The sequence below is a fragment of the Rattus rattus genome, chromosome 9 (genome assembly GCF_011064425.1).
Source record: "Rattus rattus isolate New Zealand chromosome 9, Rrattus_CSIRO_v1, whole genome shotgun sequence".
Lineage (NCBI taxonomy): Eukaryota > Metazoa > Chordata > Mammalia > Rodentia > Muridae > Rattus > Rattus rattus.
In genome coordinates, this window is record NC_046162.1 from 58,981,648 (window position 1) to 59,256,647 (window position 275,000).

At 49.2% G+C, this 275,000-nt stretch overlaps 6 protein-coding genes and 1 long non-coding RNA gene across 11 annotated transcripts; 3 read left to right on the forward strand and 4 right to left on the reverse strand.

Moving 5' to 3' along the window:
• Window positions 1-14,453: 14,453 nt before the first annotated feature.
• Slc35b1 (solute carrier family 35 member B1) lies at window positions 14,454-21,735 on the reverse strand. Of its 2 annotated transcripts, none has more exons than XM_032913173.1 (9): window positions 21,328-21,735; window positions 20,568-20,671; window positions 19,851-19,981; window positions 19,152-19,182; window positions 18,460-18,617; window positions 17,052-17,178; window positions 15,902-16,008; window positions 15,609-15,762; window positions 14,454-14,749 (listed from the first exon to the last, which is right to left on the reverse strand). In XM_032913173.1, the coding sequence occupies exons 1-9, from the start codon at window positions 21,537-21,539 to the stop codon at window positions 14,697-14,699; spliced, it is 1,077 nt and encodes a 358-aa protein (XP_032769064.1). In that variant the 5' UTR covers window positions 21,540-21,735; the 3' UTR covers window positions 14,454-14,696. The 2 variants fall into 2 exon arrangements, with proteins under 2 accessions (XP_032769064.1, XP_032769065.1); XM_032913174.1 differs by having other exon boundaries at window positions 19,851-19,956; window positions 21,328-21,540.
• A 2,372-nt stretch (window positions 21,736-24,107) lies between these two features.
• Fam117a (family with sequence similarity 117 member A) lies at window positions 24,108-67,897 on the reverse strand. Its single transcript, XM_032913431.1, has 8 exons — window positions 67,702-67,897; window positions 41,208-41,377; window positions 33,872-33,967; window positions 30,798-30,908; window positions 30,242-30,376; window positions 28,426-28,624; window positions 27,185-27,335; window positions 24,108-25,329 (listed from the first exon to the last, which is right to left on the reverse strand). The coding sequence occupies exons 1-8, from the start codon at window positions 67,895-67,897 to the stop codon at window positions 25,029-25,031; spliced, it is 1,359 nt and encodes a 452-aa protein (XP_032769322.1). The 3' UTR covers window positions 24,108-25,028.
• A 6,743-nt stretch (window positions 67,898-74,640) lies between these two features.
• On the forward strand, window positions 74,641-75,086 carry LOC116910326 (stathmin-like). Its single transcript, XM_032914186.1, is given in 2 exon segments — window positions 74,641-74,745; window positions 74,748-75,086. Coding segments are annotated over 2 exon segments (444 nt in total).
• Window positions 75,087-85,193: 10,107 nt separating this feature from the next.
• Window positions 85,194-92,455, reverse strand: LOC116908703. Its single transcript, XR_004389013.1, has 3 exons — window positions 92,225-92,455; window positions 88,853-89,012; window positions 85,194-85,283 (listed from the first exon to the last, which is right to left on the reverse strand). It is a non-coding gene; the product is annotated as an uncharacterized LOC116908703 (long non-coding RNA).
• Kat7 (lysine acetyltransferase 7) lies at window positions 92,447-126,244 on the forward strand. 4 transcript variants are annotated; one of them, XM_032912032.1, is made up of 15 exons: window positions 92,447-92,644; window positions 95,913-96,060; window positions 98,643-98,819; window positions 101,604-101,843; window positions 106,955-107,037; window positions 109,938-110,027; window positions 111,765-111,863; window positions 115,414-115,524; window positions 117,292-117,483; window positions 119,216-119,305; window positions 119,504-119,644; window positions 120,651-120,744; window positions 123,003-123,149; window positions 123,958-124,064; window positions 124,597-126,244. In XM_032912032.1, exons 1-15 carry the CDS (start codon window positions 92,630-92,632, stop codon window positions 124,696-124,698), a joined length of 1,836 nt encoding a protein of 611 aa, XP_032767923.1. In that variant the 5' UTR covers window positions 92,447-92,629; the 3' UTR covers window positions 124,699-126,244. The 4 variants fall into 4 exon arrangements, with proteins under 4 accessions (XP_032767923.1, XP_032767925.1, XP_032767924.1 ...); XM_032912036.1 differs by lacking the exon at window positions 92,447-92,644 and adding an exon at window positions 92,900-93,293 and having other exon boundaries at window positions 124,597-126,240; XM_032912034.1 differs by lacking the exon at window positions 123,958-124,064.
• A 5,733-nt stretch (window positions 126,245-131,977) lies between these two features.
• Tac4 (tachykinin precursor 4) lies at window positions 131,978-139,800 on the reverse strand. Its single transcript, XM_032913212.1, is given in 6 exon segments — window positions 131,978-132,115; window positions 132,117-132,187; window positions 133,247-133,306; window positions 134,261-134,293; window positions 135,966-136,059; window positions 139,656-139,800. Coding segments are annotated over 6 exon segments (420 nt in total). The 5' UTR covers window positions 139,776-139,800; the 3' UTR covers window positions 131,978-132,073.
• A 117,389-nt stretch (window positions 139,801-257,189) lies between these two features.
• Window positions 257,190-262,075, forward strand: Dlx4 (distal-less homeobox 4). The gene is made up of 3 exons (XM_032914527.1): window positions 257,190-257,491; window positions 260,865-261,052; window positions 261,353-262,075. Exons 1-3 carry the CDS (start codon window positions 257,206-257,208, stop codon window positions 261,593-261,595), a joined length of 717 nt encoding a protein of 238 aa, XP_032770418.1. The 5' UTR covers window positions 257,190-257,205; the 3' UTR covers window positions 261,596-262,075.
• The last annotated feature ends 12,925 nt before the right edge of the window (window positions 262,076-275,000 follow it).

Consider the following 275,000-nt stretch of genomic DNA (forward strand, 5'->3'; position numbering starts at 1 on the left):
GTCATGGTGTTTTTACCACAGGGGGAAAAAAAATCAAAACAAAAACCTAACTATGACAGACCTGACCGGGTTGTATTCAGGGGCATTGTGGAAGGGCTTTAATGAACTGCAAGCTAGAATATGAAATAAATTCCTTCCTTCCTGAGCTGCTTTCGGTCAGCATTTTATTACAGAGCTAGAAAGCAAACTAGGACAGAGACCTAAGTGGAAAACTGATAAGCAAAGGGGTAACAGAGAAGACAAATAAGGAGGGCAAACCTCGAGACAGAGGCCAGGGAGGGCACAGTGTGTGTGTGTGCATGTGTGTATATGTGTGTATAGTGTGTGTGTACAGTGTGTGTATATGTATAGTGTGTATGCATGTATAGTGAGTATGCATGTGTGTACAGTGTGTGTGTGCATGTGTGTATATGTGTGTACAGTGTGTGTATATGTATAGTGTGTATGCATGTATAGTGAGTATGCATGTGTGTACAGTGTGTGTGTGCATGTGTGTATATGTGTGTGTAGTGTGTGTATATGTATAGTGTGTGTGCATGTATAGTGAGTATGCATGTGTGTACAGTGTGTGTGTGCATGTGTGTATATGTGTGTACAGTGTGTGTATATGTATAGTGTGTGTGCATGTATAGTGAGTATGCATGTGTGTGTGTACAGTATGTGTGTGCATGTGTGTATATGTGTGTATAGTGTGTGTGTACAGTGTGTGTATATGTATAGTGTGTATGCATGTATAGTGAGTATGCATGTGTGTACAGTGTGTGTGTGCATGTGTGTATATGTGTGTACAGTGTGTGTATATGTATAGTGTGTGTGCATGTATAGTGAGTATGCATGTGTGTACAATGTGTGTGCATGTGTGTATATGTGTGTATAGTGTGTGTACAGTGTGTGTATATGTATAGTGTGTGTGCATGTATAGTGAGTATGCATGTGTGTTTACAGTGTGTGTGTAATACGCATGTGTGTATAGTGTGTGTGTACAGTGTGTGTATATGTATAGAGTGTGTGCATGTATAGTGAGTTTGCATGTGTGTGTACAGTGTGTGTGTACAGTGTGTGTAGGTACAGTGTGTGTGCGAGTGTGTGTGTGCAGTGTATGTGTGTGCATGTGTGTATATGTGTGTATTGTGTGTGTACAGTGTGTATATATGTATAGTGTGTGCATGTACAGTGAGTATGCATGTGTGTGTACAGTGTGTGTGTATAGTGTGTGTGCAGGTACAGTGTGTGTATATATACAGTGTGTGTGTACAGTGTGTGTATGTACAGTGTGGGTATGTATAGTATGTGTGTGCATGTACAGTGTGTATGCGTCATGTGTGTGTGTACAGTGTGTGTCTGCGTGCGTGTATATGTGTATAGGTGTGTGCACATGTGTGTTTGCAAGTGTGCATGCATGTGCATGTGTATATATGTATGCGTATGTGTGTGTATAGTGTGCGTGTGTGTACAGTGTGTGTTCACTGTGTGTGTCTGTGCATACGTGCACACGAGCGAGTGCATGCGCAGCCATGAATGAAGGGCACAGACCCAGCCAGAGGGTAGTGTGAGTTGGGGTTGGGGGATTGAACAGAACCAGGCCTTGGGAGGCAAACCACAGGCATGTGAACAGGGAGGAGTGAAGCTAAAGAATTTTTTTTTTAAAAAAGATTTATTTATTGCATGTATGTGAGTACACTGTCTCTGTCTTCAGACAGCCCTGGATCCCATTACAGATAGTTGTGAGCCACCTTATGGTTGCTGGGATTTGAACTCAGGACCCCTGGTAAAGCAATCAGTGCTCTTAATCGCCAAGCCATCTCTCCAGCCCTTGAAGAGAACTTTTTTTTTTTTTTTTTTTTTTTTTTTTTTTTTTTTGAGCTGGGGACCGAACCCAGGGCCTTGTGCTTGCTTGGCAAGCGCTCTACCACTGAGCTAAATCCCCAACCCCAGAACTTTCTAAAGAGAAGTTAGGGTATTGTTACTGGAGAGAGAAGGCCGTCCCCCGAAGATCCCCTCCCCCCCTGGCTCCGACTACTCTTCTGACACAGCGGACACTTTTCCATCGCTATCTCTGAATGCTGGCTTTCCCTGGATCTGTTCACTTCCCCTCGTCACAGTGTCCTCACTTGCCTGAAGCCGGCTCATTCTTTCTCAGCTCCACTGCCATCCATCTGCTAAAGAATATTCCCAGTCTGCCTCGAGCCAGGCCCTTCCCTCCAACTGTAGCTGTACCCAGATACCTCCCCGGTGACCTAAAGACACCTAACAACAGAGATGGAGCCTGCCTCCCGTCTCACCAGCAGTGTGAGCTGAGGAACTGGGAAGCAGGCTCAGCTCCCCCAGGCCACGTGCCATGCATCATCCTTTACTCATCCCTCAGTCCCACCCACTTCCTTCCATCCCTGCTGACACATCCCCGGATGTTCCATGGATCGAGAAGGCCTCCTCCCAGGCCACGCAGCCTTTCGTTCTCCGCTCTCCAGCCAGAGCGAGCCCTCTAAAATACCAGTCTAATCTGATCACTTGTTTGCATAAAACCCTTCCACGGCGCCACTCTACCCTCAGGGAAATAAAGTCCAGACTCTTTCATAAAGAAGAAAGAGTCTTTGCCAGGTGACCTGTGCCCTTGTGACCTAGGCTTTGTCTCCAGGCTCCTCCTTCCCTTAGCGATGGACTTTCCAGCCATACACGGACCTGCTTCCATTCCTGGAGCGGAACAAGTTCTACCCTACCCTCCCACAACACCTTTCGGCGGCCCTCACTCACTCACTCACTGCTGCCCATCTTAATTTTCAGCTGATGGGCCAGCAAGATGTCTCAGTGGGTAAAAGTGCTTGCCGCCAAGCCTGGTGACCTGGGTTCAACTCCTGGCTCCCACATGATAGAAGGAGCAAGCCAAGAACCCGCAAGTTATTCTCTGACCTCTACATGCATGCCATATCGTGCAAATATGTGCTGTGGCATGCTCCCTTACACATATAGACAGACACACAGACACAAATACAGAGAGAGAGAGAAAGAGAGAGAGAGGGATTAATATAACAAAACATTTAATTTTCTTTTGATTGTTGAGGCCTTTTACCCAGCATGCCTTCAGGACACTGTCATCTGGTGTTCATATCCCTGAGCCACTTTTTTCTACCTCTGTCTCCTGCGCTGCATTCTCATTTTGTGTTCCAGTTGTCTGGTTCCTGCCTCATATTACTGCCAAAACTGTTCCTCCTAAAGGCGGAGGTTTCCTCTCCTTTTTCCCCCCTCCTCTCTTTTGTGACTCTACCACACAGCAGCACCCCTAACACATAGCAGGTACTGGATACACGGCGTGTGGGCTGACTGTACAGATGAAGGAGTGCTATCCACATTCATTTGTTTCCAGAGCGTGACTCCTGGTCTTTGGGGCACAGACGCTCCCTTTAGCTTCCTCTTCCTGCGTTCATTGTTTAGCCAGGTCTGGGAACAGGAACACTCTACCAAAAGGCTCCTTGACTCAGACCCTCTGCTGCGAGCCAAGCTTCCCTTAAAAGGCCACCTTATCGGAAAGTGCCCGTGATGGCATTTATGAGACCTATTTTTATCTGTGCTGGAAAGCCTCAAAGTTAATTCCCAAGCCAAGGACATTAAACTCGGGAACGTGGATGAGCAAGGGTGCCTTTGAGTCAGAGCTTTGTTTTCTGTGGAAGAGCCTCGGCTCCTCCCATCGCCAGCCCTTGTTTTTTGAGGCCCGCCCGACTCTAAAAAGCATTTGATCTTACTCTCCTTAAAACTAGATCCTGTGGCCCTTAATGACCTGGCCTGTGGTGTCACCTTCCCTGAGACTCTCTCTGCTCTGCTGGAGTCTCAGGGCCAGGGCCAAACACAGAGGAGCTTGCCTAACAGCTCCAGTTTTTTGTCTTCGTTGGTTTGGTTTTTTTTTGTTTGTTTGTTTTTTTGGTTTTTTGTTTTTCCAAATTGCTTTCCACAGCCCCACCCCCAAATGGAAATTAATCATTGGATGTTAGAAGGAGGCAGGGTGGCCAGAGGGAAAGGCTCCCAAGCAACCTGGCCAGAGGGATAATTGGACAGAAGGTGCAGAAACAAGGAGAGGAACCCAGCAGGGCAGTTGAGGGCCTGTGCCAAGGAAAGGATTTGGTATAGCCACTGCAGAGCTGGAGAGGAGAGCGAGGGAGGAGTGTGGGGAGGGGGGCTATTGGGAAAGGGGTTGGAAGCACCAGGGAAGGAGGGGAAGAAGGGGCAGCAGAGATGGAAGGGGTTGAGAGAAAGGAAAGAGAGGATGCAGGTATCCCTCTTTAATCCAAGTGGAGTGGCTGGCAGAAAGTAGGTCAGACTCAGGTGGTAGTCCCAGAGAGATGGTCAGCCCTGTCCTGAGTTGTGACTAGAATTCTAGATGTGTGGATTAGAAATGAGAGCTGGGACAGCCATGGTGGTGCATGCCTGTAATCTTAGCATTTAGATGGCTGAGGCAGGAGGATTGGGAATCTCAGATCAGATTGAACTATGTAGTGAGATTCTGTCTATTGTCTAGAAAGAAGGGGAGGCAAGGGAAGAGAAGGGAAGGGAAGAGGAAGATTGTGGATGCAGGTTAATTAGCAGAGTACTGTCCAGCATACACAAAACCCTGGGCTCAATCTCTAGCACCCAAGAAATAAGGCACACACCTGCAATTCCAGTATTCAGGAGGCAAAGACAGGAAGATCATAAGTTCAAGGCCATCCTTGGATACATAGTGATATTGAGGGCAGCCTGGGCTATACAAGACTCTGTCTCAAAAAAGAAAAGAAAGAGAAGAAGGAGAAAAGTAAGGAGGAAGAGGGGAAGGAAAAATGAAGGGGGCAAAGACAGAGGGACAGAGAGAAACACTAAAAAGTCTGGGCCATGTAACTGAACATTTTTACTCTGATTCAAGACTTTATAGAGGAGTGTATGGTATACTCTTATAATCTTGCCACATGAGGGGCTGAGACAGGAGGATTAAGAGTTTGAGTCCAGGGGTTGGGGATTTAGCTCAGTGGTAGAGTGCTTGCCTAGCAAACGAAAGGCCCTAGGTTCAGTCCCCAGCTCCGAAAAAAAGAAAAAGAAAAAAAAGAGAGAGAGAGAGAGAGAGAGAGAGAGAGAGAGAGAGAGAGAGAGAGTGTTTGAGTCCAGCCTGGGTTACATAACAAGATATCCAATAAATATATAGGGATCTGTAGAGATGGCTTAGTGTTAACAGCACTTACTGTGTTTGCCGAGGACCCAGGTTCAGTTCCTAGCACCCACATGGTTGCTCATGACCACCCCCAACTCCAGTTTCATGAGCCCCAATGTTTCTTCTGACCCCCTCAGGCACTGCCTGCATCCATGGTAATGCATACAGACAGACACTGAGGCACGAACACACATAAGATAACTAAATATTCAAATAAATCGATCAAGGCTAGGGAGATGATTTAGTAGCTAAAGTATTTGTCTTGCAGACACGAGGACCTGAGTTCAATCCCCAACACCCACATAAAAAAGCCAGGCCTGATGGTATGCATTGGTAATCTCACTGCTGGGGCGGCAGGCACAGGCAGATCCCTCAGGCTCATGGGCCAGCCAGCCTGTTTGGTGACTCATTAGTGAATGAGGCACCCTGTTACCAAGAAAATGTGCATGGAGCCTGAGGAATGGTACCCAAGTTTGTCCTCTGGTCTCTAATACACACACGCATATGTGTACCCCACCACACACACAAATAAATAAACAATAAACAAACAAACAAGCCAGACTCTGCTTTTGCCGCCATCCCTGTCCCTGGTAGTTTAGGAAAGATATTCCTTGTTAAAGGATGCTGCAAACTAGAAGAGGTCTTAGTTTGGGATCTTTGTCTCACTATCCTGCTCTCCTCCCCCCCCCCTTCCTCCTCCCTGGTACTATAAGTTCACCTCACCAAGAACCACAGTTCTCAAAAAAAAAAAAAAAAAAAAGAACCACAGTCCTCTGAGCACCCCTGCCTAATATGCTACTATGGGACAAGGACCACACCAAGAGCTTAGAGCCTGGGCAAGCTAGAGCAGCCTGCCGAAGGGATTCCTGGAAAGTCTTGCTTGCTACAAGGGTTCCCTCCCGCCATGCACTGGGTGGCTGAGCCTGCAAGCCGGGAGTTTTTAACCTTTCAATGTCCCTCTCATCAGAGAGAACAGCATGGAGCAGATACTTCCAAAGTCCAGCCTAGAGAGTGACTCCAGTCTACTGCCACTGCCCCAGTCCCCTCTCCTCTACCCCATTCAGAAAGACTCCAGAGGCATCTCAGGGCCAAGATGGAGTCTCTGCTTCTTGAATGATCCAGTTACTTTGAAAATAAAATAGACACTGGAAGGCTCAGATATCTTTTTTTTTTTTCTTCAAAGATATGCCTTTATTTGCCGGGGCAATGAGAATGCACACGGGTTGCTCTGTGTGGGCAGGAGCCAGCATCCTCTCCAGATGAAAAGCGGAGCCTTCCAGAAAGCAGCAGACGGATGGCAGGGTCAAGTGACTGCTCTGCTTCTGGGGGCCACGAGGAGGAGTGTGAACCACCCCCGCCATCTCTGTCACTTGGACGTTTTGATCACTCATACATCTTCGACCCCCCCCATCCCACCCCACCCCAACGCAGGGTAAGGGATCATTTTGATGATCTCATTTTGGACAAGTGAGAAGAGAAAGCTTTTTAACTCTGACCCACTCGACTGCTTGCTATGCAGTGGGCACTCCGGTGTGTAGGCAGTGGGTGGCAGCAGCTGCCAGACACCTTCCCCTGAGGATGCATCAGTTGGTACCAAAAGCCTACATAAACTCTTTCTCATCTCTATGCAGGCGGCTGCAAGTCCTGGAGAAAAGCCAGAAAGTCCACCGTGAGCCCTGCCTTCTCCCCCCAGCACCCCCATCTTCCCAGAACGAGAAGGACCTTAGCTGGAGAGCCCGCTGGAGAATGGAGCTGGTGATTCTTAGACACATTTTCCAGCTGTCACACCTGCTAACATGAGAACCCACACATGTATGCACACACACACACACACACACACACACACACACACACACTCAGCAATAAATTCAGGGTCAGGTTATTGTGTCGCATCTGGTCCATGCCCAAAGCAATGGCAGTAAGAACTTCTATCAGTAAACCGTCACTCCTTGTCTCCTGCCTTTCTTCCCCCTCCCTCCTTCCTTCTTTCTCTCTCACAAGCATTTGTGGAACACTTGCAGTGAGCCGGTCAGCCTTGCAGTTAAAGTCCATAGAAGCACTATAATGACGTAGACTCTGAGGGCATATCTGACCAGAGAGCATGTCTGCTTTAAGCCAGCAAAGAATCAAACAAACCCTGGGAAAGTTCTTGAAGAAAAAGACCATTTCGATTCTCTTCTCCTCTTCTGCCTCCTCATCCATCCTCCCCTCTTTCCTTTCTTTGAGGCAGGGCTGAGCATGTGGTCCAGGCTGACCTTGAACTCACGACGTAGCTGAGCTCAATCTTCTGGTCTTCGTGCCTTTATCTTCCAAGTGCTGGGATTCCTGACATTCACCCCCACGTCTGGTTTTGGGAAATGCTGAGGATCGAATCCAGGACTTTGTTCATGCTGGGCGAGCAGTTTACCAACTGAATTACATCTACCGCCCTCCATTTTCTCTTGAAATGATAAATGTCATTGAATGGAGGAGGCGAAGAGCTATGGCACCCTCTAGGTGGTACCTGCATTTCAGTCTGTCACAGACAATTTCATCCTGACCCCTTCACACTCCCTTCTTCCCCACGGGTTTCATTTTATGTGTATGCTCTGCAGTGACTGGGCAGGTGTTAGGATTTGGGACCCTTAACGTGAAAGCCATCAGAGAATCTGAGAGGGAACAGTTAAATCTATTTGAAGAAGACAGATCAGTCAACCCTTGAGCCGAGTCCATAATCCTTCGTTATGTATTTACTTGTATCATCCCTCCCCCAGTGGGAATCATAGGGGAAAGTTCCAGGCAGCATTCTGCTCCACGCCGCACAATGCCACGGTCTGTCTCAGTACACGTCACTGCAGTGTGTTGAATGGCTAAAAGTACCAAATGGAAAAAGGGATTCCAAGCGAAGGGAACGCTGGGCACAAAGGCATGACAGTAAATATCATACAGGGGAGGCTGCAAATAGTTCCTGGTGAATGGGAGAGCTGGGAGTGTGAGGTGGGTGGGATGGAGCGGGCTGGAAGTAGCAGGAGTTGACGGAGGCAAAATAGACACCAGTGCGATCCTGAAGGGCTTTTTAAGCTGTGTCGAGAAGGTAACTGTGGAACCTTGGAAGTGATTTCGGAGCCAAGTGACAGGATCAGGTTCTTGATCCACAGAAATAGCTCTGGCAAGGTGTTGGGGTGAGACGTGAGCTCCAGGGGGAGGACAGAAGCAACAAATAGAACCTTCAATTCGGTGTCCCCACCTTTCCCTTCTTGAAGCCCCCAGCAACTCGACTGGAGGGAGAATCTCATCTAGGAGAGTGGTGCCCCCTGCTGATGAAATCTGGTACTGCACTTCCCTCGGCCACCCGGGAAATGAAAAAAATCTGGCCCTGAACAACAAAAAAAAGTACCTTGAGCACAGAACTGCGATTTGAATGAAAATGAGAGCGCCTCCTTGGGAAGAGAGGGGCCCATGAGAACATTTCGGATAATGACTAATGCCAGATAAAATATAGAACGCTGGCTAAATTGGAATACAGAGACATATACCAAAAATGTGTTGTTTATCTGAAACTCAACGTGAGATAAGCAGCCTGTATTTTTATTCATTAAACCTGGCAGCTCTGGAGAGTATATGGAGGGTCCAGAAAGAGACTGAAAATCCAACCCGATGGGCTGCTGTGGTAGGTAGCCATGCCCTCAACCTCGTCGCCCCACCCATACAGCCACTGAAAACAATGACCATATTCCACAGTGCTGCCTAGCTAGTTACACTGCTCTGCTTGGGAAAATCACTCTGTGTGTGTGTGTGTGTGTGTGTGTGTGTGTGTGTGTGTGTGTGTGTGTGTGTGTGTGTGTGTAGACAAAGTCTCTCTATATAGTAGCCTGGGCTGGCCTCGAACACTCAGAGATCTGCCTGTCTCTGCCATCCAAGTGCTGGGATTAAAGGCATGCAGCACCATGCCTGCCTGGGGAGTCCCTTCAGATTAATGGGGTTCCATGATTATGACGGATCTTGTGTACGGAGTCTGACGTGAATCTGAAGGGAGTATGGGCCCTTCCCTCATAACTTGCTTGACTTTGCCCCCACACACACACACACACACACACACACACACACACACACACACACACACACACACACACACGGCTTCCACTGAGTTCCCAGCCTCCTAGGTTGAAGGAAAGATATCTAGTCAGATGTAAGTGGAAACATGGCACCTTTGCTAGCTCTGAACATCCGGATGCTGCAAGCAGAACTGAGAGTGGACCAGAGCACACGTATCCTTTGCGCTGTTGTATGGCTTGAAGAATTTCCCATTTACCTTTTCCAGAAATCACAGGGGGTTTGCCCATTTGGACAAAAAAGGTGAGCTTCAGGGGCAGCAGAAGCAGCTAGCTGACTTGAGGTCCTGTGTCTCTGTGGGCGGAGCTGCCAACTGAACTGTGATTGGCTTCTCATCCCTCTGGAGCCCCCTGGTGACCCTTCACACTGACTGAACCACTCAAGGGTTCCAGTTCCTCTGGGTCCCCTTTCCACCCTCCCTGCCAGTGGCAGTCTCATTGCCTCTTGCCAAGTTATAGGTCTGAGGATCATGCCTGTCAGATGGCTTAAACAAGGCAGTGACTTCTCTCCAGAAAATTCTGGATGACACAGGGGGAGCCCTGTGACTAAAGCCAGTCCCAACATACTGTAGGGGAGGTTTCAGGAAGAACCTTGGAAAATTCCTTGCAGCCCTTCCTGAAAAACCCCTGTAACCTCCACAGCCTACCCTCCACCTGACCCCACAGAGAGGGCTGAGGCCAGAGGAGGTGACCTAGGGCTCCCAGACTGCTCTGAATTACGCACTTTCATCTCCAGTCACTTTCTTAGATTTTTTTCCAACACGCTTGATCTTGTACATATGCAACGTGGCCTCCAAATTGCAAGGGATTTTGTTTACCAGCTCTATGGCTTGAACCTGGGTCTTTGCCCATGGTTCTGATCACTAAGCTACCCTCCCAAACTTTTCAAATTTTTGCTTTGAGACAGGGTCTTGGGAAGTTTCTTAGGCTGGCCTTGAACTTGCAATCTTCTCACTTCTGCCCCTCGGCAGCTAGGATTACCAAGAGTGAGCCGCTGTACTAGCTCAAACGGAAAATTACAGCACACAGACACTCATAGCAAGATACCTTGCGATGTCTAATCAGTGACTATGTTTATTTATGCAGTACTGGGGATTGAACCTGAGGTTCTGCCACTGAGCTAGATCCCCAGTCCCTGCTCCCCTTTGTTCTCGTCCTTTGAGACAGGATCTCGTGTAGCCAAGGCTGACCTCAAACCAGCCGTTTAGCTATGATGACCTTGAATTTCTGGTCCTCCCACCTTCATCTCCTGCAGAATGCAGGGCACACAGGCATGTTCTGCCATGTCTGGCTTTATGCTATGCTGGCAATCTCATGGACTTCATGTGAGAACTCTACCGAGTGAAACCACATCCCCAGCGTCACTCATGGGTTATGTAAAATTTTTGAGTTTCATGTAGCCCAGGCTAATCTTGAACTCTGCGTGGAGCCAAGAATGATTTTGAATTCCTGATCCTCCTGTCTCCAACTCCCAAATGCTAGGATTCCAGGCTTGGTAACTGTGCCCTGTACCCTCCTTCCTCATTTTTTTGAGTCAGGCTCTCATTAACTCGCCCAGGATAACCTTGAATGTGCAACCCACCATAGCCTCACTAGTAGCTGAAATTAGAGGCATATGCCACCAGACCTGTCTACAGAGAACGACATTCTGTCCAACATCTTCTGCAACTGAAAATTGAATTTATCATCAAGATAGTGGGATGATTGTATTCTCTTTGGAAGGGATTGAATAGGCTTTTCCTAAAAAGTTTTCTAAACTGTAATGGTGTTGGGCATGGTATTACACACCGTGTAATCACAGCGCTTGAGAGGTAAAGACAGGAGTTTGTGTGTGTTTCTTAATTATATGTATGTGTCTGTGTTGGGGTGTGTGCATGTAAGTATGTGAGTGTGGGTCCCCTGAAGCCGGAGTCACAGGAGGCTATGAGCCACCACTGTGGATATGGGACCTCAAGTTCAATCCTCTTCAAGAGCAGTCGGTACCCTTAATCCCTAAGCCATCTCTCCATTGCCTAGACAAGAGGAGTTTAAGTTTAGTCCTAACTACATATTGACTTTTGAGTTTTAAGCCACCCTGGGCTAGATGAGACCCTGACTCAAAAAATAAAGCAAAACAAACTGTAGTAGGTTTCGTCATATATATATTCGATTACAGTATTATATATTTTTATATTACATATCCCTTTATAGCCTTATATATTATATATAGTATTACATATATAGTATTATATATATAGTATTATATATAGTATTATATATATAGTATTACATATATATAGTATTATATTTTTTATATAGTATTTGTTGTCAGTTCCCAATTTTTTTGAAAGTTATACTAGGAATTGCCAGAAAATCTGCACAGCTGAGAGTCACCAGCTCAGCTTGCTGTGAGTTAAAGCAGTCCCTGACCCAATATAACCCAATACGGGGAAACAAAACAGGCTATTTTTGCTGCACCCCTATCCCCATCCCACCCTTCTTCCCCCACCCCTGCCCCAGCCCCCCAGCCCTCAGCCAAGCTGTGTTCAATCACCAGCTGATGAATTTCAGGCTTCCTACTTCAGATGTGGGAGGCTGCTTCTGGCCCAAGCTCTCCCCAGGAGTGTCTTAAGGATAAAATGGCACAGCCTAAAGAGCCCTGGGAAAGCAGGAGAGTTATAAACGTGTGAGCTCGCTGTTCCTGAAGACAGCCGCTCTGTTTTCTATGGGAAGGACTGAATGATCCCACAGAGACCTGGGGAGGAGGGGCAATTTCTCTGCCAGGGCATCTGGGGAAAATGACCAGTTCTGCTTGTAAAACATACAAACTGTTCCCTGACGAGTGGAACCAGCTATAGAAGGCAATGGGTCTCCTGAGGGGCTTCGTATTCCTCCTTTGGAGAGCCCAGGTCCAGGAGGCAACCATGACTGGAAGACACACCAGGAGTCTATAGCGATCACCTAATCTCCCAGCTCCTAGGTTCTCTCATCTCTAAAAAACACAGACATTTGTTCAATGTTCCTTACAAGTGTGTTACAGGCGAGCGAGGGTATGAAACCTGTTCCTTAAGCATGATCTACGGTAATACCTGATCCCTGCCCTTCTACGTCCTTTTGAAAGCAATGTAATTTTTTATTTCTCTGTTTGATTCCAGAGTAGCAATCCCTAAGATTGTACCCCAAATAGCACTTGTGGGTCACCATTCCTTGCTGTAGGCCAAAGTGCAAAATCAGTTTAGTTTGTCAGGAGCCTGAGCACAGAGACCCAAATAGACAAAGGGAGCCGATGCTTTGCCCGAAACAGAGTTAAGTACAATGCAGCCCTGGTGAAAACACAGGGCTTAGGGAAGTCTGCAGGCTGGGTTCCTCCTTCTGCACATAGCTGAGAATTAACTGCAAAGGAGGTCCTTTGATCCTTCAAACCCTGAGGCATCAGGTTGCCCTGGGTTAGCAGATCAACATCGCCTGTTTGAACTTGCCTGGTATTTCGGTATCAGGCCTGTTGGAGACAATAGGACTGACTTTGTCAACTCTGGCCTTCCGTTCCCATGCTCCTGCGGTTGAGCATGCCAGACTGAACGAGATGGCAGCTTAGCTTTTAGGGATCTTTGAGTAGAATGCTGCCCCACCTGAAAACCACGGTCCTATCCCATGCTCGGACATTAAACGGACACAGCCATTAGGCAAGAGTGTAGGGCAGCTGGAAGGCCCTTTTCCTGCTTGGCAGCAAAGCCAATGCTCATCTGCCCAGGCTTTTATCTTCCTACACAGCAGTCAAGCCTCACCTTGCCCGGACGCCTTCCTGTTTCTGAGATGTCGTGGTTTGTTTTCCAACCTTGCTGTTAGACCGTGAGCCTCCTAGAGGCAAGTACCAGTCTTAGCTACCACTGAAGGTCCTGTATGCTCACAGGTGAGGTGGGTGGTCAGGAATAGCCAGGAACCCGACCCCCAAGCACACAGCTGGTTAGGACAAGCTGATCCTAGGGGACTTCCCATCTCAAGCTGCTGAGAGCAGTCTTGTCTTGGTGACCAGTGTGGGGCATTTTCAAGACAGCTAAAGGGCACTGGAAAGGGCAAGTTGGACGGCTGGAAAACGGACGTTTCTTGTTAGAACAGTAGACACAGATGTTGGCCACCTGTGGGGCCCTAGCCTTGCCATCAGGCTCTAACTGCCGTCTGACCCTCGGGGGAACACCAGGAAGGCACTGTGAGTACAGCAGAGGAGCTGACAACCTTCAGCACGGTGAAAAAGAAGTCAGTTCCAACAATGGATTTAAAACTCTCCCGGAGAGAAAGGAGTTTAGCGATGGAGCTTTGCGATATCCAGCCCCTAGGAAGTTTGAGAAGGGAAGGGTTTAGGAGGCTGGGCAGAGGGTGTCATTGAGGCAGCGCACAGGAAGGAGGCCAGGCTCCCATCTGGAGAGCCAGGGGGGCGGGGCGCGACAGATGGAAGGAAAGTTGCAGCTGGTGGCGATGCACTTTCATGTGTAAAGTTTGGTCCTCGGAGGATTGTGATCCAGCTCTGAAGGCAGCAGTGGGCAGGTGGCTCTGCTCCATGCTCCTCCTTCTCCCCCCATTACCACCCAGAGCACTTGACAGCTGCTCTGAGCCAGGACTCAGCCACCCTGCCTTCCGCCAGCCTCCCTTTCAACAGGCAGAAGCTGGCATGGTGACACCTTGGCACGCTAGAGCGCAGAGGACTGAGATGCTTCTGCTGAAGGGGGTAGGGGAATAGAGGGAATGAATCCAGGCTCCCGAGAGGGGCCTGGTGGACAGGAGGGGGACGGGGGAAGTCAGGGAAAGCACGTTCAGGCTTCATGCACAGGTTCTGGCTGAGAGGTGGCAGTGGAGGACAAGACAAAAGCCAGCAGATTCTGAGGCCCTGGGCCCATTTCAACCTAAAGGTGCTCCTTGAGAACACACCTTTGGTCTTGGCAGCTCATCTGCCGACGTGTGTTGCCGACGTGTGTTGCCGACGTGTGTTGCCGACGTGCTTTGAAGTGATTTTACATCCTCTGGCTCTCAGGGCCAGCCACCTGTCTCAGCATATTTAGAGCTCGCCCGTGGGAACAGAGGCTGCTGGCTTAATCCTGCCAACTCCCAGAGCTCCCCCTGCTCACACACACTTCTGTGCACTTCATGGGGGAGCCTTACCACCCAGTCTCGCCAAGCCCCACCCAGCCTAGCCAGAGAGCAGCAGCAGGGTCTCACACTTCCAGTTTGCCTTTCTTCTCTTTATTTGTGCTGGTCTGTACAAAACCAGAAATTAGCAATGCGTCTTGTTAAACCCAAGTGCTTTGTTTAGAATATTCCATCTTGCTCCCTTTGATTTTTTTTTTTTTTTTATAAAAAGATTGGAACCCAGTCCCTTATCGTGACTGAGTCCATTTTCCCAAGATGTCACTGTTGGAGATAATAATTTAAGTGTTTCTGGAGTGGAGGAAGCCTCTCTCTTCCTAGTGGGAGGTCTTCTTTGTTCCTTTCCCAAACTTGGCATCGAGACCCAGACCTATGGAAAGGAGACAGTTGCTTACATTTCACGGGAGAATGGGGAGCCCACCAACGATCTAGGAAGCCAGCTTAGCCTCCGTAAGGGGAGGCTTTAGACACAGCAAATGTGCTTTGTTGTTGTTGCTTCAAGACAGGGTCTCACTGTATATATTTAGCTTTCCTGGAACTCACTCTGTAAACATAGACCTGTCTGCCTGTCTGTCTGTCTGTCTGTCTGCCTGCCTGCCTGCCTGCCTGCCTCTACTTCCCAAGTACTGGGATTAAAGCTGTGTATCACTTTGCCCAGGTTTGGGTACAACACACTTTGGACTAGTTGCAACTAGCTTCCTCAAAGACAGGAAAATGCCAAAAAATGAGAAGTCATCAAGACACTGGTAACACACGCACACACAGACACAGACAGACAGACAGACAGGCAGGCAGGCAGGCAGGCAGGCAGACACACACACACACACACCAAAACCAAAAGAAAAATCAGAATCAAAATTCCCCAGCTATTTACAGTTTGCCTACACACAGAGACAGAGAGACAGACAGACCAAACAGAGAGAGAGAGAGAGAGAGCGAGAGAGAGAACAAGAGCAAAAGAAAAACAGAATCAGATTTGCAGCTATTTCTTCAGCTCTCACAGAGCACCATGTTTAGCAGGGGAGTAAATGCCACACTGTCTCCCTCGGGATCCTGAAAGCCCATGCCATTAAAGGACATCACTAAGAAGGAATGCCCAGGAGGAAGGCTGCATTACAGAGAAGGCTTCCTTCCCTTCTCCTTTAGGAAAGTCTGCTCTGAAATAACACGGTAAGTCTCTGCTGCTTCCCCTGTGACCCCTGCAGCCTCTTGCTCTGGGTAGAACTCACCCAGGAAAACCAGCACGGTGCCCACCCACTGCATGGAGCTGATGGGATTGGCAAAGAGGATCACGGAAGCCAAGATGGTGAAGAACTTCCGAGTCGTGGTGATGATGGAGCAGGTCAGGGGGCCGAAGTACACGACTGTCATGAAGATAAAGCTCTAGGAAGAGAAGATATGTGAGACCAAGCACAGCCCCAGGTCACCAGATACCAGGGCTAACTGCAGTCCCCTCTGCTCCCAGCCATTCTTTCTGAACAACACAGGAGGGAAGGCAAGCTGCCTCCTCCAAGGAACTCACCTGACCCAAGGCACTGGTCAAGCCAAAGAGCAGGATGTTATAGATGATGGTCGGGTACCTCTCGGCGAAACTCAAGAACTCCCAGAGCTCCCCAGTAAACAGGATCCCTAAAACGATCAGGAGGTGACCAGCAGGTCTTAGGCTCACCTACACACTGCATGCAGCCTGTTTAAATACCACGAAAGCGGCTGGATGAGGAACCATATGTGGAGTTTATTCTGGCCTGGCATGCGTCTTTCTCAAACTCTTACCTAGTACAGAAACCAACATGATTTTCCAAGAAAGGCTTCAAAGTTAATGATGTTCTTCTGCCTAAGTGGTTGATGTTGGGTATGTTTGGTTTCTGGCTATGATCTCAAGAGGTTGGGAAGCTGAGAGTTCTAAGTTAGCCTGAACTAGAGTGAGAAAATGCCTCAGAAAACAAAAGTAAAAATCATATCTATTGGGCTGGAGAGATGGCTCAGTGGTTAAGAGCATTGGCTGTTCTTCCAGACGTTGTGATTTCAAATCCTAGCAACCACATGGTGGCTCACAACCATCTGTAATGGGATCAGATGCCCTCTTCTGGTGTGTCTGAAGACAGTGTATATAAAAGAAATAAATCTTTAAAAACAAAACAAAACCAACAATAAGAAAGTGGTCAGATGCAGAATGCAGACATGCTTAGATGTTGCAGACACACTGACCCATGGGTCTGCAGCCCAAGGAAGCTCCTGGAATTGGTCACCTCCAGCCACCAATAGCCTTCCCCATTAACCGCAGTGTGCTACCTGACTTGAAAAGTCAGGAATCACTGACTCTAAAGCAAAGGCCTTCATCTGGGAACTCCATTCAGTGTACTTATAGGTCAGCAAGCACTGTGCTTACGTCCCATTTGCCTCAGGAGAAAGACTGTTCCTAGGTATCTCTGTGTATCTTCTCAACATCTGGAGCATGTCTATCCTACAGTGTTAGTGATGGGGAGAGAGAGAGCCTGCCATCACTGATCTTTCCAGGACAGTCTCTCAGGCATTGGACAATAGGGCATTGGACTCAAGTCAGGCCCTTGGCCTGCATGAGGTTAACAACTGGAAGCCAAGCTAGGGATAACTGGGTAGAAGCAGTCTGCCCTCTGGTGATCTGTGCACAGAACAGCAGAATGGCTCCTTACCAGCACCGAGCAACACCGTGGACCAAAGGTTGATGTTCAACATCATGTGATTGGAACCTGTTTGGTAATGAGCCCGCATATGGTCCTGGGAAACACCTGTCAGTCCATCCAGGGTCAGAGACAAGAGCTGGGAAAGGAAAAAGAGCAGTTGGCAGTGAGCTGGCCAGCAGGGTACCTCCCTAACCCAGGACACAAGACCCTCCCCTCAGGCACTTCAAAAAGTTGCTACCTAAAGACAGAGTCCTCAGAACTATAGCTGCCTACAGTCAGGTGTAGGGGTAGAGAGACCAGCCTTCTTCTTGGCAGGCTCCGGACTGATAGACTAACGGTATCACAATGGGGCTATAATCAGAGTAGAGCAGGAAGCCCACCAGTTCTCAATGTCAAAGCCTATAAGCTGGTGCAGAAGGACTGAACCAGGGAGTAGGCTGGCTTTCTGGCTTGGTAAAAACTGGACAGTAGTGGCACATGCCTTTAATCCCTCACTCGGGAAGCAGAGGCAGGTGGATCTCTATAAATTTGAGGCCAGTCAGGACTAAGGAGCAAGTTCCAGAATAGCCAGGGATACTCAGAGAAACCCTGTCTGAAAATGAGAGAGAGACAGAGAATGGGTGGGAAGATGGGAGAGGGGTGGGAGGGTGGGAGGGAGAGAGGGAGGGAGGAAGGGGGCAAAGAGAGAGAGAAAGACAGACAGAGAGAGACAGACACATGGACAGAGAGAGGGAGGGAGGAGGAAGGGAGGGAGGGAGGAAGAAAAAAAAGGAGGGAGGGTGGGAGGAGGGGGCGGACAGACAGACGGAAGAAGGGAGGAAGAACACTATGCTCCTGAGTCTAGGATCAGACTGCCTGGCCTGGAATCCTGACTGCCACTTAAGTGTGTGTCAGTGGTCAAGTGAGTGGTCTCCTTAGTTTGCTCACTTGTAAAATGGAGAGAACACTGCTGGTGTTAGGAGGCTGGTATAAGAGTTAATCAACAGGGTTGGGGATTTAGCTCAGTGGTAGAGCGCTTGCCTAGCATGCGCAAGGCCCTGTTGGTCCCCAGCCCGGGGAAAAAAAAAAAAAAAAAAAAAAGTTAATCAACAACAATGTGAAGCCCTTGAACAGGGCCTAACATAAACGATCGATCCCATTCATTCAAGTCTGGCTTCTGTTGCCTGGAAACCCAGGGAAGCACACTCCATTCTTTCCTCCTCTGCTCTTGGGTATCTCTGAGCTCACACGGGTAGCTAGGCACAGTCGTCAGAGCACTCCTCTCCAGGAGAGCTTCCTTAGCTATGGCTAAATATTTTAGGCTTCTTGTTGTGGCCATAGCAGAGCCAGGGACCTGAGTCAGGCTTTCTGCCTGTCTTGTTGGGGCTGTCCTTGGTGGAATCTGCTGAAAAGGCTGTGTCACAACAGGACTGCGTACCAGAAGGAGCTCTCCAAAGCCGACCGTGTGCTCTTCTATCCCAACCACCTTCTTGGGCTTATACATGAAAAGAGCCACGCCAGCCACAATTAGCAACACACACAGGTACTTGGCCAGTGGGTACTTCTTCTTCAAGAGGGTCACTCCGAGGAGCATAACTATAGAAAAACAAACGACAGTGAAAACTCAAGGCCCCATTGGTGTCAGTGACCCCAACATGCTCCTCCTGAGAGCCATGTCAAGACTGAAGGAGAAACATTTGAGAAAGAAGCCTTCCAGAGGGCGAGATGGGAGGGGTGTCACGCTGGCCCCTAGATAAAGATGATTGAGCAACAGGGCTTGAGTAGTAGCTAGGTGGAGAAAAGAGAGGACAAAAGTCAAAGGTCCATGAAGGACCTGGGAAGGGTGGAGAATCAGGAGGGGAAGACCAGACACTGAAAGGAAGAGATCAATCAGATCGCTGGCCCGAATGGGATTCCGGGTGTGTGGTGTGGTGACAATGTAAACAGGGGACACTACAGTAACTGAGGACACAGAGTAGGCAAGGTTAGCCTCTGGCTCCCACTTGGCCTGTGCACAACACAGGAAGCAACACCGGTGACAGGAAAGACACTAGAGAGACCTACAATGGGATGATGACACCCAGAGCCACTCGGAGAGAGAGGAAGACAGAGTTCACTGTCTCTGCTTACCTGGGATTGGCTTGCAGGATTTACCAAGGACCTGAAATAAAAGTGAGCAAATAATTCCTAAGCCTCTGTGGTGTGCCAGGAAGTACATCAGCTGTTGCGTTAAGAGGCATTAGCACTGGACCTGAACCCCACAGGTTGGCCTCAGGAGGCAGCCCTTTTATGGCCAAACCCAAACCTGTACCCCAACTCTATGTCCTAAACTCTACACTCTTTCTCAAGCATAAATTCTTTGAATGTTTCTTCCTTCCTTCTTTTTTTGTTTTTTGTTTTTTGTTTTTTTTATTTTGAACATAGTTTCAAATTTTGTTTTAAACATAGTTTCAAGTTTTGTTTTGTTTTGAATATAGTTTCCAGTTTTGTTTTGAACATAGTTTCAAGAAGCCCAGCCTGGCTTTGAACCGGATATACTGCCACAGCTGAACATGATCTTGAACCTCTTGATTGTGATCCTCCAGCTTCTACCTCCCCAGTGCAAGGACTGCAGGCAAGTGGCACCAAGCCTGACCCATGCAGTGTTGGGGATGGAACACTGGTCTTCACCCATGCTAAGCCAGCTCTACCCACTGAGTTAGATCCCTAGCCTTGTAGGATTGCTTCCATTTATTTAAATCACAGACCTGAGGGGAGATGAGGGAGGATCCCCCTTAGTCCTGTCCACACAATTTCTGAGCCAACTCTCATCTCACCCTGAGATTTCACCTGAGTTGGATAGTTGACAAACTGTAGTGCTGAGTTGCTGGAGACCATGGCGCCCACATAGGAGACAGAGCAGGCAGCATAGAGCCAGGTCCGAGTGCGATCCACCCTGGCAGTGTCAAAAAACTGGATCACTGGGAGAAGACAAAAAATAAAACAAAAACAAACAAAACATACAAGAGAAACCCGGTGGGGCAAGGATGGACCACTAAGCAAAGAGTTGAGGCCATGTGAAAGAAACTTGCCTGTCAAGAAAGACGGCTATTTCTATCCTCTTAAGCTGGGAAATCTCTGAAAATTATTCATCTCCCCAGTTCCCCTTAAGCCTAACATGACCACATGCAGAGTGGTGGTAGGGATTCATTGAGTTCAAGAAAGGATGGCTTAACTCTGCTGATAGGAACAAAGACGTGTTTGAAGCTGACACACAAGGCAAAGTCAAAGGGATAAAGGGGAAAATGTTCTAAGTGTTTTCAATGGGGATTTGGAATATAGAGGGCCCAGTCATTTCTAACTCAAAAGTAGGTATAATTTAGAGGCCTAATATTTTAATCTCATTTCACAGCCATTGGCTTTACAGACCGCAGAGAAGCTGTTTAAATACTCAAGGGTATGTATGGAGGTAGGGAAAAACTTTGATTTTAAAAGATGAATCCACATCTATGCCCAGAATATGGGAGAAAGAAGAGTGCGCCCAACAAATTACTATGAGGTACTCACAGATCTTGGCAAACATAGCATTGATCACACACTGGATGAAAACCAAAGTTAAGGCAAAGGTGAATGTCTCCTGTTTGGGTCCTTCTCCATACTTTCCTCTTGTTCTGTGATGAAACACATAAAAAACGAGGGGAGAAATCATTATGTGTCACAAGTATGCTCGGAGCCACTGAGAGCTTTGGAAGTATCATGCTTTTGTAGATGTAGTTAGGGTTAGTAAGCTTTCCGAGTGTATTTATCCACAGGGGCAGATTGACTTAAGCCTAAAAACTAGATACCAGCCTACTGATACCATAGCCTAAGGAAAGAATACCCATAATGGACAAAGGTAGGGGGCAACTAGGAAAGTCAGACAGCGGAACAAAAGTATCCCCTGTAGAAAAATAAAGCAAGACCGAAGAAGGCAAGAAGATTAACGGTGTGCAACACCTCAGGGCTTAAAAAAAAAAAAAAAAAGGACCTGGCTCAGGCCATGGAACGCTCTTGGAATCAACAAAAGTAAAAATATCTAAAGGAAGAAAAGAATCGTGTCCCAAAACTCCTGAGGCCGGCCCTGGTATTTTAGAATTACAAGGATGCTCAGCTAGCAATGCATAATAGCAGGGTGCAAAAAAAGGTCAGAGGGCCGAGCCGGAGAAGAGGAAAACCTGTACCAGACACAGGAAGCCCGAGGACTAGACTGTAAAATGGACGGTGGGGACTGGATCCCAGCCCTGGCTGGGGGATGTTAGCAGTCCTGCCCCCTCAAGGGTCTGCTCACATCTTCTCCTGCAGGATCCCATAGTAGAAGTAGCAGACAAAGACACCCAAGAAGCAGAGTGGCAGGCGCAGCCGGTCGGGCACCAGGGATCTGCTAGCGGCCATGAGACGCACGGACGAGTCGGCTGGAGATCCGTTCAGAACAGGTAGCGGTACCGGCGGCGAAGGCGAAAGCTCCAGGCGGACATCGCCGGCCGGCGGCAGGGACCTCATAGGAGCTGCGTGCGACCGCCGGCTCGTAGGCCGGAGCAGCCAACTCCAGATATGCCAGCTCAGAGCTTCCGAGAAGGAAATGCCTCCCGCCCCAGCAGGAGCGTTCTAGGAAAGAAGGCAGGCTTTAAAACCATTACGCCATTCCTGGTGGCCAGGAAAGTCAGCCATATCGAGGTTAATGTCTCATCTTTTAGATTTTTCCGATCAGGCAACGCCTAGGACACCTACAACCCGGAGCTCGGCGGGGAGGCCTAGGAGTTTACGCGGCGTATAGTGATGACGTACAAGTATGTGGATGTTATCAATTGGCTACGAGGAGTGAAAATAGACAGCTGGGCGGAGAAAGAGGCGGTGAGGCTAGGAGAGTGAATCAAAGTCTTTTTTGCAGTTGGCTGTCAGGCCGCGCCTGGGTCCTAACGCCAAGAACGCTTCATAGAGCCGTAGCGCCCTCTAGCCGCTGGCCAGCGTCAGCGACTCCAACCCTGTCTACCCTGCGTTCAAGACCTGGCTGAGATGTACAGGTCCTCTTCTTAGGGCACATTACTAAGTTTTCATGGCAGGGAGCCACTGGTCAGGCTCCGTGATAGATCAGGGCTCTTATCACTTAGGGGCAGCACAGTACGTGTTGCTTAAATTCCGAGCTACGGATTTCTCACTCTGTAAACGAGGGGTAATTAATAATAACCACCCTGTCACTGATTGAATGTTCTGAAGATTAAATGAGCTAAGGTTTGCCAAACTGTTTTATAAACTGTAAAGTGCACTGTGCAACTTTAAAGTATTATTAGTCATCACATTTCTCAATTCTAATCGTATTTCCTCACCTCTTCGGGGTGAAAAATCCAAGTTTATTGCAATGCCTTTAAAAAAAGAAAGACATGATCTCGTGTAGCTCAGGCTGTCCTTGAATCTATGTAGGAGAATGACGTTGAACTCACAATTCTTTTCGCTCCACCTCCCTTCCAAGTACTTAAGTAAACTTTAAGACCTTGCAACTATCCAATGAAGCAACCCCCCACAATACACCTCTGCCTATTATTGGTCTCATCCATGAACTTCTCACTGATTAAACAGTTGGGTCTCCACCTGCTTCCCTAGAATTGTAAAAGGGAGACTAACACCAGGTCACCAAGTCTTCCACCTAAAACTGTCCCAATTTTCAGGCAGCCGTGGGTCTTGGGGTTGCTTTTCTCTTCTAGCAGCCTTGCTCCTTTGGCACAGCTTCAGGCAAAGGAAGGAAAAGCAGGCAGCACCACACCCATCACTGGGGACCTGACTCACTAAGGCTTTGGGGACAAGCCAGACATCTTTCGGGGCTAGGAGGACTAAGAGAAAATAGGGTCTGTCCCTTGCCTAGTGTCACCTTTTGGGAGACACTGTAAGTTTTACTCTCTTGCCCTTTGGTTTACTCTCCTGGATCAGCAGACACTTCCCAGGCAACCAAATAGTAACTGGGTGAGTCTGGATTCCATTTCTGCCTTTTATTTACCAATGGACCTCAAACAATTCACTTGACCTAGGTTGAGCTTCCCGGTGTGTTTTATTTTTATTTTTATTTTTCCAAGACAGGATTTCACTGGCTGGCTGTCCTGGAACTCTCTGTAGAGCAGGTTGGCCTCAAACTCAAGAAATCCACCTGCCTCTGCCTCCTAAGTGCTGAGATTCAAGGTGTGTGCTGCTGCCACCACCACCTGAGTTTCCCCATGTGACATCACTGGCGATAATCAAAGGGGCGCTCTTTGGTTAGAAAGCACCAGCTGTGAAGTGATCAGGGTTCCAATCCTTATTCCCCTACGTGGTGCAGTCTTTTTGGAAAAAGCTGTTTAATCTTTTGGACCTTCCTTCACTCAGACTGGTTCTTCTTTCCCAAAAGTTGTCATATTTTCAATGATATTCTCTTAAAGCCTCTAATTTGGTTTGCTGGTGGTTACCAAACCAATGGATAGTACTTGGGATAGCCTGGCCTGTGGGGTGTGGGGAGGGTTCCTTAAGTCTTTTGTTGAAATGCTTCATACATTCCAGGCACTAATAGAAGGTTGGGCTGGCGATTCCCACTTTCCTCAAATGTCTAAGAGCTCTTACATCTCAGAGGCTATGAAAGGACAAGGATGGTTCCTGTGTCCCCTCCAGGGTTGCACACTCTTGCCTTGGGTACTCACTGAAACTACAGGCATAATGCTGTCCCAGCTGCAAGCTATCCCCTTACTTTCCTGAAAGTACAAGGAGTACCTGCAATGCCAGACTGTCTCCCTTCAATTGTCCTCATACTCTCTTTCAGGTCCAATGTTCCTCAGGAGCCTTTGGGTACTCTTATTAGGATGTACCCTTCCCAAATGACTTCCATATCCACTTGCAGGACACATCATGTTCTCTGTTCTAGACAAGACTTCATGAGTCTACTGTTAGTGTGTCTTTGTGGAGAGTCTCTAGCAAGGCCCATCCATACAGCAACTAGACCACTGTATGTTAAACGGAGGTTCCTTCTCTTGAAGATAGGCCACGGTGATGGATACAATACCTTCCATTCTACCTCACGCTTCCCATCCCAGGTATTCAGAAAACTCAAACTGCTGGAACACTTATTTATTTGGTCTAATAAATCAAGATCTGCAAAAAACAAACAAACAAAAAAACCCACAATAACCTCTAAACATAACATAAGAAACCTCGAACATTAACATTCTTCAATTTTGAGTAAGCTCTGCAGTACGGAAAATATACAAACTTCAAATAGCTGCAAAAATAGTGTCTTTGGGTGAAAATAGAGTTTCTACATCAATACAAGAAAAATAGGCATTTTTCTAATTCAATCCAACCCTGGGGTGGGTAGAGGATATGGAGCTGCTATGTGCCCCCTGGGGCAGGTGGAGGGTATGGGGCTGCTACATGCCCCCTGGAGGAGTGCCAGATCCCTCTTCCCACTCTTCATTTTGGGCTGGGATGCTGCTTAAGACAATCTTCAGTCAGGGTAAAACTGAGATGAAAATGCCACTTGGGAAATCTCGTGGTCCCCTGCCAACAGACGATTGGTCAAGTGTTCTGGCCCCGAGGACCACTCTGGTCAGCTCCTCTAGGAAGCTGGTCTGCCACTCTGGTCTGCCTTTCTGTGTCTCTAGAAGTGGAACTGTCAGGAAGCCTGTGGCATTTCCCCTTCCTTTCTCAGTCACAGCCAACATGTTCCATGACAAGAGCCTCTTAAAAGGCATTTGAACTCACACTCTGGGCTGGAAGATTCAAGACCTTCTAGTGGGTGAGGGAAGCTGCAGGTACACAGTTGTGAGCTGCCTAGCTGCTAGCGGAGGAGGTAAGTCTCCTCCCTTTTGGAGGGGCTGATGTCCACCAAAGGACCTGGGGCTTTGACACAATTAATGAAAGTGCTCAAAGGCCAAGAGGGAAGGGCTCCTCCATCCCCCAGCTTGGGAAGCCAATGAAGAGCTTGCCACCAAGGCACTATTCTCCATGGTAAAGTGTGGTAGGGGTCTGGGGGACTCAGACTACCAAGGAGCTCTGGAAAAGCACAGACTCTTCTGATGGTGGCGTGCGCTGCCACGGCTCAAATGGCAGCGAGGAGGCCTTGGAAGCTTCTGGATCCTTCCGAGGTGGTGCCCTGGGGCTGGCAGGGGGGAGAGGAGAGCCAGGGCTGGAGGGGCAGTTACGGAAAATGAAGCCCATACTGGGAAAGAGGGGCTTGATCAAGCTGACAGGGCAGAAGGCAGAGCCAGTCGGGTTGAAATGGACTTTGTTCTTGTCAGGACAGGAAGTCAAGAAGGCCAAGTCAGGACCTGGGGACCTGAGGGATGGAGACAGAGAGATAGATACATAATTATAAGAAAAATAGCCAGTGATACAAGGGCGACTGACTCAGCAGGGTGTCTGGGGAGTTGAGTCCCTTCAACAGTAACTTGGTCAAAACCTGGAGAGTTGGGGTTGGGGATTTAGCTCAGTGGTAGAGCGCTTGCCTAGCAAGCACAAGGCCCTGGGTTCGGTCCCCAGCTCCGAAAAAAAGAAAGAAAGAAAGAAAAGAAAAAAAAAAAACCTGGAGAGTTCTGCCACTTTTGAAGCCTCTTGGGTCTCGTTGCTGCTGTGGTGGGTTTTGTCTGAAGCAAGGTTCTCAGACTTAGCCCTACTCACATCTAAGGTTGAATGATCCCTGCTGCAGGGACCAGGGTCGAGAACTCTTCCCTACAACTTACAGGGCATGTAACAGCATCCCTGGACTGTACCAACTAGATATCAGCAGGATCATGGTCCTTTCTTCTAGTTATGACAACCAAAAATGTCTCTTGGGCTAGGGAGGAATGTGCAAGGCCCTGGGTTCTACTCCCCAGAATAGAAATATATACAGATAAGGAGCTTGCCAGTAGGCAAGTTGCTGACATGAAGAAAGCCCACTTCTTAGGAAATAACTGGCCAGTACCACCTTCCTCAAAGGCCTAACGCAGAGCAGAAAGCCAGCGGAGATGACTGGGAGGCTGATCTAGCTTCAGGAGTCTGAGACAGATGAGGACTATTCCCAGCCTCACTTCCGCCTGCCTCTGTGGAGAGGGAGGGAAGCTGGAAGAGCCGAGCCTGTGTAAGCTGTGGGACAAAACCTCTTTCCTCCTCAATGCCTCAGAGGACTGGAAGTCACAAGAACAGCAGGAGCAGTGGGAACAGTATGAAGACCTGCTGACAGTGGGCTTTTTTTTTCCCCCCAGAACTCCTACCCCTATGGGTTGTCCTCTCCCTCGGTTGAGATACAAATGGTGCCCTTAATGCCCAAAACCCAGACCTAGCCAAATCTTTACTCCCACACCATGACTAAACTTCCTGGCTGCTATCAAAACCACAATTTCCAGTGTGAATCTGCCCAAACAAATATAAAGCTGCAGGAGAAAATAGAGCAAGCTCTCCCAGGCCTGCAAAGGGGACTGGGGAGGCCTCTAAAGGCCATAGTCAAACCCACACAGATGGTAAAGAGACCAGTGTTTGGCTTCTGAACCATCCAATATGATTTGAGAATATTCCAAAGTTCTTTCTTGCACAAATTAGAAATTTCTCCCTGGAAATTTATAGCACTGGGACCGAACGGCCAGGGGGTGAAGAAATAATGGTATATTCATTCTTTCTCGCTCATTCATATTCATTCTGTCTGTCTGTCTTGGCGGGGGCACACGACACCACGCCTTGCGCACACACACACACACACACACACACACACACACACACACACACACACACACCCTCCCCTCCTCTCCCCTGTCTCCCTCCCTCCCTCCCTCCCTCTCTCTCTCTCTCCTCTCTCACTCTCTTATTATGGTGTAGCAAGTCCTCACACTTTCCCCAGGGATGATTTAAAAAAAAAAAATAGAAGGAACAAAGGCTTAGGTTTCAGATCTCTTTCTCTTCCAGCTCCTGCTGCGCTTGTGGCTGGCATGTGGGCAGAAAGTAGGTTTCTATGGAGATAATGATAAGCAAAGATTTAAGTGCTCAGAGTAGGTAATGTCAACAAGTTTGATCATGGAAAATCTGTGAGACCGATCGTCTGATGTTGACAACCTCTAGACTGGAGAGATTGGAGACTAAAGAAGGACCTGTTGGGTGGACAACACGGCTCGCCTTCCATGTTCCCTCCCTCCCATGCCTCATCCATGGGATGTACTCACGTGGCCTCCTCAAACACACGCACTCTCTCACAGCCTTCTGGGGGCTCTCGTTTGAAGACATAGCTGTGATTGGGCCGAGGGGAAGCAGCAAAGGCAAGGACTGGAGAAGGACTGTCGTCTTCTAGGAAGGCTGGGCGGCCTGCAGAAGAGGCTACAGAGAGATTCAGTCAGGGCTGAGTCAGTGGACCAAGGGAAACCTCTACTCTCCTCAGCTCAAGTTTTCTGTCAAAGGGGCCATGCAGCTCTGCTATTGGGCTGGTGTATTTCCTGCTAGACCATGAAGATGGGGGCTGTGGTCAGCTGTAGAGCACTGCAGTATAGGGCTGTGGGTCCTATCTCAGTGGCACCACCAAAGAGGACAAAACGTGTTAAATCAATGGAGAAGATTCCTTTCAATGCCAGGCTCTCTGACAAAAAGGAAATACCTGCTGTCCTCTGCTTTCTCCTGGAGCCAATGCCCTGCCTGAAGAACACCATATCGTCATCCGATCTGTATTTTGGGGAGCTAGCCCACCCTTGCAGAGAGGACTCCTATATTAACTCTAAGAAGCAATCTTGACTCTGCCCCACTCAGATAACATTCCTCTCACTTTCCCTTCTGTGACTGCACTTTGCCTAGACTGTAAATATTGACGTTATCTGTGTTTCTCTTACACTTACTCCTTCTCATTCTGTGCTCTGTTTTCTTCCTGAGTCTATTGTTAGACTGTGCCCTTGACTAGCCTAGCTCATGAGGTTACTGTGAACAAGTCATGTGGTTTGGGCAACAGTGCTTTTCTAACATAGGGTGTTAGTAGGATTCCTACCTTACTCTAAGTGGAAAGCCAAGGACTGCATGGGAGAGACTAGGGACTTAGAACCCTAGTTCAGCCTACGTCAAACATGCAAGATCCAGAATAAGAGACTACATTCTCTTATCTAATTTACAATTGCCCTGAAGCTCTTGCTGGATATGAGTCAAGGGGACCCTTGAACAGAGATGGGCCAGCTTTCTACCTTGGCAGCCTGAACCTCAGTCAAATAACAGGGACGGGAAAGGCTGCTCTTTCGGGTAAGAGACTTTATAATATAAATTTGGAGTCAGAGTGCTGTAAGAACCATTATTATCACAGGTATGGTGTCCAGAACGACGACTCACACAGACACTGGTGGGGTCATAATGCTAGGATTGGAATGTTAAGGTCAGTGGAGCCCCTGCTGTAGCCCAGAGCCAGCGCTAGTGCTCCGGCTCCAGGACTTACCTTTGTTACCGTGGATAGATGCCAGCTCCTCGGTGGCACTCTGGTGCTCCTCGCGGCTGGCCTGGCCAGGAGGCTGGGGGGACACCAGTGGCATGGAGGGAGAGCTGGTCAGGTTGCCTGGCTCCAGGAGGAGCGGGTGGTCACAGCTGCTATTCTGTGGAGGAGCTGGGGCACGATGTCCATCAGGGACCTCAAGTATCTGGTGAGGAAGGAGAAGAGACTCAGTCCAGGGCCTTCTCAGGTCTGTGACACTTCAGTGACCCTCAGTGGACTCCCTGCACCTTTTTTCTTAGTCTTGAGGACAGAAAAATGTCACTTCCTCAAGCCATTTATTCCCTGATGACCTGCAGTCTGGGAGAAACTGTTTCTCCCAGAGTCCTTTTGCTCTTTCTCCTCGAGACTTGCTAATCCCATGCATAGTCATGTTCATTTGTGTGACGTGATCAGTGCTGCTCTGTGCATGAGGCTCTTGGACACAAAGGTGATTGACATATAAGGTAATATAATAGGGGTCAGGTTCTAGAACACCACACATGCTATAAGCCACTGCAGGACAAACATGTAGATGGTTATACAATAAAAACTTTACACCCTCCTTTTTAAACATCTGATGGTATTTGGACCCCCAGTTAACTAGTTGTGTGCATGTGTTCAGGGACATAAGGAATTGCACATATGTCCAATTTAAAAATCAGCCAGAAGCTGGGTGTGGTAGCACATGCCTTTAATCCCAGCACCCAGATCTCTGTGAGTTGATCTTTGTGTTCTTGAACTCACAGAGAGAGACCTTCCTGCCAAGATCAGACTAGTCTACATATGGAGTTCCGGGATAGCCAGAGCTACATAGTGAGACCCTGTCTCAAAATAAACAAACAAATAAAAAATAAGTAAACAAATAAACAGACAAAAATTAGCCAGTAGGTAAATAGCAAACCGAGGCTTGTGCCCATCACAATTATGTTCACACAGCCCAACTGCCATTCCCTAATTGAACTGTGTCAATATAGAAATGTACCTGAGCGGCAAAAGAGGCAGCTGGTAATTCTGCCTGGGAGTGGGGTAGGAGGAAGCTGCATATGGCAACTGCCCGTCAATAGTAGAGAGGGGGAGGGAAGCAGTGACTGACAGTAAGGTAGCATGAGCTGAGGCACGTGTGGGTGAGGGTAGCCAGTCAGCTGACGGTTTCCTCCTAGCAGGGGCCCTCTCTCTGCTCATTCGTGGTGGCCAATCTAACGTTATCTAATGTAGTTATTTATGGGCATTAGACCTCCAGGGGAAACAAATCTCTGAGCATGTTTGTGAGGCATTCCCTGAATTAGGTTAGCTGAGGTGGGAACAGCCACCCTAAATGGACATGGCACCATTCCCAGGCAGGGGTCCCAGACTGAATAAAAAATCAGAGTGAGCCCAAGCACTCACTGCTTTCTGCTTCATGGCCATAGCTACCATGCGACCACCGCCTCACCCTCTGTTACCATGACTGCCCACCATGATGGATCACAGGCTGGAACTGAGAGCCAGAATGCATACTTCCTTCCTTGAGTTGCTTTTGTTGGGTATTTGTCACAGCAAAGACAAAGAATTAACATGCCTGTCCCCACCACAAGGCCTTCCCTAGTGACACCCACCTACCCCTGCTGCTCCTGTGCTTAAGTTTGCTTGAGACAAATGAACTCCGTCTGTGTACTTCTGGAAGGTGGTATTTACATGTTGTTGCTTCCAGAGCTACAGGCTGAGAATCCCGGAAGAGCAGCACTGCCGTCTGCTCTCATTCAGGAGTAGCCTGGTCAGTACCGTCAGGGCAGCCCCCACTCACCCTCAACAGCTCCTCTTCACCTTGCTCCTTCACAAACACCTCTTCCAGCTCCTGGTTGAGCCCTTCTAGGCTTCTGTGCAGACAAGGGCTGAGTCTCAGGACAGGGGATCCTGCGGGGAGGCTGGGAAGGGATACCTAAGGGGAGACAAGTGAGGCAATCAGACGATGTCCCCACTCAGCCCCAGTCAGTCACCAGCTATGACTGGAGGGAATGATCATGTCCACATAACTTTCTTCTTCACCTTTTTTCCAATCTGGATGTTGCCAACTACAGTTTGCCAATAAACCCATTCAGAAGGGACCTCTCCAGGAGCTGGAGCTTTGAGAGACCTGGAAGATGCTGCTAGTGTCACTGCCCTTATTGAAGCAGAGGAGAAAGACACTAAGAACAGTTATGGCTTTTCCAAGGACACTCAGTGGAACCCAACTTTGGACTAAAACTTCTGACAGGCATCCGTGTAGCTCAATGCTGCACAGCTGGACAGACCTCTAAACACTACAGAAGCTGGCCATGAAGGAAGACAGAGGGGAGCTGGTGGTCAGGGGGACCGCATACCCTCACTGCTCCCAGTACAGCATGGTCCCCTTGGACAGGGGAGCTCCGCTCCTTCTCCTTCCCACTGCGACTCAGCTTTGTCCTCTGCAGCTGTTGCCTCAACTTGGTGATCTAGCAGAAGAGAAGGAGGAGAAAGGACAGTGAGGCAAAGACAAAGGATACTGGTTCCTTCCCCTGGGTGAGGCCCCTGTCCATGAAGGTACCTGAAAGGGTCATGGACAGCAATGGTGCTAACCCACCACAGCCAGAGGCTCAACTAAGTTGGATACCCTGCTGCTAGATTTGATTTCTTAAATTGTTACATATCCCCTAGATCAGGGGTTCTCAATCTCTTTGGGGGTGACATATCAGACATCTACATTACGATTCCTAACAGTAGCAATATTATAGTCATGAAGTAGTAACAAAAATAGTTTTATGGTTGGAGGTCACCATGACATGAGGAACTGTATCAAAGGGTCACAGCATTAGGAAGGTTGAGAGTTGTAGCCGAGGATGAGTCAGACCCCAAATAGAAAACATACGACATCGTGGTTGTGGATTGTAAGGGACACCCTTCCAGTAAGTGCATGAGGCAGGCATGGCAGCATACGGTTTAATCCCAGTACATGGGAGGCAGAAGCAGGTAGGTCTCTGTAAGTTCCAGGGGATCTAATGCTCTCTTCTGAACCCTGTGAGCACTAACCATGCATGCATACATACATACATACATGTATAGTAATGGACAAACATGTAGGCAAACATTTGTGCATCTAAAATAAAATTTTTTTTAAGTTTCTCAAAGGCTTATTTTTAATTGTGTACATGTGTGGGTCTGTGTGTGTCCAGGTGAGTGCAGGTGCACATAGAGACCAAGGCACTGGGTCCCCTGGAGCTGGAGTTACATATAGGTGGCTGACATGGGTGCTGGGAACTGAACTCCAGTTCTTTCCAAGAACAATGAATGATTTTAACTGCTGAGCCATTTCTCTAACTTGGCTGGTTTTTTCGTTTTTTGGTTTTTGGTTTTTTTCTTTATCATGAGACAAGGTCTCATTCTGTGTATAGCCCAGGCTGGCCTTAAACACAACAGTCTTCTGGCCTTAGCCTCCTGAGTGTTAGAATTATAGGCATTTGCTGGCATTATAGCCATACCTGGCTGAAAGTAGCATTTCTGAGGGTCAATAACTTTTCGTTTCTCAAATGATTTTTTCAGGTATACCAAAGACCTCGAGACCAGGGAATATGGGCACCCAATTCTTCCCCTCGCTTAAAAGTAAGTTATACCTCGGGAAGAGAGAAAATGGGCCACATTTCATCTTGATCCCCAGACCCTGTAACCGTATAGGGTACCAGGGCATTTCTGCAGTGGTGGAGGAACAAGCTTACTGTAATCCCAGACTCGGGAGGCTGAGCAGAAGTCTTAGTGTGAGGCCAGACTAAAATATACAGTAATATCCTGCCCTGCCCCCACCAACAATCCCCAAACCAACCAAATAAGCAGACAAACACTTGTGAATATGATTCCTATCACACTTGTAATTCTGGACCTTCACACCCTGAGCAGGATGCAGAACTTTATGAATGAGAGGGAACCTAATGGAATTCAGAGAGTAGACTTGCTGCCCACTGTCATAAAAGTTGTGACGACAGTCAAGAAGAAATGGATTGACTGATTGATTGATTGATTGATTGATTGGCTTTTCAGGACAGGGTTTCTCTGTGTAGCCTTGGCTGTCCTAGAACTCACTCCATAGACCTGGCTTGCCACAAACCTGCCTGCCTCTGCCTCCCAAGTGCTGTGACTATGGGGCTGGAGAGATGGCTCAGCCATTAAGAACACTGACTGCTCTTCCAGAGGTCTTGAGTTCAATTCCTAGGAACCACATGGTGGCTCAGGCCTATCTATAAAGGACTGAGGCGCTCTTCTGGCCTGCAGCTGTACATGCAGACAGCACTGCTACATTAAAAAAATAAAAAAACAAAAACTCAAGTGGTAGGACTAAAGGTGTGCACCACCACCACTTGGCCGAGAAACCGCTTTTTAGAATTATTGTTTTAGATGTATTTAGTGTACATGTATGAGTGTGTTGCCTACATGCATGTGTGCCTGGTATCCGTGGAGGTCAAAAGAGGGCATTGAGTCCCCCCGAACTGGAGTTTCTGATGATTGTGTGCCACCATTTAAGTGCTGGGAACAGAAACCCAAAACAACAAGCACTCTTAACCTCCAAGTCACCTCTCTAGTCCCTAGAAAATAGTTTGTAATTACACTGCTGGGGACTGAACCCAAGGCCTCACCCATGCTAAGGACTGCTTCACCCCTGGGCTGCATCCCCCAGCCCAAAGATGTGCTTTTAGACTTGCTACTGGGGATCAATCAGACATGAAGACCGTGACTCTCCACCCTTCCTGTGCAGAATTTGTTTACTCTGCCATTCAAGACTTTGAGAACATTTTACATTTCCACTTGGCTGAAAGCTTACAGTCCAGTCACTGCACTTTGTCAGCACTCTAAGCATCATGGAGGGCGGAAACAACTTCCCTCTGTGAATGGGTCAGGGATGAGTCCTGCTAAGCTGACCTTTCCTTTAGCTGCCACAGGACATGTCAGAAGGAGCTGGTTTAGAAGCCCTGGAATTCCAGCCTGTGGCTTTCTCTCCATGGTGTCAAAACCTCCAGCCCTCCTGGGGCAGAAGGAGGAGAGTGAAGAGAAGTATTTAGGAACCCAGGATTACTCTTCTCTTCTTTTAAAAGGAAAGCCGGTGGATGGTTAAGTAGTAAATGAGGCTGGGGGCTCCTGATTGCCAGGGCCTTGTTCTGTCTTCCTTCAGTCTCTGACTCACTTTACCAGAGTCCAACCTCAAAGGAACTAAACAAATGACTCTCCCAATCTGCATGCTGGACTTCTCAGCAGCCACTGGCTGGGATTTCTCTAGCAAGAGGGTCTGAGGCCCCACACCCAAGCCACTGGAAGGCTGAGGTCCCTCAGAAGGAGGCTGGAGGAGGCAAGAGAGGATGGAGGCGTAGCTATCCTCAGGATAAAGCTGTCACACAGTGGTGGGAGATGGAGAATGTAGGGAGAAGTTAGGTACCTCTTTTCGGTGGTCTGTGCTGCCCCACGATGCTGATCGCTTGTGCATGCAGAAGCTGGCCCGCTCACCTTCTGGCTCTTGCCAGGATAGGGGTGTCTGTAGAAAGACAACCAGTAAGACAGGCAGCTCCGCAGGCAGGAAGCAGCTGGGCGGTTTCCTGGATAGAGGTGGTGGCCTGTACAGCCTTCTCACATCTGTTCATCAACCTCATGGATGCACTCAGCCCGCTTTATCCTTTATTGTGCATTTGGTCCTGGGGATGGAACCCAGGGCCTTGCAAATGCTAGGCAAGTATTCTACCACGGAACTACATCAGCCCTTCCTTGTCACTCTCAAACATCTGTTATAGTCCCAGTCAGTCTGGGTGCACTCAGTGGTGAGGCCAAGTACCGTCCCTCTCCCAGGCAGCTTCAAAAGAGCCCCGTATCCTTTATTTTCTCCCCATGAGCCCAGCCAAGGCCAGGTGCCTGGGAACCCATGGAAAACAAGTGATCAGACAGGATCCCAAAGAGGAAACAGGAGAAAGGTCTCCCTGGGTGCCTCAGGATGAAACAGGGAGCAACTGTTTAATGCTGTGCCTCAAGCTTATTTATCTCATAGAGGGAGTGTCAGGGATGCCAAAGTCCTCCAGCATAGGCAGACACTTTCAGAAAAATGGAGCCAGAATTCTGAATCCAGCACTGATTCTTGGTCTGTTCAAGGCTCCTCCCCATGGGCCTTCTTGTTCCTCGTGGGGATGAATGTTCCATTTGCTGCCTTCCCTCTGCTGCATGAAGACAGGGGACCCAAGATGGTGGCGGAGGAGCTTCCACTAAAAGAGGAAGTTACTGGCTTCAAGAATGAAGCTCAAGAGGCCCAGATCCCTCCCCATCACCAACATCCTATTTTCACTCCAAGGGAGCGGCTGAGGGGAGTTCTCTAGTGGGACCAGCTCCTCTCTGACTACTGTACACAAGCTGCCAAAAACACTGGGCCTGGGAACCGGCTCCTCTAAGAGATCTGCTGACCTCCCCCGAGAGGTTGCTGTACACAGAGAGGGGGAGGATCAGGGGAAAACAAGACTCCTCACCACCCAACAGCTGCTAAGAGGAGCTCACAGGGCAAGTCTGAGCCAGGATTGTGAGAGCAGACTGCCTGGTGCGACAGCTGCATGTGAAGAAGCCACTGCAGACTGAGCTTCTGGTCCTTCCTGTCTGCAGCTGCCCAGGGACAGGACCTTCACCAGGCTGTGGACTCCAGCCAGGGTTAGACGACTGGCATCACTGGGGAGCACATCCTCAGGTTCATTCCCATCATTCTTCCTTTATGAAAAGTACAGCCAGGAATGCAGGCGTGTACCCCAAAGCCCTCAGGGGATGCTGGCTCTCAGTCTCTGGAAACCAAGTAGCTGATCTCCTTCTGAATGCCTATGCGTGTCTCTCTAAACCAGGGTGTCACACCTCAGAAGAGCTACACCAGCTGACAGGGTGGACACAGCCCATCTTCCCAGCAGCCACTAGGACTCCACAGTAACACACATGTCCTCTCTGGTGTGCCTAAGCCAAGCTCGCACATCACCAGTGTTGCCAGTGTAGTTGAGTCCTGCACATTTCTGTCGCCTCTGCAAAAGCAACAAAGACTATGGGAGAGATGGCAAAACCTAAGAGGATGAAGTTCCCTCCTCACCCCCGAGAAGATACTGTGCTCATGAGTGGGTGGTGAAAGAGAAGACGCACGCTGGGTCAGGTTGCAACTGGCTACTAACACCTCTTTCAGCTGCCTTCTCCTAGGAGGCATGAAGGAGTACAAGGGAGGAGTGGACTGGTACAGGAGTGGGATATAGATATAGATATAGAAACCATAGTAGTTGGCACCGCCTCCTTTCCTAATCTGTTTCCGACCTCTCTCTTGTCAGCAGCACCTTCCTACCGGCTTCTGTGCACTCTGTACATGTGATGTCGATGGTATCACTTTATCTCAGCATCTACTGTCTGCCCATGGAATCACCACAGCCCTCAACCCAGACAAGTTCCCCTCTCCCTCTCCCTCTCCCCCCCCCCTCCATTCCTTTTTTAACTTCACCCACTGCCCTCTAAGCTTCTTCCTATCTATGATGGGCGTGCCTTACTGCCAATCCCTGCTTTGCCAGAGTGTTCTTGTAAGAGGGAGGCTGAGGAGCCGGTACATGCAGAGGATAAAGCAATGTGACCCTAAAGCAGAGGCTAGAGCAAGGTGCTATGAGCTAAGAGAAGCCTACAGCCACTGGAAGCCAAAAGAGGCAAGTGGCAAGCAGACTCCCCCATGAGCACTGGATCCTGAGCTGGGTGCCATACCCCTGTACACAGTCCCAGCACTTGGGAAGCTGGGGCTGCCGGGTTGCAATCTTTAAGGCTAACCTGAGTTCCACAGTAAGGACTCTACCACAAAAAGAACACAAAAACAGCTCCGAGAGCATGGCCCTGCCAATATATTTGCGTCAAGTCACTGCAACTGAACTTGGAGACTTCTGGAATCTAAAACTCTGAGAGGATCTGCTGCCATGAGCCATGAAGCCTGGGGTAACCGTTAAAGCAGCCCAAGGAACCTGACACACCAGGGCTACTGGACTTCCAAGCTGCTTACAGGCTGGTTGGTGTGAGTGCTGTCAAGCCAGGAAGGCACAAAGGTCTAGCTTTCTGCCTCTCTAGCTGCAGTGGGTATGTCAAGTGGGGGGAAGTGTACCTCCAGATTGCTCAGGATCCTCCTTTTTGAGGCTCACTACAAAGGCCTTGATCATGGTCTCCTTGGGGAACAGTAAAGTCACAGCTAAGACACACTTCAAGGAGGTCGCCAGGATAGGGTCAGGCCAAGCTGTGGGGCAGCAGTGTAAATAGTCACGCTAGATGCCCCTTTGTATGGAGAAGAGTCTGGACATGGGGACAAAAACTCATGCACTAGAATGGGCTTTCTCCATACCCTGGGCTAAGGGAGCAACTGAGGGAGGGGGTAAGATTACTAACCATGAGTGAGCGGCCAGGTCTGCAGCTGCTGTACAAAACCAGACATGCACGGTAGAGGACGACTGATTGCCCTGCCAGGGACTGTAAGGTTCCACAGCAGCGTGCGGAGGGATAGTTGGGCACGGAAGAGGAAGACAGCGTCCCACAGAGCCAACAGAGCAACAAAAGCCAAGGAGGGTAGGACCCTGCACAGCTAAGTTCTACCTGGTGGTGATGACCAGGAGGGTAAGAGTCCAGGCCCTCGATGTCTCCAGTGACCTTGGCTCCCGAGCATGGTGCAAGTGCAGAGCTGAGCTGGGCCCTGGGCACATTACCCACCATGCACCATGCCTGTTAGAAGTAAAGAGCAGCGCGGACCTGGCTGGGGATAGATGGTTGGTCAGAGAGGGAGCACGTGCTGAGCTCAGTTCAGAAGGAAGCCAGTCCATTAGGACTTTGGCCAAACAAAAAGGCTCTGAGGGCGGTCACCAGAACTATGGCTGCAGGTGGCCAAAGCCACCATTTCTAGCTTAGCAGTGACTAGACAACCCTCAGATTTTCCATCATGGCCCCATATTCAAGTTTTTGCTGTATTGTCAAACCATGCACTGAACCACTGGTTTTGGTCGCTAGTTTGGAATACAGGCTCTGTGCCCAAGCCCTTACGCCCACAAAAAAACAAAAACAAAAAAATAAAACAGTTTTTTTTTTTTTAAAGGTCTGTGACGGTCACACTGGGTCATGTGCCGTCAGTGAACACCGAGGCAGTAGCTCAGGGAAAGGGAGGAACCCTCCCCCTGAAGCAGGGAAAGACCGAAAGGAAGTCTTCTCCAGCCTGTAGGCTGCCTCAGCCTCTGGCCTTTGGAATGCTCTATGATGATGTCTGTGAAGAACTTAGATGAAAGATCAGTCTGAGGTAAATGGCAGGGAGCGGGAATGGGGATCACGGAGGTTTTCCCATCTTATCAACTAATGAAGCAGAAATGGGTATGGAAAGACATGTGAGTGGAGCCAGGCAAGGGAGGTACCCAAGGTCCCTTCTGTGGGCAGGATGCCACCAGCTGGGGAACTTTGCTCAAACAGTCATCCTAGCTGTGGGAAGCCCACTTCCTCCCTCCAGAAGAGCACAAGGCTCCTAGAGTTTGCCCAGTGAGAAGGGAGAGAGGTAACCACAGCCACTGGCATGTGTTGCCATCACTAGTCCTGGCTAGGGCCCAGCCACTAGGAGAAGCCAACTCAAAGTACTTGGTGGCCAGCTCTGGGTTACCAGATGGCCTGGGGGAAGGGTGGGCCACAGAAGAGAAAACACACTCCAGTAAACCGAGACAATTGTGAAAAACTCATCTCAGACACAGGACTTCCTGCAGGAGATGGAGATGCCACAGAGGTGGGGTTGTGGGGAGTGACTCCCTAGTTCTCAAGGGCCGTGTTCTCACAAAGCCAATGCTGGAAACACCCGTTCACATTGGTCCTCTTGGCTCAAAACAAGCTGGGCTGGAGGTCTAGCTCAGGAGTACAGCATCCGGCTAGCATGTGCAGGCCCTGGATTCTATCCCCAGCACAGAAAAAGATACAGGCATCAAAGCAGTGGCTCTTCCCCAGGTGTCACAGCCACACCCCTTCCTCCTTTCTACAAGAGCTGTTTTTGTTCCTCTTGTCCTGTAGGTGAGGAGCCTAGCTCCTATTCAATCCATGGCTACCCGAGGATTGACTCTGTACTTGACTGAAAGCATGGAACATGGCCAGGAAGGGGATCCTGGGATTACTGACAGCATTGCCATAAACCCAAGGGCTGAGTGCTTTTCATTCTCTTCTGCCATATGTGTCGACAAGCCTGGAGTACACAGCACGCCCAGCTCTCCAAGGGCGCGTGCTCTGTGTTTGGGGCCGGGCTCTGACACTGGCTTGGAATGAGCAAGGCCCTCTGGGGGGTGTTCTGGGAAAGAGCTGCTTAGGCTCAGCCGTAACTGAAAAGCATGTTATCCCTGGGAGTGTCAGGAATGACACAGCCTCCATCGCAGGGAGGCTAGGCACCCAGGAGAACAGTAACAAGTACCTGCCATTAGGCTGCATGAAGCAGACCATGAAATGTTTCACTGCTGTGGCTAGGAGAGAAGGGGCGCAAGTGAGAAAGGGCAGGGTAGGAATAGCTGACTTGCTCAAAGCAACTGGGAGAGGTCTGGCATCCATCCACTAACAGCTGAAAAGCTTTGAATGAACTCAGGATGTAGCTCAGTGGTAGAGCATGAGCACTTGTCTTGCCTGACTGAAGCCCTAGGCCCATCTCCAACCTCACAACCTAACAAGTAAACCAACCAAACGCACATATACGTATATACATATATACGTACGTACGTACATACATACAAACATACATACATACATACATACATACATACATACATACATACGCATGCTTTCAGAGACCTTAATAGATCTAGATTCCCTGTTCCACATTCCCTGGAAATGTCTTCTTCAGCCATCCTTCTGGGAGATCTCTCGCTATTCAGAAGGGATCACAAGGCTTTCTGGGAAGATGGCAGTTGGGCCTAAAACTTTCACCGTGTAATGCCAGTGCTAAAAATGGCAGCTTGTGCCAGGCACAGGGGCCTCAAGCAGGAATTTGAGTGGAACCCAAACCTCGGAGCTGAGAATCCCTGAAGAGCGAGCCTGGGAGACGGCCGAGCACATACTTGGGGCTGGATGCTTACACTGATCAGAATTCTCCCACCTCAGCCTGCAGCCACAATATTGACAGGTTGCTAAGAGTTCCTCGAGGGCTGGAGCCCATCCCGGGAAAGAGGAAAGCTAGAGGGCCGAGCCTTGCCAGACCCATGGAGGCACATCGCTGACCTCTGTCTTGCTGTGGCAAGAAGCCCAGACTTGTTATATAAAAGATCTGGCCTGCAGCTGGAGCTGAAGCAAAAACATGCAGCTCAGAACCCAGGCCACTCCACTGGCCAGAGGACGTCTGAGGCCAGCCCTGCCTTGGGGTTGACAAAAAGAAAGCTACATGAGGAATGAGATGACCACTGGATAGAGGCTGGCAAACAGGAAATGACAGGTGGGGATACGCTGCCTGACGTCTAACAAAGCAAGATGTTTATGGGTCCGCCTACTTGAAGCCCCACTCCTGCAGGAAGCCCTCCTTGATTAACTACGTTATCTGGCCTGAACCATAGAGAAAGAAGTGTGTACTACCAGACCCATGAGGGATAGAGCATATCCCTTTCTCCTTGCCTAAGGATAAAGGGAGACCAGTGCGGGCCCCCAGGAGGGCTACCCTTTACCTCCTACCTGCACATCTACAGAGGACTGGCCATTAGTATCACCTTACTGTTTTAAACTTGTTTCAATTCTTTTTGGTGCAACAAGGGCCATTTCTGGAAGAACCTTGCTTCTCTAAACATTGCCAGGCATCAGCCCCATGGCATCCCTTGGCTGTCTGTTCTCAAGTCTTTGGGGAACTGGAAACCAGGCTCAAAGAAACCAAAACTTGTTCCTATTGGAAAGAGTGGGCATTCGAACATTCATTAAAAACATTTGAAAATGGATCTCATAAGAGGAAAGGAACTGGTGGGATGGGCTGAGGAGGCAGAGTGCGTAGCATGGGGCACGGGCAGTATGCATGTGGGCAGAGTGGGCACACTCTGCTCAGCAAAGGAAAAGCTGCCCACCCCGTCTTGTCCTGTTACCCAGAACGGAGGCTGCACTGGGCTAGGTGTTCTTCCCAGCCAGTTGAACAGGTCTTGGCATAAGCTCCCCAAAGGGAGCCTTGTTCTTACCAACCTGAGTGCTGAGAAGATGGAAGTCTTAGGTCAGACAACACCTTTGGGTAGTGTCCAGATGAGATGACTACTTGTTCATGCTAACAAATCCTATCCAAAAGACGGTCTGTGGAGATCCCTTCCAAGGACAGGACTCTTCATGAACACACAGGAGAGAAAGCTGGGCTGTGCAGGACTGGAGCCTGGCTCCTGGCAAGGTGCAGCTCTCCACAGGAGTGCCCTATTCCTACTGATTCCCTCGGATGCCTGGGGAATGCAAACTGGACCAAATGTTGGCCTTAGTTTAACTTCAGGAAGGCAAATCTCGTTTTAAAAAGTCCCAGACTCTAAAGTCAGCTGCAGATTCTCTGCATGCAAATCCTGAAATCCAAACTGTAAACCCCAGCTTGACGGCCCCTTTCCACCAGACAGGTGGAACACAAACTCACTTTCACCTATGTTTACAAAAGAAAAGAAAGATGGAAAAACCCTGGTAAACAGTAGAAGAAGAAAAGTTTCTATGTGTACCTAAAATCCAGGACAAGTCACTTCTGTGACAAAGTCACTCACCAGTGGAGTCAGCCAGCCTCCCACCCCTCCTGATCCCATTACCTGGGTGGCCTTGTCATTGGTACAGCAGGTGAAGGCCCCATCCGCATCTCGTGGCCACTGGCCCAGAAGGTAGGAACTGAGGATGGTGTCCAGGGAGAAAGTACGTCGGACCTGGGGTGGCTGGGGCCTACACACTGGCTTTTCCGGGGCCACCGAACACGGGACGCTAGCTGAAAGAGAGCACAACCCACGAGGCCTTGGCATCAGTATGGAGGAAGGAGTCATGACAACCAGTCTCCTCTCTCCCAGGATACCTCACCTGCCTGCCATTTCTTTCCTCCTTCCTGAGAGAATTCATAGCAGCAAAAGCACATCCTGTCTGACCAGCGGTCCTGACATCACTGCGGTCCCTTCTCACCATTTCACGGTAGACACAGAGGTCCCTTTATGATGCTCTTTATTCCTGCCCCAGGAGACTTCTGAGCGCAGCCCTCCCAAGTATCCACCCCGAGAGACTCCTTGGAGGAGCTGTTTCCCAGCCTTAGAGGGACTCCATGTTCATAAAACCGGGCCTTCTTCCCCTTTTACATTTTCTGCCCTTCTTCCCTCCTCCCATGTCCATTTTGAATCTTCTTTGCTGCCCAAACTTGGCTCAACTAATTAAAAATTCTTTTCTTCTTTTTGTGGTGCTGAGACTGGATCCAGAGCCTTACATAGGCTAAACAAGAACTGTACTCCACAGTCCTATTTTCTCTCCACTTTTTTGAGATAGGATCTTGCTACATTACCCAGGAGGCCTTGAATGGGCTACGTAGCCCAGGCCCACTCTGAATTTACAATCCTCCTGCCTCTGTCTCCCCAGCAGCTGGGATTACAAGTGTGTACCTCCATGCCCAGCATGAAGGATTCTTACTACTTCCTCCAGCCCAGGCAGCTCCAGGAGAGCTAGGGCACTGGCCTGGAAGGAGCCCCAAAGCTCTAAGAGGAGGAGTGCAGTAGAGGACAGTATGCCAGTCTGCAGGTCTTTTCCAACCCCTTCTCTCACTTTTATCTGAACGGCAAAAACAAATACACAAAGGGGGGGGCAATTATAAATGCATTCATTTTATTTTACACTGGCTTAAGATTTCTGGGAGAAATTAAAAGTTGAAACACTTTTTAAAACATAAGCGTTCTGGGATCATCTGGAAGTCTCAGGGGTCTGGGCTGACTCTGTTTTCTATGTCCACGTTCAAACACTCCACTATCTGCAGATCTATAAAGGCTCGCCTTTAAACAGAACAAACTGCTTTCACATCTGTGGTAATCCCTTGGTGATTTATGTGTATATTCAGCACAGCAGAAAGAACTGGGAACTGTAGGTATAAATAGACTCGAAGAGGTTTACATTAAAAAGACACAGAAAGATTGGCAGTTCCCCAAAAAATTAAACAGAGAATTCCCTCGGGGTCCAGAAATTCCAACTCTAGGTAGAGACTCCCCTCAAAAACAAAAAACAAAACCCTGAAAGTTATTTGTACACTTATGATCACAGTAATATCAATTATAATAGCCCTAAATGGGAGGCAACCTGGTGGCACAGGGTGAAACAAGCTGGAAACAGACAGACGGCAAATGTGACATGAGTCCACTTCGTGAAACATCTGGAGTGGGCAGATCCATGGGGACAGAAGGGGTACGGGGACCATGGGCACAGAAGGAAGGGGAAGGGTTCTGTTAATAGATACCTACCCTCTGGTCGTAACATTCCAGAAATGGCACACTAATGGCTGCACTGCCATGTACTTATGCCACCGCACTGCAAACTTAAGATTCTTAAAATCATAACTTTGTTGTTATGCTTTTCAAGACAGGGTTTCTCTGTGTAGCCCTGGCTGTCCTGGAACTCACAGAGATCTACCTGCCTCTACCTCTCCTGTGCTGGAACTAAAGGTGTGCGCTACCACTGCCTGGCAGCAAATTTTACATTATTTATGTTAACCAGTTTAAAAAAGAAAAAGATACCAACAATGTGAACGTCTTCAAATTAATTTAGATATTTACATATGTTTTGACAGGCTTATAATCAATATAAAATATATTTCATCTTGTCCCATACATTACAAAATCCCAATTCAGAGTATTGATGATCCACATATTTGCCATTTTTAAAGATTTTATGATATCAAATGGTGATTTGTTTAAGCACTCCTACTTTGCTGGACACTTGGCTTGCCCTCTAATATGGAGCTCATCGATGCTGTTTTGATGAGCCTCATTCTTAGTTTTTAATGTAACCTTTGTCATATATAAGACACCTCCCTCAGCCAGCAGATAAGTACTCAACTTAGAAGAGACTAAAATTGACTTCCAATGACAAAAGTATGAATTGTCCAAAAATTCAAGAAATATATAAACCAAACACAAAACACACACACACACACACACACACACACACACACACACACACACACACACACACACACCCACCTCCTCACCCAGAGCTAATCACTGTTAATTATGAACGGTGACTCACACCTTTAATCTTAGCACTCAGGAGGCGGTGGATCTCTTAAGTTCGAAGCCAGCCTTACACAGTGAGTTCTAAGCTAGCCAGGGCTGCATAGAGAGACCCTATCTAGAAAGAAAATAAGTTTCATCATGGGACCTTACTTTCTGAATGTGAACACACATACATTTTAAAATCATAAAATGGGCTGGGATAAAAAACGAAACAAACAAACAAACAGGGCTATGAATGCACTCAGGAGGCAGAGACAGGCAGAACACCAAGTTGGAGGCCAGCCTGGTCTACAGAGAGAGTTCCAGACAGTCAGAGCTATGCAGAGAAACCCTGTCAATGATGACGATGATGATGATGGTGGTGGTGGTGGTGGTGGTGGTGGTGATGGAAGCACACCATGATGTTGTTTGGCTGTGTCTCTACCTCCTTTCTAAATCAATATATGCTGACTACAACATACTTTTACCAGGAAGTTGTTTTTGAGACAGTGTCTCACTATTGCATCCAGGCAGATCTTGGGTGGTGTTTTTTTGTTGTTGTTGTTGTTGGTTTTTTTTTTGCTTTGTTCCAAGACATGGTTTCTTTGTGTAGCCCTGGCTGTCCTAGAATTTGTAGACTGGGCTGGCCTCAACTCAGAGATCCACCTGTCTCTGCCTCCTTACACTGGGATTAAAGTCATGCACCACCACCGCCCCTGCTGTAGGCTTTTTCAGTTGGTCTCTTTACGTAGCCCAATCAGGCCTTAAACTCGCACTCCTTTTCTACCTCCCAGTGGTTAGCATTATAGGTGTGTACCACCATGCCTGGCAATACATTATTTTTTTTTTCCGGGGCTGGGGATCGAACCCAGGACCTTGCGCTTCCTAGGCAAGCGCTCTACCACTGAGCCAAATCCCCAACCCACAATACATTATTTTAAATGTTCACAAAATCTCTACTCTAAAATTCTCCAAAGGCCCTTTCAGAATTGGAAGTCAGGAGCTACAAGGTGACCTAAAGGAAAAGGCACCTGGATGCTAAGCCTAAAGGCCCAAGTGTGATGCCCTGGACTCACTGGTGGAAATAAGACCAACTCCGGAAAGTTGTTCGGTTGTCCTCTGTCCTCCATTCTCATGCCTTGGCTGTGCAGTGTACAGCATGCACACAAGCACGCAGGTGTCACAGGCCCCATGCTCTGGCCTACTTACCTGTCCTGTGCACTACATTCCTTCCTCTACACTGTGCCATTTCCACCATTGACCAGGCCTGTTCCTCTCTGTTGCTGATGTCTGAGCCAAGCACCAGGCCTCCTCCCTCGCCTGCAGACCCTGGGAATCCCCTGAGAGCTTTGGAATGTCCTGGGTTTGCTCGGCATACTTTGTACTCTCCTTGGACTTACTGCCTCTCTCTAGGGTTGCAGGCATTTGTGACTCCTAGAGAATGAACAGCCTGTGAAATCGGGCTCTGACTTAGCTTTGTAGCCCCCAGTGTCTACAGAGTCTACAGCAGAGCCCAAGTTGGCAAGAACCCAAGCACTTGAATAAAACTGAAAAATCTATAGTAGAAAGATAAAGCTTCTGTAATTACACCACTGCACCTACGCGGATTCGCAGCAGCCGCTCACCTTCAGGAAAGACCTCATAGCCACTTATCTGTGTGTCTGGGTCTGAGGCTCTGGGGGCCCACCTCCTCTTTCGCTTTCTTGTGACCTTGTTACGGCAGTGGTTTACTAACAGGCCCACTGGTTCAAGCCTCAAGTTTACCTTCTATACAAGCAATTCAATCAGTCATTATTCTGAGCTGGGCTTAAGGTGGAAATGTGGTAATTCAAATATTTCTGGAGGCTTCTGGTCTACTATGGAAACCGGCTCAGACACAGAAATCCTGTCCTCTAGGCCTCTTTTAAGGCAGTCCCTGAGAACCCAATTAGAAGGCACGGCCTCTAGAAAGCACCTTTGCAGCATTACATGACAGATAATCAAAGAAGTGGGTAAGAAAATGACTGGCATGTGGGCTGGGATGTCACAATCCTAGCAGCTGCTTCTTCCTAGTTTTTGAAGGACAGAGACTCCCTCCAGGGCTGAGGAACAGTGATGGGGGAGAAAGGTCAGTCAGAGTCACCTGCCCTATCCTCTCAGCAGGAAGACACTGCAGAGATTCTGAAACATCTGCTTGGCGAATACCTTTCAGTCTTGCCCCATTACTACAAATTACTTTGGTCTGCAGTCACCCTTTCCTCTCTTGTCCGCCCTGGAAAGGCATAGGGAGACTGAGGAATGTCAAACACAGAGAGGCAGCGCCCGTTCACACCCCACATCTCAAGAAGGTGGCTGTGTCCTATACCTAAACCAAGCCCCTCTCTACCTGCTCCAAGGCTGGATACCTGGAGGGGAACTGCCCCACCAGCTCCTCTTAGGATTGTGTGTGTGTGTGTGTGTGTGTGTGTGTGTGTGTGTGTGCGTGTGTATCCATATATCCCCTAAGTGTGTGTGTGCACGCGCATGTGCGTGTGCGTGCATGTGTGCGGTAGAGGCCGGGGGTCTGCTGTGAAGTATATTTGTTTCCATGTGTTTCTTGTCAGGCCTTTGAAACCTGTAACAGAGGAATCTATCACCTAGCAACAACTGCCACCACACTGATTTTACATCGGCTCTCACCACCCTCGGAACCACCCTAGTCAGTAAACTATTTAGCTGGGGTCTGATTTCAACAACAGGGAACGAAATGGTATTTCACTCACAGTACTGACAGACGGTGTCCAGGAAATACTCAAATTCCTGGAATTGGTACGAGACCCAGCCATTATTCTACTTGGTATCACGTTCTTCTCAACTGCCACTGATCAAAACTAATCACAACAGCTGTGTGACTTGTCCTCCATATATACATAAAAATAACAGAAATGGTAAAAAGGAATAAAACTTACAGGAAAAAAGCTAGAAAGGGAGGGAAGGAGAGACTAGAATGAGGAAAGGCAAGTGTCCGTGTGGAAGGCTGCCCTGCCTCCCTTGCTGGCAGACAGACCTTGCTCAGCTCACCTGCGGGACCCACCTGCTTCCCCACCCCCTCAGATGAGGTCACAGCTGGGCTCCAGCCTTATCTCCACAGCAGCCACATCCCAGCACTGCTGGCTCAGCTCCTGGCTAGCCACAAGGTAGAATTACCTCCTGTCTCAGAGCCCTTAGCAAGGCTCCATGGCCCCTCCCAAATCCCCAAATTCTTGGCATGTTCCAACCTCTCTGAAAATGCCACGTTTCTTTCATGCCTAGGAAATAAAGGAAAGGGCACTTTTAAAAGATTAGGTTTTTGACTAGAAAAAGAAAAAAAAAAAAACCTCCTGCTTATTTCATAAACATCCCCCCCAAATGGTTTGGCAAGCACCTGTTGTTTTAGGCACCAGAACTGAGTAACTCAAAAGCACCAATCTCCCCTAAGGACAAACCAAAGCCAAAACCAGATAGTGATATGATCCTGTGCCATCCTTAAAGAGGCTGCAGACTAGCGGGCACAGTGCGGTCCCCTGATACATAGGAGGGGCTGTCCCAACAGCATAGGTCTGACAGCCATATCCTCAGAGCAGTGTGACTGCAGCCACCTGCCATCTTCACCGACCTGCCTTCCCTCAGCCAGCAGGGCCCAGTCTGGCCCACCTTACCTCCTAGGAATCGATTCTGAAGAGAAAAAGAAATGCAAACATGCTTTTACTCCTTAGGAAGATACAGGGAAGGAGGTGGAGAAAGAGAAGACGACTGAGACGTCTGCTCTGAGAAGGTTCTATCCACAGTATCTGGAGGCCTGTGTTTCCCAACTAAGAAAGTGTATCGCAGGCCCTGGGATTGAACCTAGGGCCTCACACACACCAGGCAAGCACTCTACCCCTGAGCTATGGCCCCAGCCCTCTCTTTACTTTTTATTTTAGGACAGGGTCTCACTAACTTGCCCAGGGTATCTCTAATTCAATCTTTAGCCTAGGGAAGCCTTAACTTCACACTCCCGACTTCACACTCACAGTAGTGCTGATTACAGGCCTATCCCCACAGCACTTACTGTGAAAGTCCTTTCCTTTACTAGGGACAGTCTATTGCTGTCCTGGATATTATCTGAGAAAAGTGTGTGGAAAGGAGATCAAACAGCTTGTAGCAGGCAAGTGATACTCGCCTGTAATCCCAGCACAGGGGTTCCAGGCCAGCCTTGGCTACAGGGGGATCCCTTGTCTCAAGCAAGCAAAAGTCAATAAAGCTTCTTAGAGACTTGGACATCGGCAGCTGTAGATGGGTGCTTAGGTCCCACTGCTCACAAGCCTCCCACAGCAGTCCCACAAGTGAGAGGGAAGTGGGTGCCTATGGGCAGACCGGAAAGATCTGGGGAGTGGGCTCTGTCCTGCACTTGTGTGATTACAGCTAAAGGATAGGAAGTGTTGAGAAGTCAAAACGGTTGCTTGTGGCTGAAAGATGAACTGGTTTTATTTCTGGAAAGCGCCCCTCTCAGATTTGGGAACCTGGGAGAGAAACAGAACAATCAGCTCCTGTATCAGCGAAGACAAGCCAGTATCATGACAGGCAATGACAAAGCAGGCAGCACTGGGGCATGGGCTGGGTGTCTGCAGGAGGGTGGGGTGTCCTGTTTACAGCACCATGGGGTATTATCAGCCCATCGCATGCAGCAGCCTCCACAGCTCAGCCACCTGGCGAGGCACCCTGGCACCAGGCCAGACCATTTCACCACACAGCTGAGCAGTGGCGGATGCTTTGGTTCTTGGGCAACAGCAAATGGAGAAAACAAAACAAAACAGCACATACTAGATAAGGAGCCTTAGGTGCTATCTTCCAGAGCCACTTGGCCCTGTCTCCCAACTGCTACACTTGTATGGCTCCAGGGAGAGGGGCTAAGAGAGGAGGGGCCCAGCGGTCAGGTGGTGTCAACCAAGCCAACAGCACACGCGGCAGACAACACCTTTAGTGCCTACTGAGCATCAACTCGCTGATGGTCTCTGCTGATGGGAGAAGAGTAAGACAAGAAGCTACTGGCAGGGTGGCAGAGGAGAGAGCTGATGCCACTGCCCCACCAATGCCAGCTATCCGACACCAGGCACAGTGGTAGGGGATATCCCCCAGCGAAGGTGCTTTCAGAAGGGTCACCAATTCGTCTCTGCCTCTCCCAAGATCCTTCCCTAGAACTCAACTCAAACCTAACCCCAGCAGAGGAACTCGAAGGAGAGAGGTGAGAGTTCTCAGGATGAAGACCTCAGATAATGTAGGGTATGAGACATTTCTGGTTCTTCTCAGCTGGGCCAGGGATGGGGAGAAATCAGCTCTGACCCAAGACTTCTGGCTGGGCACCTGAAGGGACAAGTCCATCATTTTGCTGTCTTTCAGGCCATGTAGGAGGAAGGAACCTAGGATGGGAAGATGCTCTTAATTCCACCACCAGTATATACCTCCAAAATAGAGATGTAATTTTACACCCAGCAAAAACTCAACAACTAGCTGGTTCAACAAACAAGGTATGAGTTACTTTCTCATGCTGTCAGGCTTTGAAGCATTCTTAGTGCTAGCCTTCTCCCCTCCCTCTTTTAAAGAGAAAATAGGGGCTGGAGAGATGGCTCAGTGGCTAAGAGCACTGACTGCTCTTCCAGAGGTCCTGAGTTCAAATCCCAGCAACCACATGGTGGCTCACAACCATCTATGATGATGTCTGATGCCCTCTTCTGGTGTCTGAAGACAGCTACAGCATACTTACATATAATAAATAAATAAATCTTTAAAGAGAAAATAGCCCTCATAACAAAAGCTACAAATATGCTATAGGAAACAAGACAAACGGAGGAGTGAAAACATGAAGCTCAAAGCTATCCATGCCCACCCCGTGAGCAGCACAGTGCTGCAAGGACCCTCATTTCTCTCCGTGCTCAGATGCATGCTCATGCTTCCTTTGGTTTTCCAACCAATGATCTTCACTTAGGGATGAGAAGCAGGCAAAGCCGGGGCAGAATGGTGGAACCCTGAGGGCTCCTGCCCTACCCTGTCCACTTGAGGTGCAGTACTTGAGAAATCTGGAGAACAAAAGACAGCATTTCCCCAAGAACTGATTTGCAGGATGAAGGGGAAATTCCTCCAAACAGCCTCACAGGGATTGTCTTTCCATTTCTGGACACGTGATGGCCTCACGAGCTCGCTGTGGTTTGGGGCCATTTCACTGCTCAACTCAGGGACACGTGGGTTTTGGAAGAGAAGCTGTGGTGACACTGAAACCCCCACTATGACTATCTGAGGTTAGAAGACCTCCATGGAAAGCCCACGGAGACCCCATCTATCCCAGCTGGCTACGTTAAATCTGGGTGAGACGGTTTTCTTTGTTCCGTTGTCTAGCACTGAAACTCAAGGAAGCACTCTATTGCTGAACTATATCCCCAATCCTGACTAACATGTCTTTCAACACTAAGCCACAGCTAACTTCAACCCTCCCAGGGAGAAGAAACTCAAAAGAACTAGACTGGAAGGGGGTAAAGGTTCCATCATGCTTCCCCTACCAAGGAGATTTTACCCAGAAAAGAGCAATGGTATTTGTGCACACTCTAAGAACTGCTCAGCCAAACCCTCCATCAATCACTTTGACACCATATTTAAACGTACAACTCAAGAGAGAACCAGCGAAACCATTTCTGGCTTCAAGTCTGACTTCCCAAAATGTAGATCATGCAAAATGTAGATCATGTCAGCAGGCAGATAGAAGAATGGGCCAAGAGAAGCCTTTTTGGAGATGTCACTGTGGGAAAAATATAAGGAATACACTAACTCTGTATCTTCCAGGAGGCAGAGGGTAACCGCAGAGTGTGTGAGCATCAAAGAAGCAGGCTGCTGGTCTCTCACATTTGTTCAGCTCTCAAGAAACTACAGTTAGAAGAAAAGGAAGTAGTGTGAACTTTTCACCCGTTTTCTTGATTCTCTGAAGAGGAGTTTCTGTGGGATCGGAGCATTCTCAAGACAAAACAAACCCCCAGCAGTTACTAAAGGAAAGCTTGCTTTCCTTAGGATCTAATGGAGCCTTTGCAAGAAGAGCCCACACAGTAGCCCAACCTCCTCCCATAAAACAATCCTCACCTCGTGGTTGTCTGATAGTAATAGGTTCCTTGGGGACATACAAACTCAAAGGACAAACAAACATCTTTCTCCTTGCTTCCCTTCTTAACGGTAATCTGATTTCTATCCAACAGAAAAGAAATCATGACATCCAGTCAGCTCTTAAGTTAGCTTTTAAGGTAAGTAGGGTGAAGGGAGAACCAGATTAGGGACGTTCATCTAAAATGAGTTTTGCAAGAGGACAACTGTGAAACTATACCTTGGTTTCTGTTCTGATTCTGTGCATCCCACATGGTCATGCATTCCACTGTGGGGCAGAGAATCTCTCTTATGACCTCATGGTGAAGGTGAACTCATCTCTCCAAGGTCAAAGTGCAAAGTGAAACCTTTTATTCCCCCGAATAGAAGATTTTTCAACGAACATTTCCCACACTTGTATTTAGTAAAGACTCAACTGTTTTGTGGCTTCCTGGCTGCCTTGGTTCAGGAAACAATTCGAACCAAAAGGTTCTAGTCCCTTCCCCTGCTAGGAACCAGATGATCCTACTTGGGACTCAGGAACATTGCTTTTAGTCTCTGGCCATGGTGGATTAGTCAAGGAAAGACGAAAACAATTTAAAAGCAAGACAAGTTCTAGCGAGGAAGGTAAAACCAGGTAAAAGGGAAATAAGATTACAGATTACTATCAATCAAGTAATTTCCTCAATCAAAATAAACTCTACTTTATGAATAAACCATTAGTAATTTTAACTCTCTCTGGTCTGCTTTCTTCCTGGCTTCCAGCAAACTTCTAGGCAGCATTTGTTTAAGCAACCGGTATGCAATTCAGTATTAGCCAAGTTACACAAAATGCTTATGATGACAAAATAGGACAGCCCCGTTTTGTCACCTTTCCCGCCCGAAGGACATTGTTTCTGTCATTCCTCCTGTTGAATTGGTCATGTCAATATTCTTGTCAAGACCCATTAATTCAGAACTGTCTTTATGAAACTCTCAATGGAATACCTCAATCACGAAGAGATGCCAAGACTACTGAGCCAAAGGTTATGAGGAAAGGGATATTTACACAATGCCAAAGTATCACTCTATAAGCCACTTAAGAGGCTTATATAAGAGGAGAATAATGCAGTGAGAGAGCTGGTGGTGACCACCTAAAGTGATCAAATTCAGCCCGACTGGGGTGGATGCACAGTTAATGACACGGTGTGTACTTATGCTCAATCCCCGCCCTGTCTTCAACGACAGTATTACCACTTAGGAACAGCCTGGTCCTACATACTTCCTAAAGTAACCAGTTTAAAGACACACCTTTACCCATGAAAAGCTTACTTTTGTTTTGAGATAACATCTCACTATATTGCCTTGGCTGGTCTTGAACTCACAGATTCACCTGCCTTTATCTTCTGAGGAAACAGGAATAGAAATTACGGGATCTAGAAGAACTCCAAAATGACTTATTTTTTTTTCCAAGACAGGGTTTCTTTGTGTAGCCTGGCTATCCTGACACTCACTCTGTAGACCAGGTTGACTTCGAACTCGGAGGGTCTGCATTTCTCTACACTACCACCACCTGTCTTAAAATGACTTTTGAAAATGTATTATGGGGAAAGAGTTGTGAGAGATAAAATGCATTGTTTATATGTATGAAATTTTTGAAGAATAAAACACTAAATTAGACAAAGAAATGTTATTTAAAATATGGGCTGGTAAGAAGATTCGGTGGGTAAAGCACAACTAGACCTCACTGTAAAGGTGGGAGGACAGAATGGGCCCCAAAATGTCCTCTGACCTTCACATGGGCACTATGTGACATGTACATACCACACAAGCACAGGACAGAGATACGACGACAACAATGAAGTGAAGGGACGGGCTGGGAGGTAGCTCAGTGGGTAAAATGTTACTGAGCAAGCATGAGGTTCTTCTAGGATCCTGCATCCACATAAAAGCTAAGTGTAGTACAAGCGTGTGCCTGCAAAGTCCCAGCACCCAGGGGTGAGGACATTTCAGGTACTTGCTGGCCACCTAGATCAGACCAACAGCAAGCTCCAGGTCCAGGTTAACAGACTTTGTTAAAAATGAGAAGGAGGTGGGGGGAGAGGGAAAGGGATGAGGGGTGAGGGGAGAAGGGGACAGGGAGAGCGGAGATGGGGAGAGAGGGAGGGGAAGAGGAGATGATGGAGAACAATTAAAGATACCTGACATCAGTCTCTAGCATCCACAAGTGTTCACACATGTACTTATACAAATAATCTCTACACACACACACACACACACACACACACACACGGAATAACTCTGGATTGAGAGGCTTTTTAAGTAAGATTTAAGTAAGACCCTTTATGCTGAGGATATGGGAAGAGCATTGGTCCAGTATGTGTGAGACCTGAGCTCTAACCTCTATACCAAGGTTACAAAGCAAGCCACCGATGGGAAGTGTGAAAACAGGCGGGATGCTAAATGCTAAATGATACATAGGCACAGTTAATTTCCTTCGACATGATAACATTGTGACGCAAACTGTCTTTATTGCCAGAAGAAGCTGCTGAAATGACGGGGGGGGTGTAGTGGTGGTGGGGGTGTTGTCATGGTAGTTTCAAATAATTAACTGAAAAAGACTGCACATGGATGTACACATGTGGAAGTCTGTCTAGACACACATATATTGATGAACACAGGACAGCATTCCGACAACTTAGCCTATATATCTAGTGCTAGTTCCAGGCTAGCCAAGGCTACCCAATGAGATTCTGACTTTTTTTTTTTTTTTTTTTTTTTTTTTTTGAGGGTTTCTCTGTAGCCCTGGCTGCCCTGGAACTCACTGTGTAGACCAGGCTAGCTTCAACTCAGGGATCCATTTACCTCTGTCCCCAAGTGCTGGGCTTAAAATGCTGGGGAGTCTATCTTGACAATGGGAGGAACTGAACTCACTCATCAGCATTGAATGAGGGAGATTTTTTTAAGTAGTCTGTCCCTGAAAACAGCACCAGGAAGAGATCCTTACAGGTTCCTGACTCAGTATTTGCCCTTGAGGGTGGAAGGTTCCAACCCCTAGAGGATAAAGAAGAGAGTGCTATGGACCGCTGCAGCTCAAGTGGGATCTCAGAACTCATGTTATCATCTGGGGCACAAGGGAGAGAAAAGGAAAACAGTACAAAGTCAAAGGTAAACAAGCCTTCCAAGCAGCTAAGACAGCTGTGTTGTAGGCTCCCAGATGTCCCTGCCCACCTCCTCCCAAGCAGGAAAGTATAAACAGTGCTCAATTTACCTGTGGCTGGCCACGGCAGAAGGCCTGGTCACACGGCAGGGCAAGCTGCAGTAACCACCAGGCTTACTCAGGAGCAGAGGGCACATAGGGTGCTGGCTTGCTACACTTCGCTAGCTTGGACTCTGTCAGGATCTGCTGCACTTAACCTTGGTTTCCGATTCATTCTGCCCTGGGCTGGTCTAGGGACAAGGGCTCAGCTAGGTTCCTCAGAACCAAGAACTTCAGTCACCCAACCCTCTGCCTCATCCATAAAAACCTATGCGAAAGGTTTTTGGGGGACACAGCTCAGTAGTAGAACACTTGCCCAGCATGTCTGGGGCTCTGGGTTCGATCCCCAACGTTGCCAAACAAAACAAAAACCCATGTGAACTCTTGTACCACTCGCAGAAAGCCTGGGTCATCCTCTCACTTAAGCTCTATTTTATGTCCCCAGCAACACAGGAGATCCCCAAAAGAGTTCTACATCCCACCTAGTGAATCCATACCTGGGCCCTGACCCTCTGGAAAGGAACCAAAAATCAGTGGTAAATTACTTATGCTGGGCCCTGGTTGTGGAAAAACCCCGAAGTGCGCTGGGAAGCACTCCAGGACAGCCCCTGCTCTGAAGTCCTGGCCTTGCCAGTTGTTCAGATTTCCTAAGAGAAGCACAAAGGTTATGCAGCGCCTCCAGGGTAAGCCAGCCTGGGAAGCAAGGCTAGGTGGCCCGGGTGGTGTTTAGATCCTTGACAACTGCCGGGAAGAGAAGGAAGCTGCCAAGGGCCTCCTAACAGAAGGCTGTTCCCTGGTTACCTCTCTGCAAGCAGCTTCCTGAGGCAGAGGGCGTGGCAACACACATTACTCCGAAGATAGGTGACAGAGCAGACCTCTTCCCCCAAGCTGCTTCATGGTAATGTTACCTTCTGTAAGTAAAGAAAAGGCTTATCTTACTGACACAAAAGGCTAATAGGATTCAAGAAGGCAGTATGGGATATTAACCACCCAATGTCCTACCCCAGCTTCTGAGACCCAGAAGGCAAGCTCAGTTTAGCCCTTTGGAAGCAGACAGCACTGTTATTTGCACAGTGGCTCCCACACAAACATCTAGGCTTCAGACAGCCCCCTAGGCGTTGGGAGCAGTCTCTTTTCACCCTCCTCCTCCTTGCTCTGACTCTGTCCACCGCCCGTCAGTTACTTTGAGTCAGGACACAGCCAGAACAGTGGAAGACACAGGTAAAGAGGATCGTGGAGGGGAGTCTATGAAACTCGATCATTTCCTAAGGACAAGCACCCTGAGTACAAGCGGGGACACTTACATAGTAAATGGCCCACAGGTCTACTTCACATAGCTGGCTGAGCCATGAAAAAAAAAATCCCTTAAGGACAGCTTAATTACAGCCAGGTTAATCAAGTCTACAGCGGCAACTGTGAGCTCCTGAGATAAAAGGATGCACACCACAACTGGAGATGGTTCAGAAAACTGCCGTTTCAAAAGAGATTCTTAATTATGTGTGTACTTAAGTGTCTGTGTGGGGACTTGTGTGTGTGTAGGTGCCTATAAAGGCCATAAGGTTTTGGATCCTCTGTATGAACAGCAAGTGCTCTGAACCCCCCAGGCGACTCTCCAGTCACAGAAAACCTCTAACAAAGAGGGGGCTTTGTTAATTAGTTGAGCCCGGTGTGGTGATATATAACCTGCAGTCCCAGCAATCAGAGGACAGAGGCGGGAGGACTGCAAACTTTTCAATAGCCTGGGCTACACAGTGAGAATCAGGCTCAACTGACCAGACTAAGTAGACTAGGGTTCATTCATTCCCTGCAGCATAAGCAAAAATGACTGGATGCCTTTAAGGAGCAAAGCCAGATGGCTGAGGTGGTGTGGTGTGTAAGAGGGGAGGGTGGGAATACAACTGGGTCAGTCTGTTCCTCTGACTCTGCTTAGTAATCCCAGACCCAGCCTCCTCAGGCCTGGAGTTAAAGGACAGATGGATCAAAGGGCACTTCCCTGAGTTTAAGTTCTAACTCCTGCCCCGCTTGGTGCAATGTCCTGCACTGAATCACACAAACTCCCAAGACCTACCACATTCACAAGGCAGAGGGTACAACTGCCTGGTATACAGGCCCAGAGGAGCCATCTGGACTAGGCCTAGAATCTGGCATCACTTTCTAAGCCAAACTCACTGATGTGCCCTGTCCTCCTCTGTGCAGATGCGCAGTAGTTACTGTATGGCTATGGCACAGATGAACCTTCCAGTTCCGTGTATTGTAAGAACGGAAGCGCTAAGAGCAGGGCAGAGGAACACAGTACTAGTGCTTCATCTCCAAGGGAGGAGGCGTGTCCCTTCAGAAGACACTGGGCATACAGAGCAGGCTCAGTGCGGGATCGTGTTCAGGGAGACGGCATGCTGGGGCAACCCTGCTGACTCCACTGCTGCTCAAGGTGGAGCAAGGGCTGCACTTGAAAATACGGCAACTGGCACCCGGTCAGTTCCCAGGCTCTGAGACCAATTCTGTCCAGCTGGAGAAAGGTAAGCCACAGGCTCCTGAACGGCAATCTAACACAGAGGCGAAACCCGGGCTCCACTCCAGTGTTACGTGAACTCAGGACAGGTCCCCCATAACTTCTTGCATATCAACTGTCCCATATGCTAAGTGGGGAGAGTAAGAGACATTATAAGCATGGAGAAGCAACTTGATAGTCACACAGGTCTAGGTAGTTATTGCTTAAATGTTTTTATTTGGAAATGATTTGAAATGAGTACAGAGGACACATACATGACCATTACCCAAATTTGCCTATGAGCACACATGCCACTTGCTCTCCTGATGGCTGGCTGTCCAGTGCATTTTACAGACACGTACTTCCCTACATTCATACTTGACACCCACATGTTCACTCAAAACACACAAAGACACAAAGACACACAGACACACACACACACACAAACACACAAAGACACACAGACACACACACACACAGACACAACAGACACAGACACAGACACACACACACACACACACACACGGGCAACCAGGGCACCTTGTAAAAGGCAACTATGACAAAATGGGAGGTTGGGGACAAAGAGAAAGCAAAAGGAGGTCTCAGTAACTGGCGGGCCTATGAACTCCACTCCTTTCCCTGCACATAAGCATTCAAATGTTCTGTTTTACACGGACAGTGACCACACAGCTCAGACAAGTTACATATAGTGATGTAAAGTCAGTTTCTGTCTTTCTGTGTTGTGGTATGTGTGTGTTTTGTGTGTGTGTGTGTGTGTGTGTGTGTGTTCGCACAAGTGTACATACACATGAAACCTAAGTCTTCATCAACTGCTTTTTTTTTTTTTTTTTTTTCCGGAGCTGGGGACCCGAACCCAGGGCCTTACCACTGAGCTAGATCCCCAACCCCCATCAACTGTTTTTCTACTGAATTTTCAAATTGTTTAGTTTTAGGAGGAGGGGTCTTACTAGGTAGCCTTGACTGGCCTGCAATTCAGAAATTTGCCTTCCTCTGCCTCTTGAGTGCTGGGATTAAAATCCTGTTATACCACACTGAAACTTAATTTTTCTTTCAATTATTCTTTCTCTCTCTGTGTGTGTATGGTATGTGTGGGAATACAGGGAAGTGCATGCCACAGTGTGCATGTGGAGGTCAGAGGACAACCTTCAGGAGTCAGCTCTCTCCTTCAACAACAGGATTCGGAGCCTGAAGTCAGGCCAGGCTTGTGAGGCAAATGCTTTTACCCACTGAACCATCCTACCAGCTCTATCTCACTTTTGAGACATGGTCTCTCACTAAACCTGAAGTTCACAAATTCAGCTAGGCTGGCCAGCCTATGAGCTCAGGGATGTCCCTATCCCCACTCCCCAAAGTGCTAGGGTAACAGGGTAACTGCACCCCGCTTTCACATGGGTGCTGGGAATCTGAGTGAGCTCACGTTTGCACAGCAAGCATTGAGGCAACTGAGCCAGCTCTCTGAGCCCCTGCTTCCTGTTTTGCTTTTTACTTAAAGACAGAAAAACATACAAAACAAACAACAAAACATTATACAAATGGGAACTTTATTACATAGAACTGTTTTTTTATATATTTGTTAAATAAGATTTTGCCTTACAAGGTTGGAAAGTAACTGGAACAGAAAGTGTACGCACGAGCATCCATACAAACATTAGGACATGACATAAATCTATAGAGAGGAAAGTCATCTTGTACAGGGGTTTGTTAACTCCAAGAAAGACACCAGGCAAGGCTCCCTAGAAGGAGCTTTCTCCCAGAGTCCAAGCCTCTGCTGTTCCCCCTACTGGGTGCTATTAAATACCACAAGGACCCCACTCCAGGTAACCAAAAGCAAGAAGAGGGCTGTGCTTCGGCAGATCAGGTGCCCCAGGCTGCTTTCCTATTGGGAATGTGAGTGGTGGTGCCAGAGTTTCCCTAACACGGAGGGAGGGCTAAGCTGTTTTCGTGGCACAATGCCACTGTGCCCACCCCCTGCCGTAGGAATGCACCATCCACATTTCTTCCCAGGTGCTTTGTATGGTTTCACTCAGTTACACATAAGAAAGGTACTCTCTTACAAGCACCATCTATGTAGGCAGATCTTCCCCGTACCATTCCAAACGCAGTACCCATAACCGTGACTCCAGAGGTGGGGGACATCAGTCTCCCCCAGTTCCCTACCTGTCCCTGGTGAGCTACTCATTCCAGATGGCAACTGGACACCTCACAACAGCCACAAACACTGAAAGGCCACCACCATACCACACAGGCAGGGCTTGCCAATATCCACCAGTCTCACAGGACAAGTCTAAGGTGTGGAAAGCCCACTGTGTGGTCCCCTTGGGATGCTGAAGGAACTGACCTATCTCTGCAGCCCATTTCCAGTTCTCTTATATCAGTTTATCAGGTGTACTTTCAGCCTGGACTACAGATACGCATCAAAAGGAAACCAGAGCTCAAGATGTGCTGGGTAGGCAGTGGGGATGCTGCAGCAAGTCCACAAAAAAAGACTTCCACGTGTGGAAGACCTTTGCCTAACCAAGCAAAAGGGCTTTTTCAGTCACATGGTTGTATGCAGGGTTTTTTTTTTTTTCTGGGTCTCAGTTTCCCTATCTTCAAGAACCAGGAAATGCCTGCTTACCAGAAAGGCATGGTGAAAGTGGATATACAGCATTTGAGTACCAATTGTCTCGAGTTCTCTGAGCAATGCAGCTGAATCTGAGGCCTCTCAGATTTGGAATTCTCAGCCTTTTACTACAGAAACAACTGTTTGTGACTTTTCTGTTGGGAACACAGAATGATTCATGTGACGGTTCCACTGGGGTAGCATCCAGTGTTTCCCTCAGGTTAAGAGGTGCTTGTACCCAAGAATGCGGCTCCCACAGCTCTCCTCTCTCTTCTCCATCCAGACTGCTGTATTTACTGCATCCCTTCTATCATCGATCACACCCACCTCCCCATCTCCCTACCCCCGGTTCTGGGTAATGTCTGATGTGCGTGAGTTAAGCAGATGAGATGATCCACCATCCCAGGACAGTAGGACAGGTTTCTGCCAAACTACAGCTGCAGGGCAGGCAACGCACAGGTTACCAACGGTGGTTTTCTCAAAACCATGTGTTTGATCAGACAGGCTCAGAAAACTCATAGTGGAGGGAGTGTGGAGGAGGGGCAAGGGAGGAAGGAGAGGAGCAGAAGAAAGAGGAGGGAGGAGGGAAGAAGGGAAAAGCTGCTTCCCCTCCTTAATCACATGCTAGCACTGCTCAAGGTCACACCCAGCTGAGCGGGTTTATTAAACCACTTTGTCTAAGTCACTAGACCCATGGTTACAAACAGGGAAACAGACTGAAGAACTGTCTGAATGTCTAGGGTGAGGACAATGATCACGAACACCTCTCCCCTGCATTCCCCACTTAGCAGGGGAAGAGAAGGACCAGTAATACCTGGGATGATGGTGCCTGGCATGGGGGAGGGGCTTTCAACCTGATCACAATTGGGAAAGCCTCGCTAGGGCACACTTTAACTCTGCAGCCTGGCCCACATAGCCACGAATTTTGCAATTCCTGCTTCTCCTTGCTGTACAGTATAACACTACCAAAACGGGCACCGGTCTATCTGGTGTAAAAGGACACTGGGCACTCGTCTCAGTCTCCTTGATCCATCAACCACACCTAGTTCTAGGCCAAGAGCCAGGTAGCTCAGACTTTAAACAAAACTATAACAAAATCCTACATACTGTTTCTTTCCATGGATCAACCTGGTGACTGCCCATGTTTGCCCCTGTGATAGGAAGAGAACTACAGGCCCAGCAATGACTTCCATGGAAACGCAACGTCCTTGTCACCAGCTGGGCTTGAATCCCAAAAGCCAGGCTGAAAAGAAGCCCAATGATTTAAGCAGAGAACACTGACACTTCGAAGAATGGGCAGGTTGTTCTGCAAGTAGCTGGAGAGGTATTGGGGGCGCAGGGGGACAGTGTATGGGGACCAGGAGGGGAAAGGCCATTACAAGTGAGCCTGGGGAGGTGTGGCTCCCTTCTGCACTCCACTGCCTTTCCAGCAACTCAATCCAACAAGTATTTATTGAGCATGACACTCCCCACTTCACCCTGGCCCTCCCTCGGCAAAAGCACTCAAATCTGTTCAAGCTGTGGGGTTTGTTCCACTGCAGCACTTGAACTTGAAATACTAGGTACCTACTTAAAAAGGCATGCACACAATTTCCAGGATGGGGCAGAAGGCACTACAGAGATTTGATTACACTGCTGACCAGATGAAACTATAGCAATGGCACTTTGTGTGTGTGTGTGTGTGTGTGTGTGTGTGTGTGTGTGTGTGTGTGTGTGTGCATGCAGTGATGGGGATAGAACCCAAAGCTTTGCACATGCTAGGTACATGCTTTACCACCATAATACATCCCAGGATGAAAAAACAAGATCACTTTTAAAAGAGAAAGGAGAGGGGCTGGGGATTTAACTCAGTGGTAGAGCGCTTACCTAGGAAGCGCAAGGCCCTGGGTTGGGTCCCCAGCTCAAAAAAAAAAAAAAAAAAAAAAAAAAAAGAAAAGAGAGAAGACAATAGAAATCTAATTTAACTTTAGGGAAAATACACTGGCAAAGAGAGAAGAAAGAAAAAAAGAGAGAGAGAGAGAGAGAGAGAGAGAGGGAGGGAGGGAAGGAGGGGGGAGGAGGGAAGAAAGGCAGGCAGGCAGGCAGGCAGGCTATGTATCATATCCCACCTTTGGTCTTATCACTTCAATGCTCTCCTGAAGGTTGTCATTTCAGATCACAGGACAAGGGACTAAGGTAGTAGAGCTGCTGGTACACTAACCTGTTCCCTAACAAGATGGCTCCCTGGAAAAAGTTGCCTGTCATTAGCAGATAGGGAACTATGGTGGGGGTGGGGGGCTAAACTTACAACACTACCCTGCCAAATACTGTCCACCATTTAAAAATAACACATTCTTGCAGCCTCCAATAGAATGCATCCCAATTCTTAACCATGGCCCAACTGCATGAGAGCAATCAAATCCTTTAGAGGATCTTCCCAGGCTTCCACACGCCCCTTTTAATAGGGAGCTGGAAGCACAAACTGCTAATGTGCAGGCGGGTGAAGCCCAAGGCACTCCATCCTCCCCCGGTGTCAGCTGTCTAGGGCTCGTGAGCAAACCACAGACCTGTGTGCCTGAACAGGGCAGGGTAAGTGTCTGTACATGGCCAAGACTTCAGTTCCAGGTTCCCCAGGGCTGGACTTGCAGTTTTCCTATTATGAAATACTCAGATAGCGTGCTTTAAAGTTCATTTAAGCTGCTCTAGATTGGCTGTGGTACTCCCACACAGGAAAGGCAACTGAAGCTTACTCAGTCTGAGGATAACCATTTAAATGACTCTAAAGCTAGACATGCAACTCTGTTGTGACTCTAGGGAGAGAGCAGAGTGCCAGAAAGCTAGGATGTCCAGTGGGCGCTGTGAGCTAGAAGGCTTCATGTTCACAGCCAGCTGTGCCCAGGAAGGACAACCCATCCGGAGCTCCACAGGGCAGGAGGAACTGGAGCACAGATAATTTATGAACTTCCAATAGTATCCTCAACTCTTCCCTCTCAGACCAGGATTTGTTTCTGACCTAACTATGTGAATAGATTTGGCTAGTGTTTGGTTAATTCATACTCTGCAAACCAAATAATGGAATCTCTGTGAGGCTGCAACTCAGGCAGAGGAGAAAGCTGAGAGCAGTTCCTACTCAGCTTCCCTTGGCTTCGACTACCTCTTCTAAGACAGGGAAGAACCACTTTTGTATTAGAGGGGCAGAAATTCCATACCAGGAGGGCAGATTATTAAGTCATCAAGAGATTGTCCACACGCTTTAAACTAACTTGCTGTTGGGCATCTGGGGTGGTTAATTGTGATTGCCACCTTGTTGGGACCTGGAATCATGGAAGGAACACGCCTCTGGGTATGTCTCTGAGGGACTGTCTCTATTAAGTTAATTGAAGATGGAAGACCTACCCTAAATAGAGGTGGCAGCATTTCTAGGTCTGCCTAGGAGAGCTGAGCACCAGGAATCTCTCTGCTTCCTGAGCACAGATGTACTAGAGGAACCAAACTCCCGCTCCGCTTCCCTGGCTTCCCTGGGACTGGACCCTTGAACCATGCACCGAAATAAACTCTTCCTTCCTTTTCAGTCAGGTATTTTGCCTCAGCAACGAGACAAGTAACCCATATAGTATCCACTTGTTCTATGAAGTAGGAAAGAAACACCGGGTTTACCTTTCCAGCCCTTAGAAGGGTTCCACAGAACAAGAGTAAGACCAGGTAAGACCAGGCAGAACACTTGAGCTAGTGTCAAGTAGTGCTTGATACACATGACAGCATATATAAAATGCCAAAACCAGACCTGTCAGAAAATGTCACACACCATGAAGTCTGAATCCTTTAGCACAAAGACTCAGGATGAGATTGGTAAGAACCTGGAGGCAGCTGTTTAATTCCCAACTACTACTGTGATCGAGGAATATCGTGGACCTGGGGTCTACCATGGGACTCGGAACGGACGGACTTCAGCAGCGAATGCAGGCAGAGAGTGCTTTTGTCTACTGAGCCCACCAAACTGCTTGGGCAACACTCGAATTCACATCATCACTATGAAAATTTTGTAATCCTGCCTCATGTTTCCTAGAGATTCGTATCTGAACCAGAGAGAATAATATCCTCTTACTGCCACACCCCACAAGATTCTCACCCCCTTTCTACCAATGTCTTAACTCTGCGTTACATAAGGACTTCTTATACCGTCTAATACTGTGCTATCCTGAAGAACACACAGGCCCACACTGCTTTAGGTACCCAAAAGATTGGCACTTGTTACTGCTAATGACACCCTAGAAACTGGAACACACACACCCCCCAATCACTACTGATAAAATATTTAAGGGTCAGATACTTCAAAAGTAAGTATTCTTTGTGACCACCCCTGGGCCTGGAAAAGCGGTGGAAGACAGCAGTTAGCAGCATCAGGCCAGCAAGAGCCTGAGAGTTCAACACTCCCAACAGAGGCCATCTCCATCACAGGTCACAGAAGGACAATTGTGACTCTTTAAGGATGTTAACTGTATCCCCAAGCTTCATTATACCAAGATGACTCCTCGGCAGAAAAAATCCCGACTATTTTAATCTTCCAGCTGTTTGTGGCACCACAAGCCACAGGGATAAGCACCTCTCTCGGAAACTCTACTACACAACCACTTTGCTGTAGCTTCATAACCATCTAAACACCTAGCCCCCAAGGGCTCAGTCCCCAAAACAATGCAAGAAAAGGCATTTTATAATTAGCAATGGCATCACTAGTAACAATACCTTATATTCAGGAAAAAGCCTCTTGGGAGAGCAACTCCCCGTGTCCCTCTGGAGAATCTAGTATTTTAGGACAGCCATGGTCCTATCAGCTCTCACTGATTTGTTGAGAAAACTAAAAGATAACGAGAACAATTCAAAACAGGAGCTCTGCCTCACGTGGTTTCTATTTAATTTTTAAAATATGTTCTCTGTAGTCCAAGTGGTTAGGTTGAGGGTAGAGGGCCATAAGGAAGAGGGGGAGCAAATTTGCTTAACTGTTGAGCTTTTATGTAAATTCAAATGAGCTGTGTCTAGTGAACACATGTCACCTGACAACCATGGGGGTGGGGACCTGTACCCACACGTGCTGATCTACCACAAAGACTGGGAACTGACTAGAAACAGATGGTTCCTTTGCTCCTAAAATATGAGTAGGGACACAGGATTGTTACCTTACCCTACCTTGGGGTTTTCTGAGGAAGTATACATTACACACACTTGATTTTTACACTGGAGTAAGAGTCAGGTGTATTGTTCAGGACAAGGAGGGATAAACTTTTTATAAAATGACTCAATTCTGCCACTGACAGCGTGAAAACAGACATAGCCAATATCTAGAGAGTGTGGCTGTGTTCCAATAAAACTTTATTTACAAAAACAGGCTCAGGGCCAGACATAACCTACAGGCTATAATTACCAGCTCCTGGTTTAAGAAGGTTCTGGTGGAGTACGGTAGTTCCCAGGCAGCATCTGGTTTCCCAGGTTTGGAGAAATAATTAGCATAGTTTAATTAAGTGTTATCTTCATGGGGCAGGACATGTGGCTCTTCGGTAGTGTTTGTGTAGCATGCCCAAAGTCCTGGGTTCGATCCCAAGCACCACAAAATAAACAACAAAACTATTGTTTTCATTCTAGGAAGATGGAGAAGGAAGCTCTCAGGATAGGTAAGACTGGAGCCCTGAAAAATTTAATTCCTACTGCTCTTTTATCTATCATTATGGGTTCTGGAAGAACACAAAAGCCTCAAACTGGCTTCAAACACACACACACACACACACACACACACACACACACACACACACAATTTCATTTAATTCAAGGGGCAATTGCAGGAAGAAATATACCCTGGGTTTCAATTACTCACCAGTGGCTCATGGTTTTCTTAGAGTTGGCCCTCATTTTTCTCTCAGCTTTCTCAGCTCCAGCTCATAAAAAAAATGAAGCCATTCCTCGCTTTATGAAGACATCCCTTCTGGATGAACGGTCACAGAAGGTAAACCCGCTCTTTGCACCATAACCCTTTAAACGAGGCCTAATCTATCTTGTCAAGAACACAGCAGGGTGTGTGGTGCAAGATAACTGCACAGGCAGAGTATTACATCTTTTGGGATGGGAAACAGTGACGGCACTTAATTGTTCCTGAAACCCAGTCCCAGCTCCCAGGCCTTTTTAAACAGTTGTGTTTCTGAGCCCTGTTTGGAGAGCTTGTTCTAAAGATGACAGAATCAAAACTCAAGAGGCCCTGAAGTTCTGAAACCTGCAGCACTGGTTTCAGAGCCGTCTGGGTTTGCTCTTTGAAGCCTGAAAAGGCAGTGGGCTCTCCCCAACAGTGCTCTTACAGTACGTCAGTGCTGGGAACAGCACACACTTTCACAGCACCTTTCCTGTGCCAGGCGCTCATCTAAGCTCTTCATGAACTCATTTAATTCTTACGATATACTGTCCACATAGGAAGAAAGGGAATCCAGAAACTTCCTCAAGAGTATACACCAGCTAGGAAGTGGAAAAGCCTGTATTTAAAACCCAGACTACAAACATCTGTGAGAGTAAAAAATGTCCCTGTTACCTGCCCTAATGGCCTAGGGGGAAACACTCCTGCACACTTCCCAAGGCACAGAAGGAATAGAAACAACCGGAAGATGCAGGAACATGAGTGAGGTTGGCCTGCACAATAGGTCCCAAGTCAAAGACCAAGTACATCCCCCACCTCCCTTTAATGCTTAGCCACAAAGACGAAAAGGCTCAGGCTACTGTTTTGTCTCTCTCCCTCCATTCCTACTGAAAGCATAAAGATAATCCCACTTCATAGGCAATGTCTTCTTAATACCTCCGGGATAGTAACAGACGGAGAAACAACCAAATACATAATGCAGGAATCCATTCAATCTGCCCTAAGTCACCTGACAAGTTACACAGAACTCTGGTTTCCTGTTTTCATCAGTATCTTTAGAGACCCCAACCCTGCAAAAGGAGAAGGCCATGTAATGAAACCCAAGCATGCAAGCCTACATTCCTCCCTTCTGCACAGCCCCCACCATCGCTTTCCCTTTTAATGTAGGAATCACAAAACAACTGCTCTTAAAATGACTGCTAAACGACTTCTAACCACTGCACGGGCAAGGCTTCTGTCGATTTCTACCGAAAGGGATGAGGGTTCTGGTGCTTGTTGCTCTAGCTCCCCTGGGTTTCAAGGAAGCCCAAACAAAACCAACAGGTTTGTAAGTCTTGTGGTTTCTTTATAGTTGATGATAGGCATGAGTTTGTCTGGGCAATGCCTTCTTCTACACCACCACTTCGACTACTTGGTCACCATCTTGCTACCAGATTTGACCAAGTTCTGCGTTCCAGAATGTGATACTAGCACATACAGTGAGGTCCAAATAGACTTGGCTTCCTACCTCAAAGATCTGATGAATCCCATTCCTATCTAGCAAGACTCTTGTAACAGAATACCTTCAGGAAGAAGATATACAACATCCAAGCTTAGTTAGTAATCTGCAGAAAGCGCAAGAGACTGGGGTAGAGAGTGTCACATTAAGATGGCAGGGACCACATAACTTCTGTACATTTGGTACAAACTTCAGCTTAGGAAGTGTGCAACGATCCTTTCACATCTGGTGTGAATCAAATGCAAACTTCACTTTAACTTACTGCCAACCTCCTCATGCAAGTAGGTTCCCTTTCCGTTCCAAAGGGCCTGCATTTGTGGGTCCCATCACAGTCTTGAGTGTGAAAGCAAGGTTAAATTTGCTCCACCCTAGTTTCCCCACAACCACCACATTAAGCTGCTATTAAGAAACTGCTACGACACTTTTCAGAAAGTGGGGTATTTGCCTCAGCATACTTGATTGTAAGCACTCCATTGCCACGTTGGCTGGGAATGCTCATGGCAAAACACCTTCGGAAGAGGCAAGAAGTAGTGTGTAAACTGCCCAACTCCTTCCTGTACATAAACACACAAGCACAGAATGATTGAAAAGAGACAGCCATATTAAGCAGATCAGAGATATGGGAACATACAACTTCTGGGCTACACTGAGAGGAATGTAGAAAACCGGTAACAGAGGTGCGTTTGCACCGCAGTAAAAGCCGTTAAACTAACTTATTCCAACGGGCTGAGTTCAAATCATCTCCTGGAAGAAGCATAATGGAAAGCGCACGTGAAGTAGTGGAGAAAGGAACTCGAGAGCCATAGAGAGGGACGCTGGGGCCAAACTCAAGCTGGAGAAGTAACACATGGCTCCACCCGGCTCTCTTCCATGCCCCTCCCCCTCACCGAGCAGGCGTCCAGCGCCCACCGGTTTTGGCTCCTAGCGAAGCCCTCGACTCCGGGCGCCCACAACACTCCATGCACGCACTCTAGCACTTCTCACACCTTCCAGGCGGACATTCGGACCACTTTTCGGTTACGCCCCCCAAAGCTAACTTCCATCTGCCAGGTCCCTCTCCTCAGGTCCCGGCCCAGACACCCGGCACCCCGTCCCGGAGTTGCACCTCAGGTTCGCAGCTGCTCGCCTTCGCTCCCTCCGCCCTCGCGAACTCTGAGCGCCCCCTTTTCTCTTCTCTCACCTCCCATCCACTTCGCCCTCACACTTCTAGTACTCTCCAGCCCGCTGCCCCAGCACCCGCTCCGGACCCGGCTCACCTGCGCGGCCACCCCCGTCCCGGCGCTGGTGCGGCTGCTGCAGCTGGAAGGGGACCGTAGCCCTGAGTGGCTGCAGACCGACCCGGGGGGAGCCAGCGGGCGCCGGTGGTGAGCAGCCCCGCCGGAGACCCCCTGCCCCTCCGCGCCCCGGCCCCCAGGAACCTCCACCTCGGCCGCCCGCTGCGGCCCCGGACATGGCCCACCCGACTACCTGTGCTTCAGCCCCACAGCGAGCCCCACACTACCCCCAACCCAGGCGGCCGCTACTTATCTGCCCTACAGGCACGGACCAGCCCCCTCGGCCCAGAGTTCCAATTGGCCTATGGAGTCCCAGGACCTCCCCCTCAACCAATCCACGGCGGGGCTCTTCTCTTTCCGAGGATGATTGGTCCATGTGCTCAGCCCTCAACACAAAACCCCACCCTTCTGCTTTTCTTTGCTTTTTTTTTAAGGTCCTTAAGGCTGCCGATTGGTCTTTCCAGTAGAGGGCTGGTTCTTCAGCACTGCCAATGAGAGGGCTCAAAGAGGAGGATCGTCACACCCAGTCCCAGGTAGTATGCAAATATATGCCATGTGATTTCAGGCCGTGCAGGGGGCGGGGCTGGATGTGGATTGGAATCAAACACTAATGAAATCTTTAAACGGGGCAGTGTCAAATTCTAGGCAGTTTCTATGGGACTGAGAAAGCCTAACTTCAAAAGCCATTACATTTAGTTTAACCGAAAAACATTAGTTTTCAATTCTTATGAGATTGCACTGCAGCTGGTCAACTCCAAACTAAGATTCAATAAACTTATACAAGCTTTGCCTATCATTTGCATGAGCTTTGCATTAAATTCGTACATTTAATGGCTGCCTCGCCTCACATGACACTCATTTGTCCTCTACGTTTCCAAGTCCCTCCGGAAGCTGGTCCAATCTCAATAAAAACAGCTGTTAGTCTGTAAATTAACTTGAGACTTTAAAAGGGAGCTGGGAATTTCCCTTCAGAGACACCCATTGTAAGTGTACCTAACAAAACGAAGAGACTGATAAACCTGATCAAGTTTGATAGTGACTCCATTAAGAAATCTTTGTTTTTCCAGCTCAGTTGCTCTCTGACCTACAAGGCAAAGACCAGATGGTCCCCAAAGAGAATACTGGCAAGTTGTAAAAATTATATGCTCTATATTATGAAGGCATTTTCAGGAGAAAAGAAAAAGCAGTGTCTAAAATACTATTAAAACTTACTGCTTCTCAAAAAAAATTGATTACCCTTGCTAATTTGTTCTATATATGGAAAAGAAACAGAGTCAATCAACGCTGGACTGTCTGTGAGAAGGGACCATCCAAGTAATTGGATAATTCCCTCTAGATTTATATTTAGTTATGAATTCTAATTTTGACCTTGCTACCGATTTGTCTTTCTATTTCAGTCTTTACCGAGTTTAGTGTTTAAAAAAAAAAAAAAAAAGGTATTCCCTTGAAGCCATACTTACTAATCAGAGGAAAGGAAGTAAACTGGGTGTGTGCTGCGAGAGTACCAAGGGATCAAATAATGAAAGTAGATAATGCTCAAAGTGGGAGTTCAAGAGTTGGTCGAATATGAAAGCCAACCAATGAGTGCAGCACAAATGGAGGCAACGGAACGTTCTGTGAAAAGATTTTCTTTGCAAAAACTCTACTTTCATGTTTGAAGATTCGCCGTGGTGGAAGAAAAAAGTACTCCTTTTCCATGAGGAGGACAATCTCACTAAATGCCTTATAGGGATGAATAAAGCCTGATGGCTGGAATTAAAACTCAGCCAGTCGCAAATTAGCTCCGCTTTAAAAGGTGCATCTGATGGTCGGGGATGGAGGTCAGTGGAGCGACACTTAACTGGCATGCTCGAACCTCTAGGTTTGAGTTACAGGTATAGAGGTGGGTGAGGAACACAGAATGTAGTCTCAATTTCAATTAGCTCAACACGCTCACACACTTCAGATCTCTGCCCTTTATCAAGACTGATTCCGCCCCTGTGTCTCACACCCTCACTGAGGAAATCAGCAGCAATAGCACCCAATATTCAATGAATCCCTTTCTGCATGCCAGATATGTATCAAGTACTTTGCAGACAAGTTCATTTAGGGCTCATGACTGAAACTGAGAGGTTGCTACTATGTCCTTTTTTTCCCGAGTCTTTGGAAAGAAGCATCGTTCTCAGGGCTACCCTGCAGGCTAAGTCCAGAGCTGAGCCTGGCTTGATCCCTATGCTCATAAAACTTTTCATGAACTTTTTTTTTTTGCAGTGATATGAATCTGGCTGGTATGCCAACATCTGTCTAGTGCTTTACGGCTTACACACCATCACGTTATCTAATTCTCACTATAGACCTGGAATGGTCAAAATGCAAATATGACGTCTTCAAGAGGTTAGGTCACAGTGGCTGAACTGCTTGCCCAAGATCCTTTGGCAGACACAGGACTTTCAGCTTCAAGTACTTTCCCAACACTCAAGTTCCTGACCATTGGAACCACCTGAGAGGGAAAGAGTGACTGTGTGGTCTCTTGATAATGTATGCTATTTTAGGACCCCTCACGTATACATAGATCCTTAGATAGCCTCACACAATGAGTGGTTTTATTGTATGATCGTTTTAAGTGTGTGTTACTGAAGAAAAAACACCCTTGGACTGAGGGATTTTGAAACACATTTGACACATAGCTTCCTCTCTGTGTAAGAATCACCCTGAGTCATCAACTTTCCAGACTTATTGTAAAGATAAATTGACACATTATTTTATAGAGTAATTTTGCCTTGGAAAAAGGACTTAAGAGAGTTAGACAGTAACAAGTTTTAAACATTTCCCCAAAGCCAAGATATCACCCCTGAGGACCTAGATGGTGGAAAAAAAGAGTCACTAAAGGTGGTACAAATGAAGAGTTGAATCTTCTGAATCCAGAAAGTTATGGTCTTTCCTGATAAGTTGCTGGCAAGAGACACTGAGGTTGACCCTAGCATAGAAAGCAAGCATGTATGTAACTCCTGCCTTCTGTTGGGTATCATGCCCAAGCAGCTCTCTCTCGCTCACTTCTCTGTACCTGATAGCTTCCCCTAGCATGGGCGTGATCACAGGATAAGGACCTCATCTGAACATTGGCCCTTGTCTGCTTCCACTAATGGAAGAGTCCACAGCCAAGGCTCTGGAGAGGCTGTGTGATGCTAAGGAAGGTGCTTCCTATTACAAACCACTTTCTCGCTTGGTATTGTTTTTCTTTGTTGTCCTTATCGACATCATAACCAATAATCACTCTTCACAGATTTGTTGAAATGACTACTATGTGTCAGACTCTGAGCTTATGGAATATTAAAAAATGTTCCAATATGGGGTTCCTAGGACCAGGGAGATGGCCCAGTAAATCAAGCCTGATGGCCTGAGTTTAATCCCTGGAACCTATATAATGGAAGAAGAGAACTGACTTCCACAGTCATCCTCTGTACCTCCATTAGCATGTCCTGGTGCACACATACACGCATGCACGCACACACACATACACACAATGTTAAAAATAAAAACAGATGCTGCTCCTACTCTGAAGTTCACAGCCTAGCAGGCTTTGAAGCTTATAAACGGAAGTGGTACAGGATAGATGCTATTGCAATAGGAAGTCATGACCTGGTTTCTGCTTTCAGAGACTTTGGTTGAGATGTAGCTCAGTCGATAGAGTGCTTGTCTCCAATGTCCTGGGTTCCATCCCGAGTACCACATAAAAACTGAGCACAGTTGTACAAACATGCCTGTGGTCCTTGCAACTGAGCATGCACAGGAAGGAAGATTAATAGTTTAGGGTCATCCTTGGGCTGTTCTAGGATACATAAGACCTTGTTACAGAAAGAAAGGAGAGAGAGAGAGAGACAGAGAGAGAGAGAGAGAGAGAGAGAGAGAGAGAGAGAGAGAGAGAGAGAGAGAGAGAGAGAGAGACAGAGAGAGAGACAGAGAGAGAGAGAGGAAGAAGGAAAGAAAGAAAGGAAGAAGGGGAGGGAGGAGGGGAGGAGGAGGAGGAAGAGGAGGAGGAAGAGGAAGAAGAGGAAGAGGAGGAAGAGGAGGAAGAGGAGGAGGAGGAAGAGGAGGAGGAGGAAGAGGAGGAGGAGGAAGAGGAGGAGGAGGAAGAGGAAGAGCAGCAGCAACAGCAACAGCAATAACAACAGCAACAACAATGTTGGCTGGAGGCAGGTACGCAAAAGCATCAAAAGTGGAGGGTTACATCTAGCAAGTACGCATATCAATAGTCTTCCACGTATTTCACACTAAACTGTTTAAGGTTTTGAGACAGTTTCACTATAGAAATCTGAATGGCATGAGACTCTTTATGCAGAGCAGGCTGGCCTCCCGAAGATCAGTCTGCCTCTACCTTGGTCTGAAGTGCTGGGATTGAAAGTGTTTACTACCTGGTGTTTAAGGGGTTCTGACAGCAAACATGAAAGGCCCTTGATGGCAGAATGCTCTTGGGATGTCCTTGGCTGCTGCAAGTACTCAAGAAGTTGGAATTGTTTCTCCTCAGGCATGAGTCAGGAGAGCCACTCCTCAAGCAGACTCTGTGAAGTACAGGGGCCTTAAAAGACCCTGAGGGATTGCCTGGGATAAAAGGCTCTGAGAGAATTGACTGGTCGGAGTCAGCAGGAAGGCCTTACCCTGGAGGCCATTGGATCAACAAAGGACGCAGTTGTCAGAGCCAGCCGGAACTTCAGTTCTGAAGGCTCACAAATATATAGAGATTCCAAATTTCTACCACCCAAAATATAACAAGCAGGAGCAATTGTTCAGCAGAGACTGGAGACGCCTTGATGGTCTTCTATCTCTGAACTTCCTGGTACATGTCTGTGTGCTTACATCTTATCTTTGGCCCTATAGTTCCAAAATCCTTAAGCAGAATATAAGATGACGCAAACACAGTGTCTCTTTCTGACCTACCTCCTTTCCTCAGCCTCTGTCTGAAATGTCAGGCCTGGCTCCTCAGGGAACTAAATCCTGAGGAAATGGGGTCAGAGCTAAAGGAGCAGAGCAGCCTGAGAGGGATTGGGAAGGAGGGACAAGGAAATGAATGAGGTTATGGGAACAGAAGTGGGGGGGTCTCTCCCTTAGCACCTTTTCCCATTCTAGTAGCTTCTCTCTCCCTGTAACCCTTCCCTTACTCCCAAGATAGCCAGCCAGCCTGGATCTTGACCTTTTGTGATCTCTCTGACACATTTTGACCCTTGCTGGGATCCACCATTCTGTCTCCTTTGTTAGTACTTTCTCACTTCTCTCTCCCTGTGCACATCACCCACTAACTCTCATTTTGTCCTCAGTAAGACTCGACTTTTCTTGTTAAACCACAGCTATTTTTAAAGTCATCCTTGGCCTGAACAAGAAAGGATATGGAAGAAACGTTCAAGTAAGTAAAAAATAAATACAGGATCAAAGACCTTAAAATTTTAGAAGTCTGGGATGGCCTACTGAACACGATAAAAATATAATTTATAATTTTTGTAATTGTTAATTTGTTTATTTGTTTGCAATAGGGTCTTAGTAGATAGCCTTAAACTCTTGATCCTCCTGCCTCAGCTCCCAGCACTGAGATCATATGCCTGTACTACATGCTCAGGATTCAAGGTAGATGGTTTTTAAGGATATAATTGCATTGTTCCAAGAAGTAATTAGAGGGCTGGTGGGATGGCTCACTGGGTGACTTAGTTACTTTTCTATTGCTATGACAAAACACCATAACCAAGGCAAATGATTAAAATAAACATTAATTTGGATACTTATAGGGTGGGTATATTGCTGGAACAGTAGCTGATCCACATCTGATCCACAAGTTCAAGGCAGAGAGAGAGAGCTGACTGGGAATTGTATCAGCTTAGAACCCTCAAAGCTCACCCTCAGTAATTTCCCTCCTTTAATAAGGTCATACCTCCTAATCCTTCCCAAGCACTTCCATCCATTGGGCAAGCATTCAAATATTTGAGCCTATGGGGACCCTACTCATTCAAACCATCACATTGAATTAAGGTTCCTGATACCAACCCTGACAGTCTGAATTTACTCACTGAGACTCACATAAGGGAAGGGGAGAATAATTTTTACAAGCTGTCTTCTGACTACCACACAAGTGCCCTAGTGACCTAGTGAGTACAGAAACACACACATACACACACACACACACACCACACACACACACACACACACACACACATACACACACACCATAAATGAAATTTTAAAAACTTAAAGAGGGCTGGAGAGATAGTTCAGTGGTTAAGAGCACTGGCTGCTCTTCCAAGAGGATCTGAGTTCAAGTCCCAGCAACCACAACTGTCTGTAACTCCTGTTAAAAATAAATAAATAATTTTTAAAAAATTAAAAACCATAAAGAAGTACTTATAAGCCAAACCTGGCACAGAGGCCTATAATCCCAGATACTTGGGATTATAAAACAGGAAGATTTTAAGATTGAGTGCTGCCTGGGCTACAGGGTGAGTTTCAAGAAAGCCTGGGCAATTTAGTGAAGCTTTAAGAAATAAAGAAAAAGAGGGCTGAGGATATAGCTCAGCGGCAGAACATTTGTCTAACGTATGTGAAACTGTGGTTCAATCCCCAGTACCACAAAAAGACAAACATAACTAGGAAGATCTAATGCTATGATCTCATTCTCAATTAAAAAGATAAACAAGCTGGGCACGATGGTGCATCCTTTAATTCTAGCAGTGGGGAGGCAGAGTCAGGTGATCTCTAGGAGGTTGAGGCCAGCCTGGTCTGCAAAGCAAGCTCCGGAATAGCCAAGCCTACATAAAAAGACCCTATCTCAACAAACAAACAAAAAAGAAAGGTAAAGATATTTTCTTTTGAGAGTGTGGCCAGGCGGCTAGGACCAAGCAGCGCTTTCCTTGCCAGCGGATTGTGTAGGGTGTACAGCCAGTCTCTTGTCTTCTGCTCAACATGGCATCTTCTGATAGTCAGGTGAAAGAGCTGGAGAAGCGTGCTCCTGGACAGGCTTTTAAGCTGATTCTCAGCCCTCGGTCAAAAGAATCTGTCCCCGAGTCCCGCCCCCCCTCCCCCCCTAAAAGAAGAAGGATCTTTCCCTGGAGGCAATTCAGAAGAAATTAGAAGCTGCAGAAGAAACACGCAAGTCTCGTGAAGCAGAAGTCTTGAAGCAGCTTGCTGAGAAGCGGGAGCATGAAAAAGAAGTGCTCCAGAAAGCCATTGAGGAGAACAACAACTTCAGCAAAATGGAGGCTAACAAAGAGAACCCAGAGGCGCAAATGGCTGCCAAGCTGGAGCGTTTACAAGAGAAGGACAAGCACGTTGAAGAGGTGCGGAAGGACAAAGAATACAAAGACCCTGCGGACGAGACCGAGGCTGACTTAAGTTGCTCGGAGAACTGACTTTCTCCCCGACCCCTTCCTCAATATCCAAAGACTGTACGTTTTCCCTCCTGACAAATATTCTAGAAGCTGATGTAGGACCGTATAGGTAGATCCAGACCGTGAGATGTTTTAGGGGCTCAAGGGGAGAAGCTGAAAGTGTTTTGCTCTTTTTTAAAGTGTTGGTCTTCCTAGCGTAGCTATTTTTCTCGTTGCATCTTTTCCACTTGGGCACACTCGGTGTGCTGGGTTAATGGCTAGTGCTGTATTGGCTGTGGACGTTCGTGAAGAGAATGTAGTGGCTTCATCCAACCCATTAGATGCTGAGTATCTGTTCACTTTGCGATCCCAATTCTGTCCCAATCTCACCGGATGCTACTGTACTTGAATGGTTAATAAACTGCACAGTGCTATTGAAAAAAAAAGATATTTTCTTTTGTGTATTACACCTGAAAAAATTTATTGGAAGAGATGTTACAGGCCCTGTGTGTTACAGGTGGAGACGCCCAAAGGAAGGATTTGCCTGAGGCCACTCGGCTAGACAGGATAAGTTAGAGGCAGGACAAAGAAACCAAGTTTTTGTTCAGTGTTGCCTCCAAACACAAGTAACTTTTAAGAAATTTTTTTCCTTTGTTTTTCTGTTTTTTTTTTTAAGAAAAACAATTTTTTTTTTTTTCGGAGCTGGGGACCGAACCCAGGGCCTTGTGTTTCCTAGGCAAGCGCTCTACCACTGAGCTAAATCCCCAACCCCAAGAAAAACAATTTTTAAGACTGATTTATTTATCATATGTATATGAGTACACTGTAGCTGTCTTTAGACATGCCAGAAAAGGTCATCAGATTGCATTACAGATGGTCATGAACCACCATGCAGTTCTTGGGAATTGAACTCAAGACCTCAGGAAGTACAATCAGCACTCTTAACCCCTGAGCCATCTCTCCGGCCATGTTTGTTTGTTTTTCAAGATAGAATTTCTCTGCGTAGCCCTGGTTGCCCTGGAACTCACTCTGTTGACTAGTATGGCCTCAAACCCAGAGATCCACTTGCCTGTCTCCTGAGTGCTGGGACCAAAGGTGTGTGTTACTGTCATCTGGAAACTTCTAAAAGAATTTATATGGAATAGCATTGCTAATAAAAAAAAAAGGGGGGGGTTGGGGATTTAGCTCAGTGGTAGAGCACTTACCTAAAAGCGCAAGGCCTGTTCGGTCCCCAGCTCTGAAAAAAAAAAAAAAAAAACAACAGGGGTGTCCTACTTGTTACTTTACAACCTCACACTGTGACCAGAATGCAGGCAGTAAATTCACAGAAAAATAAATTAAAATACACTGTAGGGCATGTGATGTGGCTCAGCAGGTCAAGGTGCTTATGGCCAAGTCTAACAACCTAATTTTATTCTTGGAATGCACATGGTGGAAGAGAACCAAGTTCTGGAACTTATCCTTGGACCTCCGCAGATATGAGGTAGTATATTTATGCCCCTCCCCAACGCATGCCTAAATAGATTTTAAAAGTACACTTTAGGGAGGGCTGAAGAGATTGCTCAGCCGTTAGGAGAGCTTGCTTTTTTTTTTTTTTTAATTTATGTATATGACTGTACTGTAGCTGTCTTCAGACACACCAGAAGAGGGCATCAGATTCCACTTACAGATGGTTGTGAGCTACCATGTGGTTGCTGGGAATTGAACTCAGGACCTTTGGAAGAGCATTCGGTGCTCTTAACCACTGAGCCATCTCTCCAGCCCAAGCTCATTATTCTTTTTTTTTTTTTTTCCGGAGCTGGGGACCGAACCCAGGGCCTTGCGCTTCCTAGGCAAGCGCTCTACCACTGAGCTAAATCCCCAACCCCAAGCTCATTATTCTTACAGAGGATCTGAATTAGGTTCCCAGCATCCACATCAGGTGGCACACAAATGCCTGTGCCTCCAACTCCAGGACATCTGATGCTTTCTTCTGGCATCTGCGGGCACTCACAGTCTCATATGCACATCCTTACATGCATGCACATAAATAAAAAAAGAACCATTCTCATAAATATACCTTAAAGCTGGATATGGTGGTTCGTGCCTTTAATCCCAGCACTTGGGAGGCAGAAGCCGGAGGATCTCTTGAGTTTGAGGCCAGTCTGGTCTAGCCAGGACAGGACAAGACAGGACAGGACCAGCCAAGACTGCCAATGCTGCACCGAAAATGAAACAAAAGAACCAACAAGCCACTATAGGTTTGTCATGCCTTGTGATTTGTGTACCTCTGGGAGTCAGTCCACTTCCACGGCACCACCTTAGGGGAAACAGTTTGCACTCCACTACCTAACCCGTCCCTCCAAGATGAAAGTCTCTGGGGAGGTTACTCTCAGGGGACTGTGTAGAAACCAAAAGACATACATGCTTCATGCCCACTCTAGAGTTCTCTCCGCACCGCACCGTTGTTGTTGTTCTCATTGAAATCCTTTATGTCTGCCTCAAAAATGTAATTGCCCCTGGGGCAGACATTTCCTTCGTGCCTTGAGCTTAGCTCCAGAGCTTGACTTCGGAACCAGGGTCAGCCATAGAGGCTTCAGTGGTTAGTGGGGTGGTGTGTGCCCTTAGTCCCAGCACTTGAGAGGTGGAGGCAGGTGACTTCCTGCCTGATCCCTGTGACTTTGAGACCAGCCTGGTCTATACAGCGAGTTGTAGGCTAGCCAGGGCTACACCAGGAGACCTTGTTTTAAAACAAGTAAAATTTAAAGGCTTCTGTAATAAACCCCTGTGGGGTCATAACTATAGATTTATATACTTATTTATGTGTTTTTGACACAGGATCTCACTATGTAGCCATACTTGTCCTGGAATTTACGATATAGACCAGGCTGACCTCAAATTCATAAAGATCTGCCTGCCTCTGCCTCCCCAGGGTCAGTTTTATCTTTGAGACTTTTGAGACTTCCCCCTGTCCTGCAACTCCGTCTTCTTCACCACTATTTGCTTCAACTTCCGCCTCTGTTCCACAGTCTATGACCATCCCTCAGGTAACCTGGTCAGATTCTGACTGTTTGTCAGGACTCAGGAAGGGGGTTGACAGCCCACTGTTTCATTTCATACTAGCTTCTGAGCACCTTTCTCCTAAGCACACGCGCATGTCTGTTTGTCCTTTCTCTCTGAGTGAGGGGGCCTCTGGTATAGTGTTAACAAGAAGTACAAGCCACTGAGTCCAGCACAGCTGAGGTGGACGGTGACTTAAGTATCCATTTCTCTAGCTAATATTTCTGGTCATTACTGAATTGAGGCTAAAAGCCCTATAGCCTAAAAGCAGCAAAGACTTCAAGTTTTGTAAGGCCCAATTCTACTGTTCGTTCTTTCTCTCTTCTCTCCTTTCTGCTCTTCTCCCTTCTTTTGTATATGCTAGGTAAGGGCTCTACAACTAAGCAACAGTTCCAGGCCTTTAAAAAGTGTGTGTGTGTGTGTGTGTGTGTGTGTGTGTGTGTGTGTGTGTGTGTGTGTATACACACGCATGCGTGCGTGTGCACTGTGTAGGTCTACAAGAAGTTGCTGGGTGTCCTGCTCTGTCATTCTCTACATCATTCCCTTCTTTATGAACCTGGAGCTAGTCTGGCAGGTAGCAAGTCCCAGTGATCTTCCTGCCTTCAATCCCTTATAGTGCTTGAGTAACAGGCATGTACCCCTACCTAGCTATGCTCTTTACACGGATGCTGGGTATTTGAACTCAGGTCCCCAGCAAGCATTTTCATCCATGGAGTTATCACCCCAGCCTCAGCCACAGCTCTTCTTTTATAAAGAATTGTTTTAATATTCCTCTTAAAGAGGTTAAAATTAAAAAAACAAAACAAAAACAAAAAACCTATAACTATAGAATTGGGTAGCGAGCCTTGGAAGGGACCGTTGACACGGTTTCACTAGCATCTCGGTAAATCTGTTCGAACTGAAGGAATAAAGCCTGTTTACATCCCAGCCAACTCTTCAGATCTGGCTGAATTAGGTGCCTATTCCTGGCTTTTCCTGTGGATTTCCTGTACCAACACATTTACTCCACAAAATGGCTCTGGCTCAACTAAATAGCCTTGACAGCCAAGTCTTTCTAGCCAGTGAAAAAATCCCACTCCTCCTCCTACTTAGTGACCTGGAGGCACTTAGAACAGTGTTGTTTTGCAGAGCAGGTGGTTCCTCCTGCTATATATCGAACCACTTAGAAAGCTCTCGTACATTGCAGCAGTGGTCTCTGGGAGGACTTGCTTCATTCACCTTTGTGGAAAGCCGCATGACTTACAAAGTCATCAGCACTCTGTTTAGGTGGGAACAGCCTAGTCTTGCCTGTCCCATGCTCTCTGATACGATCACACAAGCTGGCACCTTTCCTAGAGGTCCCACCCAAAAGTCCTGTCCAATTCTCTGGCCTCCTGAGTTGGCCCAGAGGTTGAGTCAGAGTACAAATACCAATTCTCTCGATCTCATGGCTCCAAACACTCAATTCTGAATTTCCCCAAACACATTAGAAACCCTAGGATTCCTGAGCCAATGAGGGCATCTTCGATTCCAGGGAAAGGCCGAGGAGCCCCTTACCTATTAGGGACACTAACAGCAAGGCTCTACAAGCAATGTAGTCATAATGTCATGGGATCTGTGCCCCTACCACACAAGACAGAAGACAGGAAGCCACTCGCACACATTGTCACTTCTAACTGTCCTGCTGTCTGTATGACTACTCTCTAGAGTGGGCACTGTGATCCCCAACTCACTGTCTGAGACTCAGAAAAGCCAGGAAGCATACCGATGAGTTGACACAGCTCCAGCGACAGCCCAAAGACTGCTGCATCATCACCACTTAGGAGGCAGTGTACTGCGTCAGACGAGCCCAGACCTGGAGGTGTACTCCTGACCCATAGGTAAGGGTTCACATTAGGACATTAGGTCATGCAGGCCCCACTGGCCATGGCTCCAACACAACTCCCTCTAGCTCCCACACACCTAAACTCTCTGAAACTCTGATTTTGTTTATGCTACCCAGGAATTATTTCTCCACTAAAATATTGTCAAACATGTGCTTTGGAGGATAGGCTAGGGCCGAATCCAATTTTCTCTGCCTTGGAGGAGGCCAGATGAATGGGGGGAGAGGGGTTTGGAGTAGGGGATCAAATTAAAGAGAAACCAAGGGAAAAAATGACCAGGGGAGGTGGCAGGGTGGTGCTACTCTTCAAGGCCTGCCAGAGCAAAGAGCCACAACTCTTTAAGAAGAATGGGTAGTGTGCCAGGGCAAGTGAGAGAGCTCTTTGTGAGGTCAAAAAAGAAGCCATTAGGGAAAGAGTGGGAGAGAAGAGAAGCACCTATCCAGACTCAGGAGGCAGAAGCAGGCGGATCTTTGTGAGTTCAAGGCCAGTCTTGTCTACAGAGAAAATTCCAGGACAGCCAGGGCTACACAGAGAAGCCTCATCTCGAAAAGCTGAATAATAATCTATCTAGGAATGAAAGTGTGTTTTAATTCTGAAACCACTATAAATCGAAAGAGAAAAGGATTTACTCCTTCTTTCTGCCTCCCTAACTTGGACATCAAAGAGGACCTTGTACCTGATTGGACTGGGCTTTCTCCAAAGCCAAAAAACCCTGGCTGCAGTGTCCTCTCACACTGCTAGAATGCTGCAGGCAGTGACTGGCAACCGCATCTGGTTGGTAAGTGATGGGCACCCCTGCCTTTCTAGCTTTGCTCCCTGCTTAGTGTGCAGCCTGTACCTGGCAGGGAGCCTCCAGTAGGGGTTGGAGAGTAGGATCCTCCAGACAGTGCTTAAGACATGGTGATTTATGAGCTTCTGGAAGGGGCTAGGTGGGAAGGCAGAGAGAAGACCCCAAACTAATTTCCATGAAGCTTCAGCACACCACTGACAAGAGTCAAGGTACTCATTTTCTTGATGTCTGTGGCTTCAGGCCAACTATGGGACAGGATCCAGCCTTCCCATTTCCTGGGGCCCAAGACCCTGGCTTTGGGTTGAATAAGACCAGAGACCTCTGCACAAACTCTTAACCTTGAAATAAGCAAGCCCAGCAGCTCAGTAACGGCTGGTTTTGAAGGATTTATTTTTTTTCTTAACATGAAAGAATTCTTTTGAACCCTCCATGGCTCCCAAGAAAAACTATTTAAAATGTCCCTTCTTATGGGGCCATGGGGTTAAGTGCCAGGAATGGTAGGCTAAATGCCAGGGATGCTGGTTGCATGGCTCTTGGGAGCAAGGCTAATGGCATCCCCGCTGTGGACTCAGGAATACCAGGCCCAGGCATTGGTTGCCCAGAGAGATGCAGCCATTTTTACTTCTGACTGAAGGACACCACCTTCTGGGATTTCCCCTTCTGTGGTGGGAAAGAGAGCAGCATATACCCAAAAGGTTCAACCGGGTCTGTGTGCAAGTGTGCAGACCAGGAAGACGATCACTTGAGAGTCCAGGGTAGGGTGAGACAAGTCAGTGATTTATGTAGGTCAGAATTTGGTTCCTGCTGGTGGAAAGAAGATGCATTTTGTGAGAGCTGCATGGTAATTGCCCTTCACAAGGATGATCTCAAAAGGTCAAGGGATGGGTCCTGAATGGCCCTAATGTCCCCGAAACGGTCCATTGTGTAGCTATTGTCCATACATGTATAGGAATTCTTCTGACCCCATTCATGCTTTTTTTTCTCTTTTGGCTCTTGGGGTTTTCCAAGTGAACAATTACATACAACCTTATTTTAGAGCAAAGTCTATCTTTTTTCAACAACAACAACAACAACAATAACAACAACAACTGGTTCAATACCTCCTACCCATTTCTTGAGCTCCTCTATGAATCCAGTATCATGCTAGCTTAAAGGGACATATGGATGAATAATATGGCCCTCTTTGGGGGGAAGACTGAAGACTAGTTTTCAAAAGATTCCCTAATGACCTTTGGGATCTAGTTGGCAAATCTGCATCCATCCCTTTATATTTCACACACATTTCAGCCTCCATCTTCCTGCAACCTTTTTAAAAACTCATATTTATTTGTTTGTGTATATTAATCCATGAATTTATATGCACCCCATACAAGTGCCCATGGAGGCCAGGAGAAGATGTTGGATTCCCTGGAACTGGCATTACAGGTAGTTGTGAGGTACACAATATAGATGCTGGGAACAGAACCCAGGTCCTTCACAAAAGCAGCAGAAGCTCCTAACAGCTGAGTCATCTCTCCCTTTTTACAACCCTTTAATTTGGCCTCATATGCTAACCTCCATTTTGACCAATTTGGATGACTTTCTCTTACTCTAATATGTCCTCCGTAGCAGACAGGAGAACCAGAATTAGGAACTATATTTTAAATGCAAATACTATATGAATGCATACATCTCTAAGTTAATAACTTCCTTTATCTACTTGTCATTCATTTATAAGCCCAGGAGTTATTGAATGCCTGCTGGGTACCATGCATTCTACTAAGTGAATAGAGCAGACACGGCCGTCATAGAAGCTACCATCTGGGCATGTGTTTGGGAAACAGAAGGTAAAGACTCCAAGTGGCAGACAGTCGAATATGTAACTACAAACTGGCAAGTGATATGCAGAAGGTACAGGTGCTATAAGTATAGAAGTGGTGTTCTGCTGTAGCCTGAGAGCTTAGGGAGGGTCTCCTGAGGGAATGACATTTGAGCTGAGATTAGTGGAAATAAGAGCGGATGCAAAGGTCCTGTGAGAAGGGGAGCCAGTACCCCAAGAGCTGCAGGAGGGCCCATGCACAGCACATGAGTCAGGGGTTGCATGAGAAAGGTATGAAGGGTCAGCAGAGGACAGCCATGAGGGCGCTGCAGTCCTTTCCCACAGTGGAAAGGCACACAGGGGGTTGAAGATTTGTACAAAAAGGTGGCTCCTTTTCTTAGATTACTGTTGCTTTTTTCCTCCCTTCCCCTTAGGGGTGATAGTGATGGTTCCAATTGCTAAGGACTTTCCTAGTATCATGACATAGTGTGGCTCCCAAATTATTGGGTCAGCCTCTGCCAATGTGGACAGAGGGCAGGGTGGAGGGTGGGTGGAGTGCTTTGCCTGGGGTATCAGCTCCACAAGTGACGTTTGGAACAGCCCCAAGACTATAGCCCTTGTTCCCAGATAACTCTATCACATGTGCCCTCCCACCCCCACTGAAATGCTCCACCTGCCCTGCCTCCCTACAGCAGCTTTGCTCCCCCACCCAAACTGGGGAAGGTGTCTGGATAAGAATTCTGACTCTGCTCAGCTACTTGAGTCTTGATCTGATGAGTTAGACCATAGTTTTGATGGGAAATGTGTGTGTGTGTGTGTGTGTGTGTGTGTGTGTGTGTGTGTGTGTGTGTGATATAATATATATCCATACACATACACATACACACACACACACACACACACACACACGCACACACGCACACACGTTATATGTATGTATCCTTAACCATTTTCCAGAGGTACTAATGGAAGCCACAGGGAAAGAAGATCATGATGGTCAGACCTGGCCTTTCCGAAGCCCTTCCTTTAGTCCTAGACATATCTTTGGAGAATGTGGCTTGGTGCAGTGACATCTGCTGGCAAGGCTGGGCCAGTAATAAAGTGACCAGATGCCTACTCGTCTTCATGTAATTTCCAGAGTAATAGAGACACCATCATAGTAGACCTGGTGGTGTAGGCCTGCTATCCCAGCTACTCACAGGCAGGAGGGCAGGTTCAAGGCCTGCTGAGCTATAGAGAAAATTCCAGGGTACCCTCGGAAGTAGCAGGACCTTGTTGCAAAAACTGAAAGGAGAAAAAAATACTGCTGAGTAGTGGGCGCCTTGCCTGACATCTGTGCCGTCCTAGGCTCCAGCCCTAGTACCATACATGCTTCTCGGACTGCACTGCAGCCGGCTGCTTGGCACGAAGCTGACAGACCAGGCTGGAAGGCTTAGCTGTTCTGAACACTTGCTGTTCTCCTAGAGGACCTAGACTCAGTTCCCAGAGTGTATGTTGAGCGGTTCACAAAATTGCTGTGACTCAGGGGAGGGGGGGGATGGGGTTTATGGACAGGAAACCAGGAAAGGGGATAACATTTGAAATGTAAATAAAAAATATCCAATAATATATATATATATATATATATATATATATATATAGTTATCAAGAAAAAAAATTGCTGTGACTCCAGTTCTGAAGTCTGTCTTCTTCTGGCCTCTGCAGGTACCCATAACAAGTGATATATACACTCAGAGACTCATATGAAACTCACATACACCATTTTTTAAAAAATACAGAAAAAAAGAAGAAAGTAAAGGAAAAAACCCAACACCTTAAAATAAGGCTTTAACAAAGCAGAAAGGCCTAAAGGCGCAGGTCTGAGCCGTAAGCTGGTTTGTACTCAGTAATGAGGGTGCTTCTTCTACTGGTGACTGGCAACTCCTGCCAGCCAGTTGATTCCCCTCGAAGCACAGTTAGTCACAGAGGAACCCATGGAATGACTCAGGGGACCTACTTCTAGTCCCCACTTCTGGAAAAAGCTTATTTCCAGAAATAAAAAGATTGATATTTTAAAAATGGGAGAAGGCAAAGTCTTTTTTCCTTTCTTTTCTTTTTCTTTTTTTTGATTAATTAATTCTGTATTTAATTTACTGAGACAGGGTTTCTCTGTGAGGTCCTGGCTGTCTTGAAACTCTCTGCATAACCAGGTTACCCTGTAATCCACAGAGATCCGCCTGCCTCTGCCTCCCAAATGCTGGGATTAAAGGCCTGTGCAACATCTTTATACTTTTTTTTAAATCTCCTTGAGGTTGATGGGCTGAGCTGTTTCTTCAGGGTTTTTTTGTTTTGTTTTGTTTTGTTTTCTTTTCTTTTTGGAGCTGGGGACCGAACCCAGGGCCTTGCACTTGCTAGGCAAGTGCTCTACCACTGAGCTAAATCCCCAACCCCTCTTCGTTATTTTTTTAAGGTTCTTTCAGGTTACCAAGAAAATGATGTCAACAGAAGCATCTTCATGGTTCTTACAGTAGGCAAGAGTATAGCTCCCCACCTCCCCAAGTCCTGGGGATAGCACCTCACATGTGCCAGACAAACCCTTTATCACTGAGATATGTCCCCAGGTGTGACTGCAGCGTTAATGTGAAGCCGTAACCCTGTGTGGGGTGAGACAGAACCCGCCTCACTGCTTCACGCACTTCACATAGGCTTTCTGCTCAGTTTCACTCTTCCTTTACATCATGTACACTTGGCAGAGTTCACCAGTGGTGTGACTGGGAAGCTACAGAGAGAGAGAGAGAGAGAGAGAGAGAGAGAGAGAGAGAGAGAGAGAGAGAGAGAGAGAGAGCAGAGAGCAGATAATACTGGAGAAATAATCACGAAGCAAATATTGCGTCTTCTTAATAACAATGCCTCTGTAAATGGATGTGGCTCAGATAGAAGCCACCCCACCCGCAATCGCTATTCCTCCCTCATTTAAACTTAAAAATCAAAAGTCCGGGGTTGGGGATTTAGCTCAGTGGTAGAGCACTTGCCTAGCGAGTGCAAGGCCCTGGGTTCGGTCCCCAGCTCTGAAAAAAAGAAAAAAAAAATCAAAAGTCCATTAGAGAAGTTTGAAATGAGTAGAATTTCACAAAATGAAACACACACACACACACACACACAAAGAGGTGGTGGTGGGGAGGCTACCTTTCCATCTTCTTAAGAAGTAAAACAAAGGTACACTTGAGAGGCTGGAGATGAGGCTCCGTTGGTAGAAAGTGTTTGCCCATCGTGCACAAAGAGCTGAATTTGATTCCTAACAATTGGTGTGGTGGCACATGCTTGGAATTCCATCACTTGGGAAGTACACGACTTTGAGATTGGCCTGGGCTACAAGGAGGGCTTACCTCTTTAAGCAAATAGACACATTTTTTTGAGCTATACTTTAACATTTTAATTCTGGTACTATCTTAGATTGTCACTCTCAAGCAGTGACTATGAGCAGGTCACAACTCTTATACACAACTCTTTGAGGGAAGAAATAAAGAACATCTTTGAGGCGGAAATAAAAGCAGGAGGGAGAGAGGAGCAAGCAGACGCTGCAGTGTTCTGACATGAAGGACCCTGAATCCTAGGGAAATGTGAACCATAGTGCAATGGAACGGGGAAGCTGCAGCTTCAGTGGCGAAGACCACAGACACACAGAGAAGATGATCAGTGTTCTCGTTTGCTTCCTGGTTGCCATGGCAAACTCCAGCACCAAATGCAATTTGGGGAAGGAAAAGGTTTATCTGACTTACAGGTCACAGTTCATCATCTAGGGAAGCCAAGGCAGGAACTGAAGCAGGGGCCACAGCAGAGTGTGGCTTACCAGTTTGCTCCTCCAGGCACCTTTTCCACACAGTCTATGACTACCTGCCCGTGGGTGACACTGCTCACTGGGGGTATGGCCCTGCTACATCAGCCATGCCCCTTAAGAGAGCTGGAAAGGGGGTTGGGGATTTAGCTCAGTGGTAGAGCGCTTGCCTAGCAAGCACAAGGCCCTAGGTTCGGTCCCCAGCTCCGGAAAAAAAAGAAAGTAAAAAAAAAAAAAAAAAAAGAGAGAGAGAGAGAGAGAGCGAGCGCGAGAGAGCTGGAAAGATGGGTCAGTAAGACCACGCACCGGCTGCTCTCCCAGAGGACCTGGCTTTAATCCCTTGCATCCACATCCACATGCTGGCTCACAACCATCTGTAACCCCAGTTCCAGATGATCCAATACCTTCTTCTGCCCTCGGAGAGGACCAGGAATGAACATGGTGTACATACATACATGTTAGCAAAGTATTCATACACATAAAAGGTTATCATAGTGACTTTCCTTAAAGAGTGTGTGTGTGTGTGTGTGTGTGTGTGTGTGTGTGTGTGTGTGTATGTGTGTGTGTGTGTGTTGCTTTACAACAGCAGTAAATTTTAGGAAGCATCACTTCCTCATCTTGTCTTGTGTTGTACTGGGTAAATAATTTCTGAAAGGCAGAGGGGGCTGCAGACAGGTCAAGGTCATGCCCCACAGGCCCTCCTGTAGACGGTTGTCCCAAGTTGATGGTTTATGAGCTGTGTTCACCCAGCTTCCAGCCCAATGCCTTTAGTAAATATTTGGTGAATAAACGAAAACGCCCACCATCTGAAAGTCTCCATCCCTGCTTACTAGACAGAAATACTCCACCCTGAAGTATGAAAAGGAATTTGATTTTCCTGGAATCCAAAAATAATAATAAAAATAACGATGATGAAGGGCCATCCATAATGGAAATTCCCCAGTCTTCTCAGTAAATGGATTTGGGCATGGAGGACCCAAGGAGAGACAGTCTGCTAGAGAAAACCCAATTACACGGAGTAACATATGTTGCCCTGAGGCCTCTGCTGCCGTAACAACATTATGTAACTATAACTACAGCCCTGGAGGGCCCTGGGCCGTCACATATGGAAAAGGATGTCTTCATCATAGGGCAGCTTTGTGCTCACATAGACTTCCCTGGAGGGCTTGGATCAGGGGAGGGAGATAAATTAAGTGGAAGAAAAGAGGGGGATGAAGGACAGGAGAGAAGAACTGCGACTAGAGCAGCATAATGACTTTTTTTTTTTAAAGCAATTTTCAAAATGTGGTTATTTGACTGTTTAGCCTTGGTGGTTATTTATAACCCCAGCTGCAGAAGGTGGGAAGCTATGCAGAAGGCTGGCAGCCTGCTGCGATCTAGCCAATAACTTTCCCCAGGGTGGGCTGAGGGTGGGGCTAAGGAAGACACAGGAACCAGCTTAACCATTGGCCAGAACATTAGGAGAAGCCCCAGGCCATATCCAGCAGGGGAAAGAAAGAAAGGCCCACCCGAGACTCTTATTTTCACGTTTTTGGTTTGTTGTTGTTGTCTTTGTAGCTCTCTCTGACCTGGAACTCTGTGCAGACAAGGCTGGCCTCCTATTTACAGAGACCTGCTTGCATCTGCTTCTTCAATGCTGGTATAAAAGGTGTGAGCTACAACACCTATCCCTCCCCACCCCTAACTGGATTCCAGCAAAACTGGAACTGTGTAGATCAGGCTGGCCTTCAATTTGCAGTGATTTGAACTTCCTGTGCTTTGTGATTGCTAGCATTAAAGGTGTGCTCCACCACGACAGACTGACTATTGTTTGGTTTGGTTTTATATTTTTGTGACAGGGTTTTTCTTTCCTGGAACTCACACTATAGATCAGGCTGCCCTCTATCTCGAAATGAATTACCTGCCTTTGCCTTCCAAGTGCTGGAATTAAACCATGTCCTACTACCAGCCCTCTGATGCTACTCTTAAGGCAGACGTAAAGAAAAGGATTTGAGTATGAATTTGTAGGACATCAGCAACTGCAGACGTCCTCCCAAAGGGATAGAAGATACATCAATACTTTCGGCTGGAAGTTACAGGATTCAATGGGTCTAGTTACCATAGCATTCTCTTGAAAATGTCCAGGCCAGCTTCTCTCAAAGCAGTATCTGCACACAGAGGGGATGTCTTATCTCTAATCCTGCAGGATATATACCTGGTCAGAGAAAAGAGGAGGACTAGTTCTTCGTAAGACTTTTCAGGCTGAGGAAACACCTGGCCCTGGGGTCAGGAACACTTAACTTGGTACTACCCCATTTACTGAGTTCTTCGGACGCCAAGCAGCAAGAATGAATGAAGCGCAGACAGCGTGACAAGCTAGACAGAGCTTCCAGGCCTCTGAAGCAGGCAATGAACAATTACACTTGTATTCGAAATATAGTACCTATCACTTTACTGGTGAAGGAACCTTTCTTTTTTAATCTTTGGATTTCTTTTAACAAAATCACTTTATTGTAATGAACTCACCAGCAAAACATTCAGCTAGATTAAGGTAACTGCTCAAACACTTGCCGAGTCCCAAACTTTATTGGGTGTTTCCATACAGTTAGATGAGGTATTCTGAAGAAGGGAACTTGCCTTAGAGTCCAACGTGCTCGCTACCAGCTACGTTTTATTTGCTTAGTCACTGAAAAGAAAGAAAAGAAAAATTATGGCAGAGTTAAAACTAGGAAAGATTAGCCTTAGACCCTCTTTCACGACTCATGTCCTTTGCCTGTATTCTGTCTGTCCTGCCTCATGACCTAATATGACCTAGAACCCTTTTTTGGTATATTCTAAAGGAAACTGAGGAACTTTTTAAAAAAAAATGTGCATTAATGTTTTGCCTGCATTTATGTCTGTGTGTCAGATCTCCTGGAACTGGAGTTACAGACAGTTGTGAGCTGCTGTGGGGTAGGTGGGAATTGAACCCTCACTTTCTGGAGGAGCACTGAGGAACTTTTTATTTTGAGGGCCCTCGGAAATGTAACAGAGGAGACGAGACACAGAAGTAAAAACAATCTACAAAGGCAGACAGGATTGGCCCTGCTATCCCTCTTCGGTTATCCCTGTCTTTGGCTTAGATTGCAGCAGCATTTGGACTAATCTGCTTTGGGCTTCCCTGCTGCTCTGAACCTTCCTCTGAAGACTGCCAGAAGTAAATCTCTGAAATGCAAGTCTGATCATGGCACTTCTCTGCTTATAGTACTTCAGTACTAGCCTAGCACCTCCAATCCCGGCTCCCAACCCAGGCACAGAAGGCTCTGCATGAACGGGTTCCCAGCACCAGTTTTTGGCAACCGTCTCACTTCCCCTTGCCAAGTAAGTTACCCCAGACAAGGTGCTTGCTCCACACCTCAATTTCTGAACATGCTGTACTCTTTGCATGGAAAACCCCTGTTTTCTGTGTCATCCTATTAAATTCCATTTTTCATTCACCTCTCTTATCTTTTCCTGCACTTTCCAGATGAAATGCTCCACCTGCCTCTCTGTCTCAGTGAATCCTCCCTCTCCTCCCCCTCCTCCTCCTCCTCTTCTTCCTCCTCTTTCTTCTAAATAGTCCACAGCATCTCAGAACCACTAGACTCACCTCCACTGAGGGAGGATGATATTTTCTTCATCTTGGTATGAAACGATGTCTGTGTAATTGCTGGGTTTCTAAAGCTGGAGTGAGCTAAATAGAGGCGATCATGGACACCACAGGAAAAAACCAAACAGTAGGATGCTGTAGTCATGATTAGAGATAGAGACTACCAACCAAAAAAGCCATACATCGAGTGCTTATTCTAGCTCAGGAACTTGCTGAGTATTTCAAAACACTCATCTCCTTCATTCCTTACAACCATTGGTAAGCTGGTCGTTAGTACGCACACTTCAAGATGAGAAAACGCAGGTCAATTTAAAAACTCGTCCAAGAACAACACACAGGAAAATATGACAAGGCCGATCCAAATCTACATCAGACATCAAAGCCTTGTAGTCAATACTGGTAAAACTGATAACAATATGAAGGGGAATTATGTTCCTATTGGCTGTGAAATGGAGTGGGGGCAATATCTACTAATGTTTGGGAATATACAGTAGTCTCTGAAAAATCTTATGTCACCATGCTTTCCTATCTTACAAATAGTAAATCAGGAAAGACTTTCTGAAGATAGAAAAGAAATCAGAGTGTTGGACGATGCGTCCAGCCTAGGCTGACCTAGAACCATGTAGTTGAAAACCTTAAACTGAATCACCTGCCTCCTGCTTCAAGGACTGGGAGTATAGATGTGTGTCACCACAACCAACTTAAAATGGTGTCCTTCAAATATAAGAGGCTGTTATCACTAGCAAGGGAGTTAGAACATTCCAGAGTAACCCCAGGAACACATCTGTAAGTGTAAAAGAACAGTGATAACATGGAATTAAACACATGAGCGCTAAAATAATACAAAAGAAAATATCTAAGCCATTTTCAAGCAAGTTTTTAATGTGCAAATCAATGCACATAGATTGTTAAAAGGTATTTATACTGAGAACTAAAAGCAAGGGGTTGGGGATTTAGCTCAGGGCACCTGCCTAGCAAGCGCAAGGCCCTGGGTTCAGTCCTCAGCTTGGGGGGAGGGGAGGAGGTAAAAGCAAAATACTGCATGCAACAGGCATCAACAATGGCTTAAGCTATCCTCCCTCTACCCCCTAAGGAGTGTGGGCTAAGCGTCTGGAACTTTTAACTCTGAAGAGTCCTCTGTTTAGCATATGAATCAGGTTTGTATTCAGTTCCCAAAGCTTCTCTCCAGGTTAGCCAGCCTCAGATTGAAATTCTGATAGGGGTCTGTGGTGACTTAGTGGATAAAAGCACTTGATCTGTCAGCAAGCCTGGTGACCTGAGTTTGATCCCTGAGATCCCATGAAGGTGGAAGTTAGGAATCTACTCTCCAAAGTGGTCCTCTGAGCATTCACTGGTCATGACACACACACAGGCAAATAAATCTGGAACCAGAATCCTATCTTGGTAACTAAGGTTGTCTTGATCCCAGCAAGTCACTCTTGGTCCACCATGGTTCTCTCAAGTCCCCTGATGTTAATTAACTTCAAGGCCTGTAACCACTTAACAGACCTTTCTTTTTCGAGACAGGATCTAGCCTGGAACTCGCTGTGTTGACCAGGTTGGCGTTAAGGTCAAGATTTGGTTCTGCCCGCTTCACAAAGCATGTACCACCCTGCCTGGTTCCAAGCTTTTCGTATAGCTCTTCTTTCACTCTTAATTTCTCCTTCTTAAGCCCTTTTATTATTACTTAAATACCCACTCCCTTTCCAGTGCCTTTCAAAATACTATTTCTCTCTCCACCCAGTTCTTGGCTCCTGCATTTGTACTATAGAGGTTACAAGGGCTGAATGGGGACAGCACCCTCATATTCAGATCACGCCCTGGACCCCTCTCCGGGCCACCCGAAGCTCTCAAACCAGAGTACTGATAAGTCGAGGGCGTTTCACAGCAGAGCTAAATTGGCTACGGCATTCGGAGAATGGCTCTGCACCATCCTGTAACGTGGACGTAACTTACTAGCTGTTCTCTTAATATAAGGACAATGTCTCCCCTACTGCACTTCCAGACTGATATAACCCTGTCAATCCTTTATTCAAGCCCCATTCACACCACGCCGGAACACAGAGTAGCTCTTACAACAGTTCCTTGTGCAAAAATATCTCTAGCCAGCTCTGAGTTCACATGATAAACGGAAACGACTTTTGACCGACTAGGAAATGAAAGGGTTAAAGCTCGACAACCTGATGGATTCTGGGGTTTTCCTTCTTCCACGCTGCAAATTAAAACGACCAGGAAGGGAGTTTGCCCAACGTAAAGATGAAAACGATTACCTTCAACTGCCAGACTTCTGCCCCAAACAATCATGGCTACCTAATTCCACAACGGATGCCGCATTCCTATCTAAAAATGTCTAGTCCAAGGTTTCCCAATTGGTGTCGTCTCCTGCCCAATTCCAAAATGGCGCTGACTAGCCTCACTACAAGTTTCGAAGTTCCTTGTATTCTCACTGGCTTAAAGGTCAGGTGACGCAAGCCTCAGCCGGAAGTGAAGGAAAAGGCGCTTCCAGCCCGCGGCGCCTGCGCAGAAGGCTCTAGACGCTGAGAGGCAGGAGGCACTTGGGATCGTCCGCAGCGTTTGGAACTGTTACAGAGGCCGCCACGGAGCCCGCCGGAGCCCCCGTTCCTGCTGGTGCTGCCGCCGCCCGAATCGGGACCGTCGGGCTGCAGCCGCCGGCAATGCCGCGAAGGAAGGTGAGAAATGGCAGAGAAGGGATGGCGGGCTTCTAAGGGGAGTCGATTGAGCAATGTGACGCGGTTGGCTACGCCTCGCAGTGGTTGGGTTCCAACTTTCTGTTCCCTCGAACCTAGCCTAGCCAACCTGTCTCCTCTCGGTACCAGACGGAAAAATGTGGGCCCGACCCTGGCCTCGGCCTATGCCTGTAACTATTCCCGCCCTCTGCTTTCCCAGATCGGAGGCGGTCTTGTTAATTGGTCGCGGAAACGCCTAGAAGCATATTGATTGGATGGTGACGCCGCCTGTTTGGGCCCAACGGTCACCTCCCCGCGTGCGTGGGCGGTGTCTGTGTCTGGCTCCGGTACTCTCCGACTGGCTGTGGCGAATGCTCTCTCTTCTCTTTATTGGCCCAGCTTCGCAGTCTGTTCTTGTGGCGGGTGCGGCTTAGCAAGGCCTGGATTGGGTCGACCGACGCCCCGCCCTTCCGGATAGAGATGGCGATAGGTGTAAAGGCGAGTTGGGAAGACTACTTCTCTTTCCAGGTGGGGGGGTGCAACAAAGCAGAGGATGGGTGATTAGCCAGCGCCCATCCCCAAGGGATAGCTCGCAGGCCTGTTGCATCTCAGACAACGTCTTCCACGTATTTGTTCAGTTTGACATTTCCTGGTCAGTAAACGTTTGGTGAACTGGATGACATTTGTCCCATATGTTCAGTTGTAAAATGCAGAGAGCAGTGCTACATGCTAGTTGCTAGGGATTCGAAGATTATACGTGATGACTGGTTTAAAGGGTTTTCGCCGTTCAGTGGAGAACACAGAGAAGTAACCATAGAAAGCGCAGTATAGTCTCTGCTTGAAAATTGTTTACACTGTAAGGAAGCAGTTTGGGAAATAAAAGTAAAGAGCCGATTTTCAGGGTTGAGCAAGGCAGAATTGATAGGAGGTAATGGACAGGCATCTAGGCCTTTGGCTGAGAGTACCTTAAAGTTAGCCTTTTAGTGACATTCTGTGGCTCTGGTGCCTCTACTTGTGGTCAGATTTGAATGAAATAGTTGGATGGATGGATAGATGGTTGGTATTCGTATTTCTGCAGAGTTCACTCTTCGTGGAAGTTTTCCAAGTTAAATATTTACATTAATGTCTCTTACAATGACCAGAGTTGACAGGTAGTGTTTATTTATATTGAGGCACACCAAATGCAGGAGACATACTGGTATGTTGGAACGGTCTAGTCTCCTTTTCCAAATTTCCAAATGTCAACATGGAAAATGGAAATGCTTACTGGATGTTAATGGACAAGCCTTTAGTTCCAACACTTGGGATGTGGATCTCTGTAGTTTGGGGTACATATGGTCTATGTCCTGGGAGGTCCTGTCTCAAAAAGAAGAAAACAAATGTAAGTTCTTGCTGGATGTAGTGGTACAGACCTGAAGTCCTGGCCCCCTAGAGGCTGGGGGTGGGGGCTCATCATGAGCTTAAGGCAAACCTAGGCTATATAATAAATTCCAGACCAGCTTGAGCTAAATAGCAAGATCCTATCTCAAAAATAACAACAAAAACAAAATGTAACTATGTTAGTAACTTGTTGGATGTTAACTAACAAGTAAACTAGCCTTAGGTTATTTAGGTTTTTTATATGTCTCATGTTAGTGTGACATTAAATTTCTGTTTGCTGTAGAAATATTAATTAATGTTTTTAGTGTGGGGCGTTACTCACCGGATGTGTTCTTTGTAAGAATCTAGTAACTCCAAACATACTTGGCCCGAGGCAACCTATTCTTTGAGTAAAGGGTTGGGACCTGGAGCTAGGCTGTAGCTCAGTGGGCGTGGTTAGTGCTACGAAGCCCTGACTTCAGTCCTTAGTGCGTCCATCCCACTCCTGTCCTCTGCCAAAAATATTAGGACTGAGGTTGAGGGGTTGTGATTGCAGCAAATATTCTTTTTCTGGCGTAGAAAAGGATAAGTGTAAGTGCTTAATTGATAAAAGTAATCTATAGGGGCTGGAGAGATGGCTCAGCAGTTAAGAGCACTGTCTGCTCTTCCAGAGGTCTTGAGTTCAAATCCCAGCAACCACATGTAATGGGATCTGATGCCCTCTTCTGGTGTGTCTGAAGACAGCCACAGTGTACTCATATACATTAAATAAATAAATCTTTTTTTAAAAAAAGTTAACCTCCATAGCTAATCACGCCTCAGGAGGCTGACAGTTATGATAGGGTGTGGTGTGAGTTTCTAAGAGCCTGGCATGTGGGGTGTCAGATTATTCAGAGGTTCAGAGTACTTGTTGGTCTTGCAGAGGACCTGGGTTTCAAGCACCCACGTGGTGCCTCACAACTGCTTATGACTCCAGTTCCCGGTGATTTGACAACCTCCCTGGACCTGAGGGCATGTATGTGATACACAGGCAAAACTTTCATACATATAGAGTAAAAATAATCTAATTTTTAAAAAACCTGGTTTGAATACCTACTTAGTTTTTAGTATAAATTCCTTTCCAGCACTTATAACATCCCTGTGGAGAAACTTCAAGGACTGATGGCTAAGAAAATAATTTTTATCTTTTTCTGGTTAAAGACTACAGCATGTTTTAATTTTTTCATGTATAATGTTTGTGTGCACGATGTGTGTATGTAGACTACCACATGTAGCTAGGTACTGATAGACACCAGAAGAGCGTATTGGAGCTCCTAGAACTAGAGTTCCAGGCAGTTGTCGCCTGCCATGTGAGTGAACTTTTTCTTGTTTTAAAAATATTTATATTATTTTTAATCGTGCGTATGAGTGTATGAGTACAGGTGCCTGAGGAGGCTGGAGGCATTGGCTCCCTCTGGAGCTGGAGTTACAGGCCACACTTGTGAGCTACCAAGTGGGTGCTGGCAGTGGAACTCGGGTCCTTTGCCAGAGCAGCCTGTGCTCTTAGCGGCTGGGCCATGCATGCTTTTGCTTTTCCTTTCTGTCTTCCTTTTTGACCAGCCAGACCATTTGATTTGGGTGCTTTTATTTCCAAGTTATAAGAGTTTAGTTATTCAGTGTGAATTGAGAACTGGTGACAATGCAGCGAGAACTGTTTGTCTTCCTTGGTCTGCTTGGTCCCGGTGGTTTGGTTGCAGGTTATTCCACTAGTCTGAAAGGAAGGCCAGTGCCTCTGCGCGGCAGGGAGGGGAAGGCCTGTCCCTTTCTTACATTGGAACTTGGTATTCAGCATCGTACTTCATTTTGCTTCTAGTGCTAATAGAAAACCACAGTAAATGCTTTTGTGCTAATGTCTGAATCTATGGTATTACAGAGAAATGCAGGCAGTAGTTCAGATGGAACCGAAGATTCCGATTTTTCTACAGATCTCGAGCATACAGACAGTTCAGAGAGTGACGGCACATCGCGCCGATCTGCCCGAGTCACCCGCTCTTCAGCCAGGCTAAGCCAGAGTTCTCAAGGTAAACATTTTTTTTCTTTCTTCTCCTGACTGTTCCTCACAGTGGACAGATTGGTATCATTTTATTGTCTAATTCAGAGGGAGACTGGTCCTTGGACTTGATGCAGAGCAGTGGTTCTCAACCTTCCTAACACTGTGACTCTTTACTACAGTTCTTCATGTTATGGTGATCCCCAACCATTAAATTAGTATATATTTTTAAAGATGTATTTATTGTGTATACAGTGTTCTGTCTGTGTGTATGCTGCAGGATAGAAGAGGGCACCAGATCCCATTACAGATGGTTATGAGTCCTAATGTGGTTGCTGGGAATTGAACTCAGGACCCCTGGAAGAGCAGACAGTGCTTTTAACTGCTGAGCCACCTCTCCAGCCCCCCATTAAATTATCTTCCTTACTTCATAACTGTAGTTTTACTAATGTTGTGCATCATAATCTGATATGCAGGATATCTGATATTTGGCTCCTGTGAAAGGGTCATTTGATACTCCACCCACAAAAGGGTCAAGACCCAGAGGTTGAAGTCTGCTGGTATAGATGCTAGAATGTGTCAAGGTGTAGGGCAACTGCTGAAACACCGGTCTTCAAAGTGGTTTCTGTCAGATACCATGTTCTTTTATAGGTAATAGCTTGCATAAATGTGAGATACAGTGTGATGAGTAATTTTTTAAAGACCATATGGTGTTATAGATCAGTAAACTGCTCTCATCACTCTAAAGTGCCTATTGAGTGTGTTAGCGAGGCTTAATGCTTCTAAAAGCACTTTTAGTTCTAGAATGTAGAGTCACATTTAATAGAATAACTGAATAGATGCACAGAATTTTGCTTTGGTAGTGAAATATACAAAAGGCTGTGGTTGGAAGGCACTCTAGTGTACTTAGTCACTTGGGCTTATACAGAGGAAGCCTTTTGCCCCTCAGAGTTCTATTCAGTGTGGAAGAAAGAAAGGGTTTTCAGCTAATACACAAAGGCGGTTATCAATCTGCAACGATGGAGTAAATGGGAAATTATAACATGGGTCCGGATGTGGTGGTGCACACCTTTAGTCCCAGCACTTGGGAAGCAGAGACATACAGAGCTCTAAATTCAAGGCCAGCCTGGTCTACGTAGAGAGTTCAAGGCTAGCCAGAGCTACATAATGACTCTGGCTCTCAAAAAAAGTACCAAAGAAGTAACTGTGTGTTTATAGATGTGTGTATGTGTGTGTGTGTATCTATGTATACAAATACACTTACATACATACATACATACATACATATGTGTGCGCACACAATTTGTTAACAAATTCTATGGAAGCCTAGAGATGGAGCAACCACATTCTTGTGGGAAGGTCTAGAGCAGAATGGATGAGTCTGGTAGGATTTTTCAAATTGAAGATGAGCAGAATACTTTAGGCAGAAGGATCGTACATACAGAGAGTCATAATGGTTCTTAGACACTGCAATTAGCTGTGCCCTAAAGGGTTGGATATTCAAAACAGCTAGACATGAGCTTGCGGGTCTCTGTACTTATTTTATTTCATGGCCACAGAGTCCATGGTTTTTGGTAGCATCAGTCACTTGTCCTCCTAGTGTGAAATGTAGACTTGTGACAAGAGCCCCTGGACTGATATAGTCTTAGGGCCCTGGCCCTGTACCAACTTACGTCTCCTGACACTTTGACAGTTTCAACTTGACATTGTGTTAGGTTATTGTCATTTCAAATGCTCTTCAGTTTTATCTTTGAGTTTATTTCCTTTAAGAAGCATCTGGCTGGAGATTGGAAAGGTTTATGAAGGCTTTAGAATAGGTTTCTCTGTGGGAAGAACTTAAGGGGCTGGAGAGATGGCTAAGCAATTGAGAGCACTTAGTTGTGTTTGCAGAGGACCTGCGTTTGACTCCCAGCACCCACATGGTGGCTCACACCATGGGTAACTCTGTAAGAGTACAAGGGTAGTCAGAATACACAGCCCCTCACAAACACTGTTTATGTTGGTTTTAGAACATCAGTATTAGGATGGGCTATAGCAGGGAAGAAACAGGCGGTGTAACTAATATTGGTAAGAACTCTTCTCCCTCTGTGTGGTAAGGCACATGCCTTTAGTCCTAGCAACTCAGCAGACAGGCAGGTGGATCACTGTGAGTTCAAGGCCAGCCTGGTCTACAGAATAATGAGTTGGAAAACAAACAAACAAACAAAGAAGCCAGGAACTTTCTCACAGTAAGCTCGAGAAATATAGCACTACTGTCTTTCATTTGTTTATTTGTTTATTTTTCCCATACTAAAGTAAGTATTTTTCTCTCGCGTGGGTAAAGAAATAAGCTTAGAGATATTAACTTGCATAGGATGCCACAGATTGTTGCTATGGTAAAGTGGAATCAAGTGGAACTCAGTCTTTAGATCCTAAACTAGTTACCCTGTACTGCCATTATTACGATATCGTTCCCCCTGCCCCTTGGCATGCACTCTTTAGAGAGATGGATTAATCTCAGCATTCGTTGGGTTTTGTGAAATAGAAGAAAAGAAACTTCTGATTATTGTGTGAATGGATATAAAATGGGTTTTCTTCTTTCCTTTATTTTATATCTTTTAAAACTGGGGTTAGATTCCAGCCCTGTTCGAAATTTGCCATCTTTCGGCACTGAGGAACCCGCCTATTCTACCAGAAGAGTGACGCGGAGTCAGCAGCAGCCCACACCAGTGACTCCAAAAAAGTACCCCCTCCGGCAGACTCGCTCCTCGGGCTCTGAAACGGAACAGGCGGTTGATTTTTCAGATAGAGGTGAGTGGGTCTGTGACTGGTTCTGTACAGAGGGCTTGGTTGGTTCTCTTTGAAGGGAGATACCGGCCCTGCAGAGAGCTTGTCAGAGTTTAGGTAAGCAGACGCTGGTCACTTGATTCCTTTTTGTTTGTTTGCTTGGTTTGTAGTTTTTGAATCAGAGTTTGAAAAATATCCCTCAAACTTGGAATCCTTTTACCTTGACCTCTAGAGTGCTGGGACCATACTCAATTTGTCTAATGTCTCACTGTCTTGCACAGTATCTTTGAGTGTTAGGTGTAGAATAGGGAGAAGGAGGCAGAGCCTTCTGAACCTCAACATGAAGGATGCCCAGATTTTAGAGCCATGACTACTATTCCATTTATCTCCACACTACTTACTAGGAGTGACCATTAGTGATAGGCAGTGTTAGGTCATTAAGGTTGTGACCCCTGCTTTAAGAGCCTTATAGCAAGAGATATTAGAGCAGATCTTACAAGCTACTCAGATTCTTCAGCCAGGTAACATGATTAATTGGTTGGTTTACAGAGTTTCAATTTTTTTTTTTTTAACTTTTTTGGTAGTACTTGGAAGCACAGCGATTTTCATATAAAAACCTGTACTAATTTTTAAATTTGTATTTATTTGTATTGTTTGGTCTGCATATAAGTCTGTACACTACATTTGTTCCTGGTACCCGTGGAGGCCAGGAGAAGGCACAAGATACCCTGGTACAGGGGTTACAATTGGGTGCTGCTGTGTGGGTGCTGGTAAGCAGACCCAGGTCCTCTGGAAGAATAACCACAGCTCTTAACCAATGAATCATCTCTCCAGCTCCAGTGCTTAAATGTTTTTGATTGGTTGTTTTTTGGAGTGTCTCTATATTCCAAGGTATCCTGAAGTTCATTATCTAGATCAGACTGGCTTTGAACTCATGGGTTAATTGAAACAGGACAGATCGGAAATACTGAATGGCCATTTATTTACTCAGTAATTATTAACTGGAACTGAATAGTACTTGTCACCTCTGGTAGGCAATGACATTCTTTGACCTTGTCCAACCTCTATAGGTATCTGGTTTGTAAACCTTGATTTAAGAGTGTGTAGTTTCGGGGTTGGGGATTTGGCTCAGTGGTAGAGTGCTTGCCTAGGAAGCACAAGGCCCTGGGTTCGGTCCCCAGCTCCGAAAAAAAAAAAAAAAAATTAAAAAAAAAAAGAGTGTGTAGTTTCTGTAGAACTCTTGGACTCCAGCGATCAGACCGTAAGTGTGCTGTAGAGATAGCTTAATGTTTAATATACTGCTCTTTTTTGCAGGGGTAAGGGAGCACAGTCTCTATATATCCCAGGCTGTCCTATAACTCACTATGTAGACCAGACTGGCCTCAAACTCACAGAGATCTGAATATCTCTGTCTCCCAAATGCTGGGATCAAAGGCATGCGTGACCACATATAGCACATGTACAGCTTGCTTTTACAGAGAACCTGAGTTGGGGTCCTAGCACACATGTCTGGTGACTCACAACTACCTGTAACTCCAATTCTAGGAGATCTGACACTCTCTTCTGGTCTCTGCCAGCACCCACATTATACCCTCATACACATAATTAAAAATAAAATCTTTAGAAAGGGAAAAAAAAAAGAGAGAACATGGCGCTAAATGTCTTTTCTGTCTGTCTGTGTCTCTCTCTTTTAATTAAAAAGAAAAGAAGTAAATTTCAAGATTATGAGACCCTAATAACTTCAGGTACCAGGCATATTGATTTACACATACATGCAGGCAAAACATTCATACACATTAAGTATTAAAAGAAGTTTTTAAAATTTATATGTTTGGCCTACGTTTATGTCTTCATATCACTTGTGTGCTAATACCATTGACTCCCCTAGAACTGGAATCCCTGAACTGGTTATAGACAATTATGAGCCATTATGGATGAGCCATTATGGTGGGTGCTAGGAGTTGAACTCAGGTCCTCTGGGAGAACAAGAGCAGCCTCTTAACTGCTGAGCCATTTCTGAGACCCTTAAAAAAATGATACCAGTTTCTTTTTCCTCTTCCTTTCTTAAGTGGGGGTTGGTTTTGAGATTGGATCTCTGTGTAGCCTTGCTCTGTAGTCTGTAGAGAACATTTGCCTCTGTCTCTTAAGTGCTGGGATTAAGAGAGCACACCACCACACCCAGGCATTGATTTTTCTGTCTTGTGAGGCCTGAGGAAGGGAATAGGCTCATTATTTATTTAACTAACTTTTCCAATAAAGAAGACAATATATTTCAGTGAATTTTTGACATTAAGTAGTTTTAAGTTTCACTACTATACAACACTTGATGGCGAGAACACAGCTTTGTCATATTTGGCTCCTTTTGGTAACTTTTCAGACTTTATATGTGATTTTGATTACTCAGGATTAAGAGCTTAGGGGAAACATGGAGAAGTAACATGTACTACCTGAACTTCAGATTTATTCAATCAGGAGTTAAAGTTACACCAAAGTGTCAATGTCTTAGAGTGGAGAAGTAGCTAAACATTACTAGTTAGGTCTTTGAAGACTGTAGATGTAACTTTTGTAGACTGCTGGCATAGCATGCAGAGCCCCTGATTTTGTTCCCCAGCACTGCATAAAGCTAGGCATGGTGGCATATGCCTATAGACTCAGAACTAGGGAAGGAGAGGCAGGAGGATCACATCCTCAAAGTCATTCTTAGCTACAGAGAGTGAGGGCTTATGACAGTAGAACGAGAACTCGTATCTAGTGAATCTTTAAATAAAGGGACCCACTCACTAGTTCTACCAATTGCTTTTTCTTTAGAAACTAAAAATACAGCTGATCATGATGAGTCACCACCTCGAACTCCGACTGGAAATGCACCTTCTTCTGAGTCTGACATAGACATCTCCAGCCCCAATGTGTCTCATGATGAGAGCATTGCCAAGGACATGTCCCTGAAGGACTCAGGCAGTGATCTCTCTCACCGCCCCAAGCGTCGTCGATTTCACGAAAGCTACAATTTCAACATGAAGTGCCCTACGCCGGGCTGCAACTCTCTAGGTGAGTGTGCCCCAGCTTCATGTGTGTTGTGGCCCAGGATTCCGTTGTGGTCTAGCTTCTCAGACACTTGAGCAGTTGTGAATTCATGAATAGGAACTGTTCTTGGCCTAGTGTCTGTAAATAATAACACATCTAGTTGCAGGAAATGTGACAGTCATGAACCATTCACTTTTTTCAACACGCTTTTCCTAGTGAAAACTTCCCTCCTTTCCTAAGCAGGAACAAACATGGAAAACAAGTTCTCTCTGGAGTGCCTCATGCCAATCAGGTGGCAGGTGCTTATGGGTACCGATAGAGCATAAGGTAATGCCGGATAGTGGATGCCAGGCCACAGCTGTTACGGAGACAAGGAAAATAGGGTTCTTTTTTTTTTATTTTATTTTATGTATGTGAGTACACTGTCAGTATCTTCATGCACACCAGAAGAGGGCATCGGATCCTATTCAGGTGGTTGGGAGCCACCATGTGGTTGCTGGATTTGAACTCAGGTCCTCTGGAAGAGCAGTCAGAGCTCTTAACTGCTGAGCCATCTCTCCAGCCCCCGAAAACAGGGTTCTTAAGAAGAGGCTGTGAATCTAGGAGAGTTTGCATGAGACCAGGAGTATCTGATTCTTACAGCTTTGTGTATTAGTATAAGTAGGAGAAACCTCTTCTGATAAGTATCTCGTCTTCTCAAGACTTAACTTTTAATGATCATTTTAGGGGGATCCTCACAGTGATTTGAAGCCTATCTGTGCTGCTTGAGGAAGCTGAGGTTTAGCTGTTGTGCAGGAGCCTCTGTCTGGAGGAGCTGATTGAGAGATAAAGGTGCCTCTCAGTATGAATTTTTTGGTTTCCCAGTGCATATAAAACTTATCTTTATGCTTATAAAGTGTACCAGTAGCATCGTGTATTGTTTAAAGGTAAATACTTGGGGTTGGGGATTTAGCTCAGTGGTAGAGCGCTTGCCTAGGAAGCGCAAGGCCCTGAGTTTGGTCCCCAGCCCCAAAAAAAAAAACCAAAAAAAAAAAAAAAAAAAAAGGTAAATACTTTTTAAAATGCTTTGTTAACAATGCTAACGATTAGGAGCAGTTGGGAAATTGGTGCCAGTGGACCTGCTAAACAGAAGAGCCTCAGCCTTCAGTTTGTAAAACATGCAGTCTCTGTGATCCCAGAACAGTTTTCTCTAAGAAACGGCCTCCTGTTGCTCAATAGCAAGGACATATTTTGAGAGCATGTACTTTGACAAGCTTAGATGATATAGCCTTCTATACACTTGGGCTGTTGGGGGTGTGTGTGTGTGTGTGTGTGTGTGTGTGTGTGTGTGTGTTTATATATGACACAGCCTATTGCTCCTACACCCCAGTGAGCAAAGCAACCTGAGATAAGTCAGAAACAAGAGAGCATAGTGCTTTTTAGAGACTTGTCCTCTAGAACCTGGGTCCTCTAGAAGAGCAGCAAGTACTCAGAATGTGTGTAATGTCTGCTTGTGTAACTTGGATGCTGCTTTATTCCGAACTTTTTTATTAAATAGAAGGATTTGAAATAATTTTGAGCAGGGCATGGTGGCAAGTGCCATTAATTTTCACACTTAGGAGGTCTATCTAGGTGTTTGAGTTTAAGGCCAATCTGGGCTGTCTAGTGAGCTTGTCTCCAAATAAATAGAAAACTGAAAAATATAACATATCCTAAACCACTAACATGGTTGCTGATATTGCTAAGCATTGTTTGCTATGTAGGATGGTATATGCTGCATTTTTTTTTTTTCTTTTCTTTTCTTTTTTTCGGAGCTGGGGACCAAACCCAGAGCCTTGCACTTGCTAGGCAAGCACTCTACCACTGAGCCAAATCCCCAACTCCTATAATCAGCATGGTAGGTTTGTATCATGGTGACCACAAATACATGAATTGTGCGTACACAGAGCACTTACACAGACCAACTGCAGCATCACTAACTGATAGCGACTTTTCAGCACCACAAAACTTCTAGAACCCTTGCTTGTGCGCTCTCCTATTTTGTGTTTAGAGGTCCACTGTTGGCTGCGCATTAGGCAGTATGTGACTGTGAGTATATGACTCTCTAACATTAGAATCTGTTTCTTTCTGTCTTTTTTCCCCCTTTTCAGAGTTGAAGATGGAACCCAGGGCCTTGCACTCTACCACTGAGCTAAATCCCCAACCCCATAGATTATTTTCACTTTTCACAGCTTTCACAGCTTACTGTATGGATTATGTTAAGGGTTTTTTTTATATTTTAAAGAATTTCCTGCTGAATATTTTGATCATCTCTTTCCCTGCTACTCCTCTCAGACTCAACTTCACCCCCCTGCTGTATAATTTTTAAAATCCTAATGACTCCTTAACCCAAACGTTAACATTTCGTTCACCATGAAAGAATGATGAACTTTCTGAAAAAATTGTGTGGTGTATGTGTGTGCAGAAGCATGAGCCAAGCGCACAGTCATGGCAGCTAGAGGAGGGCGTTGGGTGTCACTAGGAGGGTGGAGGGTTTTGTGGGCTTGCAGGTTATCGTGAATGGTTTTATCTTTTTCCTCATTAGTGTAGTCTCTCAAGCCCTTTGAGTCATTGGCATTTTATAATCCTCTTGGAAAAGACGTACACTAAAGAAATACTGTTCAGTTTTCTGTATTTCTAAGGCTTGTATGTGTTTTATTATGTGTGTAGGGATGGGTGCCCTTGTCACAGCATGGGTGTGGAAGACATGTTTTCGGGGGTGACTCTTTCCTTCACTTCTTATGTTGGTTGTGGAGATGAAACTCATGTTGCCAGACTTGAGTTCCAGGACAGCCAGAGCTACATAGTGAGACTGAGACTAGAGCGATAGGTAGATGGATAGATGGACGGATGGACGGACGGACGGATGGACGGACGCTGCCTAAGGTCAGGAAGACAACTCTGGGTTTAGCCTTAAAAGCAAACCTGATATGGAACTCTCATAAAGTGTAACTGTAAAGTGTTCCTACTGCCCTGAAATAGGCAGAAATATCATTACTGGTGGAAGCCAGCAGAGCCAGTAGTACAGCTACACAGCACCCAAAACAAGAGAGATCTGTCTCAACAAGGTAGAACCCAAAAGGAAAAAATAAGACAACAGAAAGCGGCACATGTCCCCTTCATCTGCAGATCTTACACACACAGTGTATACACATGTAAACAAATGTAGAGATGGGCCCGAAATGACGTGTAGAAAGGAGAACAGGTAAGGGTGAATCTGTAAATGCAGGTAATGGATGGTTAAGCCATGAAGGAAGTACAGAACTACTTTTCTAGTTTTAATTGTGGGTTTTCTTTTTTGTTTGTTTGTTTGAAATAAGCGTATATATTTAGAGGAAAGTGTAAAACTCAATGTGAAGTTCCACAGCTTCAATTGGTTCTTCTGACTATACAGAAACTAATTTGAGATGTCTAACCATTCCCTGTATGGGGATTTTTTGTATGCAGATTCTTTACAATATTAAGTTTTAATAAATTATAAACAAAGGTAGAAGGCAAGAACCAATTTCCAAATGTCCTCTTCAGTGTACATACGCTAATAAGGACAGTAACAACAGCACTAATACTAGTAAATGATGATGATGATAGGACCTGTTTAGCTGGGTGGTGGTGGACCATGCCTTTAATTGCAGCACTTGGGAGTCAGGCAGAGGTCTGTGAGTTCAAGGCCAGCCTGTGCTACAGAGTGAAACCCTATCTTGGGAAGGAAGGAAGGAAAAAAATTAGAATGGAGAGAAACATAGCTGTGTTATGGTAGCGTGCTTGTCTAGCATGGCTCAGACCCCGGGCTCCATTTCTGTTCACAAATGTTAAAAGGGAGTTTGGGGGTTGTGGGGAGGACCAAGAAGAGGAAGGGAGAGGAAAGACTGCTTTTTAGTTAGACCAAGCTTCCTGTGTCATCCCTAGTGTTTTCCCTAAGAAGGCCTTATGCTGATTGTCCTATCTTAGAGTTTAGTTGTAGAAGTTCAAATCTTTAAATATATTTATCCTTCAGGCTGGTGAGATGATTCAGTATTGGCTGCTCTTCCAGAGGTCCTGAGTTCGATTGTCAGCAACCACATGGTGGCTCACACCCATTTATAAGGGGATCTGACGCCCTCTTCTAGCACGTGGATGTATATGCAGCTGAGCACTCATTAAAAAAAAAAGTGTTGAGCCAGACAGTATTGGCGCGCCTTTAATCCCAGCACAAGCAGAGTCATGTGATCTCTAAGTTTGAGGATGGCCTGATCTCTATAGAGCAAGTTCCAGGATGCCAAAGCTACATAGAGAAACCCTGTCTCCAAAAACAAAGTAAGGGGCTGGAGAGATGGCTCAGAGGTTAAGAGCACTGACTTGACAGCTCTTCTAGAGGTCCTGAGTTCAATTCCCAGGACCCACATGGTGGCTCACAACCATCTGTAATGGAATCCGATGCTCTCTTCTGTATAGTGTCTGAAAATGGCTACAGTGTACTTATATAAATAAAATAAAACTAAATCTGAAAACAACAAAAATATGTTGAATCTTGTTCAAAATTATCAAAATACGTTTCTGTATTGTAGAAATGGCTGGGTTATTTTTTCACTTTTAATGAATTTCTTTTGATTATTAAAAGGAGCTAAATGTAGGATAGTTTTGCATAGTGGGGAGAGTAGTAGTATACTTTTTTCAAATTCCTAAAACTGGATTAACTTAACAAAGGTTTTTGTTTGTTTTTTGGTTTTGGAGACAGGATTTCTTTGTGTAGCCTTGGCTGTTCTGGAACTTGCTCTGTAGACCAGGATGACCTTTATCTCAGAGGATGGTAGTAAACCCCTTTGTTAGCTGGGCAGTGGTGTCACACACCTTTAATCCCAGTGCTCTGGAGGCAGAGGCCAGTTTGTCTGCATACTGAGTACCAAGCCAGCCAGAGCTACACAGTGAGACCCTGCCTCAAAAAGTAACTTAAGTATATCTCAAAGACGGCCTGCTCTGGGGAGGAAAGTAATAGAGGAGGGCGACAAGTCGTGATCTTCAGTCAGCTCCATGTGATAGCATTTATTTAGTAAAACGGAATGGTAAAAACAGACTTGTCAGAAATCTCCCTTCCTGTGTGCATATTCTTCCTGGACATTGAGTTTTCCCTCCTTTAACAGGACATCTTACAGGAAAGCACGAGAGACATTTCTCCATCTCAGGATGCCCGCTGTATCATAACCTCTCGGCTGACGAGTGCAAGGTAATGTGTGCTCCTTCATTCAGGGTGTGCTCTCGAGTGCTCGTGGGTGACCCGCACTTGGCACGCTTTTCTCGGGGTACAGCAGTGAACGAAGGGGACAAGGTCTTGTTTTTACATCAGTGGAGGAAGCAATGGAAGAAAGGTTTGGTTTTGTTTTGTTTTGTTTTTTTTAACAAAAGCTAACTACATGAACAAATAAAAAAAATTGTGATATGCAGTGCGTCTTCGGGAAGAAGTGACTAGGGAGATTCATCTTTAGTGTATCAGGAGTTTCACCACTCTCACATTCACTTCCTTGGTAACCGACTTCACATCCTGCCAGGGCGCATCTTTTCTACTTAGGCAGAATTTGTGTAGATAGTTGAGCCTGCTGTTCCACCTCAGGCTCTCTTAGCAAATCCATGAAGTTGTTTTGCTTTTTCACAATTTTCCAATGTTTCTCCTTTGTTGATTTCTGCATATCCTGTTCCTCTTGGTTTCTATCAGTCATTTCTATTCTTGGCTAGTTCTTTTTAATTCTTTAAAAACCCAGATCCTAAATACCTTTGGGACTTGGATGATGTGTTTGAGACTGGAGCCGAAGGTCCTCTTTTCTGCATTCCTGCGTGGGCTACTGCCACCAAGGATGGAATCACAGTTAATTATGGGGAAGCAAGAGTTGCAAATAGTAATTAAATAGACTGAGGTAGTCTTTGGACAAGTTAGCCAAACTAAATACTTTGACTGCACCAAAGTGTTAGTTGCTTTTTGTTATTCTTTTGCTCACAAGGCCTGGGTCACAGGTTTATGCTTGTATGAGCAAGTCTCATTTGGAAAGGAATTCAATTTCCTGTTCTCCTTGCTTCAGGAACTTGTTCTAATATACAAGGTCCGGGGCGGGGCTGGGAGAATGTTTCTTCACATTTTTAAATTTTCACCAAGTAAAACGTGAAATGCCTACATGTATTTTTCTGCCAAAGACCCTGCTTTTTGTCTTCTTTCCAAGTCTTTCTGTATGAGACAGCTTGCCTTCTATGTCAGCTCTTCCTGTTGTCTTTCCATGAGCACAGGCATGACTATGTTAGCACCTGATTCAGAAGCTGACCAAACACTTGTACTTCTTCCCCTAAAAATAACTGTGATGATGGTTTCATAATGTTTCTCTTACGCTTGTCTCTGAACATAGCGTTCTGATAGTACTTCGTTTTGCATCCATCTTCTTGAAGCTTGGCTTTGAAGATCATGGCCTGGAGCAGTGTGTCTACACCTTAAGTACCTTAAGTAGTTTATTTAAGAAATTTAAGACCAGGGAAGAAAATCCCGAATAAAAGGAAACGTTTTTGTTGTAAAGTTTTTCTCAATGTCCAATATGGGGGAGGTGAGACTAGTATCATCTGTGCTTTACTACCGGCCACGTGCTTGCAGCAAGGCACTGGGAATCAGAGCCTTGTGCATGCTGGCTGCCTCCCTAGCCAAAGGAAGTTGTGAAATTCTAAACTGCCTGCATGTGCAGGATTGCTCTCACATTTCCCAGTAAACCTTTCTATTGTCTTACTTTTTGTTTTTGTGGCTGCAAGTAACTTTGTGGATAGCAAAGGATTTAGTGACTAAGATAAAAATCAAAAAATAAGACACCTGCAATCAAGGAGGTTACGTTCCCGTGGGGAAACCTATAAATTAATATCAGTTTAATGAGAAACCATGAGAAACCAATAGAGTAAGACAGGAACCATGTTCAAGGGGAGGCTAACATACTGCTTTTGCTTGAGGCGGTCAAGGAAGCTGCATGAGATTGGCACAGGATCTAGGCATGGGTGATGTCAAAGTAGCAACGTATAAAGACCCAGGAGTGGGGAGAGCTAAAGGAGACGGAATAGTAAGAGCAGTGGCCATGAGCTGGGTACAAACTGTTGGGTTTGAAGGGAGGTTTATGATTGGAGCATGATGGGAAATGAAGGAGTATTCAGATCATAAAGGATCAAAATCTTTAGCACAGGATTCTGTTTTATTCTGATGGCAGTTGGAAGCATTAGGGGGTCCGGGCAAGGAAGAAGATGTCTGTGGAACGACTATTTAGCATGTATAGAAACAGCTCCCAAAGAAAGAGATAGCACAGGACAGGTGCCAGTGTGGTGTTGGTTGAATGCCTAACATCAGATTAGATTTGGATGTGTTCTGAAGGAGAAGAAGCTAGTAGGAGATGGGCTCAATGTAGAGATGGGAGACAAAGAAATGAAGGTTTCCAGCCAAGTTTTGAAATGCTCACCTGTTGAGATGACACCGTTTGTTGGTCTTGTTGGTCGTGGAGAGATGTGGGGTGTGGCAGACATGGGAGAACTATTGGTTATTCCACCTCGAGCCTGCTCAGTGATGCAACCCAGTAGGCAGGTAGATGTGGGATGTCAGTTCCCTGTAGGCTCGGAGTCAGGTTTCCCCTTCCTCTCTGCTTCTCCCCCTTCCCTTTCCAAGCTCTAGGCAGGACTTGTCTCCCTATGCTGCATAGGCTGGTCTTGTACTCTTAAGCCACCGTAGCCTGTCTGCTCACTAGAAACAGGCAAATGTCACTGTGCCCATCCTGAGCTCAGAATGTTTCTGTTGTTTTATTTATACTTCCGTACTCCCTTGTGTTTCTTCACAGTCTCCTATCAGCAGAGTAGAATTCCAGGCCAGAGTCAGCATTCGTAGCGGAAGTCTCAGCTTTACACCATTTAGCTATGCTCATTTCAGTTCTTTGGTATTTAGTGACTGAGAAAGCACCGTGTGGGGCTTGCCTCATCCTTTTCTAGTAGAGAGCAATAATCAACAGTAAGAAACTTTTACATTCAAAGTAAAGTACAATACAGGGATTATCTCATTCTTTTGCTTTAAGTAAATGTAGTCTTAGAAGCAGGTGGATTTATTGACATTGTTGATGGTTGCAGGTGAGAGCACAGAGCCGGGATAAGCAGATAGAAGAGAGGATGCTGTCCCACAGGCAAGATGACAACAACAGGCATGCAACCAGGCACCAGGTATGGGCCTTGGGAAAGCTCTGGCCAATTTGAGATCTGCCTTTTGGATCTCCTTTGCCCCATAACTGTCGTCATAGGCAAATCTGTGCCTTTTGTTTCCAGGACAAATCAAACCACTGGTCTTCCAGATATCAACTTGAAATCATGTTTGGGTTTTCAACTTGTAATTTTTCATAAAGCAGACATTTCCATCTCCTAAGTAGAGGAATTAAGCTATTTGTGATAATAATAGCAGTAGTAATAGGATAGAATCTTTTGGTTAGTTTGGAAGGTTCCATCACGCTTCTGTTTCCTCATTTTGCATCCTCGCTCTAACCTGTTGTGTTGGCTTTCAAGCGCCTTTGACTCTGCTGGCACATTTTCAGTCACCAGTGGCATTTCCTCAGTATTTGACAACTTGTCAGCTGGGCCAGTTCCTGCTTCTGTCTTTCTGTGATTTGTAGAAAGCTTCCTTGCTTTGTCCTAATCATCCTCTGAACAGTCAGCCTGCGTAGAGTGCACTTAACTCCTTGCTTCTTTCTAAATGGCTTTGATCTTTCTGCGAACTCTATACCCTTACCAAGAAGAGATTACATATATATCCTTCAAGGCTTTGAGCAAGTCTTAGCTCTTATAGGAATTCTTCCAAGTCCTTCTCCCACAGTTAGTAAATCTTTCTCATGTATTCTTCTCATGCGCTTTTCCCCAGACATGGCTGTAGTCATAGCTCATCATCAAAGTATCTGTTCCTACGGTTAGATTATAGGTGACGAGCAGAGGAGACACAGTGCTAAGGTTGCCTTTAGAGCTAAACATCTGGATTGCAATTCTCTGATTCTCTTACTAGCTCTGTTGTCCTGGGCCAGCCAGCTGGTAAACTACATTTCTTTGTTAATATGAAGGAATGAATAATGCCCAGCTGTCCTCTCATGAGTATATAATAATAAATTCCTAACCTCAGTGCTGGGCAGGCAAAAGCAGTGTGTAATTGCTCTCCGTGTAGCCCTGTCTGTCTGTCCTGGAATTCACTATTGTGAGGAGGTTGGCCTCGGACTCCTGAGTGCTGGGATTAAAGTCATGTGTTCCCACCACCCAGCAGTTTTTTTAAATGGGAATCTTGTTATATAGTCCTTACAGGTCTGGCCTGGAATTTATAACAGTCCTTCAGCTTCTGTTGGGACTATAAACAAGAATCACAATGTTCCTCCCTCCTCCATTATGACTTTTACTAAAACAAGTCTGCATTTCTGAAAGAGCAGTAAAAACTGTGGTTTGAATGAGTGGCTGTAATGTATCTGTACTGTGACAATTGTTTTCTTTCTTTAGGGAAAAAAAAAAAAATCCTTTTTTTTTTTTTTTTTGAGTTTAGTGTGGTAGCCCAGGCTTCTTTTAATGCTATCATTCTAGAGACTGAGAAAGAAGGATTGCCAGCCAGGGCTAAATAGAGAAGGTCCTTTTTCTTTCTCTCTCTTAAAAAAAGAGATGGTAGGGGTTGGGGATTTAGCTCAGTGGTAGAGCGGTTTCCTAGTAAGCGCAAGGCCCTGGGTTCGGTCCCCGGCTGCAAAAAAAGAACCAAAAAAAAAAAAAAGAGAGATGGTAGTTTGGATTTGTAATCTCAGCACTTGGGAGGTGGAAGATCAGAAGTTCCAGGTTTAAGGCTGGCTTGAGAGCATGTCTTTAAAAAAAAGTTTAAAATAAATTGTATTTTGAAACTTAATGAGATTTTTAGCTAGATGCTCAGTTTTGTTTTTCTTTTAGGCACCAACAGAGAGACAGCTGCGGTATAAGGAAAAAGTGGCTGAACTCAGGAAGAAAAGAAATTCTGGACTAAGCAAAGAGCAGAAAGAGAAATACATGGTGAGGAAAAATCCAAGCTGAACTCCCACTGTCAGTCAAGTCTGAGCTTCTGTCTGTTGGATCTCATAGCTGTTTACTACAGAGAACATCCAGTGAATTCTGGGGCTCTCTTCAGCTGCCTAGCACCCTCCCACAAGTTAGAGGTAGCTGTTGAGTGAATCAGGGATTATACAGTTGTAGTAGAGTTGATGTTTTTGAGATTTCCATCCTCAGGGCCTAGGGATGCAGCCCAGTTGGTAGAACACCTTCAATATCATTTTAAATAATTACATTTAAGGGGGTCCTGTTGGTGCTGCTCTGTAACCTCAGCTACTCTGAAGACTGAGGCAACAAGATGATGTGGTCCAGGCCTACCAGGCTTCCAAGTGTTGTCCAAACCAGCCTCAGCAACTTAGCTGGACCCTGTTCCCAAATGAAAAATAAACTCCCAGTCATTTCTGTTAGTAGTAGTGTATGCAAAGGGGCTAGGTTCAATCTGCAGTCCTGGGGCAGGGAGGCAAATATGCCTATTAGAACAAATACCAATGACATTAGAAATGGCTGCATAAGGGGTTGGGGATTAGCTCAGTGGTAGAGGGCTTGCCTAGCAAGCGCAAGGCCCCAGGCACGGGCCCCAGCTCCGAAAAAAAAAAAAAAGAAAAAAAAAAAAAAAAGAAAAAAAAAAATGGCTGCATAAGATAAAACATTCAGGGGATGGGGATATAGATGAGCATCTAAGAACTAACTTTGAATCTGATGTACACTTTATAATAATAAGGAAAAATTATGAATAGCATACCGAAGATAAGATTAACCTACCTAAAAATAGCCACGATTAGCATTTTATCAAGTTTTTAGCTTTTTATTTTAACTATATAACTTGCCTTTTTGGGGACTGAGAGAGGACTCAGAGGTTAAGAGCACTGACTGCTCTTCCTGAGGACCCAGGTTTAATTCCCAGCACCCACATGGCAGCTCACAACTGTCCCTAACTCCAGTTCCAGGCGATCAAACACACACAGATTCACATACAGACAAAACACCAATACATATAAATTTATTGTTAAGATTTATTTATATGAGTATAGACACACCAGAAGAGGGCATCGGATCCCATCACAGATGGTTGTGGGCCATCATGTGGTTGCTGGGAAGTGAACTGATGACCTCTAAAAGAGCAGTCAGTGCTCTTAACTGCTGAGCCATCTCTCCCGTCCTGCACATAAACCGTTTTTTAGAAAAAGAATCCTCTTCATTTGCCATTTTCTGTGTTCTCCCACACCACCCGGTTGTCTGTCTTTTCCTTTAAAAAGCTTGAACTAATGTCCTCATATTAAAATCTTTAAGCCTTTTCTGCATAAAATACAGCTTTTCAGGGTTGGGGATTTAGCAAGCACAAGGCCCTGGGTTCGGTCCTCAGCTCTGGGAAAAAAAAAAAAAGCAAAATACAGCTTTTCAGTTAAAGATTTACTTTTACTAGACATGTATTAGTACATTTTCTACTGAAATATAGCCAGACATGGTGGTCTATGCCTAGAGGTCACCCTGGGCAGCATTGCAAGACCCTGTTTCAAAACAAAACAGAAAAAAGTAGTCAGAAGTAGTGACTCACACATGCAGGGAGGCTATGAGTTTAGGGCCAGCTTGAGCCACAAAGTAAGACACCTGAGCCTTCTGAACTATAGAATGAGAATGTATAGAAAGGTACATTTTTAATACACATATATGTGTGTGTGTGTTTGTGTAGTGTATTGTGTTGCTATGTGATTTTTTTTTTTTAGTATTTTCTTCATAGAATTGGAACGCTATTCCACTTTGTCATTAGAATAGGCAATAAGTGTATGATTTATAAGTTGTAGCTGATTTATAAATTGTAGATTCTTTTTTTTTTTTTCCCCTCTGGAGCTGGGGACCGAAACCAGGGCCTTGCGCTTGCTAGGCAAGTGCTCTACCACTGAGCTAAATCCCCAACCCCTAAATTGTAGATTCTGTAGCAAAACACAGTAGCTAAGCAGTGCCAGACTGCTGGTTCTATGGACCGGGTAGAGGTCTCTGGTCTCTGGCTGTGAGGCCAGGATGCATACTTGTCCCTGTCTGTTCATTGTTGGTAAATTAAGTAAAGTGAGAGTTGTAGAAACACAGCGATGTCATTTCCTGAGAGGCTGTGATACACTCTTCACCCAGGTGGCAATACTACAGGAGTTCACTCTGGAAACAGGGGCTTAGACAATCTTCAAATTTTTACAGGTAGAAAGTGTCTGATGTAAATGCTATCGAGCTGTTTCACCTTTCAGACATGCTTTTCACCAGCTCGAGACACGTTATTTGGGTCTTTTCCTAATTTAAAAAGCGCTAGATAGAAATTTTTCTTGTTACTTACATTTTTGCAATAGGGTCTCAGATGGCGGAGGCTGGCCTTGAACGTACTAATGTATGGCTGGGACTGTCCTTAGCCGATCCTACACCTCCTAAGTGTGGGTTGCAGGGGTGTGGCCCCAGCCCGGGCTGGTTGGGTTTTGTTTTTGATCTGTAGAAATGACTTCGTTGGTTTAGTTTTGCCTGAGTACAAGACATGTTGAGTTTGATTCTCCAGCGCTGTGGTCTCAGGCTTGCCTGTAATCCCAGCATTGGGAAGTGGAGGCAGAGCTACATGAAATCCTTTCTCAGTGTAAGAGAAAGGGGAAGGTGGATTGTTAGAAGAACTCAGTAATACTTCGAACCTAAATCTTAAGTCACAGAGACAAATTTAAGAAAGAAGTTACAACATACTGAGCCATATTAGCCATACGGAAATGTTCATAGTTTATCTTGTCTTCTGAGGGCAGTAGAGCCTGGAGCAGAAAGAGAGGGGCTAGAATCAGTTTTAAGGAGAAGTCTCCCTCCTCCTCCTCCTGCCTTCCTTCCAGGGAAAGGAGACTTACCAGCTTGGTAAGGTTTGAAAGTTAATTTAAAACTAGATTCCTTTTATGTTCTTAATTATTTTTAATTTTTCTTTAGTGTTTAGCAGTTAGTAAACATTCCAGGAGCTGCGCACTTGACTTGACCTTACAAGTTGAGCAGTCAGTGAAGTAATGTCAGAAGCAGTCTCCATGGGCCCACTGGTCCAGCTGCCTGCCCTCCCTTAGCTGCTTCTCTGTCAGTGTCATCGGTGAAGGAAACCCTTACACCCCACACAGAGCAACCCAGATTAGGCACAAACCTCTGTTTTCACAGATATCTTGGTGCTGGCTTCAGGAATGCAATCTGATGGTTTTTAGCAGGGCAGGGGGAGTGGGGGAGAAGGCAGGGCTGCCAGAGCCATGTTTGCTTCACTCAAGCTGGCCAGCTCTAGGATTCTAGGAACTATCGTGCCACCTTGGGGCTGCTGGCCTTTATGTTGCTCAGATTCATGAGGCGAGCAGGAGCAGTCTCTGACCTCACCACTGTCACCGTTGCCTGACCTCAGTCCCCTGCACCACTGCAGTGATGGGTACTTTGTAAATAGCAAGCACCTGGTCCAGCTTGGCTTCCATTGGAGTGAGATAAACCAAGTTCCACAACAGATGGGATCACCCTGGTTACTTTTTTCTAGGAACACAGACAGACCTATGGGAACACTCGGGAGCCTCTCTTGGAAAACCTGACGAGTGAATATGACTTAGATCTTTTCCGAAGAGCACAAGCCCGGGCTTCTGAGGATTTGGTGAGTACCAAAATCCCCACAGTGAGGGGAGGACCATGTGAAAAGCCCTTCAAGTTGCCAAGAAAGGTGAAAACAAGTAGTATGATGAGATACCTTGGCCGTCTTTAGAGGTCATCTTCTCTTTACGTAGAGAACACACCCCCTTCTCACCCTTCCCTCCTGTGTCTCCCTTAACTGGAAGATCCAGTTTGCTTGAGGTTGGGGCCGGGGTGCTTAAAACTTATTTTGTAGGTGCCTTTTATATCTACTGAGTGAAATGTACAGTCTGGGAACCTAGGACTTCGGTGTATAGCACCGTCCTCTTTATAGGGTTTCTTTCCATTTCATCCATTTACCCTAAAAGCATGTAAATAATAGCAAAGAAAAATGGGGAAGGCCAGATGTGTTGTTGAATTTGTTGATTTTTTTTTTGATAAGGAGATCTTATCTTGTTGCCCAAGCAAGTTTGAGACTTCTGGGCTCATGGGTGCGTGAGATATCTAGGCAGAAGCGCTCCTTTTGTTTGCATTTGATAAAGTACCTGTGGCTGGCCTAGAAAACGTTGTAGAAACTGATTTTACTTATGATAAAACAAATTAAATGTGCTCAGGGAAATTGAGTTTGTAGTGTTAATTTCATTTCCTCCCCTTCTTTTTAAAAACATTTATTTTTACTCACTTTATATCCCGTTCATTGCCCCTTTCCCCATCACCCCTTTCATCATACTTCTCTCCTCCCCCTCCTTCCTTTTATTATGAGTTGCAAGAGGCAGGTTTGGTGGCTGCTCTGGTCTGGGATTGGTCGCCACCTCCTGCTTTTCCTTTCCATCATGAAGATCATTGCCTCAGGCCAGCCAGGTCCTACTTCTCCAGCTGGTTACTGCAAACAGTAATTGTCTGTTGTGCACCTGGAATCCAAGCCCTAGTCAGGGAGGAGGACCAGGAGGATAGCTGCAGAGGTCAAACCTGAATAGCCTCGAGATCTATAGGAGGAGAGAACTGACTCCCCACAAGCTGCTCTGATCTCTACTTGTCTTTACATACACACACAATAACCAAACATTAAAAATAAAAACAAAAACAGAAGTGGGCTAGGACTATGGCTTTTTTGGTAGTGTACTTATCTGGGATCCAGGACACCCTGGGTTCCATCTCCAACACCACATAAATCTGCTATGGTGGCACGAACCTGTGGCCACATTATCTAGAAATGAAGGGAGCCAATTCAGGAGTTCAAGGTCATCCCCATTATATCCTCATTTGCGGTTCGGTTAAAACACAAAAACGTTTTTTCTTTTAAAGATAGCTGGGCAGTATAGCTGGCCCATTTTCTATGAACGTGCCTGATTTATTTATTTATTTATTTATTTATTTATTTATTTATTTATTTATTTTTATGCTCAAGTAACACATAGTAGCTATGGACAGAGGCCAAATCTAGCTAAGTCTTTTTATAGCTTAGTTGCTGGCCTGGTAGAAATTGTTAAGAATAAGGGTAATAGAGGCTGGAGATAGCTCAGCAGTTAAGAGCATTTGCTCTTTTTGCAAAGAAAACACATTGAGTTCCCAGCACCCATATGGTGGCTCACAGCTACCTATAACTTCAGTTTGGGACGTCTGATGCCCTTTTCTGACATCTGCAGGCATGCGTGTGAGGTATAAACACATGCACACATGCATGCATGTTTATGCACAAACAAAACATACATATACATTATTGTGTAGATAAAAATCTAATTTTAAAACCAAAGATAAGGATTTATTTGTTTTGGTTTCTTCTTGTCAATAGGAGAAGTTAAGGCTTCAAGGCCAAATCACAGAGGGAAGCAACATGATTAAAACAATTGCTTTTGGCCGCTACGAGCTGGATACTTGGTACCATTCTCCCTATCCTGAAGAATATGCACGACTGGGACGTCTCTACATGTGTGAATTCTGCTTAAAATACATGAAGAGCCAAACGATACTCCGCCGACACATGGTGTGTTTTCTTGTTCACATCACGAGGGGATGTTACATGGTTTCCCAGTTATGTTCTAGAGATAGCATAAGTGTCCAAAAAGTGACATTTCCCAAGTGTCCACAGCAATAGGGTGGAGACTTAAGGAACTGAAAGTCACATTTCTGGGTAATCCTTTGCCCGGACCAGTGCTGCATAGCATCTTAACTACACCCTGTCCACAAACGTCTTTTCTTCTTGTTTTTTGTCTTTTGTTGTTTCTTCAGCACATTAATTACCTCTCCCTACAGTTTGTGTTTGTACCAAACTTAATGAAACGCATATATTCTGTTAAATAGAACAGGACACTGTGGCTCATATGTTAGATGGCGACTGTCTATCTTGGGTGAATACATTTTATAAGAGATTTCCATCTTTAACAGATGATGAAAAGAACGGTTTGCATTTCTTAAAAGTTCTCTGTATTAACTAGGAAAGGATGTGCATAGCTGGCTCTGGTGACTTCTGTGAGTATAGAGGTCAGGTTTGGGGAAATGCAGGCTTCTCCTCTCCATTGCTTCAGGAGTAATCATGAAATGGCTTCTTTAGCTTGGCAAATGTTTCTAGACACATAGCTGTTGCGTTAATTTAGTTATCCTGGAAAGAACCAGCAGGAATAATGGGAGGAAATAGGAATATAGATGGAGCTTTGAAACAATTCTGGTTAATACATGCTTTAGTCCCCTGTGGTAAGTAGGACATGATATCCATGCCTCGCATACCACGTCCCTGCCACCCGGTCCCCACCATCAGCTAAGCAGGGAACACAGCCTCGCCCTTAATGGATATTGTCCAGTGAAACTTTATGCTTGAGTTGTCAGAGAGATGGTAGTAAATTGTTTAATAAGAAATTTTCTATATGTATAAACTTTGTGTGTGTGAATGCTCATGCATGTGTGCACATGTACATACACACCATAGCACACGTGTGAAAATGAGAGAACATTGTCGGAGTCAGTCGGTTCTCTTCCACTATGGAGATTCCCAGAATTGAATCTGAGTCATGAGGCTTGGCAGCAAACGCATGTACCTGCTTTGGCTTCTCGACTGCAGGGCCCGGGCTTACTTCAGTAGTAGAGAACTTGCATTGCTGCCAAGATGGCGGGTGCTAGCTCCAGGGCCATGAATTGAACATTTTGAGAATAAGGAAAAGAGTTTGGAACCAAGTACCTTTCAGCTTCCTGCTGCTCAGCCAGGCCTCCTACCTTTTCAAATAAGCCATGGAAGGACTTCTGTTTATCTGACATATGGCAGGGGGTGGGCAGATAGCGAGCGGCTCACGATCCTCCTTGTGCAGACACATGATGAGGTAGGGTGGTAATGGGAAGAAGCAACTGGCAAAGGTGAGCAGAGCATACTTAGCAACACTAAGCTGCTTAAGAACTTCCTGTTGGCTTGCAGTATTTTATTGTAAGCAAGGATATTCTTATTTATCTAGCTTTTACGTAGTAGGTGATTTAATATCTTGGGCTGAGATAATGCCAAAAATAATCCAGAAAACTTGAGCCAAACAGCCATATGCGTCCTCAGATAGATCGCAACAGCTTAAGAAAGCTATAACTTTTCTGAAAACAATCGGTCTCACTGTCCCCAAGTGCATTCAGCCATCTGTTAACTCAGCTAACCACATTTATCCTGTGTTTCCTTTTCCCAGGAAAGGAACAGGGTGGTAGGGAAATCTTGACTGCTTCATGTGAACTCCATTCTCTTGCAGGCCAAGTGTGTGTGGAAACACCCCCCTGGTGATGAGATTTATCGCAAAGGCTCCATCTCTGTGTTTGAAGTAGATGGCAAGAAAAACAAGGTAAAAGGTGGTGACGTGAGAAAAGGAGACACAGTGGTGGGAAGATTTTGCCAGAGGAAGTGCCAGAGGAAGATTTTGTCTTCGAGAGAGATAGGAATTAGTTCCATTTGTGGATAGTATTGATACGATCATTCTTTCTAGACTTCGATTTGGTTGAGAAGTCACTGGACTCCACACAAACACTCTTTCTGCTTCCAGATCTACTGCCAAAACCTCTGCCTTTTGGCGAAGCTTTTTCTGGACCATAAGACCTTATACTACGATGTAGAGCCCTTCCTGTTCTACGTTATGACAGAAGCAGACAATACTGGCTGCCACCTGATTGGATATTTTTCTAAGGTCAGCAGGATCTGGTGATTTAGAAGCTTAACCACAACGGGCGGCATCATGGGTATTGGCATTAGAGGCTCAGATCTCTGAGGAAGCGGGTGACAGTGATAGTCTTCCCATAAGCAAAATAAGAAAGGCAAACGTGTATCGTAGAAAGCTTCCTGACAGGATTCTCTTCAGGATCTTCCTCTGTTATCTGGGCTGACCGGGAGTCATGTGCAACCTTAGACTGGCATCAAACCCAGGACAGGCTTCCTGCCTTAACCTCCAAAGTGCTGGGATCACAGACATGAGCTGGGACACTTAGCTGATACTGTCACTAGAAGGTTCTGGTTTCTGTGCTTGTGGGTTAAAGCTATTAATTACTGGTCTGGACCCTTTCTGTGAATTTAAAACACATGTTGTAGTCAAGCCAATACTTCTGGCTTTGCCTTCCTCCATGTTAGGTTAAACCTAGTTCTCTGGCTAGGTTCATTTCTAGCACAGCTAGTCCCTTTTCTGACAGTGTTCTTTGCTTTAAAAGGTGCAAGACCAAATTTAGCTTATGGTTTTCTTTCATTTTGTTGAGGCAGGGTCTCCCAGTTAGTCCTGGCTGGCCTAGAACTCACAGAGATCCACTTGCTTTGCCTCCTCAGTGCTGGGATTAAAGGCCACCATAGCTATGGTTATGAGCTTTAAATGTAAGGTAACAACTTAATTAAAACGAAATACAATGTACTATATAATTCATCACTTAAACTCTACAGGGCAAGTGGTTTCTAGTATGTCGACAGAGTTGTGTGACTAGTGGAGTCCTCAGAGTTTTTAAAGAAAAACATTGGTAGTCTGTTCCTGTTTCCTCCTGACCCTTCCTGGCCTTCTGTTTATGAATTGGCTTATTCTGGATATTTTATGAACAGTCAAGTAATAATGTGATTTGGTTGTATTTTGACCTTCCGGGGGAATTCAGTTTGGTTTCCTTTTTTATAATAGGCAAGCTGTGCCTCATTATCTGCTGTTCTGTTCTTGATTTTAGGAGAAGAATTCATTTCTCAACTACAATGTCTCCTGTATTCTCACCATGCCTCAGTACATGAGACAGGGCTATGGGAAGATGCTCATTGACTTCAGTAAGTGATGTCGCTGAGCATCAGCTCCTCAGGCCGCAACCCTGAGGGGATGGGGGTTGGTCACTTGTGTCCTGTGCTCTTGACAGTTCCTAACATTTAGTCATGGCTAGTTAGGGAATGAACAGAGTGGGGAAATGAGTTGCTCCTGACTTAGTAAGAGACACAGAATAATAAAGCAAGCTGTGCAGGATTATCCCGTTTGAGACTGAGACAGCGCAGATGTGTGCCTATGGCTTAAAGCGCTGCTTTGATGCTTGGGATCTCACTTATGTAAGCACTTGCGGAAGAAATCCATGTACCGGTTAAGGTTTTGGGTATTATACTCGCTCTTCATTAATCATGGGCTTGAATTTATCTCCCCTCTGATATGTAACTCCCAGGTTGATTGGGTGGGGGTGATTGTTATTACATTTGTTAGTTTGGTGGGTGCATGTGGAGATCAGAGGACAACTTGCAGGAGTGTCCTCTATGTGGGTCCTGGGCTTGAAGCTTGATGGCAAGAACCTCAAACCATCATTGTCAACCTGTGGGTCACATGTTAGAAAGACATCCTGCATATCAGATATTTACATTATGATTCAAAGTAGTGGCAAAATTACTGTTATAAAGTAGGAAAAAAGAAACATAAATTTTATGGTTGGGGGGGTCACCCTAACGAGGTTGAGGGTTGAAGGTTTGCAGCATTGAGGTTGAGAATCGCTGCCTTAAACTGTTGGTTTAAAATGACTGTAAGCATTGTGCAGACATACATGACATGATTACAGTGCTGTGGGCTGCGCATCTTTGAATCAATAGAATGTGTTGCAAGATATTTTTAGACATACAGAAAAGGACATTACACACAGAAGAGTTGGCGATGCTCTGGCTAGAGGCTCTCAAGAAGCAAGCCTCACTCCTGTGTGCAATGGTTCAGTGTTTGCTATGTCAGCATTCCCAGTGCCTCTAGAGCAAAACCACTGTGATAAACAAGAATTAGTTGTGTCCTAGTCAGCAGCCACTGTCATTGAATTTTAGTCAGAGTAAGAATGAAGATTTGGCTGGAGAGCTGGCTCAGTGGGTTAAGAGCGCTTGCTGATCTTGCAGAGAACCTAAGTTCCAGTTTCCAGCATCTGCACGTCAGCTCGCACCAGCTGTAACTTCATTTCCAGAGGATCTGATGCCCTCTCCTGGGCTCTACACATAGTGCACGTACATAAATTCATACATACAGACAGTCATTCACATAAAATACAAATACATGCTTATAAGTCTTTTTGTCATGAATATGTATAATATGCATGTATCTGTATGTTCACATGTGGCGGGCAGAAGTGATGATGTCTTCCTCCATTTCTGATTTATTTATTGACATCATCTCTCACTAAACTGAGAGCTCACCTACTTTAGCTGGCCTAGCTAGCCTGCATGTCCCAGAAATCCCATCTATGCCTCTAAAAGGCTGTGGTTCCTGGCAGCCACCATGCCTGACCTATTTTTATGAAGATTCTAGGGATTCAAACTCTGGTTCTCACGCTTACCTGCGAAGTACTTTATCTGCTGAACCATCTAATTGGGGCTGGCTTACAGGTTCAGAGGTTCAGTCCATTATCATCAAGGTGGGAGCATGGCATTATCTAGGCAGGCCTGGTGCAAGCAAAGCCGAGAGGTCCACATCTTCATCTGAAGGCCGCTATTAGAATACTGGCTTCCAGGCAGCTAGAGTCTTAGAACCCACATACTCTCTAACAAGGCCACACCTCCTAATAGTGCCACTCCTTGACCTAAGCATTACACACCATTACTGCCAGTAGGTCCTCACCAGCCACACAAAACATGCTCCTTGGAATGGCTGGCTCTCTGCTACTCTAAAGCAGGTATCCTCCTTAAACCTTCTGTGTTTGTATACTGTTTTTTGCTGTTAAGATAAGGTTTAGTGTTGCTTGAAAAGTCTAGCTGGGTTTCCCAACACGAAGGAGGCAGAATCATTGGGGAAATTTTCACTGCAGGACCTATATACTGCTTTATAGACCATTGGCACTACATAGTGAGACCTCTCAGCAGAGCACCCTTACTCAAGGGTGGTGAGGTAGGTGGTCAGTGGGTAAAGCCAGGATAAGGACCTAAGTTTGATTCCCAGAGCCCACACGGTAAAGAGAACTTGATTCCTGCAATTTTTTTTCTATCTCCACACACACATGCACACAAAATAAGTAGATATTTGTAAAATCCCCTCCCCAAATAAAGACAACAGAATCCAGATCTGTGTTTTCTCTTGGTAGGTTATTTACTTTCCAAGGTAGAAGAGAAAGTTGGCTCTCCGGAGCGCCCACTGTCAGACCTGGGGCTCATAAGCTACCGCAGCTACTGGAAGGAGGTACTGCTCCGGTACCTGCACAACTTCCAGGGCAAGGAGATCTCCATCAAAGGTAGGTTGCACTCCCTGACAGTGGCCCCCATTCTGTTTAATCCGACCGTGGCTAGGGAGCATTCCAGAGACCGCCGCTGCAGGGCTGAAGATCCCAGAACATCTGTCCTGGGAATGGCTCTAAAGTGTTTTCTCCTGTCTGGAGTTGTTAGCACTTAATTCATATAAGAGAAAGACCTGGAGAGATGGCTCAGTGGTTAAGAGCACTAGCTCTTCTTCCAGAGAAACTGAGTTCAATTCATAGCACCACTATTATGGCCCACAACACATGGAACTCCAGTTCCAGGAACACACAGGTTCATAGACATACATCCAGGCAAAACACCCATCCACATAAAATAGACATGCATACAGACACAAGCATATATGTCATTTGTTTGCTTGTTTTTCGAGTCAGGGTTTCTCTTTGTACTCCTAGCTATCCTGGAATTCACTGCGTAGAGCAGACCCGCCTGCTCTGCTTCCTAAGTGCTGGGACTGAAGAGGTGTGCCACTATGTCCAGCACCTCATTGCTTTTGAAAATCAAGATATCATTCAGCATTCTGAAACATGTGAATTTTAGGAAAGACATCTTCCCTTTAGGATGAATTTAGGGGTTTCATATTTGACCTTGATTTCTAAGGGGTCAAAAGTAGCTTCTTAACCATTAAATGGTTTTTTGAAGTTACTTGGGCTGGTGAAACATTTGAACAGGTTGACCCAAGTAACACAGATTTGGACTCTGGAAAACTCCATGTAAGGGGGCCTTGGGAGACATGGGGTGTGGGAGTCTGCTCCCAGTGGGATCTCAGTGGCTCCTCTGTTACAGAAATTAGCCAGGAAACAGCTGTGAATCCCGTGGACATTGTCAGCACTCTGCAAGCCCTTCAGATGCTCAAGTATTGGAAAGGGAAGCACCTAGTTTTAAAGAGACAGGTGAGATTTTCCTCAGCTGCCTGTGGTGTCCTTAAAGTACAGGGGCCGCGCTACCCACAGTTACCTTCCCTTCGAGGGCTTAGCTGGAAGCTCCTCCTAGCCTCCTTCCAACTGGCAGCAAGGTCCACAGGGCCTTTGTTGCTAAGCTTATCTCCCTGCTTGTCCTTATCAGAGCTTTTGGTAAGCTCTGTCAGATCTGGATGACACAAGCTAAGCGGCTTTGTGTGGCTTTACACTTAGGCCCATCTCTTCAAGTCCTCCTGAGTTCTAGGACTGTTGTCATGTGGAATGCCACTTCAGCTTAGGTCCAGTCTGACTTTTTAGTTATCTACACATCATAAGCATAAATCAATAATAATGATTTCCAGTTCTCATTGAAGGCAGAATAGGAATAAAGAGGAAACTTTGCAAATCTAAAGATAATATCATCTTGTACCCTAATATATCATTAGGACTTGGGTGAATCTGTTGCTAGTCATTTTAAAGCGTATTAGTTCCATGTGTATAATAGTTGCTTCCTTATTCTTCACAGGACCTGATAGATGAATGGATCGCCAAAGAGGCCAAAAGGTCCAACTCCAACAAAACCATGGATCCAAGCTGCTTAAAATGGACCCCTCCCAAAGGCACTTAAAGTGACCTGTCATTCTGAGCCAGCGAGCCCCAGCAGTAGAAATCCGTACCCTAGGGATCTGTCTGTCATTTCTGTTGCTCTTGTGATTGGCAAGTATAGTATCCTCTGGGAAGGCCACCCCCTCAGCACTGTTCTGGCTCCAACCTGCGTGTACACTGCAGACACTGGTTCTGAGGAACTGTTGTTTCGGCCTCAGTGAGGTTGCCTGGATGGATCTGTATTAGGCTCGAGTACAGATCCCTCGTAGCACTGACCCAAGGAGTTGTGTTATGGTACTGTACCTGTCCAGTCACTGGTCCCCTCTTCATGCTCTTTAACCCCGTGAAGTTTGTTGTGTCCTGACCTTTGTGCTAGTGCTTTTTCCTGCCTGGTTACCAGACCTCCAAACATGGTTGCCACCAAAGGGCCCTTTCCAGTTAGTCCTCACACATTCTTCATGAAGGGGTGGGCAAGAGGCAGTGCCTGTGAGTGTCTGTGTGTCTGCTGGGAGGGTCCGCTCACCCTGCATTTCATCTCACAGTCACTTATTTTTCTCCCTTTTTGTCAAAAGACTTAACTTTGATCAGGGTCAGGCTGACCCAGAGCTAAGAACGCCTGACAATTCCCAGGGGTTCACAGGCCCTGGTCCATCTGAGTGAGTCGGGGTGAAGTTTAAGAGGTGGTGATCCTGTGTTTTCCTTTGTATTTACTTATGGGCACTGGGGCAGCATCTTGCTGGTGGAAATGAATGGGTAATTTTTTCCACAGCAGAAATGCCCTACTTTTTTCCTGCCCCCTTTTATGTTGGCAATTGCCAAAATATTTTAACAATCTTTTTTCATGCCACATCAAGTGATCTCGCTGTGGGTCTTTCCACACTGCCTTCGCCAGCCTGGTGTGGGGCAGCTGTATTTTCCATGTAAGTTGCACTGATTTTGTCCAGAGCTTCCTGGGAGAAGTGGAAAATGTTTGAAATGACTTGTGTTTCTCAGCCCATGACTCAGCAAGACAGAGTGGCCGCTCTGCTACGGTTCGCTTCCCTTTCCAACAGTGCCTCCCCCAGCAGGCTGAAGTGCTTCTGTCTAAGAACTAACTCATTTCCCTTTCGGGACTTGCCACCATCATCCTGTTCTCTGGGTTCCTATTTTTGGTGGTGTTGAGTGAAGGAAGAAATGTCCCCTCTAATTTCTCCCTGCCCAGTATATAACCTGCTATCTTGGGGCAGCCTTTGATGTCTGACATGTCACCCTTCCCAACTTGTCTCCTCCAGCACTGCTGTCCTCACGTGGCACCCTCTCACCACAACCCTAACTCTGGTCATTTGTGCCTTTCTCTTGTCATCTCTGTACACTACTAATACTCACTGTGGGTTGGAGGGAGCTGATTTTAAGCATGTTCAGTGGCGGCTCCCTCCAGTTTCAGTGTAACTGTTAAAATGTATCCAAAAGCCGCTTCCTGGGGGTTTTCTTAAGGGTAAAGGCCTTTCACAGATGCTGAGCCCTTCCCCACACGTGGTAGAATGTGCTCTTCTGTATCTACTCAATAAAGCATGTTCTCTGCTCATGTCTGATTAGTCTGAGGCTTGTTTATTTGTGAAATGGTATGATTGACCTGGAGTTGGTGACTCTGAAGTGTTAGCAGTGGGGTTTGTAGCTGTGGAGTGTTTTCCCCTGTGCAGCAGTTGTTGACAGTGTTTTCTCTGAACTCAGAAGTGGTAGAACAAATGCAGTCTGCCTCCCTCTGGCTCCAGGAAGTAGTTATGCACAACAGTAACTAGTTAGTATAACCCACTCTTTCATTCATCTGCCTCTGGTTTGGGGTCAAGAAACCAATGGAAAGTTAAGGTAGGCTGGGGAGTCCATGGATGCCTGTAGGAGGCAGAGACAAGTGTATTCCTTTCCTCCAAGCATGTTCACCGGGAGCAAGCCACACCGTGTCTAATCGTTATGCAACCTAGATTGTGCCCCTGGAAATAGCTGCATTCTTTGCTTGTGTTTGCTCAGGCAGGAACAGGGAGGTTGGGCATTGCCATCTGTGGTGGAAAGGGAGCTGTGTCTGCTCACTGGCAAGGCCTCTCACTGGAGTTGGAAAATGCAATGGAGAAAAATAACCTCCCTTCTATTGATCTTAGAACAGGGTTTGTTCAAGTCTCTGTGTTGTAAACATTTGCCGCAGAGGGAGATTTTGTTCTCTCAGTTTGAAGAGTGAAGGTAGGCAACATGGACCATGAGGATTGAATGCCAGGAAGGGAGAGAGAAAGGTTGCACAGTCCTGATCCTGTCAGACTAGTTACCACTAAAGATGGAACCTTTCCAGGATGGGAGGATTCGCCTCCCTTGACAGCTCACTTGCCTTTCCTACCTAAAGGACTATGGAGCGGTAGTCTGCAGTTGTTCCCGGGCCTGGTTAGCCACTCAGTGAGGCCTGTGTGTGACAGCCTCATGTGTGCTCACACTGGTTCCACAGAAGGAAACCTGCAGCCTACCGCAACTGTGAGCTGAGAAGCCGGACTGCGCATTGTACCCTGTCCCTCTTGAGCATCTGTACCACCTCTGCCATTGCCTTCCTCAGCTTCAGTTCCCTAGTGTTTGCTCATCCTTCCCTTCTAGACAGATACACATGTCAGAAACAGTCGTGTTTTCTAGAGCAGTGGTTCTCAGCATGTGAGGTTTAGAGGTCAGTGACCCTTTCACAGGGTCACCTAAGACCATCCAGAGAGCCTTGCTTCTCTTGCCCCCAAAAGCCATGTTGTGGTGCGGCCTGGTTGCCTGGCTCTGATGGTCTCCCATTTCTCATGGGAATGGTGAGTCCTGCTCAGTCATTTTAGCGTTGTAGTATGCACTTTGTAGAGCACAGAGATGCTCCTGCTGGGGCTTGGCTGTCGTCAGCCCCTGTTGTTCTGGATAGGTTGTATGGCTGGGATCAGGGAAGCTGGAATGGACTTGTCTGTCAGGCTGCTCGGTCTACATCAAGGTGGGGGCTGTGGAGCACGGTTTGCTTACAGCACACATACATCCCTCTGGAACACGAAACCAATAGACTCAGCATTTTGGTTCCCTTGTGAGGGTAGTCAGTGTAGCTGTTCTTACAGCAGGGCTCTGAGCTACCTTCACTCTCTGCTGTTTGCTTCTGGCCTTTTTGAAGCTGGAGAACTCAGTAGGGTATTTTTTGTACCTAGGCAAATATGCACACGTTCATTTCCAGTTCAGGACGTTGCTTCGGGAGGTCCTTCCCAGTGGTGAGGTTAATAAGGCCTGGTGCGAGAAGCCTCGGAGATAAAGCAGGACGCACGTTCCGGCTGCTTTGCTCTTAGGCGGGACTCTGCACTAGTTTTTGGAATGTACTAGAATGCACAGAACCAACTCGGATGAGTGGTGAGGTACTGAGGAGGGTCTGGCTCACTGGCTGCCGGGGCCTCATAGGGTGTATATCTTGGGAACAGAAGATGAGGACACCTTTGTTAAATAACGGGATGTAATGCGTGCTAGAAATTGGATCTAACCTGGTTTTGCTACAGGTCTTTTGGCCACAAACTTGCAAATGACTACCTGTCCCAGACTGATGGGAGCAGTGTAATTGTTCATTTCCTTTGTGGTATCTTCAGCAATGCCAATGAGTGTCACTAAACCAGAAACAAAGCTCACCCGTGAGGAAAATGCCCCTCTGGGCAAGGCGTCAATTTGTCCCTTCCCTCTTGTACAGTGCCTTCAGCACACGGTTGGACTCCTGGCTTTGTTTACTTGTGCATAGAAGTAGAAAAATTAACTGGATGGTGGACCACTTTGGCTCCCTGGTGCCTCCCAAGCATCCATGGGAGATGAACACTTGCTTCTTGACAAGTTACCTTCTAATAAGGGCTGTTCTGGAAATGACCTACCTCGGACTCCCTTTCTGTCACAAGTCGTTGGAGGCTTGTCTCTTATCTCACAGTATAGAATGTGCTAGAATCTGCTGCATTCCTCTATGTGAGGCCCTTTGTGAATGGCTGACTTTCCTCCTCAACCGGGTGCCAGCCTTGGAATTTCGAGTGGTAGAAGGTTGCAAAAGCTGGGGCTGGTTAAAAGCCCTGGCCGCTCTTCCAGAGGACCCAGATCCAATTCGCAGCACCCACATGGCAGCTCACAACTGTCTGTAACTCTAGTTCCAGAGGAGTTGGCATCTTTACACAGATGTACATACAGATGTACAAACACCAATCCACATTAATAATTTAATTATTTAGAAAAGAAAGAATGGTGCTTGTAGACCAGAAGCAGGAGCTGACCTGCAGTGTGGGGAGAGACTGTAGACAGAACTGAGGTGCTTCAGCTCACTCTTGGGGTTCTCGAAGATGTCACTCCCAGCTTAGCTCAGTAATTCACAGGCTGGCCTTGAATTCCTGACCCCCCGCCTCTACCTTCAAATGCTGGGATTTCGGGAGTGCACCACCATATTTTCTTGATATATGCCAAGTTTCAGAACTATAACTGTACTCAGGGTGGCTACTATTTCAGTTACCTGTACCATGCAGCTCCCTGGAGACAGACTCCTTGAAAACAGGATGTGAGTCCTTCAGAATACTCCCCAAAGAGCTCTTCAACATAGTTGTGGGAGCTGGAGTTAGACTAAGAAATCCCAGCTTCCTGAGAGAGCAGCTCAGCACCCAGAGCACCAACGTTATCTGACCACATAGCTGAGTGGTAATGAAGGGGAGCAGAGAATGCTGGGAATGCAGCCGGACAGGTGGTGTCTGACTAGAAACTGAGAAACTGGCCTGACCATGCACAACAGACCAGTGGAATGGAGACGGTGGAGTGCGGGTGTCGGGGGCTTGGGGAAATGTGGCAGGTTATACAGGTGCACAGAAGTGAGTTTTTAGACGCGTCCATCTCAGCTCCTACTAAGGTTTTCAAGTTCCCGTGGTGTCTGAGCTCCCATCAAATGCTGGACCATTCACTGAATTTTATTTCTCCTAAACCTCCCAAGCTTGAAGCAAAAGAGTAAGAGTCTCCTCCCCTGCCGAGTCTCGTGAAACTGATGCAGGGACCCTGGGTGGCTCTGTGGGCAGAATGGGCACCTGGATGCTTTGTGGTTTGGGAGGTGAGCGGATGAAGTGTTATCAACTGGGAAGTTCTGTAAGGACTCCAAGGAAGACGTCCACTTCATCTCCATGTGGGAGAAGGAAGAAAGGCTGAAGATGATCTTGGTGGTAGTCTTGACTTCCTTGGTCATTTTAGCAGTCTCTGCTGTCAGGCATCCAAATGCTTACCTTTCCTTCCTGTTCAATATACCCTGCCCTCACCCCCATCACACAGAGGGGATCAAATGCCTAAGAAAAGTAACTTATTTCCTCTTTGAAATGAGGAACAGAGAAGATAGAAGTGTGTTGCGTGTGTCTGTGTGTCTGTGTGTGCACGCGCATCCACACGCGATCTAATAGGTAAGTGAGTTTCCTTTGCTGTTAACCCTACCCAAGTAACTCCAACTCACTTCTGGCCCAGCCCTTGTCCTTTGTGTGTGTGTGTATGCGTGCATGTGTACGGACAACGTGGGGCCTGGGGGTGGGGGTGGGGAGAGTCTTGGGTATTGTTTCTCTCGTGCTAAACACTTGTTCTTTGAGGCATAGCGTTCACCTGGCTCTGTTCTGCCCCTACCACTGTGATTATAAACATACACTACCATGCCCTGTTCTCTCTCTCTCTCTCTCTTTTTTTTTTTTTTATGTAAGTTGTGGGGATCAAAGCAGGTCTTGATGCTTACACGCCAAGCACTATGCTGGCCATATATTTATTTATATGCGTACACATCAGAAGAGGGCATCAGATCCCATTAAAGATTTTTGTGAACCATGTGGTTGTTGGGATTTGAACTCAGGACCTCTGGAAGATCAGTCAGTGCCCTTAACCGCTGAGCCATCTCTCCAGCTGCCTCCCCCCGCCCCCACCCCGCACCACTACTACCCCCGCCATGCCCTCTTTTCCCCTTGGATTTCATTCTAAGGGAATTTTTGTAAATTACATTTACTTATGGTGTGTGCACACACACATATGCGTGAATACTGCATCATGTGAAGAAGTCTGAGGATGTGTTTTGGGAGTCCGTTCTCTCCTTCCACCAAATGTCGTCCCAGCTTAATTCCCAGGCTCAAGCCTCACCTCAGCCTCCTGAGGGCTGAGACTACAGATAAATAGCATGGTACCTAGCTTCTGGTGTCTAAACATCAAGATTCTCCTAACAGGCACAGGGTTCCCTCACTAGATGGGGCTCTCTGAGGTTGGAATTGTTCTGTTTCTCCAGAGTTGAGGACAACTAACTCTTCTAAAAACAAAGCAGTTGAAGGCCACTGTCACTGTTTGAATATGCTTGACCCAGGGAGTGATACTATTGGTAGGTGTGGCCTTGTTGGAGTATTTGTGTCACTGCGGGTGTGAGCTTTAAGACCCTCATCCTAGCTGCCTGGAAGTGAGTCGTCCACTAGCAGCCTTCAGATGAAGATGTAGAACTCAGCTCCTCCTGCACTGTGCCTGCCTGGACACTGCCATGCTCTTGCCTTGACGATAATGGACTGAACCTCTGATCCAGCCCCGATTAAATGTCCTTAGAAGAGTTGCCTTGGTCATGATGTCTGTTAACATCAGTAAAACCCTAACTAAAACAGCCACCTTATACAAGAGGATTGATGAGTGACCTGGGACTGAATTATGCGATCAGGAGGGTTGGGTTAAAGAGGATGACCACTTTTCCAAACCGTCTTTTAACTTTATTTTGTATAACACATGCCATGATACATGCAGAGAGGTAAAAGGACAACCTTTTTTCCTTCCATCTTGTGGGTCCTGGGGATTGAATTGAAACAAGTGCCTTAGCCCACCAAGCCATATCAGGAACCTAAAGTGAAGAAGGCGCCTGTCCCCACCCCCAAAACATGCAGCACCTTCTCCACCAGGATCTTTTTCTTGTTTCTATTGCCATTTTAGCCAGGCTGATAAGGAGTTGGGCCTGGGCTGGGAAATGCTGCTCTGTTATTCTGGCATTCCGCCCTCTGCCCAGCATGGCTGAGGAAGCTGCCTATTGCTGCTAACTCATTTATCGAGCCCTGCTGTGTGGGGGGCATGGAATACAGAGTGGGAAGTTTTACCTTAGGTACAAGGGAAAGCTGGGTCAGTCCAGCTTGTGAGGAGGCAAAAGTGCTTTGTGTGTCATTGCTACCAGAGGCCAAGAGTCCCGGGAGAAATGCAGAATTTGGGTGGTGCGGGTCTGGCAGGAGCTACCCGGGTTGAGGACAGAAGGCACAGGACTTGGCTGAAGTTCATCCGCTGTGATGTTCAGGGGCGAGATGGGCGTGGCATCGTTTGGGAGGCATCCCTTGGGGCTCTCTCTGAGCTCTGGTCATCCTCTTCTGTGCCCAAGGACAGTGCTACATGTTGCTGGTGGTTAGGGGCCTCTGATCTTCCTCTTTGACTCTGGAGGCTTTCTCTGGCCACCGCTCCAGGCCCTGCACTCTGGTGATTTGTCTCCCGTCTGCAGCTTCCTAGAGCAGTGAAATTACAGGTTCGCCTGCCAGCCCTCAGACACCCTCTGCAGAGAATTGTTATCTAAAGCCCCTTCCTGGGACACGGGGCTATCACTGACCAGGAAACTGCTTTTGTTACCAGCTCACTGTGTAGCTTAGGGCAAATTACTTTTCTAACCCTGGAAAATGATGTCTCTTAGCAACCAGTTCACCCCATGCATATAGAATGTTCATCTCGTTAGTAATGGGGGTGAGTTCCAGAGGACCTCTAAAAGAGTCAGATGCCTTGAGAAAGTCTCAGGAAAACCGAACTCATGCCTGTTCTTCGCAACAGCCAGTGTTCTATCAGCAGAGACAGGGAGGGGCCGGAAGTCAGCACCACGTGAAAACAGCATGGAGCTCAGAGTGACCTGCATCTGTTCACTGTTGGCATCCACTGTTCTTCCTGCTCTGATTCACTGGCTCTGTGCTCCTCCCCAAGCCTGGATCATTTATTTTCATGCTGGCTTTAGGAACCACTTGAGGGAAAAGCTCCTGCTCGTGTGTTTGTATCTGTGTGTTGGGGTGGGGGGGTGTAAGTCGCTTAGGGTATCACCTCTCCCATGGGGCTGCTTGCTTAATGATAGTTGTTGAAGCCTAAGAATCTATCTCTTTAAGACGACATTCCGGACCCAGGGATCAACAACTAGGACTTTACTGAGCAAGACAGAAGATGTCTGCAGAACGTCTTATTCTGTGGCTCCACTGAACCTAGCAGGCATGGGCTGGGGAAGATACAACTTCAAGATAATCAGGGATGGCAAGATGACTGACCCTGTAAAGGCACCAGCCACCATGTCTGACCACCTGAGTTAGGTCTCTGGCACATGAGAAAGGAGAAAACCAACTCTTGACCTCCACATACATAGCATATATATAAACATACACAAATAAATAATCCAAAGACCATCAGGGCCTCTTTTCCTCCCGTGGCCCCCTCTGCTGGATAGAATAAGGGAGCCTCTTCTGTCTGATGGAGAAGGACACCTGGCCGTTTTCCCGTGATGCCCTTGCCACCCTTTAGATGCCTTTGCCTACCTTCGACGGACAACCCTCTGGTGCCAAGGAGGTCCTGCACTATACGTCCCAGCTGATACCCTGGTGAGGGAGAAAGGAGAGTTAGAGAAAAGAGGAACAGGAAAAGAAAGCTGCCTTGGGCATGGGGAGGGTAGAGCGGGGCCTTGCAAATGCAGCCATTCTCATCACGGGAATGATGACCTGGGTCCCTTCATCCATGGCTTAACTCATTGGCTGTCCTCTTGCTAGTCCTCTCACCAATATTTCCGTGTACAGAAAGTAGGCTGAGTATTAGGGGTGCAGAGCGACCCAAGCCTGAGTCTTCCTGTGGGGAGTTTGTAGACTGGGAGTGACAGTCACGTGACACGGCAAGACTGCACAAGGCAGTGTGCCAAGGAGAGCATCATCCCCAGTCCATGGAGACACACTGTCTGCTCAGGGTAGGCTGTCCCACTTTAGCTGCTAGGGATCGGGCAGTGAAATAAGGAATGGCTCCAAAGGGCATGAAGGGGCTAGACCTCATTCACAGGGCATTTGGGAGTTGTAGGAAGAGCTTGGTGGTTTCTGTGTTGTTTCATTTGAGACAGATACTTGCTTTGTAGTCTAGGATGGCCACAGGTAATCCCTCTGCCTCAGCCTCCCAAGAGCTGGGATTAAAGGTGTGAGCTACCACACCCAACCTTCCCTTTGTGGTTCCCTTTCTGATGGAGGCTTAAGCAGAATAAAGCCTACCAGGATTTGCAGTGCTTACTCAGGGGGCCAAGGGTTGAAGCTCAGCTCTCTTATCTTCCTGGTTGTTTCTTTTTCTTAGCTCTGGCCCCTCTCCTACCCCTGCAGGCACTCCCCAGGCACGCATATCCCACCCTCTGGAGAGAACCCGAAAGCCCAGTCTTTGGGTCAAGTCACAGCAGCCCTCAGTGCTGGCCAGGCATGCCCCGCCCCCCAGCCAGAGCGGCACTGTTTATTCCAGTGTAGTTAATGGGCAGCAGTGCCCCAGCCCAGGGAGCATGCTGGGTAGACAAGGGCAGCACTCACCTGTTCTCTCCGCTGACTGGATGGGATGTACTCCTAGGAGAAGGAGAAGGGGATGAAACCTGTCCTACTCTTTTTTTTTTTTTTTGAGACCATGTAGGCCAGGCTAGCCTGGAACTTATATTGAGTTTCCTGCTAGGATTGCTGGCAGGTGTCATCCTCTGCTGACACTAGAGACTCAACCTACAGCCCTATAAATGGTAAGCACACCCCTTTCACCACCGAGACCCATGCTAGCTCATTTCTTCATCTTTTTCAATGTCTCATTATGTGTGGTTGCAAGGTTTTGTTTTTTTTTTCAAAACGTGTATGTGGTATGTGTGTGTGGGGGGGGTATGGTGTATGTATGTATGTATGTATGTATGTATGTATGTATGTATATATATATGTCTGTGTGGTGTGTATGTGGTGTGTGTGTGCATGGTGTGTGTGTGGTGTGTGTGTGTGTGTCTGTGTCTGTGTATGTATATGTGGTATATAGTGTAGCATGTGTGTGTCTGTGTCTGTGTATGTATATGTGGTATATAGTGTAGCATGTGTGTGTGTGTCTGTGTGAGTGTGTGTGGTATGTGTGTGTGAGTGTGTGTAGCATGTGTGTGTATGTCTGTGTGTGTGGTGTAGCATGTGTGTGTGTGTCTGTGAGTATGTGTATGTATGTTTGTATGTGTCTGTGTATGTGGTGTAGCATGTGTGTATATGTCTGTGTGAGTGTGTGTGTGTGTGTGTGTGTGTGTGTATGGAAGCCAGAGATGAACACTGATTGTCTTACTGAATCACTGTGCACTTTGATTTTTGAGGCAAGGCCTCTCACTGAGCCTGAAGCTCACCGATTTGGTTTGACTGGTTGACCACCATGTCCTAAATCTCGTCCAGCCTTTACTTCCCCAGTGCTGGAATTACAGGTCCACTGCCTAGCTTTACATGTGGGTGTTGGGTGCAAGATTCAACTTCCCATGCTTGAGTTGAGCCATCTCCCTGATCCTGTTTTTTAAAGACAGGATCTCACGTAGGCCTCGAACTCAATGTAGCCAAGAATGACCTTGAACTTCTTATCATCTTGTGTCTACTCCCGAGAGTTAGGACTACAGTCAGGTGCCACTATGTCCCACTTAGGTTCTATAATTTGACCTTCTCCCCCAGCCCCGTGGTCTCATGATTTGCTGCTATGGTCAACTTGGCAATGAAGGCCGTGCTGCAAACATCTCAGGGCTCACGTGACATTCTTACACAAACTTAAGATTCCCTGATGTGAAACTATTGGTCCAAAGATGCATACATTTCCACCTTTAATGGATGCAGCCTGTATGCTCCAAATGGACAGAGCATGACTCCTCAGGACAATGGTGTTGAAGAAAAAGGGCAAGCCAAAAGAAACTGAGCTCTGTCCAGTTGACTTGTCTCCTCCCCCAGGACACTCAATGATCCTGATCTGCGCAGACCTGGCCGGAAAGTCTGTCTTCTTCCTACCTATCTCGGTGCTGCTGTTCAGCCTCAGAACATTCTCTCCGTCATCTTGCTGGTATGGAACCAGGCTGCAAACCTCTCATCAGCCTGTCATCTACTGGCTAGGTCCTATAAACCTGTGCCATTGGCACTCCCTAGAGCATCCTGCTTGACTGATGACTGACAGGGACAGTGTCCCATGAGCATCTGCTACTGCATATTACAGAAGCCACTCTGAGCCACGCCCACGGCCTTTCTCACTCACCCTCCACCCGCTTCCCCATCAGACCGTAGAACTGGCGAGTCCTGCTTCTCTTCAATTCCTGAAGCTTAAGTTCGATGCTGGGGACAGGGATTCCCTGGAGAAGCAGAGAGTTAGCAGCGTTAGAGTGCGGTGCTGATGAAGAAAGGGGGAGGGGCATAGAACCATCTCAACAACAACCAGGTTCTTCTTTATGTTTTACCCCAAACAGCATATTGTACTAATGATGATGTAAAATCTCACATACTGTGTTCCTGGTACTGCCCTCAGGACTTTAATTTAGTAACACTAATTCTCAGTCAAACCTCATGAAAATGGTGTCCAATTCTATTACGGTCACCATCTAACAGATGGAAGACAAACAGGTACATGGAGATGAAATATGGACCAGAAATGGCATAACTGAAAAATGGGGTCATAGCTTGAACCCCAGTCGTCTAGATCAAAGGGCACGAGCATACGCAGGTCAAAATTTCAATATTTATTATTAGACTATGGAGCTGGGCATGGTAGCATGTGATTGTAACCCCAGCACCTAAGTGGCTGAGGCAGGAGCATCGTGAGTACAAAGTTCATCTCAGCCACATAGCCAAAATATTACCATACACATGCACACGTGGAGGCAGGAGGATTGCCACAAACTGGATGTTAAACTAGTCTACATTTAGCACCAGTCCAGCTAGGGACATACAGTAAGACTGTCTCAAAAAGAGAACATGCGATCCCCTGTCTGTTTTACATACATGGAAACTGAAGTTGCTAGTAACTTTAATTAGGGTAACAGAGGAGAAGCTGAAACAGGATTCGGACGTCTTGAGAAATGATCTTTTCCATCTTGAGAAGTGCTGTCAAGGATCAGAATCAGGCTGCCACTTAATATGGTAGAACCACCAGAGCTAGTAGCTGTTCTATACTCTGTCGCTCCAGATTTAAACCCCCCTCTGAAGCTGGGCATTCTGAGAGAAGTTATTGCCCCTGGAAAAGCCAGTTTAATCCTCCAGCCTAGCCGAATTAGCATTACCCTTCCCCAACAGCTGTAGACCTACATTCCCTCCCGCCACCCCCCTTGCAACTTTGGCCAAAGCCCTCTCCCTCTTTGGCCTTAAGTCTCTGAGGAATCATCTCTGAACTGAGACAGGCGGGAACCACCTTTTCCAACAGGGCTGAAGACAGACCACAGCCTCTGGGAGCCAGGGACAGATCAGGGACTCTCCTTAGGGCCTGGGCAGGATCTTAGGACTCCAGGGATCCAGCTGTACGTCACGGAAGACCCATGTGCTGTTTGGGGTTGATCGCACCCCGTTTCATGATGGGGAGAGTCTGTTTTCTAAGTCCTGTCCTAATTCAGTCTCCCAATCTGTCTCCTCCCGAAGACGTCAGTGGCTGGGGCAGCTGTCGCCAGCTGGAGTCACCCAGCCTAGCCAGAAACCAGAGAAGAGTCTCTTTGGAGATTGAGGCCCATCTTCGAACAGCTCATGAAAACCATTTTGCCTTAACAAAGGGCATCCTTCAAGTGCACCCTGGGAAGACTGGTCTTCTACAAATGAAATAGAGCAGACCTTCTATCCACTAGGTTTCTGCTAGGGGGAGGGGAGGCATTAGGAGAACCATTCTAGTTTATCCAGGAACTGGTGTGTGTGTGTGGGTGGGTGTGTGGGTGGGTGTGTGGGTGTGTGTGTGTGTGTGTGTGTGTGTGTGCGCGCGCGCAAGCAGGGCACCCTGGGAACTGGGAGCCATCAGAATGTCCCATTTGTAGCGACAGTTAGCAACATGCAGAGTCTGTCTGTATTTCTAGTTTTCTAGCCTAGCCTCTCCTCTCCTAGTACAGGCCTCATGTCTTAGGAGACAGAGGGACAATAAAGGAGAGAGGAAGAGACAAGGTGAAGATTCACTCCTGCCGGGTGAGCTAATTGACTGACTACAGGGGAAACGGGAGCTGCCAAGGCCAGTGCATGCAAAGTCGATGACACTTCCGTGTGGCCACTCCCTGTGCTATCATCCAATGGGACTTTTCACACACTGCATGTCTGTTACTGACTCCAAGGCCAGAATGAACTAGGCTCACTTACCCCCTCTCTCTATGCTACAGGCAAGAAAACTGAGGTCAAGATAGCAGGGGTCAGTGGATAAGCTGAGACTTAAACCCAGGTCTCCCAGGCCTGCCATCTTCTCCCTGTGCCCATATTTCCCCAGTCAAACTATACAGGGCCTTCCCCATCCTCAGGGCTGTCTGTGAGTGGTTCTTCCTAGGGTTCTATTTATACTGCTCCTCCCCTCCCTAGGCTGGCTTTGAACTCCCTATGCAGCTAACAATGACCCTGAACTTCTGATATTCCTGCTTCTACCTCCCGAGCGCTGGGACTACAGGCATGCACCATCATGCAGTTTTATGTGGTGTGGAGGATTGGACCCAGGGTTTCATATATGCTACACAAGCCCTTTACCAACTGAGCTGCATCCCTAACCTCCCAATGCCAGGGACTCCCAACTTCCAGTGACCTCACATGACCAAGCACCATACGCCAAAATCAGTTGAGCGTCCTCTCTGTCGTCCTGGGACTATGGGGAAACAGGCTCCAGTTATCCTCCTGTCAAGCCTTCCTGACTGCCAGACTTTTGTTGTGGTTCCCTGGGAAAGGACTAGGAGCTCCAAGGTCAGGGTCTTCATCAAGGTAAGGGATATTGGATCTTAGAGTAGGGTCAGAGTTTCAACTTTAAGATTTCTTCTCAGCCTGGAGAGATGACTCTCAGCTGTTAAAAGCACTGATTGCTCTTCCAGAGGTCCTGAGTTCAATTCCCAGCAACCACGTGGTGGCTCACAACCATCTCTAATGGGATCTGATGCCCTCTTCTGGTGTGTCTGAAGACAGCGACAGCGTACCCATAAAATGAATAAATAATTAAAAATAGTTCTTCTAAGTGACAGTATGCAGGAGGGTGGTAGATGGACGACACCATTGTCAAATACCAGTGTTTTTCAGGAGGCAAAAGCAATTCCTCGTGTGTGACAAAATAGCAATCCTACTCCAGTTGGTCACTTGAAAAGAGAATCTGGGGGCAGGGGAGATGGCTCAGTGGTTAAGAGCACTGACTGCTCTTCCAGAGGTCCTGAGTTCAATTCCCAGCAACCACATGGTGGCTCACAATCATCTATAATGGGATCCATGCCCTCTTTTAGTGTGTCTGAAGAGACTGACAGTGCATTCACATAAAATGAATAAATAAATCTTAAAAAAAGAAAAGAAATTCTGGAAACTCTCCCATTCAAAGATACATAGAATCAGAACCTAACTAACCTAACTAAGGTGGAAGTTGTGCTTTTGAAGCAGCACACCTTAGACAAGCTATGTGACCTCTCTATACCTCAGTTTTCTTATCTGTGAAATGGGATAGCAATGAAATTTTCCCCATGAAGTTGAAAGGGGTTACTTTTAACAAGGCCGTCAGGACAGTGCTAGGAACACAGTAGGTGTTAACTGTTTCCATACACACAGCACACATCGATGCCTTCACGAGTACACGCCAAATGCTCCTCTGGCGGTTGGTTAGATCAAGGCTTGACCCTCTCCATCCTGGGGAGTTGACCAGTCAGTCTTGCCATGAAAGTACTTAAGATAGTGCCCTCTGCTCTCCTGGCAGCCTCAGAAAGAACCTCCCAGCCCTCCACCATGGGTCCTCATCTCAGAAAGGTACCTTCAGGTTCACGGTCACCCAAGACTCTGCTTCTGCACCGAAAGTCAGGTCCTCTCTGTCTCGTGTTGTAGTGGACACTGCTGGCCCGATCAGGAGAAACAGGGCAAGGAGAGGCAGCATAGTGAGCAAGTGCTGCTTTGTTCAGGGAATCCAGGAGCGACACTCAACCTGATGCCACCTCTTCCAGTGGGCTCAGATCCCCACTGGGCCACTCAAATGTCCTTGCTCTCCAGGCCTTCCAGCTTCTCTGCCTCCTTCCTGTGGCTTGCCCCACCTTTGCACTGCTTCATGTAACAGCCTCTCTCCTTGGCTGATTGAGCCAATGACATCAGGAGCCTAGACCTCCCCATAGCCACCCCAACATTTGATCCCAAGGCTTACTTACAACTGATGCAATGCCAGCCGTACCTTTGGCTGAGTTCCTTCCTGTGACAGGTGCACAATGGCACCGGATGTGGGACCTGGAGATTACAGCTTGCCAGGGACAGCCCCCAGGGGACTATCTTGCTGGAAATAGGAAGAGAGCTGTATGGTGCTTCCTTCCAGGGCTCTCGAGGTTGGCCAGTCTGTCACTGCTGATTGACCACTCCCAGCCCATCTCTACTGACCTGCAGTGATATCCCACTGTTTCCACAGCCTTCTAACACAGAACCACACTTGCCCCCTCTGCGTGCTTCCGTATCGCTCTCCTACAAACTCCAAGCTCATTCTCTGTCTGTTTAGCTCCTCCCTCTGCCTGGCCATCCATTCATCCTGTCATCTGCCAGTCTAGAACAAAGGCCCTGCTGTCAGAGATCAGGAATCCACTTGTAGCATCATCGTTGAGGAGCTATGTGACCCTCTGGCTATTACCTAACCCTCTTAACCTTAGAACCCTCCTGGGTAACACAGGCTGATAATGACATTCTGCAAAGGCCGAGAATGAAATACAATGTACAGCATTCAGCACAGTGTAGAGTGTGGGATGGTATATATTTAACAGCCATTAACTAACTAAAAAAGCTAATGTTAGCTTTTTTCTTGAGATAAGAGTTTCTCTGTGTAGCCATGGCTGTCGAGGAACTTGCTTTGTAGACCAGGCTAGCCTCGAACTCACAGAGATTTACCTGTCTCCCAAGTGCTAGCATTAAAGGCTAGCGTCACCATGCTGTCTGGCTAACTACTGCTATTATTACTATTATAGGGAATGAATGGGAAGACGAAGAAAACACTATGCCTGTCCTCAACACCAGAAATCTGTGGTGTGTCGCAATGGAAATTGTTTCAGAATACCAGTACGTGCTAAAATGCAGCCCCTGGTTCCGGGCCACCACAGGCTGTCAGCCTGTCTTTTATTTAATTCTCTCATGGTCAAGACGCCAGTGTCTCCCTCCAACCTCTTGCTTTGGGCTTTCCATTGTCTTCCTTAACACATCCTTCCTCACAGGTATCCGCTTTTGCTCTCTTCATTTTACAGATGTGCAGACAGACAGGTCAGGCTTGCTCTAAAGGAGTATCCTAGACTCTAGTACCATTAGGGCTCGCAGGCTGGCCTGACATGGGAGGTGGCCTTCCCACTGTAGGCACAGACAGACTGACTTTAGTCTGTGAGGAGTTTCTGAGCCTCAGTTTCTCTGTCTGCAAACCTCCTAGGGTCGTGGCAAGTAGTTCATGAATGACCTAGCTAAAGCGCTCACAGGCACAGAGGACGCCTGGACCTCAGCATTGGTATTAAGGTTCTCCACCTCGCCAGTGAAGGAACCACCGTGCATGGGTGAGTATGTGGTGGGCGCACTGTGAGGACACTGGGCAGATGAGAGGGTGTAGGGTTAGAAGAGAGAGAAAACCCCAAAGGTCCGGAAGGCCGAGAGGGAGGCAGGGCACCAGCAGCAAACCGCGGCTATTTGCAGCGTCGCCTTCGGTTTGCGGTCAGGCTGAAGCTGGAAGGCCCGGTGACCGGGGATCGCAGCCCCGCCCAGTGCCCTCGGCCACCCGGGTGAAGCCCTGGCCTGTGAGTTCCCTTCTGCAATGTTGAGGCTTGGGAAGCAGGTGGGCTGGGACGCCTAAGCCAAGATGATGACAAGGCCACGGGTCCTGGGTAGGGTAAGGTTCTGGGAGGAAACGCAGGGTGGGCGGGGTCCTAGCCGGTTCCGGTTCGGGTCGGACCCTGGGGTGGGCGGGGCCCCAATAGGATGGGACTCCAGTACTAGCCCCCCAGTTCAGCACGACCGGGAGAGCAGCGCCCTCCAGCGGCCGAGCTGGGCAGTGCCCCGCAACCGGCCGAGCCCGGCAGCGCCCCCTATCGGCTAAGTCTGGCAACAGCCCTCACCGACTCATGAAGGCAGGTTGAGATCCGGAACAACCGCGCGTGGGCGGCCCGGGTCCCGGGCGGCGCTCTGGCCGCGGGGCGGGTCGCGGCAGCGGTGAGGCTCCCTGGGCGCCGGGTGGGCGCGAAGGATTGCTAAAGGCTGCGGTTTGGCCAGGATTGCGGAGCCAAGAAGAAAAAGATACAAGCAGGCAGGGATGAAAAAAGAAAATGCCGAGGGAGAAAAGGGAAACTCTAGATGCCGCGGGCGAGCTGCGGGCAGGAAGCCGACGCTTCCGAGCACCCACTCGGCCAGAGGAGGGGGTCGTGGGCCAGTTCAGAGGCCGGCCCGGGAAGCCAGGCGCCACCGGTGGCAGAGTCGGGATTCGAACCTTGGCCTGGATTCGGCTTCTGTGTTCGTTCACCTCTTAGATCTAGGAAATGGTGGGGGGCGGTGTTGAGTGGCCGGGCTGGGAGGGGCTCGGGTGAGAGGTCTTGGCTGCCCTGTGGGGACACTTGCGGAAGAAGGCTAGCTGTTGGAGACGGATCTGGGGACGCTGCCGGACCCTGCTTCCATCCTTTTTACGCCCTTCCAGCGCCCCCACGTGGAAGCTTCTGACCGCCTCACCGCCCCTCCTAGATCGCCACGAGCCCGAGTCAGGACCTGGGTGTAGGGCTCTGATGACCTGTTCTTTGCATAGAACAATAGGTTCCTTCCATTGGCGGGGGAGTAAAGTGGCTCAGGTCACCTGGGAGCACAGACCTGGAGCAACAAATATAAACCCTGTGCTTGGACCTCTCCATTGCAATAGCTTGGACATTTTCTCTCTCTCCCTTCCTCCTTTCCCTCCTTTTCTCTTTCCCTCCTTCCCTCTACCCCCTCCCCCTCCTTAACTGCTCCCCTTTATTGGCCGTGGATTTATTAAACACCCACTTTGACAGAGCAGGGCATCTACAGAAGAGCAGGATCACTGGGCAGAATATTCCATCTCTATCCTCACTGGGAGATGGAGCAGAGCCCTGGTCCTTGCAATCAGAGTTGGGGTGGGCAGATATTTACATACATTTCGACGCCTGAGCCCAAATTTCTCATGTTCTTGGCATCTTTAGCCTGTTAGACTGTTGGCCTCCACCCCTGTTTCCCCATATCTCTCGAAGGATCCAGATTAAAGTGCCTGAAAGTTGCCAAGTCTACTGCTAGCAAGTCAGAGTTCGGTGTTGTTGTTTAGGTTTCTGGGTTTTGTTTTGTTTTGTTGTTCTGTTAGCCTTTTACGGGTGTTTTGTCTCCATTGTGTCTGTGCTCTCTCTACATGTGTTCTCTGCCCCGTGGAGGCCGGAAGAGGGCGTCGGGTTCCTGGGACTGGAGTTAGGCTGTGAGCCACAATGTGGGTTGCAGAAATGGAGCCCGGTTCCTCTGGAAGAAGTGTCCTTAACCACGGAACCGTCTCTCCAGACCCCAGATAGTTTTGAGAATGGTCACAAGAGAACCCCCTGTTCTCCACCAACCCGTCACCAGCCATCCCCCACCATCAAAAACATAGGCTCAGGGGTGCAGGAGCCTGGCTCCTTTGCTTTTCTCGAACCTCGAACTTCCTCAAACACCTTTCTCTTTAAAGTCAGGTGCCATCAAAAATAAACACCAGGGTGGGTGTAAACCAAGAGAACGGAGCAGAGTGCTAAGGTTCAAATTATGGCCCCATCACTAAACTTCCCTTGCTGTAGCAGAGCGAGAGGGGGAGGGAGGGAGTGCTTGTAGGGAGTAAGAAGATAACACACAAGTTTTGTGCAGCATTTGTTTAGCTCCCTGTCAGCATATAATAAATGGTAGCAATTATTGCTGTTAATATTATAATTAAACGACAACATCCATCTACATACCCTGGGAAAGCCCAGATTAAGGAAAGTCACGGGGCATTCCCTGATGTTTCGCCATCCGGTTGCTTCTTAAAATATGGCTACTAGGTACTCGCTACCGGACTGCGTCTCCTGTGTGGAGTCTCTTCCTTAGACAAAAGCTCAGCATCCTAGATCCTAAAGGGTGGGCTCAGGAAGGCTGGTGAAGATGGGTCAGGAGTTCTGGGTTCTAGAACTGCCCCCTGCCTCGAGGGGAATGGAGGAACCTGTCTCAAGTGCTCACTTCTCCCAGCGCCTGCAAACAGTAAACCCTCTCTGGTCTGACCCCATTAGTGAGGAGAGAGAAGCTCTGTTTAAAATCAGTCTTCTCTTCCTGGAGCCTGGTCTGAGTGCTGCTGCAGGAGAATGACCTGCTAATTGAAAATGTTCATAATGCGTTGCCCCTTGGTCTTCTGAATGGAGTCTCCAGTTCCCACTGGGTTGTTGCCCTCGCCTGAAGAGTCTGCCTTGGACTTGGGAGTCTGGCTGGCTGGACTCAAGGGGCATCTGGGGCTTGCAGGGCATACTTTGTCCTACTGTCCCTGACTACAACCTGGACACCTAAGCCACCAAACCTAGGGAGGGCAACTGGAGATGAAGGACTCCCGTGATCCCTAGTCCCGTTCCTAGATCTGCTCAATCCTTCTATGGTCCGAGGTCAACATGAGTCAGATGGGGACAGCTTGGGGCAGGTGGGGACAGTTTGGGGTTGGGAAAGAACTCTGTTTCTTTTTTTTAATTAATTAATTAATTAATTAATTAATTTTAAGAATACAATAGAGTTTATTCAGGGCATGGGGAGGGAAGTTAAGAAGGTAGTAGGGGCAGAGAGAGAGAGAAAGAAGTAGAGAAATAGAAGAGTAGAGGTCGGCCATGAGTATGTGGAGAAAAAGGGAGGAGGGGAATGGGGAGAGAAGGGACAAACTGGTAAGAGAGAACAAGTGGTAAGAGAGAACAAGAGCTAAATGTATTTATTTTATGTATATAAGTACACTGTCGCTGTCTTCAGACACACCAGAAGAGGACAACTGATCCCATTTCAGATGGTTATGAGCCACCATGTGGTTGCTGGGAATTGAACTCAGGACCCCTGGAAGAGCAGCCACTGTTTTTAATGGCTCTTAACTGCTGAGCCATCTCTCCAGCCCCCAAACTCCATTGCTGATGTCCGACTACTTCGAGGCAGAGGTGGCTATGGAAATCAAGATACTCTGAGTTCCTTGGGCCCAGCAGGACTGGAGCTAGGACCTAGGCTCTGCCACTCTAGGTGGGCCTGATCCCTGATCCTACAGTCTGACCTTGAAGATGCAGACAGCCAAGGGTTATTTCACACCCCATCTCTGCTCGCCTTCAGGGGTGACATAATGTAAACCTTTATCTTTTTAAAAGGTTTTTTTATATTTTATTTTACATGTATGGGTGTTTTGTCTATGTATATATGCAGCACTTGTGTGCCTAGTGCACATGGAGGCCAGAACACACATCAGATACTCTGGGACTGGAGTTACAGAGGTTGTGAGCCACAGTGTGGATGCTTGGAATCCAATCATGCTCCTTTGGAAGAGCAGCCAGTGCTCTTAATTGCCCAGCCATCTCCAAGCTGGCCTGGAATTCCGAATCCTTCCGTTCCTGTCTTTCTAGCATTAGGACTGCTAAGTATGTTCTACCATGCACAGCTGAGCCTCTCTTTTAAAAAAAGTTCATGAACAAGGATCTGGGCTTACCTGGGCCATGGCCCTTCAGCAGGTGTAGTGGAGTTTTGTCCAGAGAATGTTCATGCCTATGGCGCGGGGTCAGGATAAGTCAACGGAATAGTTCCAGGATGACCCAGGGTGGGGCTGGGTGAGACCCGTCCTGATCTAGAGAAAAGTAGGCTGAGCTCAGTGACAGCAGTGGGTGTCCTGGGTTTGAGGTTTTGAGGACAGGAAGTGGGAGGCACTGGAATGAGGACAGGAGGATGCCTGAGAGCTCTTCTGGACACCCTGAGGCTTTGAAATGCCTGGACTGTCCAGGAGGAGGTGCACTTGGCTCTGGGAGCAAGTCGTGGAGTAAACCCAGGCCAGTGCATGGAGGGAACACCAAGAATTCCCCCAAACGGCTGGGGAGATGGTGCAGTGTGAGGACCTGAGCGAAAACCCCGAGAACCCTCATAAAAGCCAGACAGGGTAGCATGAGTCTGTAGTCCCACAGTCCTAAGGGGAGACAGGAGACTTACCGGAGAGGTTCAAGAATGGATAACCTGGGGGCTGGAGAGATGGCTCAGAGGTTAAGAGCCCTGTCTGCTCTTCCAGAGGTCCTGAGTTCAATTCCCAGCAACCACATGGTGGCTCACAACCATCTATAATCAGGTCTGGTGCCCTCTTCTGGCCTGCAGGCATACATGCAGGGCAGAAAGCTGTATGATGTATACATAATAAATAAATAAAGTTAAAAAAAAATGGATAACCTGGTTCACCCTGTCTCAAGAACGGTGAGAGGCCAGAGCTGATGCCTGAGGCTGACCTCTGACCTCTGTGAAGAGCACGTGGGCGGGGATAGGGGACACCCAGAGAAATGTGAATGATCGCACTGAAGACGAAGAGAGTGTGGAGTACTACAGACCAATGCAGGTGGCGTACGTACAGCCATTGGGGGAAAGGGCTGTGCACGCATAGGGTAGGGCGTCTATAATGTGATCCTATCTGCTTAGTAGCACGAAAAACATGTCCATTTATAACTGGATACATGCAGATGCCACGACAATATCAAAGCCTTTTCAGAATAATAGATCGATCTGGGAAGCAGTTTACCTACGGGGAAGGGGAGCTGGGAAGAGACAGATCTGGGCAGGTTGCCTTTGCTTCTCCCTGTAAAGGGTTGGGTTTTGTTCTTTTATGTGGATGTGTGTTCATGGGGTGGGAGCATGGCCACGTGTGTGGTGGGAGGACAGCTGAGGGAGTCTGTTCTCTCCCTCCATCGCCCGAGCCCCGGGGATTGAACTCGGGTTCTTACAGTTGGCTGCAAGCCCAAGTTCTGCTGTTTTAAGCTGGGGTGTGATTCTGGTTTTGCACACTTCGGTGTTGCCTTGTGCAATGAGTAAAATTCCGGAAACGAAGACCGCCGTGGAAGTTTGAGAGCCACGGAGGAGAGCTTCAAATGTGACTGGGGTAGAGTGCTTGCCTGGCATGCCTGAGGCTATGGGTTCAATCCCCAGCACCAAGCAGGGTTAGGAGGAGCAAGGGTGGGAGGAGATAATTTGCTTCGGGACTTAAGGGAGTGTCAGTTACCTCACTAACCAGCTGAAGAGGTAGTTAGCCCTGAGGCAGGGGGATGACCATGCTGAATTCTGCAGGAGTCAGTGAGTCTCCAGTGCCCAGGGGCTGGTGGGCAAGGACAGTGTTGAGACTTGAAGATTTGAGGAGGCTAAAGTCAAGCCCCGGTGCCTGGGCACGGAGAGTGGGTGATGCCCGCTCTTGGCAGGCAACAAGGTAGAGGATGCGGTGCCAAGCTGGGCAGAGGGGCTGCCAGGGTAGAAGATCAGAGGAGTGGATGGGGGTGCTGGGGCATTGTTGGGGCTTGAAGCAGGAGGCTGACGGGGGTGGAGTGTGGGGGATCAGCAGAGCTCGGGGGAGGCCAAGAGGAAGTGGGCATTGCCAAGCCTGTGGTGGGAAGCAGTTGGTGCCAACTCGGGGCTGAGGGGCAGAGGGTAGGGGTGAGTACCCTGAGCCTGGTCTCCCCTAGGTCTCCCTCAGCTGTTCAGTTTTATAATACACACAGCTTTGCTACCACCATATTGTAGTATCCTGAATTTGTACCATATTGCACCGTATCCTGAAGTTTCAAGGTCAGAAGACCTTTGTACAAAAAAGGGTAACCATGCCCAGGGTGGAGACGTTGGCCTAGGTAAGGCCACCTTGTGAGTCTGGTGACAAGACCTGGACCAGCGATGCCTTGGTGGGATCTGTGCAAACCCTATAGGTTGCATAGTGGGGAGGAGGGCCTCCTTTCTGATCTAGTGCCAAAAGCCCTGTTGTGGAGGAACAAGGCCCAGTGTTTTCAAACAGCAGACATAAGGCCACAAGCACTACCTGGCAAATGCTATGGGCCAACAGTGGGGCAGACCTTGTGATTCTCGGTCTTAGGGAAATGGGGTGGGGGACGCGTCCCGCAGAATCCAAAGCAAAGAATTATGTGCCTTTAAACCAACAAGAAATTATGTGTTTGTTTGTTTTTGAGACAGGGCTCTCCATGTGTATAGCCCTGGCTGTCCTGGAACTTTCTACATAGACACGGTAGGCCTCGAACTCATAGAAATCCACCTGCCTCTTGCTCCAGAGTTCTGGGATTAAAGACATGTACTACTAGGCCCACTATAAGGAATTGTTTTCAGAGCGGAGTGTTCATCCCAGCACTCAGAAACATAACGATGGTTATAAATTTGAGGCCAGGATGGACTATATGTAACAATGCTCAACAAAACAAAACAAAACAAAACAAAACAAAACAGAAAACAGTTACTTGGGCGCTCAGTTGCTGAAGAGTGTTTTCTTAGCAAATATCAAGTCCTGGCTTTGATATTCCTTGGAACGCAGGCAGAGGGGCCCCTCTGTAATCCCAGCAATCAGGAAGTAGAGGTGGGAAGTTCAAGATCATCCTTGACTACATAGTGGATTTGAGGCTAGCCTGGGCTACATGAAATCTTTTTTTCAAAAGTTAAAAAAAAAAAGTTAAAAAGAGACTCTTTTAAGAAGACTCCTATCCTATTATTCTGCGTGTATAGACATGTTACCTGCATGTGTGTCTGCAGGTGTTACCTGCATGTGTGTCTGTATATGTATGTATTTCCATATACCACGAGTATACAGTGCCCACTGAGACCGGAAGAAGGCGTCAGAGCTTCTGGAACTGGAGTCATGGACAGTTGCAAGTTGCCACATGGGTGCTGGGAATTGAACTCAGGACCTCTGGAAGAGCAATCAGTGCTCTTAACCACTGAGCCATCTCTCCAGCCCCAGAAGAGTGGTTTCCTAATGGAAACCAAATGCTCCATGATGCCGGGACAGGCTTGAAAGGCAAAACACATTGAGAAGAAGAGGATAGTGGTGAGTGAGGTTGAGAAGAAGAGGACAGTGGTGAGTGAGATTGACCTTATTACTTAGGCTGCCCCAGGTGAGCAAGGACTTGGGTCTCTGAGGAGCAGAGATCCCCGAGGCCCCTGCACCTACCTTGGGACAGAGCTAAGGGCTTCTCTCAGGTTTTGCCACTGTGACCTCAGGAGCAGACACTAGAGGTCAAGAGCAAAGCTAAGTTGAGATGTCCCCCTGTGAAGGACTCGAGCCTCTTTTTGCTTTACAGTATAGCAGAGTAAGACACAGGGAGAAGTCACACAACCCTCAGATTCCGTTTAGGTCAGAAGTGTGTTTTCGGCCTGTAACTGCAGGCGTTTGTGGCATTCCAGGATGGCGCTGGCTTAAGCTAGGCTTCCCCTGGGGGCTGAGAATAGTCCTGTGAGGGACACTCAGGGGAGTGAGCCTGGCTGGAGACAGATAGAGCGGTATTGACTGCCCTGGTGTCCTCTGACCAGAGGAGGGGCCAGTGATGGCCTGAACCTTGTACCCTCTCCACCCACCCTCTCTTTGGCCCAGAGGTGCCTGATTGCTTTGAAAGGGCGGGGTGTGCCGTGGCTGCTGGGGGCTGCAGGACAGGACCCATTTAGCCTCAGCAGTCATCTGACCCCCATGACTCAGGCCTGGCCCTGCCCGTGGAAGGCACAGGGCCAGTCTGAGCTCATCTCCACTGCCCGGAGCAGAAGTGGTAAACAAGTTCACCTTCCACCTCCCACCCCTGTGAGGAAGCAGGGAACAGAATGCAACAAGGGCCCCCCCAGGACACTGTACCACCCAGGTGCATGCCATGGGTACCCCTGGACAAGTCAGTGTGTGCTGGGCTTTTGTATGGGTGACCTTTGGTTTCACATATCCATTGGGTGCCCACAGCAAACCTTTGAGGGCTGGAAGATGACCAGGGCTCCTGGGAAAGCTAGGGCTAGACAGCTGAAGCCCACGAAGCCCAGTCTAGGACTGGTGGACACCATGATTACCTTCTTTTACCTGGATCAGCCCACACTTGCGTGCTCTGGGCTCTTGGTGGCCTCCAGGAGTCTTTGAGATGTCACAGGAAAATATTCATAGTCTATTGCTCCAGCTTGCCTGGTCTACGGCAACATGGCGGAAACCATTATCTTCCTCCGCAGCACCTGCCTCTTGTTGGGGCTTTCGGCTCCTTTCTCCCCTCATCTCTCTCTCCTGGCTCTGTCCTGCTTTTCTGGGCTTCTACTTTTCAGATCTCTCCTTCTTCCTCAAGCTAGGTGACCATCATTGCCATTTGTGGCCACCAGATGGCACCAGCACATCATGTGTTCCGTCACGGCAGAGGCTCCAGCACCCGACCCAGGGAGAGCTCGCCCTTCTTAGCCCCTCATGGCTCTCCCACTGTGCCCTGTGCCTCTTTGAAGCTTCTGACACCTCGTCATAGCTGAAGACAGGAGCTCCCAGTTCCCAGGCCAGGGGTTCTGCTGACTCCTTCAGGACACTCCTGTCAAGGAATCAAGAACACTTATTCCACGGAACTCCAGCTCTGAGGGATCCTGTTGTTTTTCTCACATATATATACCAAAGGAACACAACTCAGAGAAAGGAAGGTGGGACAGTCAGTCTCTGTGGAAGGGACTAAAATCTAAGCTTTGTGGGTTCCAAAACCCTGGGGATTTCTGAGTGTAGGGTTCTCAGATCAGATCTCTCATACACCGACCCTGCCATCACCCCCTCCACCGTCAGTTGGTTTTCCTTCAAATCTACCTCAAGATGGGCTGTGGCATCCTATACTGGATGCTGCAGGATTCAGAGACCTGGGTATCAGCTGGTGCTTCTCCTGCTCTCAGTCTCTCCGCAGCTGGTGCTGGCAAATGTTCTCTGGGAGTCCCTGCTGGTGTGATGGGCGAGCTGGGGAAAGGGCTTCCTGGGGGAGGCAGGCATCAGGACAGGACAAGAGGAAGGTGGCCGGGTGAGGACAGGGTGCAACGCAGCACTCTGTGAGGAGTACTGTGTTCTTCCAGTGTGTATGAGAAGCAGAGGAGGCCTGTCTGCTACAGTCCTGGAGTCAGGCTCAGCTCCCTGCTTACCCCACCCCCAACCCCTCACTCTCTGTCCCACTGGGAGGCCCCGTGGACTGGGGAACAGAGGGCAGGCTGGAGTCCTACCCTGGGCCTGAACTGTATCCTGAACAGGCTGTGGCAGTGCCCAGGAGAAGCCAGAGGGTAGCCGCCATCCCCCCATCTAGGGTCCCTCTGTAATTACGGCTATTTTTAGGTCCCTCTTCCTTCCTATTTCAGGCCTCTGGACTAGGCTTGAGAGTGGGCTGTCCTGGGGCAGCGGCCTGGAGCCGCTAAAGTAAGCCGAGGCGTGGGAGATCCAGCCACAGTGCCGACCACAGGTGGGCGGAGTCCTGGTCTGGGGAGCTCAAGACGTGGCCAGAGCAGGGCTGGGGGAGGAGGCGTGTCTTGGCTCGTGGACCCCCTCACTGATCTGCGCCATATTGACCCATCCCTCTGCTTTCAACCCTGGGGTCTGAACAGTTAGCCCTGGCCTTAGTCTTTGAATCTAGTAAAGTTGGGTCGCATTATCTTCAGGATGGTGGCCTTGGGAAGGCACAGAATGCTCACAGTAACAATCACTAATTCGTGTGTGTGTGTGTTTTTGCGTGCATGCGCCCTTGTGCTGGTGTGCATATTGATGTGTGCCCATGAAGAGACCAGAGGTCAACATCTTCCTCTATGGATCTCTACCTTCCAGAAACAAAACAAAACAAAATCAGAAAATAAAACAAACTGGAGTCTCACGATGTAACCCTAGCTGGCCAGAATTCACTATGTAGACAAGCCAGCCTCAAACTCACAGAGTTCCACCTACCTCTATCTCTTGAGACTAGAATCAAAGGTGAGCATCACAGTGCCTGGTCCATGTAGCCCTTTAAGAAAACATTTTAAGTTGATTATTACCATGTGGGCCCGCATGCATGTGTGTGTGTGTGCGCGCGCGCGCGCGCGCGTGTTCGTGTGCGCGTGCGCATGCGTGTGTGTGAGGTAGTTGTTTGAACGCAGGTGCATTCCTGCCACAGTGTGTGTGGCGATCACAGGGCAGCTTCCAGAGTCACTTTTCTCCTTTCACACTGGGCTAATGGGGTCAGTCACAGGTCTCAGGCTTGCAAGGCTGACACTTTGATCTGCGGAGCTCCCCGGCCTCACCTTATTTTTCAGACAGAATCTCTCACTGAATCTGGAAGTCACCAACTATTCAGATTGTCCCCTGAGATCCTACTGTCTCAGCCTCCCAGCCCTGGAAATATAAGAGCATGCTGCCAGCCATACCCAGAGTTTTGAGTGGGTGTTAGAGATCCAGACTCAGGTTCTCGTGTTCATAGTCAGGCCTTTCCTCTCCGAGCCATCTCCCCAGTCCCTGTGACCAGAGTTTATTGGGCACTTACCCTGTGCCAGATGCTGTCCCAGCCCTCAACCTATATCAATTTACTGTTGACAGCATTCTGAGGTCAGGATTATTTTATTCCCATTTTACAGATAGGAAAACTGAGGCTTTCAAGCATTTCATTGCCATAGGCTGGGCTTGGTCTCACATAATTTACTCTCTCATCCCTGTCTTTGATGGTGTTGGAGGAAGAAAGGTACGCAAACATTAGTTTCTTCCTGGTCTATTTCTGGACTCAGTTCCTTGGGTCTGGGGCTGTTAGGAGTGGCATGGTCTGCCTGTCTGTCCAGTGATGGCCCAAAGCCTGTCCTGCAGGAGGAAGGGTGAGTCTTGCCAGCTAGTTCTAGTTGGGCTCCAGAAAACAGGCAAGGGATATATTTAGTCCTGGTTTCTCAAGGAGCCAGAGATCTTTCATCCTTGGAGACGCCAGCCACAGTGGGATTGGGCTTCCCCTCAGCTGGGCCCCTGGGCTGCAGAGCAGGCAGGCTTCAGGGCAGGGAGGGAAGGGTCCCGTGTGAACTGGCCTCCCCCTGACACTAGGAGGTGGTGACAAACTGGGGCAACTGAACTTGACTCTGATGGTCTGGATCTGTCCCGAGAGGTTGAAGGCTATGGAAGATACTGGAAGCGACATCAGCACCAGTTGCCTGTTCCTCTGCCTCAGGTGCAGTCTGGCTTAGTTTTTCCCCAGGGAGAGCTTATTCTCCGTATTTAGCCCTGACCACAGCATCAAGGGTCCATCTTTCATCAGGAGAGGTAGGCAGACGATAGCGCTTGGGACATAGGAAGAGGTAGACTTTTTATTCCTCATTTCATTTACTTATTCTTAAAGATTTTATTTTAGTGTGTGTGTGTTTGCGCGTGCATGTGTGTTGTGTGCACTGCCTGAGGAGACCAGAAGAGGGCATCAGAGCCTACGGAGCTGGAATGACAGAGCTTTGGGAACTGCTGAACATGGGTGCTAGGAATCAAACTCAGGTCTTTTGGAAGAGCAGGAAGTACTCTTTTTTTTTTTTTTTTTTTTTTTTTTTTGAGCTGGGGACCTAACCCAGGGCCTTCTGGTTTGCTAGGCAGCGCTCTACCACTGAGCTAAATCCCCAACCCCCAGGAAGTACTCTTTTTTTTTTTTTTTTTTTCTTTTTTCGAGCTGGGGACCCGAACCAGGGCCTTGCGCTTCCCAGGCAAGCGCTCTACCTGAGAAACCAAATCCCAACCCCAGGAAGTACTCTTAACTGAGCCATCTTTCCAGGCTCTATTTATTAATTTTGAGAGTCTCATGTAGCCCAGGATGGCCTCCTGCTCCACTTCCCGCTTGCTAGGATCCTAGGATGTGACAGTGCACCCAGTTTATGCAGTGCTGGGGGATCAAACCCAAGGCTGAGTCCTTATTAAGCAAGCACTCCACTGAGTTACACCCTGCCCCCTTTCCATTCTTTCCTAAGAGATTCCCTGATGTGTTTGGTGTTCATATTTGTAGAGAGGGGGAGGGTTGGGGGCAGGTACCTATAGAAACCAGAAAGAGGGGCCGTAATGTGCAGCCTATGTTGGCTCTGTGGAAGGTGCCAGTGTTTCCTAAGCACCCTCTCTGTGCCCGTGGGTGTCGCGATGCCATGTTGCTATGGCGGACTGTGTTGCTGGGTGTGTGGTGACCCCCTGGTGACCGTGGCACTGCTCAATGTGGACAGTTAGGATGGCAGTGACTCCAGTGTGGTGTTTCTGGGGGGCTCCTGGGGAGTGTGGTGGCAGAGGCCAGATGAGCTGCTTTAAACAGCACCGCTCTATGTTTGCCTCTGTGCGAGAGTGTAAACACATGGGTTGTCAGTTGGTTTAGACTGTGTGTGTGTGTGTGTGTGTGTGTGTGTGTGTGTGTGTGTGTGTGTGTTGACTCTCAGCATGACTGGATATGGGACTGCAGTGTCCTACCAGCCGCCCACACCTTCCCACTGCATACAAGGCCTGATCCCAACAGAGGTTCATGCCCCATTGCCCTTCCGGGGACCCCCACCCGAAAGCCACAGGTCCACGGGTCTGTGATAGGGAACCCTACTAGCTGGAAGCGCCTGTCTCTCCTCTAATCCTTTCACCCCCACTCCCTCCAACCCATCCTCCACAAGGCAGGCTTCTACCTGCCCTGGGGCGGAGGCTGGGAGAGAAAGAGGAGCCGGCAGCCTGCCCGCCTGTCCGCCCGCCCTCTGTCGTCTCTCCTAGCAGACAAAGAGCTCACCCTGGTCTCTGTGGGCGTCTGGGAGACGCTGGGGGGATTAGCTCTCCGCGCCACCCTCTCCCCATCTCATGCCAGCCCACCCAGCTGGCACCAACACCACAAGTCCAGGGGTGGTGCCCTTGCCACAGCTTCTGCATTATTGTGTATTTGTGTGTGTGTGTGTGTGTGTGTGTGTGTGTGTGTGTATGAGAGTATGTATGAGTGTTTTTGTGTGAGTTTGTAGTTTGTGTATGTGTGTGAGGGTGTGTATTTGTGTGTGAGTCTGTGTGCATTTCTGTATGTGTGAATCTGTATGTGTGTGTGTATTGTGTGAGGGTGTGTATTTGTGTGTGAGTCTGTATGTGTATGAGTGTGTGTATGTGTGTGAGTTTGTGTATTTGTGTGTGAGTCTGTGTGTGTGTGTGTGTGTGGTGTTGTTGTTGTTGTTTTGCAGCCTGCTGTGAGGTGAGTCCCAAGGCTCTACTTTTCATGCCTGGCCTGGGTTAGGTTTTGCTTCAGTTTCTCCTCTGCTCTCGCAACCTTTGTGCTTGGCAGTTTAGAGGTGCCTCGGTTAGTATCCACTGCCCACCCCAAACATGCACATTTTCTCTTGAAGCAGGGAGGGTCTCACATCGTCTAGACTGGCCTCAAACTTGTCTTGTAGCCAAGAATGGCTTTGAACTTCTGATCTTCCTTTTGCCTTCCCAGCGCTGGGATTGCAAATGTTCATGTCCACACTCAGTTTATGTGGTCCTGAGGATCGAACCCAGCCACGCTTGTGCACGCTAAGTATTCAGTGAACTCCCCACCACTGTAGTTGGGATCCATAGTTTCAAACATCCCATTCTCTCATTTGTGCCCCTTCCCTACTATTAATGGCAGCTCAACTCTCTCCTCACTTCCCTTGTCTTTGTAGGGGAGAGCAGGATTGGTGAGCAGAGAAGGGGGAGCTCTCCAGAGGGGTGCAACTCCAGAGGATGCTTTGGGTAGCATTGGAGGTAGTGCCTGGCGCCACTTGGAACTGCTTTGGGGTTAGGGTTGGGGTAGAACCGCATGTTCTTTGAGGCTGACATTAGATGTGACATTGGGTCCGAGCTGTGCTTCTGGAAAGCACCCTGAGGTCTGCCCTCCGTCTGGAAATGTGAAGTGATGGTTGGGGTAACAAACTTCATGCCTTTTAGACCCATGTCTTAGCACCTTCTTTGTACAGTGCAAAACTAGAGATGGCCCTCCAAGCCCTTCTGTGAGATGTCTGCAGCAGAAGCCTCCATTGCTAACGTATTTAAAGCAAGGCTCTGAGACTTACCCAAAGTCACTGACCTGGGAGACAGAGCAACAGCACCTGCCCCGTGATGTGACGCAGGACCTCACTTCAGATGCCTCAGGATCCCTGTCACCTGGCTTTTACCTCCCGAGGCCCTGTTCCCTTCACTCCTGTATTCTTGGGAAACTGGAATGGGGCCAAGGCAGGGGGAACTGGGAGAGAGGCCTGCCTCTCCCAGAGTCACACCTCATCTTTAAGTAACTGAGGCCCATTCCACAGACAGTTCTCATTGTCCATCCCATACTTTAGCGGTATCCATGGAAACCTTCCCTCCTGCTTAGTGGGTTGAGATTTTCTTTTTTGTTAAGACCCAGCCTGCAGGGCTCTGTAGGAGCATGTGACGTCTCCTAGAGGATCCAGGTTTGATTCTTAGCACCGAAGTGGTGGCTCGCAACTATCTGTAACTTTGGTTTCAGGGGATCCAATGCCTTCTGGCCTCTAAGGGCACCAGGCCTGCATGTGGTATATAGGCATACATGCAGGCAAAATGCACTCATTAAAAATAAACAGAAACTTTTTAAAGTTAAAAAAAAAAGCCCTCTTGTTTTAATTGCTAGCGTACGATTTTGTCTTCTGTTCCAGGTACAACCTTTCTCCTTCTGTTTGGTCTTCCAGGAAGCTGTGGAGGCAACAGCCATCTCTCAGACATTACGCTTCCCATAATGGGGCTGGGATATCCCAATGAGGTGGGGAGGCCAAAGAGGTTGGGGATGTAGCCCAGTGTCTGGGATATAAGTGGAGATCAATAAAGGCAGACGAACACAGAGGGGTGGGTGGGCGGTGACCATTTTGAAGTATGTAGGGTGGAGAGGAGGCTCACTGGGGTAGGCATGTTGGGAAGTAGGTCAGCGGATGGATACGTGAGGTGGAGTGGGAGGGGAACAGGGTGTCTGAGGTCTGGGTAGGCCATTAAGTCATGAGAATGGAACATTAGGTGGATGGGCAGAAAAAGGGGAAAAATAAAACCCGGATGGAGGAGAGAAGCAGCAGACAGGCCTTTAGGCAGCTTTGGGCAAGACCTTTAGAAGACTGGCTACCCACAGCACATTGAACATGGTGTTCTCAAGACCTTGGTTGGTTCTTGTTTGCTTGGTTTGTCTCTTTTGAGCCAGTGTCTCAAGTAGCCTGGGGTGACCTCTGACCCCTAACATCCTATAGCTGAGGACAACTTTGAAGCCCTGAACCTCCTGTTTCCATCACAGAAGTTCCGACATGTGCTCCTGTACCTCATTTATGACTGTGGTTTTTCTTAGCTCCCAATCATCTAACCTGAGACTATGGTATGGAAAACTCTAGAAGACGCAGGCTGGTTTCATCCCAACTGAGGTCACATTCAGGGGTGACTTTAGACCCTCCCTTGTGAGATATGGGGGTCTGAACCTTGGCGTGTGAAGTCGAACAGGTGGGAGTGGCTTGCTCAGGGTTCTGCTCTGAGTGTCCTCACCCACCTTCCTTCCCTGAGACGGCAGCACATGACCTCAGTGGGTGAAAGTGCAGACAGCATCTGTGCAGCTCCAGAACAGGGAAGAGGAATTGCCCCCGTGAGCATGGTGGCCCGAGGAAGAGTGGATGCCCTGGGATCTGCCAAGTGCCACGGTGGTTGGGACATTACTGAGATGTGGACGGTGACAAAGTGACCTGAGAGTAGAGGGTGGACACAACGGGGACACCAATGGAAGCTGAGGCAAGGCATGAGGGGGCTGGAGAGGGGCGTGGCACCCAGCATGGAAGGCTTGCACTGTGCTATGTAAACACTTCCCTGCCCTGCTGGGATTCTGGGCCTAACTCTACACAGGGACCAGTCTCTTCTGCTCTCCTCTGGAAATAGCTTCCTCCGATGGTCCCCTCTCTATATTAGTGCCATCGTGACCTGAGATCCGGCTGGAAGCCAGGCACCTTGTGCACATGGCCATATCCAATTCTCACAATGTCCTTTGGAGAGAGAGATAGTGAGTGCCTACCTACCTCAGATGAGGAAGCAGAGGAGGCTGAGGAATGTGGGCTGCGGATGGCTCAGTGGTTGCTCAGCACGCCTGGGAACCTGGGTTTGCTCGGGAGCACCACACAGGCGGAGTGTAGTGTGTGGCAGTGCATGTCTGCAACCCCAGTGATTGGGAGACAGATCAGACATTCGAGACCGTTCTCCATACATAGTGCGTTTGAGCTGCCCTGGACTTCATGAGATCCCATTGCAAAAGAAGAGGATGAGGAAGAATGGGGAGAAAGAAGAGGAGGGCGAAAAGGAAGAGAAAAATGAGGAGGAGAAAGGGGAGGAGGAGACAGAGGAGGAGAAGGAAAAGGAAGAAGAGGGGGAGGGGGAGGAGGAGGAGGAAGAGGAGGAGAAAGATGGGGAAGAGAAGATAGAAGAGGAGGAGGAAAAGAAAGAAGAGGAGGGGGAGTAGGAGTGAGAAGAGGAGAAAGAGAAAGAGAGAAGCGGCAGCTGAAGGATATACCCAGTGGTCATCATATAGAAGGACAGGAGGTTGGGATTCCTGTCTATATCACCTGACAGTTCTGCTTCCTGCCACCTACTGTCCCTTCTCTGGGGAGCTGAAAGAACACATCCGGGAGATGTGCCAGAGACCTCTAGAGGAAATGGGCCAAGTGGGGGACCCCCTAGAGTGTCATGTTGAACAAAGGCAACATGATCTTGGGGTGGGACTCCTAGAAGCCCTGTATGGCCAGGAGGGATGTAGGACCCTGGAGGGGGTGCAGAAGAGGGGATATGATAGAAAACCCATCTGCTACATTCATGCTCCAAGGCCAACTTGCTGACCTGTAACAGGAGACAGCCTTGAGCCATCTTGGGCTATCCCTTTGCTGTCCATCATGGTGGGCATTCTCTCTTTGTTGGAAATCTCAAAAGCTTGATGGTTTGGGACTTGAGGGAAAGGCAGTCATGGTGTCAGGTTCTGGGGTGCCAAAGCTTGAGTGACTTGGAGTCTACCTGAGATATGGTGCTGAGAGGTGCGGAAGACACACTTCCTGGGAGCTGGGGAGACAAGGAGAGGGCTGCAGGGACCGTGAAAGGAGCCTTTCTCAGGCCAGGGCTTGTCTGAACTGCAGCTTGTCATGCTCCTGGAAGCCCGTGGCCCTGTCTGTGATCAGGCTGTTCCGGACTCCAGCGCTCTGGCTGTGAGCATCAGACCCAGTGCTCTCTGGCTGTGTGAGCATTAGACCCAGTGCTCTGGCTGTGAGACCATCAGACCCAGTGCTCTGGCTGTGTGAGCATCAGACCCAGTGTGAGCATCAGACCCAGTGCTCTGGCTGTGTGAGCATCAGACCCAGTGCTCTGGCTGTGAGACCATCAGACCCAGTGTGAGCATTAGACCCAGTGCTCTGGCTGTGTGAGCATCAGACCCAGTGCTCTCTGGCTGTGTGAGCATTAGACCCAGTGCTCTGGCTGTGTGAGCATCAGACCCAGTGCTCTCTGACTGTGTGAGCATCAGACCCAGTGCTCTGGCTGTGAGACCATCAGACCCAGTGCTGTGAGACCATCAGACCCAGTGCTCTCTGGCTGTGTGAGCATTAGACCCAGTGCTCTGGCTGTGTGAGCATCAGATCCAGTGCTCTCTGACTGTGTGAGCATTAGACCCAGTGCTCTCTGGCTGTGTGAGCATTAGACCCAGTGCTCTGGCTGTGTGAGCATCAGACCCAGTGCTCTCTGACTGTGTGAGCATTAGACCCAGTGCTCTGGCTGTGTGAGCATCAGACCCAGTGCTCTCTGGCTGTGTGAGCATCAGATCCAGTGCTCTCTAGCTGCGAGACCATCAGACCCAGTGCTCTGGCTGTGTGAGCATCAGACCCAGTGCTCTCTGACTGTGTGAGCATTAGACCCAGTGCTCTCTGGCTGTGTGAGCATCAGACCCAGTGCTCTCTGGCTGTGTGAGCATTAGAGTGGAAGTGCTGGCCTGGCTAGCAGGCAGACCGTGTGGTCCTTCCTTCATCTCCCCGGCCTCTGGCCTGCCTCCTGGCCCTTTGATGCTTCCCTCACCACAGACTTCAAACAGGCTGCTAGCCCTGCTGCCCTACCCGCCTGCCTGCTGTAATTAGAACTCCCCTGAGCTCAGCAGGCCCTCTACCAGCAACTTCTCTTCTCACTCTTCTGGGCTTCCTCTCTCGACCTCTGGCTCCCCTTTGTCTCCAGCTCTGTCCCCTTTGTCTCTGGTCCTCTGTCTAGACCAGAGACCAGTTCTGGATGAGTACCTCGACTTCCCTAGGTCCTGGTTTCCCCAGTGGGGGCTAAGATACCATGTCTTCCAGTGTTCTTCTTGTTCACAGGGGAACCTCAGTTTGTCCAACACAAACGTGGAATGATTGACCATGTCCTTGTTACAGATAGGCACACTGAGGTAGAAGCAGGTTCATGCACTGCCCTCCACGACCCCTCCTATATAGGGAGGACAGGCTGGTTGGTGTGGGGACTCAGGACCCCCAGATGTCGAGACTGCAGATAAAACACATGTCTCTGATTGGGCCTCACTCACTGGCTTTCAACCCCAGGTAGTTTTTGCAGGTCCAAAGAGGCACAGTGGCTATCATTGCGTGGACGGAGGCTGAAGAGATGAGGGGCTACAATAGGGAAAACCTGCCTGGGAAATGTACAAGGATGCTTGGGACCAGGGAAGTTCCTTGAATTGTCCAGTTCTGGGCAAACAGGGCTTGACCCACCATCTACAGAAACGTGAGTGTGCTTGTATTTATGTCTGTGTGTATTGTGAGGGATGTGGGCTCTCTGGCCACAAGCAGAGTGACTGTGGGCTTGCTCTGCATGTGCGACATATGTACAGAAGGGAGCATAGATGAGTGGATGTGTGTGTGTGTGTGTGTGTGTGTGTGTGGGCGGGTGTGTGTGTGAGTGTGTGTGAGTGTGTGTCTGTGTGTGTGAGTGTATGTGAGTGTGTGTGAGTGTGAGTGTCTGTGTGTGTGAGTGTATGGAGTGTGTGTCTGTGTGTGTGTGGAGTGTGTGAGTGTGTGTGTGTGTGTGGGTGTGTGGTCAGGGTGAGTGTGTGTGTGTGTGTGTGTGTGTGTGTGTGTGTGTGTGTGTGTGGGGTATGTGGTCGGGTGTGAGTAGGGGTGAGAGCAGCTGTTGTCAATGGCTGAGTCCTGAGGTGTCCTGCCTGTGGGTATAACTGGGTTCTGCCTCTGAGGGTGAGAGGGCCGATCGTGTACGGGATGAGGATGGAGCTCCATTGGTAGAATGCTCATGAAGGATTGGCAAAGTCCTCAGTTGGATCCCCAGCACCACACAAACCTGGCAAGGTGGTACACATGCATATTTGGGCAGTGGAGGTAGAAGGATCAGAAGTTCAAGGTTGTCTTTGGTTATATAGGACGTTTGAGGCCAGCTAGGGCTACACGGGATGTTATTTTAAGAAAGAAAGAAAGAAAGAAAGAAAGAAAGAAAGAAAGAAAGAGGAAGGAAGGAAAGAAGAAAGAAAGGAAGAAGAAAAAATGAAGAAAGGAAAGAAAGAAGGAGAAGGGGGACAAGAATGAGAACGAGGAGGAGTAGGAAGAATAGGAGGAGGAAGGGAAGGGGGAGGAGGAAGAGGAGAAGGCAGAAGGAAGAAGAAGGAGGAAAGGAAGAAGAGGAGGAGAGGAGGAGGAGGAAGAAGAGGAGGAGAGGAGGAGGAAGAAGGAAGAAGGAGGAAGAAGAGGAGGAGGAAGAGGGAGGAGGAGGGAGGAGGAGAAAGAAGAAGAAGAAGAAGAAGAGGAAGAGGAAGAAGAAGAGGAAGAGGAAGAGGAAGAGGAAGAGGAAGAGGAAGAGGAAGAGGAAGAAGAAGAAGAAGAAGAAGAAGAAGAAGAAGAAGAAGAAGAAGAAGAAGAAGAAGAAGAAGAAGAAGACGACTGTAAGAGTGGCTGGGAGTGTGGTGTGCACTGTGTGCTTCAGTGGGCGTTACATGAATACACTGGTACCTTCCTGTCCGGTCTAAGCTCCCCAGCACTGAACTGCTTTCTCTTCCGCCCCTTTTCCCTCCTTCTCTGTGCCCATTGTGTGAAGTTCCATGTACCTGAGGCCATTCTTGCTCTCTTTACTCTCAGGAAGTGAGGGACACACCCCACTCCTGCCCCCAGCCCAGGTGAGGTGTAGACTCAGGAGAGCCTCGCAGTCCATCCCGGCTCTCTGGAAGCCCGGAAGTTGAAGCGGCTTCCTCTGCCTTTCCCCACATCACCCTTAGGATCCGAGCTGCCATTTAGCACCTGTGTGGCTTGGGGTCCTCACCGTCCTTGTGGCCTGCAGCAGCCCCTGATGCTCTGGGATCTTGGCCTTACCTGCAAAAATCTGTCTCTGTTCTAAGACCTGGCTCGACCCTCTCCCCTCCTCGGCAGCTTTGGCCTGTTTCCCTGGCTCTGCCAGCGTGGCGGGGCCTGTGGTCTGAGGTTCTTGGCTGGGGAGGAGGCTGGAGGAGTGAGGGAGGGTTTTTTGGGTTTTGGCTTTTTTTTTTCTTTAGAAATCAGGGATTTGAGCTGAGGTTAGCTTGCTCATCTCAGACAGACTTGTCCAAGCACGGCTCTGCAGCGGGGAGCCAGCACTGGCCAGCTCCTGCTCCTCCTGCTACCCTTTGGGGGTGGCTGACTTGTGGATACACAGAGCTCTGGGCACTACTACTCCACAATGAAGCCAGACCCAGGCTGAGGAACCCCTCAGCTTGATGAAAGCAAGTAGGTGCCCCGAACTCCCAAGAGCGAGGTACACACAACCTGAAATGGAGAGGTGCAGAACAAAGCAGTGATCTGGGTCTCCTGGATCCCATAGCAAGCGCTCAGGAGTCTGAGGCAGGGGCACTGCAAATTCAGCGTCAGCCTGAACCAATAGCAAGACCCTGACCCCACACCTGCCCCATCTCTCCTCCTCCCACAATAAATAAAAGGAAGAGAGGATAGCAGAGGGAAGGGAGACAGAGGAAGACGACGGTCTTGAGCCAGGACCAGAGCAGCTGCCTGAAGGCCATCAGGACATAAGAACGACCTGTTCTAAACCCAGATTTGTGGATCTCTGGTACTTATAAGGGGCCTCTCAGGACCCGGGAGCCCAGGCTCTTCAAACACCATTCCTTGCTATCTTTCTCTTCCTGCCTGAGTTTCCCACTAGTGTTTTGGGGAGACTTGCTATTTGAAAGCGCAAGGAGCATGCAAAGGGATATATGTGGTGTCCCCCCCAAAACACTCATCTTTTTCTTTCGTTGTCGTGTTTTCAGAAGTTGTTTATTTATTATTGCGTGCGTGTGTGTGGGTGTGCAAGCCACAGGGAACGCACGGCTCTCAGAGGAGAACTTGCAGGAGCCAGGTGTGTCTTTCCACCTTTGTATGGGTTTTGGGGAACTGAACGCGAGGTCGTAAGGCTTGTTCAGCGCTTTGCAGGCCGAGCCACCTCTCCAGCCCTTCTTAGTTTTTTATTTGTAACATGTATTTATTTAGTGAGTGCAGCGCAGGCCTGCTACAGCGTACGTATGGACGTTTGAAGATAACTTTCGGGAGTGAGCTTTCTCCTTCCGCCATGGGGGTCCTTCTGGGGATGGAACCCCAGGCAGCTGAGTTGGCAAACAGGTGTCTTTTCCTGGTGAGCTCCGTCGCAAGACTCCATCTTACTGGTTGAGCCTGAGTCTCACACTGGACCTCTGGCTGACCTCTGTGTGGCTCAGGCTAGCCTCCAACTCCCTATGTAAATGAGGATGGCCTTGAACTTACGATCCTCCTGCTTCTATCTTCTGAGCCCTAGGATGCAGGCCTGAGCCACCCCGAGTGACTGCCACCCAGTTTTTGAGGGAGGCATGGTCTTCAGCGCAGCTGAGGGATGGGGGGCAGCTAGTGCCCCCATATCTAGTTCATCTCCCTTTGGGTCCCATGTGTCACTGTTTGTTTTCAAGCAGGGTTTCTCTGTGTAGCCCCGGCTGTCCTGGAACTTGCTCTGTAGACCACGATGGCCTGGAGTTAAGAGACCTATCCGCCTGCCTCTGTTGGAATTGAAGGCCTGAGGGAAGATTTATTGTGTCTTGGGGTTCCGGTTCACCATTGTGTAAAGCAAGAGCTCCCTTGGTGGCAGTGGGAATGTGTGGTAGGGGCTGTTTACACAGTGGCAGATCCGGAAGTGCAGTGAGAAGCCAGACCAGGGGCTGTGTATGACCTTCAGAGCCTGCCTCTGGTGACCTCACTTCCCCTTCTCACAAACAGTCTTCAGATTCAGATTGGAACAACAACCCACTCTCTGTCTCCCTGGACCCTAGAAGTCACAGACAGATGCTTCTCAGGAGTGAGGGGTAATGTGGCTTGGTGGGGGAGGGGTGGACTGCAGTGGAAAGAACTTCTAGGTCATCCCTGGTCCAGCACTAGAGGGTCGCTGTGGGAGAAGTCCAGGGCACAGAGACTTTTGGGCTTTCAGTGACTCACCCGCTCCCTGTGTACTTTTGAGGCTGTAGCCTCTAACATCAGGCCGGTGGACGGGGAAGGACTCCAGGCACTCTCTCCCCCTGCATTCCAGAGGGTCACAGAGTGTGCATCTGATCACAGGGTTCCTGATTGGATGCGAGAGGAAATGATCGGATGACTCAGCATGATCAGATCCAGAGAAAAACTATGGTGGCAGATTCCTGCCCCACTCCCTCCTTGGTGGAAGGTCAAGGTGCCGTGGGGCCAGAAGCAGACTGGTTTCCCTCCCTCAAGAGTGTGGGGAAGCAGTTGTCAAAGACGCAAACTGTCCTGCTGAGCCTGGGTGCTAGAAACTGTATTTGAAGCTGACACTACCGTGTCTCAGGCGAGAACTCTCTTTTCAGAACGCTTTTCAGTTTGTACATGCAGACACCATCACAGGAGTTTCCTGTCATAGGCAGGAGGTAGGTAAGCATAACTCCCACTAGCAGCAAACAATACCAGAGTAGCCAGACCTGAGGCTCAGGATACCATTGTGTGGCTGTCTGCACCTCAGCCTGGACTCCATACCCTGCTCCCACCTCACCCCCATGCCTCATTCTTTACCAAATTCCCAACAGAGTTTGGTCTCCCACATGCATCGTGGGCAACTGTGTCTGCTTTGGGCCAAGGGGCCGGGGCCAGGGAAGAGTGGACAGTAGGGTCAGGCCAAAATCCCAGATTCAGACCTTGATACCAAGCCTGTGTGAGCTCAATACTCCTGACAGGAAGTCTCACCAGGTAGCTGCCCCTCTTTCTCCTGAGACCAGACCCAGCAGGAACAGCTACTGACTGCTAGAGGTGGGCCCCAGGCAGAGATGCCCCTCTATGGCAAGTGGGAGATTTTTGATCTGTTCCCAGCCACTCCAAAAACTCAAGTGTCAACAGGAGCCCTACTGGTGACTGGCCGTCCACTCTGAAGCACACTCCTCCCCAGGTGATAGCCCCCTCCCCAGTATAGCCCCTAGTAGGAGACCCCCTTCCTCTCCATGGCCCATTAAACAATCTAACACCAAGTTACCATCTGAGAAATCCTTCTCCTTCCCTCCTTCTTCTCTGTGTTGATCTGTTACTGTGCCAGTTGTGCATAGTAGGCTCTTTATGTGGGTGATCTCATTAAGTCTACTTAATAGTAGGTATCAGAAATCCCCCAGTTTGGGGAAGAGGAGCTTGAGGCTCAGGAAGATGGAGTAACTTAGCCAAAAATCACACAGTAGGGCATCTGGTAGAGATGAGATTCAAACAGTCAGGTGTCTAGTAGGGCATAGAAGTGCTGCAGGGGAAGCCAGCAGCTTGACCGGGGTGGGGATGGGGTGCGCTTTGGATGTCTCGAGGAAGAGCAAGCCTCAGCTTAATCTCATAGGGGTGAAACTTTTTTTTTCTTTTCTTTTTTTTCAGAGCTGGGGACCGAACCCAGCGCCTTGTGCTTGCTAGGCAAGCGCTCTACCACTGAGCTAAATCCCCAACCCCTAGGGGTGAAACTTTTAAGCTGAAAAATTACACAGGGAGAGTGAAAAGCTAGACTGTCTGAATTTAAATCTTGTCTTCAATATCCAACTGTGTGACCTTAGGAAAATTACTTAACCTCTCTGTGCTTCATTCTCCCTTCTGTACAAAAAAAACGGTAGAAACAGTGTCTTCCTCACAGGTTGACTTGGAGGCATGAGTTCATGATCCCTAGACACTGGGCCGAGAGCAATGCATTGCACACACTAATGCTGTGTGAGTTTGGACTAATCCTGCTGCCTCGTAGACGCCCCTTCCCCTCCCTCCCTCCCTCCTTCCCTCGCTCCCTCCCTCCCTCCCCCACCCTCCTTGAGAAACAAGCAACTCTGTCTTAAAAAAGGACATGTCCTGTGGCCCGGGCTCGCACACATCGCTTGTAAGCAGCCCAAATGTCATGGCTGCCTGCTGCCTGTCATTCTAGCGAGGGCTTGCCCGGTGGGTAGAAGGGACGTGGATCTGAAGGAAGCCACACAGAAGTCTGAAGAAGCAATGTGACCTGGTGGACCGCCTGCATCTTCTTGCTTGCAGATGCCTGGGTGTGGCTGAGGATGTGGCCAGAGAGATTCACGCTCAGCTTGAGAGAGTCCCCTGGGGACTGGCAGCGTGGGACAGACTAGGGCTTGGAGAGATGGGCTGGTGAGGAGCAGCCTAGGAGGAGCAGAGGTGTAAGATGTAGAAGCCAAGGGGTTTGGTAACCCAGGCAGGCTTTGTATCTGAGGCGATCCTCCTGCCTCAGCATCCTGAGCGATGGGCATTCAGGAGTGTGTCCCTCCCGCTCCCCGCCCCCATTCTTGTTTCTACCCAGTGCCAGGGCACAGAGGCTCTGAGTAACTCTCTCTCCAAAAGCTGAGCTTAAGGCATATGGTCTGTGGTTTTTGCCAGTGTGCAGCTCCTAGAGACAGCGGTGGGACTGCGAGGAGCCAAAATGGAGGCAGTGGGAGGAGACCTCAGAGGAGGTGGGGGAGGGGCTCCAGTTGGAGCCCACAGGATTTTACCAATGGACCTTTGTCCTTTTGTGCCAGCACAGACTGGACCAGGGCAAGGGAACTGCACTTCCTAGAGGCTCGGGAAATGTTTCTTTTCCCTTTAAGTGAGTCCTCACTATCAATTATCCAGTGAAAAGGGACCCATGAAAAGTTCCCTCTCACACTGTGCCTCCCACGAGCCACGGGCAGGAACACCCATCAGCGTTTTTTTGCACCTGAGACTCTTTTGATGCCAACAGATTTGATGTCAGTCCACGCTGAAGGCTAAGCTCCGCCACTTACGAGGGGTGTGACTTGGGCCCCTCCCTGAATCCCTGTGCCTCTGTTTCCTCACCTGGGAAATGGGGCTAATAGCACTTGCCTCATAGCGTTATTTGGAAAGTAGCCAGAAGGGTGCCTGGGCATAGAAACTGCTTTGTAGATGTTTGTGACACATGATAAAGAAATAAATACTTCAGAGCAATAATGTTTGTGATATCATGGTTTGGCATACACACCCCAGGGCAGAGCGCTAAGGGTGAGGACATAAGTCAGCTGGTAGAGTGTTTGCTAGCCTGCGCCAAACCCTGGGTTCCTTTCCTCGAACCACATAAACGGGGTGTGGTGGAATATGCCTGAGACCCAGCACTCAGGACGTGGAAGCAAGAGGATCAGAAGTTCAAAGTCACCCTCATCCATTGAGGAAGATAGAGGCTAGCCTAGGCAACACGAGACCGTGTCTCCAAATAAATAAATAAATAAATAAATAAATAAATAAATAAATAAATAAATAAAAAGAGAACTATCAAAAAAAAGAAAAAAGAAAAAGAAAAAAAGAAAAAAAAAAAGAAGAGAACTATCAACAAGGTATACCTAAGATATCTTCCACACTGTGCACCTTCAGCAACTGGCCCAGATGCCCCATCCTCCTGCCTCAGTCTCCTGAGTGCTGGAGGTACAGGCATGCACCACTATACCCTGTGTTTATAGGTCCCCTGTAGCCAGGATTTTCTGTAAGCTTCTGCTGTGGTCAGCATGGCTGCTGCTAGAATCACACTGTCCCACACAAAGCATCTGTGCTGCCGGTGGCATCTTTGGCCTGCCCCAGGTGCCGCTGCTCTAGTGACCCTGACATAGTGGTCATTCCCGCAAAGGCTCTGTCTGTCACCTTTCATGAACCAAACCCGGACAAGAAGGGAGTCTGGAAATGGAGACCAGGATTGGGAGACTCAAGCCTATACACCCTGCCTGCCATCCATCCTGCAGTTTGACTGGTTCAGGGCCCCCATGGGCAGGCAGAGAAACCAGGTGGGCTGAGAAACCCCATAGGCGTGAGGATATAAGAGGCTTCCCCATAGAACCCCCAGGGAGGGTGCTGTCTGTCAAAGAGAAGAAGCTGCCAGAGGGCTTGGCGGATTCTCAGTACACAGTACTCACTGTGCAGTACCCCTAAGCTCTACACAGAGGCAGGGACTCATGAGAGGGTGCAACTGCAACAGGACAGACACCAGAGACTTATACCATACCCATGGTTGATGGGAAATCCTAGGGGTAACGAGTGACAGAGTTTTCTGGCATTGTGGGTTTAAGACCTGATGGCAGGGTTGGAGAAGGGACAGCTGAACTGTTATCAAAGTTCACCTCAAAGCCTGGTGTCTACATCCCAAAAGTGTGTGTGTGTGTGTGTGTGTGTGTGTGTGTGTGTGTGTGTGTTGGGGGATAAGCCTCTACTGCCATGTGTATGTGTTGGGAGACAAGGACCAGTAGGAAATTTCCATCCCAGTAGTTCCTGGGACAGAGCTATCTTCCCCTCCCCCACACTTACTCTTGGGTTCCTGAGTCTTGGAGCACCTCCCTCATTTCCTCAAGACCAAGGTATGGGTCTTGAGTCTTGGCCCCCCATTTCAGCTCAGACTCTCCCCCTCAGGCTTCCTCCTACATGTAACCCAAGGCTCCCTTTGAAGACTGGCTGAACAGTTCTAACCACATCAGCAGGCCAGCAGTGGAGAAGGGCTGGGCAGTGAGGATTTCTTGGGGCCAGGGACCTGAGCAAGTCTGGTTCCCATCAGATACACAGCCTGGGCATGTCCCTGCTGATAGCTGTCATGAGGGACAACCCTGGATGATGACTGGGTTCCAGACCAGGATACACATGGGACATCTGTTTTCCTATCCTGGCTGAGAAGAGTGGTGCAGCCCTATGGCCTCCAGTGACCCATCAAGCTGTCTGTAAAAGCTCTGGACTGTCCTTCATACCTCTGTCAAAGGCACAGGTTGTGGCAGCCTCTCTCATGAAGAACTCCAGCTACTCTGTTGGAGAAAGGATTTGGGTCAGACAGCAGTAGGAACTTCCCAGGTCACAGCAGTTCATGATCCCTATTAAATGCTCAGATCCCAGCGTGGAATGCTTTCAGTACCCTCCTTCCTGCAGGCTTTGTAGGGTCCACCTGCTAGGTGGCATGTGACAGTGTATGCTAAGGGGGGTGAAGAACAGGACAGGACATAATTCTCAGGTCACAGAAGATTCTGGGGAGAGCCAGACAGTGATGGCGCACAACTTTAATCCCAGTACTTGGGAGGCAGAGGCAGGCAGATCTCTGAGTTCCAGGCCAGCCTGGTCTACAGAGTGAGTTCCAGAACAGCCTGGGCTACACAGAGAAACCCTGTCTCAAAACACCAAAACAACAACAAAAACAACAAGATGGTGGGAAAAGGCATCCTTAGTGGTGCATACCCAGCAGTCATGAGGTAGAGGCAGGAAGATCAGGACTTCCAGGACATCCTCGGCTACACAGCAAGGATAAGGCTATCTTGAGCTACATGAGATGCTGTCTCAAGCAGGGAAACAAAAGTTGAGTGGGGAAGGGCTTCACAGTGAAACCTTCCATGGTGATAAGAGAGGGGCTTGGTCAGGCTCCGGTGGACTGTACCAGTAACATTAACAGACACCTGAGGTCACCCAGTTAGCCCTTAGGTCATATAGGAGGTCAACCCAGGCATGCTCTTGCCTCAGACTCATTGCTCTGTTACTTCACCAGAAGGCATCCCCTGAAGTTAGAACCCCTAGGCTCGAATCTCAGTACCTCCCCCTCTCATCTTGGGCAACTGAGTCCTCGGTTCCCTCATCTTTGAAACAAGGATGATGCCAACGTCTGCCTTCCTAAGGATCAACTCCTGTTAGATCCTCACACAGCGCTTGGCGCATAAATGCTGTTTGGTGGGCACGAGTTATAGTCCTTCACGATTCCCTAGGAAGTTCTTTCTGCTGTCTGCCCTCCACCTCACCTATGATTAAATGTCATCTTTTAGTTTACATTAGGAAGCAGGACAAGTAGATATGTTGCTCGCTTCAGTTTCTTCCAGCTTAAAGCTGGTTCTGCATTCTGCTTCCCCCTTGCTCCCTCCCTGACACCCACCCACCCACCAGGCCTGCACGGTGAGATAATGTCTAAGAGATACTCCGAGTGACTTGGAGGAAGAGGCCAGACAGTGAGTGACCAGAGGTGATTATCTGGAGTGACTAAGGCGGGTGGTTTCCCTCCCCCAGCCTGAGCAGAGGGAGGGACATCTGAGGCAGCCTGCAGTGGGGTTGCTCCTTAGAGAGGGTTCCACCTGGGGAAGTGACCTCGGGGTGGAGGTGAGAGAAGAAGCATGAGGCTGGACACTCTGTTCCAGGTAGATTTTCACTGAGAGCAAACACAAGAAAACACAATGCATCCTATATGAAGGAGATTGGAGGCAGGGCTTGGGCCAAATAGACTCTTCAGCTCCTGAGTTCTATTTTTTGGATGGTGCTATGAATTTCACCCCTGTCCTTTGTAGCCTGGGACTCCTCGATCTTGGGATCTTGGGCCATGATGTCTTGTCCTGCCGGCTCAGCTTATGGCGGCCCTGGCCTCCTTCACCTGCTAGATGCAGGTGAAAGCTAGGTCCCGCCCCTCCCAGTCGCCCCGCCCTCCCAGCCGCCCCGCCCCCTGGAAGTCCGTCTGCAGTGCCTGCTTTGGCCTCTGGGTGCCGCTCGATGGCTGCGGTTGGGCCACCGCCCCCTCAGCTGATCCTCACCTTCTTTCGACCTTTTTCCGGTCCTCCCGCGCTGCCACCCAGCAGAGGCTGCTTGCATTTAGGGAAAGAGAAACGGCCACCCCTACGATGTATTTTCACAAACATCTCATTTGATCCTTTTGTTGTTAGTGAGCCGACTCTCCGAGGCATGGAGAGGCCAAGTGGTCTCACTCAGATCTACAGAAGAGGGAGAGAACCTTCTTAGGAATAGAGAATTGAGTCAAACTGGGGGGCGGGGGTGGAGAGGGGCGTCGAGGGAGGCGGGTGTTCTGGATTGTAGGGGGTCCCAAGGAGAAGGAAAAGAGGCTATGTAGCCTTGGGCAAAGTCCTGCTCCGCTCTTTCCCCAAAATAGATTTCCCCCTCCGAGGGCGGTCTAAGGAAATCTCATTTAGAAAACAGATCCTAAAAAGAAACCGTGCATATCCAGGCAGCTCAGGGCAGGTTGCCCACTGTTTGTCCACTGCCCATAGTCCCAGAACTCAGGGTCCCTGCGAGTACCCAACAGATCCTTTCTGAGACAGTGTTGAAAGAAGGGGAGGAGGCTAAAGCCTGGTAGCCATAGACCAACAAGTGGTTGGGGTCTGCTCTACAAGAGTACACACACACACATACACACACGCACACACCCCTATCCATGAAGCAAGAAGAATGTCCCAGAAGTCATTGCTTACCCCCTGTTGCTTTAAGAGTCAGGCAAGGTCTCCCCTGACACGCCTCAGCTCCTCCCATCTATCCCTAAATTATAGATATGTATATTTTAACAAAATGTTTTGGGACATAGGGTGTATCTCAGGGGTAGGCTTGAGTTCAGCTCCCTGGGGCCTGAGGAGATGATTTCATTTAAGAAGTTACTGGCTGAGTCTGGTGGCTCAGGCCTGCAATCCCAGTTACTCAGGGGCTGGGGTGAGAGACTCATGAATTCAAGACCTGTTTGGGCCTCAGAGTGAGTGCCAGGACAGCCTGGACAAGGTAGACACTCAGCCTCAACAATTTTAAAAAGGGGTTGGAGAGATGGCACAGTGGTTGGGAACACCAGCTGTCTTTCTAAATAACCTCTGTTCAATTCCCAGCACCCACACGGAGCCTCACACCTTCCCTAATGCCAGTCTCCAGGACCCAACACAGCCCCAAGAAAGGGTCTGTGCGGGATCCCCAGGAATAGAAAGAGAGCAGGGGCCCTGAATCTGGCACTATGGGCAGTGGATAACAGGGTCCTTCACCCAACCTGCTCTTCATGGACACTGCCCTCTGCTCACATGGTGCACAGAGACCTATGTGGAGGAAACACCCATGCACAGAAAACTTTGTTTTGTTTTGGTTTTTCTGAGACAGGGTTTCTCTGTGTAGCCCTGGCTGTTGTAGAACTCACTCTGTAGACCAGGCTGGCTTGGAACTCACAGAGATCTGCCTGCCTCTGCCTCCCAGGGCTGGGATTAAAGATTTCAGCCAACACCACCCAGTTTAGATAAAATGTTTTAAATCAGTATTTACTTAAAAGGGCTGGAAGGATGGTTCAGTGGTTAAAAGCAATTACTGAGGGCTGGAGAGACAGCTCAGCAGTTAAGGGCACTGACTGGTCTTCCAGAGGTCCTGAGTTCAATTCCCAGCAACCACATGGTGGCTCACAACCATCTGTCATGGGATCCGATGCCCTCTCTGGCATGCAGGTGTTCATGCAGACAGAGCACACACACACACACAGAGAGAGAGAGAGAGAGAGAGAGAGAGAGAGAGAGAGAGAGAGAGAGAGAGAGAGAGAGAAAGCTTCCCCTTCTTTCCAGATCCCCAGATCTGGTTCCCCACCTTTGGGTGACAGCTGGCTGTGGTCTATGAAGATCCTCTATCCCTACACCTTGGTATTGGTATTGTACTGTGTTGGGATTAAGTGGCCGTTCCTCTCCCTGTAAGACAAGCAGAAAGGGGAGATTGTTCTAGAAAGGACCCGGGAAACTCAGGATAATCAACCCTGGCTTATTTTCTGAGAGATGGAGGTCGTGGAACCAGGGACACTTCCTGCCTCCCAAGTCCCAGTGTTTGAGAAGGACACCAAGTCCTCTCAACTAGGACCCCACTTTGAAGCACTTCTCAGACCCATCCAAAGATTACTCTCAGGTATTAGGAGACCGTGGCTTCTACAAATGTCTGAGGGAGTGCAGGCAGAGCTCGGGAAAGGACTCAGCTGTTCCTTTCTCCTTAGTGGCCTTTGTCACCAGCTGGCTCTGACCCCTGCCCAGCGTTTGAGGCTTTAAAACTGTGGATATCACTAATATGTGCCTGTCTCTACCTTCACCAGGTAGCTCAGGGTAGCACCAAAGTCCATGGGACTAAAGGTCAGCGGGGTCAGTATTAACCCTTCGGGGTTTACCCAGCCCAGTAGGACTGTGGCTACTCGGCTAAAACCCATAACCTGATATGTTCGATAAGGGCCCAGAGCTCCAGGGCAATGCCCAACTGGCTCCTCCGGGACGCTTTTGCTCCTGGTCTTTGCCCTTGGAACATTGTCCACATTGTGAAGCAAAGCCCTGCTGAATGCATGCTGTATTGTGTGGCCCTGAGGCAGTCAGGGGGCCTATCCCACGGGCTCTGAGAAGGCATCCTGAGGAAATTCGCTATGAGAAACACACGGGAAGTGGCTGGAGATGGCTCAGTGGTTAAGAGCACCTGCTTTTGCCGAAGACTTGGGTTCAGTTACCAGCATTCACACAGTGTGAACCATATTCATTATAACTCCAGTTCCAGAGGTTCCGACACTTTCTTCTGGCTTCTGTGGGCACCAGGCACACATGACACACATATATACATGTAGGCAAAACATTCATACACATAAAATACATTTTTTTCTTTTTTGTTTTTTTATTTTACTTTTCAAGACTGTCCTGGAATTCTCTCTCTAGACCAGGCTGGTGAACTCACAGATATTTATTGCCTCTGCCTCCTGAGCACTGGGATTAAAGGGGTGTGTGTGTGTGTGTGTGTGTGTGTGTGTGTGTGTGCACAAGTATGCACACTCACGTGTGCCAACACTGCCCATTTTTTTGTTTTGAGGTTTTTTTTGTCTGTTTGTTTGTTTTTAAAGAAATAGACATTCTGGCTGAGTGTGGCGGTCCATTCCTTTCACCTCAGCACTCAGGAGGCAGAGGCAGGTGGATCTCTGTGAGTTCAAGGCCAGCCTGGTCTACAGATAGGTACCAGGACACAGCAACCCTATCTCGGAAAACCAAAACTCAAACAAACGAACACCACCCCTCCCCCCAAACAGAAAACAAAACGGCCAAGGCTGGGGCTGGTAAGCTCAGTGGGTAAGTGTTTGCTTAGTGCACACCAGGTCTCGGATCCTCTGTTAACACACTGGTGGCTCCTGCTTGCAGTCTCACGCTTGCCGAGATGACAGCCTCTGGCACAGAATGTGATGCTCAGTGGACCCACAGGACATGTTAGCATGGGTACCAAGGCAAGCACTGGCCTGGCAAGGTGTGGCGCACCTGTTATCTGGCTCCGGTCGTGGCTGAGGTGGGAGGACTGGGGGTTCAAGGCCCGTTGGAGCAATGTAAGACTCTGCCCAGAACAAAAAAGAAAAAGAGGGCTGGGGATGGTGTTTTGGAGGCGAATGTTTGCCTAAGAATGTACAGGGCACTGGGTCTGAACTCCAGCCCTTAAAAATGCCCCAGGGAAGGTATGTTCATACTCAGCCACTTGCTGTGGGAATCTTCCCTTCTCGAGGTCTAGAGCTTGAGATTAGAGTTTGCAGAGGCTTCTGCACATGGGTTTAGGTGGCTGACCTTGGGAAATAGTGTCTAAGATTTCTCTCTCTCTCTCTCTCTCACACACACACACACACACACACACACACACTCACACACATACACCCTCTCTCTCTCTCTCTCTCTCTCTCTCACACACACACACACACACACACACACACACACACACACACACACACACACACCTTTAATCCCAGCACACAGGTGGCAGAGGTAGGCAGATCTCTGTGTGTTCCAGGCCAGCCTCATCTATAAGGTGAGTTCCAGGACAACCAGGGTTACACAGAAAAACCCTGTTTCAAAAAACCAAAACCAAAACCAAGCCCTCACCCAAACCAAACCAAACCAAATCGAAACAGAAAGAAAGCAAGGCTGGGTTTGGCAATAGGTATCTGATGGGGAGGGCTGATAACATGGAGAGCTATGACTTTGATTGGATGCTCCTGTCTTACATAGTAGGGCCCCATGCCTGGGTTTAGAAAATGCTAACTCTGTCCAGAACGGGACACTGGTGGAACTGTAGCAGCCTGAGGGGGGTGGCCTGTCCTTTACAACCTACCATTCCATGGCATCTGCTGTGTCCTGGAGAGGAAATGGGGACTGGAAAACACTAGGGCATGGGGGAGGGACCAGGAAACAGAATGGGAGTTCTGGGAGTTCTGGGAAGGCAACCAGGCTAGTTTAAGGATTGAATGGTCTTGCTTGGGCATCCAGGACCCCTCCTTTTGTCACCATCTCTTTTCCTATACAAGTAGTGCTAGGATAAGCTGAGAAGAAGAGAGAACCATGAGGGAGAGAGCATGGTGTCTCTCCCTAGTCCCATGCCCAGCCCTGGAAAAAGACAAGGACTGGACAGAGGGCCCAAGTCACAACTTAAGTTCACGCAGGTGGACAGTCACTCTCTTCTTACTATTCCTCCCACACAGCTGCGTGGGAATAACGAACTTGTCCATCAGGGAAGTCCTTCTTGATGTCTAACTTCAAGCCTGCCTGCCGACAAGAAAAACATCTTCTCCCTTAGGCTGGAGGAAGGAGAGGGGCCAGATTCACACTTGTCCTGTTTCTGAAGCTGATTAAAAATGTACACACACACACACACACACACACACACACACACACACACACACACACACACACACACACACACACACACACACACACAGAGGCACGCACCAACCCTGTCAAGCCATACTCTTTCCTGGATGGAGAAGCTACTGCTAGCTTACTTGTTCTTGTCTCTTTCTCTGGGTTTTCTCTCGTCCCTACCCTTCTCCTATTTCTAACCCAGTGGAATGTCAGGAACCTCCTATACCTTGGATACCCTCCCCTCAACTCCAGGCTGCTTGGGGGGGGGCAGGAAGACCAGTTTTTCCAGCCAGCTCTCAGACAGTGGAGAGACCTGCCCGCCCCCAGGGGCTCTTCTGAGCCTAGTCGAAAGGCAACCCAGGCCTCTTCGGAATGCGGCTGATCAGGCTCCTTCAGCTACCAACTGACTCGAGGGAGGTTGCAGGCAGCCTAAGAGCAGAATTTCAGCTTGATCCTTCATACCAGCGTCGGTTCATACTCAGAGGGACTAACTACTCTTCACACCTAGTTTCCTTTTTTGGAGGCATGGAGGGGGGGATCTTCTCCCTCCACCCATATTTGCTCCCCCAACCAGTATTGGGTCATCCTTCCTATTCAGTTGCCACCTGCCTGCCTCTAGGAGGCTCCCTTCGGATGCGGGTACCCCAGGCTGACACCCTGCCTGGCTCCATCTCTGACTTGTACCAGCCTAGTGACAGTGCACCAGGAACAGAGCCCAGCAGTCTGACATGGCTTGCCTGGATCTACCCTGTCTCTGCCAGCACCCCCTGGAAGACCATCATTGAGGATTCTCTCTGGAACCTTTCCTTCCTGGGTGAGCCTTGACCCTGGAGTCCAAACATTCACGAGCATCTCATTCCTGATTTTCCCTGGGGGCTTAGAGTCCTTGCTGGTCCAGGATGGCTCAGTCTGACGCTTATGGCCACCTTGGAGCATCCTGGAGGCCAAGCAGGAGGTGACCAGTGGGAGGAGACCAGGGGCAAAGGCTAGATTCCTGCAACCCACTGAATGTGTGACAGTCAAACTCCCTTCAGGGCATATGGGTCTACAGATGCAGTAACTAATATTAATTCGAGCAGCCATGACAGCTGCCACTTACTGAGTGCCTACTGTGAACCAGGTCCTAGAACTTCTGTGTGCGGTTTCATTTGAGCCTCAGGAAAATCTTACACAGGAGATACTGTGAGCAAGGCCAGTTTTTAGCTCCCAGTGTGAAGGGACACATCTCAGTCTTCAAGCTCCATCTGTGAGTACCAAGGTCGCAGAGGAAACGCTAGTGCTCTCTGAACACAGCATGTGTTTTGGGCTCCCCCTTTCAGCACCAGGTTGAGCCTACCTGTCTCAGTGCCAGGGATTCCATAATCCAGGGGAGGAGCTAAGCTAGAGACTTGCTTCCCCCTGTGTCTGTTTCCTAAGGATTCAGGGAGGTGGAGACCGTGACAGGAGGAAGTTTGGGCAGATCAAGCAGCCCTGAGGCCCTGGAGCGCAAGTGTTTCACAATAGCTAGGGGGCTCCATGGGCACATGTAGGGGCAGACATATTGCAGGTTGGGTAGTGGGAGGCTCCAAGGAAGACCTGACCCTCGATGCCTGGGATCTGGGATTCCTAAGGTCTTCTGCCGGTGCCTTTGGGGCATTTCTAGTGGGTGGGGCTGCTGTCAGGCTTCTGTTGTGATGTTCTGGGCGGGAGGGCGGGTGTAGCGCAGGCCCTGACCTGGTTGGGCAGGTTGGCCCACCCTGAGTGGCACCTGTGACCAGGCGCCAACCCCACCCACCGCCCTTTGAAGTCATCCTGCTTCACTCAAAGCCCAGCCCCAGTTCTAGGTCGCCTCCCCCAAAAGGCTTGGGGGTCCTCTCGGGATAAAGCTGCTTTTGCCTAAGGGCAGTTGGGGGTGGTAAGGCAGGCCTGGGCTTGGCTGGAGCAGGGCCATCCTTCCCGGAGGCCACAGTCCCTTTGGAACTCGGGGCTGGGGTCTGCGGGGATTGACAGGAGCCCAAGGGGAGAGAGATGAGAAGGGGAAGGGGCTAAGAAATAGAGGGTTTAAAGTCGGGAGCCTGGCGAGATGAGGGTGGGTGGGTGGCGTGGAGTGGGCTGGCCAGAGTGATGAACCTGTAAGGAGGTAGATTGTCCTGAATCGCCTCCCCCACCAGCTTGCCGTCAGCACCCGCAGGTTGCGATATTTCAACCCCAATCTTCGTCAGCGTCCTCCTCACGCTGTCCCTCTTCGTGGCTCTGCAGATGGATTTGAGTCTTAAGAGACACCAAAGGACCTTCGCAGCTTTAGGAGGAGTCCCAGCGCCGCCCCTGGGACTTCGCCCTGCTGTCTCGGTGCACAGCGGGTTGGCTTAGCACAAAAGCCACTTGACTCCACCCACTCCTCTTGGCACGTGCGGAGTCCCAGTCCTTAACCTAGTCCTGGCCCGCCGCCACGTCCCGAGGGGAGCGACCTCTAATCCCCGGGGCTCCTCGGAAAACCATTAGGCGGCGGGGCCGCTCCCCGCGGGTCCCACCCGGCTATTTGGGAGTCCGCCGCCGCCGCCCCTCTGTCGCGCTCCACCGTCCCTGGGTATCTACCGCAGCGACTGTCTGCTCGAACCCGGGACCGCAAGGCTGGCCTCATGCTTGCCGTGCCTGTCCCACGAGGTCAGGAGCGTTGTGTCCACACCTCGGCTCTCTGCCACTGGTTGCCCTAGCCCTACCAGTTTTGAGCTAGACTCTTTACAACCCCCCAAAACCTCCTCCGCAACCCGCGTGGCCAGCCTGGAGGAAGCAGTTTCTGCTCACTTTGGCATGACCCAAAAGGACCCAACTCCCAGAGGTTGTTAGATAACCCTTGACCTTGACTCTCTGAGGATGTTTACCCAGCCGTAAATTGGTGAATTAGGGTGCTGAATGAAGTTGGCTTAGTAAGTGAATGGGGATGTTACAGTGTAGTCAAAGTCAGAGAGAGACCTAGATCTCCAGATTAGGTCCTGCAGAACGGTTAGAACCATCTGTGGCCTTTGTCCACATAGCCCGGGGAGGGAGAGACAGTCACCAGTGACTTCCCTGCTTCAAGGTGTCTGCCTCTGCCTGGAAAAAGGAAAAACCCCAGACTTGGGCATTAGACTTGTGGAGTGAGTGGGAAGATTCCTGCCAGAACTCTCAGTTGAGAGGACTCAAGGCTTGAGGATCCAAGGAAAGGATTCCCCGGGATAGGGTCTGGTTCTCCTCTTCTTCCTTTAACCAGCTGCTTGGAGGTGGGGGGTCCCCCCTCCAAGCCCACGTGACCAGGGAAGGGACAGCACCACATTAATGGTGCAAACAGTCGTCTCACAGGGTGGATGAGATCTGCTTGGAGCAGATTAAGTCTTGACAATTGCTGAGCAGGCTGAATGTTTGGAGCAAACACAGTTGAAGTAAATCATCTTCTAATCAAGATGGATGACAGACGCGACTGAAATACCTAACTCATGAAGCAATATTTGAAATTTTCGCTGAATCCTGCTTTTCTCCTTGTGAAATTCCAGTCTTTATCAGTCAAGCCCATTGGTGTGTGTTTAATAATAACAGTTCTCACTTAATGTCACTTATCCGTTGCCCGTGACTGTGCAAAAGCATCGTGCAGGCTTCTGTCCCATACCTCTCCTACACGTTCCTTCAGGATTAGTTCGGGGCCACCATGCATGGGGGATACACATGCAGGGCGAGAGGATCTCGAGGCCATGGGCTAAAGAGTAAGACACCTATCTCAAAAGGCCGGGGGCTAGGGATGTAACCCAGTGATGGAACACCCGCCTAGCATGTAAAAGGTCCTGGTTCCATCCCGAGCACCGGAGAAAGAAGAGAGGTTAATCTAGGGAGCATTTATAAAATATCTACTGTGTGTGCTGTGGGTCAGCCTTTATTCTACACACTGGGGCTGTGGATCCAGTAACAACAGCAACCTCAAACAAGGCTGCTGTTCTCCTGAGCAGATGTTCTAGTGAGAAAAGAAGAAAACAACCAAGAAAACTAGCCAAGAATGTTACACACACACACACACACACACTCTCTCTCTCTCTCTCACATACACACAACCTCTCTCTCTCACACACACATACACTCACACATACATTTTTGTTTTTTGTTTTTTTTAAAGACAGGGTTATACTGTACAGTCCTGGTTGGACTGGAACACACTCTGTTCAACCAAACTAGCCTGGAACTCACAGAGAGATTTTACCTCCTTAGTGTTGGGACTAAACCAAGTACACATTTTTTTTTTTTCCTATTCTTTTTTTCGGAGCTGGGGACCGAACCCAGGGCCTTGTGCTTGCTAGGCAAGCGCTCTATCACTGAGCCAAATCCCCGACCCCCCAAGTACACATTTTTAAAAAAGATTTTACACACACACACACACACACACACACACACACACACACACACCTTCAGACACACCAGAATAGGGCATCAGATCTCATTACAGATGGTTGTGAGCCACCATGTGGTTGCTGGGAATTGAACTCAGGACCTCTGGAAGAGCAGTCAGTGCTCTAACCGCTGAGCCATCTCTCTAGCCTCCCAGGTACACATTTATGATGTCATCATTTGGATAACTGAAGCAGGAGGATTCAAAGTTTAAGGCTAGCTTAGACTACATAGGGAGATCCTGTGCCAAGAATTATTAATGATTTTTTAAATAATAATAATAATATTTAAGACAAGGTCTCACATATCTCAGGCCGGCCTCAAATGCAATATGTAGTCAAAGATGACTTTGAACTTCTGATGCTCCTGCCCCTGTCTTAGGAGTTCAGGGTTACGGACGTGCACCACCACACTCAGTTCATACAGTGCTGGAGAGCAAACCCATGGTGCCAGGCTAACTCTGTAAAAACAGAATCACATCCCCAGGCTCAACAAGCAATCCCTAACCTAGACCTGTCCTGCTGCCCATAAAACACAGAGTAAACTCCAAAACAAGGTCTTACATTAGGTGCTTTCTTACGGGTAGCCCTGACCCCTGGCACGGGGCAGGCCATGTAGTAACATCGCAGTAAAGGTCTGTAGAAAGAATGACAGAACATTAGGTGGGTGGGGAATCTGGTTTTCTAGAAGCCCACAGTTTCAAGGAGATCGAGTTGCTTGCTGTGGGAGGGATCTTTCTAGACCTGAGTTGAACCTGTAAGTTTACAGAGGAGGACACCAAGGTGCAGAGTGATGGCAGTTGAGGAAAGATGCTGTGCGGGCGGATGGAAGGAGTGCCACCCTCTTTTTCGGTCCTCCCCAGGATTGGAAATGCCACAAGCTCATCTCTGGGCAGGAACAAAGGTTTGGATCGGCTGGAAATTGGAACAGCGAGGTGTGTTCGAAGCCGTGGTTATCCACACTGTGGAAAACCCTGAGAATCATGGGACCTGTTGGGAGTCAGGGGTGGGAGCGCTGATCTTAGAGACGGGTCTAGTTATGGACGGAAGAGATGATGGTCAGGTCCGTCCTAAGGAAAGTTACTGGAATTTTCCCCAGTATCTCCCACCCATCTGTCCACTTTGTCCATCCAGCTCTTCTCTCTGTTTGCATCTCAGTTATAAACCCATGGTGAAGATCAGGACACTTCTTTTTTTTTTCTTTTCTTTTTTTCGGAGCTGGGGACTGAACCCAGGGCCTTGCGCTTGCTAGGCAAGCGCTCTACCACTGAGCTAAATCCCCAACCCCGATCAGGACACTTCTGAACAATGTGATGTACCTAGGCGGTGTTCAAGGAAAAAAAAAAAATCAGTATAGAAATTGTTTTAGAAGACTCTCTTTTTATTAAAGCACATTTGGAAACAACGTAAAAGTTAAAGGGATACATACTATACATAGTATATTTATATGTAAAGTATACATAAATATTCCTTCGTAGTAAAGACAGAAGGGCTGGGGCTGTACCTCGCTGGGTAGAGTGCTTGTCTCTTAGGGTTCACGCTCTGGAAATGAAGAGACTGGGCACAGTGTGGTGTGTGCCCATAATTTCAGCACTGGGAGATAGAGGCAGGAAGATGAGGTGTTTAAGGTCACTGGGTGTGGTGGTACATGCCTTTGATCCCAGCACTCAGGAGGCAGGGTGATATTTGTGAGTTTGAAGCGAGCCTGATCTACATAGAGGCCAGCCAGGGCTATGTAGAGAGACCCTGTCTCGAAAGAGCAAATAAAAGGTCGGGTGGTGATAGCAAACTCATTTAATCCGGGGAGGGGGTTGGGGGGAAGCAGGCAGATCTCTGTGAGTTCAAGGCCAGCCTGGTCAACAGATCGAGTTCCAGGACAACCAGGGTTACACGGAGGAAACGTATCTTGCAAAACCAAAATAAATAAATAGATAAATAAAAAAATAAATTACAATGGCACAGTGGGTAATAGGGTCTGCTGCTAAGTCTGATGATCCTCCAACCCACATGGTGGAAGAGAATTAACTCCCACAAATTGCCCTTTGACCTCCTCATTTGTACTCTCCCACATGCATGACTCCCCTAACTCAAATAAATGCATAAATCAATATAAACAGATGGGTGACAGGTAGAACACAAGGTTACAATAAAAGCTAAACAACCATGGGCCCAGTCACCATCCTTCACTCTTTCCTCAACGCCTGCTCAAGGAGGCACCCCGGGCTGAACTTGGAGAACAGCTGTTTGCCAATTGTGTTTCCTTTTCTTGGGACAGGGGTCACTCCAGAATGAGGATGTTAACTGCAGAACCAGAGCTCTCGCAAAGATTCTGGGCACCACCCCTGGTATCAAGCTGGTAGCACCCTCCTTGGGTCAGAGCAACAGGAGGGCGTGCTGGTTTCTAGGGAAAGCTCTTGGGAGCTTAGCGCTTCCCCAGTGGCTGCGGAAGGGGATGACTGTGTGACCACAGGCTTGGGAGGTGGCAGGTTTCGGCAAGAGGAGGCCTGAGCTCCTGGCACCCAATGCTCTGCCCAAGGCCTGGTGCAGAGTACCAGCCTAGAGAGAAGTGGCAGGGTGCCATAGGGGTGGCTTGAAGATGCAGAGACAGGGAGGAGGAGGTCACAGGTTGCCAGCAGGGCAGGGACAACAAGAGGGTCAGTCCCGGAGACAGTCAGTCACCATCACCAGCCTTTCTGGGTGGAACCAGATTGTTTGCCATTCCTGGGTCTTGGTGAGAATGGCTATGGGAAACTTACTAATGGCTCCTGGGAAAGGTCAGAGCTATGGAGGAGTCAGATTGGAAAGAGAGGAAGGACCCAGGGAGCAGTGGGAAAGTGTTCAAGGCTGGTGACCATAAACTGGTGCGTCAAAGGAGGGTCCTGGCTTGTATGATGGGCAAAACAGCTCTGGTCCGATGATAGCCATGCTCACAGAAGTCTTAGGAAGCACAAACCCCATTCTATGACCTTCACCCACACTAGTTCATTTCTTCCTTACAATAAACACAACAGGTTGGAATTCTAGCTGTTGTCTGCCCTGTAGGAAAGCACTCAGACATGGAAAGGTGAAGCTGTTCCCCTTGTGCTGGGAAGATGGCCCAGTAATAAAGTGCTTGCTGCACAAGTGTAAAGACCCGAGTTTGGTCTCCAGCACCCGCTTGAAAGCTAAGCGTGCGGGCTGGAGAGATGGCTCAGCGGTCTGCTGACTGCTCTTCCAGAGGTCCTGAGTTCAATTCCCAGCAACCACATGGTGGCTCGCAACCATCTGTAATGGGATCCGATGCCCTCTTCTGGTGTGTCTGAAGACAGCGACAGTACACTCACATACATAAAATAAATAAATAAATCTTTAAAAAAAAAAAAGCTAAGTGTGCTTGCCTGTAATCCCAGCACTGGGAGGTAACAAGAAGTGGATACTTACTGGCCAGTGAGCCTAGCCTAAAGGTTCAGTGGGACCCATCTTATCTGTCTCAGACAAGATAGCTCAGGGAGTAAAAGGCACTTGCCACCAAACCTGACCACCTGAGTCCCATCCCCAGAGCCTACACAGTGTAAGAAGGAAACTAACTCCCAGAACTTGTAGAGCCATGGGTTGTGTGTATCTGTGCACACTGGAGTGTGCACGCACCTCACCCACCCCAAAGCAATGGATAGATAAGTGTGAAGAACCAAAGAGCTGCCACAGACCTTTAATCTCAGTGCTCAGGAAGCGGGGGGGGGGGAGCTCAAAAAAACTGAGGTAGGGCTGGCAAGATGACTCAGCAGGTAAAGGCGCTTGTCACATAATCCCAGGAACACATAAAGGAGGACACACATAAAAGGACAACAGAATCCACAAAGTTGTTCCCTAACCTCTACAAGCACAGTGTGGCCCACAGCCTCTCCCCGGACCCCATAGAAACATACACAATAAGTAAGGAAGAAGGAAGGAGGAAGGAAGGAAGGAAGGGAGAGAGGGAGGGAGGGAGGGAGGGAGGGAGGGGTAAAAACTGACAGGAAAAGACACCCAACATTAGCTTCTGGCCTCCGCATCTGTACAAACATCCACAAGCAGCAGTCCCTGCCCTGTTGGAGGACACCTATTCCTGGTGTCTGAGGATCTGTAATGAAAGTAGACGAAACAAATAGAAGTTCCTTTAAGTCTATTTGTGTGTAAGTATGCCCGCATGTGGGTTTGAAACAGTCCTGTACAGGCCTTGCACTTGTTAGGTAGCCAAGATTCAAGGCTGATCTTGAACTCATGAATCTCCTGCCTCCACCTCCCAAGTGCTGGGATTATGGGCTTTTGCTACCATACCAGCTTCTTCACTCCCCTTTCTTCCCCCTCCTTCTTCCTCTTCTTCTTCCTCCCTCCTTCTCCTCCCTCCTTGGCCTCCACTTTCTTCCTCTAACAGTAGTCAGGCTGGTCTTGAACTTCCAACCCTTCTGCCTTAAGCCTTCTCAGTGCTTGGTCATCCAGTGTGCCCACTACTTAGTGAACTAGTTCCGTGTGTAGTAGGCCCCTCTGTGCTTGGCCTATGTGAGTTTCTGCAGCTCTCATAGTCATCTGAAGTACATTTCCTACCTCACAAATGAGGAAATGGGTGTCCAGAGAGATTACACGCCTCATGGTAACATAAAACTAGGTGGCAGTCACAGAGCAAGGTGGTGGCAGTCACAGAGCAAGGTAGTGACAGAACTAGAATCCAGACCCAGGTCACAGTGACTTCTGGGCCCGAGAAAGAAGCCTATTAGTGAAGAAAGAAACACGCTCAGCTAGAAACTGCTGTGCAACTCATAGGTAGAAGGTGTTTCTCATAGAAATGCAGGGGATCCAGCATGGTGGTGAAGATCTGTAATCCCATGTGCTCTGGGGGGGCAGAGGCAGGGGGATCTCTGTGAGTTCAAGGCAGTCTGGTCTACAGAGTGAGTTCCAGAACAGTCAGAGCTACATAGTAATGCTTTCATTTGTTTGTTTGTTTTCAGAAAAAAAAAAATATCAAAAGAAACCCAGATAGGGTTGAAGCAGGAGGATCATCATGAGGTTAACCTGGGCTACAGAGTGAGATCCTGTCTCCCCAAACCAAAAGCATATAGATCAATAAAGATAGGGAGGAAGGGAAGGAGGGAGGGGAAGACAAGGAAAAGGAGGGAAAAGCCCAGTGTTTCAAGATGTTCCTCTTGTCTGTGCTTGACTCTCTGGAATTGAGTTTATGGCCCTACCAAGAGGGGGCGCTCTGTTATCCAGGGAGAACTAGATAGAGCAAGTGCCTGGATTTAGGGTAGCAGCAACAACACTGTCTTGGGGAGTAGGGTGGGTTTGTCCTAGGGATTCTTTTGTTTTTCTAATCTTCTGTCTTTTTTTTTTTTTTTTTTTTTTTTTTGAGAAAAAGTCTGCTGTAGCCTAGGGCTTACTTTGTAGCTGAAAATAACCTTGAACCCTTGATACTCTTGCCCCCACCTCCCAAATGTGCCACAACATCTGCCTGGGATTTTTCTCTTCTAGAGAACTCAAGTCAGTGGTGGGCGTGAGATTATGTCGGCCATGTTGTCCCTGTCCTCCAGCCTTTTCTCCCCTAGCCCTGGTTTCTTCCCCTTGAGCTGCAAGTCCTATCTGGTCTGGTTAGAAGGTCTCACCACACCAAGTGCCTCCCCACTATCCCAGAAGGCAACGCTCCACTCCCAGCAGCCCACGGAGATGGAATGCTCTAAAGGAGGGCAGAGGGACCAGCCTGCCAGAACTTTGGGCTGGGGTGAAAGGTGAACTGGAAAAGTCATGAATGGCTTCACCCCGAGGTAGGGGACATCAGGAATTCAGGAGGAGGGGACCAGAAACATGAAAGGTGTTTTCTTCCCCAGAGCTAGCCTGCCTGGAACCCTGAAGGATCTACCTTAGCTCCAGTCCTGTGCCTTCTCCTCAGGTACAGGGTGGAGGGTAGGGTGGGATCAGGACTCAGCCTCATTCTCCTTAGCCTGGGCCTTGGGACCTCAGGGTCTCTGACTCTGTCCTCAAGGGTCAATAGCTCCAATCTGGTCACTTCTCAGCAACCTCCCAGAGAGTGAGGACTTTATACATCCAGAATAGGCTCACTGTACCCCCTTTCTTAGACCCTGGATCCCAGAATTCGTGTTTAGACTGTTGTGACCCTGGCTGGGTCTGCCGCCTTTCTCTGCATCCCAGCCTCTCCACACACAGTAGCATGGAGCTTTTGGGCCTCAGACTGTTTATGTATGTGAGGAGGGAGGTGAGGGAACGAGAGAGCAAGCCACAGCACCTAGGCCCTCAGCCTGCCGAGCACCCCTTCCTGGTATAAAACAGGATGATGCTGTAAGGGGCAAGGCCATTCACACCCTGCCTGCCTGACCCTGATCTCCATGTTTCTAGTCTGCCTTCTGCAACTCAATGAGGAGGAAGTGGGGTGTTCTGCGCCCACAGCAGCCTCCCTGCCATGGTGGTCAGCCATCAGTGTGCATTTCTTCCTTTTTATCTTTTTTATTTCTCAGCCATGAGGACCAAGTCCAGGGTCTCACACATAGTGCACAATTGCTCCAACAGCCAGCTGGACTGTCTGCCACCGGATGGGTTTCTGCTGTAAGAATTCAAGGGGTAAGCTAGGCATGGTAGCACTCTCTGATAATCCCATACTTGTGAGGCTGAGGTGCAAAAGGCTGTGAGTTCAAGGCAAGCCTGGGCTGAACCCTTAGCTTTAAAAACAAAGGGTGTAGGGTTTGGCTAATGAGCCCTTTTGCCCCCCTTCACCAGTCTGTGAGCTTGTGTCTTGAAGGGACCTGAAACACTGCTGCTCCTAAAATATGACATGGCCTTGCCCTAACATATCTCCTCATCGCCAAATCATTCTGATTCTCTAGTTCCTGCCTCTGCTGCCTGATTGGAGAGCAGATGTCCCAGCTCCCTTCTTCTCCCCCAGGATCCTTAGACAGTGTGACATCAGCACCCAGAGCTAGGGGCTGACAGTGACAGAGGAGAGGCAAGCCCGAGCCAGCTCCTGTGTCTCCAGCGAGGAAGGTCTCAGCACCTTTCCTCACAGCTCGGCTGTCAGTTGGCCAGCCCCAGCTCCAGAGCAAAAGTGTTTCCATGCAGGAGGGAGGGACCCCCGCCGCTCAGTGGGAGAAAGATGAAGCTGGTCCCCCCACGTGTCAGTGAACAAATTGGGCCAATTTGGTGTGATTAGTCAAGAATTCACATCTGGCCAGCAGAGGCCTCCCCCAGCCCGGCCCAGCCTGGCTCCTGCTCCCCATTACGAGCCATTTTCTCTGACGGCTCCATTTGTCTCTGGAGTGGGGGATTTGACAGCTCCCTGGCCAGCCTGGGGGGCCTGGCTCTGAGCGAGAGGCCCAAGGCCAGGCTGCCTGTCCACTGTGAGACCCCAATGCCGGGTAATGCCACCCTGTCTACAGGTCCAGGCACCTGTCGGGCTCTGTGCTTCATGCAAAGCACCCACAGTCAAGCCTAGGTGTACTCTCACTGAGGTCTCCTGCCCAGGTCTCCCTTGGGTCACCCATTGGTTTCTCTCTTTGCACCATAATGGTTAGGTTTTGAGACCGACTGGGCCTTGTGTGTGGAAGAGGCAAGGGTCTGGTGTTTTCTGAAAGAAAGCATCTGGGTATGCAGAGGGAGGAGGGCCTGCTCTCACTTCCTCACCCCTCCTGCACCCACACCCCTCCCATAATGCCTCTGATGCGGCCACTCCTCAGGAATGCCTGTGGAAGGCTGCTGCACAGCTGGAAGGCTCACCCCAGAAATGGCTTCAAGGTAGTACGGGGGTGTGGCCTTCAAAGTCTTGGGTCTTCCTCCCCCCAGCAGTGACCCCAGGTTGCCTGTGTCAAAGGCAATTTGGGGCTGTTTAAAGGAGTCCGACCTAGGGGTCACCTGGGCAAATCTCCTCCTTGAGGAATTACCACCAGATGGCAACCTGGGGCTTGCCTCCTCTAAGGTGCTGCCTGGTTGGCCAGGAGTCTCCAGACTCTGTGTGTGTGTGTGTGTGTGTGCATGTGCTCACGCTCGAAGATGTGTGTGCCTGTAAGGTCTACATGTATATGTAGTGTGTCTGTGGTGAGGTATGTATACGTTCATGTATGTATATGTACATTTGTGTGTGTGCACGTACTTGCACACATGTGTATTGACCCAGAACAACAGTCCCTGGATGAGAAGTCTCACTGGATAATGGAGGAAGAGGCCCTAGACCTCTACGCATCGGAGGGTGAGCGGCTTTGTTGTGACTCGAGCAGTATGAGCATTTTGGGCCTCCAGCATTTTTCACTGTCATGTGGGTGTTACAGAAGACATCTGCACCCTGTACCATCTCCGGGCTTCTAACTGCCCAGAGAAGTCGGCCGCTCTCCCCGTCCACTTCAGAGTGAACGGCAGCCTAGGATGGAGATGTGGGACCTTCAATATGGAAGCTGGAGCAGTCTTAAGCAACCTGGGACAGCTGGTCGCTGTCCCCTAAACTCAAGCCTCAGAGGCCAGGCAGAGGGATGGAGGGGAAACCAGTTTTCTGCCTTGCTGCCTGCTTAAACTTTTTAAAATGAACTTATTGTGTGTGTGTGCACACACTCACGTGGAGGTCAGAGGACAGCTTGCTGGACTTGGTTCTCTCCTTCCACTATTGGGGACTTAGGTCATCAGGCTTTGGTGTCAGCCATTCTTACCTGCTGGTGTTACCCTGGATCTTTCTTATTTAGTCCTTATGTGGATGTAGCCTGGTGCTTTGTTATCCTTCCTAGGTCCACAGTTTGTTTGTTTGTTTGTTTTTTGTTTTGTTTTGTTTTTGTTTTTTGGTAATGCTTGGGATCATGGAAGGATGTTCTTACTTGGGGCTGTGTGGTTTATCTTATTCAAACGGAGAACCACAGCTCTGGGTGGATCCTAGTGGCCAGATTGCCCTGTCCCCTTCAGGGCACCGACCACCGACCACCCACCTCTAATTAACAGATGCATTTTGAGAACACCCACTGTTTGGCTGCTGGAGCTATTATCCCATTTTAGAGATGGGGATAACGGAGGTGGAATCAGAGGCCCCAGGACTGAGTCAGAGGAGAAAGAAGCAGAGTCTTCTGGCGTCGACCCCTGCCTGAGAGTCCTCTGCTCTGGAAAAAGCAGTCTGCTTTCTTTCTTCCTTCCTTCCTTTCTTTCTTTCTTTCCTTCCTTCTTTCTTTCTATCTATTTATTTATTTTTGAGACAGGGTCTCATATAACCCAAGTCTGGCTCAAACTCACTCTATAGCCAAGGCTGACCTTGAATACCTGATCCTTCTGCTTTCACTCCTAAATGCTGAGATTACAAGCTTATACCACACAGGCCTGGGTGGACAGCTCTTTTCTTGAGACTAGGAGTACGTTCTGTCCATAGCATCCAGCTATCTGCTGGTCCTTCAAGGAAGCCTACTCTGAACTCCACTACCCAGACAGGAGGAAGAGGAGGAGGAAGAGGAGGAAGAGGAGGAGGAGGAGGAAGAGGAGGAGGAGGAGGAGGAAGAGCAGGAGGAGGAGGAAGAGGAGGAGGAGGAAGAAGAGGAGGGGGAGGATGAGGAGGAGGAGGAGGAAGAGGTGTCTTGGCAGAATAGCAAAGGCAGAGAGATTGTCAGAAAAAATGTAGACATTAAACCCAACTTCAGCCTTTGTTTATCTCGGTCTCCAGGAAAGGAAAATGGAGGAGGGGTGACTTAAACATGCTTTGAAGAGAGAACCCCGATCCTGCAGCTTCACCCTCTCTCCACTGCTTCTCTGAAGTTCATCTCTGCATCGACACAGGACCCTTAGCCACTCCCCAGAGAGATGACAAGTTTGCCTGAGCTTGGCCTATCAGTGGAGACAGACAGGAAGCAGGGTTTCAAAGAATCCATCTCTTCTAATTTACTATGGATCTGAGGACACTTGGGTGTGAATCCAGAGCCTCAAGCTGTAAATCATAGGTCAGGGTCACTCAGCCCCCTTTTCTAGAGCGCTTAGGTGGACAAGATGACCTCAAGCGATTTTGGGCTCCCAGGAGGAAGCCTGGAAATCTGCAGGAACTGGAGCTGGGCCTGGAGCTGTACTTCCTGGAGAGAACCATCCTAGGAACTGTACTGCTCTACCAAGGCCCCTCTGCAATCCTGATGTTCTTGGGGAGTCCCCGGTTCTCAGGACACTTTGGCTTCCAATTTGGAAGCCAGTCTCACCCAGTTTCCCCTGGAGAAGCCTCAGGAGGGGGTACCTGCCTGTTTACAACCTGTTGAAGTTTGCCTCAAGCCTAAGGCAACTTCCTGTTTGCACCAACAGGTCCAGAAGAGATCAAAGGCCAGGGCTGGTGAGTTCAGGGGCCAGGAATTGAGGATGGCCATCCAGCCACCGTGTCATGGGAGGGTGGAAGCATAGGAAGAACATTGGGAACAGAGCCCATCCCAGGGCCCTGGGCCTAGGCCTGGCTGGATTGATCTTGTGGCGACATCTCATTAGGAAGCCCTGAACATCCGGCCATGCCTAGTTTCTACCCGATCTGGGAGACAGCACTGCCACCTTTCTGAGCTTTGGCAGGGTCCTGGATCTTCCAGATGTCCTGATCTCTCTCCTTTCACAGAGCCCCTCCAGGCCCAGGGCTTCAGCAACAAGGGCACCCCCACCCCTCAACACACACTCCACGGTGGACCAGCCCCCTGCCCCTCCTCCGCAGCAGGCGTGGCCGCAGGGCCGTCACTCACTGGGAGGAATGCAGACGGCAGGGCTGCCCTGTGGTCACGTCTCCGCCCCACAGGCGAGGTAGGCGCCCAGGTACCCAGCCTGTGGGCCTTGGGAGCACGCCAAGCTGCTGATGAAAGGCGCTGCCAGATTAACCCTTTCTTGCCCGCACCCCCTCACTGCCGCCGGCTGCTGGGTGGTCGCTGACCTGGAGGTGCACTGGGCATGGAGCCTGAATGGGCAAGCTAGAAGAGGCTTCAGCGTGCTGGCGTTGGGGAATCCCGGTGGCCGCAGATCCCCCTCGACCCTCCCACCCCCACTAGCGCACTTCTGCTCTGGGAACAGGCCTCCCAGTAACAGAAGGACTCTCCATTAGACACAGCTGAAGAGAGCACAGGCAGAGTCCAGAAAGCTTTGCATCCCTTTTCATTTTAAGAGCAAGAGAGTCAACTCAGCTGTTTTTTTTTTTTTTTTTTTTTTTTTTTTCGAGCTGGGGACCGAACCCAGGGCCTTGCGCTTCCCTAGGTAAGCGCTCTACCGCTGAGCTAAATCCCCAGCCCCTCAACTCAGCTGTTAGAATGTAATAAACACCAATGGGCTTTCAGTCCCGGGTCCCCCACCCCTATCCCCAGGGTAGGGAATGACAGCCTGGATTGAAGGCTGGGGCTGTCAGCTCTAGCAACCTCTAGTCTGCCCCCAAGTGGAATCTCAGGCAGATACCTAGGCTGTACACCGAAGGGGAGAAATTCTAGTTAGGGGCGTGGTGGGGGTGGGGGTAGGGGTGGGGTGGGGTGGGGAGTTCCTGCCGTCTTGGCTCTGCCACTCTTCTGACAAACACCATCCCTGGCTCCAGACCCCAGGCCAGTTTGGGGAGCTCTGAGAGCTAGGTGTGGTGTGAGGTAGGCTTAGGCACTGCTGTCCTGTGTGTCCTGCCTTTGTCAGCATCTGCCACCAGAACTTTGGCAACCAGAGCATTTACGGAGTTGTTCTGCCTCTCTCCCTGTCTCTCTGTGTCTCTGTCTCTCTCTATTTCTGTCTTTCTCTCTGTGTGTCTGTGTCTCTGTCTGTGTGCGTGTGTTGGAGTGAGGGTATTCTGGGGCTCTGGGGCCTTCTGCTTTCTGGGTCTGGGTGATGTGTTCCCCCTCAATGAGGAGGGCTAGACCTTTGATTTTGAGGTCTTTATCCCTAGCCTTTGTCCTGAAATCTGGTCTCATCTTGGCGAGTTGCTAGACCCAGCACAGTGCCAGGTGGAGTCGAGCTCACCGTCCACACCCCTTCCAAAGCCCCCTCTCACTGTTCTATTTAGAGTTCTAAGCATCCAGGGACAAGGGCAAGCCTTTTGTTCTAACTTGTGCGCTGGAGTGTGTGGTGGGCAGGTGAAGCGAGCAAAGCTCTTGGGGCTAAACCTGCTGAACCTCAAGTTTGGCTCCCCCCACCCCCAAACCCCTACCTGCTCCACCCCCTACCTGCCAGAGAATCTTCCACAGATCAAATCTCATTGTTAACCCTCACTGAAGTGGGCCATGGCCTGGGCGCTCCATCTCCTCTAGTCTCTCTCTATCTACGAGGGGGGCAAGAGTGAGGTGGTGGTTAAAGGACAGAGCTAACAGTCCTCCACACCCCTCCCGTCGCCACCCCCCATCCCCCGGTCCTCCATGACTCTGCTCCTTCCCCAGGGCCTCTAGGAACTTCTCCCTCTGAGAGAGCTATGGCACACTGGAGAGGGGTTTCCATGAGGCCTGGTGACATGGGCTTGGGTTTACACTAGAGAGGACTTTCTGATCTGTATGCTGTATAGCACCCACCTCCCACACCCATGCCTTGGCTAGGCCAAGTCAGCCTGAAGGTGTCACCACCGCCAATTCGCAGGGCCTGGAAAATGGCAAGTTATTTATTAATTAGATAGATGAGGCTTAGCCTGGCCTCAAACTCAGTAGGTAGCCCGGGCAGGCTCCAAATTCACAATCCCCCTGCCTCGAGAGGACTGGAATTACAGGCATGAGTTAGTTACCCAGCCTGGCTTGCAAGTAATCTTCAGTGCCATTCCCGTCTCTATCTACAGATGTCACTGGCATGGTGTCTCCAGCTGCTGCATTAGTCCTTGGTGAGGTTTCCTGTTTCCCCCTCTCTCCTGACCCACCTCAGCCTGTTCTCACCAGTTCCTGAGAGGATTGCAACAGTGGCTATTTCCCCTAGCTCCAGGGAGCACCCCCCCCCATCCTCCCTTCCCACCTCCGCACTGCACTAAGAGACATCCTAGAACACAGGTTGGAGCATGTACTCTTACACTCAGAAACCTTTGATGGCTCCCCATTGCCGGCAGGATACAGTCCCAGCATTGCCTGGCATTTACAGTCTGCCCTGATCTGATGCCAACTTACCTTGCCAGCCCAGGTCCCCATCTTGCATCTCATTCCCTTCAACCCTGGCCACATCCTATAGCTCCTCTCACCTCAGACCTCCTTCGTGTCTTCATGGCCGACCACCTTGGCCCGCCACACAAATGAGCTTGTTCCTGGCTCCGTAGGCTGTCGCTGGGGAGGAAGATTAATCCCATGGGGGAGGAAGATTAATCCCGTAATCCCATAAATAAATATACCTTTACATATGCTCATAAGAACAGCCTGTTGTTAGGAACGCCAGGAGAAGCTCCAACAGGGACAGAGCACATTCAGGTGGGATCTCAGAGAAGGCTTTGAAGCCTGAGAGGCACCTTGTGGGAGAGGGTTCAAGTTACCGCTTGGGCGCTGGGGTTGCGAGTTTGTGTGTTCCCGTCAGATGGAAGTCTCCATTTGTACCCTGTTTTCTTGACATCCTACCTAGCCTGGTTCTCATCCTTGAGTCTTTCTGGAGCGTGTCAAGACAGAGCAGATGAGAGCAAAGACTATTGCTTATTTATTCACCCTCTAGAATGCCACCTTTGCACACAGTAGGACCTTCACAGCAATCTTCTTCCTTCTGAAGTGCAAGTGCACTGACTCCAATAATTGGCAGTGACCTTTAGGCAGGGAGCAGGCTTCTAAGTGTCACCACAAGGTTTGGCACAGAAGCATGGGGCGGACAAGGAGTTAGGTCTCTTGGATATGCCTTTTGGTGAAATTCTATCCTTTCTCTATCCAAACGAGCCCTCTGCCAAGCCCATCCCTTTCCAGGTACCTTGAAAGAGTTTCTGAACGTTGACTCAGATGGCTGTCCCCTCAGATAGGTCATCCTTACCGGAATAGAGAGGGTCTGTGGGGATTCTTGGAGTCTTCAAGCTGGCAGTTGGATGCCCCAGCCACTCAGGGTACACCCCACCCCCATACACACACACAGGATGCTCTGCCAGCTGACTAGACATGGGGAGAAGAAAGTGCTCTTTCCCCTTGACTGTTTCCTACTGTACACACACACACACACACACACACACACACACACACACACACACACACACACACACCCCTGCACCCGCTAACACGCTAACACAGAAGAATGGAGGGGGCTGGGAGAGAGATAGGAAGGAAGCTTGTCTAGGAATGACCTTGAACTAGAGCCTGCTCTTGCCCCATGCCTTCCCTGCACCACTAGGCAATTTCCCAGGTTCTCCACTTCTCAGTAGCTGCTCCATCGCTCCCCGGGACTTTCCCATCAGTGGGAAACTGGCATCAAGCAAGGTGGAGACACTGTTGAAGCCATGGAGAGGAGAGGCTGACCATCTGATGTCAATCTAGCCCCTTTGGACCAGGTTCTTGGTGTAAGCTTCCCCTTCAGGGACCCTTTGGTCTGACAATGGTCTGACGGCCTTCTGCCTTCAGGAGCCATGGCTCAGTTTCCTGGTCTGAAGCTGTGGAACATCCTTGTTCTAAGAACCTCCCAGGCTACCGAGGGACACAGGACAAACTAGGACATAGACCCTGCAGTGAGGTGCCCAGCAGTGTCCACGGCTCCTCAGATCCTTTCCTCAGGGTGCCCTGTCTGGTCACCACCTCACACTCTTGCTGTGGAGTTCAGGCCTGTGGTGGGGCTGGAGGTGCAGGTGGCCAGCAGGTGGTGAGATCCGGGGAGGAGGAATGTGCCTGGGGCCTGGGCAGGATGCCACCAGACCTTCCCAGCCTCCTCCCCATGACCTGCTCACCCTATCTCCTGCCAGCCACCATCACAGTCCCTATGTGGAAGGGTCATAACCAGGTCCCAGCTTCCGGGTAGCCATTCCCAGGAGGAGACCTGGCCTCTAGACACAAGGGGCATCTTGTGGGGTGTTAGTCACTGCTGTAACTGCCACTTCCTTAGCCCTGACCTTGTGCTGGCTTATTTAATCCTGGCAGTTAAATACTGGCTGACCCTCTTCTTACAGGTGGAGACACTGAGCACACTTGGGGAGGTGGAGTTAGGATACAGGGCCCCTTTGCAGTCAGTCCTGCAGAAGCTGGGGCCGGGACTCCTGGGGGCTGGGGGAGGAGCCAGCAGCAGACCTGAAGCTCTAAGAGGGCTTGCTTTCAACCTAAAAAGGAATTTGTCCCTGGAGTGAGAGGGGTTGGCTGAGAGTGGGCACAGCAGTTGGGGAGGGGACGCAGACTCGGTGAAGGGGTACCTCCCGCACCTCCTTCCAACTAGAGGGTCCTTCTCTCCCTTCCCAAGCTGAGGAAGCAGGTAGGAGATGGAGGCTCCCTGGAACCCCTGATCAGCCTAGGAAGAGAGTCTGAGACCTGCCGTGGCAGCCCAGATGCCCCCACTGTCTTGAGGCTGTCCTGTGGCCCAGACTTCTCCTTGGATCTCTCTAAAGCACTGGCAGGGGCTCTGCTTAAAAATCCAAAAAGAAAAAAAAATCCAGAAAGATTCAGCTTTGCTCTAAAAGGCAGATTCCGTTCCCTGCCCTCCCCACACCAGCGCCCTCCCGCTTCTACCAGCTTCCCTTCCAAACACTCATTCAACCCCCCAGACCACCTACAAACTACCCATTTGCCCAGACCACACAGGTTCTCTGCCCAGCTCAGCTCCCCAGGGTAAGAACCTCCCCACCCCCACCTACACAGCCTGTACCCCCAAGCCTAATTACCACCTTGGCACCTCCAGGGCAAGGGCAGGGGGCACTGACCTCTGTTTATACTTGACATTCTCTAGGGCAAAGGAGGCCTGTCTTCCTCTGGACATCAAGGGACAGAAGCAAATTAGAGAGAGACCCTCCACTGGACCTCCTCTGGTTGGTCCCTCCCACTCTACCGCAAGCCACCACCTGGTTCCTGGTTCCAGGCTGTTGAGGCAGAGCTGGGAGGGAAGGCAAGATGGCGGAGGCCTGATGTTTGCTGGTCCAGCCTTCTGGGCATGGTGAAGAGTCTGAGAAAAGACTAGACTCTGATTCTGCCCTGTAGGTGCAACACCATGGGGGAAAAAACTACACAGAGACACACATGAAAACACACACATCAGAGACACACGCATGCACGCACTGGGGAACACCACATTGATAGTCAAGAAGGAGGAGTTTGACTGCTGTTCCTTCAGGGCCCGGCTTCCCAGGTGGGAAGGGTGAAGCCACTCACTATGGTCTCTAAGCGCTCTTCCAGCTGAGAGCCATAAACCCCAAAGGGGCACCTGAGAGAGGCCAACTGATGGTAAGAGGCCTCTTTGCAAAGAACAGGGTGTACCAGGTAGAGGCTGTGGAGGGTGGGTGATCAGAGACAGCGGGTAGTGCAGGGTAGGCCTGACATTGTCTTTACTAGTGGGGAGGGCAGGTTGCATGAGGTTAGGCTTAGGGTGACAGAAGTCAACAGTAGCTCAGAGCTGCCGGTGTGCTCTGCTTCCCTGGGATTCAAGGTAGAGCAAGAGAAGACACCTTTCCAAGGCTTCAGACAATGCCCTCTGTGGCATTAACCCTGACCAGGTCCTGCTCAGGGAGGGAAGGAACCAGGCAGGCTCCATGCCTTGCCCAACACAAGCCTGGCTCACAGAGGTTGCTTGGGAAGTATTAAATGAATGTAGAATGACTGGGGAGGCTGAGGCAAGCTTGGATAGGAGAGAAGAGTCTGTGGCACAGGCTAAGCTAGGAGGGAAGAAGGATGGTGGGGTAGGTGCCCGTGGGTTCACCCCCCACTGCCCGCACCCAGGCAGGGCTGAGCCAGGCTGAGGCCTTGGGGCTAGGGCCACCAGGGCTGGTCCAGGGCGGATGAGGTGGTCTCTGTGGGGTCCCTCTCAGGATCCCTCCTTCCCCCATAATTACTCCTGATTAGCTTCACCGCAACAGCCAGACTGGAAAGAGAGGGGTGTTTGGGACATGGGGGGAGGGGGAGGGGACAAGGTAGAACAGAACACTCATGACAAGCCTCGGCCCCCAGCTGAGCTCCCTTCCTGGAGCAGCTGAGTACACACACACACACACACACACACACACACACACACACACACACACACAGAGAGAGAGAGAGAGAGAGAGAGAGAGAGAGAGAGAGAGAGAGAGAGAGCACCCTACGAGCCTGAAGGAGCTCCATCTACATTACACAGGCTGGGGAGCTACAGTAAGCCAAGGAATTCAGGTCCCTGGGATGACTCAACCATGGCATTAACCCAAAATGCCCCTTCATGGCACCGTGGTGGCAGAGTCGGGGGCAGAGCATCTGCCAGAGGGAGAGGAGATATGATGACTATTTCAGGCCAGAGGGGATCAGGGGCCCCACACATACTCCCCTGGCCAGCAACTTAGAAAGTTCTTCCTAGTGTCTAGCTGTCATTGTCATTTCTGTGTGCTCCACACTGATTGGAAGGACCTTCGGACGGACGTCCCTGTCCTCCACCTGCTCTGCTCGAGACACCCCATGCTAGAGCCATCTCTGTGAGGCTGGGCTTGGCCTCTAGCTTATTATGGTTGGTATCTCCCTCCCCATCCCTCAGCAGGCCTAGCAGGTGCTAGCTCAAGCTATCCCAGTCTCCCAAAATCATATTCTGGTCATGTTGGGAGAGAGAACCGCACACTAACACACTAGTGCTAGAAGTGGGTTGGAGGACAGAATAATAAAAAACAATTACTAAAATAATAATTAAAACAGCCAGTTTCTTGTTTTTATTACAAATCTTGCTGGGCAGTGATGGTGCACACCTTTGATCCAAGCACTTAGGAGACAGAGGCAGGTGGATCTCTTGAGTTCAAGGTCAGCCTGGTCTACACAGTAAGTTCCAAGACAGTCAGGGCTACACAGACCTGTGCTCAAAGGTCTTCAGGACTGGAGACACAGGAGATAAGGGTCATATATATATATGTATATGTATATGTATATGTATATGTATATGTATATGTATATGTATATGTATTTGTATTTGTATTTATATTTATATTTATATTTATATTTATATTTATACCTAGCATGCACAAGGCCCTGAACCTGATCCCGACATAGCATTAACCAAGTTGGGCAGTGCCCCCCTGTAAGCTCTGCACTCCCAGGTGAAGGCGAGACAAGGTCGTTCCCCACTCTGAACCATTTGATCCTAGTGTGAAATACATTCCACCCTATCTCAACCAAAACAGAACGATCTTATGTATCCAGGGTGCAATGACTTACACACACACCACACCACATACACACACACACACACACACACACACACACACACACACACACACACACACACACACACCACACACACACCACACGCACATACCACATATACCAGACACACAACACAGACAAAACACACACCACACACACACACACCACACACACACACACACACACACACACACACACACACACACACACACACACACACTACACCACACCACACACACCCCTATTCAGGAGGCCAAGGGAAGAGGGCTGCAAATTCAAAGCTAGCCTGAGCTACTTAGGAAGCCTCTAGCTCTGAACACAGAATTACACATTTAATAAACACACTGCGTCTTTCTTTGGCTTGTGTCCTTTGAGCCCCCAGCTAATCTCTGTGGCAGTCTAATGGGATCCCCTTTTGTTGAGCCTCTACTCCGAGGATAACCAACCCTGACCTCACATTTGCTGGGGAGCTGACCTCTTTCTTACACCTTTCTCTTGCAAAAGGAGCAGATGGCTTTCACAGGCCCTCACAGGTGGAGAGCAGTGCTCCTGGGGCGGACTGCCTGGAGGAGGCGGCACCGGCACCGGCACCGAGGCTGGGCCCGGGAGGATGCCGCCCCGGTGGCGCTCCCACGACCCGGGCAAGGCCGTCTGGGCGCCGTCTCCGGTCTCGGGGCCTGCGGTCGGGGCACAGCGGGGCCGTGTTTGAGCCGGTCAGCTCCCTGCGGAAATTACAGGGGCGCTCGGCACTGCGGTCGCGCCCCCCGGGGCAGCACCCGCTGTTTGGAGGCGTTTAAATTGAAAGCAGCTTTGGGGAGAGAGGGCGGGCGGGGACCGGCGAGCCAGGGGAGGGGGCGCCGGGCACAGCGACCCCATTGTCTGCGCCCTCGGAGGGGCGGAATCCTGCGGTAACCGCGGCGGCACCCCCTCCCGGTGCGGGGGTCCAGAACCACTCCCAGCCTGTTCCCACGCTGCCCAGCTTGGGCTGTGAGTTTACCTCAGTCTCCACCTGGCCCCCACCTGGCACCACCCTTGCACTCCCCTTCACTCTCTATACCCGAGCTTCCTCTGGTTCGGTTCCCCTCCAAGGATGAAGAAGTGTTCTTGGGTCATGGAAGGTCAGAAGGCCTAGGACCAGTCCATTCCAAGGTTCAGTCACCTTGGGATTATCTCTGCTCTTTGGGTGACAGGGTCTTCCATAAAAGGGAGGTGATACTTCACCCTAAATTCTCCCTGTCTCTGGTCAATTTGAAGATAGTTTGAATCCCTGTATAGAATGGGATTCCAACAGGAGGGCGCTGTCAGCATCTGAGGGACAGTGCCCAGCTGCCACACCCTCCTGTGTGGTGTAATCACAATACTGAGAGTGGAGGCAGGAAGATCAAGGTCAAGGTCAGCCTTGGCTACGATTTGGTGGCCAACCTGGGCTACAGGAGACTATCTTCAAAAAAAGATAAAGAAAAAGAGGAAGAGTTAGAGGAGAAAAAGAATCTTCTTTATCTTCTTTATGCTCATCAGTAGGTGTGTTGGAGGTGTGCTAGTGTGAGCCGAGAGAGCAGAGGCTGGACCATCCCGGTAAACTTCCTGGAAGAGGGAAATGTGGAGCCCAGCTGGAAGGCTGAACAATGTTCAAAGGAGAGAGGGCCAGGAGTTGAGGGGGAACCGAGGAAGAGAGGCCACTGTAAAATGAACAGGTCCTGCTGGAGTAACATGATTTGGAAAAGAGAAGGTAGGTGGTGCCAGGCCCCGGTAGTCTCCTGGGTATGTAGAAGGCTCCCCAGTGTGGCTTCCTAGTTCCTTTTCATAGGGCATTGGACACCTAGAGGCCCCTGGCACCAGGTGTGGGGAGCTGGAGTTGTTGTTTCCTGGGCTCGCAGCCACAGAAGTTGTTTGCCAGGCTTGGTGCCCAGGGACATACCCACTTGCTCCACATCTGGCAGAGCCACGTGTTTCTGCTCTGCCTTCTGGAGGTACCCAGTGGGTTGCAAGTATGGGGACAAAGACAGTGGGACCCGTTCCTTGTTACCCGGAACCTGAGACCCACATGTGGTTGCAAGGAGAAGGGCGCTGGCTAATTGGATGAGGGGGGCCGTGACGGGGAGGAAGACACAGCCTGGGAGGACTTGGGAAGGGAAGCAGAGAGACTGAGCTAGGTGTCCCCTCCGAGGTGTGGGGGTTCAGAGCTCTTTCTTTATCCCTCCCCACCTCTGAACACCCCTCCTCCCCTGAGTCCAAATCCTGTCTCCATGAGGGCTCAGGTCTGGCAAATGAAGCTGATCTCCAATCAGGATTTAACGACCAGACCGGAAACTGGGCTCTGGGCTTGCCTTGCCCCTGAGTCCAAGGACGAGACTGTCAGCTTGGGCATCCCTGTTGGGCTAGGGAAAGTGATACCACAGAAACAGGAGGAGAGGTCCAGGCTAGAGACAGTGACCACAGGGGTACTCCCTGTTCAGATCACTGGCCAGCCATTTTTTCCAGGGGGATAGGGCCCAGGTTCCTGTTACACAGGGATGTTAGGAGACGTAGGAAGGCCCTCATGCCCACAGCAGGGTACTGCTCCTGTATACCCACCCTATCCTTCACTTTGGGCTTTGGAAGAACTCCAGGGAATCTGTCCATCACCTCTCCTGGCCCTTCTCAGAAGCCTGGCTAATTCCTTTGCTGTGTGGCAGCAGGGGAGAGATGGGATGGTACACTGAGGCTCTGAGAGCCTGGACATGTCCTAGATACCACATTCGGAGCTAGTAGTCCTCAGGGCACCTCCATACTGAGGCCAATGGCTCCCCTTAGACTCTTTAAAATAATTTTTCCCCCCCTCTTTCCTGTATTATCTCCCACCCATCTGATACTTTGCCTCATCGGAGACCATGTAGACTACTTCCTTAAAATATTAATTAAGTAATTAATAATTAAATTTCACTGTGTGTGTGTGCGCGCGCGCGTGCAGGAGCACGTACTGAGGTGCTAAGGAACACGTTCGTGGAGTTGCTTCTCCCCGTTTACCTTTCTGTAGGCCTAGCTCAAGTTGATAGGCTAGTACCACAAGTACTTTGCCTGCAGGGTCAGCCATCTCCTGAGCCCCACACAAGCTTCTTGCACAGGTTTTTTTTCCTCTGCCTCTTCCTTTGTATCAGGTTGGGCAGGGAGGGAGTGTGTAGGCCACACAGTTTGGGACTTCAGTGGCCTGTCCCTCCATGGCCTACCCTGCCAGCTTTTCTCCTCGAGGAAGGTACATCCCTGAAGTTGGGTCCTTTGCTAGCTCTGCCTGATGCTCTGGGTTCGGCACCTGTGTGGATCCCATAGAATTCTGGGAAGGGATACAGCTGGACTGGACTAGAGTGAGGCTCGTTCACCCTTTGGGTCCATCCTCATTATCAAAATGCCCCAGCACAGGTGCCACGAGCAGAGCAGTCAGTCACAGAGAGTCCTTGTTGTCACGAACTCAAGTTTCATTTGTCTAGAAAGGCCAGGCTGGAGGAGGAGGGCCCCAGCACGGAAGAAAGCCAGGTGCTCTGGGTAGCTACTCAGGGCTGCCGTGGGTTACAAGAATGTAATGTTACAATCCAGCCTCTGCACAAAAGCCGGTATTGGTGATAGCAGGCATAGGGGCATTACTGAGGGCCCCTGTGTCTTGTTCCACAACTTCCCCTGGCATGTGGCAGGAGCCATTGTGCCTGGCTACGGGCTCCCCCTGTGAAATCTTCCCCCTTCCCTAAAATATCTAAGAACTTCCCTTTCTACTGCTTTTCCCCTCCCCAGGTTCCTTCCTCCACCTGAGAGATATCTCCGTAGCTCTGGTTGTCCTGGAACTCACTCTGTAGACCAGGCTGGCCTCGAACTCACAGAGATCCATCCGCCTCTGCCTGGGCTAGAATAAAGGTGTGTGAAACCTCTTTTCAGAGACCCCTGCCATGGGGCCTGAGCTCTCCTTGGAGCCCCTGCCATGATGTTGCCTCTGTCTGATCATGGCTTTAACAATTCTTCTAATAACTTCTTTAATTCCCAGTAATTCATCTCAGTGTCCTATTGAACGACCTGCCTCACTCAAAGTGTAGCAGCTGTGTAGTCCCAGCATCTAAGATCCTAAATAGGATGCGGTCCCTAAGGGCTGGGATGGCAGCGACTGTCATGGTGACAGCTTCAGCTGCTGGGATGCCCACCAGCTCACTGCCTACTCTGCCTTGAAGGTCGTCAGGTATGGGAAGTCCAATCCAACACTGGACCCAGGTGAATCCTCCCAGGGGAGCAATAGAGACCACAGTCTCCACTTCCCAACCCTCCTGAAAAGCCTGCAGAAAGGGGAAGCTTGAGGGAGAAAGGGTTGGTCAAGATGGCTTGGGGGGGGTGTTTCTAGGATATTAGGGTGCCTTGGGAGGGATGTGGCATTGTTAGTGGTGGTTGGAGGGACTCAGGAAACCAAGAATGAGGAAGAAGTCTGGTTTGGCTGCATTCCCCTCCTCCACCATCCTGGCTCAGACCCCAGGGCTCTTGCGTAGCTTTAAGAGAGAAGATGCCTCTTGGGCCTCCTGGGCTGCACCTCTCCAGGCTTTAGCCCTCTGCCTCGGGCTGGAAGCCACTTTCAGCCAGTGTCAGGCGGAACCCAGGGGAGGCCTTAGCAGCCCTCTCTGAGGACTGATTAACAGCAAACAGCTGGAGGCAAACATCTGCTCTTACCCTAGGGAAGGCCAGGCCCTTGTTCCACAAGTTAGCAGATTATCTGTCAGGCTGAGGAGGCAGCCCTGCCTTAGCAGGCCTCCTCAGAGAGGAGACAAACACTTGTGAAGCAAACCTTCAGTCAAGTGTCTATATCCACGTGTTGCTGAGGGCAAAGACTGTGTCTGACACATGCAGGTGCAGGTTCCCAAAGCCCCGCAGAGGTCACAGTGATCAATGGCCGTTGTTCAGCTCTTGATCTGGCTCTTTTCTGACTCTAAGACAGGTGTTACAGGGAGTCTGGGCATGCTCTGTCTGCTACTTACAAAGGAGCTTGGGAGTCTGTGTGGGAGCAGGAGTATCCAGGAGGCAGGGTAGAAAGCGTGACTCCCAGCATCTGTCAGCTACCCCAGGGCAGGCCCTGCCATGACTTCTGATGGCCAGCCAGGTCATAGTCACTGTGGGCATCAGGAAGCATGGAACAGCCTATGAGGTAGGTCCTATGGCTGTCTATTTTATAGGGAGAAAACTGGGGCTCAGGAAGGTAATATAGCTTGGTCATGGCTCAGCTATTGATACCCAGAACTTTCTCTTAAGCTCTCCATCAATCCCCTTTGGTGGATACAGTTGTGTGCTGTCAGGTGATCCTTCATCCTCCCCTATCAGGGTCCAGCTGGGCTGGAAGAGCAAACCATCACCTGCCTGCCCTCTGACCTCCTCTTGTCTCATCCCAGAAGGATTAGCTTGGGGTACTGCTCCACTAGGCCAGCTTGCCCTGGTCCAGGTGCAGGAGGCTGTCCAAGAAAGGTCAAAGGTCAAGTGGTAAACCCAATGTCCTCTGCACTCGACCCTGTCACACAATGAGGTTCCACCACCTCCACGGTCAGAAGGAAATGACTTATGTGATATCTGGTGATTGGAAAGGGAATCAAATACTGGCTTCTATATTGTGATACTTGCTCCCTGTAGGGCCCAGGGCAAATGACCTACGTTCTCTGGGCCTCATTTTTGGTATCTATAAAGTCGGGCATATCAGGCTTCTGGTTAATAACAGGATCAAAGTGGAAAGTGTTGTCCGGACACTGGAGCAGTGTCTTGACTCACTGTGCGCTGGAGAATCCAGAGGGGCTGTTTAAAAAGAGAGAGGCCTGGGGTTGGGGATTTAGCTCAGTGGTAGAGCAATTGCCTACCAAGCGCAAGGCCCTGGGTTCGGTCCCCAGCTCTGGAAAAAAAGAAAAAAGAAAAAAAGAGAGAGGCCTGGTAACTCGGGCAACTCTATGAAAAGGACAAGCTTGACAGGGGAAGTGTCTAGATTTCGAAGGAAGGGTGACGGCTGCTGGATGGGTTTCCAGGCGCCAGCCTGCATCCCCACCCTCAACCCCAGAGAGGAAAGAACATTCCTCCTGGGTCTCCTTGTACCTCCAGGCGCCTGGGGTCCTGGCCTGCATGGAAGCCCAGCCCACCTGGGAGCAGATAGGCCTCTACCTTTCCTGTGAGGGAGCTGCTGGATGGGCTCCTGTGTATCCTTATGAAACCCCTCAGAGGGCTGTTTCTGAGGGGTCCCACTAGGACCTGTGAGGAGCAGGTGGCTCAGTGAGTGGCATTGAGGCTGAGGGGCAGAAGCCTGTGTGTGGGGTGTCGTGGCAACCATCCTGCTTACTGCTGCATCACTAGCTGGTAGTCCTACACCTCCCCCCCCCCCACCCCCACAATGCAGCTACACGCCTGTGTTGGGGGTTCTGATCAGACACCTGGCAGATAGTCACCTCATTTTCCCCACCTATGTCTCCACCTCCATCCTAAGGCCCAGAGGCAGGCTTCCTGTCCCCTTGCCTCTGTAGTCATGGTCTGCACAGAGAAGCAAGCCTTAGTGAGACACTGGCCCTCTGGTGTGATGGAGAGAAGCTGGAAGTGAGGGAGGAGACGACAGGCTTCTTGGGGGAGGCAGGATGGATGGCCTGGAGGGGAGGACCAGGGTTGAGATCCTGCCTCGGTGAGTCAGTGTTTCTCTGCATCTGCCCCAGCCACCCGCCCATTTACATCTACTTCTGAACAGGACCTCTGGACTTCTTCCCCTGAGATGGTTAGAGCTATTTCATCACAAAATGGACCCAAGAGACAAGCAGGGACCGTCTCCTAGTGCTACTACCCAGTTACCTTTCTGTAAATGCAGAGTTCCCTTGCTCAAAAACCTCCCATGACTCCCCATTGCCTTACAGAAAAACACCCCATTTAGCCGTCTTTCAGTGACCTCCGCTAGTGGGCCCCAAGCTCTTCATACCCATGTTAATACCTGATAATCTCAGATCCTCTATCCTTCCTTGTCAACCATCTGGCTTGCGCCCAACTGTGACATCTTTTGCAGGCTTAGAAACTGTCTCCTCATTGATGGAGGCTGCGCTGCTCCTGCTGCTGCTGACGGAGTGATGGGTGGCTGTCTTGATGACTTGGACATGGCTTTTTTTTGTGTGTCTAAAGCACCCAGCAGCTGGAACAGAGTCGTTGTAGTTGTTCGATAAACAGAAGCTGGCAGTCGATTGAGTCGATGCTGAGCCGACCCCGCCCTTCAGCTTGGAGGACTTCCATCTTGTCCCTGTTTGCTAAAGTCTCAGCGATCCTCTGAAGTCATCTCAGCCTCTCGACCCTGACCCCTTCCCTGGGGCCTCCATCTGTGAGGTTAAGCCACTGTGACAAAATGTTCCTGTCGCCCTTGAGCCCAGTGACCTTTCCATTGCCCCGACAGCGTGTTGAGGCTGAAGTAGAGTGAGCTTTCCTTCGCATTACTAGACTATTTTCAGTGTTGGTATGACCTCAAGCCTTTAAAATTGGCAGGAGTGGTGGTAAATTCCTGTAATTCCAGCACTGGGGAGGCTGAGGCAGGAGGATTGCGACTCTAGACCAGTCTGCATTATATATTAAGCCCACTCCAGTCCAGGAATCAATCACCCAATTAAAAGAGTGTCCAGCCCTATTCAGGGACAGGTCCACAGTATCAGCTTCTCAAGTGCCTGTAATCCCAACACTTGGGAGGCAGAGGCAGGTCCATGCCTGTGAGTTCGAGGCCTGCCAGAACCATACAGTAAGACCCCGTCTCAAATGGAGCAGCCAACAGGCAAGTGAAATGACATCTAGTGAAGCTTTCCCTGTGTTGGAGTCCTTGGATGGGTCTCAAAGACCTTGGATGAACTCTTGCTGTTCCTGATGCAAACAGTATTTTATTTTATTCACTTTGAGATGGCTTCTAGGCCAGGCTGATCTTGAACTCCCTATGTAGCCATGGATGACCTTGAATCTCTGTCCCTTCTGTCCCCATTTTCTGAGTTCTTGTATTACAGGTATTCATCACCACATACATCCATTTTGTATGGTACTGGAGACCCAACTCTGGGCTCCTTGTATGCTGGGTGAGCCTTCTATCAACTGAGCTATATCCCCAGACCCTTGAACAACTTGAACAAAAGACAGCCACGGTTGTCCTTCTGAACGTCTGTCACACAGGAAGAGGGCAGGCCTACCTCCTGACATTGGTAGGTCAGCAGCCAGGGTTCTGACATGTTTGTATTCCTTCTAGAACAGAGAAGGGCTCCATAAGAACGGGAGAGTAGTCCCCACTGTACCAGAGAGTTTGACACCCCTTACCTCCCCACCCCCCAGCTCTCTTTCTCAATGCCCCCTCCTCTGGCCTCAGAACAAGAAGCGGAGTTTGGCTCTCTTCCTCCAGTCTCCCTCCTGGGGACCCCTGGCCTCCTCTCTGAGGTCTTGCCCCTGCTGCTTGGAGAGCAGGCTTTCAGCCCCCACAAGGCTCACCTGCTTGGCTTCTGTCCCGGTGGACACAGAGATGTTATCCCTAGGGAAGTGGACCTCAATGGGAGCATTGTTCCCTCCCCTTTCAGAGAAGGATCAGGGAGGGGACAAGGCAGAGACTGGGAATGTCCCAGGTACCACACAGGCCTGCTTTGTCCTCCTCCTCCTCCTCCTCCTCTTCTTCCTCTCCCTCTTTCCCTGCCCTCCTACCTGGCCAGCACCTCCCTTTCACCTATGTCTCCAGGCTTCCTCCAGTGGGTTCCTCCATTCCTTGGGGCAAAGCAGCTGCTGCAAGGGTGGGACTTAGGGTGGCCCTGGGCTGTTGTGTGGGAGCAAGGTGTCCCCTCCACGTGCCAGCATGCTTAGGAGTTTGACCTTCCCTTGACTAGGCTCAGTTTGTCTGACCCTTTTGCCTGTATGACACCCCTGACCCAGGAGTACTGTGTCCTAGGAGACCCTGCCCTCAGGAAGCACCCTGCTGGGGATCACCTTCCTTTGGGAGCACTCTGTCTTAGGAGGAACACTTTACTTGGAAAGCATAATGTCTGGGGAGATCCTGGCTCAGCAGTATCCTTACTTGGGAATCACCCTGTCTGAGGAGACCCTGCCTAGAGCCTTTTGCCCCTGAGACTACTGTAAGCAATTCGCTTTATGAACTGTCCAGGCTCAGTTCCGTCCTAGCTCTCTTGGTTACCGTTTCATGGATAGACTGCTAGGAGGTAGGACAGATTAAAGAGAAAGATAAGTTCCTACCATGTGCAGTACCTACACCTTTAACCCCCCCAGTACTGGGGAGACTGAAGCAGGAGGAGCCCTTGAGCTTATGGGTTCAAGGCCTGCCTGGGTAATTTATCCAGACCCTGGACTCAAACGAAGTAACGAAAAGATCACTTCCTACCAGCTGAGGCCAGAGCCAAAACTCCTGGAGCCAGGTGTGGGCTCAGCCAGCGGTTAGTCACGTGAGTCAGGAAGCCACTGTACCCTGGAGGTCTCACGGGTCTCCTGTGTAAAAGTGCAGCGTCAGGCTGTCTTCTCCACATTCTTCCCGGCTCTGACCTTGATGAGAACCGAATACGTGGTTGCTTCTTGGAAGGGGAAGCTGGGACCCAGATAGAAATAGAAAAGATTCCCCCACCCTGCTCCGTCCGACCTCCTGCCTGAGCTTTGTCCTCAGAGCGAGTGACAACCCAAGAAGGCTAATGGAAGCCAGCCCCGCTGCAGGTGACACTGATCTCCTGATTCAGATCCAGTTTCTGCCCTCGTGGCCCCCAGGCCCCTCACACCTGCTGGGTCCCTTTGTTCCTTAGGCTGGGAGCACTGGCTTCCTTTCATCCTCCTCCTGCTCCATTCATGCCTTAAGCCAGGGCACCGCCTCCTGCCTCCTGGCTGGGTACCACCTTGATGAGGTGGCTGCAGGTTGGCCTGGGCTCCGTTGCCCCCTCCTCTCATCTGGGAAGATCATAGCGAAGGGAGATGGCGTGTTCACGAGGAAGGCACAGCTGTTCCTACTCCTTAAGGCAATTGGTCAGTTTGGAGGATCTGGGTTTTTGCTGAGGAAGGGACAAACTTAAGAAAGGCTTCTTGAAGAAGGGACATTTTGTCTTGTGGATTTGATTCACACTTAAACCCAACTGGGGAGGGGCACGCTTAATTACCAGGCCAATAGTTAAAAGTGCTTGCTGCTCTTCGGAAGGCCTGAGTTTGGTTCCCAGGAGCCACACTGGACAACCCACAATTGTCTGACCTCTGTGGACCCCCGCACGCATGTGCAAACCACCTCTCCCCCCACCCCCGACCCCCACATAGTTAAAGATGGGACAAATATTCTTTAAAAAATAAACTCAATGGAGGGTGTCTAAGCAGACCCTGCCCTTCCTTTCAGGACCAGCCAGAGCTACTATCTATCTGTCTGTCTATCCATCTGTCCATCCGTCCATCCACCCACCCACCCATAAGTATAGAAGACATAGTGCTAGGCCATCAACACCAAACTCTCCTTGCCTTTGCAGAGTCTGTGCTCTTGAGTAGGGGAAGCAAATCAAACCCAGTAAATAAGAACCAGGCGTGATGGCGCACACCTTTAGTCCCAGCACTCAGAAGGCAGAGGCCCGAGGGCCTCTGTGAATTTGAGGTCAGCCTGATCTACAAAACAAGTTCCAGTACAGCCAGGGCTACACAGAAGCTCTATCTTAAAAACAAACAAACAAACAAAATCCAAAAACCAAAAACCAACCAACCAAAACAAAACCAATAACCACAAAACCAATAGACAGGGTATCAGGGTGAGTGTTAGTTATGACAGCTGAGGCACAAATTAAGGTGGGTAGAGAGGCAGGAAGCGACTGAGAGATGTATTTGATGAGGAGCTTAGTCCTGCTTCCCTGGACGGTCACAGAAGCAGAGAGGCAGGTGGAGAGCTGGGGGAAGAGTTCTCAGGCAGTGGAAAGTTCAAAGGCCCTGGGGTGTCAGAGGCGGGGAGCTTTTGCTGTGTTGAGGAAAGTCGAGGAATCCACTGGGGCTTGAGTGGGACGAGAGAACAGAGGGTGTAGTCTGAACTCAGAGTTTACAGGGCCGTGTAGACTGTGGTTATGATTTTCGATTTCATTATGAGTAAAGTGGGTAAGAAAAATAGTCAGGTGCCCCTCCTTTGGGAATCTGGAAGGCCTAACTCTCCATTCTTGCTTATTGCCTCTCAGACCTAGGAGTATGGCAAGAGTAGGTCCATCCGTCTGTCCGTCCATCCATCCATCATCCATCACCCACCCTACCCTGCTCTGCTCAGGGCAGGAGGCACTCACTGGCCAGGTGGTCTCGGACAGGTGACTTAACCCTTTTGTCTGTAAAGTGGGGCCAGTTACCATAGCCTCTTCCTTTAGACTCCTGTTAAGGTTAAACAAGGTCTAGCGTCTCTTCTTGGTGCTGGGCACTGGTACAGAGAGCTGCTCTGTGGATGCTGGCTGGACTCATGCTTATGTGAACCACACCTAAGCCCATCCACCCAGGGCAGAAAGTCTGACCAGTACCCACTTCTCTGGGGAGCCCTCCCAGAAGGGCACCCCCGCACTGTGACCTCAGAGCTTCCCTGTGCTCTCCCAACATTTTGTCCAACTGTTCCAGACCTGCTCTCAGTTCAGAGTATGGTTTCAGAGCCTATAGAACATTCTGGGCCTCTGTGTGTCTGTCATCTTGCTTCTGTGTCAGCTGGGCGTGTAAGCTCAGTACCCTCTGCAAAATGGCGGGCATCCATTTGGAGCTGTGAGAGCTGAGGACACAAAGGCCCTGAGACAGACAAAACTTCTAGGAAGTGAAACCTGGAAAAGTCCCAGGCTTTGAAACCCTGAGGACTTGGAGAGTAAAGTATATTGAGCAAGTCCTAGCTCTAGCCTGACCTTGATGTAGATTGTTAAGTCACTTCCTGTGCCTGTGCCTCAGTTTCTGGATCTGGGAAAGGGGGCAGTAACACATGGAGGGTTAGGCATTTACGTGAGGCTTCTGCTTCTATGAGGAATGTGCTCCTGAGGCTGTGGCAGCCAGTGAGGAGATGGGATGGGATACGTGCTGCCTCTCTGAGGTGTATGCTCTGCTCCGGGCCCAGGGACAGAGATGGGCAGAGCCCCAGAAACAGAATCCAGTGTAGGTGTACTTTTGTATGAAGTGAGATTCTGGACTTTCTCCGGATTCGACATGAAACAGAAAAGACGAAGAGGTCTAGACCACCCCATTGCTTGGTCCCCATTTCAAGAGTGGTTCTTAGTGTGTAGCATGTTCTTAGTGTGTAGCATGTTCTTAGTGTGTAGCATGTTCTTAGTGCTTACTCTGTGTCAGGCCCCTCGAAGAAATCAAAGACACCCACAAGATATCGAGTCAAGGGGCACATCTTCACTAGCACAGTGTTTGCCTAGTCTGCGTGAGGCCCTGGCGTCTACACCCGGAATTGCCCAAACCAAAGTTGTTGTCTGTTACTTGGTGAGGGAGAGCCCGTGGGAACCTGACCCTTCATAGTTCTTCAAAGGGCGCCTCTTCTCTACTCCTTTCTACTCCCCTCAGAAAGGCAAATCAGAAGAGGGCTTTCAGTGCTCTTAAAGACCAGAGAGGCTAGTGGCTGCCCCAAATTCACACAGCAGATAAGCTGGAACTAGAAAGCCACTTCCCTGGGGGTTCTTTCTTGCTTTTTGTAAGATTAGCTTCTCTCCCTCCTCCTCTTCTTCTTCCTCCTCCTCTCCCTCTCCTTTTTCTCCTTCCTTTTCACAGTCATCTCCCTCCTCCCTCTTCTCTCTCTATCCCTCCTCTCCTCCTCTTCTCTCTTTTCACTTACTGCCATCCTTTAAGGGAGTCATCTGGGTCCATCCTGGAAACCCCAGCCACTGCCCACCATCTTCCCTAACACGGGGCCCTTCAGTAAGCAGCCACTGAAACAGGCAGGCTGGCTTTGGGCTGGTACAGAGCGAGGGGTGGACGAGCCTGTGAGATGGGGCATCTGATGAAGGACACCCCCCTACACACACACCCAGGGCTTCTCTACGCACCCCCACCACAGGCTTTTTGATGCTGCCTAGGATAAGCCAGACCTCAGCCCACACGAAACTCTTCACACACACCTCCAGCTCCAGGCGGTCCCCTCGACCTTGTCAGGAGCTGGCCCTGTGCCTAGGTCCCAGCCCAGGGTGCTGGGTGGCAGCGAGGGGCGGGAGGCTCCGCGTGCTTTGGTATTTATTTATTTGTCGGTCCAGCTTACACATTCCGGGCTCTGATTACCCCTGGGGGCCGGGAGGAGGGACACACTGCCACTGCCTGGGCCTTTGATGTTGGAGAGGAGAGATGGTGAGATGCAGAGGAATCCCTGCTTCTCTGGGGTGTGTGTGCTTGTTGGGGAGCCCTGGTGATGTCACCTCTACAAGCCAAGGATGATAGGCCCATGGCCAAGCCCAGGGGAAATAGAAGGGGTCAGAAAGCGAGAAAAGAAGAGACAACCCTTTCTTGGGAGGGCTGCTTGGCTCACAGCCCAGCTGCCCCTGCTAGCATTAGCCATGGCCCGGGTTTCGGAAACGTGTACATGCTCCAAGAGTAAAGGGAGAAGTCATCCAAGTCTTGTGACAAAGGACCAGTCTTCACCCCACTGAGAGGCCCAGAGACCTGAGGAGGAAAACTGTACCCTCCCCCTCCCCCACTGAGGTCAATGTTAAGGAATCAGGGACACTGGGGGAAAGCCACTCATAATCACCAAGGCTGTCAGTCAACCTTTTTGTCTCTCTAGGGTATGTCATGTGTGATGAGGAGGGTTTGCCCATTTATGTGTGGAATGAATGAGTGAGTGAGTGAGTGAATGAATGAACAAGTAAACGAATGAATGAGTGAATGCAAATGTTGAGACAGATGAGAGACAGGAAGATGGTGTGAAAATAACCATCACCACAGGGGTGTATGGATAAAAAAAAGACACAAAAAAATGACAACCATGTGTGTATTGGGATGAGATGCTGAGGAAGGAGGAGGAGGAAGAGGAAGAGGAAGTCAATTGCGGCCACCAGGAACAGACCAACCATTCTTTTTATTTCTAGCTGTGTATGACTTCAAAAGCCTTGTTTCTTCACCCAGATGGTCCATGTTTTGATATCCGTATCCAGTCTCGTTGACTTTTCCTTGGTGTTTGGGCAGAGTCTCACTGAGCTCAGGCTGGCCTTGAACTCCTGATTCTCCTGCTTCTACCTCCCAAGTGCCGGGATTACAGATGTGCATCACCATGCCCCTCTCTCACACTCTTATTTTACTGTTGGTGTGTGTGTGTGTGTGTGTGTGTGTGTGTGTGTGTGTGTGTGTGTGTGTGTGTGTGTGTGTGTGTGTGTGTGTGTGTGTGTGTGTGTATGTGTGTGTGTGTGTGTGAGTGTGTGTGTATGTATGTGTGTGTGTGTGTGTGTGTGTGTGTGTGTGTGTGTGTGTGTGTGTGTGTGTGTGTGTGTGTGTGTGTGTGTATGTGTGTGTGTGTGTGTGTGTGTGTGTGTGTGTGTGTGTGTGTGTGTGTGTGTGATGTGTGTGTGTGTGTATGTGTGTGTGTGTGTGTGTGTGTGTGTGTGTGTGTGTGTGTGTATGTGTATGTGTGTGTGTGTGTGTGTGTGTGTGTGTGTGTGTGTGTGTGTGTGTGTGTGTGTGTGTGTGTGTGTGTGTGTGTGTGTGTGTGTGTGTGTGTGTGTGGTGTGTGTGTGTGGTGTGTGTGTGTGTGGTATGTGTGGTACTAGGGATACAGCAGGCACTGTGCTCTAGCCCCAGCCATGCACCCTCTCCTGAACAATTCAAGGGTCACCCCTCAATGTTTCCGTGTACATCCCAGGGACACGGCAGTTCTCTTCCTTAGCCACAGTGTAGCTTATCAGTCTCACCTTTTCGCTTTGATCACAGAATTTCATTGAAAAAAAAAATCTATTCTTATAAAAACTGTATTCTAGTTTTTATACTTAGACTAACATGGTCTTTTGGTTGGTTGGTTTTTTAAGTTACATTTTGTTGTGTATGGGGTGTGTGATCTGCAGGTAGGTAACACATGAGCGCAGGTGGCCTTGGAGGTCAGAGACAAAATCCCCTGGAGCTGGAGTTAAGGCAGCTGCAAGTCACTTGACATAGGTGCTGGGGACTGAGCATTGGTCCTCTGCCAGAGCAGCTCTTAACCTCTGAGCCATCTCTCCAGCCCCAGGTTGGTTTCTTTTTTAGATAAAGTCTCACTTGTATAGCCCAGGCTGGCCTGGAACTCTTTATGAAGATGAAAAGTTTGCCTCCAACTCCATGACTCTCCTGCTTCTGAGTGGAGAAATTACACACATGCTACTCTGTCTGGCCTATAGGCTTTAACGGTGTGTGTGTGTGTGTGTGTGTGTGTGTGTGTGTGTGTGTGTGTATGTGTGTGTGTGTGTGTGTGAGTGTGGATGCTGGGATGTCACATGTCTAGAAGCTACAGATCAACTCTGTGGCATTGATTTCCAGGACTGAATTCAGGTTGTGAGGTTCGCACTGAGGACAGCAAACACCTTTACCTCCTGGGCTATCTCAGAGCCCCTAATGGAGTTTTGTTTTTGTTTTTGTTTTGTTTTGTTTTAACAAGATTTAGCCTTGAGATTCATAAGGATTCATGTGGGATGACAGTAACAGCTATCCAGGGACACAGGGACATGAAGAGTGGACACTGAATAGGACAGAGGGTAATACGCATAGAGAAATAGTCCCAAGTCCCCAACAGGCTGGAGTGTTTAAAACTGGACAGGACAAGGGCTCAGCCTAGCCCTGGATTCCTTAACTCACCAATATGAGGGCTCTCCCCTCCCTCCTCCAGCCCCATTCCAAAAGTGCTCTAATGTCTGGATGCCCGGTTCTCCTGACAGCTGTCTATGAAGTAGACAGAAGTCTGTGTGTCAAGTTCCCCAGACCAGGGCCTGCTGTGTTCCCCAGTACTTGCACACTGGGGGGTGGAGGCAGGGAGGACAGGAAGAATCCATGTCACTTGTTCCAGATGCTGCAGCTGGCGAGCCCTAGGCTTAATGGGGCCAGTGGGAAAGTGGTCTCCCAGTCCCAGCCCCTGCAACTCATGACAGGCAGAGAGGCTCTGCCCACAGCTCCCCTGGGCCACTGAAAGCCTCCCTTGCCCTCTGAGGCTGCTTCTGGAAACATCCCCTTTTACCCTTCTGAAGAGTTCTAGTCCCTTCTCCACACTCACATTCTGGCTAGAGAGGGGGCCCGGTAGGGCTGTTCATGCTTCTGGCCCATGCACCAAATAGTGCCTGGAACCCAGTAGATAGGAAAAAGCCTTCACTTGTTTTGTCTAAATGGCCAAATCCAATCACCTCCCAGTGTGTTCCTGGGAACGTGCGGAAGGATCTGGACAGCAGAAGGCACGCAATAAGAGTGAGAGGAGGGCACGTTCTTGGTTCCTGCTCGAGGCCCAGTGGGTAGAGAACAAGTGGCTTGACACTGAGAAGGATCTCTCCATGTGTCTGGTGTATCATGGACGGTTCCTCACTCCACCTGCGCAGAGACAGTGGGATGTCAGACAACTTGCATGACCCTCACAGGCCCTTTTGCGCCTCCCAGGCCCATCCAAGCCTCTACCCATCAGGCGTGGGTGGCTGAACTTCGGACGGTTGGATCAAGTCTGCATCACTGTCTTCGCCAACCCGGCCAAAGGTGCCCCATACAGATGCTCGGTCTGGGATAGTGTCCAGACCTTGGTCCCCAAGGTCCTCCCACCCCTGCTGGACAGTGGCCTCTCCCAGTGACTCAGTCCTGACGTAGTGGGGCAAGCGGAAAGGCCATGGGTGGAGGAGGTGGTGGCTCCCTCCCTCCTGTCCTCACTTCCCTGGTCTCAGTCCCCATAAACTCCTCTCTTGACATGCCTGTCCTCTCCCATGAGCCTCTAGGCTGGCAGTTAGTGCCTTTGTCTGTGGCAATGCGCTTTGTGTGCGCTTAGCTATGGGTCAATGGACACAAGACGGTAAGGCTTCTTGCATAAGAACCTCGTTTCTGTATCTTGTCTCCACAAGAACATATGTTGATGAAGAACTGGGGGCCGGCTCCTTTCTCAGGCCTTTTGTGGGTTCCTCAGTTCAACTCCACAGACGTCTATGCCCCCAGATTCTGGACCCTCCGCCCTGCCCCCTGCCCTCCAGAACCCCCGTAAGTGTGTGACCCCGGCTCTTGATCTCCAAATTGGAAAAAATCCCTGGTTCTCCCACCTTCTCCCTGTAGGCCAAGCACCCTGAACCTCCAGCTCTGTCCTGCCCACACCCTGCCCAGTGGCCCCCTCCTCCACCCACTTCAAAGCCCAGAGCTGGCAGCTGCTAATTACATGCCCCCCACCCCCCTCGCTCGTTAAGTGTCATTAACCCCAGTTTACAAATGAGGAAACTGAGCTGGGGAGGTAAAGGACTTCACCCCCTTCATCCCCACCCTGGCTCCTAAGCCAGGGCTGGCACAAGGTTAGGGGGACCCTGCCAAGACTCCCCTTCCTAGGAGGATTTGGGGGGCTCAGTGTCCTTTCTCAGCTCCCACTTCCTGCGTCTTCCAACGCTCTTCCTCTCCTTTCTCTCCTGGTAGAGTGTGGAGCCCCTGGCTTTGTAGGGTAGCATAGAACTTCTCAGAAATCACACACAGCAAAATGCAAATCGGGCCCCCAATTACTCTAGAGTCGGGGCGGTGGCACGTAGTAATAAGACAGGGACCCCCGCCCTCCTGTGCATTTGCTTGCCAGGGGCCCTTGATGGGAAGGTGTTGGTGATGCGGTGTCCTGAGTGGGGCTGGGGGAGGTGGGGTGGAAGCAGTGCTGACTCTGATGAGACTCTGGAGGGCTCTGAGCTGATGCTGTCAGCTGGCCGGCCCTGCCCTGGGGACTAGAGAAGCCCTGAGTGTCAGCCCTCCGTGGGAAGGCGTCCCTCTGTGGCTGGGAGTAGAGCCAGCTGCTTGACCCTGCTTGACTCAGCTGACTGGGGCTTGGAGGTCCGTGTGAGAGCTCTAGAATGTCCCCCAACAAGGAGGAACAATGGTCTTTTACAGACAGAGAAACTGAGTGAGGGGTATGATTTGTTCCGATCGTACAGTGCAGAGGGAAAGGCTGTCTCTGCAGCACTCAATGAACCTAGTGGGGGAAAAAACAAAAAACAGAACCTGGGAGACTGGAAGGTAGGGAGGGAGGGCAGATGCTGAGTGTGCAGCTCTGTGGAGGAAACACACTGATGTGCAGCTGTCCCCTTTCAAAGTGCTGGCCTCTCTGTAAATCCCCTCGCTTCCCTCCGCTCTCCCCCCCACACCCCATACCCCCTGTCCTCTTTTGACTGAGTTTCAGGTAGCCCAGGCTCACCAAGTACCTGAAGGTGACCTGGGATTTCTGATTTTCTTGCCTCTACCTTCCATGCTTTGATTATAGGCATTGCAAGACAGTGTCTGGTTTCTATGGTACTGGGACTCAAACCCTAGGCTTCCTAGCAGCCAAGCAAACACTCCGCTAACGGAGTTCCATCCTTAGTCCTTCTCATGATAAATGTCTCTTGTAGGACTGGTCGTATACACAGGTCCGTGACAAGGGCGAACATACTAACCTGACCACTGTTTTTTGGTTTGTTTTGCTCTCGTGCGTCCGTGATTGTGTACAGGATTGCAGCTGTAACCTGAGGGATAGAAGACAGACTTGAAGAAGAACTTTGGACCTCCATGAGGGAAAGCTGTGATCTCAGTCGTCAGTTGCTACACTGTCCAATCTCCACTCCAGGATGGAGGAATGTCTCTGGCAAGCACCCCTGAGGGTTCCCCCTCCACATTGTTCTCAGCATGGAATGAAAGGCCTGTGGACTTCGTCTGTCATTATAGGAAGATCCCACATCCGGGAAAGCTGGCAGTGACATCACTTGCAGCTTTGGACCAGGTGTGCGGCCTGCCACTGTTGTGCCTTGCTCCCTGCAGTGGTAAAGGCTCACTGAGATCTGAGGTAGGGGAGGGCTTTGGGAGAGTACAGAGAGGTAGGGAGCCCGAACCTAGAGTCTTCCTCCCACCTACCAATCCCTCTGTCCCATGCTGGCTCCTTGGCATGCTTTTTTAGGACAAGATCAGTCTCTTTGGAGTCCATCCGTCCGTCTGTCCCCATGGTGTGGTGACTCCTTATCCTTGTTCCAGAGGAGGCTGATGGGTCTCTGATATGTCTTGGGAAGGACCCTGCAGGATGTCAGATGTGCCAGCAGATAGCAGGAAGGCGCTCAGTGGGTGTCTTTACCCTTTTTGAAGCTTCTCTCTCCTCCAGTGGCTTCCACAGTGTGAAGGTGCTCTGTCTCAGAGTCTGTAGTAAGCAGAACTCCTGTAGGTCTACCCAGAGTAGATCACTATGTCCTCCACATAGAGAACATGGAGCCCCTGCTGCTGACAGGAATCCCCCTTCCTCCACACCTTCAGGAATGAGCTTGTGTGTTCCCTGGGACCTGGCTGTTGTACCTTCTGCTACTGTGTCTGAGCTCCTAGCCAACTCTCCACAGAGCTTTAGACAGAGACTCCTTGAGACCAAGAGGATAGAGGTGGCAGGCCTCAACTTTGCATAGCTCCAGCTTCCTTAGCTGCTCCTATTCCAGGGAACTGTAGAATGTTCCTAGCCCCCAAGCAGGTGCAGTCTGGACAGGGCTCACAAGGTAGCCATTGTTCCCCCTGAAATGTCTGTGCTACTGGTTCAAGGTGAGGTGCCTCCCCTTCCTGAACCTCAGTGACCCCAGGCTCTGAAGAGCCTTCTGAATGGAACAAATGCTCAGAAGTGTGTTTAGTCCCCGGGAGAGCCCTGCACCTCTTCAGTGCCCTGATGTCCAATGTGCCAATGTGTACAAGTCACTTGTTAGCCTCTGCCGCTTTAACCTCTGCTCCTATCTCTCTGCCAGTGCGATGACCAGAGACCCTGGTTTGTCTTTGCGGTCCTCTGACCTGGCACAGAGCTGGGCCTATCACACAGCACGAGCCCTGTGAGAGCTCCTTGGATGAAATGACCAAGAAGGGTTGGGAGGGATGCTGGCACAAAGCAGTGTGCGTGAGGACAGGCTCACCGGGAAGTGGAAGGGACAAAGGTGGAAGGAGCTAAGTCCAGCTGAAAGGAAAGAGGGTGCTCCAGAGAGGGTGACTGTGTGGCCAAGGTCACATGAAGGTTAGCGGCAGGGCTCCGTCTTGAACCCCTGACTCATCAGCATTTGGGATGGCAGGCTAGCAGGAAAGGTTTAAAAGCAAAGAGGAAGAGAGGGATGAAGCCTGATTCTGGGAAGTTTGGGTTGACTCCAGGCAGCCCAAAAGCCTCTGAGTGGCTCCAACCAAGCGAACCAGGAAGAAAACCAAAATCTCAGAGCCGGGTTCCCTTCGGGAGCTGAGGTTCAAGGTCACTATTCTTGATGATGTCTCTGAAGCCATGGGTCTGGCATCAGGACCCTGTGACCCCCCATAGGGAATTAAAGAATTACCCATAGCGTGGTCAAGGGGCAGAGCCAAAAGCAGGAGCTGAGGCTGAAGTAGGGAATTAACCTGCAAAGTTTCTGGTTTTCCAGCCTTCAGTCCTCCCCCATTGTAATGGTTTCTGGGGCTTTTCTCCAGGCCCCTGGAGGGGATGGCTGGGAACAAGTCTTTTTCACAAGTCAGCCATTTTGACAGCATGACTTTGGACAGAGCCCCTTCAGAGAGGAGACCAATCAGCTGAGTTGTGAAACTCACACCTAAGGACAACAACGTGGGACCTGAGCGCAACCTGAGAGTGAGGCACAGAAAGCAGACGTGTGAGGGAGGGGGAGGGGGTCTTGGAAGCTTGCATGGAAGAGGAGACTGGGATAGGAAGAGAAGGTACCTACTTTAGACAGATCTCACTACCTAAACTCTGCCCACCCAACTCTGCCCAATGCCAGCCTCCAACTGGTGCTGGAGAGCAGGGGGCCTTGGGTGTTGCTTGAGGCTAAGAAGCTAGCTGGCAGCTTGGAAGAGACATGGAGGAGAGACACTGGGAAGCCAGAAAACCTTAGTCCTGAGGCTGGAAGGGTCATGGAGGACAGTCATTCCTCACTGGGCAAAAGGAAGGGTGGCAGGGGTACGGGGCCCAGATTCAGAACTGGGGCCAGAACTGGAGCTGGATACATTGAGCCCCCCCCCCCCACTTCCCTGCTCATCCCTGGCTCTGCTCTTGGCTAGCCTGGCTCCCAGCTCTTCCCAAGCCAGCAGCCTCAGCAAGAGCCTGGAGAGCAGGGTGCTACAGTGCTGTGAGGTTCGCAGGAGCCTCGGAGGGGGTTGGTGGGAGACTGCCAGGCGCCGCTTAATAGGATTCTAATTATACAGCTCCAGTAAGAATTTTTTCCCCCCTGGGCTTGGGCCCTCACAGGCACCTCCATTTCTACCCCAGCATCTTCCCAGCCTAGGCGGCCCACTCTCCCAGGCCCCCCGCTGGCAGCCCTCACCCACGGAGGGGGGACTCTGGCCTATCTCCTAAAGGCTTAGGGAGGGCCTGGCATCTGCCCCCCCCCCCCAGCAATCTTGGGCTCCTAGGGAGGGCCTTGGTTAGGCAACTGCTCCTGGGAGATCTCCATCCGGGACTCCTCATGGCCAGAACAGGGTGTGACAGCCACTCAGCAACCTGACGGCCTTGCTGCTCATTTTTCCAAGGTGATTCTGCCCCACGCCAGGCCCTCTTGCGATGATTGTCTCATGTGACAACTCTGGGAGGCAAGCTGGGCTGATGGGAGCGATAGGGCTCCATTTTACGGATGAGGAAACTGAGGCTGCAAGAGTGAGTGGCTTGCTCAAGGACACAATGAGTAAGGAGTCGGGACTGCCAACTGACTCCTCCAAGCTCCGTGTCCTGCCCTCAGCCTGCACTACCACTGTGCTCAACGTCCCCAGTCAGAAGGAACTGAGTCCATGGACAGCCTTGCTTTAGAAAGCACTCATTTCAGCCCAGCAAATGTCCCAACCCTTTAATCCTAGTACTTGAGAGGTCGAAGCAGGAGAATCAGGAGCTGGTGGAGATCGTTTGAAGCTACTTGGTGAACCCAGTTTGGTCTATACAAGATCTTGTCTCTAGCAGGGGAGGGAGGAAGCAGAGAAGGGGAGGGGAGAAGAGAGAAGGAAGAGAGAAAACAAGTCCCTCGTCCTGTTTGGAACTCGAAATGTCTTCTCCCTTTAGTCTGAGTCAGGTCCCTTTATTCATGCCATCACAGCGCCCGAGCGTGACTGCCGTAACACAGTCACACCACATTGCATAGGCTGCTTATCAGTGAAGCCTGTCATTAGCCCAGCATGTCCTTGACCCACCAGGGCAGACCTTCCTGATGCCCAGTGGCCAGGCTGTACCTGTCTAGTGACCTGCTTGAATGCCGTTGGCCTCTTGGCGTCCTCACCAGGCATCGTCAACAGTCTCTGGCACAGAAGTGTGACTGACTTTCCCAGCAGGAGCACCTCGAGTAAGACCTGATTCGTGTGTGTGTGTGCTTACTAGTTTGTTTTTGTTTTTTAACACTATTCTTTGGTTTTAGACATACATAAAAGTTTCAAACAGAGAATTTTCATGGGCCCACCGCCATCCCTCCAGTTTTCACATTCTGTATCAGTTCGTACCATTTGTCTCGGCTAAGAAGCAAAGTTTGGCGCACTATTAACGAACCTCAACACTTCGTTTGAATTGTACCATTATGACCCTTTTAAATGCCGTAAGACATATGAGGGAATACTTTTTTTTTTTACTTCAGTTTTATTGTATGTGTACGGGTGTTTTGCCTGTACATATGTTAGCACATCGCTTCCATGTCATCAGATTCCCTGGACTGAAAGAATAGACGGTTGTGAGCCGCCCTGTGGGTGCTGGGAACTTAACCTGTGTCCTCTGGAAGAGCAGCCAGTGCTCTTAACTGCTGAGCCATCTCTTCAGCCCCTATGGATAGATTTTATATGAGGTTCAACAGGAAAGAAAACATGTAAGACAGTATGGATCCCGCCTCATCCCCTTCTGCCAAGTCTCTCCTGCCCAGAGATCATTTTCTCTGTCTTGGGCACCAGAGTGTGGGTCTCTGGCTGTAGTAGCCAGTACCTTGAGCCAACCTCCTTCTTCTTCATCTGCAGCACGAAGATATCATGCTTGCCTTCACCCAGTGGTACCCATCCAAGCGATCCTGCACTTGGTTCATACCGTGTTTCCTCACGCAGCTCCCCCCCCCCAGGAGCCACCCCTCCCAGCTGTCCATGTTTCTGTCCTTTGCTGGGTGCTGACAGGGATATCCCTGATTGCCCCACAGCTTTGGGGACAGAATAGGTACTTGGTACTGGGGCTGAGTGAAGAAGAGGCTAAGGTTTCAGGAAAGTCAGCTGTCTCTACTTAGTAGGAGGCTGGGACCCCCCCTTCCCCCCACCACACACACACACGGTGGCAGTGCAAGCAGGAGGGAGCAGAAGATTGCCGTTGGGAGTTACAGATGCTCACCCGTCTCAGCCTGGACCCTGAAGGACTTTGGCCAGACCCAGTTGGATGTGTGAGGAGGGAGTGTGCGTCCATGGGTGCGTGCGTGCATGCGTGAGTGGCATCTCTGGACAGAGCCTCAGCCCTTCTCTGCTGGATGGGGCTTTGTGCTTTTTAGCTGCAACAAGGGCATGCCCAAATAGGCCTACCCTCATCCCCAGCAACAGCAGGAGGCTTAGCTCTTTCGGCCTCACCCATCAAGTGTTCCTCAGAGAGCCCTAGAGGGCAACTGTGAGCTGTCTCTGAAGTCTTCCCCCTCACCATGGTATGGTACACTTCCTCCCACCTGACCTCCCAGCCACAGCCCTGTTACTGAGGGTTTCTCTTGGGCCTCTCTACCACAAGTATCTCATTCCACACTTTCCCCCAAAGCCCTGGGAATTAGACCGAGGCCAGGAGAGGACAGTGCCTTGGTGACAATCCATCCACCCAAGGAGATGGTCATCTTGACTTATCACTGGCCACTCATCCTCATCTTAGGCCTGCCTCTGCCAAAGACAGTGTCTGCTATCCCTGGCCACTTCTGTCCTCCCTGTCAAGCCTTCTCCTTGGTAGGGAAGCCCAGGAGCAAAGGACAATGGGGTTTGGGGGTGGGTGGGGAAGTCAGCTCAAGTTGTGGATGTATGTGACACTGTGAGGGACCCTGGTCTCCAGCTGCTGTGGGGCCTAAGCCCAGGAGAAGCTGTGTTGCTGGCTGGTGGGGGATGGGCACAGCATCGTGGCCGGCTGCCGTGGCACGAGATGAAAGGCCAAGAGTGGGGCTGTTGGCAGACGGACAGGCGGGCCGAGTGGAGGCGTGGGGTGGGGGGAGGGGAGATAACCATCTGCAAGGGCTGCCAGGTGTAGACATGGAGTTTGGAGGACGCCCGGGTGGAGTTCTAGCCCTTGGGATCAGGGCAAGGAGCTTGAACTTGGAAGCGCTCTCTGTGAGGTCATCTTGTCCAGCCTGAAGAGCCGCAAGGCACTGGGCCACAAACCAAGCAGGCTCTTTCTGGGGATGGCTTCTGAGGCTGGGTGCTCCTTTCTGGCACCAGCTGGTCTTCACGTATACCCATTCCCTAGTAGGGCTTCCTGAGGTCTAACTCAGAGCTAAGCCTCTGCATTTATAAGTGCAGCTCTCCATGAGAGCGTGTCTCTTGTTAGTACCTGGCTCAGAATGCTTAAGGCTGGGTCCATCTCAGGTACCTCTTTGATATTGAATTTTTCTGATTTTTTTTTAAAGAATTATTTATTTATTTCAGGTATAGGATATATTGTAGCTGTCTTCAGACACACCAGAAGAGGGGCATCCAATCCCATTACAGATGGTTGTGAGCCACCATGTGGTCGCTAGGAATTGAACTCAGGACCTCTGGAAGAGCAACCAGTGCTCTTAACCACTGAGCCATCTCTCCAGCCCAATTTTTCTGATTTTATTGGTATTATTGGCTGGCACTCCATGTTAGTTCCAGCTTTGGATGGAAGGTTCCTGACTCTCTTAACCTCTCTACACTCTCCCCTTCTTGTCTAGTTGGAACTTTTACCTTTATTCACCTAGAAATTACTTCCTTACTGACTCTCTTAACCTCTCTACACTCTCCCCTTCTTGTCTAGTAGGGGCTTTTACCTTTATTCACCTAGAAATTACTTCCTCAGTCTCCCCTATGACTGTCTCCACCTTTCTGCCTGTCTCTCTCTGTGTCTCGGCTTAGAACCCTTCGGTGCAGCTCTGTCCTCTGAGCCCTAGCTCTGTCAAGCAGGAGCACACAGAACCAGCCTGTGTCAAAGAGCAGTTGGACCGGCCAGGCTGCAGGATGCTGTGTACCACACAACTCTTAGCCTAAACATCTGACACAGACAGAGCCCTAGTCCAAGGCTTCTTACTCTTGAGTCTTTAATATGTAGAAAGAAACCCTGTCTCCACACCAGAGTGAATGTGGAATTTATATAAGTGCCGGGGGCGGGGGAGGGGGGCATAGAAATGTGTGTGGGCTAGGTGTGTGGGTCGCTGATAGGGTGCGTTCTGTACCCAGTGCAAGAAAGAAATGTGGAGTGTGCCAAGCCTTCCACACAACAGGAATACGGCAGGCGTTTTTGTGTTTCGTTTTTGGTTTTTGAGACAAGATCACAGAAATCTAGGGCAGGCCTTAAATTGCCCATGTAACTGAGGATAACCCAGACTTCTGCTCCTTCTGTCTTTACGTCCTGAGTGCTGGGATCACAGGTGTGTGCCACACCCAGTTTTATATGGTACTGGGTACTGAACCCATGGCCTTGTGGATGCTAGGCAAATGTAAGATGTTTCCAGACCCTGGGTCGTCGTCGTCGTCGTCGTCGTCGTCCTCGTCATCATCATCATCATCATCATCATCATCATCATCATCATCATCATATTAAAAATAACACAACTTATTCTCCCATAACCAAATCCTCTAGTATAGGGTGGGGGTGGACTTCAATGGTAGTGTGTGTGCTTGGTATGCACAAAGCCCTCGGCTCACTTTCTGGTGCTTTAAAAAAAAAAAAAGTAGGAGGAAAATGCTTGTCCAGCAACTTTAAGACTTCTGGGTTCTTTAATCTCAGCACTCAGGAGGCAGAAGCAGTCAGATTTCTGAGTTCAAGGCCAGCCTGATATACAGAGTGGGTTCCAGGATAGCAGGGCTGCACAGAGAAACTCTGTCTTGAAAAACCACTAAAAAAGTAGGTAAGGCCATAATTCTCATATAGCTAAATATTCATGGAGTTGAATATTCTGACTTAGCTCTTCTTGCACACGAGAGTTCGGAAGGCTCCATCAATGCAGCAGAGAACCCATATGAAGACACTGAGTCTGTTGGTGCCAGGACCTTGAACTTTCTGCCCTTCAAAACAATGAGAAGTGTTTATCCTTTACAAATGTTAAAGAATTCCAATTTAACATAAACTATAACTAATAAACATAAAATTAATTTGACTAAATATAAAAATGTTTGATCGAATCTAAAATTGTAATTATAATCATGGGAATCTAATTATACAGGAGATATTTTTACAAAACACAGTGCTTTGACTTGGGCATGGTGGCACATGTCTGTAATACTATGATTGGGAGGACAGATCTTTGTGAGTTCAAGACCGGGCTGCTCTGCCTAACAACTTTCAGGTCTGCCAGAGCTTCATAGTGGGACTCTGTCTCAAAAAATAAGCAAATAAGGCCAGAGAGATGGCTCAGTGAGTAAAGATGTTGCTTCTCAGCCTGTCGGCCTGAGACTTGGGACTCACATAGTGAAAGGAAAAAAGACCCTCCTCGGGTTGGGATTTAGCTCAGTGGTGAGCGCTTGCCTGGGGCGCCAGTCCTGGGTTCTGTCCCAGCTCCGGGGCGGGGGAGGCAGGGGCAGGGGGGGCAGGGGGGAGGAAGGAACCAAAAAAAAAAAAAAACCCTCTTCCTCCTTCTTCTCCCCCTCCCCCCTCCCCTTCCCCCTCCTCTCTCCTCCCTTCCCCCTCTCCCCCTCTTCTTTTGGTGGTTGAAAAAGTCAATGGACCCTTTATTGCTTCTGGGGTGTGGGGCTCAGAAGCTCTCGGTGGGGTGGTCCGTTTCCTCTTTATCACTCGTGCTTCTGGCTTCGGAAGGTGGCACTGGCCCTGCGGATGGCCGCCATGCGCAGATCAGGATGGTCCTTGTCCTTTCTGATCACGTGCCTGATGCATTCACGTGATAGCCCACCCGAGCATTCTTGTTGATGGTGTTCCTCACTTAAGAAATGGCAGGTTTTCGCTGACCCTATCTGCGTTTCATAACCACCACGACCCCTTTTGCCGTCAGCCGCAGGCTCCACTCCCACGGTCGTGCAGTGAATTCGCCTGTTGTAGCAGAAGGAGTTGCAGGCCTTCAGATTACTGGGCTCAGTGCTGAACATCTGCTTATTCCTCTTGATCAAGAAACTGGAGCAGTGGGGTTGGGGATTTAGCTCAGCGGTAGAGCACTTGCCTAGCAAGCGCAAGGCCCTGGGTTCGGTCCCCAGCTCCGGGGAAAAAAAGAAAAAAAAAAAAAGAAACTGGAGCAGTTCCGAATGACCATCCATTGCAGATGCAAAGCCCTAGTGGCAGCTCCTCTTCCTGTGGTGGCTGGAGACTGAAAGAGGAAAACCCCACTTCCGACAGTAAATAAAATGCAAAATAATAATAATTTTAAAATGTAAAAATAAATTAACTTACTAAAGAAAAACTTAAAATTTTGGTGTTTAGTTTCCATCAAATTGTGAGTATAAAGACTCATGTTAACGTTCACCTGTCCCTCTGGCCCTTTATGTCACACAGACCAAGAGCTTGGAGCACCATTCAGTAGAGCAAACCGCTCCCACCTACAGTTTACGTCCATTCCGAATACTTTGGTAGTCTATGGGGACTTTGGGACTCAGAGAAACAAAAACATAGGGGTTTAATACTACCAGCAATTTTATTTTATTTTGCAAGTGCTGAAATGGACGCTGAATGAAAAGCTGTCCTTTTTTGTTGTTATTGGTTTTGTTTTTGTTTATTGAAGGGTTTCTCTGTGTAGCTCTGGCTGTCCTGGAACTCACTCTGTAGACCAGGCTGGCCTCAGACTAAGAGATCCGCCTGCCTCTCTGTCCTGAGAACTGGAATTAAAGCCATGTGCCATCAACCCCCAGCTTGCTTTACACAACTAAAACACTTTTGTTGTTATGAAAGAATAGTGTTAAGGTGGGAAGGGAGATTTTGCCTTATGTATTAATTTCTGAGTCCCACACCCAGAAATCTCTCTCTTTATGTTTATTTATTGTATGTGTATTTGTGTGTACATGCCACAGTACACGCATGGAGCTCGGAGGACTACTTATGGAAGCTGGTTCTCTCTTCCTGATCCATGGATTCCAGGGATCAGACTCTGGTTGTCTGGCTTGGTGGTAAGCGCCTTTACCCACTGAGCCAACTCGTCGACCCTATTCGGTCTTCATACATTTTTAATTTATTTGTTTTGTTTTTTTGAGATAAGATTTCACTGTGTAGTCATTGCTGGCTTGAGTCTTGCTATGTAGACAAGGCTGGCCTCAGACTCAGAAATCCACCTGACTCTGCCTTGATAGGTCTGAGGCTAAAGGTGTGGGGCCAAAAACATCCAACGTTTTTCTTTTCCTTTTCTTTTTCAAATTGATCTTATTTACTTTATTTTATTTTATTTTTTTATTTTGGGACAGGATCTTCCTTATCCCAGGCTGTCCTCAAACTTATTATTTTTTTCTTTCTTTCGGAGCTGGGGACCGAACCCAGGGCCTTGCGCTTGCTAGGCAAGCGCTCTACCACTGAGCTAAATCCCCAACCCCTGTCCTCAAACTTATTATGTGGCGGAGGATGACAGTGAACTTCTGATCTTCCTGCCTCTACACCCCAAATGCTGGGGATTGCATGAAGGTCCCAATCTAACCAGCATCCGTCCATACGTCATTTAACCACTCATTCATCCGTTCGTCCTTTTGTTCGTTCATTTTTATGATAGGGTCTTGCCATGTAGCCCCAGGTGACTGCAAACTCATGATCCTCCTGCCTCTGCCTCTCAAGTGCTGGAATTACAGGTATGTCCCACATGAGCTTACTTAGCAATTTATTATCTCAGTATGTGGGCTTCCTACTGTACTTTCCTTTGAGCCACACAGACTTTGGAGGCGGGCCGCCATATTGCTCTCCCTTGCCTGCTGGGCTCCTGATCCTAAAAGGTCTTTCCCACCCAGCTTCTCCCTGGATCCTCTTCATCCAACCCTAAGGCGGGAGGCCTCCCAGGATATACAGACATCTTGCTTTGTCTGTTCAGCCTGGCCTTCCCTACTAGTCCCTAGGCACTGAGAAACACACAGCAACTTCTGTTTCCCCTCAACCCACCGCGCCCCTCCTGCTCTGGCAAGCAGCAGGTACTTTCCCACATGCCCGCCGTGTGTGAGGAAGCAGTTGTTTTGTCATAGAGCAAGGTTTGCAGGTGTAAACTGGCCTTCTGGGCAGGAATCGGTGGTAGAGGCAGAGCCTCCGTGGGGATCAGCGCTCAGTGCTGGACCAATAGTCTGAACCTGTGGGCTGAGGACTTTTGCCTGGGGTATAAACCACAGAGGAGACTCCAGAGAGCCAAGAGCCTTACTTGGACCAATTGCCATCTCTAAGGATGGCGGCAGTAGCCCGGGGTTCATTGACAAGGACAAAAGGCAGAGGGGACCCTTGCAGAAAACAAGGGCTTGGTCTTGCAGCTATGGGAAAAGGGGAGGGATGGGGGGTAGCAGGAGACTGGCAGGTAGCCAAAGAGGTAGAGGCAGCAAGGTAGACGGAAGACGACAGCGCGACAGCACGGATGAGGTTGACATGCTCACTACGGTCACTGGCTCCCGCAGCAGAGCTGGGGGCGGGTGGATCGCGAAAGTTGCCTTACTTTCTCAAACTTGCGATGTGCCAGGCACTGTGCTGCGGCCCTGGATCTCACGTCATTTAAACTTCTACAAAACTTCCGGAAACTTCTTTTCCCCATGACCCCCTTTCACCTGGGAAATTTTTAACATAATCCTGGGTATATAAAATAGGAATACAACTAAAAGTTAGTGATAATCAGCCACAAAGACAGGTTTTTAGGGGTGGGGAAGATGGCTCAGCAGTTAAGAGTACTTGATGTTATCCCAAACCACCCGGCACTCACGTGACAGCTCCCAGCCATCTATAACTCCAGTTCCAAGGAAGCTGATTTCCTCTTCCGGTCTCCATAGACATCAGACACAGTGCGTAGACACACGTATAGGCAAACCACCCATATACATAAAAATATATTTTTAAAGGCAGTGGTAGGACATGCCTTTAACCCCAGCACTCAGGAAGTCGTAGAGATTTCTGAGTGTGACACCAGCCTGGGCTACAGAGTGAGTTCCAGGACAGCCAGATCTAGACAGGGAAACCTAAAAATAAAGAGCAAGGGGAGACTGGAGAGACGGGTTAGTGGGTAAAAGCACCGGCTGCTCTTTCAGAGGACTTGGGTTCAATTCTCTACACCCACGTAGCAACTCACAACTGCTTATAACTCTAGTTCCAGATCTTCTGACACCGACACACAGACAGACACGCAGACAAAACACCAACAAAGATAAAATAAAAATAAATTACTGAAAAAGGGTAATAAAGAAATAAATTTTTAGAAGAATAAAAAAAAGATAAAGAATTTTTATTTTAAATAGTCCTTTACATACATATAATTCCGACATTTCCTAAAGGTAGAAGTGTATCTGCATCCTAATGAGATGGCGTGCTTATTTAGTTTTACGTAATTAAATCATAGGGGTGGAGAGATGGCTCTCTCTGGGCAGAGTGCTCACCGCAAAGACCTGACAGTCTGAATCAACCCAGACACTGCAGTAGAAGGAGACCACCGGCTCCCAGAAGCTGTCCTGTGGGGAGCTGGAGAGATGGCTATAAGCACTTGCTTTTGTAAAGGAACGGAGTCTGGCTCCCTCTAACTCCAGCTCCAGAGGGTCTGAGATGCTCTTCTGGCCTCTTAAACATGCGCACCCCACCCCAGCCCCCAGCCCCCAGTCACACTGAGTTACTATACTGAGTTACAAATAAAGGAAATCTGGGCCAGAGAGTGGGCTCATCATTTTTTGCTATTCTAGAGGACCTGGGTTGGATTCCCAGCACACATATGGACAGTAACAGGCACCACACAAACATGAGGTGCACAGACATACATGCAGGCCAAACACTCATGCTTGTCAAATAATAAAATAAATAAATCTAATAGAAAGAAAAATAAAAGAGTGAAAACACATTTTTAAAAAGCTGTCCTTTGACCACCACACTCATATCATGGGCATTTGCATCTACAAGTCACACACACTAATCTCGATAAATTAAACAATTAAATGTCGGCTGCTTATTTTATACTGCAGGATATAGAGCATCCGCAAACGTTTTTAGAGTTGATTGATATTTATTTACAGCAATTAGTGATGAGAATGTTGCTTTGCATAAATACATAGCACAAAATGTCAAAAGTATTCATTCGATTGCAAGACAAGGTTTCTCTGTGTGGCCCTGGCTGTCCTGAAACTTGCTCTGTAGATGAGCCTACAGACAGTTGTGAGCTACCACGTGGGTGCTGGGACTTGAACCCAGGTCCTAAGAGCAAGCAGGACTCTTAACTATTAAGCTCTCTTCTCTAAATGTTTCTTTTGGGACAAGATGTCACTCTGCATCCTGGCTGCCCTGGAACTTGCTATTTAAGTCATGTTGACCTCAAACTCACAGAGATCCACCTGTCTCTGCTTCCCAAGTGCTGAGATTAAAGGCTTGTGTCAGCACTCCTGGCCTTGAATTTTCCTTTTGGTGATGTGGCCGGAGTCTGGATTGGGGGGTTCGAGACAGGTTTCCCTGTGTAGCCCTGGCTGTCCTGGAACTTACTCTGTAGACCAGGGTGGTCTCGAACTCACAGAGATCCACCTGCCTCAGACTCCCAAGCACTGGGAATAATTTTTTAAAATTTTTTAAAGGTTTATTTATTTAATGTGAGTACACTGTCGCTGTCTTGAGACACACCAGAAGAGGGAATTGTATTCATTACAGATGGTTGTGAGCCACCAAGTGGTAGCTGGGAATTGAACTTAGGACCTCTGGAGGAGCAGTCAGTGCTCTTAACCGCTGAGCCATCTCTCCAGGTCGAATAAATTTTCGAAAAGCAACTCAAACAGTGTACTGGCTGGCTTTGTGTGTCAACTTGACACAAGCTGGAGTTATCACAGAGAAAGGAGCCTCCCTTGAGGAAATGCCTCCCTGAGATCCAGCTGTAAGGCATTTTCTCACTAGTGATCAAGGGTGGGAGGACCCAGCCCATTGTGGGTGGTGCCGTCCCTGGGCTGGTAGCCTTGTGTTCTATAAGAGAGCAAACTGAACAAGCCAGGGGAAGCGAGCCAGTAAGTAACATCCCATGGCCTCTGCATCAGCTCCTGCTTCCTGACCTGCTTGAGTTCCAGTCCTGACTTCCTTTGGTGATGAACAGCAATGTGGAAGTGTAAGCTGAATAAACCCTTTCCTCCCCAACTTGCTTCTTGGGTCATAGTGTTTATGCAGGAATAGAAACCCTGACTAAGACAAACAGCAATCTTTTTTATTATTATTCCTTTTTATTTACAGTCCAGCTGTTGCCCCTCTCTCAGCCCCCCCTCCCATAGTTCCTTATCCCATTCCTCCTCCCCCTGTCTCCAAGAGGATGTTCCCCCACCAGGCCTCCCCACTCCCTGGGGCCTCAAGAGGGTTAGGCACATCTTCTCCTACTGAGTCACGTGCTCCACTATGTTCATAGCAACCTTATTTGTAGTAGCCGGAAGCTGGAAGCAACCCAGATGTCCAACAAAGAATGGATACAGAAAATGTGGTTCATTCACAACAGAATACTATTCAACTATTAAGAATCATGGGGCTGGAGAGATGGCTCAGCGGTTAAGAGCACTGACTGCTCTTCCAGAGGCCCTGAGTTCAATTCCCAGGTACCACATGGTGGCTCACAACCATCTGTAACAGGATCTGATGCTCTCTTCTGGTGTGTCTGAAAACAGTTACAGTGTACTTATATAAATAAAATAAATAAATCTTTTTTTTTCTTTTTTTTGGAGCTGGGAACCGAACCCAGGGCCTTGCACTTGCTAGGAAAGCGCTCTACCACTGAGTTAAATCCCCAACCCCAATAAATAAATCTTTAAGAAAAAAAAAAAAAGAATCATGGGTTTTGCAGGCAAATGGATGAAACTAGAAAATACCATCCTGGGACTCACATGATATATCCTCACTGATAAGTGGGTATTAGCCAAAAAGTACAGACTACCTAGGATACAATCCACAGAACTCAAGGACGTTAAGAAGCCGAAGGGCCCAAGTGAGGGTGCCTCAATCCCACTTGGGAGGGAGAAGAAAATAATCACAGGAGGCCGAGGGAGGGACCTGGTTGGGGGAGGAAGGGGAAGGGGGACATGATCAGGTATGAGGGGGGGCGAACAGGAGAGAAGTCCTGAAGGCCATCGGAAATGGAAATCTGCAACCTCAGGGTGGGAGTGAGAGGTGGGGGGACTCTCTAAAAAGTACCAGAGACCTGGGAGGTGACCCCATAGGAAGACCAGCAGCCTCAACTCACCGGGACCCCTGAGATCTCTCAGACACTGAGCCACCAACCAGACAGCACACCTGAGCTGATATAAGGCCCTGACACATACACGACAGAGGACTTGTGCGACACACAGGCCAGTCCAGCCAGAAATGCCTCGGCTCATGAATTCAAAAGAACTTTTGGTCACTGCATGTTCAGAAACTTCTTACTGTTACCAATTTTTTTTCGTTAACACCCCTCTACCCCATTCAGAGTTAGTTGTGTGTGCTAGCACTGAGAGACCGAGGCAGGAGGAACTCTGTGAGTTCTGTGCCGGGTACCAGGGCACAGAGATGCTCAGAGCAGTCTGGTCCCTGCCAATGGGAGCTGCTCTTTTACAGGAGGGAGAAAGGATGTTACTAAAAGAAGTAGGATTTGCCCCAGCCTGCAGAGGTGGACCCACATGTGGAGAAACACCATGTAACAGGGGTGGGGTGGGGGTGGGGGTGGCAAAGACTAGAGGTGTGTGGTGAAAGTGATGTTGATAGAGGCCTTTGGCCATTTGGGGGACTGCGGAAGGGCAGATAAAGGGTTTCTGATTGTTCTGCAGGCTATGCCCGCTTCTCGGAGAGAGAGGGAATGAGACAAGAGACTGGAGTGGCCAAGACTAAAGCCAGTGGTTCCCAACTATGGTAGCAAAGGTCTGGCACATGGAGCCCTCTTAAAACATCTCAGGGCCCACCTGTGTTCCACCTATAGTCTCAGGACCCAGTCTCAACTCCACCCCACTTTTGAATATCAGGGCTAGCTATCACCCTGTTCCTTACCTCTGTGTTGGGACACTAGTGAAGAAAAGCGAGGTGACTCTGGACTCTATGGGGGGATGTAGCTGACAAGCACGGACTCTGTGGGAGTCAGCCATGCCAGGTGTGCACACAGGTATGAGGGGTCACACGCGTGTAGAAGGTATGATTGGGGAGGGTCCAATGGTAAGAGAGGCTTTGTGAAGGAATTTTGCTCTTGTAGGCCTGTCTAATGAGAGAATGGGACAAGTGTGGGGCTGACTAGGGCTCTGATTTTCACACGGTAGGGACACCTGTGTAGGAGGATTCCATGAGCTAGCCCCTTTTCTTTCTTCGAGGGTGTTGGATCCTCTGGAACTGGAGTTATAGACAAGTGTGGGTGTTGGGAATTGAACCTGTGTCCTCTGGGAGAGCAAGTGGTGCTCTTAACCACTGAGCCATCTCTCTGGTCCATAGACCCCTTTCCTATACACCCATCTATTGAGTTCTCTGTATTGTATTATACTACACAGACATTTTTTTGAGACAAGTACAAACATTATGAGACAAGGGCTCCCTGAGGCTAGCCTGAAATGTACTATGTAGTTGAGGGTGACCTTGAACTCCTGATCTTCCTGCTTCACCTTTTTTTTTTTTTTTTTTTTTTTGTTTTTTTTTTTGGGGCTTGGGACCGAACCCAGGGCCTTGCGCCTAGGCAAGCTTCTACCACCTGCTTCACCTCTTAAATGCTGAACTAACTCATGCACTACTTTTTTTTTTCTTATGCTTTATCGGAAATTACATATTATTGTAAAGAAGCCAATCTCCATGAACCATGTCCGGGGGTCACACTACAGTCCAGGAACCAGACCCCAGGACGTGGTGCCCAGTGTTCTTGGCCAGGGTTTACCCCTTCTTCACCCGTGGGAGCCAGTCGCCGCAGCATAGTTCGAAGACCGATAGGATATGGCTGACTCTACGACTGGGTACTTCCATCCAGGTACTCTGCACCTTTGGGATTCTCCGCAAATGTCCATCTGCTCCAGTTCTCAGCCTCCGGTCGCTGACATCATCCTGGTCCTCCTCCCACCATCTGCAGGCTCCACTCGGCTGTCACTCCGCTCTGCCTGCACCGCCTCATCCCTGCAGCTCCTGCCTGGAGGCCCGGGGAACAGCTCCTTGGGCACCGTCCATGTTTCCCCAGCTAGGTGCTGCAGTTATTGTCCTGGTGCAGGAGGGCGAGGGGGCGGCCTGTGGGCGTCGTGACGCCGGGCTGTCTGCCCCGCTCCTCCCCTTGTTATTACCTCTCCTCCAGGCTCCCATTAGCCAGCCTGCCCCAGAGGCCTGCGTAGCCCTGCTCTCCTCCTGGGCTCCTCGGCACCTTTGTTCCTTAATTATCACTGGGGAGCCCTGTTCACCTGCCTGCCATTTTCTAAGAAGCTGTCTGGCTCCCTTTTGCCGCCCTGCACCCCAGGACCTAAGCCCCTACACTCCTGGGGTTGGGGCTGAGTCTAGCAGTGGCTTGCCCAAGGCTCCAGCAAGCCTCAGAGTCTAGGGCTTGGCCTAGTCCCAGTCCCTGGAATAGGTCTTCTCTTGTAGTCCCTTCCACCACCTCCTCCTCCTCCGAGAAGTCTGCCCTGATTAACCTGTTTTAGCTCTGTGTTGACAGGGGCTTCAAACCTTCTGGTTACCTGGACTGGACCACCAACGAAGGCACAATAGTCAGAGAGTAGGATTAAACCTGTGTTTGAATGCCTCTTTGAATGAGCAACTCGCTCCCTACGAAGACAGTGTTACCCTGAGATGGATGGATCTCTTAAAACAAACAAACAAACAAACAAACAAACAACAAAAAACAAAACCGAAACAACGACCAAACATGGTCTCTTCATGTAGGGTGCGTATTCCTTCCCAGCGCTCTCTAATTTCTATGGTCTTTCTAGAGCCCGCCTTGCTGGGTTCCTAAGTTTACACCCAGTCCCATCCATCCTGCTGAGGTTCGAGGATGCAGGCCACAGACAGGAAAAGTCGCTGACTCTGTCCACAGGTACTAGGCACCCCTGCCCCGCTCACGAAGCATCCTTGCACCAACTGCCAAGCTCCAGCCCCTGGCTTTCTTCTGGTCCAGGCTTCTGGCTGCTGCTCTCCAGCTGGAAGAGCAAGGGAGGAGGTGAGGGGTGAGATGCCTCAGGCCAAACAAGCTCCAACAGTCTCCAGTCTCCACTGCGGGGGGAGGGCTCTGGCTTCAGGAGGCTAGGCTGGAGATGGGGGCGGGGGATGGGGGCCTGGGGAGTCAGTGGGAGCCCAAAAATCCCCTTCCAGCATACTGAGCCTGGCGCTCGCTCGCTCCCTGATGTGGTGCAATGAGGACTCGTGGGCTCTCAGGGCTCTGGTAGGCTGGGCTGCAGATAGAGGGACAGGAGCCGAGCTGACACATCCACCCACACGGGTTCCATACCCTGGGTCTCTTGGGTGCTGTGCTCCTCTTCGGGGACCAGGGGAGGCTAACCACTGTCTCTGTATTACCCCTCCCCCTACAGTTGAACCAAGAAGGAACGGGCCCAGCAGAAAGTCCAGTGTCCACAAGGGCTCTCAGAACCTGGGCCTTTGGACACTGGCTCATTCCATGGCTCCTGCTCCTCCCATCCCTCCTCCACTCTCCTCACTTTCCACTCTAGCTTTGAGTTGTAGGATGAGATGGGCTTTCACTTTGTAGCCCAGGCTAGTCTCAAATTGTGAGATCTCGTACTTCTTCTTTTTTTTCTTTTCTTTTTTTTCCGGAGCTGGGGACCGAACCCAGGTCCTTGCGCTTTCTAGGCAAGCGCTCTACCACTGAGCCAAATCCCCAACCCGGAGATCTCGTACTTCTTACTAGTGTGTGCTATGGTGCCCCATCTCCTACCAGTTTTGGTCCACTTGAAGCGTCTCCCCCTGTTTGTTTGTTTGGTTTGGTTTTTTGTTTTTTTTGTTTTGTTTTGTTTTACAGGACTGGGTATTGAACTTAGGGCTTGTGCACACCAGGCAGGTAATCGACCACTTAGACATATTCCCCCAGCACAGAGGTTGCCTTTTCAAATGTGTCTTTGTGCTCTTTAAATATGTCTTCGTTTCTCCTCACACCCAGGTGCTGTGAGGATAGAGCAGTGCCTCTATGCTTGGACTGGGGCTCCTGACAGGGTAGGGTCATGTTTCTTACCAGAGAGCAAAGTGGCATCTTCCCTCAGACTTGGGCCCAGGAAGTGTGATGACAGCAGCTCCACCCCCGGACTTGGCTCTGCACAGCTGATGTCCCAGGAGTGCCTGAGGAACGCCACAGGGTGCCTGGCACACGCTGAAGGATGCACTGGACAAACAGCAGCTGGGGTGGAGGACTGGAGTCAGAAGGCCACCTCTAGCCACCAGACTGTGACCTCAGCAGGCTGCCTGTGCTGCCCTCCGGATCTGACTCAGTCCCTTCCCTGGGCCTGCTGCTGAGCGGCCTTGCCCAAAGTCAGCCCCAGGAGGCCATTAGCTTTCAGGAGCTCCACCCTGACAGAGACCATCTCCAGCCCTGCTTGCCCACTAGAGGTTTCAACAGGATGTGGGGAAACCAGGGGGCAGAGGTCACCGGCTGGCCACTTGCTCTACCACCTCCAACCTTTCCCTCTCCAACTGGAAGGTTTGTCTACATGAAGATTTCAGCCTAGGGTAGATGTGGCACCCTCCTCCTGGCCAGGCACGGTCCTCACAGAGTCCCACTTATAACAGGCGCTCCACAGGAGGCTGGCACTGAGGGATCCCCATAAGGCAAAGGCGGTAGTTTCTCCATGATGACAATTCCCAAAGTCACCCCAGAATCTTCCTTGTTAAATAAAAATGAAGACAACAACTCCTTTAGAATGTTCTAGAGCCTGAGTCTGGATGTCTGGAGGAGTCTGAATGTGGGAGACACTGAACTCCGAGTAGGGAAAAGGAGAGAGTTGACTTCAGCTAGCTTTAGCACTCATACCTTAGCCAAAAGGCTCTAAGTCAGTATGCCTGGGGGGAGGGGGTGTCTGCCTTGCTAACACCACACACACACACACACACACACACACACACACACACATTCGGTAGCCAGACTCCTGCATCACTAGGCACCGGAAGCCTTGTTCCCTGCACTTTCTGGGCCCCACCCACCTCTGGAGCTCCATGTCTCCTCACTTGGCCCACCCCAGGCTGAGCCGTCTTCCCTTTTAATTTTGTTATTGGATTTGTTTACTTGTTTATGTGAGGAGGGGCCAGGGCGCATGTGTGTCATGGCATGTGTGTGGGGGTCAAAGGACAATTTGCAGGGGTTGGTTCTCTCCTACCATGAAGCTCTCAAGGATCAAACTCAGGTCATCAGGCTTGATGGCTAGCACCCTTACCCCCTGAGTCAGCTCATCCAGCATCCCTGCCTGTGGTTCCTCACGGATCCCAGGCCAGTCTTCACCTCAAGACTTTTACCCTGGACATTCCCTCCCCTTCCCACACTTTTCTTTATTCATTTTTTTAGATTTATTTATTTGTTTATTTATGTATTTATTTAATGTATATGAGTATACTGTAGCTGTCTTCAGACACACCAGAAGAGGGCATTGGATCCCGTTACAGACAGTTGTGAGCCACCATGTGGTTGCCGGGAATTGAACTCAGGACCTCTGGAAAAGCAGTCAGTGCTCTTAACCCCTGAGCCATCTCTCCACCTCTTTTCCTTATATTTGCCACTCCAATGTTAGATTTTCCAAGACTTTGACCCACGACTTGTTTGAGGTTGTGGCCCTGGGTCTCCAGGGCGCTCGCTCTCTCTCTCTCTCTCTCTCTCTCTCTCTCTCTCTCTCTCTCTCTCGCTCTCTCGCTCTCTCTCTCTCGCTCTCTCGCTCTCTCGCTCTCTCGCTCTCTCTCTCTCTCTCTCTCGCTCTCTCGCTCTCTCGCTCTCTCGCTCTTGCTCTCTCTATCTCTAGTCTTCCTCTTCAGCTCAGCACTTCTCATACTTGCACCAAGGTTCTGGTTCCTTGCTCATTATCTGCCTTCTCTCCTGCTCCTTGAGATCCCGGAGCCTTGGTGCCTAGTGTGGGGCAGGCATAACCAGGGCTCCAAGAACCTCTGCTAAGTGAAGGTGCGTCCCAGGAAAGGAGAGACGCATACACAACCCTCGGACTGGCAGGATTGGTACAGAGAATCCCCGAAGACAGCCTTACTGGAATTCAGGGAGGAGTGCCAGTCTCTTGGGAAGAAGGATGGGAGGGAGAGAGGAGCTGGTGCGTCCTGCCACCACCTCAGAACATAGGTCCGTGTATGATAGGCAGACAAGGCAGGATCCTACACACACACACACACACACACACGCACACGCACACCATCTACCATTCTCTGAAGGCCCACAATCCAGATGGGACAGGAAAGAGTGCTTGGTTCAGTCCTGAGGCACTTCTACCAAACTCGGAGACTGGTTTTCCAATGCAAAGGCTCCTCCTGCCTGGCCACTGTGTCAGACCACGTTCGCAACCCAGGACTTCACCCTGCCTGTGGTCCACTGTGGCTTCCCTGTTCTCTTGGGGAGGCAGGGCTGCCCCTCTCACTCACTTGGCCCTCCATCCAGAGAACAAGCTCGGGGTTCTTCATCTCTTCAGGCTGAGACACCTCAGAGTAAACCCACCAGAAGGTTGCCGTCAGGGCAGGTGAGGAAGGAAGGCCCCATGTTCTAACTGACATCCTCTGTCAGTGACCCCGGCCTGTTCTGGCAAGTGCATGGACTGGAGGTAGTGCCACTCGGGCTGGTCCAGCTTTCTTTTATTCTGTGACCTTAGAGAATGCAACCTTCTCTATCTCTCCCCAGAACAATAGAAATATGGTGTTTATTTCATCAGGCTGCTTGAAGACTGAGAAGACATAACAAGCACTTAGCAAACTTCTGGAAGTCCGTTTCGTTTAATAGAGGGAGGCTCATCCAACTTTACTCCCCTGCTCAAGAACTCAAGCCCTCTTGTCTACACTGATGTACCGAAGCACCTCTGCCTGGCTCTCAGGGCGTTCCAGTTCTTGTCCTGATCTTTCCAATCGAATCTCCAACCCTCACTTCCTCTTCTGTGTCCCCTCTGAACACATCCTGCTCATCTCTCCGCCATGCGCTTGGCCAGCATTCCCTTCTTGTTACTTTGTAACTTTGCTGGTTTGTAATTTTTTACTTTGCTGATCTTGTAGGGACCCTTCTCCAGGAAGCCTTCCTGGATTGCTTCTGTTCTGATTGTTTGTTTGCTTGTTTGTTTGTTTGTTTTTCTGTCCCAGCCAGGCAGGATCGCTATGCTGTCAGAGTGGCTGGCTATTTCCATGTCTACAAATGTCACTTCCTATACCCGGATTGACATCTGTTTCTAAGTAGGCACAGAACCTCTCCTGAGCTTCCCAAGAAGTTTCTGCTAAGTATTCAGTAAATAACAAAGTATCGAAACTCTACAGCAATACATAAGACAGGCGTGGGAAATGCTCCTAGAGGTCTGAGGAACTAACTGGGCTTCCTGGCACCAGAAACTGGACTTGGGACTCCACAAGCCACTCCTTGGTCCCCACCTCCCTGCTGGGTAGTAGCAATCCCATTTTACAGATGGGAAGATGGGGGCTTGAAGAGGTGCTGTGACTTGCCCGATTCCACGTGGCTGGAAGCTAGTGGGGCGAGGTTTGGGGGAGGTAGGGAGGGGTGTGGTCTGGGGAAAGCTTTCCAAAGAGGTGCAGCCTACTCACCACAGGCTCCGAGGTGGAAGGTTGGGGTAGTGAGGAGCATGTGGGGGAGGGCATTGGTTTGCCCATTTGAAGATGAAGGAGAAGGCTCTAGAGACTTTTTTAAATTTTAACAACCTTGAGAAAGGTAGCAAGACCTTCCAAGCAGACCGGTTGTAGCTCCAGAACGTTCTTTGCGCTTTATTTAATTTTTTAATTAGTTAATTACTGTTTTGGAGACAGGGTCTTGTTATATAGCCCAGGCTGGCCTGGAACTTTCAGTTCTCCTGCCCCAGCTTCTGAGTGTTGGGATAATAGGCACGCATGTATGGCGGAGGCCTCGGAGGCTGAGCGGTGACTCTGGTGATCTCAGGGTTCTGGGTACAACCCCTCTCTGTAAAGCAGTTTCATCAGTCACATACCCAAATGATTTGCCCAGAGTCTCCATGTCACAGACCCTGCAGCTGTCACACAGTAGTTAGTCCTGGAACATGTGGCCTCTGTAGGTCTGACCGGCACCTAGCAGTGAGGTACCAGACTGGATTCTGCCGTTCTCGGCACTTGACTCAGAGACCCTTCCCGTTCCCCAGCCCCACTGGTTAACCTCCCTGTGGGGAGCTGAGCCCAGCTGGAATAACATAGCCCCTTCCCTCCCACGGGCACTGGACTATTTACAGCTCACTAGGGCCTTCACGCCCATGAGCTCACTGGAGCCTCCCTATGCACCCTGGGAACCCAGTAGGCCACACACCAGATCTCCATGTCGTCCACTGGGAAACTGAGGTTAGACCTCACCCAGGAACTGCCTAAAGCCCGGCCCCTTAACTTTACTATTCTTCCAACACGCCTAAGTTGGAATGGGGGTGTCTGGGGCTGGAGCCAGGTGGGGGAAGGGTTTCATCTGCTGAGTTAGCCTGTCCCAGGAGCTGGAAGGAGCCGCAGGGGCAGTGGGCCAGGATGGTGGAGACAGAAATTTTCATGGCCTTGGCCACTGGCTTGGCAAGGACCTGGCAGAAACACCTTCAGGATAGACGTGGAGAGAATTGGGCCTGCGGGCTAGCTCAGAGCACAGTTGGACTGGCCACCTCAAGCCTTCAAATTTACCCTTGGAAATGAGACATGGGTAGTTGCATGTCGACTGCAGCTGGAGGGACACCAGGTAGATACCAGGGGGACTTCCCATCTACAGACTGCCCTAGGCAGAGTTCTTCTGCCTTGGGCACTGTGTTCAGTCCAAGCCCTCCCATGTCATCCCACATAAAACAGGAATCCTTCAATCTCTCCACTTCTCCGATCTTTCAGATCTTCCAAGAATGTGTTCCCTCTCTAGGTCCTGGGCAGTTACCCTCCTGGAGTTTTTCTCTCTCTTACTAGGTCCCAAAAATTCCTGAGCCCCTCCCAGAAGCCTCTAGGATTCCTCCCCCAGTCCAGAAAACTGTATGATTCTTTGTTGTCTTAGAGCTGGGTCCCGAGAGATGTTCTAAGTCCCCTGTGAAACTAAAAGACACTTGGGGACAAGGACCATGCCCTCCCCCTCAACCCTGGCAGCCTCCTAAGTGCTCCTTGCTTTCACTAGGACAGGCTCTGCCCATAGGGGGCGCCCACACAGTACGGTTGTGGCTCCTGCTGGCACCGGGCACTGTGAATCAGCCATAGGAATATGGGTCCGGGAACCAGTATGTGGCAACCAACTTCTCCAGCACCCTTCCGTGGCCTGTGACAGCTAGAAGGGAAAACATTCAGATGAGGAGCGAGGCTTCTAATTCAGGGTAGGAGGGTGGGAACTGGATGGTGACACCCAAGGAGGCATCTTGGCCTTCTAGGCTCAGGAAGGTGCCTTCCTGCTCACAGGCCCTCGTGTCCTTGGCCTTGATGCACTACGCACTTAAGCAAAGCCCCAAACCAAGCAATCCCAAATCCTTCATCAAGCCTCTAGGAAAGAATGGTGAGTCAGCTGTGGCCGTGAACTCACCCTCGGCAGTAAAAACAGAAAACAAGCAGGCTCCTGAAGGAATGGAGAAGGGTGGGGAGGGGGACAGGGATTTCCCAGGCTGTGCTGAAGGCATCAGCATCGTTTGAGGTCTTCGGGAGTGAGGCAGCGTCCTTGTGGGCCCTAGAAACTCAACCACATCAAAGCCACCTGAGGAAGGTGTCACACACAGTCACAGTCACACAGTGACCCACCGAGTCCCTCAGAGGAGTGCACAGTGACACAGTTCACTTGAAGCCATGACACTCAGAGACCAGTGGCTTCTAAAAGGTCATACTGAAGCAAGAACATTCAGACTCTCGTGCAGATATCCCAGGGTCCCACAGGTATCCATGGCAGCTGCCTCCAAACAGCCACACATGGGCAGCAAACCACAGCTAGGCAGCCGGCCACCTCTGTCTCCATCTACCCAGCACCCATTGGCTCTCAGAACCTGTCTCTGGGACTCACACACACAGCCCAAAATAACACTCATTCTTATGCACATGGTCACACAAACACACAGCCATAACTGCATAGCTCCCGCACAATGTGCAGAGCCACGCCCAAGACACGGGGAGTCACTCGCGCACAATCTGTTACACACCCACCACAATCACAGTTACACACACGGACCAGCCTCACAATTACACACACCATCCATCACACAGACACACGGGTTCATGAAATCTCTGGCGCTCAGTTCTGATGGCAGTTGGGCCCTGGGGTGGGAGGCTGAGGGAGTGACTCACCTAGTGCCCCACCCGTCCCTTCATTTTCTGGCCCCTCCCTGGCATCCTCCTCTGAAAGCACTTCACTATATGGTGTTGGCCAGGCTTTGGTGAGACCCCACAACACGCCTTGGAGAGGCCTGAGTCCCACGAAACGAGCCTTCAACACAGTGTCGTTTGCACCGAAAATGATGCTTTGCAAACCGGATCCCCATTTCCCACTGGGGGTTACCTATACCCACCCAAGCATTTGAGTGCCCCTGAGAGAACTTGGCTCAAACACCCACGTGTTCCAGACTTCAGCCTAAAGGACCTGCCTACACTCCACACTTGAATCTCCTTTGGAGGCTGGAGCAAAGGCTCTGTAGTTACTAACGCTGGCTGCTCTTCCAGAGGACCCATGTCTGAGTCCTAGAACCCACAAGGAGGCTCACAACTAGCTGTAACCCCAGTTTTAGGAGACCTTATACCTTCTTCTGCTTATATCAAAGCAGTATACATACATACATACCACCAATTTATATAAAAATAATTTTTTAAAGTTAAGCAAAGCCCTTCTTGGATTTAGTAGCATTGGGGATGCAGGAGCAGGGGGAGGTGAGTTGGGGAGGCTGACTGGTTCTCCTATGATTGATACCGCCTGTGACAGAGGTATGGGGGACAGACCCAAGAAGGACTTCCCTGTGAAGTTGGCCTTCTCTAATCTGGGGGAATGAGCTTTGAAAGATAGTTGGTTTAGGGCCAGTGTAGCGGCACACGCCTTGAATCTCAGGATTTGGGAGGCAGAGGCAAGTGGATCTCTGTGATTTTGAAGCCAGTCTGGTGTGCAGAGTGAGTTCAAGGACAGCCAGAGCTACATAGTAAGACTTTGTCTTGGGGACAAGGCACCAGGGACAGGGCACCAGGGATGGGGGGTCAGGGATGGGACAAAATATAAGCAAACAAAAAGCTGGGCGGTGGTGACACACATTTTTAATCCTAACACTGGGGAGGCCAGCAGCAGGCAGAACTCTAAGTTACAGCCCAGCCTGATTTACAGAGCAGCCAGGGCTATAGGAACCCTGAGGAACTTTGTCTCAAAAAAGATGGCTAACATAAAGACACCCTGTACACCCTACACAGCTGGGATTTCATTCAATTTACTATGTCGACACATGCCAGCCTTGTCCCCTTTTGTGTTCCCTTCTTCATGTGTCTCCTGAGGGGCACTGGGCTGAAAGATTTTCCAATCAAGGTGTTTACTAATATGCAAATTACCAATCTCACCCCATCTCTCCTGGTTCCAGAATTCAAAATCCACTGGGTTGGGGGTGGGGATTCGGATATCTTCTAGCTCTAAGGCCCATGGCGTTTGAGGGACTAGGGACATAGTCATGCATGTATGAGGACCTGGCTTTGGATCCTGAGTACCGCATACGAAGCTGAACACAGCACACATGCCTGTGATTCCAGCACTGGCAGGAGGAGACAGGAGGATCCTGTGACTTACTGGCCTGCAGCTGAGCTGAAATGTGGAGCTCCAGGTTCAGTGGACAGGGATTGAGAAAGACACGTGATGTTGACCTCTGGCACACACACACACACACACACACACACACACACACACACACACACACACAGGGACCATGGGAGTTGAGCAGCCCCACAGGGTGGAGGCCGAGGACTTGCCCACAGGCTGCCAAGTGCTCCTCCCTGCCCTGCTGGGCGCCTGGCACTCAGAGGCCACCACCACCTTCCAGGCTAAGCCACGTCATCTCGATGGTTTGGAGGCTTGGGCCAGTTGAGGGTTTGTGGTTATAACAGGTGGTGACCGAGTCAGAACTTTCCGGCCCCACGCTGTGCAGAAGAGGCAGGGCTTCCAGGGTGGGCTGGACGGTCTGGGACTTCCTGCCACCTTTACAAGACTAAAGGACTCCAAGGTCCTCCAGGAACCAGGAAAAGTCTCCATCTCAATCCCAGGCCTAGGTGTGGGGACAGAAAAGGCAAGAAGACTTCCTTGGACCTCCACGAGGGTCTGTTTGTTTCCCACTCGGTTTCCTATGTTGAGTCTATCTGCTTCCTGGTTGCCTCTTAGCTGCTTTCCTGATACTTGGGGGACAGAATCATACAACATTAGTGGGTACCCAGCACATTCCTCTAGCCTATGATGCAGCCCCCAGTCACACACACCATCACAAAAACCTCACATTACTGGCTTTCCATGGGCTTGTGCTCATGGGCCGGGCACGTGATGTTTCCTTTGATCTTCTCATGACCTCATGCATAGCTGTTGTTAACCCCATGCTACAGATGAGAAAAGTGAAAACTGAAAATCCTAAACCACCTGTCCAGGGGCGCTTAGCTAGTAAACTAGAGAACTGGGGTTCAAATCTCTTGTCTCTTTTCTCTAGAGTTCAGATCTTCAACTACATCCTGCAGCCTCCGCGGGAGCCCCTCTAGATACAGGGGCTTGCAGCTACTTTATGAGACAGACTCTATGTCTAGGTTTAAAGAAGCCGGCCTGAAGCTTGGGTATCTCACTGCAGCAAGGGACCCATGATGGACCCAGGACATGGAAGGACTTGGGCTGCAACTGGACGGTTGAGAAAGCACATTATGACAAAGAGCTTTATGTGGAACCCGAGTCTTCACTCCTGTGGTTTCTGTTTGCTGTCTTGCATCTGGCCTTAAAAGTCAGAGAGGACCCACCGGAGAGCTCAGGTGAAGGTGCCTGTCACCAGGCCTGACAACCGGCGTTTCGATCCACTTAGTGGAAGGAGAGAACAAACTTCCAAAAGTTGTCTTCTGACATCCTCACCTGTGGTGGAATATGTTGGGGGAGGAGTACACACACACACAAACACACACACGTATGCACTCACAAAATAAAATGTAAAAACAAAACAAAAATAGATTTTTTTTGTTTAAATTACAGAGTACTCCGAGTTGGGCTATAGTTACACAGGGTATAGGGGTTGCCTAGCAAACACACAGCTCTAGGTTCCATTCACAACACTGAGAAAACAAAGCAAAATAAGATAGTCACGCAGAATTAGTGGGTAGCCTCTTTGTCTGTGGGATCAGTTGCTTCTTTCTCTCCAAGTCTTTTTTTTTTATTTTATGTATATGAGTACATTGTAGCTGTCTTCAGACACAGTAGAAGAGGGCATCAGATCCCATTATAGATGGTTGTAAGCCACCATGTGGTTGCTGGGAATTGAACTCAGGACTTCTGGATGAGCAGTCAGTGCTCTTAACCGCTGAGCCATCTCTCCAGCCCTCTCTCCAAGTCTTGACTCTGTTCATTGTCCTGTCTGGCTGCCAGGGTCTGGCTTTGTTCAGGCAACCACCAATTCTCTTGCACGGCCCAGGAGACCTATTAGCAGCTGGCCATTGGCATCTTGAGGATCTTTCTTCCTTTGCCCACTTAAGAATCTATTGAAATATTCTGGGAAGACCCAGACAGCTGTTCCCCAGAGACAGCAGCCTGGGGTTCTAGCCCCAGCTCCTTCACATCATTGTGCAATGTTGGGCAAGGCAAGGTCCTAGGCCATCCTGAGCACTGGTTTCTTCATCTGTGAAATGGGGACAGAAATACTTGCCCCACCTGACAGGGTGAGGCTTAGCTGCGATCCTGAGTGTAGAGGCATTCCACGTGCCAGTCAACAAGGACCCTCAAAGGACACAAGAGAAACTGAGGGTGACTTTAGGAGTGGCTGGAGAATCAAAGTTGCCTTAGACATCTCAGGATGATGCAGGACGCCATGCCAAATGAGAATGGGGACCTGGGTACTGATAGCGAGAGAGCTGGGAATGGATCAGACCTGCATGAATTCTACAGCCTGGAGGGACAACTCCAGCCATCACCAAGCGCTGCTCTGGGCTCTATGATGTAATAACAAGGCCAGATTCCTGGGCTTTTATTTCTCATTTTACTTTGCTTTTGAAATAAGGTTCTCTGTAGCCCAGGCTGGTCTCAAACCAGCTATTGTAGCTGAAGCTATTTCTGAATGTCTGATTGTCCTGCCTCTACTTCTCAAGTGTTGGGATTACGAGTTCATGCCATAGCCCCTGGTTCTATGTGGTGCTGGGAATCAAACCTAGGGCTCCGTGTATCCTGGGCCAGCATTCTATCAATTGAGCTGAGCTTAATCCTCAGCTTTTGTTTCTTTTTTCTTTTTTCTTTTTTTTCGGAGCTGGGGACCGAACCCAGGGCCTTGCGCTTGCTAGGCAAGCGCTCTACCACTGAGCTAAATCCCCAACCCCTCAGCTTTTGTTTCTTGAGAGTAGGTTTTACTATAAGTTCCAGGTTAGCCTTGAACTTGTGTGTCTGTGTGTGTGTGTGTGTGTGTGTGAGAGAGAGAGAGAGAGAGAGAGAGAGAGAGAGAGAGAGAGAGAGAGAGATTCTGAATAAGATTTGCCCATTCCAGCCCCTAGGTACTGGGGATTTGAACTCATGTCCTCTTGCTTTCACAACAATCACTCTCAGCCACTGAGTCATCCCCAGTCCCCAACCACCAGCCTTGAACCTTTGATCCTTCTGCCTCAGTCTCCTGAGTGACAGGTATGTGCTACCACACCCAGAATACAAAAACCTTTCCTAAAGTAGGTTGAGACCGGTACCAGGCAGGCTGAGTGTGAGCTGAGGAGGGAGTTCTGATTGATGAACCCTGGACGCATGCAGTTACCAGGTAACTTACTGAATCCTCACAGTCCTCTGGGGCAGGCCTTGCTCTTGTGTCACTCACTACCCAGATGAGGAAACTGAGACACAAGTGAAGTTTTACTCATCCAAGTCACTGCAGGGTGGAGGCAGGATTAGAATTCAGACTGACCGGGTCTCTAAGCTGCTGTACTCTACCTGGCTGCACTGGGGGAAAGGCCAGTATCCAAGCTGATAACTGGTGCTGAGAAACAGTGGGAGGGGAAGGAGGTAGCAGGGACCTTTGGCAGAAACCTCTCTCTTAATGTGACCCTTTGGCCTCAATGGGGCCCCTGTCACTGGGCTTTCTGATGAGAGAGACAGAGGCATACACCCCCCCACACACACAAACATACAACTCACTTTCATTTATTTATTGAGTTCCTGTTCACAGGTCATTTAGCATACGTGTCAACCCTGTGCCAATGTACTGCGGTCACACTAGGACTCCATCCATGCAAACCCCACCAAGAGCATGTGACAGGGAGGGAAAATGAGCAGTTCTAGGGAAAGTCCAGAGAGCTCTACAGTCCTGCAGGAGGGGACCCTGAGGGAAGCAAGAAGCAGAAGAGCAGGTCTGTAATCCCAGCACTTGGGAGACTGAGGTGGGGGGGCCAAGAGTCTAAAGTCAGCCTGGGCTACATAGTGAAACCCTGTCTCGAATCAGAACTTAGGCCAGTGTGTGGCCTTTCTGAATGGTCACCAGTAGACAGGTAAGTAAACAAAAGGAAGACAACTGTACAAGCCAGGGTGTATGAGCGGGGGAGGCCCAAGTACCAAGTTTGTAAGGTACTTCATTGTGTTGTATGTTTTATTTATTTGATGTATGTGAGTACACTGTAGCTCTCTTCAGACACACCAGAAGAGGGCGTCAGACCCCAATACAGAAGGCTGTGAGCCACCATGTGGTTGCTGGGAATTGAACTCAGGATCTCTGGAAGTGATCTTAACTGCCGAGCCATTTCTCTAGCCCCATGCAACGCGTGCGCGCGCGTGCGCGCGCGCGCACGCACACACACACACACACACACACACCACAGGTGCATACAGCATGTGACTGAATTCACTGAGTAGAATCTATACCAATCTCCCACGTGTGCTGTAGACTTTGTACTTAGTAGGTTCATAAAAAGAGCACACTCCCTGGTGTGCCAGTGGTACAATTCCCCTATTGGGGAAACTGAAAGAGGAAGGACTGAGAGTTCCAGGTTTGCTTGGGCTACAGAGTGGGACCTTGTATCTAGAAACAGAGAGGGGATGAAGGGAGGGGAGAGAGTAAGCAAGCAAGCGGTGGTCACAGTGAGATGCATGGTTCACCCCAAAGGGTATGGACTCTTTTCCAAAGCAAGAACTTACTTTCTGGAGTGCACAAGGACCAAAAGAGACTAAGTCCCACCCACCCTACCCACCCCCCAGGTTCATTGGCAGAATATCTGCCTAACTTACTCAAGGCCCTGGGCTCCATCCCCCAGCATAACACAAATAAATAAATAAATGAGAAAAAAATTAAATATACAAAAGAAACACACCACTTCTTTTCCATGATTGTCTGGGAAAATTTGAGCCCCAGACTCCAGAATTTGCTCCCCACTGCCTTCTCTCAGCCCAGCACAAACCACAGAGTGGAGCCAAGAACACTGAGTCAGAAGGGCCTGCCTGCTCTGGAAAGCCAGTTCTGTGAACACAAGTCAGGTTTTCCCTGACAAGACATTTCAACATGGGCCTCTGTGTCTCCATCTGTAAAATGGAACTAGTAAACTTCACAAGTTGTTACAAAGCCCCAGTGTGTGTCAAAGGTTTTCAGGAAATACCGTGTACAATGCACACACTTAATGTTTATTTTATTTCTGTTTGAGGTGTGCGACTCAAGTCATGTCCCACACATGGAGGTCAGAGAATAACCTGAAGGATCTGATTCTCTCCTTCCACACCGGGTAGGGCCTGAGCCACGTTGCTGGCCCACACTGCATACTTTTAATCCAGACAGGCATCTGTCTCCCACCTCCAATGACTTGATTTGCAGGGGGGACTTAGTATAACTCCATGCGTACTCTGATTTAGAATGTCTCCCCAGCCCTGGCTTCCAGTGTTCCACCTTGGGACTTCCGGCCTGAGCTTCAGAGAGATTCCAGGAGCAAGTTTACCAAGTTAAAAGAAGCCAGGCAGGGGAGATGGCATTCCAGGCAGCGTGTCAGCAAGTGAGTCAGGGCTGGGATGGCCCTTTCTGGGTCCCTGGGAGTTGGGGGAGGGCTGGCCTGCCTGGCTCTGGGCCCAGGCTGGGTTGCTCATTTGCATAGATCTGCATGTATGTAAGTTTCACCTGCTTACATTGGCAGGGCTGGGAAAGACACCTGTGCAGAAAGCACAGCCGGGTCCAACTCTGTGTGGCTGCCTGCCTGATGGAGCATCAACCGGGAATCTTGGTCCATGCTTCACGGACCAATCAAATGCGTTTAAAACTTCAGAATCCAACACATGGTTCTTTCCCTGGGCTCCTCTGGTTACCTGGGCCGGGTACTTCAGTCTTTACCCTTCCCTGTCCCATTCACCAAGTCCACTTGGGGACTGTCTTTGAGCCACCCTTCTCTTGGTTCCCGTCCTTTCTGTCACACCTTTGGGGAGTCCCTGCTCACTGCACACTTGACCCATTGCAAATCTCTCTTCCTCAAGTCTCTGCCACCTGACTCCCTTCCCCTGTCCACTGTGGTACCCAAGGCAACCCAGGCAAGCCCCTCTACTTCCATCCGGGCCCCACCTTCCCATCACTCAAGGTCACAGTGCACAGTGCCTCCTTAGCTCTCTTACCTTGCAGCCAAATGAGCACAGACCTTGCATGTGCCTTTCTGTGCCTCGGTTTCTTCACCTATGAAACAAGAATAAGAATAAGAATAAGAACCCTTACCTGGGTTGTGTGGCACGTGAGTTCCAATAGTGACGAGTCATTATTAATATTATTTCTTTTCTTACTGCCTCAATAGCAGACATTGCTCTCCAGGAGCCCCCTCCCCTCTCTCGGGTCCTTCTCTGACCCTGCTGCATAGGGAAAGACAGTCTCCTGGTAACTATGGCAACCAGGGGGCTGGACTCCAATTGCTTTTCTTTTCTTTTTTTTTTTTTTTTTTAAAAAGATTTATTTATTTACTTTATGTATGTGAATACACTGCAGCTGTCTTCAGACACACCAGAAGAGGGCATCTAATCTCATTACAGATGGTTGTGAGCCACCATGTGGGTGCTGGGTATTGAACTCAGGACCTCAAGAAGAGCAGTCAGTGCTCTTAACCGCTGAGCCACCTCTCCAGCCCTCCAATTGCTTTTCTTTTCTTTTCTTTTTTTTTTTTTTCTTTTTTTGGAGCTGGGGACCGAACCCAGGGCCTTGCGTTTGCTAGGCAAGCGCTCTGCCACTGAGCTAAATCCCCAACCCCTCCAATTGCTTTTCAAAGGGGTATCTGGCCCTTTCATGCCTCAGTGTCCTCATTTGTAAAAAGGAAGTTTAATGTACATATCTGAATTGGATGTGGCCTCTATCTTATACAGAAATATTGTAATCATTAGATAAAGAGAATCATTTAAGTCCTTGGTGCCTGGCACACTGACAACATATGGTATAATCATTACTGTTATTCAAAACAGAAGACTCCAATCCCCATAGTATCCCTTCTAGCTCTAAGGTCCTGGGACAGGCTCCCCCAGTCCCTTAGTACTGTCTTCCAGATACCAGGTCTTCACCTGGATCCTCCAGTGACCCCAGACATCCAGGGGACCAGGACCCGGCCCTCCAGCCTTTTTGTGTGGAAAGCAACAGCGGCCCCATTGGGTTGAATGATGGTTGGAAATAAAAGCTCAGCTCCCACTTGCCATCCAGAACTTGGGCTGCAGAGAGCTAATGGGCAGTTGCCACAGTCCCTCCCCTGCCCCCCCACAGAGAGAGAGAGAGAGAGAGAGAGAGAGAGAGAGAGAGAGAGAGAGAGAGAGAGAGAGAGAGAGAGAGAGAGAGAAGAACCAGCACTGGAAGAGCAGCCCAGCCCAGTTGGCCTAAGCAGTTGCATTATGGGTTAACAGCCTATTTCACGTTGCACTCACTTTCCCAAGGAGGCCACTGACCCTTGGCACAGCCCCCGACCCAGATCACAGACTTCTCTGCTTGCTATCTTCCCTCTCACCACCTCCTCTGGCCCCTTTCAGCAGCAGTTGAAGAACTCCAGGCTGGGTGATCTTCTTCCAATTGGAACTGAAGAGGATGGTCAATGATGCAGTATGAAGGGCTCTGGAATGGATGCAGGAGATCTTCCAGCCCCCCACCCCCACCCCCACCCCCCACGTGGGCCTACATCCCTCCCTTCTCCTGGCCAGCCCTCCCCTTTACCGCCTTGTGGGGGTGGCTCGAAAGAAAGGGAGAGGGTTACTCTGAACTGCGTCTAATCTTCCCTTTGTTGCCCACTCCCCTCCCGGTACAAGCAGAAGGAAAGTCACTGGGGGATGATTTTGTTTCTCGGCAGGTTATGTAATGTTTTGCGGACATGATTCTTTGTCTCATTTTGGGAGAACTGATTTGCGGGGGCTCGCTGGGCTATTCGAAGTCTGTTCCCTAAAGATGTATTGCCCCATCCTTTCAGACCCAGAGCTACAGAGGGAAGGCTAATAGTACCAAGGAGACTCTGAAGTCCAAATTGGGATCCTGGAATGGTCAACACCCGATCTCCTTTTAAATAAAGAAAAGGGGTGGGGGGAGCGACAAGGAAACTGACCTCCGCTGTCCGAGCAAAACCAACAACCCACACCGGTATAGAGACCCATCGCCTACCTCGGGGGATCCGGAAGGCAACATGAGTCGTATGTTGTGTTTAAATGTGGTGTGTGTTTGGTGTATGTAAAGTGTATGTGTGCATGCGCGCACGCGTGTGTGCAAGGTATGAGTGGTCGCCTATGAGCTTGTGCCGGTCCACAGAGCAGATCTGGGGGTTCTGCTGTGTGTGGTGGGTGTCCCTGCACATACACTGGCTTTCTCATCTGTTGCCCGGTACAGGCATTTTTCTAACTCCAAGTCCCCTACCAGTCTTTACCTTGCTGGCTGGAGAGGAAAACTAGAGCGCCAAGTCTGAATTTCTGTGCAGTTCGGGGATTTGAGGAAGGTTGCCGACCTGGCCAAGCCGCCTTCTTTCCGGACCGAGCAAATTCGTTGCAGGCGGGTTGGCTTAGAAGCAAGCTTGCAAAGTTTTGAAGGTTTCTGGTGTATGCTCCCCGGGATTATCCTCTACCCGCCCGGCTCCCCGTGGGGGTCCTCGGTCTACTGGTGGGCGATGTGGGTCACTCCGCCAAGAAACTTTGCCAAGAAACCCTGCGTCACCCAGCTAGGTCTGGCCTCGGTCCCGGCACTCCGCGAAGCCTAGCACCGAGTGGCTTCCTCCCCAAGCCCGGCGCGCCACCGAAACACTTCTTCCAACACTCCCCAATTTTGAGTTTTCTTTTGGCGACGGTGTCCTGGTTAAAGAATTATTCAGAGCTAAGCTCTTACTTAGCATTGGTGTCTTTCAGTGTACTTGTTTATTTCAAATGTCCGGGTCAATCTCAGGTAGATTTCTTGGATGTTAAACAAAGAAAAGAAGAGATTGAGGGTGGGGCGGAATTGCCGCTAAGATCGTGTGGGAGGTAGGGGAAGACTCTTGTGGAGCCCCACGCCAAGTGGTGCCTGGACAGGGTAGCGCTGACTCCAAGACTTCTCTCCTGATCCACGAAGTGCATCTTTACAATTATTTGGAAAACGACACGCAGAAAAAACTCTCCTCCTGGTGGAAAGTAGAAATGAGCTCAACGGAAAACCCGATGCCGGGATGGCGGAGGCCTTCGGCTCCCACTCCAGCACCAGGGTTCACCAAATGCTCCGTCAGAAAGAGCAAAGGAGATCTGGCGGTTCTGAATCTCAGGCAAAATGGGATGAGGGACCCTGACTTCTACAGACGGCTCCTCGGCTCTAGGCCTTGGGAACGCGGGGCTCTACCATAGAGAAGAGGCGGATTCTTCTATGGAGTGAGGTTGCTACAAGATTGAATTTAGTTTCCCCAAACCTAATTACAAAGGTCCCTCCAAACAGAGCTTTAAAGCTTGCCGAGAGTAGACAAACGCAAAACCAAGGTTTTTATTTGGAAGCAGTGACCACAGAGAAGTAAAGGGGCGTGTGTAATTCCAAAATGACCGACCACCAAGCCCGCAGAAATCTGGTGGGCAGTGAGAATCTTTATTTCTCTTGGGCAGTTCGGTTCAAGGGCGCTGTGGACTTGTGCTTTAGAACCCCACGCCTGACTAGCCACTCTTTTTTTTTTTTTTTTTTTTTTTTGGTTCTTTTTTTTTTCGGAGCTGGGGACCGAACCAGGGCCTTGCGCTTCCCTGGCAAGCGCTCTACCACTGAGCCAAATCCCCAACCCCCTGACTAGCCACTCTTACTCTGTCCTGAGCCCTTCGAATATGCTGCGGGGAGCCCTTGGCTGTGAACTGCCAGGAAAACTCGCTGTTTCGGATTGGGATTTTGCTACTGGAGGAGCAGAACCACAGCCTCAAGCAAGGAATCTATTCTATATAAGCCTGCAAATTAGTAAAAACCCAAGCATGAGCCGGCACGATAATGCAAGCCTTTAATTCCAGCTCCTGGAAGACAGAAGCAGGCAGATCTCTGAGATCTCTGTGGGTTCCAAGATAGCCTGGTCTACATAGTGAGTTCCAGGACAGCCAGAGATACATAGTGGTACCCCCTCTAGAAAACAAACCAACAACAAACAAAACAAACAAAAGGCCACACCCGCCATACTGACCTACTGAGCACCATTAGGATCAGGTTGCTCCAACTTCCCAGTCTCCCTGCTACCCATCGTTCCTCTAACAGTAATTACCAGAAGAGGGTTACTTTGTCCTCCTTCCCTCCCTCCCTCCCTCCCTCCCTCCCTCTCCTTTTCTCCTTAGTTTTCTGTTCTTGGATTCTTGCAAACCACCATACAACAAACAGCAGAGGGTTGGGATCTCAGCCCAGCTCCCTACTCTCCGGAGCATTCTAGTAGGAACTGGCTGATTAAGCCAGCTACATGGAGGCTGTGCTGGGATGGGAACTGGGTCTTCCCTTTCTCCATTCTCACCAAGCACTGCCCTCCCTAGCTCACAGGCCATTATACCTACTTTTCTTAAGGTTGAGAGGATGATTCTGTTTTTTTGTTTTTTGTTTTTTGTTTTTTGTTTTTTTTTTTTTAAGGGGGGGTTGCCCAAGATGATGCCTAGGTTGGTCAGCAAGTGCTTGGGTTCCTCATGCCTCATGCTGACAGTGGAATGAGACAGGCGATGTCAAGGGAGGCAGAGAGTAACTATCTTTCTTAACAGGGTCCTTGTGTGGCTGCACGGAGCCTTTGAATTCCATAGCGTTGTCCCATAAGTACAACTTTCCTTCGGCGGGCTCGTAAGCACACAGGAAAGCTCAGAGGAAGCATCCGTCCACTAAGGACCTTGCTCTGGGAGGTGATCCAAAGAGCCTACGAACATTCACCTCTGCCCTTCCTCCAACACAGGTCCAGCACAGACAGGACCCTGATTACTTATCTCTGGAGGTATTTCCCACCATTCTTTCTGAAATTCTAGCTATAAAGCACCCCCTTATGAAACCTGACAGCCAGTCCCACCTCAAAGGACATCCTCTTCCTTCAATTCTTAACCCAGAGAGGCTGTCCCTGGGAACACCACAGCCACCTCCCTTCTGAACGACAGCACAGCCAGGCAGTGGTGGCACATGCCTTTCATCCTGGTACCCAGGAGGCAGAGGCAGGTGGATCTCTGAGTTCAATGAGGCCACCCTGGTCTAGTTCCAGGACAGCCAGGGCTAAACAGAGACCCTGTCTTGAAAGAGCAGACCAGTGCTAGAGAAAGACTTGGAAAGCAGTGTCTTCAGATGCTCACAGCCCTGCTCTAAGGAGAGAGGCATGCTGAAACCTGGAAAAAGGTAGTTTCTCGTGAAAATAACATTAACCTACCAAGCAAACTCCTACACCTACCCCAGCTAACCAGACAGAGAGGGTCTCCTACAGAGAGTTCCCTCATCAGAGCTCCAATACTACAGGGTAGAGAGCGCTATGGCGGTGGTGAGCAGGCATTTTCCTGGAGAAACTAATTTCTGTGCAACTTAGGGGGTGTAAAAAGCATGTTACTTTTCTCCTGTGAGTTTCAATAGTCCTGATATATAGTTCCTAATTTTTTTTTCTTTTTGTCTATTTATTTTTATGTTATGTGTATAGGTGTCCTGTCTGGGCACTCTGCACATGCCTGGTAATAAGATAGACCAAAAGAGATCCTCCGATCTCCTAGAACTGGAGTTGTATATGGTTGTGAACCTCTTTGTGGTTGCTGGGAACTGAACCAGGTCCTCTGGAAAAAGCAGCCAGTGTTCTTAACTGCTCAGTGCATCTCTCCAGCCCCAGACTGTGTCTATTCTAGAAGGCCTGCCCCTGCCCCAAGCCTAGTACCTTCGTCTACTCTTCCAGTTGTGCCTTTTCCTCTAATCGCTGTCTGTCCTCTTTCATCTACCCAATACCCCAAGATTGTCACCTTTACTCTGAGCCCTGATTTGTGTGTGTTTGCGTGCGCGTGTGCATGTGCACGCGCGCGCTCATGCATAAGCATGAAGATAGCTTATGTAACAGAGAGATCAAGTGTGTGGGTTTTCTAGGAAATCTCTGAGGACTTGTGGGCTAGGAGATAGAGGTAGGCAGTGATGGTGTTTGCCTTTGATCCCAGCACTCCAGAGGCAGAGGCAGGCATATCTCTGAATTCCAGGCCAGTCTGCTCTACAGAGTGAGTTCAGGACAGCCAGCACTGCACAGAGAAACCCTGCCTTGGAACCAAACCAAACCAAACCAAAAGAACTGTCTCTTTCATTATGCAAAGCAGCGTAGATGTGTGGAGAAAGGCATCTCTCATAAGGTAGGTCATGAGCGTGTATGCTCATATGTTTGGATAGCCTTACTTTTGAGATGATACATCGGTGATTTGGCTTGTAATACATGGGCATATGTGCCAGGCAAGAACGGTGAGTTTTAAATAAAAAATATTACATTTATTTATTTTTGTGTTATGCGTATGTGTGCGGGTCCATGCATAACAGAGCCCACATGTAGAGCTCAAGAGACTAGCTCTTGGGAGTTTTAGCTCTTGGGAGTTTGTTATTTCCTTCCATTATATGGTCCTGGGGAATCCAACTCTGATCGTCAGGTTCAGTGGCAATCTGACTGCTCCTTGTCTCTTGTCTGCTGAGCTAGCTCATCGGCCTTAATACTGTGCTTTTTATTCAAAGAGCTGCCCATGTTTGGGTATGGGTATGCAGCTGTATATACACCACACCTTAAAGTCTGTCTTTGCGGGTCCAAAAACGAGCCTCTTTTCGTAGAGGAATATTGGTATATGACGATATATGCTGGATGAAGTCCCTGTGTGTTTTTGCCCATGTGGCAACAGATGCTTGCATACGTGGATTCATGTTCATTCAGGCCTTCTGTCCTACTTACAGGCAGGTCCTGAACACAGCCTGGAAGTACGGAGGAGCTAGCCATATTTTCTGTGCCTTCCCAGGAGCCATCAAACTAGATTCATCCCCACTCCCAGATTTTGCCCCAGTTTGCACAGAGTGCCAGGAAAGGCGGGGCTCAGGCGAATCCCAGACAGCAGATTCCCTCCAGCAGCCTCAAGGGCCTGTAGGAACTGTGGTGTCGCAACCAAACTGGGGCCCCTGCCGGAAGCGGAAGCTTGCATTGGGGGTGGTGAGGCACAGTCGCGGCGGTCACAGCGTGCCAGGCTCTGGGCGCTCGGCGGGGGCGTGCGCGCCACGCGCGTGCGGGGCAGGCTGGGCGCCAGGCGGCACCCTCCAGGCCCCAGCGTCTGTTTACCAACAAACTGACTTCGCTCTGCAGCTACACATTCCGACGCGCTGAATAAGCGGCCGGGGTTGGGGATCTGCTTTCCACTCCCTCGCAGAGCCATGGCTGCGTGGGTCATGTAGACCCGCGCGACGCGCAGAGCTTGAACACAGGTTCTGAGTCCCTGAAGTGTCTCCAGTTATCGCGCAGCTCCCCTCATTCCTTAGCTACCCCAGACCCAATTTCTTACCACCATAAACATCGTTACCAAGTCTTCCTGACTCTATCGATAATACCTCAGGAACTTGGAATAGATGAAGAGATATAGGGTCCGGAGCTCGCACCCCTCCCGTTCCCGGTGCACGCTAACACCGGGAGGGGGGGCGTGCCCAGCTCTGAGCCACCCTGAGGTCACCGTACAATAGCCAATCCGGGGTGTCTAAGTGGGCGGGGGACCCCTGGGGTCCTGGGGACCGAACCCAGAAGAAAGATGGGGGAGGGGTAAAACCACGGGGCACCCCAAACCCCTTTCCCGGGTGCGAGTTCTCTGCCAGAAAAGGCTCAGAGAGACACTTTTCCTGGGATCCAAAGTGTGAGGGTAGCTTGCTGGAGCCGGAGACTTTGAAAGGAGTTGACAGAGAGAGTAGACGGCGTGTGGGCCATAACCTAGGCCCTGCGGTCTGGCATCACCGCAATGACCTCTTTACCCTGTCCCCTTCCTGGCCTTGGTGCCTCCAACGTTGTCTTCCCGGACCTCGCCCCCGCCTCGTCGGTAGTGGCTGCTTACCAGCTTGGACTATCCCCCGGAACCGCAGCTTCCCCCGATTTGTCCTTCTCCCAGCACTATGGCCACCTCCTGTCCTATTCCTACCCTGGGCCAGCAACCCCAGGAGACTCCTACCTGTCCAGCCAGCAACAATCCGCGGCGCCGTCTCGGCCCTTTCACCAGCCGACTGAACACCCTCAGGAACTCGAAGCAGGTAAGTGGTGACCGCCGCAGCTCTTCTCACCCCTGGGGTCTGGGTTGCCTTTGCATAAATTTCGCGCTCTTCTGCTTGCACGCAGCTAGCGGGATTCAAATGTTTCTCAGATACCCTGGAATCTGCGGTAGGGGGAGGGCGAAGGATGGGGGAGGAGCGCAGGCAAGTTGATCTAGGTCTCCTTTTTAAATCCGACCTGGTTTCGATTTGCAGTTTTGTAAAGCCAGGAGGGAGGGCTCCCTACCCCACCCCCCTGGAGCAGTGGGGTTGTGTGTGTACCTGTGTAACGGGAAACTGCCAAAATCCAGAGGGAAGGGTGGAGACCTAACCCCTTCTCCTTGATTCTCCTCATACTTCACTTCCGACATCATCCCTTTTGAGTTCTGGTCAAAACCAGTGTATAAACCAAACAATGCTAAACAGAAATCAATCCCCAGTTGGAGGTAGGTAGACAACTAGGCGGGGTTCCTTCTACTTTCTTGGGCCCCACCCCCTTTCCCCTAGAGGTGCCTAACCCTGTCTGGTAACTGGACCGTGCAGAATCTGGATGAGGACCCCACCAACTGTTGCTCAAAGAATAGAGTTACAGGCTGGTCTTCCAGTCTCAAGATCTTTCCCTGGCCTCCTCTGCCTTGCTCCTAAGCCGTCCTTACAGTCCGTCTTCACCCTTAACTTTGGTATACATTTAGACCCAGTTCCTGTTGCCTGCAGCAAATCTGAGCTCCAGAGAAAAACCGCTCGCTGGAAGGCTTTGGTGAAGACAAGGGAGCAGCTGGCCTTCCTAGTCCCGAGCTATGCACAGCCCAACTGACAGCCCCTGGCTGGCAGTGGGAGAATGCTAGCCATAGACCCACTGACTAATGGAACATTGAAACACCCCGGCAGTTCTTGCCATCGTCCTCAAAGATGCACATTTGCCAAGTGACTTCAGTAGTCAGCCCCAAATGAAGATATTTTTCTCGTTTTTCCTTTGTTATTCGGGCATAAATTTACGACCCCGCCCCACCCCCCACCCCGCAACCAAGGACACACTAGAATAGGGGCTCAGATTCCTTGTTCTATGGTTGGAGAGACTGAGACAGGAAAAAAAGGGTGCATATAGATCCAGGACACAACTTCTTTTTCCAGGCTCCTGGCCCTGGGCAAATTCACTTTCTTCAAAGAACGGAGCCAGGAGAGGGGACTTCACAGGGCCCCCAGAAAGTTAGCCTTCTGGGGGCAGAGTGGGGGTGGGGCTGCTGGGTCTAGTTGGGGGAGGGGCAGTCGGAGGAGGGGCAGAGTTTTACGTACAGATCTACAAAGGAACCTCTTGGACTCTTCCTTTTAGATATGCTAATACACACTGGGGAAGTGGAAGCAAAAGAGATCCTGAGTTTGGGGACAACCTGGGTAACCTGCTACTCATGGTGCGCGTGCCCATAAGGACAGTGCATTTTGGGACTGGGGTGGAAGAATCTGACCTTATTGGGAGACCTATCTGGCCGTACGATGAAGTCGGCTTTCATATGCCTTCCCTTGCTTGGTCCAAGAACAGTGGACTGGAGAATTCTTTCTATTACATACTTTACCCGGATCCAACGAAAAAAATAAGAGACATGTTCACAAGCAGAAACTTCTTTAAAAATATACCGTAGCATTTCGCTATTGAAATTGTGAGGGCCGCCCGTTCTTGAATGAGTAATTGGAGTATGAGAGAGGGCTTGGGGTGTTCTACACCCATACTACGTGTGCACCTCCGTCCCAAGGAGGCATTTGGCTCGGAAAGAGCCTCAGCTACACCCCGTTGAGGCTGCGGGTGCGGCTGCCGCGCCTCCACGGAGGCCCTGGGGACCCGTTATCGCGACCGGGGTAGATCCAGTTGTGACTTGCCAAAACTAGTGTGGAAAAGTCGGCTGTTCCGGAAGGTACCTGGAAGGTGATCTGCTCTGCGAGTTCAGCAGTCTGGGATGTCTTCCTTCCTTCGCTCTCTGCTCATTATTACCCGAACTGCGTGGTCCAAGCAGTCAAGAAGGCGCACGGGCCGTCGTCACTTGGCTGCCAGCCCCAGGCGGCAAGCAGTAGGGTCGAAGTAGGAGAGACAAGACAGGCAAGGGCGGGAGTGGAAACCCAATGGTTTTTCTGGGAATTGGCTGAGGTTCAGATCCAAGGGGTCCCCAAGGCCACCGGTGATGGGTGTGGGGGAGGTGAAGGCAGTGGTGACTGCAGCCCTGCAGTGGTGAGCGGAGACCCTTACATGTTGGGTGAACCCAGAATGGATGGGGAGCGGAAGGACAGAAACTGTGGCTGCCAGGATACAGGGACATCTCACCTGCTCTATTCTGGGGTCCTCATAGTAGACCCGCACGGAATGAAGCAACTGTCACCCCAACATTTTGTCATTCTGGGCAGGCATTTTGCTTCTTTGTCTTCCCACTTCTCATCCACTTGGACAGTCTCGGTATTCCATAAAGTGGTCCAGGTTGGGGCCCAGGTTTCATGAGTGGAAACCCAAAACCTCGATCTTTTTTTTTTTTACCCCACCCTGCCCCCCCAAGGTCTCAATTTTGATGCCAACCTGAAGCCTTTTCCTGGAGAATCAAGCCAGTAGTGGGTAGTGGGAATTGGGGGACCTGTGGGAGACCCCAGACCTCATGCCACAGCTTTGCAGCACCTAGAGGACAATATAACAGCCCTTACTGCTGGCAGATCTCTGAGCATTCTAGACCTATCATGAGGGAACCGCTCTGTACTTGTGGCCCACAGGAAAACAAGGCTACCACCCATCAATCTGGCTTCTAGATCTCTTAAAAAGCCTCCCCAGAGCTAGCCAGCCTGCAGGGAAGAAAAGGATGGTCCTTTTTACTGCAGGGTACACTAGGGCTCACTTTTCCTTCATATTAGCATTTAAAGCGACTTCTACAGACCCCTTTCAGAAGCAAGAGGCTGCCAGCATTACCTCTGAGCTTTGAGTATTACGTGTAGGTTTCCTGAGTCTTGGATGCACTGCTCTGCTCATCTCTAGACCTTAGCTCAGCTCCCCATGAGTCTTTTGCTCTATTGGAAGCAGGCTGACCAGCCCAACCTACCAACATCGCTGCCCCCTCACTGCAGGAGCCTGGGTACCCTTAATTGGGCCCTCAGCGTTTCCTGTTCTTAGGTCCCACAGTGGAAGCTTCAGCAGGGCCAGAACTCAAGAGCTGCAGCTTGTATCAGCTGTTGCTGGTGTGGAAATGGCTCTCACCATCACACACACACGTTGAGACCCAGGTTGATGATGAAGGCTGCAGTTGTTTTTGTTGATTGCCCATGGTATGGGATCCAATGGGTTTATTAAACATAGCTGGCTTACCTGGTCACTCCGCATGTCACATCTCCGTGTTCTTCTACCTCCCAGAGTCAGAGAAACTGGCACTGTCCCTGGAACCCTCCCAGCCGTCCCTGACCAGGAAGCTGCGCAAGCCTAGAACCATCTACTCCAGCCTGCAGCTGCAACACCTGAACCAGCGTTTCCAGCATACCCAGTACCTGGCCCTGCCCGAGAGAGCTCAGCTGGCAGCGCAGCTTGGACTCACCCAAACCCAGGTAGGGCCAGTCCTGTCCCTGCCCAGTGCAAAGCTCCCCAGTCCCTGCTCTCTGAGAACCCACAAAGGAGTTCCATGATTTTGCTGACACAGCTCAAGAAGGAGGAGCGCCCACAGCTGGGCCGCAGGATGAGTTGGGGGTATATATTAAAGGAGACCAGGGATGCACCCAGACAGGAAGCTGAGACTGAGGGATTCCAGAACTGAAGGGTTGGAGCCAAGGTTCCCAGGACTCACAGGTTCCTTTCCCTTTCCACACCGTTTCACAGACACTCCTGTCTGTCCTCTTTTCCTCTCAAAGGTAAAGATCTGGTTTCAGAACAAACGCTCCAAATATAAGAAGCTCCTGAAACAGAGCTCTGGGGAACTGGAAGAGGACTTCTCTGGGAGACCCCCCTCCCTGTTTCCCCACTCTCTAACCCTCCCATCCATCTGGGATCTACCCAAGGCAGGCACCCTGCCTACCAGTGGCTATGACAACAGCTTTGGTGCCTGGTATCAGCATCATTCCCCAGATGTGCTGGCGCTGCCTCAGAGGATGTGAGTCTGGAGGGAGGCTGGTCAGGCTTCAGCCCTCCTGTCAAGCCCAGGACCTGAGCACCTGCTCCCCTTCTGGGAGGAGAGGAAACCGGCTCCAGATGGATTTTCTCAGAAGTCAAGAAGCTGAAGGAGAAAAGGAAAAGAATGGAGTGGAAGCCTGGCTCTCCAAGCTAGAGAGCTAAACCAGGGGATTTAGACTGCCACCATCTTGCCACTCCCTCCCCCTTCAAATGACTACAGCCCCAGCACAGCCTAGGGTCTAAACCAGGAAGAAAACAAATATCATTCCTGGCCTGCACCGTGGGGGTCCAGACAGCTCTTCCATGAACAAAACCAGAAGTGGACACAGAGTCTCTGTTGGCCACCATAAAGTCTCCGATTTCCATTTACTAATTATTGATGGTGGCCCAGTGGTAGAGTAAGTGCTTAACATGTAAGAGGCCCCAGCATCAAAACAAAAACATGGAGGGTGGGCCTGTGGGCAGCTCATGCATCTGTTTTAAATGGCTGTCTACCACCTTATCTACCCATTTCTCGTTGATAGTCATGGGCTCATTGTAATTCAACAGGTACATGCTAAGAGCCTAGGCCCGCTGCTCCCCATCCTTAACACCTCACAAGTTCACCTGCACATATTGTGGGCGGGGACAAACAGAACCTCTGGATCAGTGCGGGCCTAGCTGCAAAGGTGGGGTAGCCTTGGCATCTCGGCTCCTCACTGTTGCCTCTACCCAAGAAACTGCCCTGACTGACCGCTATTCTGCCCAGCATTCCCAGGGACTTGTCAGCTCTCAAATCACAAGCTTCAGAGACTAAAATGGAGAGAGAGAGAGAGAGAGAGAGAGAGAGAGAGAGAGAGAGAGAGAGAGAGATATCCTGAGTGTTAGGCCTATTTCTCTCCTGTATTCATCCTGGTCAGAGCTAACTACTCTGCCCATCTCTTCTCTCTCATCTGATATAGCCTCCCCTTTACCAGAAGTCATAGACACTACTTTTTTTTTTTTTCCAGAGCTGGGGACCGAACCCAGGGCCTTGTGCTCGCTAGGCAAGCGCTCTACCGCTGAGCTAAATTCCCAACCCCGAACACTACTTTTTAAATTAATGAATTATTTATTGTTTTAAATATGTATTTATATGTGTACACTGTAGCTGTCTTCAGACACATCGGAAGAGGGCATCAGATCCATTACAGATGGTTGTGAGCCACCATGTGGTTGCTGGGATTTGAACTCAGGACCTCTGGAAGAGCAGTCAGTACACTTAACCACTGAGCCATCTCTCCAGCCCTTATTTGTATATGTACTGGTGTTTTGCCTGCATCTATGTCTGTTTGAGGGTATTGGGACCCCTGAAACCGGAGTTACAGACAGTTGTGAGCTGCCATGTGGGTGCTGGGAATTGAACCTGGATCCTCTGGAAGAGTAGCCAGTGCTTTTAACCACTGAGCCATCTCTCTAGCCCAACACTAGATTCTTGCTAAGCCCCAGCCACCAGCTAGCTCTGTGGTTCTAGCTCTGGAACCTCTTAACAGTGCCCATGGCTTCATGTGAAATGGGAAAATGCTCAGACACAGAATGGCTCAGTCAGAATGGTCTTCCACAGCAGACACCTCCTGGGGCCAATTGTAGAGGGAGCCAGGCACTTCACAGCCACGATGTTCTACTTTTTAGTCTGGGCTCTCCTTGGGAGAGGACTTGTTGGAGGTGGAATGGCTTTAGCCTACAGAAAGGGGTGGGGGAGGAGGAATACTAGAAGGAACTGGAATTCTCCATCTAATACACGGCTGTGGATCTCCTGCTGGGTACCTCCTAGGGAGAGCACTGTAACCAGGACAGGTGCTTCAGGCTAACACGTGGCTCAACAGAGGACTGGAGGCAGTGTGACGAGAAGCAGAGGAAAAGCAGGACAGAGGCCGTTTGGCCACTATCCAGAGGTTGTAAATCCAGTGTGAGCTGGTGGGGTTAGGGCCGGGTGAGAAGGCTGGTCAGCTCCCCGAGCATCAGGAACTGGCAGCACCATGATTCATCCTGTGCCACAGCTCCCACCACACATACAGCGTGGGGGGTTGGCGGAGGACAGGGTCAGCCGTTCAGGGTTCAGGGAATTCAGCCCAGAGTGGCCCCAGGGGCTGGGGAGGGGCCTCCAGTTCCAGGCAAAAGGCTTCAAAGGCTAGCTTCCTCTCACTGCCTAAACCTGTTCCCAATCACATCAAACCGAGGGCACCAGCCCTTGGCTGAAAAGCCCAGTAGGGCACCTGAGCAAAAAAAAAAAAAAAGAAGCTTGGTTTGGGGTCATAGGGAGGACAGAGGGGTATTGCATTCAGTGGAAGTATCTCACATCAGGATGCCTGTACACATTCCTTCTTTGTCCCACTACTGGGTCAGTCGTCACATCCAGCCCCCCAGAGACTCACCGAAGAGTGCCCCGTGGGCAGCAAATGGCAGTTCATAGGACAGTGTGGAGTGAGCATGCTCACTGGAGAGACGCACACCCCTCAATCCCCTTTCTCTCTTTCAACGCCCCCCCCCTCCCGCCCTTGGACCCTGGCTCCACTGCTCTAGGGGTGGCTGGCCCCAGATGGCTTCTCTAGGTCTTCTTTGAGGCCAAGGGCCCTGGGGGTGCTGTTCCCTGCTGTGCAGGCTACACACTCCTCTTTCCACAGAGCAAGATAAGATCTACCGCCCCATCTCGGAAAGCCTCCAAAGGCAGATTAATTGGACAGCCCAACACGAGTCGCATCGTTAAAACAACAGCCTGGGCTGTAAAGTTAAGTAGCAGAAGTGTAATTGCTCTCCCAGCCAGCGACCAGCTGAGCCTGCGGCACCCCTTCCCTTACCCCCATGTGCTCTTTCCAGGGAAAGTGAGACTCTTTTCCTCTTGGGAGCTGGTCCAGTTGCCTCGGACTTCAGACTTTGGGGGTGATGGGCCTGAAGGAATTCCTACAAGAAAGGTGCCTCGTTTCCACCTCTCTAGCCACCATGGTTACCGAAGGGGGACCAGATGGTTTCTCCCCAGGATGAAGCTCATTGGGAACATTGTATCAACAAAGAAAAGGGAAGACTGAGGGTAGACTTTGGTCTCCAAAGTGGTCCCAGCAGTAGACGCTTGCTTGCTCTGTGGTAGCCTTGGCTGTCGTGGAATGCACTCTGTAGACTGAGCTGGCCTCGAACTCAGAGATCTTTGCCTCCCAAGCACTGGGATTAAAGGCTTGTACTACTGCTACCGCAGCCACAACCTCCAGGCTTGCCTGGTTTCTTAACCCCTCTGTGTTTTGTTTCCCCTCAGACAGGAACAATGATAGGATTTGCTTCGCCATATAGTTGTGATGATGAATGGATAAGATGCCTGTAACAGCCTTGACATAGTGCCTGGAACACAGTGAGCACTTTATAAATGACATTCACATCTGCTGCTGTGGCAATAGGAGGGGACAGACAGCCTGCTCCAAGGGTGAGTTCCTGTAGTCATCTATTCATCTCTGCCTAAGCAGATAAACCTGCTTCCCCAGGATAGGGAGGAAGGATGGGGCTGGTGATCCCAGCACATCCAGGGCAACATTGTAACATTGTTAGAGACCAGGACTCCCTCCAGGTCCCCTACTCAAAGTGGGCAGCCGCTTTGCCCACCTAACATCATCTGGGGCTACAGAACAGGAGCAGTATGTCCAGAGCACTTGCTGTCACTTCCAGGGTCTCAGCTACAGGCCACACAGCCTTCTGGGTAGCTCACCCCCCACCACTCCCTTGTACTATTTTAAGGTTTGCCCCCCATTCTCTCCCCCAGACCAAATGAGATTCAATTAATTCAATTAAAGCAATTTGGAAGCAGCTCCTGAAGGCTTTGGATGTGAGATAATTACCAGTAATTTGCTTCTGTGAAGAGGAAAAGGTTACATGGGGTCTAGCATGGGGAAGGAGGCAGCCCCCTCCTCACAAAATGCACCCAGATCTAGAAGGATTCCACACAGCAATCTTAGCTGCCCTCCCATTGGCCAAATTGCTTGCAGGTGGGAAAAAGGAGAATGTGGCCGTGGGTGGGGGGTGGGAAGACCCTGGAGTGACAGGTTGCCCCTCCTCCAGCCTTGAATCTACTGTGCCTGTGTGAGGTGGGGGTGGGGAGCCACTCCTCCCTCTCCCCCAGGACACTGCAGGGCTTCATGGGTTCTAGCAGCTGATTACTCAGTCCCAGCCTCACTAGAGCTCTGGTGCCTGGGCTTGCCTCTGGGATTGGATCCAGAGGCAATGGAATGTTATCCAGGTAGCTGAGGCCTGTGGAGACGGGAGCTTTGGAGATCAAGGACTTCCCTCGAATTTGTAGGGGATATGGGTCAGTGGGGCAGGATCCCTGGATATGGACAGTGACCACCTGCTCCCAAGTCTCTTGAGATGTCCTCTGTGTCCCCCTCCCCCAACCTCTCCCCCACCATACTCCAGCACTTTCAGGTTCTGTCAAGAGTCTAATAAAAATCCCTTCCATTGTCTTGGTGTCTGTCTGGCCTCAAGGCCACTGAAGCTTCTTCCTTCCCCAAAGCATGTTACAGGTAGGTGCCCCTGTCCCCACCTCACTTTACCTCAGATAGCTCTTTCCTTGCCAGACCTCAGGAAGCCTAGAAGCTGTGGAGGGTAGGGCTGGGTGGGAAAAGGGAAGAAGCTTGGGTGCCCCATTCCTTGGGACTCCCTGTTTCAGGTCATCATGATTTAACAATTAAAACGCAGAAGAAAGGGCACTGGTTAGGGGCTTATGCCTGTCATCTCAGTTGAGGCAGATCTCAGTTTGAGGCTAGCCTGGTCTACACAGTGAGTTCTAGGACAGAGCAGCCAAGGCTACAGCCTCTGGCTCCTGTCTTGAACAAACAAAAAACAAAACAAAATAACATAAAATAAAATAAGGAAGGAAGGAGCTTGTTTGGAACTGTCATCTTCCACCTTTGCTTCTCTCAGAGGGGTCTCTCAGCTCTTTTGTTCTCCCCTCTGCACCCCACCTTCTCGCAGTTGTAGGCCTGTTGGAGGTGGGGGCCAGGAAAGGATTCTCTCTGTGAGTCCTCCATGGCTGCTGTCTCTTCCCAATGGGCAAGCTCCTAGACCGGAAACCTGTGTCTCCACCACCCCATGCCTCCTCCTCTCATACCCCAGCCAGTCAGATCCAGTACAGATGAAGGAATACAAAGACCCAGTCATTTCAGTGTGCAAGCTGACTGGCAGTTATCCTTAGCTACATGGAAAGTTCAAAGCCAGCCTGGGCTACATGGGACGCTGTCAAGGAAGGAAGGGAGTGGGGGAAAGACTAGAAAAGAGGCTGGGTGTGATCCTATATGCCTTTAATTCCAGTATTTTGGAATCCCAGGCCAGCCAGGGCTACATCGGGAGATCCTGTCTCAAAAATAGATTCAATAATAATAAATATTTGAAAAGAAGAAAAGAAGCCTGCCAGTGTCTCTCCCTCTGTCTCTCTCCCTGTGTGCTTGTGTGGCAGAAACACAGACCTCTTTATTTCTCCCCTCTGACTTCTCTCTTCCCCCACCCCTTTCCCCGGCTAATGTTTTCAGCCATATTTCCCTAGGTGCTGCTGGGGTCAGGGAGAGGCTGGATGGCCTCTCAGAAATCCAGTAAGTTGATGATTTCATTTTCTTTGCTCTTTTCTTTCCCTGGACTCTGGCTAGAACTTCCAACTCCTCCCCGCACCCCATGTCTCTCAGACATGTTTGTAGCATCCAGCTCTGCCAGAGGCAGGGGATGGGGATGGGGGTGGGGGAGCTTCCTCTGAACTTCTCCAGGGATCCTTCTCTTCTGCTCCCCTGTCCCAGCCTTCTACCACTGACTCCCAGTCTGAGGGAGGGTCCCAGGCTGGCGAAGAAGGCTTTTGGAGTCCTGTGTTTGGTGGTGATTGCTGGGTAAGTTATATAGTCTCTGAGACTCACATGATTCCCTCTTGGCTAGGGACTGGTGTGGTGGCTACCACTTTCCCCTCAAGGTTAGAGTTTTCTAAGGCAGAAGACCTCAGAGTCTCCCCTTAGCCTGACAGCTCTCTCCAGGAACACGACTCTGCCTCCATGAATCAGACCGGATGCAGTCTACAGCTTTGGGCAACCCCAGAGTGGACTGGCAGTTTGACCAGTCCAGAAAGGGTAAAGGAGTGGAGCTCATAGAGGACGGCAGGCTTTTCTGATTGTCACCTCCTCGTGGGTGCTAATCCTCAGTTTCTCTGACTCTCAGATGGAGAGCTTAGGTCACTTGCAGGGGACAATGTCCCTCTGCAGAGTCCACATAGGACATGTTCCCATCTGGACTGATTCCCTTTTAGAGCTCAGTTGAGACCTCAGGAAGACACATGCCACTGTCCAGAAGGAGACTGACCCTCATTGCCAAGCCTACGACTAAAACACGAGGCAGTTAGGTCAAGTGTGTTACCTGGTCTCTTTCTTTGTCCTGCTTTTAACACAAGGGAGGCAAGATGGTTTACATGCTACCACCATATTGAAGTTGCCAGAGATCAGACTAGAGTGGGCTCCCAGCTCAGTACCTCCTTTCTCTACCATTCACCCTCTCCCACCCCCACTGATGTTTTCACTCCCTTTATAAGGAGGGGCTGAGCACTAAGGGGTGGGCAGCCGAGAGAGCCCCGGTGGGCACCTAGGATCCTCACCCCTCCCCTTCCCACTAGCAAGGCCTACACAGCCACTGGCCCATTCCCCTCTTGGACCAAGGAGCTGCTCTTGGTCTCTGCAAGCTAGGACCTGCCATAGACTACTCCTCCCAGCCCCGGAGCTGTCGGGAATTCTTTGCTCCAACAGATCCTCGGGGAAGCCAGGCTGCACGAGGCAAAGCTTCTGACATGCCTCTGCCTTGCTCCTGTCACATTCCCTGAGCCCAGGGGGATCAGCTGGACACACCAATGCAGGCAGGGCCTTCTACCCCTGTGACTCTAGGCCTTTGTCTCACTTCCTCAAGACTTGTGCCTCCCTCTTTAAACTTGGAATGCTGCCTTCAGACTCGTCTGAACCCTTCCAGCCTCTGGCAACTCCATCTGAAAAATAAGCAGCCCCCTCCCCACCCTGCACTGCTATGAAGACAGACGTCATCGTTTGGTTCTCTGGAGCACAGATAGCCTAGGGACTGGGCAGTTTACTTTACCCCCTCTGGGTCTTTATTTCCTCATCTCTGCATCGGGGCTAATGAGCAAACCAATGCACTCAGGGGCCCGGGGTTCCACTCAGTTAGTTGAGCATTTGCTTAACTTGAACGAATCCCTGGTTCTATCCTTAGCCCTGCAGAAACCAAGTGAGCCCCTCCAAGTATTCTGGAAGCAGAGGTCAGTGGGTTAGAAGCTCAATGTTATTCTTAGCTGTATTCTGAGAATCAGAAGTTCAATGTCACCTTTAGCTAAATAGTGAGTTTGAGGCCAGCCTGGACTACGGGAGAGCCTGTCTTCTCCTTTTATTTTCTTTTTTTTTTTCTTTTTTTGGAGCTGGGGACCGAACCCAGGGCCTTTTCCCCAACCCTAAGAGCCTGTCTTAAACCAACAACAACAAAAAGAATTGTGTAAAGGCCTTTGCAGGAGGGAGAATGCACCCTGGGTAAGCTATGAATTACAGAAGCACTGTGGAAGATACACTGGCTTTGCCCATCAGCCTGGCACTCGTCTTTGGCATCAGGATGTGTTCCCTTTCCCTCACTACCATGGGCTCCTGCAGAACTGCCATAGCTTGGTTTCTATTGTTGCAATTAAGCCAACTTGGGCAGGACAGGGTTTCTGGGCTTTTACAGGCTACAGTGTATCAAGAGAAGCCAAGGCAGGAACTTAAGACAGAATTAGAGACAGGAACCGAGGCAGAGAGCACTTGCTCATGGGCTTTCTCTCCATGGCTTGCTCAGCTTGCTTTCTTATAGAACCCTGAACCGCCTGCCCGGGGGGCTGGAGTGTCTCACATCAATCATAAATCAAGAGAACGGCCCACAGACATGCTGGCAGACCCATCTGATGGAGACTGCTTCACACTTGAGGTGGCTCTCCCTTCCCAGGTGATTCTAGTTTGGGACAAAACCGAACCAGTGCAAAGGTACACTTCTACCCTGGGAATCCCAAAACATAAGCTAGATCCCCATCCGGGGAGTGGTAACACACATCTTTAATTGCAGCACTCGGGAGGCAGAGGCAACAGAGCTCTGAGTTCAAGGCCAGCCAGGGCACCACACAGAAACCCTGTATCACAAACAACAACAACAATAATAACAAAACCCCCGGAAAACTGGGATGGTGGGGTGACTTAGTGTGTAAGGGTACCTTCCACTACGCAGCCTGACAACCTGAGTTCAAAGAGAAGCAACTCCTAAAAGTTGCCCTCTGGCTTCGGCATTGTTCTCTTACCCTTCCCAACATGTGAGCAAAACATGAATAAATGGATACATTTAAATAAAATTATGTTTTGAAAAAAATAAAAAACTCCACGGAGTACTGTGACTACTGAGCAAGAGTCATCGTTAGAATCTCACCCAAGGCCTTCTGCATCTCTGCCGTTCTCAGCTCCAGAGCCCGCTCCGAGCATCTCCATGGCGTGGCCCACTGTGGGCAGGGCCCTGGTGTGGCCCACTGTGGGCAGGGCCCTGGTGTGGGCAGTCTCCCTCAGACTTCCATCCTCCCCGGTGGGCGACTGTGGGTGTGAACTGCTCTGTGGTGAGGGGAGGCAGTTACACAGGAAGCAGCTAAAGGGCCAGCCCACTCAGTCTAAGGACGATGGTATCCAAGGAGTAAGGCTCTGCCTTGACCTCACAGCTAAGACCCGGGCAGGTGAGGCCACTGACTTCTTTTATTTTATTTTTTAATTATTTTTGGGGGGGGCAGAGTCTTCATGTGTAGTCCAGGCTTCCCTCAAACTCACAACCTTCCTACCTCCTCCTCCTCCTGAGTGCCGAGAATACAGGTGTGTGCCACCATGTCAGCCCGACTTCTTCATTCATAGAACACGTCCACGGTGGAATCTCAGCTCTTCATTGACACCAAGCAATTCTGAGCATTCTATGGCGTTGAACACAAACACACGTACACACTCACACACTAGCACACATGCACACTAGCATCCACCGTGCACGCACACACACACACACACACACACACACACACACACACACACACACACACTCTTCCCAGGAATAAGAGACTCCGTGTGCTGGCTAAATACAGGCCGTATATAAGCCCTCAGCACGGTCTCTAGTCTCCCCCTCTAAGAAGGAAAGTGTAAAGCCCCAGTACTGACAGGGTACAGCCCTGGCTCTTGCTGCCATCCTAGCTGCTGGTCCTAGGATACAGCCCTGTTCTAAGTGACTGACTCTTCACCAAGATGAGCAACAGCTGACTTCCGTCGGGATCCGTAAAACATTTTCACCATAGAAGGAGGAATTCCTTTTAAATATTTTCCTGTATGTATGTGTGTTTGCAGGCGTGAGCATGCTACATATATAGGTCGCTGGTTCTCTCTGTCTCTCTTGCTTCTGCCGTGTGGCCTATTCCAGGCTAACTGGCCTAGGACTTTCTGAAATTCTGAGGCTGTCCTGTCTCTGCCTCCCATCTCACGGTAGTGAGACTTTATAGATTTGCACTGCTACATCCGGCTTTTGTTTTCTCCAGATAGGGTTTCTCTGGGGAGCCCAGACTGTCCTGGATCTCACTCTGTAGACTAGGCTGGCCTTGAACTCAAATCGATTCACGTGCCGGGATCAAAGGCGAGCGCCACCACTGCCCATTTTTTTTTTTTTTTAAATATTGGTTGGCTTCGGGAATCAAACTCAGTTTCTTGTGAGGCGAGCACTTTATCCACCAAGTCATTTCACCAGACATATAAAGAGGAATTCTACCGGAGATCACCTTCCACAGAGGAGGAAGGCCCGTCCACATCCTCCGAGGGGCCTAAGACCTTGCTGGGTCAGCAGGAGTGTCTGAATTGCCTGTCTTTGACTAAAGGGAGAAATGGCAGCAGTCTGTGGAGCTCTCATCTAAGCCCTTCACATGTGCGAGCTGTCCCATCTCATCTCCTCAGCAGCCCCGAGAGACATGATTAGCCGAATTTTACAGCAGAGTGAAAGTAAGGTTCGGAGAGGGCGGGTGGCTGGCTTGAGGTTACGCAGCCTCAGCTATCACACCTGTGAGATGGAATTAGAACAGCACTGCCAGGTGGTCATCAGGATTCAATTAGAAGGGACTCAGGAAAGCCCTTGGCACAGGAGCTGTGTATCCGGCACACAGTAGGGCCGCACGCAGCAAGGATCTTTCCAGCCTAGAACTTTGGAGCAGTTTCTTCAGCATCCTTCCTACCAGCTTGTCCCCTTCTCCCTCAGGCTTCTCCACACTCCTCCAGCTGCCCCCGCTCCCCAGACTGAGGACACCCCACCCTTCCCTGTGTCTCCCATTGGTGATTCCTGAGCTCAGGGCACAACTGAATGGCCCCAGGCGTGGGTGTGGGACTGTGCCACACGCGTCGCCTGACGTGGCTGGGTGTCCTCGGTATGGTGCACAGGGAAGCATGTGCTATTGCTGTTTGCCAGGTGCGAGGTGAACTGCCTGGGGTGGGGGGATGCCCCTCCCTCATGCAGCTGATCCTCCAGGGTGTGGAGCCTCCCGCTTACTCAGCAAACACTTCCAGCCTGGCACTAATTCGTCCTGGTAGACAACCCAGGAATTTGGGCCCATTGGCCCCGCCTGTTGGTTCCCCTTCTCAGGCTTCCCCTTTCCTGGGTGCTCAGCTCCTCCTCACCTTGAGCCCTTTCCTGAGTGCCTCCTGAATCTCTGAGCACCTTAGACTCTCCTGGGACTCAGCAAATCCATGTCCTGATTCCCAGGCAGTTTCTAGAACTCTCCAGCCTTCTGGTTGATTGACAGTTCTGGCATTAACTTCCTCCTCTCTAGAGGAGCTTTTGGTTTAGCCAGGGGCTGAGTAACCAGGAGGAGCAGTCTGTCCAGAGGTAGCCTGGTACAGGGAGAGAGGCCCCAGCACTCGGCAAACTCTGCCTCTCATTTTCTGTGTGACCTCAGGTAAGTGGCATGGTCTCCCTGTGCCAACTTCATGATGATTAAAGACATCAGTCTAGTGAGGACGCAGTCAGTCTTTTCCTCAGTTACGCAGGACAGTGACCAGAAGCTGGACTCCTTCCTGTCATCTCACTAACCCCTCAATAGCTTACCTCCCTGCAGGCTTGTCCTCACTGACCCCGCCCAGTCTAGCAGTCCCTCAGCCAATACTGAGAGTGGGCTGTTGTGCGGGTCCCAGGAGCCCTCTGGCTCTTTATGCCCTTCATGTCCATGATGTTCACAGAGCATCCTGATATTCCAGCTATGCAAGACACGTCCTGGGATATGGTGAGGTCCCCAGGTGTCTGCCCACTTGAGTTCTTTCCCCAGCGTGGTCCCTAGGGATGTGGAGAAGAGGCATCCCAGGTCTCTCTCCTTCCAGGGTGAGAAGGACCACGGCAAAGCTCAGGCATAGGCTCTGACCTGGGAGAGGGAGTTCTGGAGGCTCCATGCTGGCTCTGGAACTGAGCAAGAAGAGGCCTAGACAGAATTGCTGACTTGGTGTGAGAAACATGTCTGAGAGACAAAGGAGAGAGACTGGGCTGGGCCCGGAGGTTGAAGTTCAGGGAGAACCATCTGGAGAGGGGGTGCTGGGCTCCTTGGAAAAGCTTTCTCAGGCTTCCCTGGCTTCTTTGACCCGCACAGTTCCCACAGCTTCCCACTTTCTCCCTCTGCCTCTTTCCCACCACAGCCTGATGCTCACCCACCTCCTGCCCTCCTCCTCTGGGCCTAGGAAATTCATCTCCAAGCACATTTTGGCTTTTGAGCCTACCAGTCCCAGGCTGTTGGGTGCTGTAAACAGTTGATTATGGTGATTAACTCTGCAATTAAAGCTGGAAAAACAGAGGCCATGTGCTGGCTGTGGGTCGTCCCCCCCCCCCCGTGCCCCAACACACCAGTGTCTACACCCCTTCCCCTCTGATCCTCTCTGGGCTTCGTCCATCCATCCAGGGCCCTCATGGAGTAGCTTGCTAGCAAGAATCCTTGCTTACTACCAAGAGTGGCCTCATCGTTCACGGAGTGCCAGTCTGTAGGGGGCTTTGCAGGAGCTGGGAGTGAGTGTCTTGTATAGACTGTCTTAGGAATGGCGGGCGTATGGAGGCAGAATTGGAGGGCTCTGTAAGGTCTCCCAGAGCCTAGGACTCCCTCGGGGGCAGGATTATGACAACCCTTCTCCTCCACTGCCCTAAGAGTTGTCTCCTCTACCCAGAGTGACAGGGTTTTTCCTTCCCTAAGCTCGAAGCGTCAGGGCAACTATTGGCTCACCGGAGAGGCAAGAAACGGCTAGTGCATCACCTTTAATGAGTTCAGCATCCAGGAAGAACCCAAGGATCCTCTGAGTCTGGTCCTTCCCTCCTCAGCATCAGCCTGACAGACGCCAGGATGCAGCCTTCTGCTTCTCTCCTAAGCTTTGCCACTCTTCATCCCATGGGGATGGGTGAGGGGGGCATTGCAGGTGTATAGGGGGTTCCTGGGGAGCACTGCTCAAGTCCATGTCTTTGCTGGGCGTGCGCCTATACCCCGTCCTCTGAGGCAGCCTTTCAAGACCTCTTTACCCTCTTCTGCCCCAGCTCCATCTGCTTTTGGTCCTGGAGGTCTCAGCTCAGGATCCACAGTCCTTCCACAGGCTGTGGCCGTCTGTGCCAGTGTGCTGACGCAGAGACGATCAGTCAGCCAATGCTAAGAGCACGGTTCGGTTAGGTCTAAGGCTGAACGGAAGGCAAGGGGAGAAGCTGGGTCACCAGCCGCCATTGCCGTTCAGTAAGCAGGCGTAGCAAGTGTTGGGTGAAGCCTTCTATTCTGATTGTCCCATTGAATCGTTCCCCTGGCTCTGTTGGTTGGTAGGATCAGCCCTGTGCTACAGGTGAGGAGACCTAAGTTCAGACCAGTGGTCAAGTGACTTGGTCACACAGCCAGTCCCGTCAGGAAGGCTGGATCCAAAGGACTCCAGAGTGAGTGCACATTCCTGTCCAGTGTCAAGCTTTCTGCAGGGCTTGCCCAGAGGAAGCTGGCCCTCTCCTTAGACCTCTCCTGGGAAGAAGCCTGCTGCAGGACCTATCACGTGTGACGATGGGCAGCTGGAGCTGCAGTGACTGGTGACTCTGATGGACCCTGCCTGTATTTTACCTTCCACCTGGACAGAAAGTCCATCGAGAGCGTTCATTTCCTTGGAGACCGGTTCTGTCTTGGACTTGCTGTGTGACCCCAACAGTCCCTATAGCCTCAACTTTTCTGTGTTTGTTTATTTCGAGTTTTCCAAGACAGGGCTTCTCCATGTAGCCCTGGCTGTCCTGGAACTCACTTTGTAAACAGGGCTGGCTTCCAACTCATAGAGATCCACCTGCCTCTGC

What these genes read in the sequence shown, in the direction of transcription:
- Slc35b1 (XM_032913173.1), bottom strand. Translation starts at nt 21,539, where the DNA reads ATGAGGTCCCTGCCGCCGGCCGGCGATGTCCGCCTGGAGCTTTCGCCT. An exon ending in GGGATCCTGCAGGAGAAGAT is followed by an intron (nt 20,672 to 21,327) that starts GTGAGCAGACCC and finishes GTTTCATCACAG; the next exon opens with AACAAGAGGAAAGTATGGAG. An exon ending in TGCTATGTTTGCCAAGATCT is followed by an intron (nt 19,982 to 20,567) that starts GTGAGTACCTCA and finishes GTCTTCTCCCAG; the next exon opens with TGATCCAGTTTTTTGACACT.
- Dlx4 (XM_032914527.1), top strand. Translation starts at nt 257,206, where the DNA reads ATGACCTCTTTACCCTGTCCCCTTCCTGGCCTTGGTGCCTCCAACGTT. An exon ending in CCCTCAGGAACTCGAAGCAG is followed by an intron (nt 257,492 to 260,864) that starts GTAAGTGGTGAC and finishes TCTACCTCCCAG; the next exon opens with AGTCAGAGAAACTGGCACTG. An exon ending in TTGGACTCACCCAAACCCAG is followed by an intron (nt 261,053 to 261,352) that starts GTAGGGCCAGTC and finishes TTCCTCTCAAAG; the next exon opens with GTAAAGATCTGGTTTCAGAA.
- Kat7 (XM_032912032.1), top strand. An exon ending in GGTTGATTTTTCAGATAGAG is followed by an intron (nt 98,820 to 101,603) that starts GTGAGTGGGTCT and finishes CTTTTTCTTTAG; the next exon opens with AAACTAAAAATACAGCTGAT. An exon ending in ACCTAGTTTTAAAGAGACAG is followed by an intron (nt 124,065 to 124,596) that starts GTGAGATTTTCC and finishes TATTCTTCACAG; the next exon opens with GACCTGATAGATGAATGGAT.
- Fam117a (XM_032913431.1), bottom strand. Translation starts at nt 67,897, where the DNA reads ATGTCCGGGGCCGCAGCGGGCGGCCGAGGTGGAGGTTCCTGGGGGCCG. An exon ending in GGACGGGGGTGGCCGCGCAG is followed by an intron (nt 41,378 to 67,701) that starts GTGAGCCGGGTC and finishes GCTCTCTTTCAG; the next exon opens with CTAGCGTCCCGTGTTCGGTG. An exon ending in GTGAAGAGGAGCTGTTGAGG is followed by an intron (nt 28,625 to 30,241) that starts GTGAGTGGGGGC and finishes CTTCCTCACCAG; the next exon opens with ATACTTGAGGTCCCTGATGG.